We start from the raw sequence: 288358 nt of genomic DNA on the forward strand, positions 1-288358 counted from the left end.
ATGGATTAATGCCAAAAGTGATTTTCCCCTTCAGACACTTCCAGACCACAGAGACTTTAATCCAACTCATAGTAGGACTGAAAGTTTCAGCTTCTGTTCTAGCGCCCTTTCTACAATGCTGGGCCAGGGGTGCAACGGAAATAGAATGATGAACATTAACTTTTTCCCTACCTGTTTTATACTTTCCCTATTACCCTTCCCATACCAATCACTTCCCTACTTCTCAGCCCTGCTTCCTATATCTTCCCCTCCTACAGCCACCATTTTTGAAGTTGTATTAGAAACTGTTGATATACATTAGTCCATTCCATCCTAACAACCCCTACGGAGACAGTAGTAATCCTACTTACATTTGAGTATTTTCTATGTATCAAGCATTATTTTAAGCATTTAACATGTATTAACTCATCTAATCTCTGAAGCTATTATTATTCCTATTTTAAAGATAAGGAAGCTGATATTCCATGCCTTGAATTACACTGCAAATAACTGGCAGAGGCAGGATTTGAATACATGACTAACTCTAAAGCAGCCTTTAATTATGATTTAATGAACAACTATTTAATCATTATTTTCAGCCCCTAATCCGGTGAACATTTTGCCATCTCATCTCTCATATCCGTATCCTTTACGCGTCCCTATGTTCTCTTCCTCCCTTCCTCATCCCCCAAGTCCCTCTGCCCCCTCATCCTACTGTTTGCCCACGTTCCTTTATTACTCTGTCCTCCCACTTTCCCTGACCTCCACATTCCTGTCACAATCTTCCCCGTCCTTAAGGTCCTTGTCTCTTTCTTCTCTTGAGACCCTCGTTCGTAATATTCCCTGCTTCCTCTCTCTTATTTTTAAAATGTCCCCTCCTTCCGCAGACTCCTGGTCCCTTCTGCCTTACGGAATCCCCTCCCCTCCGGTGCCGCCCCCTCTCTTTCCCATCGACCAGCGGAGGCACGGCGGACACAGCTGGCGCGGCGCGTTGGGGCGCGGGGGGTCACAGCGTGCGTGGCGCGTGGGGGGCGGGCGTCTGAGGGCGCCGCGGGGTCCTCCGGCTCCCCGGCAGCCCCCGCGCGCGGTGCAACCTGGGGGAACATGGCCGCTTCCGGTCTCCCTCCTGGGCTGGCGCGGGCCTGACCGCGGTCCCGGCCCGTCGCACTCCGCCCTCCGTTTCTCCAGCCCGGCAGCCGCGCAGGTCGCTGCAGGCTTTCTCTCCCGCTGCCTCCGCCGCGCCATGGAGAAGAGCTCGAGTTGCGAGAGTCTTGGCTCCCAGCCGGCAGTAGCACGGCCACCCAGCGTGGATTCCCTGTCCAGGTAACCGGGACGCCCAGGGCCTCGCCCAGCGTCCGAGGGGGATGAAGAGGGGCCGGGGCCTCGCTGGATGGTACCCCAGCTCGCCGCCTCTGTTTCCAGAAGACTGCCCCGGAATTCCTTCCTTAGGACTGGGAACGTCTTTATTTCTCTCTGGGGGTTAGAGGCTGGGAGAGAGGAGGTTAAAACTCACTGCTTCTTTTTCGGCTCCTCTACCTTTTGTATTCCGAGGTCGTTTTATCCGCGGTTGGGGAAGCCCCGGTTCATTACATTCTCTAATCTTTCATTACTTCTTAATTCATTTTTTGGATAGCCCTCCCCCCATTTCCTCCCTGCCTTTCTCTCTTGACCACTCTTTCCAAAATCATCCTCCAGTGTTTTTTCCATACGTCTTTAAGTCTTTGCTTTTTGGTTTCTTGCTGACTCTTTCCTCTCTTTCCCTTCGTTTCACTTATCTCTTTTACTATTTTCCTTACATTCTGATCTCCCCCCCGCCCAACTTTGCTTTAAAGTGTAAGTAAAAATACCCACCACTGTGCTTCTCAGGTCTGAATCTTCCAGATGAAAGTCATTGTTCCCGAGTAACTAATGAGTGGTAGTTTTCTTCCTTCTTGGGCTACCGGTTCTCCAGGTTATTTCTCTTGTACCAGATGCGATTTTGAGGAGGACTTTACTATGCAGCTTTGCAGAGAGCTGTTGTGAATGTTAACTACACGTGTTTCAGACGCAGTTTTTTTCCTTTGGTTTTAAAATAATGATTTAAAATTTTATTAAGAAATAATTGGAAGACCTGTATTTGTTATATGGCCACAATGAAATCAGGTTCTTTTCCATTGAAAAATAGTCTAGTTGTTATTAGAGAGTTACTAGATACTAAACCGCTGTGAAAACACGCTATTTTCATTTTTTCCTGTGAATAAATTGAAGTTGCTTTGTCTCTTTTAATTCATTTTGGATTCTGCTAGATATGGGTGATACTGCCATTTTTTTTCCTGTTGCTGTTCGGGACCTCACTGGGAAATCATTAGCTGATCCCACCGTTCTAAATTAGATTCTCTTAAATGCGTTCATAGCAACCTGCCCACGCTTTGTTCAGAGTCCTTAACAAGCACAGTGTAATTGTTGGTTTAATTGTCTTCTCTACTAGGCTATAAGCTACTTGAGGACAAGGATCGTATTCATCTTCATATCACCAGCATTAAACAGAGACCCTGCCTGTCAGAGGTGCTTAATAAATGTTTTTTTTTAAATTTGTATATTGAGTTATCCAGGAGAGAAGAATTTTTCTTTGTGTTTGATTATGTACAGTGTACATTTGTTTCACGTATTTTTTAGGTTTATGTTTATTACTTGGAAATTTAGAAAGCTGGGATTTACACTCAGCTGTAAAATCATTCAGAAAACAGGTTGGAAAATTACAATTTTATGGGAGAATTACAAATGACAACTATGGCTCAGGATAGATTGTAAAGAACAAAAATGAGGCAACTAGTAATCTCATCCAAGGGAGAGGATTTGGGACCACAGGAGGCAGCATAGTGTTGTTAGAAAGAAAGTACTGGAAGTCAGGAGGCTCAGGCTCTTTTAAAGTCCTAGGCTCAGCTAGTGATTTGGCCTGTATCATTTAACCTTTCCGTTCTGCAGTTTTTTCATCTTTTAGAAATAAGGGGGTTGATCTAGAAAACCTGTAAGGTCCTTTGGAGCTCTAAAATTCTTTATCTTAATGATAATACTTGATGATAATAACCTTTGTTATGAATTTTTGCAATTACACTAAATAAATGTCTGTTAGTATTACAAACTAATGTACCTACCTGTGCCACTTAAGCACAATTATTTTCTAAAAAAAAAAAGCCCAGCAACTTTAAAGTTTATATATATATATATTTTTTTAACTTCTTAATGAAACATTATGTTACATATGAATTTGAGAAAATTAAGAACTTGAATTTTGACTAGAGTATGTTAGCTTCATCCCCTCCAGACAAAAATATAAGTATGACTCTACTTTCACAGGAAAATGCCAGCTTTCATTCCTCTTCTCTAGAAGGTGGATAAATAACATTTATTGATTGTCTACTGTATACAGTCCACCCTGCTAAATTCTTTCATATCTTTTATTTCATGAATCATTACACCTGTTTGTGGCATTCTCTTTAATCAACATTATAGAAAGCTGCATTGTAGACACTTGTTAGAAAGCCTAATTTTAAACTTAATTTAGGGTAACAGTCACAGATGATTCTAGTACACAGGGGACGGGGGTGGACAACTGTGGTTATAAAAGCAATGTTAAGTGGCTACCCAGATTAAGTTTATTACTTTTGTTAGCCTATAATAAAGCAAAATATTGGTGTTTGAACTGTATTATCTCAGCCTTTTGCAGAAATCTCACCCTTAAATTGTAGTTATGCTTTTGTTTTTTACAATTAGGAAATTTTCATTTTCAAATTTTCAATTAGGAAATTGCGTTGTGAAATTGTTTTGATATCTCCTGTAGAATAATAGTTAAGAATACTGTTCAGTGTGTTACAGATTGTCTTTTACACATTTGATTAACAAATTTCTGCTGAGTTTAGTTCCAAGGAAAATTGTTTATGCAAAAAATTATATTTCCTATTTGTTTGAAAATGGAAACCATTAATGCATCTTCAATTTGGCAAAAGACTTAAGTCAGATTTATAACTGAAGTTGGTAATATACTCATCTTTAATTTCTTCAAGTACTTCTGTTAGATGAATTCAGTTTAAATATTATGTTTAAATGTGTTAATTTGTAAAATGTTTTACACTTCTGGGAAGTAGGAAGAATATAAATCTGAAAAATAGTACTGTAACCTATGTGGTTACCCATTGTTTTTTGGAAAATGACACACTCCATTTAAGTTGGGTGACTGGCTCTTGTGGGATCTGTAGTTCACACTAAGCATATATCGAATCTTGATATCTATATATCTACTGTCTATGTATCTATAAATCTGTAGTCAGCTCAGAATTGCTCTTGCTCTAGCTTTGCCTTCTAGGTCATCATAGGCCTGATATCTTTGGTCACAGAAGAACAGTTTCATTCTTAATATGATATTCACATAGCAGTTTCCTAATCAGCTGTATATGATTAGGAATTACGTCATCTTGCATCCTTAAAAAAAAGTAGTTTTCTTTGGTGAGTCCTGCTTGGTATTGTCTACTTCAGTGAGCTGTTCAGCACCTCTTGTATATCCTGCTATTGTCCATTCATCACACATGTTCTGCCCCACAGAGAGAGAGAGTTGTGAAAAAATTCACTTCACACTGTTCATCTGGCTGTATTCCATAATTTTCTTCTTGTTGGTTTTGCTCTGATTCTTGTGTAGGATATTGATAAAACAATACTGTAGGCTGGATATGGTAGCTAGGGTAGGCCTGAGCCTTAGAATTGTAGAAGTTACACAGCAGAATTTGATACTATATTGGTACTATTCTGCCTTCTTAGTCTGGTTTTCCATTTGGTACACTGTTATGAAATGTACTGCTTAAGTGAGTTTCTTTGATTACTTTTTACAGTGCATAATCACATGCTAATATATCTAGTGCTGAATATGTGCCCAGTGAATGATTGAATAAAGAAATGTTGACTGAATGTTCACCACTTGTCTTATTTGCTGTTTCTATTCAAAGAATTAAAAAGGGTTTTCTTAGGTGGATTTGGCCTGTAAAGTCACAACTTCAGGTTCAAGCTGGGAAGGTACCCTTGCATGAAGCCTCTTGACACCCTGAGCTATTTTATTGTCTGCATTATCTTTTCTGTGCCCACTCCTGTATGTCTTCACAACATTGTTTCCTTAGCCTACCGAATTGATTACTTTGGTCTCTTTCTCTCTAATTTATTTTTTGTCATTTTATTTAATGTATATTTCTTTCATCCTATATATATATATATCCTCATTTTCTAATTACTCTGGGCACCACTTGTTTGTCTCAGATGATTTTGGGTTATCAGTTGATTTCTAGTCTGTATATTCATTAGTATTTATGAACATTCTGTATTTACATTTAACTTAGATTAAAAAAAATCAGAGGGGAGGTGCACATAATGTAATAAAAAAAGTAGCTCCAACTAATTAGATTTTTGAATTGCATGTCTTCCTTAAAATTATCATCATTCGAAAACAGTAGATCCTGGATTTCTGTTTCCATGAGTTTTGATGGTACTTATAGCCTGAAGAGGTAGGAGAGTTTTTAAGATTTCTAAAATATTTTGTCATAAGGTCTCATTTATAGTTTCAGCCCCAAGGTTACTTAGAGGTGATGTAAGTAGGAAATATCCTTTTAGGTTGTTTTTTCAGTAGTGGTAATGGATTTGTATCCAGTCACACATTCTTACCAATACTCCTTTTGACTCTTGGCATGTCTTCTGAGGCAGCTGGCCTGATTGGTGGTAGAAACTATAGCTACAGAACAAAGTGAAGCTAATAGGTTGAATCTCCAACCTTGGCCTTATTATTAACACCTTGCATCAGACATTGAACATTTTGGTAGCCTAAAAATTACTTATTTTGGGTTTCATTATAACAGGACCCTAAAAGAACCTTAAAGTTCTGTTAGATAAGATCCAGTATTCTTGTGAACTAATCAGTAATTGTATATATTTTTCTGGAAGAACATTTAAATTACTTACCAATCAAAAGTATACAAGTTAATACTAAAGCTGAGACTGGGTCCTGTGTATGTTTTATTCTTTCTACCTTATGCTATCATCAGTAGTCTTCTATTAATATAGGTCAGTAATTCCAGGACAGTAGCATCAGCATCCCTTGGGAATTTGTTAAAATACAGATTTCCTGGGCCTACCTCAGGTCTAACTGAATCAAAAACTTTGGGGGTGGATTCCACAGTTTGTATTTTAGCAAGACCTCCAGGTGATCCTGATGCATGCTGAAGTTTGAGAACCATTGTCTTGGGTCTTTTCCTGATTGTTGCCTAGTAACTCCATCAATATTAGTTGAAATGGTCTAGGTTAAGGTCTGTGTTAGAACTACTATAGCCTATTAGTTAGAGCACTTTTGTAAAAATATTGACTGAAGTAGTGAGAGGTAAAAGTCATCTCTTGTGGATTTATTATGTCTCGCTTTTTGGAAATTTCCTGAACTCTTCTTTCGTAGCCACAAGAAAGAACACCAAATCAAGAATATATGTTTTAGGCTTTTCTTAAAAATAGATCCTTGGTGAGATGCGTTAGTGGTAACATACATATTAAAAAAGTATTATAAAGAATTCCAGGAGGCCATCACCTGAACCAATAAAGGATTATGCCCAAGGGAAGGAAATAACCCAGATACAGATGTTCAGTAAGCAGTGAGTTTATTTTGGAAAGCTGCCAGTTAGTGCTATTGTATTCAAATTCATCAGGGACAAAGGTTGCATGTGATTCAGGACTTGACAATTCTCTAGATTAGTATAGAATATTTTCTCTTTTTAAAGGAAGGAAGTTTTGAATAGGTAAAGCACTTGCCATCTCTTGGTCTACTCTATAATTTAGTTAAATCAGTGGATAGGATTAAAACTATTGAGAGGTGATATGGATAGGGAGTGATTTTATAAGCCTGCATTCCACAGGAAGTCAGGTTAAAAACGGAACTATATAAAATGAAAAGATACAAGGTTCTTAAAATTAAAGGGACTAGAGAAGATGCCCTCTTAATGAAAATAATAACCTCAGTTCCCTTTCTTGTAGCTTTATTACACAGAACTGATTGTGCTTATCCCTCTTAATGTGTTTCTCTATATATACCCATGTTGTCATCACTATAGACCACTAATGAACAAGCCTCATAATTCTTCTCCTGGCCAAGTACATAGTACCCATGCAGTAATTGCTGATGAACTTTACTTCTTTCAAAGACTCTTTACTGGATGTGATTAACTCTTGACCTCTTTAAGTACCTCTTAGTCTAGATTAAATAAGGGCAAATGCTATGTTTTCAATATAATAAAAATTAACTTTTAAAATGTTTCAACCTATACACTTCAAAAAAACCTAAATACACTTACTTGGAAAACTCTTCTTTATTATGTTTTTAAAGTTAGGATTTAGGTTTAGAGTATAACAGAAAATCCAAACTAACAGTGGCTTAAAACAGATAATTTTGTGGGGTTTTTCCCCCCACGGTAAAAGCCCAGAGATAGTTAATACAGATCTGATATAGTGGATATAAAGTATCAAGGACACAGACTCTTTCTAACTTAGTATATGTTACATTCCAGTGTTACCTCAAAAACTGAAATTGCTATTGCAATGCTTTACCCATTGGATCTTCATTAGTCGAAAGGAAGGAGGAAGGGAAGAAGAAAGGCATGTTCCTCTATGTAAAGGATACTTTTTTTTGAAGTCACATACCACCTTTAAGCTTACATCCAGTTGGTCAGATCATGGTCCCATGGCCATACCTAGCCACAACGGAGGCTAGAATACGTAGTCTCTTCTGGGATGCTTTTTTCTGAGCTGGAAATTGGAGGTCTATCTCTAAGGAGAGAATGGGTATTGGAGATAGCAGCTTCTTCCACGTATACAAATAAATCATCTTAAAGCAGGGAAAATATTTTTCAGTTCGAGTGTACAACACTTAATTTATGCCAAAGACATTCTTAGATTTGCCTGCAATGACCATAGTAGAAAATGCCTGGAAAGAGAGAGCTGATATATCGTAGCAGACCAAAAACGAGAACTGTATCTTGGAATGCTCTAAACTCTTGAGTTTTTAAGCTTTTTACTTTTTTTTTTGTTTGTATTATCTTGGGCCAGATTTTTATAATCTTAATCTAGGACCATAAAATAAAGGGGATAGACTTATTAATTGCCAGGTCATTAAGTGAAAGGCAAATAGAAATCAGATGAGGAATGATCAGCTATGTTATTTCATTTGAAGAGCTCAAGGAGTTGCCTGGTAAAGTAGTGGTGGTGTGAGGATGATGGCCTACACTGATTACTTCTCTGCAGTTTGGCGTTCATTTCCAAGCCATGTATCCATGTGTTTTATCTCCCCCTAGAATATTGCATCAGGTCGTACTTAGGTATTTTCTCTCATTTTAGTTCAAAAGCTTTGGTCTTCATAAGAGAAATAAAGCAGGCCATTTTGGGTCATGTTAATTTATGAATGTTTTTGCCAGTATCTTGTGTTTAGTTTTATATCTTCAACCTAAAGGTTAGATTGAAAATTCAGAGAACTCAGTGTTTTATGCATTTTTGTGTCATCTAACTTAAATACTAAGATTTTAAGCATGTAGTGTCAAACAGAAGGCGTTTAATCATTTGGGGATAAGTAGAGGGGGTAGAGGAGGGTAGAGGAGTCTCTTCTGGGCTGATACAGCATTATTCATTGTGCTCATAGGGTTTAATAGGCATGAGTTACAAATATATCCATCTCCTTTCTTAACAGAATTGCCATTACTGAAAACAGCAAGTGAATAGTTGTTCAACTAGGACAACTTAGGAGGTTAGGAGGTTGTGTATTAGCAAAAGGTGTAATAACTTTCGCTGATGATGGGCTAGTGAATATGAGCCTTAATTTTCTTGAGTTGAGCCAGGAAATGCAGCAAAGATCAAAAATAAAATTTTAATATGTTATGAATGTCCTCTGTTACTAGTATTGGATGATACTCTTCCATTTTAACCAAAGGCAGTACCTAAAAATATGAACATCTGAGATAAGCTTTGCTTTTCAAGTGGTAGAAAGTTGTTGTAGTAAGCAATTAATAGTATTAATATCAACAGTTCCAATAATAATAATATAAATAATAGCACTTAACATTTATTGACTGCTTACTATATGCTAGGCATAGTGGTAAATCCTTTATATGCATTTTCTCATATAATCCTCATAACTGTATAAAATAAACAGTATTACTGTTTCCATTTTACAGATGAGAAAACTGAAGATTAGGGAGAGCAGTTTGACATTTGAACCCAAGTCATTTTTAACTTCAGAGTCTCTGTGCTGTAATGAACTCATCATACCTGATGATCTGGTGCCCCAGCTCCAGGGCAAAACTTGGTAGTTAAGGGCAGTCCCAGGGCAGGTCAGTTGGGTTGTCTTGATGAGGAAATGAGTTTCCTTGACCAGCTGTACTGCTGAGCAGGAGAAGGATAAGGTACACAATACATTAGTGAGTTCAGAATGTCCATCTTTGGAGAGAATTTTCTCTAGCTTTGAATGTTTTTTCTTCTGACAGAAAATAGGATTTTTTTTTCTTTGCCTGATGATTAAGAGGATAGTATCGTTTTCATTCAGAAAAATAGTTTTACATTTTGAACATCAGATAAATAAAAAAGCAAGTAAACATGATGCCTCTTCCCAACCCTCCCTCCCCTGTAGGCTTCACAGAATACTTTAGAATACTTTACTGTAGGGTTCCTTATCTGAATTCCCCTAAGTTCCTTTGTGTTTGTTTACAGTTAATGTGTTAAGAGCCATTGACATTTGAAGATCATCAGAAGTGAAGATAAAACATCTCAAAAATTATAATGTAAGTGCATGGGAAAATGGAAATAAAAAATGGACAGAAGGGAATATTGCCAACAATATTTCTGCAATTCATATATTACCCCAAATGCAATTTATGCATGTGACTAACCAGTAACTTCAAACTTTAGTCCCAATTCCAAGTCCTAGTTCTTAAAATTCTGTTCTCTTCTACCTAGGGAAAACAGTCACTAAGTTTTAGTCATCAGTAATTTTCCATTAGGATTCTTTTGGCTTCCATGTACTGTTTTTTGCTTTTTTTCTCCTTAGTACTTTGCACTTTGACAAGGGCTGATGTTGTATTTAAAATTGTATGTGTGTAGAGACTGAGGTCTTCGCTTTCTAGCTGCTGATGTATGTTTTGCACAGTTTTAATTTTACTATCATTCTGTATGTTTCTTAGGCAGAACTATGACCAGTAAGCTAGCTAGCCTCCTCCCTGCCTTCCCTTCTGTCTTTACCAGCTCCCTTCCTTCCTTTCTTACTCTCTGTATTTGTTTAACATAGATTATGTCCTGTATATTGAGCTAGATCCAGAATTCCTAAGACCTTGTTTCTGAAATAAGTTATGTCACCTTGTTATGTCATATTTTTATACAGTTGGTGCATTAGAGATCATGTAGTTAATTTCTCAAGTGTGGCTGAGGCCCGCCTGCACATTTCAGTCACTTGTGGTGCTTGGTGAACACTTAGCTTCCTGGGTTCCAGGCCAGACATTCTGAATCACTGGGAGTGGGCCCAGGAGTCTCTACTTAAAGTGAGAACCCTACCGATCCAGTTACTTTTTGGTTTCTAGTACAGCTGTATAAGTTTCCAGTTGAGGGAACAGACCTAGAGAAGTTTAATAACTTTACCCAAAGGCACCATAAGTGTTAGAAGGCCAGGAATGGTTGGTGGTGTTTTCTCCAAAGTCACGGAGCTATTTAGTGCCAGATGTGATCTGCTGACTCCTAGACTTCAAGTCACGTTGTGGGTTTTATTAGGCCAGACAGCGTATATATATAAAATCATAGGCAGTTCATCACTGTTCCTGAAAAAAGTAACTAAAAAAATAACTGAAGAACATCAACTGTTTGTTTCTTCATCTTTAGTGAGATATATGACTGGTTCTGATTTTGAAATCACTGGGGTTGGGGGGAACCCCTGGTAGTCCAGGAAGAGGAAAAAACCTTTTATTCCCCCCATGGCACTATCCCTACTTGGTCTTTAAATTTTATGCTTTTGAAGAGGAAGGATCTGATTTCCTTTTTGAATGATGGGTAGCTAGCATAGTGCTTTGCAAATAGTAGGTGCTTGATAAATAGTATGAACAGGTTACTGTTAAAACTTTGTTTTTTTCCTTTGTTTGTTTCCTTTGTTGTTTTCCTTTGTTTTTTTCCTTTGTATTCTATAAGCTACTATCAGGCGTGGTTTTATTTGCTTTGTACAGAAGCTGATACTTTGTATACCAAGCCAGAGACCTTAAATAATTGAAGTCATTTATATTTATGATACTCCATTGTTGTAGTTGATATTCACAATATCTCTCAGGGACTAAATTATTCTAAAGTATTTTCTGAACTATATGTATTTGAATTAATTTTAGTGTTGTATGTGTATTTATATTGTATTGTGTATGGTATATTGATAGTTACTGAATGTAACCTTACATTAGTAAATGTCGTTATCCAGTTTTCTTTGAAATATTCTGTGATTCTCAAATTAACGACTGAGTTTAACTATAAAATGCTATTATTCAATTTTCCGGAAATTTTTGGACATGTTTTAACTGTAAGATTTTTAAAAAGACATTTTAAGATCACTTATTCATTTCTAATAAGCTGTATTTTTGTAATTTAAAATTTTCTTCCCATGAAATATTTTTTTTTTGCTCTTTTTGTAACCACAGACTTAAAATTGTAAATATGGTTGTTCTAAAAAGGAGTCTTATCATGCAGTATAATTCCTTCATTGTATTCCTTGATACTTTCTTAGGCCTGTGTTTTTTAGTTCGGATTCTACTTCTTAACTATGACTCTGGATGAGTCCCTTGATTTCTCTGAGCCTGATTCCCTTATCTGGAAAAAGGGTAAAATGATACTTGCTGTCCTATTTTTACAGAATCGTTGTGAGAACTAAATATGATGATTTATGTTGATGACAATAATTTAAAAGAATAGTTAATGCCTGTGTAGTGTGTACTATGTAGTAGGCACTGTTTTCAGTATTTTACATCTATTCATTTAATTCTCATAACAGTCCCGTGAGGTATAAGCATTATCATTATCCCCACTTTCTAGATGAGGAATCTGAGGCACAGAGAGGTTAAGTAACTTCCTTGAGGTCACAACAGGGTGGTAGAACCAGAATTTAGTACCAGGCAGTCTAGCCCCAGAGTTGGTAATATGTATGGAAGATAAATGTGTATGAGAGCTCTTTGACATTTGTAAAGGGCTATGCTAATGTTAAGTATTACTATTCTAAAAGTACTTTAAAAGAGAGATGTTTTCCTCAACCTTTTTATACAGGTAGAGGAAAAAAAGGCAAAAACAAGCAAGAAAAAACAACCAGCTTAATCTGGTAAAGAGAGATAGTATTCAAAATTAAGGCGGGATAAATCGCGGAATGATGCCAATACATTAGATTTTTAATTTAACCATTCCAGGCTAGGAAAAGGAAGAGATGTTGAATGCTCTTATTTTCCTACAAAATGTTTTAGTGAGTGCAGGACAAAATAACATAAAACACCTATGTCAGCTTCACTTATATGACTGAAGTTTGTACAGAAAAGTTATATCTCATTATGCTGATGGGGTTGTGACCAATTAATAGTAATAATTTGTTTTTCTCTGTCTTGGGAAAACAAAATGTCTGTCTAGATAGCCTAAAGAATGGATATGTGACTTCATGGTTTTAATAATGAATTCAGATTTGCATGATGGAACGAGAAAATTACATGCAAGGTCATTTATCAAAGCATGAATTCCCCGTGTGTTTTCTATTATTTGTCCAGGTAAAAGTGTTTGTTGAGCAAGCATTTACAGAATAGGTCAACTCTCCTCTTTTTAGTGTTTCTGCCCTTATACTTCAATTTGGATGGAAGTGTTCATTTCTAAAAGGAAATGCAATTTCAGTGTAGTGTGCTTTGAGCTCTAGTCTTTCAACTTTCAGTTTAGTGCCACATTTTTCTCAGCCAAATTGCTAACTTTTCCTCTCTAGGCTACTTATGAATCCATGTGAGTTTTAATTTCAGCTCTCATCAGAGTTTGAATCAGGATTTTTGAAGGGGTTCTGAGAAACTCTTTTAAGGAGTTGCTGAGGGTGTTGGGATTGGTGCTGGGACTGAAAGTCCCTCCTCCTGTCCAATTCTCACCCCATTCCCCATGGACACACTCATTTTGGCTAGAATACTTAGGCTTTTACCTATTTATTTATATTTCCAGGTAAGATCTTTGAAGAAATAATACTCTGCAGAAGAAAAACATGTATGTAAACTATTTCTATACACCTGGTTTTTCATACTTTCTGTTGCATTACCAAGTAATATGCCCTAACTTTTAGTTAGGGAAATGTAGTTGATAGACCTGAAAATAAAATAATACAAATTAAACTGTATCCAAGGTCATGTGTACCTCAGAACCTAGGGATTTTCCAGACTAAGTGCCAACATGCACTGCACCAGCTGTCTCAGAGTTCAGATCCCCTTTGTTCTCAGAAGAATACAAAATGTAGGCTCTCATCTGTCAATCAGATGCCATGATGATAAGATCACTTATGTCATCTCTTTTATACTATAGATTGGTTAAGTTAAGAAATTCAGGTTTCTGGTGTAGCATTTAAAAAAAATAATTACTATAAGCTGTAATTAATTTGTTTGGGGGAGTTGTTTTTCTATTTTGGAGATCCTGCAAATATTCTGACAATACGTCTTTTGTATCTTAAGTGCTTTATACACACTGCAGGCCTTTTTTTTTTTTTAATAAAATTTCCAAAAGAATGACTAATAGAGCATGAACAGTGCTTATGCACTGTAGTCCATTGTGTAAGTATTGACAGCAAAGTTTGCATTTCTAGAAAAGCTCGTTCACAGTCAGAATATAGAATACATTCTTTAATGTTCTTGGGCAAACATGCTATGTATGTGCTCAGGACATTACTTACAGGAGAATACTTTTTTGAAAAGAACCTTTTCTTTCCATGGAATACTGAAGAAAAATTGAATTGGCAGTAGGAGTGAAGCAGTTTAAATAAGGCAAGTGATTTAAATCTTATTGTAATGATTATAGTCAGTAATGACTGGAAATAAAAGAAATTAAATCCTTGGGAAGCATTTGTTTACTAGGATATATGGAAAGATAGGTGACTTGTTTCTAGGTTGTTTTGAATTAAGAGTGTAAAATGTTGGTATGTTTATCTGCATCCCTAATTTTCAGACACACTTTTTCACTTTTGCTAGAAATGTTTTTATGGGATTTTGAAATGTTAAATCAGGAGAACTAAGAGGAGTATAACTATATTTTTGGCATCTTTTAGTGCTTGAATTTTATTTTTCTGTTCATTATTGTGAAATACCACCAGTGTTGGTGCAGTTGACAATAAACTAATGTTAATTCCATTTACAGTCCAGCAAACCAGCAGAGTCAAAGAGGGTCAGTGCTTTGCTAACAGTTACATTGAAAAATACTGGTGATGGAATTGGTTTTGTGATTGAAGCTTTGGGCCAGTCTTCTGCTTGAATCTATCAGAAGTTACACAGGATGCATGTATGCACGTGTGTGAGGGTGTGTGTGTGAGTGTATGTGTATAATATGTACATATTTATATATATTAAAAAATTTTCCCCTTGATATTTGTGCTTAGTATTCAGTGATTCGTCCATTAACTAAAACTTTTTTTTTACGTTTAAAAGTTTATACGTTTAGTTATCTTAGTCAAATGAAGATATTTTACAGCGTACATCTGAGTGAAACATACTTTTAGGGCCAAGGGCTTTGCTTCATTTTAATTTAATTAGTGGGTTCCTTTTTAAAAGGAAACCCTTATTTCTGATTTCATACTGTTTTCCTTTCTGACAAGGGTACTCTTGTATTTCCACGATGCTATTCGTTGAACGCTTTCTACCAGTTAAGTATTTAGTACGAATTGCTTTCTACAGGTCATGTTTTTTATCCTTACTATGGTCTTAATAAGATACCATTACCTTATTTTATAAAGAAAGAAGTTAGATTAAGTAACTTGCTTGAATTATTACTTGCTAAGCTGGAAACCAAGTCCCTGTGACCCTGCAGCTCATATTTTCAGCTACTGAGCACTTCTGCATCTGTGCTCTGTGCTTTGTGTTCTCTTCTGTGTTTCCATTGTGTCCTTTATATCCTTTCAGTCCCACATTTTACTATTATGAGATACTTAGATATCCAGCATCTTCCTTAGACCATAAGTCCCTTGAAGAAAATGAATCCGTTTTCAACACTGTCCCCAGTACATGATACATTGGTGATGTCAGTAAATGTCTATGAGAGGGGAGGGTATGAAATAGGAGACTTAGGAAGTTCCTGCCCCGCAAATGGGGGGGGAAGAGTGTGAAGAGCCAGAGGGAAGATGGCTAAGAGGCCTTTAGTGGAGGTAGAGATTCTTAGTCTCCATCCTTGAAGGAAGCTGAGGGGTACTTTGAGGCATGGGAATATTTGGAATTGATAAGTGACCCCTGCTCTCTGGAGACAGATTTTTCTGCCTTTGCAGCATTACCAGGGATGCTTGTAAGTTCAGTAGTATTGAGGCAAGAAATACTTTTGTAGTAGGTACCAAAATTCATTTGTTTAGACATAATTGTCATAATTAGCAAGTTTTTAGCCTGATTAATTCTCAGGAATAAGTATAACTTAAAAAAAATCTAACTGAAACAAACAAAAAAATTGAAAAGTGGAGAGTACCTTATTTAATACTATATATTTTGGAAAGCATATAAAGAGTAATTTCTATCTTCCTACCAATAAATAGTTTGTATAACTCTGTTCGCCTAAATGCTACACTTTGAAATAGTAGAACTTTTGAGACCAGAAGGGTGGAACATTGCTCTTAGGAATAGTGTAGCAAGGGAAAAAGATATTCTGTTGCAATAACAACAGACCAGTAAATGTGTGGGAAAGACTAAGAGTCAGATGATGGGATTTCTGTTTTGATCTTGTGGTGGAAAGAAAACTGCATCACTCTGGCTGAGATAGTGGCAGGACTATTGAAAAATAGTATGACTAGTGCTGTCCTGTATTATGCCTCTCTTAGTCACTATAAAGCTAAGTTCTGTTCTTCTATAGGTATGTATGTATGTTCATTTGGTTATTTCGTGGAGCCAGAAGTTAACATTTAAATACTATTGACTTGATTCCTTTAAATTAGGAATAAAGAGAATAATATAGTCTAGGGTAGAATAAGAAGTGGGTTAAAGAGGGGAGTTCTACTGAGAATGGTTTCTCATTTACAATGGCCATGGCTCTGCAAATTTGGATAAGCACATCTGAGAATGTAAATTGTTTGCATGTTCATATAATCTTTAACTGGTCTTCCAAAGGATTATACAATGGATCAGAATTTAGAATATAATGCAGTTTTATTCTGAGGTATTTTGAGCCTCCTGAGAAAAGCAGTCTACATATGAATAAGTATAAAGAATAATTAGTATTAGTAACAAGAGTATTCTACAGTGCTGGTTATATTTTTATCAGTTTTCTGGCTTTTGAGAAAATATTCTCTCTATAACAACTTTATTAATTTCTAAAATGTGTGTTTAATTTATACTTTTTTTTTGGACATAGCACACTTTTCTAAGTACAGACATTACTGCTCTTGAGGGCAGAAATTGTTTGGCCTACCCTTGAGGTATTATGATTGTTTTTGTTCCAAAGTACACTTACCTTTCCATTATTCTGAACCTCATTAATAACCTGCAGGTTATCCAGGGCCAGGGAATGTTGTATTTATTTATGGCTTAGGTATTTGAACCTTGTCAGTGGTTTTTTGTACCTCCATTAAAGGATTTATAGGAACAGAATGATTATAATTGGATACTATTTCTTAATAACAATTCTGATAAAAGGTTTGGGCAGAAAAGTGCCCACACTAATTGAAAATGAATAAAATTTCACGATGTTGCTGCTGTGTGACAGCCTTTTTATAGGGAAAGTTTATGCAGTATACATAAGAAATAATATTGACGGATAAGTCTTTGAATCACATTTTCATATGGGACAATAGTTTATTTCTATGTATGTATGCATGTGTGTGTATAAGAGGGGAGAGTTGGAGGCATGATGACTATCAAGAACTGAAAGGGATATTAAAAATGGTAAAATCCAGGCTTCCCTTGTGGCGCAGTGGTTGAGAATCTGCCTGCTAATGCAGGGGACACGGGTTCGAGCCCTGGTCTGGGAGGATCCCACATGCCACGGAGCAACTAGGCCCATGAGCCACAACTACTGAGCCTGCGCATCTGGAGCCTGTGCTCCACAATAAGAGAGGCTGCGATAGTGAGAGGCCCGCGCACTGTGATGAAGAGTGGCCCCCGCTTGCCACAACTGGAGAAAGCCCTCGCACAGAAACGAAGACCCAACACAGCAAAAATAAATAAATTAATTAATAAACTCCTACCCCCAACATCTAAAAAAAAAAATGGTAAAATCCAGTTTAGCAAATATTTCCAATAGTTAGAACCATAACTCTTCATTTGTAATCCTAGAATTTTATCTCTAGGATTTTTATGCTCTGAATCATAGAACCTTAGATTTGAACTTTGAGACCATCTTGTATAGCAGCTCCACCCCTCAGGTCTTCCTTAAGACTTGAATGTCATCATTCACAAAGCTCTCACTTACTCAACACTTCCTGCTCCATTTTGGAGATCACTCTCATCAAAGAAAAGAGGCATTGGGTACAGGAAATGACCCTTTTGGTAGCCTGTCAATTAAATGGAATATGGATAGTGGAGAATGATCGCTTAGTTTGGAACCATAGTTGTATTTCTCATTTAAGCATACATTTGGAAAAATCCTTTTTGTCATTGAGGGCAGGTGACATTTCATGATTAAATCAGATACTATGGAATGGTTATAATTTAATTTGAATAGTAACACCACAATTCTTTTTATCTTGACTCTTTGAAATCACTCTGTGAAACTGTTATGAAACTAATGGTCATTAAAAAAATAGTATTTGGACCATGAACCTGTGACTCTCTTATGTCATCTTTTCATTTGTGTGCCCAAATTCTATCCAATTTGGCTTTTGTCAAAAATAAGATGATGTGATTTTTTTTTTTTGGACATCTGGTGACTTTTTCACGAGTCTTTTACTGTTTGTCATGATAGATTTGATCATCTCAAATATAAATAGACATTTATTTAATGTCTTTTCCTATAAATCAGTTATTCCTTTAAATTATTTTAGTGTAAATAGGTCTGGCTTACCATTTTAAATATAATGGATATGTCCTAAATGCTAATCTCGAAGGAGCTCTGATTTTTATTTGGGAAGTTTTCTTGGTACATAAGCATTTATTTTGTACGTTTTACCTAACTAGAAAATGTAAGCTTGCTTGAAAACATTAGCAAAGAACTGTAAGAAATAGCTGTGACTCAAAGGTGAATGTGATGAGGGGGGTATATATCCAAGGAGTCATCCAGGAGGAATGGTGTTAATGTGGAAAGTCTTCCTGAGAAGATGTCTTCTTTCTTAGATAGCCCCATGTATATCTTAAACATTTTCACAGTAACTTCATTTTCCATATTTTAGTACATTATCAGTTGTTGGATGCTGGTCCCTCCCCGCCCCCCTTAGTAGTGGTGTTTATATATAAAAAAATCTTAATGCTTAGATAGCATTTTCACATCATTTTAGAACTATCCAGTGAGATAAGAACAAGTATCAGTATTTTTATCCCTACTTTGCAGTATGAAATTGAGGCCCTGAGAGGCTAAATGACTTTCCATGATTTACGACACCTAATTTTCCTTTCTCTTCTTGTAGCTTAAACTACATGTCCTAGTTGGGGTGAGAGAATAGTTTGTGTGTTAGCATCCTCCAAAGTGTCCCATGCTTCATACTGTGAAGGTGCTTTGCAGTATGGTTACTTATAATAATCCACTATTAAACGCTTAATGGTAGACATCCCTTTTTGGTCATGAAATGTACACAGCATTTGTGTTAAAAGCAGAAAGGATCTTATGTTTCCAACAATGACTTAATAATTGGAACTGGTTGCTAGAGGGGAAATATGAAATTTCCTTTTCCAGAAGTTATTTTTGCTTTCTTGTCATGTTTTAAATAAATTGTATTACATTTTCTCTGGCAGAGACTATCTGATTATGGATAATTTAGCTCCTTGCTTCTTTAAGGATAAAATTGTTAGAGTTTCATTTGTTTTAATTCTCCAACCCTGTGTTTAACCTCATTCTGTTAAACTGGTGTTCTCTGATGACAGTAGGCAGCATCCCATTCCAGCCTCCATTAGATAAAAATAGTATTTTACATTGTTAAGGTGTTTCTGTCAGGTAATGTACTAAGCTCTTTGCGTGCACATTTTATTTAATCTTTATCAGTATGTGAACTCTTTCTGGCATGTAGTAAGTAAGTACTCAGCAAGTATTAACTAAATGGAGGAAACAGAAAATAAATAAGTAAAACAAAAAGTATGTCAGATAGCAATGAGTGTTTTGGGAAAAATAAAGCAGGGAGGTTAAATAGAGAATGAGTGGGTGGGTTTGGAGTTGTTTGCAATTTTAAATAGAATGGCCGGGGAAGGTCTCACTAAGTAGGCAACATCTGAGCAAAAAAGCTGAAGAAAGTAAAGGAAGAAACAGAATATTTAGGAGGAGAGTTACAGATAGAGGTAATGGAAGATATGAAGGACTTGAAGTGGGAGCTTGCCTGGTGTGTTTGAGGAACAGCAAGGGCTCCTGTGTTATTATAGTGCAAAGGAGCAGAGGGGGGAATAGTAGAAGATGAGGTCAGGGAGGTAAGGGTGGGGGCAGATGTGAAAGCCTTTTGGGCCGTATTAAAGACTTTGGCTTTTGTTTTGAGTGAGATGGGAAGGTAGTGGAAGGTTTTTTGCCAAGGAGTGACTATGTCAGATGTTTCAGAAGGATCACTGTGGCTGCTGTGTTAAGAAAGACTAGGATGCAGAAGCAGGGAGACTGGTTTGTAGGCAATTGGAATCATCCAGGAGGGAGATGATGGTAGTAGCCAAAGAGGAAAGAGAAGTGATTGGATACTAGACATGTTTTGAGGGTTCAGCCAATAGGATTTCCTGATGGATTGAACATGTAGTGTAGGGGAAGAGTCAAAGTTGACTCCAGACTTTTTGGCTCAAGAAAGTATAGAAGGATAGAATTAACATTTACTAAGATGTTAGAGCTGGTTTCAGGAAGAAGAGCAGGGATTTGGTTTGGGGCATATTGTTCACCTGGAGGTGTTACATAAATAAGTTATTGGAATCTGGAATTCAAGAGAAAAGTGTGGGATAATGCTATATATTTGGGTTAATCAGTTTAGAGATGTTAAAGTTGTGAGACTGGATGAAATTATTGAGGGGAGGTGTACATAGAGAAGATAAGAGTTTCAAGGACTGAGAGTTTAGGGGTACTCCAGTGTAAGGAGGTTCAGAAGTGAGAAGGAATCACTACAGGAGACCTGAGAGGAAGAAGGGCTCATGAGGTAGCCATAAGAGTACAGTGTTTTGGGGGGCTTCCCTGCTGGCGCAGTGGTTGGGAGTCCGCCTGCCAGTTCAGGGGACGTGGGTTCGTGCCCCGGTCCAGGAGGATCCCACGTGCCGCTGAGCGGCTGGGCCCGTGAGCCATGGCCGCTGAGCCTGCACGTCTGGAGCCTGTGCTCCGCAATGGGAGAGGCCACAGCAGTGAGAGGCCCACGTACTGCAAAAAAAAAAAAAAAAAAAAAAAAAAAAAAGTACAGTGTTTTGGAAGCCAAGGATAGAAAGTATTTCAAGAAGGAAGGATTAGCTATGTCAAATGCTGCTTATAGATGAGGACTAAGTATTGACAATTGAGTTTAGCAAAGTGGAGTTTCTTGATGGCCTGACAAAAGCATTTTTGTTGGCCCATTGGAAGTGGGTTCAGAGAGAATGAGAAGTGAAGAATTGGAAGCAGTGAGTAGACATCTGTTTCAAGGAGTTTTGCTGTAAGGAAGCTCAGAGAAGCGAAGTGGTATCTGGAGGCTAAGTTAAGAGAAATAATAGCATGTTTCTATGCTGACTGGAATGATTGAGAAGAGAGGAAAATTTTTATGATACAGGAACCAGAGGGAAGAATCGCTGGAGAGATTTTCTTGTGAAGATGAGGGGAGATAGTTCAGTGGAGGAGCTGGCTTTAGATGGAAGTATGGATGCTTTCCCTACAGTAAGAGAAAGGAAGGCAGAGTACGTATGCACTGATGCAAAGAGGTTGTAGTTGAGGGAGCCTGTGAAAGATCTTTTTGATTACTTCTATATTTTTCAGTGAAATGGGAATCTAGGTCACCTACTAAATTCAAGATGGAGAGGATGGTAGAGGATGAGGAAAGAAAAGACCATATGAAATAGTTGTCTGGAAGAATGGGAGAACATATGGATTAGGGAAATGTAGTATGTTTGCTGGGCAGTATTAAGGGCTTGGTTGACGTGAGTGATCATGTATTCAAAGTAAGTCCAGGCCGTATGGTTGTGTGTTTTTCTCTACACTAATCCAACTGTATGGGTACAGATCTGGAGTAGGCAGAGAGTTGGCTTAACTAGCATTTGGGTGTTGCCAGGTAAGTACCATGAAGCAAGCAAGGACCAGAGATGATTGTAATTACAAGCTGTAGAATTTAATAAGTTGGGGAAAGAGAAACAAGGTCATGAAATAGAGACAGTGAAAGACAGTAGGAACAGTGGAGGCCTTGGTGTAATTGAACAATTAAAAGATGTTGACTAGGGTCCTAGAGAGATGAGCTGGTAGTTAGTAGAATGGTTGAAATTTAAACTATGGAGGTCAGTTAATTGGGAATGCCAGTGTTTTAGGGTGTGATCCTGATCTGGGGTAGAGTGGAGGACAAGATCATTGGTGGAGAGGAGGTAAGGCACTGAGAGGCCAGGGTGTTGGAATATTCATTTATATGGATATTGAAATCAATAAGAATTATGGCAATTGTGTTGATATTAGAAAGAGTCAGGGTGAGCATGAAGCTAATTCTTCAAGGAGTGAGGGAGAGTGAGTTAGAGACTGGTCGCTGACCTCAGCAAGGAAGGGTAGAAGGTAGTATAGCCTGATGACATAAGATGAATGATTGGGGTTTTTAGACATGGAGAGGAAGAATAGTCTGAAAGTGGCAATGGAGAACAAGGCCTAATTTCCAGGCCCAGTTGTGGGAGAGAGATATTGGTGAGAAAATAAGAGGGCTTATTTTTCCATTTGAAAGGGCTGTAGGGAGAGCAGTGTTCTCAGGGGGAAAAACCAGGCTTTAGTTAGAGCAAAAGGTAAAGAGACCATCTAAGGGAGAGCAAGGTAGAGGATATTTTGCTGATGATTGACCTTGAAATTCAGAAGCACGGGAGTTGGTGGGGGGAGTGAATGGAAGATGAGATGAGAGGAGGGAATTAGTCTGGTGGTTCTGACTTCTTGTGGGAACTGTTGTAAACAGAGATAAAGGGTATAATGAAGTTAGTCCTTACAGTTTTTAAGATGGGATGATGGAACGTAGGGAGACTGAGTATTGAGGGGGAGGGAAGGGTGAGGTCCTGTAGAGATCACTGACAGTTCTGGGATCTACTCTTCACTTGCCAGTGATGTTGGGGAGGCTATGGGGAGATGGAGGCACACAGTCTTACTCTTCCAGGGCACTTGGATTTCTGATGTTCTTTCATAACTCCTACTGATGGGGGCTGGGGGCTGGGGGGAATGGGTGGTCTTATTTGGAACACAAGGAGCTGAATAAATGATCAATTATATGAGGTAGAGTTTATCATTTCCATTTTACACATAAAGAAACTGAGACTTAGTGAGGTAGAGTATCCTGCCCACAGCCACATGGCTGCTGAGTAGTGGAGTAAAAGGAGATGAAGCAGTCTTAAACAGTAAAGTAGATGAGTCAAGGAACAGTAACATTCTGAAATAACAGTAGATTGTCAGGCTTCCCTGGTGGCGCAGTGGTTGAGAGTCTGCCTGCCGATGCAGGGGACATGGGTTCGTGTCCCGGTCAGGGAAGATCCCACATGCCTCGGAGCGGCTGGGCCCGTGAGCCATGGCCGCTGAGCCTGCGCATCCGGAGCCTGTGCTCCGCAATGGGAGAGGCCACAACAGTGAGAGGCCCGCGTACTGCAAAAGAAAAAAAAAGTAGATTGTCATTGGAGCTTTCATTTACTTTCAAGATTCTACAATATCACTTGGATTTATACTGAATTCTTTTTTTTTACCTCATTATATATGTATATTTTTTTATTTTTGTTCTTATTATCACATCCTTTTCATACTGAATTCTAAATGGGAGATTATTGAACAATCCAGTCTTCTCATACTGAATATGTTCCTTGTGTTTATTGTCCAAAAATTAAAAAAAAAAATTATGGGAAAGAAACCCAAAGAAACTGCTTTCTGGTTGTTTTATTCTTAACCCACTTTTTTTTTTTTTTTTTTTTTTTGCGGTACGCGGGCCTCTCCTGTTGTGGAGCACAGGCTCCGGATGCGCAGGCTCAGTGGCCATGGCTCATGGGCCCAGCCGCTCCGTGGCATGTGGGATCTTCCCAGACCAGGGCACGAACCCGTGTCCCCTGCATCGGCAGGCAGACTCTCAACCACTGCGCCACCAGGGAAGCCACTTAACCCACTTCTAAATCCAGTTCAGCTTTATCTTCTCTAGGGAGCATTCCTTGAGTGGTCTCAGCTGAACTTCATCTTCATACAGTGAGCTTACGTGATAGAAATATGTGTGTGTGTGCGTGCGCGTGCACGCACATTTGTTTCATGTCCCTAGTTAGATAGTAAACACCCTGAGGGTATTTGTCCTTTTGGTTCTGTACTCCATATCAGAAGCAGTGTGATTTAGTCAAAATGGGACCTGATGTATCTGGCTCTGCCACTTATTTGATATCGTATTTCAAATCATTCACTTCTTTGGGCTGTATTTTATCTGTAAATGAGGGGAGTTTCACTAAAATCTTGGAGGTCCTTGAAAGTTGTAATATTCTTTAATTAACTGGCTAACTATCAGAGTAGTTGGCTAACTGGTGCCTATACTTGCATTTGAAAGGAACAATTAAAAACTATTATTTGGTATAACTGTGGTTACTGTGCAGCTTAGTGTCATTGTGAGGTGTGGGCAGTAGCCAGACAGGATCAGAGTGAGAAATAGGACTGGAGAGAGAGAGGGTGGGGCCAGATAGTACTAGTAGTATTTGTAAATGTGGGACTGAGAAGACTAAAGATGTTTGCAAATCCTTGGCATGGAGGTGATAACTGAAGCTGTGGGAATCCATGATGTTTCAGAGAGAGACTGAGGACAGAGAACAGAGCCAAGGTCAGAACTTTCAAGAGAATCTATATTTAGGGGGCAACTGGAAGAAAAGAACCTGGAGGAAGCCAGGACATTTTAATGACAGCAGAAATTTAGAGGGAAAGAACCCCAAGAGGGAGGCAGTGCCAGTCGTGTCAGATATTGCAGAGAAGTTAAGGAGGGCAAGAACTAGAGAAACTTCCTGAAGTCACACGACATCCAGAAAGCAGTATCATTAGAGCAGTGGAGGGTAGAGTTATTTTTTTTTTAATTTAAAAATACTTAATTGCTAAAAAATGAGTCTTCAGTGAGTCATAGTAGTAACATCAAAGATCACTGATCACAGACCACCATAACAAATATACTAATAATTTTAAAGTTTAAAATATTGCAAAAATTACCAAAATGTGACACAGAGACATGAAGTGAGCAAATGCTCTTGGAAAATGGTGCCAATAGACTTGCCCAACCCAGAGTTGCCACAAAATTTCAATTAGTGAAAAACAAAATAAAGCAAAGCACAGTAAAACACGGTTTGCCTGTGTGGAAAAGATGAACCTCAGAGAAGTAACTAGTAAAGGTTATAGAGATAAGAGTAATGGAATTGAAGTGTGAAGCCAGGTGCAATAAGGAGAATTTTGAGATGATCATCATTGATCTGCACCTTGTATAATTTCTTCCCCTTAAGTGGGAGAGGGACCTACAACTGTCTTTTAACCAATAGAATGTGGCAAAGACAATGAGACAGCACTCCTGTGATTATGTTACATGTCAAAGGTGAAGGGATTGGGCAGATATAGCTAGAATCCCTAATCCATTCTTTTTTTTCTCTAGTAGGTCTGTGTCTGTATTCCTGTCTTACCTCTATGTTCTTCATGACATTTTTTTTTCTTAAATTCCATATATATGTGTCAGCATAGAGTATTTGTCTTTCTCTTTCTGACTTACTTCACTCTGTATGACAGACTCTAGGTCCATCCACCTCATTCCAAATAGCTCAATTTCATTTCTTTTTATGGCTGAGTAATATTCCATTGTATATATGTGCCACATCTTCTTTACCCATTCATCCGATGATGGACACTTAGGTTGTTTCCATCTCCGGGCTATTGTAAATAGGGCTGCTATGAACATTTTGGTACATGTCTCTTTTTGAATTATGGTTTTCTCAGGGTATATGCCCAGTAGTGGGATTGCTGGGTCATATGGTAGTTCTATTTGTAGTTTTTTAAGGAACCTCCATACCGTTCTCCATAGTGGCTGTACCAATTCACATTCCTACCAGCAGTGCAAGAGTGTTCCTTTTTTTCCACACCCTCTCCAGCATTTATTGTTTGTAGATTTTTTGATGATGGCCATTCTGACTGGTTTGAGATGATATCTCATTGTAGTTTTGATTTGCATTTCTCTAATGAGTAAAGATGTTGAGCATCCTTTCATGTGTTTGTTGGCAGTCTGTATATCTTCTGTGGAGAAATGTCTATTTAGGTCTTCTGCCCATTTTTGGATTGGGTTGTTTGTTTTTTTGTTATTGAGCTGCATGAGCTGCTTATAAATTTTGGAGATTAATCCTTTGTCAGTTGCTTCATTTACAAATATTTTCTCCCATTCTGAGGGTTGTCTTTTCGTCTCATTTATGGTTTCCTTTGCTGTGCAAAAGCTTTTAAGTTTCATTAGGTCCCATGTGTTTATTTTTGTCTTTATTTCCATTTCTCTAGGAGGTGGGTCAAAAAGGATCTTGCTGTGATTTATGTCATAGAGTGTTCTACCTATGTTTTCCTCTAAGAGTTTGATAGTGTTTGGCCTTACATTTAGGTCTTTAATCCATTTTGAGCTTATTTTTGTGTATGGTGTTAGGGAGTGATCTAATCTCATACTTTTACATGTCCCTATCCAGTTTTCCCAGCACCACTTATTGAAGAGACTGTCCTTTCTCCACTGTACATTCCTGCCTCCTTCATCAAAGATAAGGTGACCATATGTGCGTGGGTTTATCTCTGGGCTTTCTATCCTGTTCCATTGATCTATCTTTCTGTTTTTGTGCCAGTACCATACTGTCTTGATTACTGTAGCTTTGTAGTATAGTCTGAAGTCAGGGAGCCTGATTCCTCCAGCTCCATTTTTCGTTCTCAAGATTGCTTTGGCTATTCGGGGTCTTTGTGATTCCATACAAATTGCGAAATTTTTTGCTCTAGTTCTGTGAAAAATGCCAGGGGTAGTTTGATAGGGATTGCATTGAATCTGTAGATTGCTTTGGGTAGTAGAGTCATTTTCACAATGTTGATTCTTCCAATCCAAGAACATGGTACATCTCTCCATCTATTTGTATCATCTTTAATTTCTTTCATCAGTGTCTTATAATTTTCTGCATACAGGTCTTTTGTCTCCTTAGGTAGGTTTATTCCTAGATATTTTATTCTTTTTGTTGCAGTGGTAAATGGGAGTGTTTCCTTGATTTCACTTTCAGATTTTTCATCATTAGTATATAGGAATGCCAGAGATTTCTGTGCATTAATTTTGTATCCTGCAACTTTACCAGATTCATTGATTAACTCTAGTAGTTTTCTGGTAGCATCTTTAGGATTCTCTATGTATATTATCATGTCATTTGCAAACAGTGACAGCTTTACTTCTTCTTTTCCGATTTGGATTCCTTTTATTTCCTTTTCTTCTCTGATTGCTGTGGCTAAAACTTCCAAAACTAGGTTGAATAAGAGTGGTGAGAGTGGGCAACCTTGTCTTGTTTCTGATCTTAGTGGAAATGGTTTCAGTTTTTCACCATTGAGGACGATGCTGGCTGTGGGTTTGTCATATATGGCCTTTATTATGTTGAGGAAAGTTCCCTCTATGCCTACTTTCTGCAGGGTTTTTATCATAAATGGGTGTTGAATTTTGTTGAAAGCTTTCTCTGCATCTATTGAGATGATCATATGGTTTTTCTCCTTCAATTTGTTAATATGGTGTATCACGTTGATTGATTTGCGTATATTGAAGAATCCTTGCATTCCTGGAATAAACCCCACTTGATCATGGTGTATGATCCTTTTAATGTGCTGTTGGATTCTGTTTGCTAGTATTTTGTTGAGGATTTTTGCATCTATGTTCATCAGTGATATTGGCCTGTAGTTTTCTTTCTTTGCGACATCCTTGTCTGGTTTTGGTATCAAGGTGATGGTGGCCTCGTAGAATGAGTTTGGGAGTGTTCCTCCCTCTGCTATATTTTGGAAGAGTTTGAGAAGGATAGGTGTTAGCTCTTCTCTAAATGCTTGATAGAATTCACCTGTGAAGCCATCTGGTCCTGGGCTTTTGTTTGTTGGAAGATTTTTTATCACAGTTTCAATTTCAGTGCTTGTGATTCATCTGTTCATATTTTCTATTTCTTCCTGATTCAGTCTTGGCAGGTTGTGCATTTCTAAGAATTTGTCCATTTCTTCCAGGTTGTCCATTTTATTGGCATAGAGTTGCTTGTAGTAATCTCTCATGATCTTTTGTATTTCTGCAGTGTCAGTTGTTACTTCTCCTTTTTCATTTCTAATTCTATTGATTTGAGTCTTCTCCCTTTTTTTCTTGATGAGTCTGGCTAATGGTTTATCAATTTTGTTTATCTTCTCAAAGAACCAGCTTTTAGTTTTTTGATCTTTGCTATCGTTTCCTTCATTTCTTTTTAATTTATTTCTGATCTGATTTTTATGATTTCTTTCCTTCTGCTAACTTTGGGATGTTTTTGTTCTTCTTTCTCTAATTGCTTTAGGGGCAAGGTTAGGTTGTTTATTCGAGATGTTTCCTGTTTCTTAAGGTGGGATTGTATGGCTATAAACTTCCCTCTTAGAACTGCTTTTGCTGCATCCCATAGGTTTTCGGTCGTCGTGTCTCCATTGTCATTTGTTTCTAGGTATTTTTTAATTTCCTCTTTGATTTCTTCAGTGATCACTTTGTTATTAAGTAGTGTATTGGTTAGTCTCCATGTGTTTGTATTTTTTACAGCTCTTTTCCTGTAATTGATATCTAGTCTCATAGCATTGTGGTCAGAAAAGATACTTGATACAATTTCAATTTTCTTAAATTTACCAAGGCTTGATTTGTGACCCAAGATATGATGTATCCTGGAGAGTGTTCCATGAGCACTTGAGAAAAATGTGTATTCTGTTGTTTTTGGATGGAATGTCCTATAAATATCAATTAAGTCCATCTTGTTTAATGTATCATTTAAAGCTTGTGTTTCCTTATTTATTTTCATTTTGGATGATCTGTCCATTGGTGAAAGTGGGGTGTTAAAGTCCCCTACTATGATTGTGTTACTGTTGATTTCTCCTTTTATGGCTGTTAGTATTTGCCTTATGTATTGAGGTGCTCCTATGTTGGGTGCATAAATATTTACAATTGTTATATCTTCTTCTTGGATCGATCGCTTGATCATTGTGTAGTGTCCTTCTTTGTCTCTTCTAGTAGTCTTTATTTTAAAGTCTATTTTGTCTGATATGAGAATTGCTACTCCAGCTTTCTTTTGGTTTCCATTTGCATGGAATATCTTTTTCCATCCCCTTACTTTCAGTCTGTATGTGTCTCTAGGTCTGAAGTGGGTCTCTTGTAGACAGCATATATATGGGTCTTGTTTTTGTATCCATTCAGCCAATCTGTGTCTTTTGGTGGGAGCATTTAGTCCATTTACATTTAAGGTAATTATCGATATGTATGTTCCTATTCCCATTTTCTTAATTGTTTTGGGTTCGTTATTGTAGGTCTTTTCCTTCTGTTGTGTTTCTTGCCTAGAGAAGTTCCTTTAGCATTTGTTGTAAAGCTGGTTTGGTGGTGCTGAACTCTCTCAGCTTTTGCTTATCTGTAAACGTTTTAATTTCTCCATCAAATCTGAATGAGATCCCTGCTGGGTAGAGTAATCTTGGTTGCAGGTTTTTCTCCTTCATCACTTTAATTATGTCCTGCCACTCCCTTCTGGCTTGTAGAGTTTCTGCTGAGAGATCAGCTGTTATCCTGATGGGGATTCCCTTGTGTGTTATTTGTTGTTTTTGCCTTGCTGCTTTTAATATGATTTCTTTGTGTTTAATTTTTGACAGTTTGATTAATATGTGTCTTGGCGTATTTCTCCTTGGATTTATTGTGTATGGGACTCTCTGTGCCTCATGGACTTGATTAACTATTTCCTTTCCCATATTAGGGAAGTTTTCAACTATAATCTCTTCAAATATTTTCTCAGTCCCTTTCTTTTTCTCTTCTTCTTCTGGAACCCCTATAATTCGAATGTTGGTGCGTTTAATGTTGTCCCAGAGGTCTCTGAGACTGTCCTCTGTTCTTTTCATTCTTTTTTCTTTATTTTGCTCTGCAGCAGTTATTTCCACTATTTTATCTTCCACCTCACTTATCCGTTCTTCTGCCTCAGTTATTCTGCTATTGATCCCATCTAGAGTATTTTTCATTTCATTTATTGTGTTTTTAATCGATGATTGATTCATCTTTAGTTCTTCTAGGTCCTTGTTAACTGTTTCTTGCATTTTGTCTATTCTATTTCCAAGATTTTGGATCTGGGAAATAGAATCTTGGATCATCTTTACCATCATTATTCTGAATTCTTTTTCAGGTAGACTGCCTATTACCTCTTCATTTGTTAGGTCTGGTGGGTTTTTATCTTGCTCCTTCTCCTGCTGTGTGTTTTTCTGTCTTCTCATTTTGCTTACGTTACTGTGTTTGGGGTCTCCTTTTTGCAGGCTGCAGGTTCGTAGTTCCCGTTGTTTTTGGTGTCTGTCCCCAGTGGCTAAGGTTGGTTTAGTGGGTTGTGTAGGCTTCCTGGTGGAGGGGACTAGTGCCTGTGTTCTGGTGGATGAGGCTGGATCTTGTCTTTCTGGTGGGCAGGTCCACGTCTGGTGGTGTGTTTTGGGGTGTGTGCGGACTTTTTATGATTTTAGGCCACCTCTCTGCTAATGGGTGGCGTTGTGTTCCTGTTTTGCTAGTCGTTTGGCATAGGGTGTCCAGCACTGTAGCTTGCTGGTCGTTGAGTGAAGCTGGGTGCTGGAAGATTTTCGCCGTTTGATATTATGTGGAGCTGGGAGGTCTCTTGTGGACCAGTGTCCTGAAGTTGGCTCTCCCACCTCAGAGGCACAGCACTGACTCCTGGCTCCTCAATTTGGGATGATGTGTTGTCTATTCATGTATTCCACAGATGCAGGGTACATCAAGTTGATTGTGGAGCTTTAATCCGCTGCTTCTGAGGCTGCTGGGAGAGGTTTCCCTTTCTCTTCTTTGTTCTCACAGCTCCTGGGTCTCAGCTTTGGATTTGGCCCCGCCTCTGCGTGTAGGTCGCCGGAGGGCGTCTGTTCTTCGCTCAGACAGGACAGGGTTAAAGGAGCAGCCTCTTCGGGGACTCTGGCTCACTCAGGCCGGGCGGGAGGGAGGGGCACGGAGTGCTGGGCGAGCCTGCAGCGTCAGAGGCCGGCGTGACGTTGCACCAGCCCGAGGCGCATCGTGCGTTCTCCCAGGGAAGCCGCCCCTGGATCCCGGGACCCCGGCAGTGGCGGGCTGCACAGGCTCCCGGAAGGGCGGTTTGGACAGTGACCTGTGCTCACACACAGGCTTCTTGGCGGCGGCAGCAGCAGCCCCAGCGTCCCACGCCCGTCACTGGGCTCCGCGCTTTCAGTCGTGACTCGCGCCCGTCTGTGGAGCCCCTTTAAGCAGCGCTCTTAATCCCCTCTCCTCGCGCACCAGGAAACCAATAGGGAAGAAAAAGTCTCTTGCCTCTTCGGCAGCTCCAGAGTTTTCCCGGACTCCCTGCCGGCTAGCTGTGGCACATTAGCCCCCTTCAGGCTGAGTTCTCGCCGCCAGCCCCAGTCCTCTCCCTGCGCTCTGACCGAAGCCCGAGCCTCAGCTTCCAGTGCCACCCGCCCCGGCGGGCGAGCAGACAAGCCCCTCGGGCTGGTGAGTGCCGCTCGGCGCCGATCCTCTGTGCGGGAATCTCTCCGCTTTGCCCTACCCAGGTATGTGGGGAGTTTCTTGCCTTTTGGGAGGTCTGGGGTCTCCTGCCAGCATTCAGTAGGTGTTCTGTAGGAGTTGTTCCACGTGTAGCTGTATTTCTGGTGTATCCGTGGGGAGGAAGGTGATCTCCTTGTCTTAGTCTTCCGCCATCTTACCCGGAAGTCCGAGGGTAGAGTTATTAATGAACCTGACATAGATTCAGCAAATCAGTGTTGACTTTCTACTGGATATTCAGTGTTGTATAAAGTCTATGCATGTGTACGCATGCACACACACACACACTCACTCTCCTCTCCTGAAGATGACTGGATGGGGCAGGATGAAGAACACAGGAGGAGGGACTTGCCTTGAACCTGAGAAGGGATGTGTTATAATCTAAGATAGGAGGAAAGAGTGGGTTTGGACACAGTTAAGTTTACTGAGAGAGAGAGACAATATGCCTTATTACCTCAGCTTTTCATTCTTATTAGACTATTGTTTCTAAAACAATAGATAGATCTTGTTGACAGTAATTGATTTTACATATCTTATTAATAATTCCATTGGATTTTTCTCTTATTTTCCTTGACCTCTTTGTAGTATTATTATGTATTATGAACTATCAATTTAAAACACTCTTTTTGGCTTTCACTAAACTTTTTCTCTTGATTCTTTCATCTCTCTGGCCATTTTTTTCTAGACTTCTACCTCCAGTCTGTATTCTGTGAAAATGACTGTAGTTCTGTTCACTAAATCTCAAATCTCTTATTGCTTTATACATCCTGTCCCTGGGCTACATGATTCAGTTTTATGGATTTAGCTGTCAACTAACTGTAACCTCTCCAAAGAATTTCAAAACTGGAAAAGTTTTGTACTTCCACTTAATGAACACTTGAGTACTTTGTAAGAGATTCAAGTTCAACAACATCAAAATCTACTGCATATTTTCAATAACCCATTCAAATTTGCTCTTTCTTCTGTATTTCGTGTCGTTGTCATTGTGCGGCCTCTTCCAAATGTTTATTAATTATTTCGTTCAATAGCCTGTTAACTAGTCTGACTTCCTCTAGAGGTTTTCCCCCAGTTGGTGCTCCATCATGCCAGCAGAATCTCTCTCTGCACATAGAGCTGATTATGTAACACTTATGCTCAGAAATGTTTGATGGCTTCCCATTGTCTACAGAATAGAATCTGAAATCTTATTATGGTATCCTTCATAGAACCACAATTTCTATGGTTTCTTCATAGAACATAGCTCAGCCTTTCTTGCCTCCACCCCTGCCATGATCCACAAAGCCCAGTCACATAGGTTTCCCCAAGTAATCTAGTTACTTCTGCTGCTCTCTGTGTGGAATGTTTTTAGTTTTCCACTCTACCATCAAATCCTATTAACGGGCCGTTGTCCATAACAAAATGACACATTTTTCAGGTCTGCCTCAACCTTTCCCAGTCGCACTTAGTCCTTTGCTCTTCTACTCTAGAGTATTTTTTAAACCACTCTTATAGCATTTATCACAGTCAGTTTCATAGATAGTTGAATAGGAGTCAGCCTCTCCCATGAAGATTTAATTTGGGAGCACATCTAATGTTGCCATATTGCATGTATCTTCACAGTGCACTCATCCAACACAGTGTAAGCAGCAGATCAAAATTGCCTGAATGAATGGATGAACAAATGCATGACCAGGTAAAATATAAAATCCTTTGGCCTACTGCTGCATGGGGTGTGTATGTTTCTCTGTGGATGCCTTGATGCCACCTCCATCTTAAAAATTCCAAGATGAAACTCATTAGCTCCCCAAACTATCTACTTTTCTTGCTCTCTAATTTGGCACACTGGTTTCTCAGTCAGCAGTACTTGGGTTCATATTTTGACCCTTTTCTCTCCCGTTCTCATCATGTCAAGTCATTTGCCAAGTTCTATCGATTCTGTCCCCAGTGTGCCTTGCATCCGCTCCTATTTCATTTTTCTGCTAGTTGAGGCCCTTTTTACCTCTGACTTGAGGAGGTCTCCTAATAGTTTTCGAACAGATTTTCCTGCTGTTGTCATCCATTCTTTGACCTATTGTTAAAATGATCTTCCGAAAGCACAGAAACTTTCAGTGGCTTCTCACTGCTTTCAGAACTAAATATCTAGATACCAACTTATTTTTTAGAACTTGTACAGGCTAATCAAAACTTACCTTTTCTGGCATATCTCTGATTGAGCCTTACAAGTATTCCACACTTCAACCAAAGTGGTCTGCCTCTTACAATAGCTTTAATATGCTCTGAATTTCCTAATACTTTCTTTTTCTTTTCTTTTTTTCATAGTGTTCTTTTGCTTAGTGAAATTGTTGAGAAGGTGTTGAACCTCTTCTGTAGTCTAACTTCAAATGCTACCTCTTAAAACCTTTTTCAAGCCCCTAAGTTAAAGCTGTATATGAGCATTCCAATTTCCCAACCCCTAAGTTCTTTATTTCATTCATTTTTCATATTCTATATTGTGTTGTGATTTTTCTGTACTTATATTAAGTACATTGGAGTGAAAGCTCACTAGGGGCAGCAACCCTATGTTATCTCTGTATCTCTAGTAGTTCCTAGAACAGTAGTGTCTTGCATATAGTAGATGCTCAAGAGTATTGATGAAATTAAACTGAGATATGGGATAACCAAAAGAATATACTAGTGAAGAGAGCTGAATTTATAGTATCAGAACTGAGAAAGACCTTTTTTTAAAAAAATAACCAGGTTATTAGTAACTATAGGAAGGAGACATTTTAGGGGCTTGATAGAGGCAGAAGCCAGATGGGAAGGAATTAGGGAATGAGTGGGTACTAAGAAAATGGAACCATTGAGGATAGACAGTTTGCTGTAATGTAGAAGGTAGCTAAACTCTTAAGAAATGGAATATGGCCTGCAGATTTGGAACGAGACTTATGAAGGAAAACCACATGCGGTGTTTGAAAGAAAAATGAGTGTGCTGTCAGAAACACAAGTGCCAAGATTACTCCAAGTCATGTGTTTTCATTTTTCACCTTGGCAGAGGAGAAGCAGTCCAGTGAGTCAGGCCACTGAAGCTAATGACGAGTTCCAGTGTACTGAGGCCACAAGGTTAGATTAAGTGTGCGAATCACAGAATAAGAAGCCTTGAAACATAACCATGTTGGGCATTGGCAAGGGTGATGTTCCTGAGTCACTGAGTTTATATTCTTGTGTTCCAATTCATTCTGATGAAATTATTTATTTAGAAGAGTTACTGAGCCAACCATATGTATATTTTTAAGGAGGTATCTCCCCCTAATTATTACAGGTATGTTTTGAAATGTATGACATTTGAAATAGAATCATTAAGCTCAGAAACCCTAATGGTGGAAGCTGTTAATAATGTATGGTAGGGCCAGGGAGGCTGACAGTGAAGGTCTTTCCATTGCACTTGAAATGACATTATGGGGGAGACTTCTGTGGCCCATCTAGTTAGTTAAAAAAAAAAAAAAGAAAAAATGGAAAAAAGAATCATTACTTAGCTAAATTAGAATATTTTTCAAGTGTATTTTAAAAGATAGATATAGCTTCTGATAAAATCACTTAATATAAAAACAATGAAAATATTTAAAGAAATTGTGGCTTATATTTCTTGATAGGGTATCGTTTCTATTTATCTATAATCAGGGGTGTTGAATTTACACATTGGTAGCCCAGAGTTCCTGAAATAAGTATAGCTATTGGATTTAGTTTCCTTTTGACTCTGTTGTATGAAATACAATATTGGAATATTTCTATTTAGTTTGAGTCTTAACTTCATATTCAAGACTGTGATTACCTAATTAGAAAAAACATATGTATATATACACTTACACATATACCTTTTGGACAATCAGTTTAATTTTTCAGTATTTATTTAGATATTGTGTGAATATTTCAAAAGGCAGAATACTCATTTCTGAAGCTCTGGACTATGTTAGAACTAAAAGGAATTATCTAGGCCACAGTTCTTAACCTTAAAGTCCCTGACGTTGTCAACAATTCAGGGAATAGCTTTCATGAGATTTTTCAAAGAGGTATCTGACCATCAAAAAGCTAACCATTAAAATAGTCTAATCGGTACTATTCACAGATAATGAAACTGTAATGGGGAGTGGGGATTACGTCACTTGGCCATGGATACTGCTGTTAAGTATCCTTGTTTCTTAATTCCCAACCTTTTCTTTAATCATTCCAGTAGAAATAACAGTCAAAAAACAATTCCCACCAGTTGTTTAAGGATTATTTGTCATTCACTTAAGACATAACCTCCTTAACAAAATATTTGCTCCAATGTCCTAAGAAATTTTTCAATGGAAATGAAATACTATATATGGTATATAAAGTAACACATGCACAGGAACTCCAGAAGGAAAATGAAACTTTCTGTTTATCTTCCTCTGCTTTGTTCTGTCCCCTCCAGCCCCCCTTGGCCACATTTCTTTTTCATCTTGTCTTATGTTCTAGTCATGGCCTCTGATGAATTTGATTAGAATAATTCAATCTTTTGATCATTCTCGTTTTTTCACTCATTAATTAGTTTGAGCAGTATTTCTTGAGTGCCTGTTCTATACCAGGTACCATGCTAGGTCTTAGGAATAGAATGGCAAACAAAATGGACAGTTCTTCCTTCTTAAAGTTTGTAGTCTTAGAGGAACTAGTCAGGGAGTTTTGCAGAACTAGGCTCCCTGCACAGGTGCCAGCTTATTTAAGGATCTCAAAGAAGGCCACTGTGGTTGGACAGAAGAGCAAGGAGAGAGAGAGAGATGTACAAGAGGAGGCTGGAGAAGGAGGCGGGGGCAGATCATGTAGCTACTTGAGGCTAAGGTAAGTAAGAGCAGTGGGGAGCCATGGAAGGATTTCAAGCAGGAGGGTGGCATGGTGCATTTTAACTTTTTGGCTATTATGAATAATGCTACTGTGAACATCCGTGTACATTTGTATAGTTTTTTAAGTAGGCATGTTTTCATTTGTCCTGGATATATGTTTAGGAGTGGAATTGCTATGTCATTTGGTAACTCCATTTCACCTTTTAAGGAACTGCAAGACTGATTTCTAAAGTGGCTATACCATCTAACATTGCCATCAGCAATGTATGAGGGTTCCAATTTCTCCACAATTTTGCTTACGCTTGTTATTGTCTTTTTGAATTTAGCCACCCTAGAGGGTGTGGAGTGGTTTCTCATTGTGAACCCCTTGCCTTTTCCTAGCAAGGTTTTTAAGCCTGGCATTTAGGATTCGCAGTGTTCTGGTACCAGGCCTTTTATCTATTTTGTTTGAGTCAGTGACTTATTATTCACAAAATACGCCCTATACTTTCCAAAACTCTTATAAAAAATTTCTGTGTGTGTGTGTGTGTGTGTGTTGGGGGGGGTGGGAGGGGGTGCTTGTGTTTTGCAAAGCCTTGATCTGTGCCTTGCAGTCCTTCCTTAAAGACCCAGCTGAATTTCTTTCTCCTTCATTTGAACACATCGAGCCATGTGGAATAGTTGATATTTGACCATTTTACCTACAAAACAGCAATTTCAAATGGTTCAGCTTAATGTATTTCTTCTTTTCTCTAATCCTCAAATTATTACCATTTCCTTTGAGTTTTTTCTCCTGGCCCTTGTTTGTACCTCTCATGGTATTATTGATATGCTTATGTGGTATAATGTCTCTTATCGGGCTGAAATCTCAAGGGCAGAGGCTGTTCTGTAATCTAGTATTTTGTACATAGGGTTTGGTAATTGTTAAAAATTTTTTAAAGGTATATGTGCATTAAACAGTGAATCAATATAGACAAAATGAATCAGTATAAACATAGTACATCAATGTAAACATAACTGAATACAAATGCAAAGGTGTTGGAATGACTAGACTTATTGAAAGGAATCAGTAAGAATAACTTAGGACTGGTTTATTGTGGAAAATGCGCCTTCAAGATAAGTTTCAGGTGGTTAAAAACCAGAGTTGGTCAAAAGAGAAGACAGTTTGGAAACTAAATTAGAAGCTATTCTGAGCGGAAACAGAGAAGAGTCTGATTCTCATGACCAGGAGCAAGGAACAGGTTTGTCTGGCTGGAGTGAAATGTAAACTGGAGCTAGAAGTAGGTATGGTGGAGAGCCTTGGCACTCTGAAAGCTATTACGAGATTTAATTTGATTTGGAGGCAATTGGGTACCAGTATACTCACTTTCATCATAATGAATACAGGTGCTACAGGATTGTTGGAGTGATGCTTGAAGAACATTATTCTTGTAGATTTGAATATTATATATTAGAAAGTGATGTGACTGACATCCCTGAATGAATCCAGTTATGAGCTGATTCCAGCTTTTTTCAGCAAAAGTGTATTGAGCTACAGTGAGACATGAAATGGGAAATAAAAAACACATTCAATGTGAAAGAAAGGAAGGGAAGAAGAAATGAAAATATAAACTGTTTCTTGATGGAAATGACTGCATGCAGTTGGAGTGTCTATCAAGTTGGGGTGAACAGTTTTGGGAAAGGTAGTTCTGTGGAAAACATAATAGGCAACATGAACATTAATTTTTATTCATATTTTTCCCAGAGAAAGGTTATTTCTGATGACATAATTAAGTCTCTTCTGGTAGGACTGCCATGTCCTTTTTAGTACTTCTCAGAACTTTTGAGCTTTTTTTGTAAAGAAAAAAATTAATTTTATATTATCAATTTCAAATTGGAAATCTTTCACTTCTATCAGTATATCCAAGAAAAACTCCTCTGATGAATTTTATTCTCTGTGACTGTATTAGTCAGCTCAGGCTTGCATACAAAGCAATACTATAGACTTGTGGCTTAAACAACAGAAATTTATTTCTCACAGTTTTAGAGGCTGGGAAGTCTGGGATCAAGGTGCTGGCCGATTCAGTTCCCAGTGAGGACTCTCTTTGACTGGCTTGCAGGTGGCTGTCTTCTTGCTGTTTTCTTACATGGCCTTTCCTGGTGTGTGCTTGCAGAGTCAGGTAGGGATGGGGGCAACGATAGGCTTTCTCTCTTCCTCTTCTTATAAGGCCACTAATCCTATCGATCTTAACTTATACCCAACCCTTATGACTTCATTTAACTTTAATTATCTCCTAAAAGCCCTGTCACCAATTATAATCACTTTGGGGCTCATAGTGAGCTTCATTGTAAGAATTTGGGGGGGGCACCATCAGTTCATGTCAACGACAGACTTCATTTTTAAATTGCGTTCACAGTGCCAATACACATGCCTTTATAGTGGGAAAAATATTCATTTTTCTAATACTTCTAACATAATGTTGTCCAAAAGACATAATTCCTTATTTTGTGAATACTAGGTCTTTAATTGTAGTTCTTGCTGTCCCCTCCACCCCCCCAGTAAATCTGTGGGTACAGTCACTAGGGGACATTTGTATTCTGACTTGTAATATGTCACAGCTGAAAGTAGTATTAATGAGAGGTGAAACAGCAATCTTGCCATTATACTTTTTTAAATTTATGCAGCTAATCTTACTTGGGGTGGCGTAATTTCTGTGTAATAACACTCATTTGTCATAAATAATTACAGCTAATATTGATACTTACACGTGGTGCTACATTTTTTTTAGACGCTTTACATATTTTATTGCGAGCAAGATAAGGAAACGATCTGTGGTAAAGGATCTTGGAATAGTAAACAATAACAAAGTGTCTGAGAAGAGGAGCTCGTAGATGAGTAAATACAATACAGTGTTACAGGTATTATGATAGAAATATGTACAGTGAACAGTGAAGGAAGAAGTAGTCATGTTTACAAGATGGATAGGGGCAAAGAGGGCATGGAAGTGTACGAAGGACATTAGAGGCAAAGACAGCAGGATTAACAAAGGTGCAGCTGCATGAAGTAGCTAAAGAACTTAGAGAATCTGCAAGCCGTTCCCAATGGGTTCAGATGAATAAGAGCTCCAGCTAGATATGTAGAACAAAGGCCAGATCATGAAAGACTTCAAGTGTTGTGCTAAGGAGTTTGGGCTCGATTCTGTAGGCAGTGAGTAATCACTGAAGATTTAAGCAGGGAATGCAAGTTAAAACCACAATGAGATGTCACCTCACACCTGTTAGAATGGCTCTTATCAAAAAGACAAAACATCACACGTGTTGGTGAGGATGTGAAGAAAAGGGAACCCTGGTAGACTGTTGGTCGGCATATAAAGTGGTACAGTCGCTATGGGAAACAGGATGGAGGTTCCTCAAAAAATTAAAAATAGAACTACTGTATGATCCAACAATTCGACTTCTGGATATTTATCTGAGAAAAACGAAAACACTAACTCAAAAAGATATGTGCACCCTCATGTTCATTGCAGCATTATTTACAATAACCAAAATATGGAAGCAACCTAAGGGTCCACTGATGGATGAATTGATAAAGAAAATGTGCTACACACACAGACACACACACACAGACACACACACACACACACAAAACGGGATATTATTTACCATAAAAAGAAGGAAATCTTGTCATCTGCAACAACATGGGTGGATCTTGAGAGCATTATGCTAAGTGAAATAAGTCAGAGAAAGACAGATACTGTATGATCTCACTTATATGTGGAATCTGAAAAACAAAAACCGAACTCACATAGAACAGATTGGTGGTTGTCAGAGGCAGGGGATTAGTGTAGGAGGGAATGGGTGAAATGTGAAGGTGGTCAAAGTACTTCTGGTTATGAAATAAAGTCATGGGGATGTGATGTACAGCATGGTGACTATAGTTAATAATATTGTATTGTATAGTTGAGAGTTGCTAAGAGAGTTGATCTTAAAAGTTCTCATCAGAGACTTCCCTGGTGGCGCAGTGATTAAGAATCCGCCTGCCAATGCAGGGGACATGGGTTCGAGCCCTGGTCTGGGAAGATCCCACATGCCGCGGAGCAACTAAGTCCGTGCGCCACAACTACTGAGCCTGCGCTCTAGAGCCCACGAGCCACAGCTACTGAAACCCGCACGCCTAGAGCCTGTGCTCCACAACAAGAGAAGCCACTACAATGAGAAGCCACACACTGCAACAAAGAGTAGCCCCCACTCACTGCAACTAGAGAAAGCCCGCACACAGCGACGGAGACCCAATGCAGCCAATAAATAAATAAATAAATTTATTTTAAAGAAAGTTCTCATTAGAAGAAAAATTGTAAATATGCATGGTGATGGATGTTAACAAGACTTAACTGTGATTATTTCGTAATATATACAAACATGGAATCATTATGCTGTACACCTGAAACTAATATAATGTTATATGTCTATTATATCTCAATTTAGAAAAAAGTTTTAAGCAGAGGAATGATAGGAGCAGATCTATTTTTGAAAGATCACTTTGGTATTAGTTTGGGATGATATATTGGATGAGTAATTGAGGGAAGAGGTGTCGAGCTAAGACAGTAAGAATTAGGATAGGAAAAAGGATGCATTCAAGAGATGATAGGGGGGCTTCCCTGGTGGCGCAGTGGTTGAGGGTCCACCTGCTGATGCAGGGGATGCGGGTTTGTGCCCCGGTCCAGGAGGATCCTGTGTGCCGCAGAGCGGCTGGGCCCGTGAGCCTTGGCCGCTGGGCCTGCGCGTCCGGAGCCTGTGCTCCGCAACGGGAGAGGCCACAATAGTGAGAGGCCTGCATACCGCAAAAAAAAAAAAAAAAAAAAAAGATAGGGAGGTAGACTCTACAGGACTTTGGATTGATTGGATGTGATTGGCTTGGGGAAAAGATAGTGATGGTTTAGAAGAATCACTTGGTAAGTGGGAGTGTTGCTGAGCACTGCCCAGGGCCTAGCTAATATTTTCTAACCATGAGTTTTAAATGGCCCCAATGTGAAAATGTATTCCATTAGCACAGGAGAAGGTAGATAGTTATTCAATATATTGATCTGAATTTAGGGATTAGTTAGGGAAGTGGTGGTCAGTGGATAAGGATATAAGGATACTGAGTGTTTGGCGAGAGAGAGAGTATAAAATGTTACTGTGTATTCCAGGTTGGATGGGGAAGGAAGTGAAAGGGGATAGAGAGAGCAGTAAAGCATGAAGGATAATGACAAATGGAGGAGTTGAAGGATGAGTTGTCACCACTAGGTTGAAGATTAGATGAAGGGAAAGTTAAGAAAGTGAGATATTTGGAAAGAATAGCATCTGTGGTCAGATATTGGTTTCCTTAAGTTTAAGATTACAAAGGCTGGGTAGTTTCCAGAAATGATAAAGTACAGAAGCACATTGCTAAGGTGGGGATATAGATAAGGGATGTAGGAAGTGAGGAATTTTGAGCTAGGTTGTTGCTAGTTTGCCCTTATGGGCATTAAAATTCCCATGATGAAGGCACTTTTGGAGTAGAAAGAAGCTTTAGAGAAGAAAGTGAGCCAGATTAGAAAGTTCTTACTGAGTGAGGAGGAGTAATTAAAAGGTGAGTGGATGATAGTTACAGAGAGGTTTTATACCCAAATCCCATGAACCTCAGAGGAAGAAGGCTTTTATATATGAAGATGGAAAAGTAATACTAGTGTAGAAGCATGAGAAAGGAGCTGGGGAAATGCTGGCTTCACCTTTGGGCTCTTAAGATGTGGGACAAGAAAGTTTTCTCTAGAAAAGGCTGCAGTGAAGTGGATTCCTGGAAGGAGATCTCAGTTGAAGCAGAGAGGTGGAGGGGAGAATTTGGTTGAAGATGTAAGAAAATTTATTCAGTATGGAGTAAACAGTCTAGTATAAAGGTTAGGAAAAGTCAGGAGCTGAAGGAAGACTTGGGCAGGGAAAATGGATGGAGAAAACACATAGTCGGACCAGAAGGTCTGGCATTTTTGAAGTTCAGGATGACAAGGATAACAGGAATGTTTGGATTGAAATTTATGTAGTGAAGTTTCTGGGCCTAGGAAAATCAAAGTGTCATTGGTTACTTAATGAGATTAGCAGACTGCAGTCTTTGCTCTGAGTTCAAATGCCTTGCCAATTACAAGATTCTTATTCTCTAGCAGTTTGTAATTTTAAAAGGAGGAGGCTGTGTAACCAAAGGGCTCTAGTCTAATGTGGAAGGTGTTAAGTGCCATTTTAGAGTATAGGCAGAAGTGTAGTCGACTGAGAGTTTTGTTCCAGCTGGAAGACCTGGGGAAGATTTCTTGGAAAAGCTAGCCTTTTAACCGGGTCTTAAAGTGTAAGTAGGATGTTAATAAATAGATTGGGATAAATGGGCATTCTTTTTGGAATGGCATGAGCAAAGGTATGAATTCAGGGAAATACAGAGCTTGTTTGTGGAACAGTTCATAAAAGGTCAACATAGAGAGCTTGACCTCAAGATGAGCAGTGGGGAAATGGAAGAGAGCAGTGGAAATTAGGTTGTATTATTGTAGTAGCCCTGGTGATCAGAAGCATGCATAGAGCCCATATGACAGGAGAAAAATAACTGCTGAAAAAGAACTGAATTCTGTGGCCACCCTCAGTCTGAGTAGCCACTTCATGTTTATACCAGAACTTTCAGGAGTTCTGGTGGTGGTGGTGGTGGTGGTGTGTGTATTTGTGTTTGCTGTAATCACAAGTATTCCCACCCTTGTCCCCTCCAGCCCCTCGTTGCCTGCCTGGAGTTTAAAACCTTTTAGTGCTTATTCAAATGCAACAGTGTAGATCACAATATCTACCCACGTTTATGTGTATCTGAAAAGAGAAGTTAATAATTAAAGGCTGTTTTCCACACTTTTGCTTGAAAGACTGATTCTTTGAGACTGCAAAGTATTAGTTGCAAGACCTGGTTTTGTTTGTTATTTTATTTCTCTTAAATTTGTTTATTTCATACTTTGGCTCTAAAGAACTATTTGGTGTCTTTATGGTACATGCTATAATATTCCTATTGATACTATTATTTTTAGGTATACACTACCCATAATTCCAAATTGTGTTTTATTGCCTTTACATGTTTTTTCTGTTTTCCCAGAAGGTCATATACATAAAAAATAGTACCATGCATTTCAGCTTGTTCAAAATAGACTTTGTGAGGTGTTGATTGCTGTAACACTTAGAATTGTGTTTGGCTATACAGAATAGAAAACTCCATTAGTGATTTTAAAAATTGAACTTCATTTATTTTACATAACCAAAATTCCCAAAGTAGGGAGTTAGTTGTTGGTGTAGATTCAGCTGCTCACCAGGAAAGGACTTTATGCTCTTTTGTGTCCTTTGCAAGCCAGCATTTGCTCATGTTTACAGGATGGCCATGGTATATCCAAGCTTTATGTTCTTGGTACAGGCAAGAGAAAGTAGGAAAGGTTAAGGACCGCCTTTCTATTTCTGCTCCCCTTTATTAAGAACATAAGAGTTTTCAATAACAATTAATAAACTGCCCCTTAAATCTCATTGGCCAAAATTGTGTCACATTGTTTCCTAGACACAAGGGAGCCAAAAAGAAGCACATCATCTTGGGCTGGCCACAAACTCTCCTCACTAAAGTCAGGAAAGAAAGGGGTGTGTATATATATGGAGCAGGCAGCAATCAATATCTGTTAGAGTACTGTGCCTAAAGTTTGTCTATTTTACTTGTTATTTTAATGCACATGGAATTTAATTACTCAGAAATTGGTGCAGGAAAAAAGGAAGAAATCATTCTCAGGCTACCAGTTTATCTTTCCTTGCATTATAAAACTAGATAATAGAATTCTTATGACTGCTCCTTTGTATAATATAGATTTTTAGATACAAAAAAATTACACAATTATACTTTGTAATAGTTAATAAAATAAAGAGATGTTTGTATTTGAAAAAACAATTTTGAAGTGTTCACACTGGAATGCCATTTTCATTCATTTAAGTGAAGTGACCATTTATTTTGGGGGAGATGGTTTTCACTTTGTATAAATATATAAAAACATATTGTAGATAGCATGATCTTATACATGGATCACTAAAAACTACCAAAAGAACTGTTAAAACTAATAAGCAAATTCAGGTTAAGTCGCAGGATACAAAATCAACATGCAGAAATCAGTTGTTTCTATATGCTAGCAATGAACTTTCCAAAAAAGACATTAAGAAAACAAATTCATTGCAATAACATCAACAAGAATAAAATACTAAGGAGTAAAATTAACCAAGGCAGTAAAAGACCTGTATGAAGGAAACTATAAAATGATGGAAGAAATTGAAGAAGACACAAATCAATAGAAAGTTATCCTATGTTAATAGATTTGAAGAATTAATCTTGTTAAAATGTCACTGCTGCCCAAAGTGATCTACAGATTGAACGCATTCTACATAAAATTTCTGATGGCATTTTTCACAGATAGAAAAACAATTCTAAAGTCAGTATGGAACCACACAAAACCTGAAATAGCTAAAGCAATCTTGAGCACAAAGAACAAAGCTGGAGGCATCATACTTCCTAACTTCAAACTGTATTACAAAACTATAGTTATCAAAACAATATGGTACCAGCATAAGAAAATAGACACATAGACATTAGAACAGAATAGAGGACCCAGAACTAGAACCACACATGTATACACTCAACTTGCCTTTGAAAGGGCACCAGGAATGCACAGTGGGGAAATGATAGACTCTTCAATAAATGGTGTTGGTGAAAATGGATATCCACATGCAAAAGGATGAAATTGGACTCTTGTATTACATCACACACAAAAATCAACACAAAATGGATTAAACATTTAAAAGTAAGACCTGAATCTGTAACACTCCTGGAGGAAAACATAGGGAAAAAGCTCTTTGGTGTTGGTCTTGAGAATGGTTTCTGGGATTTGACACCAATAGTGCAGGCAACAAAAGCAAAAATAAACTATTGGGACTACATTAAAAACAAAAAGTTTCCCTATAACAAAAGAAAAAATAAACAAAATGAAAAAGTGACCTACCGAGTGAAAGAAAATGTTTTCAAATCCTATCTGAAGAGGGAAAAAGTGGACATACTGATCAAAAGGGACAAATTTTCAGTTATAAATTAAGTTCTGGGTACTTAATGTATAGCATGGTGACTATAGTTAGTAATACGGTATTGTATACTTGAAACTGCCAAGACAGTAGATCTCAAATTCTCTCACCAGAGAAAGGTAACTGTGTGAGGTGATGGATCTTTTAGTTAGCTTAATTGTGGTGATCATTTCACAATGTATACATATGTCAAAACATGTTGTACACCTAAAATATATACAATTTTTAGTAATCAAACCTCAATAAAGCTGAAAAAACCAATAAAAAAATGAACTGACAGTTTTTTGAGGGGAGATGATTTTCACATTGTAAAAATAATTTAGTAATCATTATACACAGGTTTATGATGGACAAATTTTAAAACAAAAATATGGTTCTTAAATATTATCACAACCTCAACGTGGATTATTCCATCAGAATCTAATGAAGAAGTTTTGACTTTTCATGTGAGGGAGACTTTTAATATGTTGGGAATGAAACCTTAGAAAAAAATATTTTTTTATCAGAACTTTAAGTTTCAATTCAGAGTGTCTGAGATTTTTCTACCATTGATTTTTCTTCCTTAAATAATTAATTTTTTTTTTTTTTTACTAATAAAAGGAAATGATGTAAATCATTTCAGTTTGTGGCATAGGTATATTGTCACTGTATTTTTGGCCTCAGGGCATGTGGGATCTCAGTTCCCTGACCAGGGGTTGAACCCATGGCCCCTGCAGTGGAAATGTGGAGTCTTAACCACTGGACCACCAGGGAAGTCCTGTATTTTTGAATTTAAGAAACATAATACATGTTAACTGTATACACAGGCACTGAAGTCGATTTTAAGGAAAATAAAGACACGGTCCTCCCTCTTGGTGTATTTAAATTTTAGTTGGTGAAACTAAATTTACATACCTGAGATCAATAAACAGTAAAAGGCAGTATGTGATCAGGTATCAAAAGTTCTATAAGAATTTAAGAGAATAAAAGTAACTCCAGAGTGTGATTACTTATTGTAAAGGAAGAAGTGGATATTTAAGACAGGCTTGTTAAAATTATAGAATTTGGTTTGGTGGAAAGGTACAAGGTACAAAGACAGGCTCATCTTTCTATCTTCTGCTCTTCTCATCTAGCACTGTCAAACTATTTGTAGTTTCTCAAGTTTTCTGTGCTCTTTGATAATTCTATACTGCTGTAGTGTTTTTTGTTTGTTTTTGGAATTCCCTTACTTGTTTGTCAGCTTGACAGTTTCCTATCGTTCAAGACTCAGTTCAGATATCACCTCCTCTGTGATGTCTTCCCTGAACTTTCCTGGGTAGAGTTAGGTGCTTTCTTTTCTTTTCTCCAAGTTCGTAATCATAGTCTTTCTTTCTCTTTCTCTCTCTCTCTGCCCTCACCCCACCCCGTGTGTGTGTGTGTGTATGTAGTTAGAGTTATCACATTGCACCATTATCTACTTGTCTGTCTCTTTCACAAGCTTGTGAGCTTTATGAACATGAGGGTTTTGCCATACTTATCTCCAAATCATAGTGCCTGGTGTAATGGTTTTGCACATTAGCCTGATCATTGGATGAATAAATGGATGGTTGGATAAAAAGGAAGAATTAACCTGGAGTGTATTCATGAGTACTGGGGAAGCTTGTCCAGAGGGAATGTGGATGGTAATAATACTTAGCCCTATTCTTACCAATAGAGCTTGCAATTTATCAGTATTTGGAGATAAGATTGAATAGGCAAAGAAGGACTGGTTGGCAGTGGAAGTTTTAAGAAATAATAGTTATAGTTAATAAAATTTCTGAAATTGGTTTTTAACACGCCCATTTTTCAAACACACTGTGCTTTTGTATCTTGTAGTGCTTCCACTTCTCATTCAGAGAATTCAGTGCATACAAAATCAGCTTCTGTTGTATCATCGGATTCCATATCAACTTCTGCAGAGAACTTTTCTCCTGATTTGAGGGTACGTATACTGTTTCTAAGTTCTAGTGAGTATTTTCTGTTAGCTGTTTGTGGCCACACTATCAGTATAACCTTTAACTAATTAAGAAGGAGACACTGATGGAAGTCTCAAAGACCCGAGTCTTTATGTAATATCCCAGAACAGGCCATTCTTATTTATTTGTAAAAGAAAAATGTGTAATTCATCTCTGGGTTTGATATCTTTAAGATAATTAATGAATTTTGTGATATAAAAGATTTTCATGAGTACTCCCATAATGCTTTACTCCCAATAATAGCTAATATTTTTTGCGTACTTAACATGTGCCAAGTATTGTTCTAAGTGCTCTAATGAAATACCTCTTGTAATACTTTTAGCGATTCTGTGAGGTAGAAATTATTATTACTACTATTCTACAGATGACAGTAACTCAGAGAGAGATTAAATAACCCGTCCAGGGTCTCATAGCTAATAAATTTAATTGTCAGTATTACAGCTCATGTAGTCCAGTTCTGGAGCTGTATTACAGCGCATGTAGTCCAGTTCTGGAGCTAAGTCACTTAAATACTGTGCTATAGTTGCTACATACCTCATTATAGTACATAGGTATTCCTCTATTTATTAAAGGTCTTGTTGCTATGAAATTAACCATATCAATGATATCCTGTAGCACTTTGTACATTTTTGGATTCATCTGCTTTTCTACTGCTGCTTGTCTATGAATGATGGGGAAAATGAATTTCATATGTAGTGATAACCTTTAAACCTTAACTCAAAATCTTTTTATTCTAATCAAGTGACTGCCTTCTCAGTGGTTATACTTTCACAATTTTAACTAAAACATTGTTTTCATTAATGAAGTCATTTGCTGTTGAGACTATATTGAGAATATATCTTTTTCATGTATTTCATTTTCAAAACCAGAATCCAACAAATGTAAGGAAGACAGGTTAGAAGCGTGTGTAAAGGCTTCTGCATATTTGCCATTATCTCTTGTGAAATGTCATAAAATACTAAATTGGGTTTAGCAGGACTTTAAACATTGCTACAAATGATAAACATTTATCTTTATAATCTGAGTATATGTTTTGCTGGTTAAAAAGCCCTCATAATATCATTAGCTGTTATCTTGAAGCACAGCATACATTTAGGGCAGGGTTTATCATTAATAATAGTGGACATAAGTCCACTGTTGCCTTTCATTAATTTATTACTATTTAAAAATACATATTTGAGGGCTTCCCTGGTGGCGCAGTGGTTGAGAGTCCTCCTGCTGATGCAGGGGACACGGGTTCGTGTCCTGGTCCGGGAAGATCCCACATGCCGCGGAGCGGCTGGGCCCGTGAGCCATGGCCGCTGAGCCTGCGCGTCCGGAGCCTGTGCTCAGCAACGGGAGAGGCCACAACAGTGAGAGGCCCGCGTACTGCAAAAAAAAATAAAATAAATAAAATAAAAAATAAAAATACGTATTTGATATATGTATCTAAACTTGGTTTAGTCATTACATTAATAAAAATACATTAAAGGCCTCTAGGCCTCTTGATAATTTTGAAATTTTTTGGCCTACTTCTGGTCAGATTTTATTAGTTAAAAACATCATCGTTTTTAACTTCTTTTGACTGATAAAGAACTCATATTAGGAATGGGAGAAATGTCGCTTTTATTTCTAGCCTGTGCTTATATTATTAATATTATATTTTACCTGCTGTTTCTTGCCTAAAATATGTTAAACCATGTGTGCATTCTTGTGAGGGTTAGCTTAGTTAAACTACTTAACTAGACATGGGTGTGAATTGCAGTACATTGTAGGATGCTGAAAGGAGGCCTACACTGTCAGCTTCTCTGTGTGCAGACCCCCTTTATTTCCTCAGGATGTCATGTATACCATAATAAGAGTGACTGGCTTACATTGGGACAAAATAAGGGTCATAATGTTGATCTGCAGATTAAATATTATAATTGATTTCTTATTTTTATTAGATAAAATTTTAAATTTAGAACAGGTTTAGATTTACAGAAAAATTGCAAAGATACTACAGAGTTCCCAGATACTTGACATCCAGTTTCCCCTATTATTAATATCTTACATTAGTATGGTATGTTTGTCAAAATTAATGAACCAATGTTGATGCATTATTAACTAAAATCAATGCTTTATTCACATATCCTTAGTTTTTACCTAATGTCCTTTTTGTTCCATGGTCCATCCAGGATACCACACTGCATTTAGTAGTCATGTCTCCTTAGGCATGGCACCTCTTGGCTGTGACAGGTTTTCAGACTTTCTTTGTTTTTCATGACCCTGTTAGTTTCGAAGAGCACTGGTCAGATACTTTGTAGAATATCTGATGTTTTACCCATTATTAGACTGTGATTATATCTTTTGGGGAAGAAGACCACAGAGGTGAAGAGCCATTTTCATCATATATCAAAGGTACATACTATCAACATGATTTGTCACTGTTGCTGTAAACATTAATCACTTGGTTGAGGTAGTGTTAGGTTCTTTTACTATAAAATACTCTTTTCCCCTTCTTATCCTTATACTGTACTCTTTGAAAGGAAGTAACTATGCACAGTCCATGCTTAAGGAGCCCAGACTCTACCTTGTTAGAGTGGAACACCTTTCATTTATTTTGCATGAGAGATTTGTCTCTTCTCCCTCATTTATTGATTTATGCAATCATTTATTTATATCAGTATAGATTCATGGATATTTATTTTATATATTACAGTCCAGTACTACTTTGTTGCTCAAATTGTTCCAGCTCCAGATTGGGATTTCTTTCAGATCTTGTGTCCCTTTGACATACTGCCATCATTATGGTGTTTTGCTGCTGTTGTTGATTTTCTGGTTTGTTGTTTGTTTATTAGCTCTTCCTTACTTTCTGTCACTGAAAGATACTCCAAGCTCATCTTGATACTTCCTGCCCCAGTCCTAGAATCATCATCCATTTCTCAGGGAGCCAGATTTCTTTTATTGGAGAATGGTATTAGAAACCAAGATCTGGGCACTACGTTCTCCCTCCCTTTCTTCCTTCCTCTCTCCATCCCTCCCTTCCCCAAAAAAGGTAACAAAGTACTTTTATTCTCCTTCTGAAGCAAAAGATCATTTGCATACATCCTATTTGGAGATAATGAGTCTGGTGATCATATATGTAAGTTTGTCTGGAATAGTCTTACTTTATGCTGTTGTCCCTTCAGGTTTTACATTAGACACAAAAATGTCCTGAATTATTGGCTCTCTTAGCACTAGGATACTAAGGGAATCTGTTAAATTTATACATCAGGTCCATGACTTCAGGAATTGTCCCCATTAGTGCCTTGTCAGTTCGGCATCTTTCACAACTTCGTGGGGCCCTCAGATAATTTTTAATAGACAAATGAAGAGATAATTGTTAAATGTTAAATTAAGGAGAAGATGGTTTTGGGCAACCAAAAGTTAACAGTACTTTCCACGGTAGAGTGCCTGAAAGGACAGAGAAAAAAGGAAACTAATATGCTTAAGCTGACTGTTTTCCTGTTTCCTCATTTTAAAAGATATCCTTGATTATTAGATATAATCTTTACCTGAATCACAGTCTTTTTTTCCATTGTGGAAGGGAAATGAATGAGTAACATTTAATATCATTTTAAAAATGCAGCCTGATTTCAAATGTATGTGTAGGGTGGAGGAAGAACATACTTCTAATAATTGAAAAAAATGTAGTTTGCTACCTGGATAAATATTTATACATGACTTATCTCATTTAACTTTCACAACAATCCTGTGAGACAGATATCACTACCCCGTTTGACAAAGAGCAACCTGGTATTCAGAAGAGCTGAATTAAATCATGTGCTTAAAGGCACACAGCTAGGTGTTGCCCTTTTATTGATATTTGGTCTCAGATTGGTCATATTCCTGTACAGCACATTATCCAGAGAGACTCTTCTCCCATGATTTTGTTGCTAAGTTTTTTCAAATGTGAAGTGCGATTTTCTTAATTAAAAGGAATAACTTTAACACATTTTTGAGGTAGAAATAGTGGTTTTCAATATTCCTTAATAAGTGAGAATTGCTTTTCTAATTAATCATAAAAGATGGTTTTTCTAATAATATCTGATCTCTCCCCCTTCTCAATTTTGTTAGTTGATGCTATTTTGCTTTTATTATGTATACCTTTAGTGGCTATAAAATGGTAGTGTTCTAGTAAATTATAGGTGCAACTAACTGCAGACAGCTGTGTTGTTCTTTGACCATGGTTTGGCTCTATTTATGAGAGGAGGGGCTTGGTATGGTAGTTTGAACATCATAATTCACAGATGATTTGAAGTTGGTTAACCTCTAGGCTTTGAGTTCTCCACATAGCCTCACTGTTTATCTCTGCCCTGAGCCTCAACGTTTTAGAAGCTCTGTTAGTAACAACTTTTAAATAGAAGTGTAAAGAACATAATGCATTGAAAAGCTAATCCTGTTTCATTAAAAATATTAAATCGAATTATATAGGTTTTCTGCTGCAGGCACCATGAAGTGACACTTTCCTGAAAAGTTAGTGTTGTAGTGGAGTAACAGCTGTGAAAGCTTCTGTTATGAATTTCTTAGTCAAGCAAGATTCTTTGCTCCTACATCAGTAAAGCAGAATGGAAAATCAGTGAGGGTAGTGGACTATTCTAGATATCTTGAACTTGTATTTACTCAGGTGGAATTCTATTTGTGGTACTTTTTCACCCTGTGAGCCTTGTTTGTTGTGGAAAAAGTCATATACAGGTTTAATCCAGTAGATATATTTCTAAAAAGTTGAGCACAAGCTTAGGCTTGATAAATTGAATCCTCAGTAACATTAGTGTTTTCTCTTTGCTTCACTTGTTCTTCACTTGATAGTGCAGCCTATTTAATTTCATTTAAAAAACTTAAAATCCTTTTGTATAGAATTTTTAATTATTTTAAAATTTGCAATTTTTAAAATCAGACTTTCTTAAATAAGAACATATTTTTAAAGTTTGACAGTGGAATTAACCTAGGGAACTTGTGTTTGGTTGATTTATTTGCTCACTGAAGACTAAAATCCCATGAAATACAGGATTTTAAAATTCAAATGCACACCTCTATTTATTTATAAATAGTATAAATTTTAATTAGTATAGTATTTATACTATTTAATAGTATAAATAGTAATTAGTATAGCATTGGGCTTTAAGCGAAGTATGTTCCTTAAATGGTGGTGATTAAAAGATAAAAGTCAGGCTACGCAGTATCCCCTTTCCTTTATTGATGCCTGTGATATGACACTTATATGGATGTTTGTCTTCAATTCAAAATCAAATATTAAAATGAAATTGTATTCTGTGTTTCTTATCTCTATTTTAGAAGGCCTGTTTGATCTCAGAATATATATATATATTTATATAGTTCATGTATACATAAATAAATATGAGATAAAAGTTAACAATATTTTGGGTTTTGTTCTTAACCATCTGCCCTTGAAATATTTAATGGGCTTAAATCAAGCAAGTGTGATTATCCTTTCAAAATTTGTGTTATAGTGTTCATATTTCTTTATGAACCAAAGGTCAGAGATAATTGGATTATTTCTTATCTAGAGTGTGTACATGAATGTAATATTGACATATTCTGTAAGTATGCAAATCTAGTTGGAATGAGTTAAGGTTCATAGCACAGATGTTAGGTAAACAGAGAACAGTGTCTATTATACGTAATTATTTCAATAGCCAGAGCAAAAACTGATTGAAGTTAGCACTTATTATGATTAATACCACCACCAACTCTTGAGAGCCTAGGAATTGAAACGAACATCTTAGCGAAATAAAGGATACCCACCAAAACTCCACAATAAGCCTCATACTTAACGGGAAGATGTTAGAAGCATTTCCTTTAAACTTAGAAACATGATGATTTCTATCACCACTTTTATTCAACATTATGCTAGAAGTCCTAGCCAGTAAAATAGGAAAAGGATAAATAATATAAGAAATGAAAGGAAGAAACAAAACTCTTATTATTTATAAATGATTGTATATACAGAAGACTTAAGAAAAATCTATATGTACAGTGGAAAAGGAGGTAAGCAAATCCATGATTATATGATAGGTACTATGACAAAGGTATACCTTGGGAGCAGAAAGGGCAGAACATTCTAAAGCAGTTTACATTATAAGTAAATAAAGTACTACTACATTTAAACATATTTAAAAAACTTGGAGGGCATTTACAAAAACAAGAATTTAAAGAAAAATAAACGTTCTGGAAAGAAAAAGAGAATATACTATAAGATATATACAGATCAGATATATCTGTTGTCCCGTCTTGTATCCTTAGAACTCCATATTTGGAATGTGGAAGGTACCCAGGAAAAGTGTTTTGACTAATCAGTTGAAGAGAATGAGAAATACGAAGTTACTTTCTCTTTTAACAGAATGTCATATCTTTTGAAAAATGCTCATTTCCCCTTTACTTTCCATTGTTAACAGTCCTCTAGTTCTTATGTCTGATAGGCTTGTCTTTGTCTGATGCAGCTAATGCACTACCATAAGGCTAATCTTCCTCTGACATCACTTTCGTATGTGATACCCTGTTTAAAAATTCTTCAAGGGGATCCCCATTTCTTACAGTAGTGAGTGCAGACTTCTAAACCTTGTGTTCAGGGTTCTGTGTGTTTGCTCCCATCACAACTATCACACTGTATCTCTAACTGTCCCCAAGTGTAATCCCACCCCAATAGATAGGGATTCTTCTTCTGGTCCCTTACACAATATGTGCTCATTCTCACTTGCTTTCATGATCACTCACTCACACATCTGGAATGTACTTCTTCTGCTCTTCAGTGAAACAAATCATGGTCAGCCCGTTTATCATAGACTCAGTCCCATCTCTGACCCTTCTAGCTCATTATGATCTTTTTTTTTTCTGATGGGAGATATTTAGATAAAAATCAGAGAGAGAACAATGTTGAAAAAACTTTGAAGAAGTTCCATGAGGATAATTTGGAAGAGAGACAGTCACTAATTCAGTTCCTTCATCACACTTGAAAATGTTCACAGTTGTCTCATTTCCATGCTTAATAGAGAAATGACTTCAGGCCACACCCTCATGATTTCCATTTTACTGAAACTTTTCTCTCCAAAATTACCTGACTCATATTTGTAAAATTTTGTGTCTTTTATAATAACCTTGAGAGTTTTTTTTTATTGTAAAAGTAATACAGTGTACTAATTTGTGGGAAATAGAAATAGGATTAAGAAAAAAATAAAAATCACCAGTGCCTCTACTACTGTCACCATTACTCTTAGTATTTGGTACACAAAAAACCTTCCTTAAAAGCTTTGTGTAGAACTTTTACAGTTATAAGATTGGGTATCAGAGTAAAAGCTCTTCAACTCTACTCACCACAAGTTCATGATGTCAGCAGTTGGCTAAGCTATAGTAAGTAGGGTCTTAGATGCTATACTGTTGAATAGTCTATAGCATGTTTATTGGGTTTGTAATTATTTTGATGTGATTTGCAGATTATATTGCAGATATTATTAGCCCCTTTAAGGCTTAAAAGAATAAAAGCTCTGAATTAACTCTGTTAAGAGTTTTAGTAAAAAGAGCCAAATAATTATAATAGAAACATATATAGAGATTATTAAAAAATTAGAATGTATGGAAAAACTGATAAACATAAAAGTATATTTAATATAGTCATGATGCAACAGGAATAATAGTGAGTATATTCAGTTGATAGTAAGGAGATAAGGAAAAGTGTTTGTGCCTAAAGTATATTTAATTAGGTAGAACACTTATTAACATGATCCTGATACTGGAGTAGAGAATGTTTAACACTTCAAAGCTAAGCATAGTAAAAGTGCTGCTGATATAACTTCTTTTACAAGATAGAGAGGGTTCCACATAATTATCTTTATATATGCAGAAAAGGCATTTAATAAAGAGTATTTGACCAAATTTAACCTGTTTCAGGTTTTTAGAACTTTTAATTAGAAGGGAATAGGTAAATACTTATTAAGCATTGTGCCTAATATTAAAACATTAGAAGTAGTCCCATTAAAGAACAAGACAAGGTACCTACTGTCATGCCTGTGTTATTTAGCATTCTTTGTAAGTACTGTCTGATGCAATTAGATTAGAGAAATATAGTCTGCCCCCTGAATCCACAGGTTCCTTATCAGCAGATTCAACTAACTGCGGATTGAAAATACTTGGGGAAAAAAATTCCAGAATTTTCAAAAAACAGAACTTGAATTTGCCACTCACCAGCAACTATTTACATAGCACTTACATTTTATTAGTTTTTTTCAGTAATCTAGAATTGATTTAAAGTATGTGGGAGAATGTGCGTAAGTTATATGCAAATACTACGCCATTTTATAAAAGGGCCTTGAGAATCCTCAGATTTTGGTATCCAGTGGGGGTCCGGGAACCAATCCCTTGTGGATACCAAGGGACGACTGTACATGGGAGGCATATTACTGAAAAGGAGCATTCTTTTTACCTGGAAGTTAAGAAAATCAAATGAAAATTATTAGAAGCAAAAGACTAATCAGGTGACTGGTTACAAAAAGAAGCTTGGAAGTCATCTGTCCTAACAAACAAGTAAAAAGCCAGACAGCTGAAATTTAACTCTTCTTAGATCCATCAGAGAATTGAGATCACAGGACAAATGGCTGTCTCCCAAATTAGAGAGACAGGCAGAGCAGAAACCAGTCAGCAGAAACTGTCTCTGGAACCAGTAAGGGGCAGGACAACTTAAACTGTAATTGACGAATTGCTGGCGGATCAGCGTGGACAAGTCTGAGAGTTAAATACTCAAGGGGGTCCCAGTCTTAGGGGGGCCTTCATAGTTTTGTGAGTTTTACGTATAGGAGCCCTACCAGGTTCTCACAGTGAAGACTGAGAAAAATCTCTTTTGCTTCTGGCAGAGGGAGGGGAAAAGCAGCTATTTTGAAAATGTCCAGAACATTCTGTTCTTCTTAACAAGGCCCACCTCAAAAGAAACTATCTTACTATCCCAGCCTACGGGCTTTGTGAGAGCCTAACTGACCTGGGGGAAGGGAAATACCCAATTCCAGCCTCCTCTAACCTTCCCCATGGGAGAAGAGAAATACATACAGACTTCAGCACCCTCTAGCCAACCTGTCCTACCTGGGGGTGGGAGGGGTGGGGGGACAAAGAAGCACTTGTAAACATCACACTGCAGGGGCACAAGCTCATTAAAAGACAGGACTATGGGATTCAGTCATAGGACTATAGAACATTTCCCCTCCCACCTCCTCACCTCACTATGACATCATTAGGGGCCTGTTTATCTCAGCTCTTTTTACCTGGTGCATCATGTCCAACTTTCAGCAGAACATTACAAGGCATACTAAAAGCCAAAATTGATATGTAAAGGATCAACAGCTTTCTATTATAAAAATACTTATAAATTATATCAGGAAGGGAAAGGTCCTATTTATAATAACAATTAAAAATATAAACTATCCAGGAATAAACTTAAGATATAGGAAGAAACTATATGAAGAAACTTTAAAACTCTGCTGAGTAATATAAAAGAACACTTAAATAAATGGAAAGTCTTAACCTTGTTTTTTGATAGAAAGGCTCAATATTGTTCAGATTTTAATTCTTGCTTATTCTGTAAATAATATGGTTAAGACTTGACAAGCTGATTCTCAAATTTGTAATGACAAAAGTTTGGAAACAATAGAAATTTTTTTTTGCTTAGGGGGATGGTTAAATAAATTATGTGTTTACAGTTGAATACTATGTAGTATTTGGAAAGAAGAAATGGATTTTCATGTGTGGATATGAAAATATGTTCAAGATAGGTTAAAAAATTCAGGACAGAAGAGTGTGTTTAAGTTTCCATTTGCTGGGAATTGTTGGGGGAGGGCTAGAAGAAGCTGTGGATACATAAACAGGGGTATTAATTAGAAGCAGGTAGAATGAAAACCAGGAGATAATGTTTGGAGGCTGTTTGTACAATTCCAAGTAAAAATTGATAAAGGGCATGCACTAGGGTAATGACAATGCAGAGTAAAGGACAGGTTTGAAAAAATATTTATGTGGACGTAATGTGTTTAAGCTGCCTGAGTATTGCAGACTGGGGGAGAGAGGAGTCAAAGATGATGACTCCAGGTTTCAAACCTGGTGACAATTTATGGGTTCACTTCTTTTCTATCGGACCGCCCCTCCTTTGTGTACTTGCTGTTCCTCTCTCCTCAGCTAAACAAGGTGACCATAATATGTCCTTCATCCCTTGCTCACCCCCAAACTCCCTACTCCTGTCTTCCTTATGCTCTTTCTTTCTCATAACTTCAGCTGTCGTCACTTTATGGATGACTCCCATATCTTTACCTCTGGTTGTGATCTCTTTCTCAGCCTCTGATCCATCATATCACTTGTTTGCTATACAGTTACAGTAGGATGCTATTATGTCATGGTCATAGTCTTAGTTCAGTCATACATCTGTTCAAGTTCAGCTGCTGTTGTGAGGTATATATCACCTTGGAAAAGTTGCTTATCTTCTCTAAGGGTCAGTTACCCCATTTAGAAATGGGAATAAAAACACTACTTTTCTTTCAAGGTATTATAAGCAGTAAATGAATAATGATCTTCTAAAAGCAGTGCATTAACCAGGTCAGGTCATGATGATATCTTCTGTGTATGAGGTAAAATGAAAGTAATGAGATAATATTTTATCTACCTACCTATCTACTTCTGTTTGTTTTTGGCAGAAATTAATATAAGCCATCCTTTACTGGGAAGAAGTGTTCTTTATCACAGGATTATATCATTCTAACTTTTTGGTTTTAAAAGTCTCCTTTCTTTTATGAAATGATATTGGTCATAGATGGTAGTTTTTTTTTTTAATTTTTAAACTTTATTTATTTTTGGCTGCGTTGGGTCTTCGTTGCTGTGCGCGGGCTTTCTCTAGTTACGGTGCACAGGCTTCTCATTGTGGTGGCTTCTCGTGTTGCGGAGCACGGGCTCTAGGTGCACGGGCTTCAGTAGTTGTGGCACGTGGGCTCAGTAGTTGTGGCTCGTGGGCTGTAGAGCGCAGGCTCAGTAGTTGTGGCGTGCAGGCTTAGTTGCTCTGCGGTATGTGGGAACTTCCCGGACCAGGGCTTGAACCCGTGTCCCCTGCAATGGCAGGTGGATTCTTAACCACTGTGCCACCAGGGAAGTCCCAATGGTAGTTGTTTTTGTGGTTATTTTAATGTCCTAAGTGTTTTTTAAAAAAAGTTGCAGCCCTATGTTATTCCCCTCCTCAACCTCCACAGTTTCTCCTATTTACATCCTATTTACATATTAGTGTGGTGCATTTGTTATAATTGATGAACCAATATTGACACATAATAATATTAATTAAAATCTGTAGTTTACATTAGGGTTCAGTCTTTGTGTAGTACATTCTGTGGGTTTTGACAAATGTATAATGACATGTTTCCACCATTACTGTATCATACAAAGTAGTTTAACTACCCTAAAAGTACTCTTTACTCCATCTGTTTGTCCCTCCCCCTTCTCCCTGAACCCCTGACTACCACTGATCTTTTTACTGTCTCCATAGTTTTGCTTTTCCAGAATGTCATATAGTTGGAATTATCTAATACATAGCCGGATTGGCTTCTTTCACTTAACAGTATTCCTTTGAGATTCCTCGATATCTTTTTGTGGCTTGATAGCTCATTTCTTCTTATCACTAAATAATATCCCTTTGTATTGATGTACCACAGTTTGTTTATCCATTCACTCACTGAAGGGCTTTTCTGTTGCTTCCAAGTTTTGGCAGTTATGAACACCTTGCATTTTAAGATTTTAAACTTGAAAATTTTTCTTGATGTTAGGTGTGTTCATTCCTAGGGCTGCTGTAACAGAATATACAAACTGGGTGGCTTAAAACAATAAAAATCTATTCTCTCACAGTTCTGGAGTATGTAATAAGAAATATATATATATATATATATTGGTCTTCATCCTTAATTCTTGGTCAGAGCTCCTAAAACTTTTGTCATTTTCTAAGTGATAAGAGCCATAGGAGCATCTTTTGATATAATACTTAGTTTTTGTCTCTGGTTCCAGAGTGATAAAAGTAAAACATCTTTTGTTATTCATAACACACCTCTTTGGATCACACCTGAGTTTATATTAATGAATGACTTTTGGAAAGCCCCTAAGGATGGGGCCTGGTTGTCATGAGAATCCACCTTTGATTAGGTTTGGAACTTTCAGCCCCCTCCCATCTCTGGGGAGGGGAGAGGGGCTGGTGGTTAAGTTAATCACTAATGGCCAGTAATTTAATCAATCATGTCTAAGTAATGAAGCCTCCGTAAAAATACCCTTACTGAAGGGGTTTAGAGAGCTTCCAGACTGGTGAACACTTTGAGGTTCTAGGAGAGTAATATGCCCAGACAGGGCATGGAAATTCCACACAGCCTCATATCCCATTCCTTGCCCTGTGTAGGTCTTCCATCTGGTTGTTTCTGAGTTCTGTCCTTCATAATAAACTGGCGAATGTAGGTAAGGTATTTCCCTGAGTTTTGTGAACCATTTTAGCAAATTATTGAACCCAAGAAGGGGTTGTGGGAACCCCTGATTTATGAACGATTGGTCAGAAGTACAGTTGGCAACCTGGGACTTGAGATTAGTGCTTGAAGTAGGGGGCAGTCTTGTGGGACTAAGCCCTTACAGTGTGAAGTCTGCACTAACTATGGGTGATAGTGTAGTAACTGAGTTATAAGGCACCCAGTTGGTATCCGCTGAGAATTGGAGAATTACTTGGTGTGGAAAAAACCACACATCTGGTGTCAGAAGTGTTGAGAGTAGAGGATAGAAAAACAGTGATTTTTCTTTCTTTCTCATAATCTAAAATCAAGGTGTTGAGAGGGTTGGTTACTTCTGAGGGTTCAGAGGAAGAATCTGTTTGATACCTCTTTTCTTGCTGCTGGGGAGGACCAACGATCCTTGGTGTTCCTTGCCTTGTAGATCCATCACTCCAATCTCTGCCTCCATCTTCATATGGCATTATTCCAGTATCTCTGTGTCTTCTAGGGATGTCTTCTTATATAGACAACAGTCATATTGGATTAGGGGTCCACCCTATCCAGTATATCCTCATTTAACTAATTACATCTGCATTGACCCTGTTTCCAAATAAGGTCATGTTCCAAGGTGCTGTCAGTTAATACCTCAACCTATGTTTATTGAGGGGCACAGTTCAACCCATAGCATGAAGTGATGCTTTCCAGACTGTTCCTGTGTAGATACTTGCCCTTTTTTTGTTGTTGTTCAATCATTGATGATGATGTAATATTATCCATATCTTACTAATTGTGCTTTCAGCTGAAAACCAGTGTCCTTGGTAGTGTAAAAAGAACGGGCTTCCTTGTGCTTGAATTTGGATGTACTTTCAAATATGTAACCAGTAAGATCCATCCCAGACGCCAGTCTGTGCCTCTTCAGATTTTGGTTTGTATTCATTTGCGTACTTTGTGGTTTGTCAGTGAAGTATGAAAATAGAATAAAGTGAAGTTGATGTAAAATAATTTTCTTTAATAGAATTATCCAATGAAGAGTAAGTTCATTATTCTTTTCTTCACAGTTCTAGTACATAAAGAAGCTGTGAGAGATAGTGTGTAACTTCTACAGACTCATTTTGCCCTTTCAGGTGATTATAATTTAGTGTTTTGCAGATTTCAGAAAAATTCTTTCCTATCTTTCTGTCATCTGACATTCCATGTGAAAACTGACCCATAAACTTGCCAACTTCCAGATCATCATTATAGACAAGGTTTCTGAATTTTCTTTATAGTAATTTCCTGATCAGAGAGAAGGAGAGAAAGGGAGGTAGGTTAGAGTCACATGCAAAGTTACTGAGCACTTCGAAAATAGTTTGCTGACAAACCTAATGAATCAGTCTGGCTTTGCTGTCTTAGTTTCTCTACTCTCATTTTAGGAAGGTGGGACCCTGGTGTTTTTGAGTTGACTCTTGTTTTGACCTTAACTCCTTTGTTTAATCTGCATTTCTTTTTTCATTACTGACATATCTGAAATGCAATTCTCTTCAAGTGAAAAGCATCCTGTATTACTCAATAATTGCTTGTATTTTTTTTATAAACCTAGGGTAAAATTTGATCACTTCTTCCAACAAGCTATTTCATATGCATCTTTATTTCTCCTACCACAGACTAATCCAGGATTTTGATATTTTTGTCCTAGATTATTATCCTTTCATCTTTATCATATACAGTTTTGTGCACCTTTATGACCATGCCATTTACCTCTATCAGAGACCTGCAGTGGTTTTCCTTAACATGACTGGTCAAGGTTAAAATCCTTACTCTCCCCACTCCCCCCATATTTTATTCTAAACATTTCCAAACACACTATTGAGTTGTATCAATTCTCTATATATTCAATATTAACCCCTTATCAGATATATGATTTGCAAATATTTTCTCCCATTTGGAAGATTGTCTTTTTTTGTTGTTGATGGTTTCCTTTGTTGTGCAGAAGCTTTTTAGTTTGATATAGTCCCAGTTGTTTATTTTTGCTTTTTTTGCCTTTGCTTTTGGTGTCAAATCCAAAAAATCATTGTCAAGACTGATGTCAAGGAGCTTATCCTTTATATTTTCTTCTAGGAATTTTATGCTTTCAGGTCTTACATTCAAGTCTTTAATTCCTTTTGAGTTGATTCTTGTGTATGGTGTAAGATAGGAGTCTATTTTCACTCTTTTGCATTTGACTGTCCAGTTTTCCCAGCACTATTCGTTAAAGAGACTGTCCTTTCCCCATTGTATATTCTTGGCAATTTTGTTGTAAATTAATTGACCATAGATGAGTGGGTTTATTTCTGTGCTCTCTATTCTGTTCCATTGATTTATGTGTATTTTTTATGCCAGTACCACACTGTTTGACTACTATAGCTTTGTAATGTAGTTTGAAATCGGGAAGTATGCCTCCAGCTGTGTTCTTTCTCAAGTTGTCTTTGGCTGTTCAAGATCTTTTGTGGTTTCATACAAATTTTAGGATTTTTTTTTGTATTTCTGTTGAAAAATGCCAGTGGAATTTTGATAGGGATTGCTTTGAATTTTCTATGTTTTTAGTGTTAAAATTTACCTCTTTTTATATTGTGTATTCATGAAGAAATTATACTGGCTCTAGTTATTTCTTTTCCTTTAAACTATATAATGTTTAAAGTTAAGTGGTTAACACACCATCCTATTACAGAATTAGAATTTTCTGAACCTCACTGTGTATTTACCTTTATCAGTGAATTGTATATTTTCATGTTACTATTAGTGTCTTTTCATTTCAGCTTGAAGAATTCCTTTCAGCATTTTTTGTAAGGTAGATCTAGTGGTGATGATTTTATATGGCTGATCTAGCTTTTATTCATCTGGGAATGTCTTCATTTCTGAAGGATACCTTTGTTGGATAGAGTATTCTTAGCTGGCAATTTTTTCCTTTCAGCACTTTGAATATATCATTCATTCCACTCTCTCCGGCCTGAAAGGTTTCTGCTCAGAAATCTGCTGATAGCCTACTGGGGGTTCCTTTGTAGTTTACAATCTTTATCTTACTGCTGTTAGGATTTTCTCTTTGTCTTTGATTTTTGACAGTTTGAGTATAATGTGTCTTGGACAAAATAATTTTGAATTGAAACAATGGGAGATCTATTAGCTTTATGAACTTGGATGTGCAACATTCTCCCCAGGTTTGGGAAGTTTTCAGCCATTATTTTTTTTTAATAAGCTTTATTCCCCCTTTCTTTTCTCCTTTCCTTCTGGAACTCCAATGATTCTGCTATTGATTCTTCTGATAGTGTTCCATAGATCATGTAGGCCCTCTTTATTCTTTTTCATTCTTTCTTCTTTGTTCTTCTCTGACTGGGTTATTTCAAAGTTCCTATCCTCTAACTCATGGATTCTATCTTCTGACTGTTCTGTTCTGCTGTTGATGCTTTCTTTTGCATTCTTCATTTCATTCATTGAATTCTTCAGCTCCACAATTCATGTTTGGTTCTTTTAATGATTTCTGTCTCTGTTTATTTCTCATTTTGATCATGTATTGTTTTCCAGGTTTTGTTAAATTGTCTCTTTATTTTCTTGTAGGTCATTGAGTTTCCTCAAATGGCTATTTTGAATTCTTTACTGGATAAATCACAGATCTCTGTGTCTTTGCCTTCAGTTACTGGGGGATAATTATGATCTTTTGGTAATGTCACAGTTCCTTTATTCTTCATGTTCCTTGTCGTTTTACATTGCTGTTTTGGCATTTGAAGTAAGTTGCTTCCTCCAATCTTTACTAGCTGAGAGATACTTTTTGTTGATCCTACTTGTGTTCTGGTGCTTTCTGTGACCTTGTATGGGTACATCAGCTCCACACTTCTTGCTCCCTCTGGTGGCAGAATTATTAAGCTTGTATGTCTTCTCTAAATCTTACTGTGACCCAGGCTGGCTGTTGGTTAACCTCTCTTTCATTTTCCAGAGGGTGGTGCTACAGCTCAAGATTGTGGTTTCTCCCTTGCCCATGGACCCTGGCTTGTTTTCTGTGTACACTCCCTGTCTACCTGAGCTTACTCTCACTGTTGTTGCCCTTGGAAATGTGAACAAGGAGCTGGCTGCAGAGTGGGGAGGGTCTGGATGTGGCATTTGGGGAATTGGGAGTTCTGGTGGGTCAGATTAGGGGATCTTTGGATGAAGTTTTTCCAGTGACTCATGGTGGCCTTCCTCCTGGAGTCTAGAATGCAGAGAACCACATCCATTTAATGCCCTCTGGTATTCTTACCTGCCTCTTCCCTGAACTCCTCTCACGGAGCTCTTGCTTTAATAATACTCTGAGGCTGTGGGAGAGAGGTGGGTTTCTTTAGCCGTGTCCCCACAGCTGGGAAAGCTGTGTGCTCACTCACTGTTTTCCCTTTTCCCCAGAGGGATTCCAAACCTTTTTCTCGAGGCTGTGCCACCTTGGGGGGAGGGGTGATACTGGCAAAGGTCCTCTTACTCTAATGGGTCCAAACTTATTATTATTTTTTTGTTGTTCCAACTGGAGTGCTGGAACTTCTTTAGGAACCTGAACTTCCATAAAGCCTTTCTCATCTGTGGGTATTTGCTCAAGTCATTGTTTTCCAGCTACCTCAGTTAAGAGGGGTTGGAGTCAGTTCACAGGCTCCTGCTGGTTCCACAGCCTGTATCAAGTTCTGTCTGCTTTTTACATGATGCAGTGGTGGGGGAAACTCCTTCTAGGTCCTTTGGCATATGGTGCTGGATTCCATAGCTCCCATGGGGACACTTTTGTTCATGGCTAGATACCAAATTTTAGATGCTAAAGGACAGTGAAAATGAGGGATGCCTTATGCTACCATGGAGCTAGCATCACTTCTCTTGCTGCTTTCTTTAGAAAAGTAAGATGCTTGCTATTCTGTAGCTAAGTCTAGAAGTTAGTAGGTCAAGAGTTAGAGAGATATATGGTTACCTTTATGACATGCTGTCTCAAATATTAATCCTGGTGTATTTTAGAGCAGAGGAATAAAGTACCATGTGAATAAGCCATTGTGAGAAGAGACAGTGCAAATTTATGTTGATGCTTCTGTTAAGTGAATAATAAGTATTTCTTATATTTTAATAGCATCTTGCAAATCCCTTTATGATGAAGCTATCTCATTTCATATTCACAAACCTGTAAGGTGGATATTAATATTACCGTAATAATATAAATGATGAAACTAAGACTTAGAGAGGTTAGTATGGTGGCTACTGCCACCAAATGAGCTTTCTTTTTTTTTTTTTTTTTTTTTTGGCTGGAAGGCAGTTAGGATATAAAAAACTTGTCTTCACTGGGTACCACAAATTTCTTATATATAAATTTTAATTTTTATTCCCCTTTTTCACTTTAATTACTGCCTTGGGTAATTTTTTTCTTTTTTCAAAAGCAGGACACGTGGGTTACATTTTTGTTGACTTGGCATATCTGAGAATGACTTCCACATTAGAGAGGTCAGAACACTTTCCCTCAAGAATCTGATAACATTTTCTTATTCTAGAATATGGTTTTACAGAGAAATTTGAAGGTAGCCTGATTTTGCTTTTATATGTAAATTCTTTCTCTTTCTAAACATTTTTGTCTGTATTTTCACAGTTTGTCTTTTAATTACAGTTCAAAAATTTTTGCTGAGATACACATATATGTCTGTTCACTGATTTTTATGTGGAACATGATAAACTATTTTGATCAGCAAACTTAGAAAATCTTTACTCATTTCAAAAGCATGTTCTTCAATTACATATTGGATTGTTGCTTCTATCCTGTTAATTTTTTCCTTTAGGGAATAGAATTCTTTTATTGGTTATCATCTTCTCTCATGATTTTTATGCCTGTTCTTTTCTACAAATTATTGGAGGATTTTTCACATTTGCCCTGTACATAAATGCTGTCTTCTGAATAATCCATTCAGTTCTTTATTAACTCCAGCACAGATTTTATTTCTGCTGTTACATTTACATTTTTTGGTAGTAATTCCTTATTTTACCCATTTCTCTTAGTTTCAGTCTCTCCTTTCTATTCCTGTTTCCTAGGGGATAGGCTGGTTTCCTTTTGGGTATACCATATAGTTTATACATTGTTTCTACTAATGCTTATAGGAATGTTTTCAGAGAACTGCTCTTTTTTTGAGCTTCAGGCTGATACTACCTTTTTCTTGTCAAATAATCTTTTTTATTAGGCCCTATTTTTTTTTCTCTTCTGTTTCATTAAGGATAGCTTGGTTCAGAATCAGTGTTTGCCAGTAAATAAAGGGTCTGGATTGCCCTTGGCCCTGCTTTGTGTACTTGTTTGAGTTCCTTTCTATATCTTGAGCTCTAAAGTGAGTTGTTCATGTATAACCTCCAGTGTATGCCTATTATTGAAAGTCTGTCATCTGGTGCAGATTTTCCAAACAAAACTGTCCATCTTGCTTCTCTTCGTTGTCTTGCTGTCTGACATTCTAGTCCAAGAGTATAAGAGAGCCTATGATTCTCACATGCACTACTTGCATGTGTTTCCCTGTGTCTTTTCTCACTTTGCAAAGCTTTACTTTTGAAGATTGTACCTCGTCATACACCTGTGCCTCTGCCAGAACTGCCTTTCTCTCCACACCTGTCTACAACACACATATTTTCTGGGGTTTGCAGCTTCCTTCTGAGTATTGAAATATAGAAAGAGAGGAAACCATGGGGAACAACACTATACCAACTATAAGAAGGTATACCTGTGCAATAGAGAACTAGTGCCCAGCTTTGGAAGTGAAATAATCTTTGTATTTCCAAATCAAGTGGTAGACAGTAGACAAAGGATAAAGCAGATTCCCTTTATGTGATCTTTCACATGTGTAGCCTTGTTTGGTTTTTTCAGTATACTGTGTGTTAGTTATTATTCATATCTTTTTTTTTTTTTTTTTTTTTTTTTTGCCGTATGCGGGCCTCTCACTGTTGTGGCCTCTCCCGTTGCGGAGCACAGGCTCCGGACGCGCAGGCTCAGCGGCCATGGCTCACGGGCCCAGCCGCTCCGCGGCACATGGGATCCTCCCAGACCGGGGCACGAACCCGTATCCCCTGCATCGGCAGGCGGACTCTCAACCACTTGCGCCACCAGGGAGGCCCTATTCATATCTTTTGATCTAATTGTTTTCATAATTAGTAGAAATCCTTACCAGATTCTGGCAATCTTGTTAGTCTAAATTTTTACTATTATTATTAATTTTACTATTATTATTTCTATAAATAGAAAATTAAGTATATATTTTGTGTCAACACTGATGTAAATGCTTTAAGTGTATTAACTCATTTAAGTTATAACAGCCCTTTTGTGGCATACTGTAATTATCACCATTTTATAGGTGGAAAAAATGAGGCATAAAGAAGTTGAACACTTGTCTAAGAGTACTTAGCTAACATATAGCACAGTCAGGTTTTGAAGCCAGGAAATCTACATATTTGCATAGCACAAGTTTTTATCCTGTTTTTCTGCATCTTCATGGGCCCGCCCTTTCTCCTTCATTCCCTACTTCTCTCTCTTCCTTTTTTCTTAAGTTTCTTTTATGACTACATAAAAGACTATATCAGGAACTGGCAATGAGATACCATTAAAAAATGTGACCTTTTTTGAGTTTTAGAATGTGGAATATTAAAAAAGTATGTATGTGTGTATATATTTTAGTTCTTTAGGTATTGCACTAAGATGACTTTCTGAAATAAATTTTAAGATTTTCAAAAGTATGAATTTGTTTAGATTGCAAATTTATTGAACAGAAGTAATTTGTTCTTTGTAGTTCTTCCTTTATTGGCCTTAGGTGAGCATTGGGCTGTGGCAGTAATGTCTAACCCTTTTGTGTAATCCTCCCTAAGCACCTAACTTAAACTAGGGAATGACTTGACTATCAGTAAGAATTAGATTCATTGGATTAGTGCTGCCAATATGGGCACCACTAGATAGGTGGCTATTGAACACTGGAAATGCGGCTGGTCTGGTTGAGATGTGCTAGAAGTATAAAACATACTCTGGATTTTGAAGGCTTAGTATGAATAAAAGAATATAAAATATCTCATTAATACTTAAAAATATTTATTACGTGTTGAAATGACAATAGGTTTTACTTACTAGATTAAATAAAATATGTTATTAAAATCAATTTTTGACTGTTTTTTCTTTTTCTAATGTGACTATGAGACGATTGAAAATTACGTATGTGCCTTGTGTTATATTTTTATTGGGAATTAAAAATTGTATAAGGTATGGTAACCTTTTCTCTAGGGGTCTAGTATGGAAGAAGACAGACAGGCAATTAGAGTAGTGTAGTAAGTGCCAGATAGGAGCTCACGCATGGCAGACATGTAACTCAGTTTTGACGGCCTGCAGAAGGTGACCTTTAAGGCAGTGGTAATACCTTGTTTTTTCTCCCTTTTACCTTCTTTTGAGGACTCTTAAGTCTACTTTTTGAATGGAAGGAAATAAAAGTCAAAAGCTATTTTAAAAAAAATTGAGAATCTTTTTTCTAGTAGTATTGGTTCTCAGTCTAATGAAACAAATTGAGGTTGAAGTAGAAGGCCTGAGTCTGCTCACAGAGACCACTGCTCCGCCCTCCCCCCAGACAGGCTAGGACAACCAAATGGATGGTAGTGCCTCTTGCTAAGTATGGAACACAGATCAATTTTAAATCTGTTGCGTTCAGAGTGTGAGACATCTAGATGGAGAGAAACATTAAGCAGTTGGATGTATGGAACTAGAGTCCAAGAAAAATCTCAGCTGACAATGTAGATTGAAGTTAGGTAATGTCATAGATAAGGTATGAAATCAACAGGGAGTGAGTAAAGTGAGAAATGGACAAACCTTGAAGAAATAGGGAGGGTTGAGAAAAGGGCATATAAAGGTCATTGGAAAAGAATGGCCAGAGAAGGAAGAGTTTAGCCAGGAGAGTGTACTTTCAAGAAGCAGGCAAGTGCAGATAGTATTACATGTAGCTAGGAGATAGAAATAAAGACTGAGAAATACCCATTGTCTTTAATACTGAGGAGGTTACTGGGGAGAAAGCAGGTTCCCTGGAAGGGGTTGGGTTAGGTCTCAAAGCCATATTGCAGAAGGTTGAGGCATTAATGGGAGGTAAAGGACTGGCGACAGTGAAGGTTATTGTTTAGCAGTGAAAGAGGTGAAAGGGGAGGCTTTTGGCAGTTAGCGGGATGTATCTAGCATACGACAATTGAGATATTTAGCATATTGCAATTGTGATATTTAGCATATGACAATTGCGATATTTAGTGTATTACAATTGCGATATATAGCATATGACAATTGTGCACCCGTGCACGCGTGTGCGTGCATGCGTGTATGTTTGTGGTCTCTGGGTTGTAAATCCATTAGAACCATGATCTGTACCTTTACATTCTTGGAATCCAGTATATAACATCCTTCATAAGGTAACTACTCAATAAATGTTGATCTTGATTTTAATTTATTAAATATCTCTTTTTCAGTAAGATTCTTTATCAACATCATTTCCAAGTTCTCCAAACATTAAATCTATATAAGAGTTTAATTTCATACAAGTCTAAATGCACTAAGGCATTTGAGCATGGCTTAAGGGAAAGAAAATGGGCTTCCTAGTCCACCAAAACTATAATTCACATCTAGGCTCTGACACTTTTTAGCTATAGGATCTTGAACAAGTTAATGCTGGCCTCTTTTTCCTCATCTAGGAAATGAGGATGATAATACCTACTCTTATAGGGCTGTTGTAGGAGTCAGTGAGAAAATGTAGTGTTTTGTGTTGTACCTTATGCGAAGTAGGCACTCGGTACATGTTTTGTAGAAAAACAGCAATTTCACATGTTACACATGCCAGCATTATAGTCTTTATAATTTGATTTAAAGCAGTATATGTAATATAGTTTATAACTTTAAATAAGACCAAGCATACACAGTTGAAATTTGAGTAAAAAATTAGCCTTTGAATAAAAAAAATGTTTCTTTTCTTGCTCTCTCCTCCCCTTTCCAATCCAGGTCCTGAGGGAGTCTAACAAATTAGCAGAAATGGAAGAACCACCCTTACTTCCAGGAGAAAATATTAAAGACATGGGTCTGTAATGGTATTTTTTGTCGAATTTCCTCCTCTTTTGTGACTGTACAGACTATTCAGTACTCTCAATGTACAGAGAACAGGCTCACTGCCTAGTCACCTCCTGTTTGGTGGACTCATTACTGCCAGCCTTCCCAGCATCCAGTGTGTTCTGTAAGCTTAAGTCTAGACCTGTTGGTTGTGTTTGGATTTGGACTACTGGGAAACATGCAAGTTGAATGATATTCTGCTGCTTTTCTGGTTTGCTTTACTTTCATTGAAAGTAGGTGACTTATTTTAAAAACTGTTGCTGAATTTCGTGAAAGTAAATTTCATTATTTCGAATTACTGCAGTAAGATAGTGGGTTGCATAGATAAAAAAATTGAATTGTCACTTTGTACAAGTAATTTTTCTTAAAGCACATTCTCTAATTTTGCTGCTTTATTTTTTCCTACTCTGAATAAATTTGTCAATTTTGGATAAATATATTTCATCTCCATTGCAAAGCAAGCCGTTTTCATGTAGGTGCCTTTCTTTGTCCAGCCTAAATAACTAAGCATTAACTTATTGTATGGATTGGAAACTGGAAACACACTTCTAAGCTATTTTTTTGTCCTCATCCTTTTATTTTGTTTCATTTGTGTGCTGATCTACAAAATACCCATAGCTTTTCTAATTTTTAAGATGTTTATTTATTTATTGAAGTATAGTTGACTTACAGTATTAGTTTCAGGTGTACAACATAGTAATTTGATATTTTTATAGATTACACAACATGCAAAGTTGTTATAAAATATTGACTATATTCCCTGTGCTGCACATTACATCCTTGTAAATTATTTATTTTACAATTGGTAGTTTATACTTCTTAATCCCCTTTACCTGTTTTGCTCCTTTCCCCACCCCTCTACCCTCTAGTAACCACTAGTTTGTTCTCTGTATCTGTGAGTCTGTTTCTGTTTTGTTATATTTGTTCCTTTGTTATTTTAATTCCATGTATATGTAAATGGTATGGTGTTTGTCTTTCTCTGTCTGACTTATTTCATTAAAAATAATACCCTCCAGGTCTATTCATGTTCTTGCAGATGGCAAGATTTCATTCTTTTCTAGGTGTCCATCAACAGAGGAATGGATAAAGAAGATGAGGTACATTTAGAACTACCATATGACCCAGCAGTTCCACTCCTGGGTATATATCCAAAAAAAAAAAAAAAAAAAAAAAAAAAAACCCCAAACACTGATTCAGAAAGATACATGCACCCCAGTGTTCATAGCAGCATTATTTACAATTTCCAAGATATGGAAGCAACCTAAGTGTTTGTCAATAGATGAATGGATAAAGAAGCTGTGGTGTGTGTGCGTGCGTGTGTGTGTGTGTAAAATGGAATATTACTCAGCCATAAAAAGGTGAAATTTTGCCATTTGCAGCAACATGGATGGACTTGGAGGTCACTATGCTAGGTGAAATAAGTCAAAGAAAGACAAATACTGTATGATATCTCTTATATGTAGAATCTAAAAAGTACAACAGACTACTGAATAAAACAAAAAAGAAGCAGACTCACAGATACAGAGAACAAACTAGTGGTCACAGGTGGGGTGAGGGAAGCGGGGAGGGGCAATATAGGGGTAGGAGATTAAGAGGTACAAACTATTAGTTATAAAATAAGCTACAAGGATATATTGTACAACACAGGGAATATAGCCAGTATTTTAGAACAACTATAATGGAATAAAACCTTTAAAAATTGTGAATTGCCATATGTGCACCTGTAGCTTACATAATATTGTACAGAATCTATACTTCAATTAAAAAAAAAAGAAAAGAAAAAATTGTATGCTTGTGTTCGTAAAAGAACTCTGTAAAGAAATAACGTAAGATGATTAAAAAATGTGGTATGTTTATATATTTATATATATGCAATGGGATATTATTCAGTCATTAAAAGAAAATACTCATAGCTTTTGAGAAATAAAGTAATATATAGGAGAATGCAGTAGATGGTTTTTCATTCAAAGTAAACACCACCTTTCATTTGATTATCAATCATAATTTTAAAAAGCACTTAATAAATGCCTAATTTCCCCTGGCCACATGTCATTTCCTTGTGTAAAAATAAGCAAGCCAAAGAGGACCTATCCCCTAAATGTGTTGTTTTTGCCTGAGGTACATTTAGTTCCTTCACACTTAGCATTTCTCTCTTCTTTCTTTTAACTCTTGATTGAATACCTCCATATTCCTTTTTCCCCCCTACTCACCTCAGGTATCCTAAGCTTGTTCTGCTGAGCTACCTACTAAGTTAGGTGTTATGTGTTATTACCACTGGATATTATATAATAACAGTAGTTATCACTATTAAGTGCTTACTGTCTCATTTAATCATCCTCACAGTGATCTTCTGAAGAAGATATTAATCCCATTTTGTAGATGAAGAAACTAAGGCATAGGGAGACTACCTAGCTAGTAAAGTTATAGCTAGCATTAAGACAATTTTTTTTCCCTCTTCTAAGCCTAAAGCATATTCTATTTCCACTATGATAAATGGCCTTGTAAAAGATTTTCAAGTTACCACTCAATCTCTTTTGTTGTCTTCTCCTCCTTTAGATAGCAACACTCCAGTTAGGACTTCATTGTTGGCTCATTTCCCCTTTCTCTCCTATTTGCTCTTTTTAGTTGATCATATCTAAATTAGTAGCTTTACCTACCATGAATTTACTGATGACTCCAAAATTTGTTACTTCTAGTGTGAACCTGTGTCTTAATATGTGTAAAACAAATGCCTGTGTCTTAGACACATGCCCTTGGATATTCTGTAGATATCCCTTATGCTCAGCATCTCCAAAACTGTCATCACCTTTATCTCTAAATTTACTCCTTTTCTTTTATTCTTTCCGTCGGTTAATATTAGCATTGGTTGTCCATTCACTCAAGGCAGAAATCTGGGAGTTATCCTCGGCTGCTCTTTTTTTCTGAACTCTGACATTCAATCAGTTACCAGATCCAGAGGAGTAATCTATAAAAATTTCTTGAATGATATCTTTTTCTCTCATTTTCATGAGCCCTTGGTATAATATTTATGTACTTTGAATTCCAGGTACCTTTGAGAAACTTGTAGGAGTTTGGGAGAGAGAGCAGGGCTGGAAGTAAATATTTTGGAATCATCAGAATATGGATATTAGTTGAAAATGAAAGAAGGAAAATAACCCAGAGAATGTATGGAGTAAAAAGAGGGCCAAGAACATAGCTTTGGTAAATGGTAGAAGAAGAACCAGGGAGGGAAACTGAGAAGGAATGAAGAGAATGTGATATAATATAAATTAGAGAGATCCAGACTGTATACTTACCTTGTCCAAATAGTTACTTTACTTTCTTACTTCTGTATTTTAGTTTAGGTTCTTCTCTGCATTGAGTGCTGTATCAACATCTCTACCCATTAAAAGGGTACCAGCCAGTGGGGCACAACTCACATGGCTGTGTTCCTTGAACCTTCTCCGATCCCATAGCTTAATGGACTTTCCTTCTTTGTATTACTTAGAGTATGTTTTTGTGCCTCTCTTTCTGCATAGATTGCATGTTCTCATATATTACATTTATTTGTATATATTTTACATCCTTATAGATACGTACTCTCAAAGTCATTTTGAACTGCCTCATGGAAACTATTATTGATTCTTTGTGAGCTCAGGGAAAATTTGAGAGGATTGGTAAATCTAAGCTCTTCTGGTACCACTAGGCAGTATCAATATTGGGAAATTTAGAGGAATACCTAACATATTAAATAAAATATTCTGATTCAAAGTCATCTGTATAGACTTGATTATTCTTCAAAAAATTCAATGTAATACAAAGGATAAGGCTGGTAACCTTGAGTGTATTACTTCATATAGAAAAGACATTCTTAGTTGGTTTAATGTAAATCTGCAGTTTAGACATTTTTTAAAAGAGTAGTGTTAGGAACATCAACAGAATGCTTTAACAGTAGCAGCAACAGCCTCAGAGTATTGTGGCCTGCACACATCAGCAGTAGAGGTGGCCCCAGACGGCAGTATTTCACCCTTTAACACAGGAGACAGACTGTGCTACTTGAGTGGCTTAGCTTTGCATGATGTGGTGGAAGGAAATTTGAATTTGCAGTCATAGGAATTGCATTCAAGTCCTAATCTTAGCAGTTACTGGTTATGAAACATTAGACAATTTGTTTTGCTTCTCTGAGCCCTGGTATTCTCATCTAAAAATTGTAGGTAATTAGAGGTTTTATATTTAAAGGTTGTTTTGAAGGTTAAGGGAGGTACTCAGGTAAAAAGTACTTTATAAATTCTGAAGTGCTAGGCTATCAGTGCTGGTTGTTACTATTGTCATTCGCTCTGGTTAAGATTCCTAATCACAGTCTCTCTTCTACTTGGTACAAACTCTGCTAGGCATAAATTCTCTCTTCAGAGTGACTTAGCTGCCACCAGCCTGAGGAAAAAGGATAAAAGGGACAGAGCAAAGCCCAGCCTAATGATGATAATAGTAACATAGCTATAAACCCTTGTATTGGATTGGCCAAAAAGTTCGTTCGGTTGTAAGTAATTTTCATCAAGAAGTTTATTGAATAATATATTCATTAACCAAATGAACTTTTTGGCCAACCCGATATCTAGTAGAGTACTTTTAATTTTGGAAGCACTTTCATGTGTATTCTTTCATGATTTTAGAATAAAGGGAAGTGTAACAAAAACTTTGGGCTGGGACTAAGAGAGACATATCCTGTAGTAGAATATAGAATAATAAGACTGATTTTCTTGTGTGAGTGAAGAAAATTGGCTCTGGAAAACAAGAAATGTTTTTAGTAACATTGAATAAAGCTTTCCCAGTTGAGATAAAAATTCATAAGGGCAAGAAAATGTCTGCAAGGCAAGTTTATGTATCTTTCTATAATTATTGGTTTATTTAATTTTAATAGCTTCCCTCTAAATGAAACATTGGAAATGCATTGGAAACAATGATTCACATAATTTAGCTCATACTTGAACATTCCCAGGGGAGCTATTTTGAAGGTTAGAAATGTTTGTTAGAAGATCAGTCTCATTTCAAATTCCATACAAAGCGGTCAGTCCTTTTAAAGTGAGGAATAGAAAGCAAAGTCAGGAAGTTGCAATACCTTATTAAACATATTTCATGTTCCTAAGTTTTCCCAGAAGCCCCTTGAAACGTTCTTAGAAATTTTTTGCTCCTAATTGTGCCTTAGTTTCTTGGAACAATGGTGTTCCTTTACCTGCTGCTTTGGTACCATAATGACATAGCAGGGATTTATGAATGTTTTAAGATACAAAAAACCTTTGTATTGGGCATATGAACTCTACCATATTAAATATTATTTTGAGCTGGTGGTAGCTGAGTTACCCTGCTTAATTAACACGTTTTAAAAAGCGATAATACTATATAGATTCATTTATCATTTAATTAAACAATGCTTGTGGTTATTTCTCTACAAAGTTTGACATCTGTTGCTCGGTCAGGAATATAATACCCTCATATTGTTATTTTTTCTAAGAATCTATTTCATATATGTTTCATTTTCTGTACAGTATTTTCCATATAAATATAATCAGGTCAGGAGTTTCTGTTATTATGTTTTAGGTATTGTATAGTTAGAGGAATGGTGACACACTAGACTGTGGCCAGAAGAAGACCAGCAGATTGGAGAGATGATCTAGGAACTATGATTAGAAGATTGGTGACTGTGACTTGAGACATTTACTGTTGTTCCCACCTTTACCACTACTCCTCCACTCACCACTCCAACTGCCACACCTAGTCTGTCCATCAGGGAGAGTGGCCATCTTTGTTTCCTTGTGTCTGTCTCAGGGTAAAGGATGTCCCTGTGCTTCTTCAGTCCTTCCCATTTATTCTACATTCCTTCCCAAGATTAGTGTGTGGTTAGAAGCTTGGATTTGGCATTTGAGGTCTCTTTGAATCACTGATTCTGTGATTTTTTTGATCGTAATTTAGACTAGCAATCAGAATTCTTTTAAATTTTGTTTGGGAAAAGATGATAGTGCAGTTTTTAATAGTGCACAATGTATAGTAAATTGTGGGCTCTTTTCCTTTTCAGCCAAAGATGTAACTTATATATGTCCATTCACTGGTGCTGTACGAGGAACTCTGACTGTTACGAATTACAGGTTATATTTCAAAAGCATGGAACGGGTAAGGCTTGTTGGATTAGATTTTTATATGTACATCTGTGTGTTGTTTGTTCATCTTTGGTCATTGTTAATTAAAGCATTTCTAGTTAATATTTTTCTCAGCTATAATTGTACAGTATCAGTTGCTCAGTTTTAATTTTTTTTTTCCTTCTTTTAGGATCCCCCATTTGTTTTAGATGCTTCTCTTGGTGTTATAAGTAGAGTAGAAAAAATTGGTGGTGCTTCTAGTCGAGGTGAAAACTCTTACGGACTTGAAACTGTGTGCAAGGTAAATGTTGTAATACGTATGCAATTTTTTTGTTTATTTGAAAAGCTTTCTATTGAATAGATATTTTAGAAACTTCCAAAATATCAAATGGATTTCATGCTAGAAGCGTCATTCTGGTAGAAGAAAACAACATTTAGGAGTAATAAAAAGGTGATCGGTCGTGAATTAGACTTGAATTTTTTGGACTGAACACAAAGTACTCTCACATTCATTATTTCATTTTTGAGCCTCATAAAAATCTTGAAGTAGGCATGATGGACATTATTACCTTTAATTTACAAATTAGAAACATAAGACTCTGAGCAGTTAAGGCTCATAATACTTTGTAGTGGAGGAACTGATTATGATACAATCACCTCTCTTTCCTATTTCTAGTTCTCATAATTTTTCCGCTTCTAAAACAGTGGTGAGGAAAACTTCATGTTATAGACCTTCTGCATTTTCTTATCTAACTGGTATTCCTTAAGTGCATTGATACTTGAATGAGAGTTAGATTGTTATAATCTTAACATTCAGTTATAAATATTTAATACCATTGCCCCTTCTAAGGTCACTGTTTTTACTATATACCCTAATTAACAGCTGTGTACATCTCACTTCTAGATCATCTTTTTCCTTTCTTTTGCTGTTCTGCGAGTGCCAAAAAAGTAAAAGCAACAGCATATGCGTAACTTTCAAGATCCTTTCTCATGCCAATCTTAGAAGCTTTATGAATCTAGTATTAAAACTAATGACTTAGTAATTATTTGTGTGCTTTTCCATTATAGTTGGAAGGGCTCTAAGAGTATAATAGCTGTCAGCTGTGTGACAGGCACATTGTCTCATGCTTGCTCTTCTGTGGTCTAAGAGTAAATAGAGCATAGAATATAAGAGGACATGAAAGAGGGTGACTTTGAAATTTTGATCATTTTAAACATAACTTTTTCCATAGAACAAGACCATTATCAATAAACCCAAACATTTGTAGGGCCCCTGTTATGGTACTTTTGGAGAGCTCTGTTAAACAGAGTGATTATGAATATCTCTATTAGTTGTAAAGGTATTTACTGATGAAAAACAAAATATCAGCTTAGGTTCTCACACATTTGTTTTAGAAGATGGTAGAGCTGGCATTCTAATTTTGGATCAGATTTATGATAAAATGTTCTACTTGTTCATGTTCTGTAGGTGCATTGTAGTGGAGTGTCTCTGTGTGCTCAGTTTTACAGAATGCAGTGGAAAAAAGCTATTTTGAATTCTGTCTAGATGAAACCACTTAAATAAAATGAATAGTCTTGGGCTTCCCTGGTGGTGCAGTGGTTGAGAGTCTGCCTGCCGATGCAGGGAACACGGGTTCGTGCCCCGGTCCGGGAGGATTCCACATGCCACGGAGTGGCTGGGCCCGTGAGCCATGGCCGCTGAGCCTGCGCGTCTGGAGCCTGTGCTCCGCAGCGGGAGAGGCCACAACAGTGAGAGGCCCGTGTACCGCAAAAAAAAAAAAAAAAAAAAAAAAAAAGAAATGAATAGTCTTAAAATTATTCTTAATCCCGTTTATTTTCTTAGTGCTATTAAGGTCTCAGTAAATTGGAACATGAATATCTACATTCAGCCTGAGCATAGCAAACTGCTTGAGAACAAATAAGGGAAGGGAATTTTGCTCTTTAGATCTGACTTTAGAGCCTGGATGGTATCATTCAAACTATTCAAAGTTTTTGCTAGTAGATAGTTGAAGAACTTGGGACATGGACTGGAGGAAGACCTTTAGGCAGAGTTTGGTTCTGTCAGTCTAGTAGCAGGAGCCTTATGAATTGAAGATCCAATGGAAATGAGTCCTGGAAAGGGATTATAATGATCACCAAGCATAATGGGAATGAATACATTTATGAAATATAACAACAGCTAATCAGGTTTTTAATAGGGAAATTCATAACAGACATTGGGCTTTCACAGGGAAAGGACATATTTTTTTTTTAAGATTTATTTATTTAATTTATTTTTGGCTGCATTGGGTCTTAGTTGCAGCGTGTGGGATATTCGTTGAGGCACGCGGATCTTTTGTTCCAGTGCATGGGCTTCTCTGTAGTTGTGGTGTGCAGGTTTTCTCTTCTCTAGTTGTGGCATGTGGGCTCTGTAGTTGTGGCATGCGGGTTCCAGAGCACGTGGGCTCTGTAGTTTGCGGCAAGCGGGCTCTCTAGTTGAGGCACGTGAGCTCAGTAGTTGTGGCGAGGGGGCTTAGTTGCCCTGTGGCATGTGGAGTCTTAGTTCCCTGACCAGGGATCAACCCACGTCCCCTGCATTGGAAGGTGGATTCTTTACCACTGGACCACCAGGGAAGTCCCAGGACATAATGTTGATAGTGTGTATCAGCTATGTAATATCATGACTTCAGATATAGTATCTCTAATCTCCAGTGCCTACATCAGATGCTGGCTCCTTCAGTGGCCTATTTTGAGTTCATAAGCAGAGGGAAATTTTCTGTCCTCTGAATTGTGCCTTGTATCAGAGTGTCTTGTGTTTATTTTTGTTTCTCTCAATAAGGCATTGTAATTTCCCTGCCTCCAGGAGCTGTTGTCTATTTTTGTATCCCACATTCATTCACTTTTTATTTAATGAACAAATAGTTGCCTTATTTGTTCATTAAATAAAAAGTGAACAATGATAGGTGACTTGGATCATAACTCTTTTCTAGGATATTCGGAACTTACGGTTTGCTCATAAGCCTGAGGGGCGAACAAGAAGATCTATATTTGAGAATCTAATGAAATATGCATTTCCTGTCTCTAATAACCTGGTAAGAGGTTTCTCATCTTTGAAAAAGCTATATTATAATTGTTGGTGTAGTGTCAAGAAACTTATCTAGGCTATTTAGAATCTCTCTGTTTACAATCCCACCTTGCCAGATGTCTAGTTTAGGTTTAATCTATAGGACCAGCTTTTTAGAGTATAAAATGAGGAAGCTGGACTAGCTGATTTCTGAGGTCCATCCCTGCAGACTGATATTCTGTCATTATATGACCTTTCTATCCAGGGTATTTCCATGATGAAAAGCTGTATGTGGTTTTCATTAGGATGTGAAATCTTTTTAATTGAGAGCTGAGAGTTAAGTCTATCAATTTCAGGAGGGAAGGGTGGATAAATACTTAGAACTGAGTTCCTACTGTGTGCTATTAACAGTACTAGGTTTCCTCATTTATTTTATATAATCTAACTTCTAAAGTAGCCCTATGGTGCTAAATATTATTTATCCATATTTTAAAGTTGAAACTAGGAGCAGGGTAAACAATTGACTCAGGGGAATAGTTAGTAAGCAGTAAAATTTAGAATCAATCCTGGTCTTCTGACTCGAGTTTGAGTGTTTTATCATCATAGTTGTTCCTGCTATTCTGTCTACATTAATGATAAATTAAAGTTTCTTTTTTGGTACAGATAGCGTGCCCTAAAATAAAAAGTTTATTCAGTATGTTTTAGAAAATGTAGCAGTAGCATAATCTTTAAAGCTGCTTAACTGCTGATATCTGTGATGTCAAACTAATTAATTATATCAGAAGATGTCTTTTTTATGTAATATCTTTCATTATTTAGAAGTAAACCTAAAACAGCTACCAAAGATATCTGAAGGAAACATGGTGATATGTTAGCATTTGATAAATCTTGGTGGCAGACCTTTGTGCTTTTCTGTGCTTGAAAATATAAAAAAAAGTAAGTTTTCAAAATTATAAAACAAAAGCTAAAACAACAATATAAAGAAGAATACCAATACAAAATATCCTTACAGATAAGTAAATGAAAACTTGGGGTATGATAAGGTTACATTTCTGATTCATTACCTTCTTAAATGTCTTTTTTAGCTATTAACTCTTTACTTTTCGTAGCCTCTTTTTGCTTTTGAGTACAAAGAAGTATTCCCTGAAAATGGGTGGAAGCTATATGACTCTCTTTTAGAGTATAGAAGGCAGGTAAGTACTTTTTTTTTTTGAATTTCAATATTCTGTATTCTTTTCATTACAACAAAATGTTCATGGATAGAAGTGAACAACTTTATATAGTTTTGTGGTTTTTGTTGTTGTTTCTTTAATAAAGGCTAATCTTGATTTTTTTGATTGCCTTTCAGTTTCTTTAAACAGCTTTTCAGACTATGCCAATGATCTTTCATGAATCTTATCTAAGAGTTTACAAGTAAATCAGTTTATTTAAAAAATGTTTAATAATTAAAAAAAATAAAATTGTAAATATATTTACGTTTTAATGTTTTTATATGTCATTCGCATTATTCACTCAGATTTTTCTTTGTGAGTATCCTATAATTTAATTCTGAAAACATTTCCTAATAATTCTATTGCTTATAATTTAGCTGCACATAAACATTTGAAAGTTCTACATTTTCAGGGGACACACTTCTACATAAAATGTTAATAAATCAAATCTGATAGTATACAAAAGAGATAATACATCATGACTAAGGTGAGTTTGCTTAATATTAGAAAACCTAATAATGTGATGCACCACAGTAGGAGATTAAAGCAGAATTCAGTCTTTTTTTTTTTTTTTTTTTGCGGTACGCGGGCCTCTCACTGTTGTGGTCTCTCCCGTTGCGGAGCACAGGCTCCGGACGCGCAGGCTCAGCGGCCATGGCTCACGGGCCCAGCCGCTCCGCGGCATGTGGGATCTTCCTGGACCGGGGCACGAACCTGTGTCTCCTGCATCGGCAGGCGGACTCTCAACCACTGCGCCACCAGGGAAGCCCCAGAATTCAGTCTTGAAATCTGTGTTAGAGTGTATCATTCTCCCTGTTCTTCCTCAGTATACCACTTCCCAGAGTTCCTATACTGCAATACTTAAACTCTACCAAAAATAGTCTTTATTTTTAACTTTCCACATGTTCACTGTGCATTCTTGAGAATTTTTCAAACACATTGATTGTTTCTTGGTAATTATTAGATTTGATATTCAAATCATCTAGAATTCAAATACAACAAACATTAGGCTGTGATTTTTGTATTTAGATTTTAAACATTGCATTTTAATTACTATAAAGCTTCTGTTTTTTTAGGTTTGTTTCAGAAAGCCAGGAAGAATAAAAAACCATCACTAGAGAACTAAAGGTATCCAGATGGTTTGAAACTGATTTTGTTGCTCAATTGCATGTGGCAAGTAAAATTTAAAATTAGTTATAAAACCACCAGTTATAAAACCATTCAGTTATAAAACCATCAGCTGGCAAAATATGAAGCAGAATACAAAAGAAATGGATCAGCTTTTAAAAACCAAGAGTCTACAAATAACATTGCAAAATTTTTGCTAAACCAAAAATCCAGTGTCAGAATTAGGTGGCAAAGCAATCAGAAAAACTAACAAATGTCTGTAGATTGTAAAAATGAAGAATATTTTTTGGGAATCTGGGCAAAAATTGCTGTCTGTTGTAGTAGCATTCAACATAGAACTTTGGAAAGGAGATGAGATAACTGTGTCCAGCGAAAAGAAAGAAATTAATATGAAAAAGAATAAGTTGAAGAGTGAGTGTGAAAAAACAAACAACCCGATCAAAAAATGGGCAGAAGACCTAAATAGACATTTCTCCAAAGACATGCAGATGGCCAACAATCACATGAAAAGAGGCTCAACATTGCCAATTATTAGAGAAATGCAATTCAAAACTATAATGAAGTATCACCTCACCCTGGTCAGAATGGCCATCATCAAAAAGTCTACAAATAAATGCTGCAGAGGGTGTGGAGAAAAGAGAACCTTCCTACACTTTTGGTGGGAATGTAAATTGGTATAGTCACTATGGAAAATAGTCTGGAGGTTCCTTAAAAAGCTAAGAGTTACCATGTGATCTGGAAAAGATGAAAACTAATTCAAAGAGATACACGCACCCTAATGTTTCATAGCATCACTATTTACAGTAGCAAAGGCATGGAAGCAACCTTAGTGTTCATCAACTGATGAATGGATCAAGAAGATGTGGTGTGTATACACACACACACACTGGAATATTACTCAGCCATAAAAAGGAATGAAATATTGCCATTTGCAGCAATGTGAATGGACCTAGAGATTATCATAGTGAGTGAGGTAAGCCAGGCAGAGAAAGACAAAAATATAATACCACTTATATGTGGAACTAAAAAAGTAATACAAATTAACTTGTTTACAAAACAGAAACAGACTCACTGACATAGAAAACAAACTCATGTTTACCAAAGGGGAAAGAGGTGGGGGGAGAGATAAGTTAGGAGTATGGGATTAACAGATACACACCACTGTACGTAAAATAAACAACAATGATTTACTGTATAGTACAGGAACCTATATTCAATATCTTGTAATAACCTATAATGGAAAAAAATCAGAGAAAATATGTATAACTGAATCACTTTGCTGTACGTTTGAAAGTAATACAATATTGTAAATTAGCTATACTCCAATTGAAAAAAAAAGAGTAAATGAACAGCTATACGCATTCAGAAAGAGAATTATGGGATTAGGAAATGCGGTAATCAGAATACAGCATTGAACTCTACACTGAATAATACAGATGCTTTATGGTCTTTGACTTACTAGATTAATTTGTTGGCTTTTTACTGCAGAGTTGGACACTTTGTCTCTGAGTCAACTAAGTTAAAGTCTAGTGGAGAGGACACTGTATTTGGTGTAGTTAGAAGACTTTTTTTTAAAAAATTATGTTTATTACTGAAGAAAATGAAGATAATCTCTTCTGTTTGTTTCTTTTCTTGTTTTCATTGAGGTATAATTGACATATGACATTATATTAGTTTCAGGTATACACCATAATGATTTGATATTTATATATATTGCGAAATGATCACCACAGTAAGTCTAGTTAACATCTAGGCAGTGTCACCAAAAGCAGTTACAGGATTTCTTTTTCTTGTGATGAGATCTTTCAAGATTTATTCTCTTCCCAACTTTCAAATATACAATACAGTATTAACTATAGTTACCATCTGTACAGTGTATCCCTGTGACTTACATTTACTTCATAATTGGAAGCTTGTACCTTTTGGCTCCCTTCACCATTTCGCCCACTCCTGACCCCCTGCTTCCAAGCTTCCAACAACCAACCATCAGTTTGTTCCCTTTATCTATGAGCTTGTTTTCTTGTTTTTTTTTTAAGATTCCACATATAAGTGAGATCGTCATACAATATTTGCTTTTTTCTGTCTTATTTCACTTAACATTATGCACTCAGGTTCCATCCGTGTTGTCACAAGTGGCAAGATTTCATTCTTTCTGTGGTTGAATAAAATTCCATTATATATAGAGATCTCTCGCTCTCTTTATATATATATATATATATATATATATATATATATATGTATATGTATATATAGATATAGATATAGATATACACACACACACACACATATATATATATATTATATACCACATTTTCTTCATTCATCAGTGAGCACTTACATTGTGTCCATATCTTGGCTATTGTAAATAATGCTACAATGAATGGAAGCATATATCTTTTTGACTTAGTGTTTTTATTTTCTTTGAATAAATACTCAGAAGTGGAATTGCTGGATCATATAGTAGTTCTATTTTTAATTTTTTGAGGAACCTCCTTACTGTTTCCCACCAACACTGCACAAGGGCTCCCTTTTCTGCACATCCTCGCCAACACTTGTGATTTCTTGTTTTTTTGGTGATTAGCCATTTTATTTTATTATTTATTTATTTATTTTAAAAATTATTTATTTTTTAGTACATCTTTATTGGAGTGTAATTGCTTTACAATGCTGTGTAATTAGCCATTTTAACAGGTGTGAGGTGATATCTCATTGTAGTTTTGATTTGCATTTCCCTGATGATGAGTGATGTTGAGCATCTTTTCATGTGCTTGCTAGCCATTTGTATGTCTTTGGGAGAATGTTTATTCAGATCCTTTGCTCATTTTTAATCGGATTTTTTGTTGTTGTTTTTAAGTTCTTTATATATTTTGGATATTAACACCATATCAGGTATATGGTTTGCAAATATTTTCTCCAATTTCATAGGGTGCCTTTTCATTTTGTTGATGGTTTTTCCTTTGCTCTTCAGGGTAATCTCTTAATATAAATGTTGAGACTAAAGATAAAGCATCAGAGTATTCCTTTTTTCTTCTTTTAAATTAAAAAAAAATGGATGCGGTAATACACTCTGTATATAATTCAAAAGGTATAAAAGGATATACTGAAAGGAAGGTTTCCCTTACGGCAACATTGTTCCCCAGCCATCCCAGTTCCTCTCCCTTTAGGAAATAATGTTACTCATTACCCGTATATCCTTTCAGAGATTTTATGCTACACAGCTTGTATAATGTGTATACAGTATTTTTTTAAAGCAGATAATAGCATTCTGTGCACACTGTACCCTTCTTTTTCATCTAACATATTTTGGAGATTATACCATCTCAAAACACACAGCCTCTCTATTCTTTTTTTCTTTAAAATTGATATATAATTCACATACCATAAAATTTTCTACTGAAGGTTGTGCAGCTATCACCACAATCTAATTCCAGATCATTTAGAAGACTCAGTTTTGAATCCTAGCTCTAGCACTTGCTTAGCTGTCACACTTAGATATGTGCTGTTGAATGAGTCACTCATGTCACAGTGCCTTTATTTTTTACTTGGTGATAGTAACTGCCTTATAGGAGTGTTTGAAGGATTAGTGATATACAGAAAGGCACATTATAAACCATAGAAATCGATCCAAATGATTATTATTACATTTATTACATTGTAAAGCTCTAAAAACAGAAGTCATGATTGGTTGGCTTTTTGTGTGCTGCCGCTGAAACACAAAAGGAAAGCCACATTAAATTTGTAGACCTATACGTTATAGTGCCTAAAGAAATTAGATTATATATTTTTTTAAATGGGCAAAACTGTTAGTAACAATTTATTTGTTATATAAGAGAGTATTTCTTTAATTTTCTCTTGACACATGTAGTGATTATACAGAGGACCCTGAAATTTGTGGATAAGGTCAAGAGAAATCATCAAGTTGCTAAAAATAGTAAAAATCAGTATATAGAAAATGAGCATGGTCTTCTGCAGAAATAATCATATGGTAGATACCTTGCTTAACAAATTTGGAGAGCACTCAAGTACAGTAAAGGAGAACAGAATTTATCCTCAGAACTGGAATGTAAGTAACTAGGGAAAGCTATAATCCAGTTAATTTGGTTGTAAATTGACTCTGACAAATGGATACATCAACTGAAGGGCAGTGATTTGCATGGAGAATAGAAAGATGTATGCCAGAGATCAACAGCTGTCCTTATATCTTTAGCACTGTCTACAAAGAAGGTATATGCTGACTAGCCAACTCCAGTTTTCTGCTTAGAAGGCAGTTCCTTTAGTGGAGATAGGTGTGTCAGCTTCTCTAAGAATGAGGAGGACAATAGCCATTAAGGTAATTTAAGTCAATGATTCTACTCCCACCCATCCATTTTTCTGAAGAATATGACACAATCTCAGTGGTAACAGTTCTCCCTGGTAGTGATCTTTCAAGGATATGGGAAGGCAGTGAGAGAGAGATGGGAGTTACCTACCTGGGTTAAAGATGGTACACTAGGATCTCAGGAGATCTGACCCTCTCAGCTTTGACTCCATATTTTCTAAGAAAACTTCAGAAACTAATTTTGCTTCTTGTAGAAGCTTCCTTGTGGTTCATTGATTTTATTCATTCATATATTCATTCATTCATTCATCAAATTCATGTAGCACCTACTGTGTACTAGTGGCTAAAACAGAAAGACACAATCCTGACTCCCAAAGAACATATGTTTAATGGAGGATTCAAAGAAGTAAACTAACAATCAAAATACACAGTGATGAATATTGTGAATAATAGAGCAAGTACTCCGGTGATAGAATATGAAGCCCTCTGGAAACTGAAGGTGTTTGGTATAGGCTAGACTAGAGTTTAGAGTGGCCAGAGATCAGTCTGGGGAAAGCAGGAGTGTGAAGGTCTTTGCCAAGTCCCATAAAGGGTTCTATACTTTATGTGAAAAGGAATAGGTAGCCATTGATAGTTTTTAGGCAGAAGAATGATGTGATAGCTTTTGCATCTTAAAAGAATTTTGAGGCAATGTGGAGAACGGATTGCGGAGGGACAGAAAAGAAGTGACAACGGCCTGAATTAGGGAAATGACAGTGAAGATTGAGTGAAGTGAGCAAACTTGTTTCAGGCACTTTGGGAAGAAAAAAATCATAAAAATTAGTCATTCGTTGGAAGTAGAGGGTGAGCGAGAGTTAGAGGTGGTATCCAAGTTTCTTGGTTGAGTACCACCTCTATAAACTTACGAATTCATTTTTTTCATTGTACATTTTTTATTATAGCATGAACATTTATTTTAAACATCTCTAACTTAAACCTTTTTTTTTATTTCTGGAAATAAGTAAGGATCTTATCTGAACAGTTATCTAGAATGTTGAGGAAAGCAGGAGGGAAGGAGAGATGTAGATCATAGGAAGCAAGTTGGGACCAGGCTAAATAAATGGGTAAATAGTATTTAAGACACTAATGAAGAGACAGACCTTGGCTAGGGATAGGTGGAAACTCTGTTGATAATATTTATCACATGATTACTGGAAGGGAATTTTCCTTTCTTAATTTTAATATCCTCCTGGGTGTTCAGCAACAGCTTTAGAAATACCCTTTTAAAGGAGAGTCCCTCCAGCCCTTTGATTTAAGATTTTTATAACAATTTTGTGAACCAGGATAGTAAAATTTTTCTTGAGGCACAATGTACTTTTTTTTATTAAAAGGGTAGTTTTAGAATGTACATGGAATTCTTTACAGCTTCCTTTGGTCAAGTTACAGTTTGTGCCACAGTTTCTTCATCTATAAAATGACAGTAATGAAACCTGAATACAGTAGTATGTGTATGTTGGGGGGCGGGTGGGGGAGGGAGGGAGGGAGGGATAGAGAGAAAGGCTGCTGGCATAGTGCCTGCACATAGTAGGTACTCAATAAAAGTTTTTTTTTTTTCTGTAATTTGGTTTCTTTCAGTTTTGTCTTTTTCGGTTTATTATGAGTTGTCAGAAGTAATAAAATTAAAAATATATGTATTTTCTTAATTCCAGCCATTTAATGTAATGGCTTTATTTTCTATGGAATGGAGGATGGAAATTTTAAAGTGTCTTATTAAGTAATCCTATATGTGAAGTGGTATACTAGCTATAAATATGGCAAATATTTAAGGACCAAATGAGTTTAATAAGTGGTGTGTTTTTAAAAAATTGTTTTAAGTGTTTCTCTTGCCTCTTTTTTTGGTTTTGCCTTCCATTACTTCCTTGTTTTTTTTTTTTAATATGTTTTACATCAGCAACATTTTATTAATACTGTAAAATTCACTTTAGGTATGTAAGTGATAAACATGTACGTAGCATTCTGGGACACTTGGTGCCTGCCCTCAGAAATTTCTTTGTATAGATGAATGGCAGCAGAATCACTCACCAGTCAAACTGTATGAGCCTGTGTTCTTTTTAAAGACAAGAACATTTTCAGTCTTACTGTTTCCTTGCTTTTCATTTGATGTGCTTAAGACAGACCCAACACTCAGTCAGTATTTAATGATTTAATAAATCTATTAACATAAAATTGAATGCCAAAATAAACACAGATCCCTGTGTTAGAATATCTCATCCTAAAAGCCTGGTCACCACAGGCAGACAATAACTATTCCAACAACTTAAGTGATAGATAGTGGAGAAAAGAGAAGTTGAATAGGAGGCTTCTATTCTGATGTTTTAAAATATTTTTGTTAGGCAGTAATTTGTCTTATGTTTTATTTCACATGTAGGGAATTCCAAATGAAAGCTGGAGAATATCAAAGATAAATGAACGGTATGAGCTTTGTGATACATACCCTGCCCTCTTGGTTGTGCCGGCAAATATTCCTGATGAAGAATTAAAGAGAGTGGCATCCTTCAGATCACGGGGCCGTATCCCAGTAAGTATGAAGCTGTGCTGAAACTTTCCCATTGCTTTTGTACTTCACATAATGATGAGGATGGCAAATGGGAGAATGGTTGCAGGATTAAAAGTAGCTACAGTGGCAGGTCTTCTCTGGGGATATTAGGGAATGTGTTATTTAGTATGATTAAAACCAGAGGAAAGACTTAGACTAAAGACATTTCTGGAGAATTTGAGATAGATATTAGAGAGCTGCACAGAATTGCATGGTTCTTAACTCAAAAACAAAGTTGGCTCTGTATTCACTATTTCTTTATCTTATTATATACATCTTTGGTCATGGTGATAAATGCTTTTTTTCCTTTAAATCCTAGAAAGAAGAAAACTTTACAAATTTATGATGAATTACTGTGTTCTAGAAAGCTCAAATAATTTTAGGTACAAAAATTCAGATTCTGAAGACTTTATAGTTGGACAGTTTTGCTGATACAGTACTCAGACTTTAAAAGTGGGGTTTACTTAGCCCCCTTTTAATCTATTTTTTTCTAGAGACAACACTTCCAATAATCAGTGACTTTCATAAATCAATATCTGATTAACGAATTAGACCAGGTTTTCCACATGCCAGAATTGGCTTGAAAGAAAGGTGATTTTTCATAGCAGCCTCGTATATCCTTTTATGGCTAGGCTTTGAATCCAATTAGAAAGCAGAGTTTTATAGAGTAATGATTTTCAGAAGGATTATAAACAGAGGAGCATGTAAAGGGTGTGTTGCCATTGTTTTCCCCCCATTAAGGTTTTATCATGGATTCATCCTGAAAGTCAAGCTACAATCACTCGATGTAGCCAGCCCATGGTAGGGGTAAGTGGGAAGCGAAGCAAAGAAGATGAAAAATACCTTCAAGCCATTATGGACTCCAATGCCCAATCTCATAAAATGTTTATATTTGACGCCCGGCCAAGTGTTAATGCTGTTGCCAATAAGGTGAGATCGTCTTCCAGTATTTAAGATTATAGTTACAGTTTCATGAGTTTGGTGGGAGCCACAGTGCACTAGAAAGACTTCAGGCATTTCAATGATAAAAATGTAGATTCTGGGCCTCCCTGGTGGCGCAAGTGGTTGAGAGTCCGCCTGCCGATGCAGGGGATACGGGTTCGTGCCCCGGTCTGGGAGGATCCCATATGCCGCGGAGCGGCTGGGCCCGTGAGCCATGGCCGCTGAGCCTGCGCGTCCGGAGCCTGCGCGTCCGGAGCCTGTGCTCCGCAACGGGGGAGGCCACAACAGTGAGAGGCCCGCATACCGCAAAAAAAAAAAAAAAAAAAAAAAAAAAATGTAGATTCTAATCCTGGCTCTTCTACTTGATAGTATAACTTTTTTTTAAAAAAATTTTATTTTATAAAAATTTGGAGTATAGTTTATTAACAATATTGTATTAGTTTCAGGTATACAGCAAAGTGACTCATTTATACATATAAATGTATCTATTCTTTTTCAAATTCTTTTCCCATTTAGGTTATTACAGAATTTTGATCACAGTTCCCTGTGCTATACAGTAGGTCCTTATTGGTTATCTGTTTTAAATATAGCAGTGTGTACATGTCAATCCCAGTATAATGTGGAGTCAGTTATTTAATCTTTTTAGTAACTTTAATTTGCTTATTTGTGAAATGAGAATCATAATAACTAACAGGGTTGTTTTAGGGGCAAAACTCACCTGATAAAAAATAGTGCATAATCCTGCTTACTTACGTAAGAAATAGGTATTCATCAATTACTAGTTTCTCTTTCCCTTCTGCAAACTGGACAATAAACTGAGCTTGTGACTGACAAAAGAAGTCTGCACAGCACTGTTGTAGAAATCATGCAGTGTTCTCAGTGACCAGTGCTGCCCTCTTCTGGCAGCTCTCCACCTGTACAAGCTATTCAGACTGAAAACTTGCAGTTAGCTAGAACAGTGGTCCTGATTTCTGCTATAGAATAAACATTAGCATTGCGGAAATAGAAATTCTAGTCCAGTTGACAAAATCTACCATAGGAGAAGGAAAGAGAAGAGATACAATTTAGCTTTAAAAAATTACCTCACATATAAGCAGAAAAACCCCCAAAAGCACCCCCAAAACTAAAACACCCCAAATCCTATAACTAAATAAGAGAGAAACACCATTGAATCTTGGTTATACTTCCAGGCCTATGTGCAGATGCGTGCACACATATGTTTGAGATAGAATGGGATAATTGCAACTTCCTTTTTTTAAATTGGTGCTGTTTCTTTCTATGTCAATAAATATCTGTAACATGATAATTACTAACACCAATTGTTTTTGGATATTTAGGTTATTTCTGGGTTTTTTTTTTGCTATTATAAACAGTGCTAGGGTGACCATCCTTAAATTAAATTATGGATCATGTACCTAATTATTTCTGTCCTATTTAGTGTTTTGAGAACATTGTGAATTTCAGACATTCTCTGTTAAACTGTAAGTATTTCCCCTTAAAGGAGAAATGAGGCAATGTGTATATGAAGCTGGTACCCCAGAGACTGGCATGTATTTTTCCAGTAATTACTTGTTCCGTTCCGTAAACCTTATACCATGAATTAGCATGAATGAGACTTAAGATGTTATCTAGGATGAGAAAAGGAGAGAGGCATATAAGGCAGAAAAGGGGGTAGAGCAAAATGTTACATTCCTCTTCTTTTTTTTTTTTAACATCTTTATTGGAGTATAATTGCTTTATAATGGTGTGTTAGTTTCTGCTTTATAACATAGTGAATTAGCTATACGTATACATATATCCCCATATCTCCTCCCTCTTGCATCTCCCTCGCTCCCACCCTCCCTATCCCACCCCTCTAGGTGGTCACAAAGCACTGAGCTGATCTCCCTGTGCTATGTGGCTGCTTCCCACTAGCTATCTATTTTACGTTTGGTAGTGTATATCTGTCCATGCCACTCTATCACTTCGTCCCAGCTTACCCTTCCCCCTCCCCATGTCCTCAAGTCCATTTTCTAGTAGGTCTGTGTCTTTATTCCTGTCCTGCCCCTAGGTTCTTCAGAACCTTTTTTTTTTTTTTTTAGATTCCATATATATGTGTTAGCATATGGTATTTGTTTTTCTCTTTCTGACTTACTTCACTCTGTATGACAGACTCTAGGTCCATCCACCTCACTACAAATAGTTCAATTTCATTTATTTTTATGGCTGAGTAATATTCCATTGTATATATGTGCCACATCTTCTTTATCCATTCATCTGTTGATGGACACCTAGGTTGCTTCCATGTCCTGTCTATTGTAAATAGAGCTGCAGTGAACATTGTGGTACATGACTCTTTTTGAATTACGGTTTTCTCAGCATATATGCCCAGTAGTGGGATTGCTGGGTGGTATGGTAGTTCTATTTTTAGCTTTATAAGGAACCTCCATACTTTCTCCATACTGGCTGTATCAATTTACATTCCCACCACCAGTGCAAGAGGGTTCCCTTTTCTCCACATCCTCTCCAGCATTTATTGTTTGTACATTTTTTGATGATGGCCATTCTGACTGGTGTGAGGTGATGATACCTCATCGTAGTTTTGATTTGCATTTCTCTAAAATGATTAGTGATGTTGAGCATCCTTTCATGTGTTTGTTGGCAATCTGTATATCTTCTTTGGAGAAATGTCTATTTAGGTCTTCTGCTCACTTTTGGATTGGGTTGTTTGTTTTTTTGATATTGAGCTGCATGAGCTGCTTGTAAATTTTGGAGATTAATCCTTTGTCAGTTGCTTCATTTGCAAGTATTTTCTCCCATTTTGAGGGTTGACTTTTAATCTTATTTATGGTTTCCTTTTCTGTGCAAAAAGCTTTTAAGTTTCATTAGGTCCCATTTGTTTATTTTTGTTTTTATTTCCATTTCTCTAGGAGGTGGTTCAAAAAGGATCTTGCTGTGATTTATGTCAAAGAGTGTTCTACCTATGTTTTCCTCTAAGAGTTTGATATTGTCTGGCCTTACATTTAGTTCTTTAATACATTTTGAGTTTACTTTTGTGTATGGTGTTAGGGAGTGTTCTAATTTCATTCTTTTACATGTAGATTTCCAGTTTTCCCATCACCACTTATTGAAGAGGCTGTCTTTTCTCCATCGTATATTCTTGCCTCCTTTATCAAAAGTATGGTCACCATATGTGTATGGGTTTATCTCTGGACTTTCTCTCCTATTCCATTGATCTGTATTTCTGTTTTTGTGACAGTACCATACTGTCTTGATTACTGTAGCTTTGTAGTATAGTCTGAAGTCCGGGAGCCTGATTCCTCCAGCTCCGTTTTTCTTTCTGAAGATTGCTTTGGCTATTCTGGGTCTTTTGTATTTCCATACAAACTGTGAAATTTTTTGTTCTAGTTCTGTGAAGAATGCCATTGGTAGTTTCATAGGGATTGCACTGAATCTGTAGATTGCTTTGGGTAGTAGAGTCATTTTCACAATGTTGATTCTTCCAGTGCAAGAACATGGTATATCTCTCCATCTGTTTGTATCATCTTTAATTTCTTTACTTAGTGTCTTATAGTTTTCTGCATACAGGTCTTTTGTCTCCTTAGGTAGGTTTATTCCTAGATATTTTATTCTTTTTGTTGCAGTGGTAAATGGGAGTGTTTCCTTGATTTCTCTTACAGATTTTTTATCATTAGTGTATAGGAATGCAAGAGATTTCTGTGCATTAATTTTGTATCCTGCTGCTTTACCAAATTCATTGATTAGCTCTAGTAGTTTTCTGGTAGCATCTTTAGGATTCTCTATGTATTCTCGTGTCATCTGAAAGCAGTGACAGCTTTACTTCTTCTTTTCCAATGTGGATTCCTTTTATTTCTTTTTCTTCTCTGATTGCTGTGGCTAAAACTTCCAAAACTATGTTGAATAATAATGGTGAGAGCGGACAACCTTGTTTTGTTCCTGATCTTAGAGGAAATGGTTTCAGTTTTTCACCATTGAGAACGATGTTGGCTGTGGGTTTGTCATATATGGCTTTTATTATGTTGAGGTAAGTTCCCACTGTGCCTACTTTCTGTATGGTTTTTATTGTAAATGGGTGTTGAATTTTGTCTAAAGCTTTTTCTGCATCTACTGAGATGATCATATTGTTTTTCTCCGTCAGTTTGTTAATATGGTGTATCACATTGATTGATTTGCGTATATTGAAAAATCCTTGCATCCCTGGGATAAACTCCACTTGATTATGGTGTATGATCCTTTTAACGTGCTGTTGGATTCTGTTTGCTAGTAGTTTTTTGAGGATTTTTGCATCTGTGTTCATCAGTGATATTGGCCAGTAGTTTTCTTTCTTTGTGACCTCTTTGTCTGGTTTTGGTATCAGGGTGCTGGTGGCCTTGTAGAATGAGTTTGGGAGTGTTCCTCCCTCTGCTATATTTTGAAAGAGTTTGAGAAGGATAGGTGTTAGCTCTTCTTTAAATGTTTGATAGAATTCGCCTGTGAAGCCATCTGGTCCTGGGCTTTTGTTTGTTGGAAGATTTTTAATCACAGTCTCAATTTCAGTGCTTGTGATTGGTCTGCTTATATTTTCTGTTTCTTCCTGGTTCAGTCTTGGAAGGTTGTGCTTTTCTAAGAACGTGTCCGTTTCTTCCAGGTTGTCCATTTTATTGGCATATAGTTGCTTGTAGTAATCTCTCATGATCTTTTGTATTTCTGCAGTGTTAGTTATTCTCCTTTTTCATTTCTAATGCTGTTGACTTGAGTCTTCTCCCTGTTTTTCTTGATGAGTCTAACTAATGGTTTATTAATTTTATCTTCTCAAAGAAACAGCTTTTAGTTTTAGTGATCTTTGCTATCATTTCCTTCATTTCTTTTTCATTTATTTCTGATCTGATCTTTATGATTTCTTTCCTTCTGCTATCTTTGGGGATTTTATGTTCTTCTTTCTCTAATTGCTTTAGGTGTAAGGTTAGGTTGTTTATTTGAGATTTTTCTTGTTACTTGAGGTAGGATTGTATTGCGATAAACTTCCCTCTTGGAACTGCTTTTGCTGCATCCCAAAGGTTATGGGTCGTCGTGTTTTCTTTGTCTTTGTTTCTAGGTAGTTTTTGATTTCCTCTTTGATTTCTTCAGTGATCTCTTGGTTATTTAGTATTGTATCGTTTAGCCTCCATGTGTTTGTATTTTTTACAGATTTTTTCCTGTAATTGATATCTAGTCTCATAGCGTTGTGGTCAGAAAAGATACCTGATACAATTTCAATTTTCTTAAATTTACCAAGGCTTGACTTGTGACCCAAGATCTGATCTATCCTGGAGAATGTTCTATGGGCACTTGAGAAGAAAGTGTATTCTGTTGTTTTTGAATGGAATGTCCTATAAATATCAATTAAGTCCATCTTTTTTAATGTATCATTTAAAGCTTGTGTTTCCTTATTCATTTTCATTTTGGATGATCTGTCCATTGGTGAAAGTGGGGTGTTAAAGTCCCCTACTATGATTGTGTTACTGTCGAGTTCCCCTTTTATGGCTGTTAGCATTTGCCTTACATATTGAGGTGCTCCTGTGTTGGATGCATAAATATTTACAATTGTTATATCTTCTTCTTGGTCTGATCCCTTGATCATTATGGAGTGTCCTTCTTTGTCTCTTGTAATAGTCTTTATTTTAAAGTCTATTTTTTCTGGTATGAGAATTTCTACTCCAGCTTTCTTTTGATTTCCATTTGCATGGAATATCTTTTTCCATCCCCTCACTTTCAGTCTATTTAATCCATTTACTTTTAAGGTAATTATCGATATGTATATTCCTATTACCATTTTCTTAATTGTTTTGGTTTTGTTATTGTAGGTCTTTTCCTTCTCTTGTGTTTCCTGCATAGAGAAGTTCCTTTAGCATTTGTTGTAAAGCTGGTTTGGTGGTGCTCAATTCTGTTAGGTTTTGCTTGTCTGTAAAGGTTTTAATTTCTCCATCGAATCTGAATGAGATTCTTGCTGGTTAGAGAATCTTGGTTGTAGGTTTTTCCCTTTCATCACTTTAAATATGTCCTGCCACTTCCTTTTGGCTTGCAGAGTTTCTGCAAAAGATCAGCCGTTAACCTTATGGGGATTCCCTTGCATGTTATTTGTTGTTTTTCCCTTGCTGCTTTTAATATTTTTTCTTTGTCTATAGTTTTTGATAGTTTGATTAATATGTGTCTTGGTGTCGTCTTATTTTTTAAGTCATTCCCATGCGTATTTCACTACAGAAATCTCTCTTTTTTAAAAAGACTCTGATATATTTTATCTGTTGGGACATTTTTCTCATATGTAATAGACAACAAAAATCTAGGAAGGCATAGAGAAAGCAAAGAAATAAAAATCACTTTTAATCACTAATCTTTGATATATTTTCTCCCACTGTTCTGTGCATTTATGTACTGTTATTTTTCATTGTTTTTCCTCTCTATATGAATTATTTCTTTTCATGAAATATTCCTGAACTAACTTTAATAGTACTCATCATACAGCTATATCATCGTGCACTTAATCATTCTTCTAATATTAGGTGTTTAAGTATTTAGTATTTAAAATATAGCTAAAATAAGTATCTTTTGTTGGCATCTTTATTTCCATAAAATAGTTTTGTAGATATACCATTACTATATGGTAGCAGAAAGTATGTACATTTTAAAAAGTTTTGTTACATATTGCCAGCATTCTTCGGGAAGGTTAGTTTACCAGTTTGATATATTTTTTCCTGCCGTTTTATTGAGATATAATTGACATAGAAAAGTATGTAAGTTTAAGGTGTACAACATAATGTTTTGATATATGCATATTTTGTGAAATGATCACCCCCCTAAGTTTAGTTAACATCCATCACCTCACGCAGTTAGATTTTTTTCGTTGTGAATTTTCAAAGTCTACTCTCTTAGCATCTTTCAAATATGCAATATAGTATTGTTGACTGTAGTTATCATGTTGTGCATTACATCACCACTACTTACTTATCTTTTAACTAGAAGGTTGCCCTTTTTTACTACCTTCACCCAATCTCCCCACCATCTCCCTTTTAAAATTTGCAAAAGTATACATCCTTGTTGCAACAAGTATTTTTTACCTTCGTAGTAAGAACATTTTTTATAGCTTTGTCAGTGTGAATATGACAACTGCTTTTGCACCATGAGCCGTATCAAGAATTAAAACTGTACTAGCCACTGAGTCTTCCATGTGTGCCCTACCGCAATTAAATTTACCTTCTACCCCTGCTAAAAGTAACCACTATCCTAACTTTTATAGTAGTCTTCTTACATTACCTTATACTTTTATTACTGAAGTGTATACATCTCTAGACTCTTAGCCTTGCCTTTTCAAGTATTGTATTTGATATGTCTTTTAAGTCTCTTCATCTATAGTCTTCCCCTTGCCCTTCCTTTCTCCTTCCCTCCCTCCTTCACTCCAATATATTTTATTGTAGGGTTTTCCACAGTCCAGATTTTGCCGATTATATTATGGTATGGTTCAACTTTCTTCTGTTCTCTAAATTTCCTTCACATGAATTCAGAGCTTTATTCAGATTCAGGTTCAACTCCTTTGGCAAGGCTATAGGGGATATATCAGGAGGCACATAATTTGTGGCTGATTCTTCTTTGTGGGATATCAGCAGCTGTTCATACTCAGTACCAAGATGTGTTAATTCACTGGGGTTGTAAAATGGTGATATTCTAATTTCATGATTTCCTTTTCAGCTTAGTTGAACTCTTTCTGTAAAGAAACACTTTCTCTTATCTAAATTTTGGTTAACCAGCAGTTCAGTTCATATAAGAAAGCCAGGATAAATGCTTGATTCTTTTTCCTTATTTATCAGTTTTCCCAATAATGAATTTACTCCCTACCATCCCATGAGGGTGACTGATTTTTTTAAGTGTCATTACGAATGCATATATTTATATGTAGTCAACAATTTCTAATTCATTGCAGATGGTATTTTTGAAAAAAAAAATTCCCACCTTTGGTCTGAGGGACACTTTTCAAGTTATCTCCTGAGTTCTTTTTTTTTTTCTTTTTTGCTTTATAACAAATTTAATCAGTTATACATATACATATGTTCCCATATCCCCTCCCTTTTGCGTCTCCCTCCCACCCTCCCTATCCCACCCCTCCAGGCGGTCACAAAGCACCGAGCTGATCTCCCTGTGCTATGCGGCTGCTTCCCACTAGCTATCTACCTTACGTTTGGTAGTGTATATATGTCCATGCTGCTCTTTCACTTTGTCACAGCTTACCCTTCCCCCTCCCCACATCCTCAAGTCCATTCTCTAGTAGGTCTGTGTCTTTATTCCTGTCTTACCCCTATGTTCTTCATGACATTTTTTTTCTTAAATTCCATATATATGTGTCAGCATAGAGTATTTGTCTTTCTCTTTCTGACTTACTTCACTCTGTATGACAGACTCTAGGTCCATCCACCTCATTACAAATAGCTCAATTTCATTTCTTTTTATGGCTGAGTAATATTCCATTGTATATATGTGCCACATCTTCTTTACCCATTCATCCAATGATGGACACTTAGGTTGTTTCCATCTCCGGGCTATTGTAAATAGGGCTGCTATGAACATTTTGGTACATGTCTCTTTTTGAATTATGGTTTTCTCAGGGTATATGCCCAGTAGTGGGATTGCTGGGTCATATGGTAGTTCTATTTGTAGTTTTTTAAGGAACCTCCATACCGTTCTCCATAGTGGCTGTACCAATTCACATTCCTGCCAGCAGTGCAAGAGTGTTCCCTTTTTTCCACACCCTCTCCAGCATTTATTGTTTGTAGATTTTTTGAGGATGGCCATTCTGACTGGTGTGAGATGATATCTCATTGTAGTTTTGATTTGCATTTCTCTAATGAGTAAAGATGTTGAGCATCCTTTCATGTGTTTGTTGGCAGTCTGTATATCTTCTGTGGAGAAATGTCTATTTAGGTCTTCTGCCCATTTTTGGATTGGGTTGTTTGTTTTTTTGTTATTGAGCTGCATGAGCTGCTTATAAATTTTGGAGATTAATCCTTTGTCAGTTGCTTCATTTGCAAATATTTTCTCCCATTCTGAGGGTTGTCTTTTGGTCTTGTTTATGGTTTCCTTTGCTGTGCAAAAGCTTTTAAGTTTCATTAGGTCCCATGTGTTTATTTTTGTCTTTATTTCCATTTCTCTAGGAGGTGGGTCAAAAAGGATCTTGCTGTGATTTATGTCATAGAGTGTTCTGCCTATGTTTTCCTCTAAGAGTTTGATAGTGTCTGGCCTTACATTTAGGTCTTTAATCCATTTTGAGCTTATTTTTGTGTATGGTGTTAGGGAGTGATCTAATCTCATACTTTTACATGTCCCTATCCAGTTTTCCCAGCACCACTTATTGAAGAGACTGTCCTTTCTCCACTGTACATTCCTTCCTCCTTTATCAAAGATAAGGTGACCATATGTGTGTGGGTTTATCTCTGGGCTTTCTATCCTGTTCCATTGATCTATCTTTCTGTTTTTGTGCCAGTACCATACTGTCTTGATTACTGTAGCTTTGTAGTATAGTCTGAAGTCAGGGAGCCTGATTCCTCCAGCTCCATTTTTCGTTCTCAAGATTGCTTTGGCTATTCGGGGTCTTTTGTGATTCCATACAAATTGTGAAATTTTTTGCTCTAGTTCTGTGAAAAATGCCAGTGGTCATTTCATAGGGATTGCCTTGAATCTGTAGATTGCTTTGGGTAGTAGAGTCATTTTCACAATGTTGATTCTTCCAATCCAAGAACATGGTATATCTCTCCATCTATTTCTATCATCTTTAATTTTTTTCATCAGTGTCTTATAATTTTCTGCATACAGGTCTTTTGTCTCCTTAGGTAGGTTTATTCCTAGATATTTTATTCTTTTTGTTGCAGTGGTAAATGGGAGTGTTTCCTTGATTTCACTTTCAGATTTTTCATCATTAGCATATAGGAATGCCAGAGATTTCTGTGCATTAATTTTGTATCCTGCAACTTTACCAAATTCATTGATTAGCTCTAGTAGTTTTCTGGTAGCATCTTTAGGATTCTCTATGTATAGTATCATGTCATCTGCAAACAGTGACAGCTTTACTTCTTCTTTTCCCATTTGGATTCCTTTTCTTTCCTTTTCTTCTCTGATTGCTGTGGCTAAAACTTCCAAAACTATGTTGAATAAGAGTGGTGAGAGTGGGCAACCTTGTCTTGTTCCTGATCTTAGTGGAAATGGTTTCAGTTTTTCACCATTGAGGACGATGCTGGCTGTGGATTTGTCATATATGGCCTTTATTATGTTGAGGAAAGTTCCCTCTATGCCTACTTTCTGCAGGGTTTTTATCATAAATGGGTGTTGAATTTTGTCGAAAGCTTTCTCTGCATCTATTGAGATGATCATATGGTTTTTCTCCTTCAATTTGTTAATATGGTGTATCATGTTGATTGATTTGCGTATATTGAAGAATCCTTGCATTCCTGGAATAAACCCCACTTGATCATGGTGTATGATCCTTTTAATGTGCTGTTGGATTCTGTTTGCTAGTATTTTGTTGAGGATTTTTGCATCTATGTTCATCAGTGATATTGGCCTGTAGTTTTCTTTCTTTGTGACATCCTTGTCTGGTTTTGGTATCAAGGTGATGGTGGCCTCGTAGAATGAGTTTGGGAGTGTTCCTCCCTCTGCTATATTTTGGAAGAGTTTGAGAAGGATAGGTGTTAGCTCTTCTCTAAATGTTTGATAGAATTCACCTGTGAAGCCATCTGGTCCTGGGCTTTTGTTTGTTGGAAGATTTTTTATCACAGTTTCAATTTCAGTGCTTGTGATTGGTCTGTTCATATTTTCTATTTCTTCCTGATTCAGTCTTGGCAGGTTGTGCATTTCTAAGAATTTGCCCATTTCTTCCAGGTTGTCCATTTTATTGGCATAGAGTTGCTTGTAGTAATCTCTCATGATCTTTTGTATTTCTGCAGGGTCAGTTGTTACTTCTCCTTTTTCATTTCTAATTCTATTGATTTGAGTCTTCTCCATTTTTTTTCTTGATGAGTCTGGCTAATGGTTTATCAATTTTGTTTATCTTCTCAAAGAACCAGCTTTTAGTTTTTTGATCTTTGCTATCGTTTCCTTCATTTCTTTTTAATTTATTTCTGATCTGATTTTTATGATTTCTTTCCTTCTGCTAACTTTGGGATGTTTTTGTTCTTCTTTCTCTAATTGCTTTAGGGGCAAGGTTAGGTTGTTTATTCGAGATGTTTCCTGTTTCTTAAGGTGGGATTGTATTGCTATAAATTTCCCTCTTAGAACTGCTTTTGCTGCATCCCATAGGTTTTCGGTCGTCGTGTCTCCATTGTCATTTGTTTCTAGGTATTTTTTAATTTCCTCTTTGATTTCTTCAGTGATCACTTTGTTATTAAGTAGTGTATTGTTTAGCCTCCATGTGTTTGTATTTTTTACAGCTCTTTTCCTGTAATTGATATCTAGTCTCATAGCATTGTGGTCGGAAAAGATACTTGATACAATTTCAATTTTCTTAAATTTACCAAGGCTTGATTTGTGACCCAAGATATGATCTATCCTGGAGAATGTTCCATGAGCACTTGAGAAAAATGTGTATTCTGTTGTTTTTGGATGGAATGTCCTATAAATATGAATTAAGTCCATCTTGTTTAATGTATCATTTAAAGCTTGTGTTTCCTTATTTATTTTCATTTTGGATGATCTGTCCATTGGTGAAAGTGGGGTGTTAAAGTCGCCTACTATGATTGTGTTACTGTCGATTTCTCCTTTTATGGCTGTTAGTATTTGCCTTATGTATTGAGGTGCTCCTTTGTTGGGTGCATAAATATTTACAATTGTTATATCTTCTTCTTGGATCGATCCCTTGATCATTGTGTAGTGTCCTTCTTTGTCTCTTCTAGTAGTCTTTATTTTAAAGTCTATTTTGTCTGATATGAGAATTGCTACTCCAGCTTTCTTTTGGTTTCCATTTGCATGGAATATCTTTTTCCATCCCCTTACTTTCAGTCTGTATGTGTCTCTAGGTCTGAAGTGGGTCTCTTGTAGACAGCATATATATGGGTCTTGTTTTTGTATCCATTCAGCCAATCTGTGTCTTTTGGTGGGAGCATTTAGTCCATTTACATTTAAGGTAATTATCGATATGTATGTTCCTATTCCCATTTTCTTAATTGTTTTGGGTTCGTTATTGTAGGTCTTTTCCTTCTGTTGTGTTTCTTGCCTAGAGAAGTTCCTTTAGCATTTGTTGTAAAGCTGGTTTGGTGGTGCTGAACTCTCTCAGCTTTTGCTTGTCTGTAAACGTTTTCATTTCTCCATCAAATCTGAATGAGATCCTTGCTGGGTAGAGTAATCTTGGTTGCAGGTTTTTCTCCTTCATCACTTTAATTATGTCCTGCCACTCCCTTCTGGCTTGTAGAGTTTCTGCTGAGAGATCAGCTGTTATCCTGATGGGGATTCCCTTGTGTGTTATTTGTTGTTTTTGCCTTGCTGCTTTTAATATGATTTCTTTGTGTTTAATTTTTGACAGTTTGATTAATATGTGTCTTGGCGTATTTCTCCTTGGATTTATTGTGTATGGGACTCTCTGTGCCTCCTGGACTTGATTAACTATTTCCTTTCCCATATTGGGGAAGTTTTCAACTATAATCTCTTCAAATATTTTCTCAGTCCCTTTCTTTTTCTCTTCTTCTTCTGGAACCCCTATAATTCGAATGTTGGTGCGTTTAATGTTGTCCCAGAGATCTCTGAGACTGTCCTCTGTTCTTTTCATTCTTTTTTCTTTATTTTGCTCTGCAGCAGTTATTTCCACTATTTTATCTTCCACCTCACTTATCCGTTCTTCTGCCTCAGTTATTCTGCTATTGATCCCATCTAGAGTATTTTTCCTTTCATTTATTGTGTGTTTAATCGATGCTTGATTCATCTTTAGTTCTTCTAGGTCCTTGTTAACTGTTTCTTGCATTTTGTCTATTCTATTTCCACGATTTTGGATCTGGGAAATAGAATCTTGGATCATCTTTACCATCATTATTCTGAATTCTTTTTCAGGTAGACTGCCTATTACCTCTTCATTTGTTAGGTCTGGTGGGTTTTTATCTTGCTCCTTCTCCTGCTGTGTGTTTTTCTGTCTTCTCATTTTGCTTATGTTACTGTGTTTGGGGTCTCCTTTTTGCAGGCTGCAGGTTCGTAGTTCCCGTTGTTTTTGGTGTCTGTCCCCAGTGGCTAAGGTTGGTTTAGTGGGTTGTGTAGGCTTCTTGGTGGAGGGGACTACTGCCTGTGTTCTGGTGGATGAGGCTGGATCTTGTCTTTCTGGTGGGCAGGTCCACATCTTGTGGTGTGTTTTGGGGTGTCTGCGGACTTTTTATGATTTTAGGCCACCTCTCTGCTAATGGGTGGGGTTGTGTTCCTGTCTTGCTAGTCGTTTGGCATAGGGTGTCCAGCACTGTAGCTTGCTGGTCGTTGAGTGAAGCTGGGTGCTGGTGTTGAGATGGAGATCTCTGGAAGATTTTCGCCGTTTGATATTATGTGGAGCTGGGAGGTCTCTTGTGGACCAGTGTCCTGAAGTTGGCTCTCCCACCTCAGAGGCACAGCACTGACTCCTGGCTCCTCAATTTGGGATGATGTGTTGTCTATTCATGTATTCCACAGATGCAGGGTACATCAAGTTGATTGTGGAGCTTTAATCCGCTGCTTCTGAGGCTGCTGGGAGAGGTTTCCCTTCCTTTTCATTGTTCACACAGCTCCTGGGTCTCAGCTTAGGATTTGGCCCCACCTCTGCGTGTAGGTCACCGGAGGGCGTCTGTTCTTCGCTCAGACAGGGCAGGGTTAAAGGAGCAGCCTCTTCGGGGACTCTGGCTCACTCAGGCCGGGCGGGAGGGAGGGGCACGGAGTGCGGGGCGAGCCTGCAGCGGCAGAGTTCGGCGTGACGTTGCACCAGCCCGAGGCGCGCCATGCGTTCTCCCAGGGATGCCGCCCCTGGATCCTGGGACCCCGGCAGTGGCAGGCTGCACAGGCTCCTAGAAGGGTGGTGTGGACAGTGACCTGCGCTCGCACACAGGCTTCTTGGTGGCGGCAGCAGCAGCCCCAGCGTCCCACGCCCGTCACTGGGCTCCGCGCTTTCAGTCGTGACTCGCGCCCGTCTGTGGAGCCCCTTTAAGCAGCGCTCTTAATCCCCTCTCCTCGCGCACCAGGAAACCAATAGGGAAGAAAAAGTCTCTTGCCTCTTCGGCAGCTCCAGAGTTTTCCCGGACTCCCTGCCGGCTAGCTGTGGCACATTAGCCCCCTTCAGGCTGAGTTCTCGCCGCCAGCCCCAGTCCTCTCCCTGCGCTCTGACCGAGGCCCGAGCCTCAGCTTCCAGCGCCGCCCGCCCCTGTGGGCGAGCAGACAAGCCTCTCGTGCTGGTGAGTGCCGCTCGGCACCGATCCTCTGTTCGGGAATCTCTCCGCTTTGCCCTACCCAGGTATGTCGGGGAGTTTCTTGCCTTTTGGGAGGTCTGGGGTCTTCTGCCAGCGTTCAGTAGGTGTTCTGTAGGAGTTGTTCCACGTGTAGCTGTATTTCTGGTGTATCCGTGGGGAGGAAGGTGATCTCCGCGCCTTACTCTTCCTCCATCTTACCCGGCCAAATGACTCTTTGAGTTTGTCCTTCTTGGCATTGGTCCTCCTGAGTTCTTTTGACATAACCATAGTAATCTTTGCTATCTGGTATGACAAGGTATACCAGACTCATCAGGAAATCTTGTATGTTTCCTGCCGCAGGCTTACAGTAGCCATTTCTCTAAGATATTCTGGTTTCTGTTAGTAGGAAATGGTATTTCAAACCATAATCTGGGTGTTAAGGATAATTATTTGCTACTGGGTTGGTCTAATTTCTAAGTCTTTTCAGGGGATAGAGCTAGGAAACATTTATATGTTTTTAAAGATAAAGTATTATACCTCATGAGTTCATACTAGTGCTTTCAATTTAAATTCAGTGCTAGAGTTTTTGCATAACTTCTTTTAAATTACATGTGTATCTCCTTCCTTCCACACCAGAAATCCCGATTCTCAGAGACAGAGCGGATAATAACATTAGTATGCTTCATAATTACTCATTTGCTTTATCCTACCATGGTCTGAGAATAACAGTATTAATAGTATCATCACCAATACATTTACTGAAAAGTTAAATTTTTTTCCATTTGCTCCCATTTTAAAATGAATTGTATTATATTTACGTTATCAGAGCATGTGTAGTCTTTACATAGTCCCTTTTGTACACATACTTTTTGCCTTTGACCTCTGACTTCTACAAGTAGCTAAATATTTTGTGCTGATAACCAATTCTTATATGGATGTCTTTCTGGTCTTTTTCTTTTGTCTGGAGTTGTTCTCTTGTAAATATTTCAGCAACGCTCATAAGAACTATATTATGAGTATTTGTATGCTGATAGCAGCTTTATGTCCTTTATATTCGAGTTAGTTTTGCTGGGCATAAAATTCTTGGCTTACATTTGATTTTGTTGAATGTCTTAAATATGTTGCTTTTTTTTGGCATAAAGTTTCAAAGTCTGATGATAAACTAAATTTCCTTTCCTTCTAAGTCACTCTTTTTACTTGGATTTGTGAAAGATTTTGTTTTTTCTTTGAAGTCCAGTTATTTTGCCAGAATATGTCTTCATGTTTTGTGTTCTGAGTCTATATTATCAAGTGTGCATGTATGCTATTTTAATTGGTAATTTCCAATTTAAAAATTTCATGAATTTTTTCTTTAATCATAGTTCTTAGTATTTGTTTCATTTCCATGTATGGCTTGCTTCTTCTGGACTCCTGTTATTCCTGCGCTGGCTCTTCTTTGCCTGTCTTCATCATTTGCCACTTTCTCTTGAATCCTTTTTATGCTTTCTATTTCTGTTTTGGTTTTATATTTTGCTTTTCACTGTCTGTTTCTTTTAATTTAATATCCATTGTGTTTAGTTGCTCTAGAGTTTCTTCTAATTTAGTCTTTATTTCTGATTTTTTTTTCTTTTATTTCTAATTTGTTCCCAAGTCTCATTTCATTTCTGAGTTTCTCTAATAACTCGGCTGTTAGACTGGACAGAACCCTTCCTGGTTTCAGTGGTACTTCTTAGATTGATCTGTTGTTCTTTCCTGTAGTTTTGGAGGAAGAAAGCTAAAACAAGGAAGCAGAACAAACACTATACATTATAAGACTCTCTTGTGAATCTCTTGTTCTCCAGTCCATCTTATATCCATTTGTTCCTTCACACATTCGCTGATAGCATCTAGATCTTGTGATCGTTGGTGGTTTGGGGGTTTGATGGAAGGCTTTGTCCTCCAGTTCTGTCTTGAATGATGTTTTTGTGTTTTTGGTTTTACTATCTAGTTGCTCTATTTTTAAAAATATCATTTATATTGAAATATAATTCACATGCCATAAAATGCACTCTTTTAAAGTATGTATTTCAGTGTTTTTATTACATTCATAAAGTTGCATAACTATCTGATTCCAGAGCATTTTCATTCTGTGTGTTTTTGTGACAGGTTCTGTGTAGTTGCTACTACTGCCATGTTTCTAGGATTTGTTGCAACAAATTTGAACGTCCCTTTACCCCTTGCCTGTCCTATCCCACTCTCCAGAAGTAATCCATGTTAACAGGTACCTAATGAAACACTGTTAATTTTGTACCTGTACCATTCTTAACTCCAAACTATTTCCCAGACTATCAGTGTCAGAAAGGAAACTTGAACTTCCTTTGGTAATTTGTTGTTGGTTAAGAGGTGAGTTTTGTTGTTTTCAAAGGTGTAATCTCTTAATTTTGTATAACTACAGTGGCTGTTCCTGTATCTTCCTAATTTTTTTTCCATTAGTGCTCTAAGAAGCATGATTTTATACATAAGACAGGATGCATATTTTATACATAAGGTAGGAGAATATTTTATTCTTAAAATAGAGAAAGATTCAATCCAGAAAAATTTAGTTCTTCAGCCATAGCTTATTGTGAACACCAAATATTTCTCATTCTGTTCTGTACTAGTAGATATACATCTTTGAAAATAGTGATAGTATTATACTATAGTACTCTGTGCCTTTATACTTGTTTGGTCTTTTTGTTTAATAGTAGTTGTGTGGTTATAATAGAAGCCGGTCACTATGATTGCAAAGCACTTTGCAAATATTAAGATTAAAATGAGGTGAAGAGGAAGGAAGGTGAAGAAACATGGGCCAGGGGTAAACTAGACAGATGTCCCTGCACATGGAGCTTGCTAGTCTGGTGACTTCAGTCTTCTCTGTGAAATTATGTTTGAGTAGGACTTGAAATATGGATAGGGAAATTTTACCTTCATTTATGTTATCACATATATTTGAATAACAGCAACAAAAGGAAGTCAGGGTGAGAGTATATTCTTGTTTTATGAAGAACATGTGATAGAGCATGGTTGTGTTAAGTTGCCTTGAGCCAGCCACATTTTCCCGTGGAGTTTTCCTATCCATCAGTAATGTGTATGTATCATCTTTGATTCTATTGGATATTTTGTGGTATTCTTGGGGATGTCAACAAACAATGAATGTGAATTCATTTATGATTTCCTGTGATGTTTGCTTTTTTTTTTCCAGGCAAAAGGCGGAGGTTATGAAAGTGAAGATGCCTATCAAAATGCAGAGCTAGTTTTTCTAGATATCCACAATATCCATGTTATGAGAGAATCTTTACGCAAACTTAAGGAGATTGTGTACCCCAACATTGAGGAGACCCACTGGTTGTCTAACTTGGAATCTACTCACTGGCTAGAGCATATTAAGGTGGGTATGTTATTATTTCTTTAAACTATCATAGAATATCAAACAAGGACTTTCTCTGCCCTTTTGTCTATATCGGCTCTTTTCTTACAATTGAAGTCAAGATGAAAGTACCTTCTTAAACAGTGAAAAATTGATAACTGCTTTGATAATTAGAACTACTTTTAAGTTTTGGTGCCTGAATGAATTAGTTTTCTGTGTTATGCATTTGGTTCAGTTGTACTTCTTTTTTTCCCTCTCTTTCCCATCCTATCTGAATTCTGCCCATCCTTCAGATCCCAGCTCATATTTCATTTCTTCCATGAAGTCTTCCCAGATTGCATTCGTTTTCATTTTCTCTGAACTTTTCACTTTACTTTTGCTTTCCAGCTAATCAGGTGTTACCATGCACTTGATTTAATTACTTTTATGTGTCACCCAACATATATTGCTAATTCATGGAGAGTAGGACAGGCTAAATCATATTTCTTCTTTGTCCCCTCAGGAGCCAGGGCAGCACTATATGATATGAATAAAGCACTCAATAAATAATTGTTGCATGGCTTGTGAAAACCATTCTGGTCAGTCACATGAGGTGAAGTAGTTAAATGAAGGATACCATTTGAATGCTAAATGATTTGGAGACTACGATGTGAACCCTAGCTTGCCTAATATGTTAATATATATAATGTTTGAAGCACCAAATGTTATTTCAGTTAATATAGTTACAAATATTTTCAGATAGTATCTGAATTTCAGTAAGAGACCTTACCAAAATACAGATTTCTATAATATATATGACCACATATATTCATATTATGAAATAAATGGAAATGAGATTTTTCATGTTAAGAAGGAGCAGATTGTACTCACATTAAAACCTCTAAAACTAAGACAGAATTGAAAGCTAAATTGACCTAATGACAATTATAGACTATTTTGATTACTGTTTCTCTTCTAGAAACATAGAAGCTTGAATGTAGCAAAGTGTATACACACTCTTCTGTTAAAGATAATGGTCATGGGACCATCTGTTGCATTGTATGATGTATAAGTAGAAAACCATAAGACTTGATTCAGAACTAACATAAATTGCAGCATTCTGTAAGTTCCAGGTCAATTTTTAGCAGGTACAACATTCTCTCCAAAAATCTGGCTATAACCGAAATATGTTTCCTTAGAAGTTTAAGAGGTACAGTTGTGTCTGGACCACTTTCTCCTCCCCCAGTCCTCACACCTGCAAGGCTTACCCACTTACTTTCTTTAAATCTCTGCTCAAATATCACTTTCTCAAAGATGCCTTTCCCAACCACTCCATATAAAATAGCAGTTCTTCCAGCACTCCCTAGACCTAGATGGTGCTTTTTCACTTACTGCCCTCTGACACACTGTGTATTTCTTTCTTTATTTGCACCTGGCTGGCCTCACCTAAGTAGAATGTAAACTTCGTTAAGCCAGCACTTTGTTCTGTTTGCTGCTCTATTTCCAACATCTCGAGCTGTGCCTGCCACATGGTAGGGGACTCCGTAAATGTTTATCTTTTGAATGAATGAATGAATCAATCAATCAATGAAAATGACCACTTTGGATAACTCTTTCTTGTCAGTCTTAACTCCCCAGCTGTTTTAATCCTTTGGGTCAGTGATGTGTAAGTTTGGATATACATTTGAATTTTAGGTAGAAGTTATTTAAAATAGTGAGTTAGGATTAGTGGAGAATGGGGACCAGGTGTTTGTTTTTGTTTTTTTTAATGCTCACAAATGACTCTGATGCATAGTCAAGATTGAGATTGCCTCAGAGTACCTCACTTCCAGAATATGCCTACAGTTATAATCAAAAGGAGGTCATCATGAGATTCTCTAAGCCTAGTATATCTTTTCTTTCATTCTTATCTATGTTTGTGTAATCATGCTGTTCTTTAAGTATGATTTGGCCATTGCAGAGAAAAATATGGCTATATTGTTCATTTTAAAGGATATCATACTTTGTGTTTCTTTTTTGGTTACATCTAATTCTGTCTAGTTTTAACTCAAGATCAGCTTCAGAAAAGGTAAATTATTTTACAGAGTCTCTGCATATTTTAAAAAAACCCTAAAATTATTTTAGATACCAGTTAAATTGACATGGTAATATATTGGTCCGATCAGAATTTTCCATTCATACTGATACAAAAAAAGCAGCTTACTCTGAAGTTTTATACTGTGCTTGCTGTATACTATATGATGTATATAAAAACAGTAGAATAAATGCTATAGAAGCTGTAGAATATTTTAAAATATTCAACTTTATTGCTTTCATATTCTAATTTGGTTAAGTATCATTGTTTTAAATAACAGGTAAGACTAAAGTTGGTGTATTATTTTTATTTAAATGGATGATGTTGGAATATTTGAAGATTCTCAGAAATAGATCTCTTTAGAACTTAATCCTTCTTTCCTCTTACTCGTATTTTTTATTTGTTTAGAACTCAAAGGCACCTTTTGTTTGGATATTTCATTGTGCGGATTAATAGGAGTCTGCATTTATGAGATTTTTTTTGTTTTAAAAGCAAAATTTATGTATCTTCTACCATTCACAAAAATTCTTTTTAGGAAGGGACTGATGTTTTTTTCTCCACATGGTATTGAGACAGTCATCTCTAAACAAAACTCTATTAGTAAATTTTGAAGAAGGAAGCGTTTAATTTTTAAAAAAATTAATTTAAAAAATCTGTCTGCAGCTTATTCTTGCAGGGGCTCTTAGGATTGCTGACAAAGTAGAGTCAGGAAAGACGTCTGTGGTAGTCCACTGCAGTGATGGCTGGGATCGCACAGCTCAGCTGACCTCCCTGGCCATGCTCATGTTGGATGGATACTACCGAACCATCCGAGGATTTGAAGTCCTTGTGGAAAAAGAGTGGCTAAGCTTTGGACATCGATTTCAGCTTGTGAGTAAAGAACCGTGACTCAGTGTATCACATATGCATGTCATGTAAGGCGTGTGAAAATCATGCCTTTACTCACTAGATATTTGTCTAAATCTGATCCTTTGTTTGAATGGGTAAACTTCCCAAGAGAACTTTGAGCTTGTTTTGGAAGCACTAGGTTATCCTGCTGTGGCTCTGCAGTCTGGAGCCAGGGTTAGCTGTTTGTCAGGCGTCTGGCCCAATCTCTTCCATACTCTCTATCGGGAATAGGAGATACCCTTCTGTGACTTGCACCTTCAAATGATAGTTCAGAGCAGCATGGACTGTTACGGAGCTACAGGGCGCTTCTAGCTTTTCCTGTAGACTTAAAAAAACGTGAGACTGGCCTATTATTCTTAATTTAAAGTAGCCCTACAAAGTAGCACTACTCACACAGAGGATCAGGGTCTAAAACAATTTAGACTTGGACTAAAAGAAATAACAGAAAAAATAATTTAATTTAGAGTTGGGAATAAAATAGCTTTTCTATTACCCTTCTTAATGACCATATGTATGGAAAGTGTTGCAGTTAGTTTTATGGAAATGACAAATTTTTGTGCCCTCTATATGACTTAAAATTTATTTTGATGATGTCGTTCGTATCAAATCTAAAAGTTGGAAGGGCTCAGAGTCCAGGCATTAACTGTTGAATGTCTTCTCTGGTGTCCCCGTGAAATGGTTGTTTGGTTTCTTCATTAACACCTTCAGAAATAAGCAGCAAGTCCCTTCCTGAGGCTGTCCAGTCTCACTGAAGAAAGTCTACCTACTACAAACTTTTTCTTCATAGTGAATTAAAATTTACTTCTCATTTTCTTACATTCCCCTTTGGAGATAAGAAGAACAAATATGACTACTAATCCAAATAAGATAGCCCTGCAAATATTTGAAAGTAGCTGTCTTCCTGGGTCAGTCATAATCTTCAGTTCTGGCAAAATGTCCATTTTCTTCAGTCTTTCCTCATCCTAATCCCCTCACCCTCCCCTTTGTCCTCTGGACTTTGCTCATGGCTTTCTACAAGTGTGGTACCCCAAAGTGTAGTAGTCCCTAAAATAGAGGAATGGGGTTATTATGTCCCTTTTAAAGGATACTATGCTTTTGTATTTGCTTTTTGTTGCAACATACTTTAGATTCATGTAGCTTTTAATTAAATAAACATTCAAGTGGTTTTTAGCTGTGTTTCTGCTAAACACTAAATTTGGAATCAGCAAACTTGGGAACAGTTACCTTGTAGGCCTTGGTTCCCATGTATGCCCATCCGTGGTATATGTTAGCTGTAATCATAGAATTTAGAGAGTGCGGAGCAGGAATATTTTCCCAGGAAAGAGGAGCAGTGTGAGCAAATGTCTCACACTGGGGGGGACTGAGTGTGGCTGGAGTAGAGTCGAGGGAGGGGCAGGTTTAGAAAATCTGGAGATGAGAGTTAAGATTGTTCAGAGACCTTGAAGCCCCTGAGAGTGTGATTTTTGGCAGCATTTTCCTAGATTAGCTGAAAGACTTTCTGAAATATGTTTGCTCAGATGCTGTCTCTAATGTTAACCGTTAGTATCCAGTAGCTACCAGCAGTGTTTATAAAAAAAACTTGCAAGAAACGGACATTTAAAGGTAGTCTGCTCTTTTGAACTTGAACTGTTAAATAACATTGGTCATCTGGAGTATCTATTCAAATAGCTCATGTTTTTCAATTCTCTATAAAATGTACTTACCATGAAAAGACCATTAAAAAAAAAAGAATGAAGTGTTAGTCAGCCAAAGCTGTACATTTTCATATAAATGTAGCCAAAATCATAAATATTTCAGACCGCTTGAAGTTGCAGTGGATTCCTAAATTGTTGACTCTGGTTACCTACTCCATTTTTTCCCCCTTAGTTGTTATCTGAAAGCAGAATTTGACAGTTAAAGGACATCTGATCAAGAGGGTATGCTCACATGGTTAATACAGGGTAATGATTCTCAAACTTTTTGATTTCTGGACCTCTTTCCTTTTTTAACAATTATTGATGACCCGAAAGAACTTTGTTTATATCTATCAGTATTTACCATATTAGAAATTAAATTTTAAAAATTTAAATATTATTTAAAGAAATAAATCTGTTTTCTTAGTCCATTTGGATGGCTATATTTCTCACAGTTTTGACGGCTGGAAGTCCAAGTTCAGAGTGCCAGCATGGCCTTCTGGTAAAGGTCCTTTTCCAGGTTGCAGACTGCCAACATTTTGCTGTGTTCTTGAATGGTGGAAGAGGGCTGGGGCCTCTGTGGGGTCTCTTTTTTTTTTTTTTTGTGGGGTCTCTTTTGATAAGAGCATTAATCCTATTCATGAGGATTCCACCCTCATGACCTAGTTAGCTCCTAATACCATCACACTGGGCATTAGGATTTCAACATGTGAATTTTGGGGGAACACAAACATTCAAACCATAGTACTATTATATATTAACATAAATAACATTTTAAAGAAAAATAACTATATTTTCCAAAACAAATAAAGAAGTTTAATGAGAAGAGTGGCATTATTCTACATGTTTTGCAAATTTCTCCAATGTCTGGCTTAATAGAAGATAGCTGAATTTCATGTCTCCTTCTGCATTCAATCTGTTGCAATATGTTCTGTTGGTTGAAGAAATGAGGAAAATCTGACCACACACAGATATGTAGTTTGAAACATAGAGAGTATTTTAATTTTTTTCAGGGAATTGTGGATATTTTTCTTTCATACTGTGCCAAAACTCGACAAATGGTAGTTTCTTAGCAGTTAATTGTAATGTGGAATCCAAAACTAACTCAATGAATTTTTCGTTGTTTGTTATATTAAATTCCTTTGGTCTGTCTTGCACTTAGAATAAATAGATCTCTTACCCATGCATGATTTTGTAACATCAAGTGTTGGTAATTTGGAAAATACTGGCTTACTGATTTACACAGCCCTTCCAATATTAATGCATTTCATTATATAATATAGTCACATTTGTTAATACCACTACTGATTTTATCAGAAAAGTATTATCAAACTCATTGTAGCAGATAAAAATTTCCCCCAAATCTAATTTTCACTCAAAAACTTGAATTGTATCATTGGTAACAAATACTGTCCATTGTTTTCCTTGAAGTGACGCATTCACTTTTGTACATTTTCAAAAAAATGTCTGCAAGATATTCAAGTCTTAATAATCATAGTTCATATATTGTTCTTTCAAGTCAAAATGATGTTCCATGAAAAAGCCGTGTTTCCTACCATCCTACTTAAGTCTGCAGCAGAAACATATTATGTGTATTTCCCATTTTGTTAATAGGATACTTAAAAAATTGTACTCAAATGGGGAGATTTAATAAAGTTAATAATTTTTACTGCTTCATCAAGGAAACTGGCTTAAGAGAGATTGGCTTTTTTTTTTTTCTTCTTCTTTAACTGCACGTGTTTGGCAGGGAATGGGAGGGAAGAATATAATAACTGCTAGTATAGATTGATTTCAATGCCTTGCTTCTTGATTCCTCCTAAGGTACCAAAAGTTTTCATCCTTCATCACTTTTACACCAGTAGTGCAAATGTCAACACATTGAAAAAGGCAAAACGTGTCTTAGTAATATTATAAAAATAGTTTTGAACTCACAGACCTGCCTTGCTGCCGGAAGTCTGTGGATCATACTTCTAGAATCACTGTTTTTGGGTACAGAGTAGAGGTTTATCTCAGTCATTGGGGGCAGAAGTTCTCAGAGGAGAAGAAAAAAATTGAGAAAGTAAGTGAGTGCATGCTTGAGGGGAGATGTCAAGCATTTTTAAAAAGTTTTCAAAGATTTGTGCTGTGATTCTTTTTGAAAGACAGTCTGGAGCTCAGATGCAACAGGTCCCCTTCATGCACTGGCCAAGGTGTTAAAGGAGAAGGGTGCTTCCTGAAGCTAGTGTACAAGGAACTGTTAATATTCAGGGCAAAATCTCCAGAAGAAAAATCTGGGCTCTGAGGTCTGGCTGCTCCTGTGTCCCATTATCAGCCTTTTAGGATCTGAGTTTTATTTACTAAACTGAATTGTAATTCCTGTTACAAGTGTCTCATGTTAGGAAATAAGCTGGCAGGTTGCACATTGAAATGTTAATAGAGATTTCTGCTTGGTGGGATTATGGTGATTTCTTATTTTCCTTGCAGTGCTCTTTTAAAAAGATATTCTGAATTTTTAAAGATATTGAGCAAATATTACTTTTCTTGGAAAATAAAATTACTTTCATTAAAAGCTGAAAAATCCCACAAAGCTCATGTAATATTTCATTCTTTGCTTCAGAGACTTGGCCATGGAGATAAGAACCATGCAGATGCAGACAGATCACCTGTTTTTCTTCAGTTTATTGACTGTGTCTGGCAAATGACAAGACAGGTAATTTATCTGGGATATCCATTCTTACATCTCTCTTTTAAGCTATCCAGTCAGAGTTGGATTTGATCACTGATTATCTTACATTTCATGTAAAATGGAAATTCTTGTAAGTTTTCTAGGTACTAGAACTATTACCTATTATTACATTATGAATTAAGTTAAAAGATATTATTTGGAGGTAGTATTAAACACTTGACAATTTGATTCCATTAGCATTTCAATGCATGGCATTGATAATAACCCCTGAGAGGTTTCCTCTTTTGTTTTGGACAAGTAGTGTTAAATAATGGCTTTATATTCACCCAGAAACTCATCTGTACATTGCTAAAGGAGGTGAAGAAATGAAATAGGCTAGGTAACTCAAGCGAAATGAAATCCTGTTTTAAGCACTTTTGATGGAAAAATGTATTTAGATGGAAATTATGGCAAGGTATGTATGTAATAGATTCAGTTCTTTTTGTTTTTAGGTATGGAGAGAGAGAGATTATGTTTTTTTAGACTTAATCAACATTCTAGCAAACGATTTGAAATATTACCGTAAATAGATTTAGTCTTTTGGAAAGATACCAGAGGAGATTGAAAAACACCTGATTTATTATGGGATCACTTCACTAATGAGGCAAGGAATTGGTGTCTTAAAAATGTTTAACTCAGGAAAAACAATCTCAGAAGCCAAAAGTTAGATACAGTTCATTGGTGTATTAGTTAATTTTTTTTTCAGTTAATTATTTATCCAAGAGTTTTATGAGACCTCAAACAACTGGGAGCCTGGTTAGTTTTTCATTAGACTGCCACAGGAATATAAAGTAGGGCAGTTGCTGGCTCTGCTTGGCTTTAGGATTGTGTTCTGGTTTCAATAAAATACTCTTTATTTCTTTAAGAGAAAAATGGTGATCCTCAAGTGAAACACATTAATTACATATCGAATAGTTTATTTTTCTCCCATAAGCATTTCAATTTGGGTGGATTGTTTTGAAACCTGCTGGCTTAAATGAAGTGTCGTAATAGATATGAGTACTGTTTGTTAAGGCTGGTATTTTAACACATGTGATACAAATGTGTATACAATTCAGTTTTGTTCTACAAATTAGGCCCTTGGCATACAAGGGGGAAGGGAGGTACAACATGCTTATTAGTTTAATAATGTTTACTGCTTCTTGGAGTAGGTTTGAATTTTTCCTTTGGAACTGCCTTTGAGATAGTGGTCGATATATTAGCTATTACAAATGCTTATCAATCCTTTTTTTGGGGGGGGTATTTGACCAAAAACAATAGGACCTACTTTTGACCATTATCAATCTTTAAGTAATATTTGACAATGTTGGTAAAAATCAAATATGCCATATCAAAGGACTACAGAAGTCATCATTGATGGTTAAGTGTACTGCTCTCTGGGGAACATACCTTGAAAGGAGCAATGTGTGTGAACTATTAGTTCTGGTATATTTGTTAGAAAAACAAAATCAGTCACATTTACCAATTGTTCACATAGAAGAGTACATGACAAATGCATTTCTTTCTAAGTAGTTGTGTTAACTTTTTATATGCTGTATATCTAGAAGCAATTTAACTCTAATTTTGAGCTTAAGTTAAATAATGAAATACCAGTTTAATCTTGTTTCATTGATAGAACTTAAAATACCACTATAGTTGTGAGTCTTTATTGTAAATGTCTTCTTATATTTTTCTGCATGATATTTTCTTCCTGAGCATTGAATGTGTTAGATAGTAATAATGTTTATTGGCAATCATCAGTTTTATGAATAATTGAATGTGCAGAGATTTAAATAGCAAATTTGTTAAAATGGGACCAATAATGTAATTAGCCAGATTCTATATCTCCTTCTGCCCTCATCCTCATCCCCTCAGTCCTGGGATCAGGAAGCAGTTGATAAAGGGCCCTTTAGATTTTAAACATGTAAGGAAACAAAATATTCCTCCTCTGCTCAGAATTTTAAAAACAATAGCAGCAGTTAGTACTCTATTTAGATAATGCTCTAAAATAATGCTATTTTAGTTTTGTTGTGAGGAAATGCTCACTGATTAAGCCATCTTCTCATAACTGAGATAATAGTTTTGCCACAAAGATGAAAGACTAATCATAGGCTTAGCTCCTTCGGCTTGCTATGTAATGAGTCAGGGTGCATTCATGGTTGGCTAATAAATAAGGCTGTTAAGAGTGTGTAACAGTACAGGAGATGGTGCGACTTCCCTGGTGGTGCAGTGGTTGAGTCCACCTGCCAGTGCAGGGGACACGGGTTCAATCCCTGGACTGGGAAGATGCCACATGCTGTGGGCTAAGCCTGTGTGCCACAACTACTGAGCCTGTGCTCTACAGCCTGTGAGCTACAACTGCTGAGCCCACGTGCCACTACTGAAGCCTGTGCGCCTAGAGCCCACGCTCCGCGATAAGAGAAGCCACTGCAATGAGAAGCCCATGCACTGCAATGAAGAGTAGCCCCAGCTCGCTGCAACTAGAGAAAGCCCGCACGGAGCAACGAAGACCCAATGCAGCTAAAAATAAATAAGTAAAAAATTAAAAAAAGAAAAACAGTACAGGAGATGGGATTTGTTCTGTAAATGAATGAATGGGATTTGACAAAGTTTCTTACAATTGATTGGCTTTATGTTGGCATGTGCTTTATTACCTGCTTCATTTGCTTCACAGCCACAAAAATTATTATTCAAGAATGAATTGTTCGAGAAGATAAATTGAGAAGATAAATTTGCCATGTTACTGTGCTTATAAATTTAGGAAACTTCAAGGCAAAGTTGTTTGCATCCCTGTCCCTTTTGCATGCAGTTCATACTGTTTTCCTCCACTATGGGGTAGGGATCATTCTAAGAAAAATTTGGCACCAATATTTATTTCCCAAATCCACGATCCAAATATTCATGGAATTCCTTTTCACAGTCCTATAAATGGTACAGTCCTACATAGAAGCTTTCAAATAATTCTTGAAACATTAGATGGATAGGATGGATTATACTAAATCCCTTACCCTCCTTCCTGGTATCTGTAATTGGTCCTTGATACATTCCCCCAAAATTGTGTTGTTTGTGTAATAGCAAGACATCCAGTCAAGCACTTGTCCTAGGTTAAAGAGACAGTGAATTTTCTTTTTTTAGAAAGAGGCTGCCAAAGTACTGGATTATAAGATATCCTGGTTTGAGTGCATGTTCCTTGAAAAGATAAGTAGGTTGGCTTTTAAATGATCTGCATGTCTGCCTTGGAATTTACTTTTGTGCATTGCTGACATTTTCTGGAGACATCGATATTTTTTTGTGTAATTCCTAAAAACAAAACTATGTTGTTGAAAATTTAAAGAAACATTTTCCTATGTTGCTTATGGTCATTTTTGGCAGAGAAAGACAAGTCAGAATTTATTAGGCTCAAGTTGAGGGTTAACTGATACAAACGGATGCAGAAACATCAAGATCAGACCATTCAGACTCTTACTGTACAAGAAAAGGAGATATTAGGAAAAATTATCTCAGAAAATAATTTTGAACAGAAGACCAAGCAGATAATACCATAATGGCTTAGAAATATATAGTCTTGAATATTGTTTAGCCTAATTTTAAGAAGTATTACAAAGTATCTGCCAGTATACAGGGATGAATATGCTTGAGAAGATTTCTTAATAATTTTGTGTGTTTGTGGTGTTTGATTTTGCAGTTTCCTACAGCATTTGAATTCAATGAATACTTTCTCATTACCATTTTGGACCACCTATATAGCTGTTTGTTTGGAACATTCCTCTGTAACAGTGAACAGCAGAGAGGAAAAGAGGTAAAACATGAGCCCTGACCCTCCTCCCTGTATCCCTAATATGTGCTTTCTCTACTAGAGTGCATCCTCTGATGGATTTCAGCTGAACAGTTGTTCTTTTGGATGATTCCTTTAGCTATATTTTATTTTATATGCTGTAATATGCTTCTTTCCATACATCTGAACCTGATCTATTTTAAAGCACCTCTGTTACAAGGCTGAACATGCTAGCCAGCTGTCAGTTGAGTTTATGGGTAGGAAGCAGTGTCTCCTAAAGAGAACTGAAGTATGTGGAGTCTTAGGAGTGCCCATGTACCTGTTACTCCCTGCAGGATGGAAATCCATCAAAACAGGTGCAGAAAAATATAATGAGCAAAAAAAAATATTTGAATGAATGGACAGCTCACTTCCCCAAATATATTCTGCATATGTATGAGCCATTTTAGGTTTTTTTAAAATTGTAAAATAATACCATAAAACATTTGAACACTGAAAAGATATTAAGTAGAAAGTTAAAATTTGTTACCCCACTAGCCCAGAGTTACCACTTTTAAGTGTTGATATTATTTAGAAGAAACCTTGTAAGGATTACATTTCAAGTTGTCTTCCTCAAAATACATCTATCCTATGTATGAAATTCTAAATTATCTTGATTAGTGTCTCCCTCTGCTTCAATTTTCATTCTAAAAAATGTGGCTATAAAATAGTTTTTTCATGCTTTTCTATAAAGCCTAGTGACAAAGAATGCTTGCTCTGGAGCCAGGCTGCCTGGGTTCAAATCTTGGATCTTTGACTAACTGTGTGGAGTTGGGCAAGTTAATTTAGGCTTCTGTAAAGTAGGGATAATAGTACTTATTTACTTAAGTATGTAAATACTGCTTACTGTTGTGAGGATTACATAAAATAAGCCATACAAAACACTATAATAACTGCCATGTAGTAAGTGCTTCCTAGACTAGAAATTCCTTGTCAACCGATATTAAATTTTTTAATTCACCGTTACATCTTCAGTATGTAGCATGCAGTAAATATTTCTGTGCATAGTAGGCAATCAAGAATTTACTGAATGTCTCATAAACAGTTGACATTTGTATATAAAGCTATGCATTTACTTACCATAGGACCTGGTAATCACACTACTGGGTATTTATCCTAGAGAAATAGAAACTTTTGTTCCCACAAAATTCTGATTTTCTTCCCACAGATGTTCATACCAGCTTTATTTACAGTGGCTGAAAACTGAAAGCAACCTAAATGCCCTTCACCTGTGGTATTTCTATATGATGTAGTACTACTCAGCAATAAAAGAAACAATTATTGGTACAAAAAAAGAATTTCTTGCATGTTAGGTAATTAATAGTTCCAAAGATACTTTCATTTTTTGAAAGCCTCAAATAGGATTCACTATATCTTTAAAAAAAGAAATGTTTTAAAAACTGAGCCATAATTTGCATTCCATAAAATTCACTCTTTTAAAGTGTATAATTTAGTGGGTTTTAGCATCTCTAGAGTTGTATAGCCATCACCACCATTAATTTCAGAACACTGAAAAGAAACCCATACCTATTAGTAGTTGCTCCCCATTCTTCTCTCCTCTCAGACCCTGGCAAACACTAAACTGTCTCTTGATTTGCCTCTTCTGGACATTTCATATAAATGAAATCAGTCAGGGTGTGGCCTTTGTGTTTGGCTTCTTTCACTTAGCATAATGTTTTCAAGGTTCAATTTGTAGCGTGTATCAGTGCTTCATTTCTTTTTATGACTGAATAATCCATTGTATTGATATACTGCATTTTATCCATTTATCAGTTGATGGTCTTTTGGGTAGTTTCTACTTTTTGGCTACTATGACTGATGCTACATTGAACATTTGTGTACTGGGTTGTGTGTGCATGTGTTTTCACTTCTCTTGGGTATATACCTAAGAGTGGAATTGCTGGTATGGTAACTCTGTTTAACTTTTTGCAGAACTGCACAGTTTTCCAATACTCTCTAATTTTAATCTAAGTGGGGCTGTCACCACAGTGTCTTGAGTTCTCTCTCCCTCTGAAACAATTTAAATGAACACAATATACCTCTTTACAAATTCCATCTAAAGTATAATTAGCTTATATAATGGAGAATCTTTTTCCTTCTTATAGAATCTTCCCAAAAGGACTGTGTCATTGTGGTCTTACATAAATAGTCAGCTGGAGGACTTCACTAATCCTCTCTATGGGAGCTATTCCAATCATGTCCTTTATCCAGTAGCCAGCATGCGCCACCTAGAGCTCTGGGTGGGATACTACGTAAGGTGGAATCCGCGGATGAAGCCACAGGTATATGCCCTGCAATATACAATGCGAGTTTTTATCCATGCAGTTGTATGAATTACATTCATCCCCTTTAAAGCAGCTAGAAAAATTATCTGTGCATATTTCACTTTTTCATGTTAACAGTTTTAATTGCATAGTAGAAAAAGCACTACATAGGGATAATCAGTACACTTGGTTCTTATCATGACTCGCTTGTTTGGCCTTGGACAAGTCAATTCTGTTTTGTCTTTTTTCCCCTCTTCTATAAAATGAGGGCGCTGGACTAGAGGTCTTGTTTTAATAGGCTGGAGAAAATAGCTTTAGGAAAGTTAAAAGCCTAACAAAATTCTGGTTGATTTTTTTAAAATGTTATGGAATATTTACTGCTTAGAACTGTTTAAGACTAAAAAGTCTGCAACTAAATGACAGGAAATCTTTCAGTATTGGCTTTTAGATTACATTGTTACTTAATTATTTGTTGTATTTGGCTAAGTACCAGTTTCAGGGTATTCTGTGGAAACACTTGGGGGCACTAGGGAAGCCAGTGAAAAGAGCAGTGGTGTCAGAGGAGTCCCTGAAATTAATTTTCACTGATGTTCTAGAAAGGTGGGTGTGGTCCCCATAGCTGAAAACACACACATTGCAGCATTTAGGGAAGGAGCTCTATACTGGAATGACTTGACTTTGGGTTTGTTTAGGATTGCCTAGTTAAATAATTTTAGGGTGTGCTGCTCTTGTAGGAGCCCATTCACAACAGATATAAAGAACTTCTTGCTAAACGAGCAGAGCTTCAGAAGAAAGTAGAGGAACTACAGAGAGAAATTTCCAACCGATCAACCTCATCCTCGGAGAGAGCCGGTTCTCCTGCACAGTGTGTCACTCCTGTACAGACTGTTGTGTGAGAGGACTACTGGTTGGGGCCATCGGTCATTGCCATGAACTCTGAGTACAATGGCAGCTTCATGAGGAGAAAGTTTCTGAATACAGAACCCATCTGTGAGAGAACTTAAGTCACTTTATTTATTTTAAATCTCTCTAGGATGAGTTTAGAACTGTAGCAGTGCAGGTGGTTTAAGTGAAATAACCCCACGTGTAATTACATGATTATGACACTAATCTTATAAGTCACCCAAAGAATATTAAAATGCTTCAGTCCTGGATCCACAGTGGGAACAAGTTTCTGATTTTAAAAGGAAAATGCTGTCTCAGAAATTTTGGTGTGTGGTAAAATCAAAACACAAGCTACTTCAGAAATATACTTCTTGATGGAAGAGCACTCATTGCACAGAAGGAGGAGCATCAGTTTTCAAACCAAACCAATACTGACATTTCATGGCATTATACATACTGGGCCTCAGTGTCATAATATCATTTGATGCTCCTTTGCCCATCATGGGTTTTTCCTTTTTGTAGTAAGTGATTTACTTTCACCATTCAAAACTCGTGTTCTTCATATAATAAGGAAAAGTCTTGAGGATATTATGGTGTAGTAATAGTTGAAAATTATTGCTGTCATTATTTATGTACTTAATTTAAGATGTATTAGATAGCTGTTCCAAAATGATGCCTTAGAGATGTTCTTGGGAGGAGGCTGGAGAGGAGAAAGTGGTAGCCGTCCAGGATTTCAAAGCATTCCACATCTTTCAGATTAGTTTCCATTTGCACAATTACTAGAAGCATCATGAAACATATTTAAAAAACTCATTATCTGCCCTACTTTATTTTAGTTACATTTTTTTTTTTGAGCACAGAGAAGTTAACTGGCAAATTTTGAGGCAGTATTTAAAAGTTTAGTAGGATTCACTTTTTTTCTGAAGTCTGTATAAATAGCATATGGTGAGAAGTACTGTGTTCAAATTTTATATGAAATATTTTACTTTTACTTTTCTCTGAAAATTCTGTGATTCCACTGAATGATTAAGTCTACCAAAGAATTTATTGCATGTAAAAATGTATTACAGTCTCAATGCCAGTAAAGGAAATCCTGCTTCACTTTTTGGCTGCTACAGTAAGAATTTAGCGCTGGTATAAACACTTGACTCCCTGGTGTCTATTTTACTCTGTATAAGAGCCATATGTTATGTACTGTAACACAAAGGAGCTTCTTGTCCCTTGGGTCTTTAATTAAAAGAAAATTTCAAATGACTTTTAAACTTTGTCCTTGTTCTAAGTTGTTTGCCTTAAGTTTCTTTTGCAGAAATGTTATTTGGAATTTTTTGAGGAAAGGGGTGTTTCATAGCAGCTGCTCTAAGGGAAATGTTCAGTTTGATCAGATAAATCAAATACTCAAAATCAGTGTTTTTTCACTTGTTAACTCATTAGTCTGAACCTTTTGCCCTGCTCTTGGTTTTGCAATGAGTAAGTATAATTTCCGTTATTAGTACATCCAATATTAGCAAAATTGGTACCAAAATGATTTGATCATTGAAATTTGTTATAAGAAAATTTATAACAGTATTTAAGTGACCAGTCTGTCAGTATTAAAGCTAAGTTTTCTATTCCAAATATTTTATAAATCCATTCTCTCTCTGCATTCTACTGTTTCCCTCCCTTAAGCCTTCTTGGTCTGATGCCACATAAAAGAATGTAGATGACTGAAGAGGTTTAAGAATTTAAAACTTCTAGTCTTAGTACCCTCATATTCACTTTAAATTCCATTCAAAGCAGTCTAATTCCATTCAGAATCTAAATTCCATTCAGAGCAATCTAAGTGCAAATCTATCACTTCTCCTTTTAAAACTTTCCAGGGGTTTCCTTTTACCTTTTGCAGGAGTCTCCAAGTGGAGTGCCTTTAAGATGATCCTTTAGTGAAGACATCAGCATCATGGTGGCACCAGTGCTTCCTTTTCTCTCCCTTTGACTTCTAACGAATCAGACATCCATAAATGGACACAAGTACCTCTGCACAGCATACCAGGACACCTGAGAGAGATTCATCCGTGTATCTGAAATTGGGTGAATGAAACCTCAAAGGAGGCTAGGGAGCCAAGGGAGATGTGGTGACACTGGCTGTGGCGGCAGCAGCAACCTGTCCAGCAGAGGAGGTGGAAAGTGAAAAGGGTAAGTATAAGTCTACTCAGCTTGTGGGCTGCAGTTGGAGGGTCCCATTGCTTTTCAGCGACACCCCAGATTTCTGAGGAGAGATCTCCATGACAGACCAGTAATGAGTAAAGGAACTGAAACAGTAATCAAAAGAAATCCCAACACAGAAAACTATAGTACCAGATGGCTTCAGTGGTGAACTCTACCAAACATAAAGAAGAATGAACACAATCTTCCTCCAAACACTTCCAAAGTATTAAGGAGGAGGAAAGTCTTCCAAAGTCATCTATAAGGCCAGCATTACATTGATACCAGAACCAAATGAGGATACAAGAAAACTACAGACCAATATCCCTGCTGAATATAGACACAAAAACTCTCAACCAGATATTAGCAAACCAAATTCAAGGACACACAAATAGGATTATATACCATGAGCAAAGTGGGACTGATCCCTTGTATGCAAGGATGATTTAACATATGCAAATCAATAAATGTAATAATATATCACATCAATAAAATGAAAGAAAAATTACATGATCATTTCAATAAATGCAGAAAAAGGATCTGACAAAATACAACATCCTTTCATAATAAAAACCTTAGATTGGGTAAAAAAAAAGAATATACCTCAATTTAATAAAGGCTATGTACCATAAGCCCACAGCTGTTAATGGAGAACAATTGAAAGTTTTTCCTCTAAGATCAGGAACAAGACAATGATGCCCACTCTCACCACTCATATTCATTATAGTATTGGAATTCCTAGCTAGAGCAACTAGGCAAGAAAATTTAAAAAGGCATCCAAATCAGAAAGGAAGAAGTAAAATGTCTCTATTTGTGATGATTTGGTTTTATATATAGATAATCCCAGAGTCAACCAAAACACTTGGGACTAATCAACAATTTCAGTAAAGTTCAGGATACAAAATCATCACACATAAGTCAGTTGCATTCCTTTACACTAATGATGAAGCGTCTGAAAACAAAATATTGATAAAACTATCCCACTCAAAACAGCATAAAAACAATATAGTACTGAGGAAAAGCTTAACCAAGGAAGTGAAAGATCTGTACAATGAAAACTACAAGACTGCTGAAAGAAATCAAAGAAGACACAAATGGAAAGACATCCTATGTTCATGGATTGGAAGAATCCAATGGAGGACTTCACTAGGTGTCCTTACTACCCAAAGCTATCTACAGATTCAGTGCAGTTCCCATCAAAGTGCCAAAGGCATTCTTTTACAGACACAGAAGAAAGAATCCAAAAATTTTTGTGGAACCACAAAAAAGCCCTGAACAGCCAAAATAATCCTGAGAAAAAAACTAAGCTGTGGATATCATGCGTTCAGATTTCAAACTGTATTACAAAGTCACGGTAATAAAAACATTACGGTACTGGCACAAAAATAGACACATTGACCAACGGAATAGAATAGAAAGCCCAGAATTAAATCCCAGTGGTCACCTAATATTTGATGAGGGAGCCAAGAACACCCAATGGGGAAAGGATAGTCTTTTCAACAAATGGTGCTGGGAAACCAGAGAACACATGCAGAACAATGAAATTGGATGCCTAACACCATTCACAAAAATTAACTTGAATAGTGGTAAGTGCTGTGAATAAAACAGGCTAATCTGATAGTAAATGAGGAGATGAGGGGGCAATTTTTGATAAATAAGGCCTGCTTTGAATATATTAACAGAAATCATGCATTAAAAAAATTAACTTGAAATGGATCAAAGACTTAAACATAAGATCTGACACCATAAAACTTCTAGAAGGGGTGAAGCTCCTTAATATTGGTCTTAGCAATGATTTTTTGGACATGATGCTAAAAGCACAAAAACCAAAACCAAATGGGACTACATCAAACTCAGAATTCTGCACAGCAAGAGACAAAAAATGAAAGGATAACCTACTGAATGGGAGAAAAATTTTTGCACACCATATATTAAATAAGGGCTTAATGTCCAAAATATATATAAACAGTACATACAACTTAATAACAAAATAACCCAATCCAGCTAAAAAATGGGCATAACTAAATGGACAGTTTTCCAAAGGCATCAGAATGGCCAACAGGTACATGAAAGGATGCTCAACATGCCTAATCTCCAGGGAAATGCAAATAAAAACCATAATAAGACACCTCATACCTGTTAGAATGGCTGTCACCAAGAAGTGACATAACGGGTGCTGGTGAGGCTGTGGTGAAAAGGGAACCCTTATACAGTTAACACTTGTGAACACAAGTTAGAACTGTGCAGGTCCACTTAGATTTTTTTTCAATAAAATCTGAGGTTGGTTGAATCCGTGAATGCAGAAATGCTGTTGTTAAGGGTCAACTGTACACTGTTGGGAATGTAAACTGGTCCAACTACTATGGAAAACAATATGGAGGCTCATCAAAAATTTCAAAATTCAGCTAACATACTTCCAGGTAAATACCCAAAGGAAATGAAAATAGAATCTCAAAGAGAATATATGCATTCCCAGGTTTACTGCAGCATTATTCACAATAGCCAAGACATGGAAACAACCTAAATGCCCATCAATAGATGAATGGATACAAATGATGTGGTATATATACACAATAGAATATTATTCAGCCACGAGAAAGGATATCCTGCCATTTGCAACAATATGACGGGACCTTGAGCACATTATACTGATATAAGAGAAAAAGACTGCATGATCTCATACGTGGAATCTAAAATAGTCAAACTCAAAAAGCAGTAAAATGGTGGTGACCAGGAGATGGAGCTTAGAGGGATAAGATCGATGTTAAGGGTACAAACTTGCAACAAGCAGTAAATAAGCCATAGAGATGATGTATAATATAATGAATATAGACAATATTATAATTATATGTGATAAATATCACTACAGTGGCAATCATATTACAATATTTAAATGTATCAAGGTAACACATTGTACACCTTGAAAGTTATACAATGTTACATGTCAAATTTGTTCAATTAAAAAAAACACTCATAGGGCCTGCCTGGTGGCGCAGTGGTTGAGAGTCCGCCTGCCGATGCAGGGGACACGGGTTCGTGCCCCGGTCTGGGAAGATCCCACATGCCGCGGAGCGGCTAGGCCCATAAGCCATGGCCGCTGAGCCTGCACGTCCGGAGCCTGTGCTCCGCAACAGGAGAGGCCACAGCAGTGAGAGGCCCGCGTACCGCAAAAAAAAAAAAAAAACACCTTATAATAAAGATGTTTCTAACACAGCTACTTGCAGGCTGTGTTCAGCACAGTGTCATTTCAGGGACTGGAAGTGATACCCACCCATTTCATAATGCATGTAGTTAAGTACTTAAGACGACATAATAAAGATACTTCCAACAAAGCTAGCTGAAGTTGTGTTCAGCAGTGTTATTTCAGTGCATGCAAATGATACCCATTCTGTAATGCATGTAATGAAGAAAAACACTTGTAATAAAGGTGTTTCTAACAAATCTAAAAGAGAAAAAAAAGATAATCCGTTGAGGTGTGTGGAAGCCTGGTAGGCTTGTCTTAGCACTTTTTATATATTTACACAAAACTTCTGAGTAGAGAGTTCTATGTTTTATAACTTTATATTTATCTGTGAATGTTGGTTGCATAGGTGTACCTTTTTCCTTTATGATCAGGGATATAAAATTTAGAGGCCTGTGTGGTTAAGTCAAAGCTCCTGAACCTCCTGTCACTTGTCTGCTTACCCTTCTATTTTCATCGGCATACCTCAACTTTTATGTACTAGTACTGCTCAACTAGTCCCAATTCTCCCATATAAAGGGCAGATTCCTGCCTCCTTGCTTTTGTTTTTACCTTGTTGACCTGGAACTGTTCTCGCTTGGAGTTATTCCTGTTCTGTAGAGTTTAATCATCACTTCCTCCTCCAGGAAATGATCCCTGTTCATCACTCCCTTCTCTGCCATGCCTCACCTCCCTCTGTGCCACCACCACACTGTGCTGAAACGTGTAATTCAGGTGTCTACAGCCCACTTGTAAGCATACCTTGCTTATTACTAAGGAAGAAAACTGTACATGTAAGCAGAAGTGTACATACAATTTTAGGAGATTCACAAATACCCCCAAATCTAAGGACACTTAATTAAAAACTTTGTAGACAATGAATTCAGTAAAAGGCCTAACAAGCTTAGTGCCCAGCCAGCCACTACAATTCATGCTGTTGTCTAGATAAAATCCTAGAACTCCATTTCAATCCCAGGGGACGCAAAAAAGGAATCGCTTTAGTATCTAGTTAACATGTTCATTAGTACTCTTAAGAGTATCTTAACATATACCATGAGATAATCCAGTTTTGTTGGGCCTAGTTTCTATGTAAGCATGAAAAAGGCAAGTAAATTATGTATTAAATACCATCTGTTCTTACTGTTTCTCATAATACATTAATGTCCTACTTAAAAGTATTTTTTTGAGAGACTGCAAAAAATAAAGCCTTTATTAACAGGCTGTTAAGGAAAATTTCAGTGTTTCCTTAAAAAAGCTGCTTTATTGATTTCAGTGGCAAATTTATAAAAGATTTACATTAAATGACAATTGCATGTGTACAGTTAATATTGCACTCACACTGTACACCAATAAAAGTAAATAGCCAAGGGGTTCTTCTAAGTTTTAAGATTAAAAACCATAATGCCTTGAAATAAATAGCATGGTTACAAACAGGTATTATCTAAAAATACAAACATATATGCTTTACAACACCTCCCATTCTCTCTCCATTCTAAAACTTCATTTACTTCATTTACAATTTGTTTATAGTTTTAAACGTGCTTTTGTAATCTTCACAGTTAACTGATTTAAAATGAATGCTTTGGTCTTCAAAAGTTTTTAATGGGGAAGATGGCGGAAGAATAAGACGCGGACATCACCTTCCTCCCCACAGATACATCAGAAATTCATCTACACGTGGAGCAACTCCTACAGAACACCTACTGAACGCTGACAGAAGACCTCAGACCCCCCAAAAGGCAAGAAACTCCCCATATAACTGGGTAGGGCAAAAGAAAAAAGAATAAACAGAGACAAAAGGATAGGGATGGGACCTGCACCCGTGGGAGGGAGCCGTGAAGAAGGGTTTCCACACACTAGAAGCCCCTTCGTGGGCGGAGACTGCGGGTGGCAGAGGGGGAAAGCTTCGGAGTAGCCGAGGAGAGCACAGCAACAGGGGTGCGGAGGGCAAGGCGGAGAGATTCCCGCACAGAGGATCGGTGCCCTCAGGCACACACCAGCCCGAGAGGCTTGTCTGCTCGGCCGCCGGGGCGGGTGGGGCTGGGAGCTGAGACTCGGGTATCAGGTTTCGGTCGGAGTGCAGGGAGAGGACTGGGGCTGGCGGCAGGAAGAGAGCCTGAAGGGGTTGGTGCTCTGTGGCTAACCCGGAGGGAGTCCGGGAAAAAAGTCTGGAGCTGCCGAAGAGGCAAGAGACTTTTTCTTCCCTTTTGTTTCCTGGTGCCCGAGGAGAGGGCATTAAGAGCGCTGCTTAAAGAAGCTCCAGAGACGGGCGCGAACCGCGGCTGAAAGCGCGGACACTGGAGACGGGCGTGGGACACTGGGGTTGCTGCTGCCGCCGCCACAAGGCCTGTGTGCGAGCCCAGGTCACCGTCCACCCCCCCTTCCGGGGAGCCTGTGCAGCCCGCCACTGCCAGGGTCCCGGGACCCAGGGACGGCTTCCCTGGGAAAGCGCACTGAGCGCCTCGGGCTGGTGCAACGTCACGCCGGCCTCTGCCGCTGCAGGCCCGCCCCGCACTGCGTGCCCCTCCCTCCCCTCGGCCTGAGTGAGCCAGAGCCCCCGAATCAGCAGCTCCTTTAAACCCGTCCTGTCTGAGCGAAGAACGGACGCCCTCCAGTGACCTACGCGCAGAGGCGGGGCCAGGTCCAAGGCTGAGACCCGGGAGCTGTGAGAGCAGAGACAGGGAAATCTCTCTGTGCAGCCTCGGAGGCAGCGGATTAAAGCTCCACGCTCCGCTTGATGTGCCCTGCGTCTGTGGAGTGCATGAATGGACAGCGAATCATCCCAAATTGAGGAAGTGGACTTTGAGGACAAGATTTAAGATTTTTTCCCCTTTCCCTCTTTTTACAACGAATTATCCCAAATTCAAGAGGTGGACTTTGAGGGCAAGGTTTCAGACTTTTTCCCCTTTTCCTCTTTTTACAACGAATTATCCCAAATTGAGGAGGTGGACTTTGAGAGCAAGATTTTCGATTTTTCCCCTGTTCTCTTTTTGTGAATGTGTATGTGTATGCTTCTGTGTGAGATTTTCTCTGTATAGCTTTGCTTCCACCATAGGTCCCAGGGTTCTATCCGTCCGTTTTTTTTTTTTCAATAATTACTTTTTTATTTTTAATAATGCTACTATATTTTATACTTTATTCTATTTAACTTTCTCTTCTTTTTCCTTCCTCCCTCCCTCCCTCCGCCCCTTTCTCTCTTTCCTTCCTCCCTCCCTCCCTTTTTCCTTTCACTTTTTCTTTCCTTCCTCCCTCCCTCCCTCCCTCCATTCTTTCTTCCTTCCTTCCTTTCTTTCCTTCTTCCTTTCTTTCTCTCTTTCTTCTACTAATTATTTCTTTCTACATTTTCTCCCTTTTATTCTGAGCCGGGTAGATGAAAGGCTCTTGGTGCTGCAGCCAGGAGTCAGTGCTGTGCCTCTGAAGTGGGAGAGCCAACTTCAGGACACGGGTCCACAAGAGACCTCCCAGCTCCACATAATATCAAGAGGCGAAAATATCCCAGAGATCTCCATCTCAACACCAGCACCCAGCTTCAGTCAACGACCAGCAAACTAGAGTGCTGGTCACCCTATGCCAAGCAACTAGCAAGGCAGGAACACAACCCCACCCATTAACAGAGAGGCTGCCTAAAAACATAATAAGGCCACAGGCAGCCCAAAACACACCACCAGACGTGGACCTGTCCACCAGAAAGACAAGATTGAGCCTCAACCACCAGAACACAGGCATTAGTCCCCCCCACCAGGAAGCCTACACAACCTACTGAAACAACCTTAGCCACTGAGGACAGACACCAAAAACAATGGGAACTACGAACCTGCAGCCTGCAAAAAGGAGACCCCAAACACAGGAAGATAAGGAAAATGAGAAGACAAAAAACACACAGCAGGTGAAGGAGCAAGATAAAAACCTACCAGACCTAACAAATGAAGAGGTAATAGGCAGTCTACCTGAAAAAGAATTCAGAATAATGATAGTAAAGATGATCCAAGATTCTATTTCCATGATCCAAAATCTTGGAAATAGAATAGACAAAATGCAAGAAACAGTTAACAAGGACCTAGAAGAACTAAAGATGAATCAAGCATCGATTAAAAACACAATAAATGAAATGAAAAATACTCTAGATGGGGTCAATAGCAGAATAACTGAGGCAGAAGAACGGATAAGTGAGGTGGAAGATAAAATAGTGGAAATAACTGCTGCAGAGCAAAATAAAGAAAAAAGAATGAAAAGAACAGAGGACAGTCTCAGAGACCTCTGGGACAACATTAAACGCACCAACATTCGAATTATAGGGGTTCCAGAAGAAGAAGAGAAAAAGAAAGGGACTGAGAAAATATTTGAAGAGATTATAGTTGAAAACTTCCCTAATATGGGAAAGGAAATAGTTAATCAAGTCCAGGAGGCACAGAGAGTCCCATACAGAATAAATCCAAGGAGAAATACGCCAAGACACATATTAATCAAACTGTCAAAAATTAAACACAAAGAAATCATTAAAAGCAGCAAGGCAAAAACAACAAATAACACACAAGGGAATCCCCATCAGGATAACAGCTGATCTCTCAGCAGAAACTCTACAAGCCAGAAGGGAGTGGCAGGACATAATTAAAGTGATGAAGGAGAAAAACCTGCAACCAAGATTACTCTACCCAGCAGGGATCTCATTCAGATTTGATGGAGAAATTAAAACGTTTACAGACAAGCAAAAGCTGAGAGTTCAGCACCACCAAACCAGCTTTACAACAAATGCTAAAGGAACTTCTCTAGGCAAGAAACACAACAGAAGGAAAAGACCTACAATAACGAACCCAAAACAATTAAGAAAATGGGAATAGGAACATACATATCGATAATTACCTTAAATGTAAATGGACTAAATGCTCCCACCAAAAGACACAGATTGGCTGAATGGATACAAAAACAAGACCCATATATATGCTGTCTACAAGAGACCCACTTCAGACCTAGAGACACATACAGACTGAAAGGGGATGGAAAAAGATATTCCATGCAAATGGAAACCAAAAGAAAGCTGGAGTAGCAATTCTTATGAGACAAAACAGACTTTAAAATAAAGACTATTAGAAGAGACAACGAAGGACACTACATAATGATAAAGGGATCGCTCCAAGAAGATATAACAATTGTAAATATTTATGCACCCAACATAGGAGCACCTCAATACATAAGGCAAATACTAACAGCCATAAAAGGAGAAATCAGCAGTAACACAATCATAGTAGGGGACTTTAACACCCCACTTTCACCAATGGACAGATCATCCAAAATGAAAATAAATAAGGAAACACAAGCTTTAAATGATACATTAAACAAGATGGACTTAATTGATATTTATAGGGCATTCCATCCAAAAACAAAAGAATACACATTTTTGTCAAGTGCTCATGGAACATTCTCCAGGATAGATCATATATTGGGTCACAAATCAAGCCTTGGTAAATTTAAGAAAATTGAAATTGTATCAAGTGTCTTTTCCGACCACAATGCTATGAGACTAGACATCAATTACAGGAAAAGATCTGTAAAAAATACAAACACATGGAGGCTAAACAATACACTACTCAATAACGAAGTGATCACTAAAGAAATGAAAGAGGAAATTAAAAAATACCTAGAAACAAATGACAATGGAGACATGACGACCCAAAACCTATGGGACGCAGCAAAAGCAGTCCTAAGGGGGAAATTTATAGCAATACAATCCCACCTTAAGAAACAGGAAACATCTCGAGTAAACAACCTGACCCTGCAACTAAAGCAATTAGAGAAAGAAGAACGAAAAACCACCAAAGTTAGCAGAAGGAAAGAAATCATAAAGATCAGATCAGAAATAAATGAAAAAGAAATGAAGGAAATGATAGCGAAGATCAATAAAACTAAAAGCTGGTTCTTTGAGAAGATAAACAAAATTGATAAACCATTAGCCAGACTCATCAAGAAAAAAAGGGAGAAGACTCAAATCAATAGAATTAGAAATGAAAAAGGAGAAGTAACAACTAACACTGCAGAAATACAAAAGATCATGAGAGATTACTACAAGAAACTCTGCCAATAAAATGGACAACCTGGAAGAAATGGACAAATTCTCAGAAATGCACAACCTGCCAAGACTGAATCAGGAAGAAATAGAAAATATGAACAGACCAATCACAAGCACTGAAATTGAAACTGTGATTAAAAATCTTCCAACAAACAAAAGCCCAGGACCAGATGGCTGCACAGGCGAATTCTATCAAACATTTAGAGAAGAGCTAACACCTATCCTTCTCAAACTCTTCCAAAATATAGCAGAGGGAGGAGCACTCCCAAACTCATTCTACGAGGCCACCATCACCTTGATACCAAAACCAGGCAAGGATGTCACAAAGAAAGAAAACTACAGGCCAATATCACTGATGAACATAGATGCAAAAATCCTCAACAAAATACCAGCAAACAGAATCCAACAGCACATTAAAAGGATCATACACCATGATCAAGTGGGGTTTATTCCAGGAATGCAAGGATTCTTCAATATACGCAAATCAATCAATGTGATACACCATATTAACAAATTGAAGAAGAAAAACCATATGATCATCTCAATAGATGCAGAGAAAGCTTTCGACAAAATTCAACACCCATTTATGATAAAAACCCTGCAGAAAGTAGGCATAGAGGGAACTTTCCTCAACATAATAAAGGCCATATATGACAAACCCACAGCCAACATTGTCCTCAATGGTGAAAAACTGAAAGCATTTCCACTAAGATCAGGAACAAGACAAGGCTGCCCACTCTCACTCTTATTCAACTTAGTTTTGGAAGTTTTAGCCACAGCAATCAGAGAAGAAAAGGAAATAAAAGAAATCCAAATTGGAAAAGAAGAAGTAAAGCTGTCACTGTTTGCAGATGACATGATACTATACATAGAGAATCCTTAAGATGCTACCAAAAAACTACTAGAGCTAATCAATGAATTTGGTAAAGTAGCAGGATACAAAATTAATGTACAGAAATCTCTGGCATTCCTGTACACTAATGATGAAAAATCTGAAAATGAAATCAAGGAAACACTCCCATTTACCATTGCAACAAAAAGAATAAAATATCTAGGAATAAACCTACCTAAGGAGACAAAAGACCTGTGCAGAAAATTATAAGACACTGATGAAAGAAATTAAAGATGATACAAATAGATGGATAGATATACCATGCTCCTGCATTAGAAGAATCAATATTGTGAAAATGACTCTACTACCCAAAGCAATCTACAGATTCAATGCAATCCCTATCAAACTACCACTGGCATTTTTCACAGAACTAGAACAAAAAATTTCAAAATTTGTTTGGAAAAACAAAAGACCCCGAATAGCCAAAGCAATCTTGAGAACAAAAAACGGAGCTGGAGGAATCAGGCTCCCTGACTTCAGACTATACTACAAAGCTACAGTAATCAAGACAGTGTGGTACTGGCACAAAAACAGAAAGATAGATCAATGGAACAGGATAGAAAGCCCAGAGATAAACCCACGCACATATGGTCAACTTACCTTTGATAAAGGAGGCAGGAATGTACAGTGGAGAAAGGACAGCCTCTTCAATAAGTGGTGCTGGGAAAACTGGACAGGGACATGTAAAAGTATGAGATTAGATCATTCCCTAACACCATACACAAAAATAAGCTCAAAATGGATTAAAGACCTAAATGTAAGGCTAGACACTATCAAACTCTTAGAGGAAAATATAGGCAAAACACTCTATGACATAAATCACACCAAGGTCCTTTTGGACCCACCTCCTAGAGAAATGGAAATAAAAACAAAGATAAACAAATGGGACCTAATGAAACTTCAAAGCTTTTGCACAGCAAAGGAAACCATAAACAAGACCAAAAGACAACCCTCAGAATGGGAGAAAATATTTGCAAATGAAGCAACTGACAAAGGATCAATCTCCAAAATTTATAAGCAGCTCATGCAGCTCAATAGCAAAAAAACAAACAACCCAATCCAAAAATGGGCAGAAGACTTAAATAGGCATTTCTCCAAAGAAGATATACAGACTGCCAACAAACACATGAAAGAATGCTCGACGTCATTAATCATTAGAGAAATGCAAATCAAAACTACAATGAGATATCATCTCACACCAGTCAGAATGGCCATCATCAAGAAATCTAGAAACAATAAATGCTGGAGAGGGTGTGGAGAAAAGGGAACACTCTTGCACTGCTGGTGGGAATGTGAATTGGTACAGCCACTATGGAGAACAGTATGGAGGTTCCTTAAAAAACTACAAATAGAACTACCATATGACCCAGCCATCCCACTACTAGGCATATACCCTGAGAAAACCATAATTCAAAAAGAGACATGTACCAAAATGTTCATTGCAGCTCTATTCACAATAGCCCGGAGCTGGAAACAGCCTAAGTGTCCATCATCGGATGAATGGATAAAGAAGATGTGGCACATATATACAATGGAATATTACTCAGCCATAAAAAGAAACGAAATTGAGCTATTTGTAATGAGGTGGATAGACCTAGAGTCTGTCATACAGAGTGAAGTAAGTCAGAAAGAGAAAGACAAATACCGTATGCTAACACATATATACGGAATTTAAGAAAAAAAAAATGTCATGAAGAACGTAGGGGTAAAACAGGAATAGAGACACAGACCTACTGGGGGTGGGCTTGGGGATATGGGGGGGGTGGGCTGTGACGGGGCAGAGGAGAGGCATGGACGTGTATACACTGCCGGGCGTGGGGTGGATGGATGGTGGGGGGTGGCCGCGTGGCGAGGGGGGGATCGACTCCGTGCTTTGTGGCCGCCTGGAGGGGGGGGATGGGGAGGGGGGAGGGAGGGAGACACAGGAGGGAGGGGATGTTGGAACAGATGTATATGTATGACTGATTCACTTTGTTGTAAAGCAGAGACTAAGAAAAAAAATAAAAAAAAATTTTAATGGTGGATTAACATCGATAACGTATTTAACACTGATCAATGTTTGAAGTGTCAAAGAGCAAAAGAAAACAATCCTCTTAAATATGTATAAATATTTAAATATAGAAAACCCCCATTAATAGTTGAAGCAAAGTACATTTAATGGTTGCATTGAAAAGGAGAAGTGGGCGATTCACACCAGGGGAAGATGTAAAAATGAGACTTTTCAAACACTGCCTATGGGACAGCCTCATACTTTCATAACTTAAACCTCATCTTACTTAGATATATAGAACTATGTAAAAAAATCACACCCACAAGTAGAAAATTGGTAATTTGTTTACAAAGTGCAATATCTCAGTACAGCAAATTCATCTCAAACAAAGAAACAGAGTATGTGTGGCTTCTTGGCCTTTAAAACTCCCCTGGTTTCCATTTAGATGGTTTAACATTTAGTTGTGATACGTAACACAATAAGCCTGTGTAATGAAACTTGGGCCCCTTAATACCTGCTATTAATTAATTCCAACGTAAGAGTGTGAGACCTGGAAAGTAAACTGTCAGCATCTGATTGATGAGGTACGGATTATGTGAATAACATTTATGACCTGGTACCAGTCAGTAAACCCAACACAAACTATTGTTCTGTAATGAATTCTGTATGGTTTGCAGGTCCTTCAATAACTGAAGATTTTTCCTGCTTTTTTCTCCAGGTCTCGGTTTGGCAAAGCCCTTCTTATTTGTGGTCCCTGTGGTTGCAGAAGAACGGCCGCTGCTGTTTCCTTCCTCATCAAGAGTCTTTTTGGTGGTTCTTAATTCCCTCTTCTGCTTCCGCAACTTCTGTTTCTCCAGCTATACCAAAAAGCCAAGGCAGGGAAAAAAGGAGAAATTAATGAAAACCTATTTTTCTGAAAACTGGTATTTCTAACTCTCATACTAACTAAAACGCATATAATATATTCTGGATTTATATTTTTAAAGGCTTCAAAAATCTATTGTACTAGTCATTTAACAGTGTTTAAAATATATAGTGACATAAACACCTGTAAACAAGAGTCAACACATCAATTCTGGTGCTGTATCAGAAGTTAAGAGTTGCCAAAGTATAGCACAGGGTGAGTGAGAAGCAAGGGAGTTCAGGGGAAGGTCTCAAGGAGGCGGCAAAAAAATCTGACATGGGAAATGGAAGACAGGATTCTAATACACTGAGAAAGGCATCCTAGAAACTAGTCTGCACAGACAAAGAAGCACGTTGCAGTTGGATGAAGGGATGTAATGGTAATGTATTAATACTATGAAAAGGATTTTTAATTTTATTATTTCACCTTTTAGAATAATTTATTTCAAATAGGGAGCTTTATTTTTACTTTAGCTGCTGGCTGAAATAAATCGCTGCTGGCACACTGGTGTTCCATTAGAATAAAGTTAAATCTAATGTACAGGAAACAAATTAGATCATTACTCCTATAGGAATCATTTGCTTGCATTTATTCTTTTATTTTTAGTATGTGAACTTTGGGAAAAAATGCTTAAAAAGCTAGGTTTTGGAGTTGCAAAGACCCCAGTCTGCCATCATACCTCTGCCATTTACCAGTGAGCCAATATCCTTGGGCAAGTTAAATAATTTCATTTTAGGGTATGCTCACCTCCCAGGACCTTGGCTCCAGTTTCCTCATTTGTAAAATGCAATATATACTCACTTCATAAGCCTTCCATGAAAATTAAATAAGATGACATAGAGCACTCAGCATTGTGCCTATTACACAGCAACCAATTAATAAATGTCTGACAACCTGTTCTGCTACCAGTCTTCTCCGTTTCAGTCAGCTGTACCACCGTCCTCTCCCTCCACATGATATCCAGCAGCAAGCAGCCCTGATAATTCTATTTCCAAGACTCACCTCAAATCTGTCTACTTCCTCCAACTGCAGTCACCGGTAACCTCTGATCAAGATAAGCTTAAATGGCGTAGTTGGTCTCACAGCCTCTCTCCTGTCTCTACCCCCTCCCGGCAGTCACAGTCATCTCTTAAATACACCAATCATTACATTTCTCTCTGGATGGAAACCCTGGAGTGTGACTTCCCATTGCACTTAGTAGGTACTTAAATACATGGTTGTTTTATTAATATAATTAGTAACGTAAATGTAACTAAAGATCTTTTTCACATATTTACATCTGATTTATTCCTTTAGAAATTAAGAATTTCTAGGTGTTTTTAAAAAGACCTGGGTAAACTTTGAATCATTTAAACTCATCACAGAGGTAAAGCTTGTTCATATAAGAATATTAAATATATTCAGTACTTGTAAGATGTATTTTAGATTATAAAATCTACTCAGAGACTTCAAGACAGTGTCTTCTTTCTTAGCCTGCTTAACACCAATTCTTAATAACTAATGCAATGAATTAATAAGTGTCTACAGTGAAAAATACTTCCTGTAGCTTTCTATCTATGATACACTTACAAGGGCATCAATTAACATATTTGAAGAAAAGGGGTTGTTTTGTTCTGTTTTACTCTTGTTTTTTAATCATTACAAATGAGTTAAGGAAAACAGAGTTACTTGGGCTTGATATTTTCGAACTTGAGTTATTTGATTGGCCTTTGCCTCCATCCTGCCCACTAATGCCTCCAGTTCGCACTCTAGGTTGTCTTTCAGTTCAGTGGTTCGTGATTCTTGGATAAGTTTCACAAGCTGCTGGTGATCACTGTATAAAAAACAGAAGGAGAGCTTGGTTAAGTTTTCTGTGTTAGCTGGTTAAGTCCACTACATCTCACTCACCATGGGACCACTGCTCTGTGCATTAAAAAATGACTCAATTTTGGGACTTCCCTGGTGGTCCAGTGGTTAAGACTTCGCCTTCCAGTGTAGGGGTGCAGGTTCGATCCCTGGTCGGGGAGCTAAGATCCCAAATGCCTCAAGGCCAAAAAACCAAAACATAAAAAAAACAGAAGCAATTCTGTAACAAATTCAATAAAGACTTTAAAAATGGTCCACAAAAAAAACCCAAAAACAAACCTAAAAAAAAAAAAAGACTCAATTTTTTAAAACAGAGCAAAATTTTCCATATTATTAGTGATAGTGTAAAAGTTTAAAAAAGGTACTGGATGCAAATGCAAGAAAAGTTCTTAATTTGAAAGAGCTAATTACTTATATCTCCACCTCCCCCACAAGAGCAGTACATATGTAGAAAAGGAAAGTCTAGAGAAGGATCTTGTTCTTCAAACACTCACTTCCTAACTTATCAGTTACGTTTAGCCAAAGTTAATGTAGATCAAGCTCCCAAACAAGGAAATAAAACTTAAATGTAAACCTTGGTCTCCAAAACATTTAACAATTATAGAAAAAGGAGAAATTTCACCCAGAACAGTTGTATTGGTTAAAGTCCTAGTAACTTGTTCAGTGGTTGGTGCAAGGACTGTGTTCAACAAATATTTCTTAAAATATTGAAACATGAAAAACAGAATTAATAAAGTCACCAAGAAGTTAAATGAGGTTTTAGAACTAAATATAACTAAAAAACGAAAAAACTGAAACTCACAAGCTCATTTGCCCAAATTCATGTTGTAAAGTCTCTAAGACTTCTGCCAGCTCTTCATTAATGCTGCTACAGGGGGGAGGCGTTGCTGACTTCTTGCTTTTCCCACTTCGTGAAGACACTTGCTTTGCCAAAGGAACACTGCTGACTACTCGATCATTGCACAAGACTTTACTGTGTTGCTTCAGTAGATGTAAGACATGTTGAACATTGGCTACCACAGCATGACTAGGGCTGGTGGACTGAAGAAAAATGAAGAGAAGTAACTGAAGCCACATCCTCTAGAAAAATGTTTTCTCTTTCCCCCCTAAGCCTGGGTAAAAAGACCCTCTCCACCTCCACAGAAAAGCCTGTGATACAAGCCTCCTGGTGTACAGTGCATCTCCAGTCTCCCCTTACTCTCCACCCTAGTGTTATCCACTTGGCTTACATACCCATCTCTATGAGCTATGGATGAACATCCCAACTGTCCCCTGCTCCCAGTCTCTTCAGCCTCTAACTCCATAGTTCTATCAGTTATCCTCCGAAAATATTATTCTGATCACGTTCTTCTATTTGACACCATTTAATGTTAAGCTTGCTGACTCTAATGTCCAAACTCCTCAGCACAGAAATCAAGGCCCTATAACACTAAGCTGCAACTTCTACACCTTGGCCTCAGGTCCCACTATCTCCTACCTGCTCTCCACTATTTGAATGAACTGTATTTGCACATGCCATTTCTTTTGTGTGCCAATTTTTATACCTTTTGAAAAACCCAGCTCAAATACATGATTTGTAGACCTTCTTAAAACATCCAGGTAATTAATTGGTCCATTCTCAGATCACCTGTGGCATTTATCTCGATCACAGGATTTATCACAATATATTGTAACTGTGTTTGCATGTCTTTTCCACCTATTAAGTAGTGTAAGCACTTCCAGGTGATAGGGACTATTACCGTATTCATTCCTCTGTCCTCTAGTAGGAAGCATTAAGTTCATGCTTGTCACATAAGCAACGGGAAAAACCTGGTAGCCCTCTCAAAATTTTTGTTTTTATTTTGAACACTGAACAAGTCTCAATGTGCAATTTCAATTTATAAACAGATGGTTGGGCCAACTTGGCTCCATAAGCAAGTTTAAAATGCAGATTCCTAGGTAGCATGCCAAACTCAATCAGTGTGTGGTCAAGGCTTAGAAATGTACATTTAAAAGTCTGCCAGTTGATTCTAAACAGCCAGGTTTGCAAACCACTCAGCTAAGCTAAACATGCTCTTTTTATCCTAGTTTTTGTTGTTAGGTAGCAAATTGAATTTAGTAATATATATACAAAGATGTATATACCACATCCAAGTGGGGTTTATTCCAGGAATGCAAGGCTAGTTCAATGTTTGAAAATGAATCTATGTAATCCAGCATATAAAAAAGGTAAAGAAGAAAAATCATATAACCATATCATTTGATGAAGAAAAGCATTTGAAAAAATCCAACACCCATTAAGGGTATAAACTTTCAGCAAAGCAGGAACAGACAGAAATTTCCTCAAGTTGACAAAGAGCACAAACAAAGAACCTACAGCTAATATCATACTTATCGGTGAAAGACTGAATCCTTTCCCCTGAAGATCAGCAAAAAGGCAAGGGTATCCACTCTCATCACTCTTACTTACAACATGATGCAGGAAATCCTAGCCAGTGCAGTAAGGCAAGAAAGGAAATAAAAGGCACACAAAGTAAAAAGGAAGAAATAAACTATCCTCATTTACAAATGACATGATTCTTCACATAGAAAAGCTTACGTAAATCCAAGAAATAATTCCTAGGACTAATAAGTGAATTCAGCAAGGTCACAGAATGTAAGATTAACATAAAAACTCAAATGTACTAACAATGATCATGTAGAAGCTGAAATTAAAACAACACAATTTACAATTGCTCAAAAAAAAGTTGTATATAAATCTGATAAAACAGGAATGGGACTAATACCATGAAAATCCTGATGAAAGAAATCAAAGATCTAAATAAGTAAGAGATGTACCATTCTCATGGGCTGAAAGACTCAAGAAGGATGTCAATCCTCCCAAATTAATACAGTTCCTATCAAAATTCCAGCAAGACCTTTTCTTTGGTAGAGACGTTTTTTCTAAAATTCACATGGAAAGGCAAAGGAACTAGAAGAGCTAAAAGAATCTTGAAGTTCTTTTTCCTGTTATTTTTCTGACTATTAAGGAAATTTTATGTCTCGAATCTCGTAATTAGAAAAATTGTAACGTTTATTTTGTCTTTTAAATTTCATTTTTTCTAGTAATTCACCTTTATTTCACTTTACAAATGTACTGGTTTATGACAATGTATAAATAAAAATAAAAACTGGTCCTCCACAACAGATAAGTTTGGGAAACACTCAGATGACAGCATTCTTAGCTGTTTGAATATTTCACAAAAAGTACAAATTACAACTTCAAAAGAAGACCTCAGGTTGAAAAGCCCTATCTTTGAACCTGTCCTGTTCAAGTATTAATGACTTCAGTGAGAATTACCAAAGATAGGCAAATTAAATTTGGGGATAACACATACATAATGGAAGACTGAACTAGATTCTAATCTAATGTGGGATAGGTGAATCAATTCCTATAGTACTGCATTTGATTAAAAATTCTGTATAAAAATCAACTCCACAAGTATAGGACCTAGAGAGGCTGATGCTAAGACTAAGTAGAAGACCTATTACTGCAGATGACTCTAGAATTAATGAGCGAAAGGGATGCTGTGGCTTCCCCATAACATTAATGTGATGCTAGCCTGAGTTAACAGACTATCCAGAAAATGACCAAGACTCTATCCTGTGCTAGTCACACCACATTTAGAGGACTATATTCGATTCAGGAAGAGAGTGAGGAGGTGGTTAAGAAACTCATAAAGCATATCTTATGATGAATAGCTGAAGAAAAAGAATTATTTATAACCTAGAATAAGGAGATGAGAATAAAGATACAGCTATCTGGGACTTCCCTGGTGGTCCAGTGGTAAAGAATCCGCCTTCCAATGCAGGGAACATGGGTTCAATCCCTGGTCTGGGAACAAAGATCCCACATGCTGTGGGGCAACTAAGCCTGTGCGTCACAACTACTGAGCCCAGGCGCCTCAACTAGAGAACCCACGGGCCGCAAACTACAGAGCCCACATGCTCTGGAGCCTGCGTGCTGCAACTAGAGAAGAGAAAACCGGCACACCACAACTAGAGAGAAGCCCGCACACTGCAATGAAGAGTCTTTGCGCCGCAACAAAAGATCCTGCATGCCTCAACAAAGATACCACATGCTGCAACTCAGACACGACACAGCCAAAAAATAGTTAATTAAAACAAAAAGAACCCTTAATCTATTATCAATATAAGATTAAAAAAAGATATAGCTATCTTCTAAAGTTTTAAAATTTTCCTATAGTTAAGGGTTCATTTGGTCTATGTGGATCCCTGAGAGCAGAAAAAAAAAATACCAATGAGTAGAATTTATAGTGACAGATTTCATCTCACTTAGGAACTTTCAAATAAAGCTGTCTAGAACTGTGAAGGGCTGTTTGAGGGTATAATGAGGTCTCATCAGTAGATGTATTTGGACAGAGTACATGACCATTATTCTGGATGTTTACATAATGAAAACATTGGACAGGGAACTGTACTAAGTGGGTCCCAAATCTAAATGAACATTAGATTGAGACTCGGGAACAACTGACTATACTTTCTAGGTCCCACACCCAGAAAATTCTGATTTAGTAGAACTGTGGTGGGGCTTCGTAATCTGCTTTTTCAGATGCAGAGTCAATGATTCTGATGCAGCTGGTCATCCTTTGAGAAACTTCCCAGCCCAACTCAAAGATTCTATGGCAAAGTAGAAGAACCTTGGTTAGGAACAAAGGTTCAGAGATGAACCTTTTGACCTTGGTAGGTCAAAAGATGATCTGCAATCTAAGAAGAGGTTAAATTTAGGGTAAAGGACAGCCAACGACAAAACTTTTTAAAAGTGATCTGGCCGCACACATCTACAAAGGGCAAGTGGAAAAGCTAGGAAATAGTTCATTCCCTAAGCTTTCACTGAGGATTTACTATGGGGTTAAAATAAACAAATAAATACCTAAAATTAAAATTTACTCCTCAAGCTTCTCAAATTCACAATCTAGTTGGATACTCAAGGCATCTATACATGAAACAACCAGCAACACAAACATTAATGAAAAAGTGGTATAAACACAATGTTAAGCACTTCTTAGAAATCACCCAGTACTTGCTGATATTTGATAAAATTATCATCTCCACATTTTTAAGCACTAAAGGAACTTAAGATTCAAGTCTATGTATGACTGCTTCTTGGAGAATGAATCCTATAAGTAATAAGCATGTGAGGACACAGAGGATGTGACTTCTTTTCATTTAAATATCTATAAAATACAAATCAACAAGGCTGATACTAAAAATCCAGTGCTACAAATATACTATTTCCTATCTGCAACCACACCTTCTGCAAACCAGAGTCTCTGCTTTTGCTCATAACTTCCCTTCTGCATAGACTCTACCTGCTTTAAAGTGTCCCCCCAGTCTCCTCCCTGCTCCCCCAGTCCCATAAAACTTTCCTTTATCTCATTCTCAAATCACTATGATCCAATTGGTAAAAAAGCAGAAAAAAATTTCTGCCATTTATAGGTATACAGGCAGATGAGTGGATTTAATTCAAAGATCTAAGTTGTACAAAAAAAGCCACAGTTCGACCAACTCACCTTTCCAGCTACAAATGGCATATCACCCAAGCATAATCTATAATGTGGTTGTGCAGCAAAACAGTTCCTAGAACCTTTCTGCATGGAAAAGAAAAAAGAAGAGCAATTTTACTCACATGATGATAAAAGCTGGCTATATAGGACTAACCTGAAACTTCAGCTTACTGCTGGGCTACTGCTTGTTTTATCTCTATTGGCATTATGGTCTGGAGCTCCTAATAATACTTGTCAACACATATCCTAGCCTAGGAAAGGCTAGGAAAGAAAAAATAGTTCCTGACAAAACATCAGTTACAGTCTCAGTAGAGAAACTGTGTGTGTGTGTGTGCACGGGCACGCGTGCATATATATATATACACAAACTTTTAAGTGCAAAAGATAATGTGATACTGAATAGTAACTAACATTTGTGCAGTGCTATGTAGTTCTAACACTTTCATATATATTATCTCACTGTCAGGGTGAAAATTTAGAAGTAGATATTACTTATCCCCATTTTCCCAATGAAGAAACTGAAAATGAAAGAGATTCACTCATCCAAGGTTGAAGTACCACATGGTTTATCAGTGTTTTCACATAAACTACGCCAAGTAATAACCAGCACTATGACTTAATGGTTCTTTTTTCATACCTTTTCTGGTGGTTTTGACTTCTTTTTAATTCTTTTTGCATTAGGAACACATGAAGTTGCCTTATCTTCAAAGATAAGTCTATTTGTTTCTAGAGCAGTCTGCAACTAGGAAAAATATGAGAGCCTAAAGTTAATACTGTAGAAATAAAAGCTATGACTCAAATGTGAGATCTGCCACGTAAAGGCCTGTTAAAAAAACCTACAGTAGTATTGTAGAGTATAGAATGAAAAACCCATCATAGCTGTGTAGCTATATCTGGAATCAATCCGTCAACATTTATCCAATATTTTAAATCAATACCACTCTCTCAATTTACTTAAAGTGCTGTCCTATAATTTGTCCTTTCACTTAGCCAGGAAACTTTTAGCTCCTTATTTGAGGTTGGTCCTTAAATTATGTCTAATGAGTTAAAGGCAGTATTTCCAACTCCAAACCAATGTTTCAACATTTTCTTCTTTTCACGCACGGCATATACAACAGCGCTGGACACAAAGCAGCTGGAGAACAAAGTACAATTTCTTCCTCTTTTAAAAACTCATACACTTAACAATGTAAGAAGAAGGAACTGGAAATCTATGTCCAAAAGAACTGGGAGGTATATCAGAGAATGTTATCAAGCCCTTTTCTCTAGAAGCTTAGTAACTACATTAATTTAATATGGTAGAAATTCCACAAACAATTACTAAGGATTTCAAACAAGGACTGCTGTTTTCAACTTTCCTTAAAAAATATAATTACAGGGCTCCCCTGGTGGCGCAGTGGTTGAGAGTCCACCTGCCAATGCAGGGGACACGGGTTCGTGCCCCGGTCTGGGAAGATCCCACATGCCGCGGAGCAGCTGGGCCTGTGAGCCATGGCTGCTGAGCCTGTGCGTCCGGAGCCTGTGCTCCGCAACAGGAGAGGCCACGGCAGTGAGAGGCCCGCGTACTGCCAAAAAAAAAATATATATATATATATATATATATATATATATACATATATATAATTACATGCATATTCACAGGTGTGTGTGTGTGAGTGTGTGTCTGTGTGTGTATTTGTCTAGAATACTGGTTTTCAAACCTGCCTATGTATCAAAATTGTCTGGAGTTTATGAGAAAATTCAGATTGTCAGGTGCCTCTCCAGACGTCATGATTTTAAACATTACAGGCTGGGGAAATTTATATTTTAAAAGTTTTTTTTTTTTATTAGTTTCTGCTTTGTAACAAAGTGAATCAGTCATACATATACATCTGTTCCCACATCCCTTCCCTCTTGCGTCTCCCTCCCTCCCACCCTCCCTATCCCACCCCTCCAGGCGGTCACAAAGCACCGAGCTGATCTCCCTGTGCTATGCGGCTGCTTCCCACTATCTATCTACCTTACGTTTGGTACTGTATATGTGTCCATTCCTCTCTTTCGCTTTGTCAGCACTTACACTTCCTCCTCCCAATATCCTCAAGTCCATTCTCAAGTAGGTCTGTGTCTTTATTCCTGTTTTACCCATAGGTTCTTCATGACATTTTTTCCCTTAAATTCCATATATATGTGTTAGCATACGGTATTTGTCTTTCTCTTTCTGACTTACTTCACTCTGTATGACAGACTCTAGGTCTATCCACCTCATTACAAATAGCTCAATTTCGTTTCTTTTTATGGCTGAGTAATATTCCATTGTATATATGTGCCACATCTTCTTTATCCATTCATCCGATGATGGACACTTAGGTTGTTTCCAGCTCCAGGCTATTGTGAATAGAGCTGCAATGAACATTTTGGTACATGTCTCTTTTTGAATTATGGTTTTCTCAGGGTATATGCCTAGTAGTGGGATGGCTGGGTCATATGGTAGTTCTATTTGTAGTTTTTTAAGGAACCTCCATACTGTTCTCCATAGTGGCTGTACCAATTCACATTCCCACCAGCAGTGCAAGAGTGTTCCCTTTTCTCCACACCCTCTCCAGCATTTATTGTTTCTAGATTTCTTGATGATGGCCATTCTGACTGGTGTGAGATGATATCTCATTGTAGTTTTGATTTGCATTTCTCTAATGATTAATGACGTCGAGCATTCTTTCATGTGTTTGTTGGCAGTCTGTATATCTTCTTTGGAGAAATGCCTATTTAAGTCTTCTGCCCATTTTTGGATTGGGTTGTTTGTTTTTTTGCTATTGAGCTGCATGAGCTGCTTATAAATTTTGGAGATTAATCCTTTGTCAGTTGCTTCATTTGCAAATATTTTCTCCCATTCTGAGGGTTGTCTTTTGGTCTTGTTTATGGTTTCCTTTGCTGTGCAAAAGCTTTGAAGTTTCATTAGGTCCCATTTGTTTATCTTTGTTTTTATTTCCATTTTTCAAGGAGGTGGGTCCAAAAGGATCTTGCTGTGATTTATGTCATAGAGTGTTTTGCCTATGTTTTCCTCTAAAAGTTTGATAGTTTCTGGCCTTACATTTAAGTCTTTAATCCATTTTGAGCTTATTTTTGTGTATGGTGTTAGGGAATGATCTAATCTCATACTTTTACATGTCCCTGTCCAGTTTTCCCAGCACCACTTATTGAAGAGGCTGTCCTTTCTCCACTGTACATTCCTGCCTCCTTTATGAAAGACAAGTTGACCATATGTGCGTGGGTTTATCTCTGGGCTTTCTATCCTGTTCCATTGATCTATCTTTCTGTTTTTGTGCCAGTATCACACTGTCTTGATTACTGTAGCTTTGAAGTATAGTCTGAAGTCAGGGAGCCTGATTCCTCCAGCTCCGTTTTTCGTTCTCAAGATTGCTTTGGCTATTCGGGGTCTTTTGTTTTTCCAAACAAATTTTGAAATTTTTTGTTCTAGTTCTGTGAAAAATGCCAGTGGTAGTTTGATAGGGATTGCATTGAATCTGTAGATTGCTTTGGGTAGTAGAGTCATTTTCACAATATTGATTCTTCTAATCCAGGAGCTTGGTATATCTATCCATCTATTTGTATCATCTTTAATTTCTTTCATCAGTGTCTTATAATTTTCTGCACAGGTCTTTTGTCTCCTTAGGTAGGTTTATTCCTAGATATTTTATTCTTTTTGTTGCAATGGTAAATGGGAGTGTTTCCTTGATTTCATTTTCAGATTTTTCATCATTAGTGTACAGGAATGCCAGAGATTTCTGTACATTAATTTTGTGTCCTGCTACTTTACCAAATTCATTGATTAGCTCTAGTAGTTTTTCGGTAGCATCTTTAGGATTCTCTATGTATAGTATCATGTCATCTGCAAACAGTGACAGCTTTACTTCTTCTTTTCCAATTTGGATTTCTTTTATTTCCTTTTCTTCTCTGATTGCTGTGGCTAAAACTTCCAAAACTAAGTTGAATAAGAGTGGTGAGAGTGGGCAGCCTTGTCTTGTTCCTGATCTTAGTGGAAATGCTTTCAGTTTTTCACCATTGAGGACAATGTTGGCTGTGGGTTTGTCATATATGGCCTTTATTATGTTGAGGAAAGTTCCCTCTATGCCTACTTTCTGCAGGGTTTTTATCATAAATGGGTGTTGAATTTTGTCGAAAGCTTTCTCTGCATCTATTGAGATGATCATATGGTTTTTCTCCTTCAACTTGTTAATATGGTGTATCACATTGATTGATTTGCGTATATTGAAGAATCCTTGCATTCCTGGAATAAACCCCACTTGATTATGGTGTATGATCCTTTTAATGTGCTGTTGGATTCTGTTTGCTAATATTTTGTTGAGGATTTTTGCATCTATGTTCATCAGTGATATTGGCCTGTAGTTTTCTTTCTTTGTGACATCCTTGCCTGTTTTTGGTATCAAGGTGATGGTGGCCTCGTAGAATGAGTTTGGGAGTGCTCCTCCCTCTGCTATATTTTGGAAGAGTTTGAGGATAGGTGTTAGCTCTTCTCTAAATGTTTGATAGAATTCACCTGTGAAGCCATCTGGTCCTGTTCTTCAGGAAATTATGATGGAGCTCAAACACTCAGAACCAATGGATTAGTTAAAAGAAATCCTGAGATGATTACTAATGCTTCCCACAATGACTGCATTCTTTGGGGATAGAATTTATTCAGTGACAAGGAACACAGGGATTCCTCTCTCAGGAGTGTCTACATTCCCACACAACTAACGATGCTTTATACATAGTAAAGTGAATGGACATAATTCCATGAACATGAAATTACTACTCTGGAAGACCTATGAAGCCAATGAGTTTGAGAAGTATACAAAAGAAAAAAAAAGTGAACTATTTTAACTTCCTAAGTTCTTCCCAGTAGCTGTCATATATTTGTGTGGCAGAGTTTTTAACATTTTTAAGTGCTTTCATTATATTTTCTCTTGTTCGATGTCTCCAACATTAAGAAGATGTAAAATAAAGACCAGTATCAGTGGTAAAATTCCAAGCTCTGAACGCTTACATATCTCGCCCAGGACTACACAAATTATGGTTAGACTTGGAACCACGTATCAACCCTGGCCCCTATTCTACCACAACAGTGTTCACTATCAGAACTCAAAACCTTTACTGATATATTATCAGTAATAACTGATTTGGTCCCAACTTTTTGCCTGCTAAATACAAAACAAAACAACCACAATATAATTTTTTAAATTCATAAAATAATGAACTTGTTAATTCTGTATTTCATGTATAATAGAACTCACCACCACAATGTATATAAAGCATAACTTTAAAGTTTGCATGTTATGAGTCAAGAAACAGAGGCACAGTAAAGTGGCCTACCTACCCTAAAAAGTGGAATGGGGAGAGAAATCAAGTAATTTCAAAATTTGTTGGTGGTCAAAAATAAAGCCACAATGACTATATAACTCAGAAAGCACAGAGAGGTAAAAAATACATGCAAATTGATCAGAAGGTAAATATTTGAGAAAGAAAATATATCGGGTTCAATAGAAAGAGAATATGGTAAGTCAATGACTTCTGGGAAGCACTGGAAAAACAGACAAGATAACAAAGATGAGATAATAGATGTTTATAGTCCTGCGAGCACATTTATGAAGTGAGCCCAGGACACCGTTGGCATCTGGCCACAACCTGAACTGCAGAGCCTCCTCTCCTAATTGTTTTGGAATCAGGACCTGCTTCTTGTGTTAATATTATGAGAAAAGATACATGTAAATGTTATAAAACTTGAAGACTTTGGAAGGGGAGGGGCAATAAACGAGAGGTATTTGAATTAATAAGCTCACATGGGGAGAGTCTTCAGTTATAAACAGAAGTATTTTATTTAGCCTGTACGATTTGGTGGATATAGAAATGTTGCTATATCTTCTAGAAATGCAGTTCTAGTTGGTATATATAAACTCAATGATTCTGTGAATTCACACTGCCTCACCTATTCCACCTGGTGGCCCCTGCATGGGATAAAAATTCAAGGCTAGGAATGAGCAGAGCTCATTTTCCTTATATGGTGGCTTTTGTAAATTAGTATGGGTTACCACCTGTTGGGCAGCCCACTACCTAAGCTACTGTCCTCGTGTCTCGAGGCCACCAAAAAAGGGAAGCACCTACAAGCAGGATACTGAATGAGGCTTTCAAACATTTCCAATAGTGACTAATGTGGAAAGTTTTAGATGATTACGTATTATATTATGTATACAGTCGCTGATATTTTTTAGTCTATTGATTTAAAAAAAATAAAGCTGATCGAAAGCCCACAATTTAAAAAACCCTAAAGAATTGCTCAGCTTTTACTTTCTGTCTGTAAAAATATTTTTATAGTTTTCCGTATTAAGCTAAGTCTGCAAATTTATATACTGGACCAATCCAAATTATAAATAATCAAAGCAGCGCACATCTACATCTATTTATATATATGAAGAGTAGCATGAAATGTGGAGCCTACCTGCTCACATTTCAACTTACCTGGGCTGCCTTAGCTTGCATACGTTTCCTTTCCTGTTCTTCTAGATGGAGTTTTGCTTCTAACTTTCGCACTTTTTTCTAGTGATAAAAATATTAAAAGTGATAATAGTGAAAAGAGTTTCAGTGTCTATTTGTAAAATTTTTATCCATGACTCTCCTTTGCAATTCCACAGAATTATGGGTAAAATTCACAGCCAAAGAACACAGCCTCTGTATGAAGCCACACAGGCTACATCAGCGGTCCCCAACCTTTTAGGCACCAGGGACCGGTTTCTCATGGAAGACAATTTTTCTATGGATGAGGTGGGGGGGGGGAATGGTTCAGGCAGTAATGCGAGCGATGCAGAGCAGCAGATGAAGCTTTGCTCGCTCACCCACCACTCACCTGCTGTGTGGCCCGGTTCCTAATCAGCTGGAGACCCCTGGGCTACATGGAAGCTGAATCTGAAACTTTATAGTCTCAGTGGTATTAAATACTTCCCAAATGAATCAACTGAGACTAAAATTAGGACTTCCTTGGCAGCGCAGTGGTTGGGAATACACCTGCCAAGGCAGGGGACACGGGTTTGATCCCCGGTCTGGGAAGACCCCACATGCTGCAGAGGAACTAGGCCCATGCGTCACAACTGCTGAGCCTGAGCTCTAGAGCCTGCGAGCCACAATTACTGAGCCCACATGCCACAACTACTGAAGCCCGTGTGCTCTAGGGCCCATGTGCTGCAACTACTGAGTCTGTGTGCTGCAGCTATTGAAGCCCACGTGCCTAGCGCACATGCTCTGCAATAAGAGAAGACACTGCAATGAGAAGCCCGTGCACCACAACGAAGAGTAGCCCCCACTCACCACAACTAGAGAAAGCCCACGCACAGCAACAAAGACCCCATGCAGCCAAAAATAAATAAAAAATTTAAAAAAACAAACAAAAAACTAATATTAGTTCAGAGAACAAAAACCAAGTGATACAAGCCTTAAGGATACTCAAAAACACTTCATCTTTCAACATTTTCAAAAAGAACTCCTTCCTTATGTACACTAAGATGGTAAAATGTGAACTTTCTCTCCAAATTTACATTTCTTCCTTTAAAAAAATTCCTATGTTGCTTTGCTACAAGGTCACTTTTTTTCCTATAAAATATCCAGTATATTATAAAATAACCAATTTTACATAAGAACCAATATTATGCATTGATGAGTAAAAAAGATTTTCACTGACTTCTGCAAGGGCCTGCATTGTGATAAGCTTGTTATACTCTTGTTCAAGAAGATCCAATTTTTCAAGTTGGTTTTGAACATGCGTTTGATCATGTTGTCGTTCTCTTTCTAGGGAAACCTGGGAAACAATATTAAACACAGCATAATAATTTGACAAAAAACTGAAAAACTAACACTGAGGGTACTATGTTGTATGCTACTTGTCTGGCTTTTCTTTTTTTTATTATTCAAAGTTCTTATATTTTTAGTGCACTATTTTATACTTACATATATGTTATTATACTACAAGACACAATCACAGGGCTTCCCTGGTGGCGCAGTGGTTGAGAGTCCGCCTGCTGATGCAGGGAACATGGGTTTGTGCCCCGGTCCAGGAAGATCCCACATGCCGTGGAGCAGCTAGGCCCGTGAGCCATGGCCGCTGAGCCTGTGCGTCCGGAGCCTGTGCTCCGCAACGGGAGAGGCCACAACAATGAGAGGCCTGCGTACCGCAAAAAAACAAACAAAAAAAAAAACCCACAATCACAGTAGTCTCTGATTTTTGTGGTCTCCACTTGCCTAGTACAGTGGCTATAAACACTTGTTGGACAAGTGAAAATAATACTTTTAGAAAGGTGTTCCTATGAATAGTTTTTCAGTCATGATGCTTCTATCCTAAGTATCTGATCTACAGGTCTTAATCAAAAGTAATCTAGGGCTTCCCTGGTGGCGCAGTGGTTGAGAGTCCGCCTGCCGATGCAGGGGACGCGGGTTCGTGCCCCGGTCCGGGAAGATCCCACATGCCGCGGAGCGGCTGGGCCCGTTAGCCATGGCCACTAAGACTGCGCGTCCGGAGCCTGTGCTCTGCCAACGGGAGAGGCCACAATAGTAAGAGGCCTGCGTAACGCAAAAAAACCCACCCAAAAACAAACAAACAAAAAAAAAGAAAAGTAATCTAAATTCCCTGAAAAAATTAAAAGGAATCTGAGATTCCTTCACCATATAAAACCTTGAAACGTAACCAGGCAAAAACCCCACTAACCTAAAATGATTCTAACCACCTTTACTTGAGAAAAGGTAGGCTATGACCTAGATAATTGTAAAACTGACTTTTACAAATCAGTCCTTTAAAAAATCAAAAAAATACTAAGTTTCTTCAGACTCACAGACTTAGAAAACAAACTTATGGTCACCAAAGGGGAAAGGTCGGGGGGGACGGATTAATTGGGAGTTTGGGATTGACATGTACACACTTCTATATTTAAAATTGATCACCAACAAGGACCTATGTATAGCATATGAAACTCTGCTGAATATTCTACAATAACCTAAATGGGAAAATAATTTGAAAAAGAATAGACACATGTATATGTATAACTGAATCACTCTGCTGTACACCTGAAACTAACACAACATTGTCAATCAACCACATTCCAATATAAAATAAAAATTAAAAAGTACAAACTTCCAGTTACAAGTAAAATAAGTACTAGGGATGTTGTCTGGCTTTTCATACAACTACTTAGGTACTACAGAGGAATTCCAGGAAAACAATATTAAGATGAAACCAGAGGAAAATTAATAAATACAAGTGAAATGTTGTTCTTACTATATACTATTATAACATTTGGTTCTCTAACTAAGACTTGTTAATACGCTCTGAATGAAGGTATTTACTAGACATATAGGCTACACACAAATAGTTGTAATTAGTCTGGTTCTCTTACATAGTTAATCTCTTAATTAAGGCAATAATCATGGTTTTGGTATGTAACATTTACACTTCCTCTGAATTCTATGCAAAACATCCATCATTTTTTTTTTTCCAGGCTTAGGGTCAAGGATTTGAAAAGACTGCCACCTATCAGATTTAAGGACTGACAGCCACAGGATAAACCATTAAACTAGGATAAGAAGTGGAAGTCTGCTGAACTAAGGTCTACTGGTAAAAAGCAAAACATTAAGCACGTGAACTTGTAAACAGTGTACCTTCATATACAAGTCTATAGCAATAAGTATCACACTAACAGAAATTTGAATATGACAAAGTAATACAAACCAATAAATTTCTCAGGAATTTGTGTGAACTACTAATTTCCTCCCACCCACCTTAGTGGATAGTTATTGCCCTTGAAATAATACATTAAGTTAAATATTGGCACAAATCACACTTCACTTCCAGTATTGGAACCACTCTTATAAAATGGGCTAATCAAACTTTACTGATGAAAACGGGGCTTAATTCAAAGACATATATATATATATATATATATATATATATATATATATATATATATGTCTAACAGCTATATCAATATTAGTCAAGACATCTCACTGTTGTCTTATAGATGCTTTCTAACCCGAGAACAGAAATATGCCAATGAAGAGAACTGTGTATTACTGTACATAATGTTTTGCCATTTCCAATCATGTGGCAGATTTAACTCACCATCCCTTTCCCAACCCCATCCATCACACAAAAGTGTCAGAGAAAACATAGAAATAATAATAATTGCATAGCAAGTTTGAAGAAAGGGAAGTCTTCAGATGCAAAAAAGATAAATCAAAAGCAAGTTATACTGAAGCCAAATATTACATGAGGCAAGACTATAGCCTTGGTGTATAAGATACACAAGGAACGTGACATAAATCTCAGGCAACGTACCATCTGCACGATGCAAGAGCCCAAAGCCAACAAACTATCATAAATGCAGACCAGAACCAGGGAAACCCATCAAGCCCCAGCAAAGGCAAATCCACAACCATTTCATAAGGCTGCCTACACAACTTAGAAGTATGGAATTCCCAAGATAAACAACTCCAAAGAATAAGAGTTCATCATAAAAAAATATATATAGGTATACAGTTCTCATAAGAAAAAATGATTTTAAAAAGACTGGGAATTTTTATAGTGTTCAAAGAAATAAAATGAAGGAATAAAAAGCAAAGTAATGGTACATTAAAATAACAACAAAAATAGGTGGACTGAAGAGGACCCAACTGGAAACAAAAAAAATATGGTCACAAATAAATTCAATGGCATAGTAAAGAGACCTATATAATACAAATGAAAATTTCTGAAACATCCTCTTAAATATTGCTGTGCAATCAAATATTTCTTTGATATCTCCAACTATGACTGAAAGCTGACTGAGGTGGAAAGCATTTAATTTCTTTCACACTGCAGAGTACCCAGCAAAATATTAAGCATATAAACATTCAACTTTTGCATAATAAAGTTAAGATGCCCAGAAACTGTGGTATTCATGATGAATTCAAATTCTATATTCATAATAGGAAAAGGAGGTATGTTTTAAAAAAATATATTTGAGACTGATGTTGCAGATGTCCTCTCGTAAATGCATAGGTTACTTAAATTAAAATACCTCTGATGTAACAGAGCAAAATATTTTTGTTAAAATAACAACTGTAAAAAAGTTTTTCAAAGTATAAAGAACCTTGAAATGTGCTGAGTTGAGTCTTTAAACAAAATTCAAGAGGCAGAGAGGTACAAATATGCTTATTTATACTTTTGATAATGTACAAAGGAGTTAACATGACTTGAAAACACAATTAAATGTATAGTATTTTTCCAATTTAAGTAAAACTCTACCAAATACAGCAATAACAATGAAGACCAATCAAATCTTCAGACACCAGTTATAACTGATCCCAAGTAATTTCAGTCCTGTGCTGTTGTACTGTTCCAAAGCAGAAGCTGTCAAAGCTGTGTGTAGAGGATATGGCAGTGTGCGTGAGGGTCATCCAAAAAGGAAACTCCTCTTTTTAGCTTTGCTGGAAAAACAAACCACATTTTTCTCAAAGCTTCCACTAGCAGTTTTTCAAAATGAACTACTGGTACTATTACCTTTTAAGATGGACAGAGAATTGATTATTTCTAACAGCACCATTAGTCCTCACTGAGAAAAAAGGTCTTTATATCAACTTAATTTTCTCTATAACTTTTCTTGAGTGACTCTATGAAGTAACATACCTGTTTCCCTAATACAGATGTCCTCTCCATTTCTGCATGCTTTATCATGTTACGCATGTATTCCAATTGTTTTCCTAAAAGATTACATTTATTTTCTGCAGCTAACAGCTGAGATGTCAGCTCTAAAAAGAATACATAAGAAAAGCAGAAATTAGCTCACTCGCAGAAGTTTTAGTTTTAAGAAGCTGCTTAACATGAATCTACAGTATATATAATAAACATTTTCCAGTAGCTCTAGAAGCCTTTTCAGATGACCTAAGTCATTCTCTTTCTGCATGTTAGTCTAATCTGCCTTGAATTCAGACAGTAAATATAATACAGGACATCAGCACTTGTTCCACAAAATGCTCCCAAATATAAATGTAATTTTGTAGTGCTCGAAGACACCAAGCACTAGAAAACACTAATGTGGAATTTCTTTTAGAGTGATTTATAATACTTATTTTCATAGTGTTTCATTTCTTTCATAATTAAACAAACCTTGATTGTGCTTTGATTCCTCATTCTTTGAATTCTCCCTTTCTTGTATCTGTTCATCCAGTACTTTCTTATATTCAACTCTTTCTTTAGACAAGGTTTCTTCTGCCTGAATCCTTTCAAGTTCTAAACGTCGAATTTTATCTTGAAGATTCTTCAGAGCAGAAAATATAGCTGCCAAATACAAACATGGATACTATAATACTTATGGAAAAAGTTCACTGAAAAAGAATAAACTCATCTAAATAAAAAATAAAATTGATGGAGGATCACTCTTTGGGAATTATCATCAAATGGTAATTGTTTAAAAAACTCCATTTAAAGACATCTTTTGAGTCTCTGAAATGTGCTAGGTACTCAAGTAAAAAGCATAATGCCATGGTAAAAACATTTCAAAGATTTTATAAAATGGTAAAAATATTTAGCTAATCATACAAAATTCATAAACTGTCCCAAGGCACTTATTAACTATAAATCTTTTCTGTTTTACTAATAGGATCACATGCAGAATCCAATTATAGAGCTAAAAATAGTCAAGTACATAAAGGACTATTTCTTTTTGATCTCCAAAAAAAACCTAAGCACTCTGCCCCCCCAAAAGCTTTTGATTATAAAATAATACATATTCACTGTAGAAAGCATAGGAAAATACAACAAAGAGAAGAACTGATAATCCTAAGAGATAATGACTATCAATTTTGGTCATTTCTTTAAATCTTTTCCTATATGTATAACATAAATTGAGGTCAAAACTGATCTAAGTGTTTTCACTTAGCATTATGGAACTGTGAGCATTCCCTCATATAATCAGATAGACTTAAAAGATTATTTTCTTGTGACCAATTAGTAATTGAAAAACTAAGTTACTGGATCAAAGAACATTCATATTTTATTTATTTATTTATCTATCTATTTATTTATATTTTAAACATATTTATTTATTTGGCCATAGCCGGTCTTAGCTGTGGCACACGGGATCTTCGTTGCGGCATGCAGGATCTTTACTTGTGGCATGTGGGCTCTTAGTTGCGGCATGCGGGATCCCTGACCAGGGATTGAACCTGGGCCCCCTGCATTGAGAGAGCAGAGTCTTAACCACTGGACCACCAGGGAAGTCCCAGAATATTCATATTTTAAAGAGACTTGAGCAAAGTACCTTCAAAAAGGGTTTTATCAATTTATACTTTCATCAGAAGTACATGTCTTTGCCAATACAGACCATCGCTAATTACAATATCTCTACCATTCTGATTAAGAAACCCATGCTACTCTGGGTAGTTTATTTTGCATTTCTATTAAAAGTTTAAGTATTTTGTTATATATTGTTGGCCATCTTTTATGAATTTCTATGCCCATTTTTCATTAGTCTCCCCGTTCCATTTTATTGTCTTTAATTCTAGTTTTGATAAAGATGTTTTGATTTTTCATAGCTATATCTAACAATCTTTCCCATCAAGTTCTTTGTTAAGAGGTTCTTCTGTAACCTCAAGATTAGATAAACTTTGTATTTTCCTTTATTAGTTTCATACACTTTTACATTTAATTCTTTAAGTCAAATAAAAGTCAATACAAACATTTTTGTATTGAAGAAAGAACTTTAAATGGCAACTTTATCATATACCAAGTTCACACATATATCTATACATACAGATATAATTATTACTTACACATACCCAACACAGTTTCAGGACTTTCTTTTATTCTGGTTTCATTAATATTATGCCAGTATTTTCATTACTAAAACTTTATAATATAAACTTCAATTCTGCCAGTCTCCCACAGTATATAAATCTTTAAAACATTTCAAAATTATTCTTACCAATTAAATATTCAGAATCATTTCGCCTAAACAATGATTTAAATAAAATTTCATGTAAACTATATGTAAAGTAGGAAGAACTACCATCTTTTAAAAATCGAGCTTTCTCACTCAAAACAAGGCACGCATTCCCATGTATTAACACAATTCATTAATTCACCTAGTTTTTCAGTGCCTAGGATGTGACAGGCCCCAAATAGGAGAATGATACATTTTATAATATAGCCAGCTTATTCTTGCTGGTATGCAATGAGACTACAATCTAATTAGAAAGAACACAGATATGAAACACGATTACACACACTCAGAAACCTGAAAAATCAACTGAGAAGACTATGAGAATAGGAAAAGAGCCCAGACATAAGACTAGTATTTAAAGGAACAATAATTCTTTGATATACCTGGAATAATCAGATAAAAAATGTAATAGAAAAAGAGAAAATACATGCCATTTGAGTTTTTTGCCTGTTTTGAACCACTGAGTATTTACTGAACTTTGTAATAGCAAACATTTCTTGCATTCCTTCATTAAACTGTACCTAACAGTAAATGATTTTGCTAGTATTTTATCTTTGCATTTACAGTTATTACTGTAATTGGCTGGAACACTCTATTGTAGTTTGATACATCAGCCACTATGATATTGCAGGGATATGCTGGATTAACAAAAAGACCCAAAAAGTATATGCTTTCCTTCACTGCTTTCTGAAATGGCTAATATATCATGGAGATTACTTAAACATTTCTCAATACTTATTCCCTAAAACTACTCGGGGCTAGAACCTTACCGAGACTTTGACAGTTTTAAACATTTTTTTCTAGTCACCCGCCCCCCCTCATATCTATGTTTAAAAATATTTTATTAAGACACCCAAATTTATTAATAGAGAACTGAACTTAATAGTCCTATAGTCATCTATCATATTCTCCTTATTTCTAACTTTGTGAATAATTGATTTATGTTCTTTCCTTAAAATCTTAGCATTTCTTTAGAATCTTTCTCAGAAGTTCCTTGGAATCTTCAGCATTTTTATTTCAAAACAAAACAAAACAAAAGCCAAACATTACTTCTTTCTCCCACTTTTCTTAGCTCTACTGGTTCTTTAACAAACTTGAATTAATGCTTAGGTTTTTTTTTCCAGTTTCACTGACAAATACTTGACATACATCAATGTATAAGTTTAAGGTGTCCAGCATGATGGGTTGATTTATATGTATTGTGAAATTAAAACAGTAGGTTTAGTTAACTTCTATATCTCATATTCATACAATAAAAAGAAAAAAATTTCTCCTTGTGATGAGAACTCTTAGGATCTACTGTCTTGACAACTTTCCTATATATCATACAGCAGTGTTAACTACAATTATTTTCATTCTTTTCTTGCTCGATAATGAAAGTATTTAAGATTATATAAATTTCTTTCCAAGTACTACAATCCGTAAGTTTAAGTATGTAATGTTTAACCGTTTTCTTTTGCAAAAAATCTGAATAAATGCACATTAAGCAGGATTTAGGGGAAAAAAACAGAAATGAAAAGGAAAACCAAGATACCCACAATCCTATCATCTCAGTATAATTATAAACATTTTGTTGAAATCCTTTTGGATTTTTCTATGCTTTTATAAGTTAGTGAAATTATCCCTTTGCTAGTTGATATCACATTATTCAAATATGAGTATTTCTCCATGTCAATCTATAGATACCTTTCTAGAATTCCATCCTTATACATACCTGTCCAGGAACTTTCCGTTCCACTAACGTCTAGTTCTGAACCGGCTCAAACCACACTTCCTATATTTATAGCTCTATAATCTGTTATTAGTTGACATGGTGAGGCCATTCTTTATATGAGTGAAGCCTTCTATTAAAAGAAAAAATGCAGCTCTCACACATCATTCTTTAAGTGCTATTCACAATATTAAGAGTTTCCACTGAGGAACATTGCATAGCTCCATTTATTCAAGTCTTCAAGTATTCTCCTCACAGGGCACACAGAACAGGCCTAGGCTGATTTACCTCAGGTGACTTTTCTACCATGGCCTCTTTCCCAAGCCAGGGGGCTGAGCGATTCCAGTTCCTTTTCTCCAATTAGATTTGCAAAGGAAGCATTATTCCAGAAGCCACTTCACCTGGGCCTAAAGCTTCTGTCTCCAGGTGCTACCTAGATTTAAAATCCCAACTTCTCCCCTACTGTACCCCAATACCTAAGGCCTATATCTAATACCAAGACTCCTCATTGTGTCCCTGAGGCTTTTGGCCTTAAATTCATTTTATTTCTGGCACCTAGGTATTTCCCTTTCTTAATTTAAAGCTGGGTTTTATTTGTAATTTATTATCATATGAAACTGCTATTTGTCTATGACAATTATTCTGACAGTAATATTGCCAACATCCTTTTTATTTGTTATGTTCCTAACATGTCTTTGCCAGCTTTTTACTTTTAATCTGTGTCATTTTGTTTGGCTTAAAAAGCATATACTGACTCTTGAGTTTTTCTTTTTTTCTTTTTAACATAATCAATGTCATCACATCTGATAAATGTCACTCTTTTTTTTCACTGTATGATTTCTAATTTTGTTTCCTTGATTTTTCTTTATTATTATATTTTACTGTATGAAGTATAGCATACATCTCGGGAACTGTTTGTCTGGCTTATACATGTCTTTTCCTGGTAATTTCCTCTTACCTCAACATGGCTATAAATACAACTGATGTGTTCCTTTAGTACCCTCTCACAAATATGGCCACAGCTGACTGACTGACTCACAGGGATACCCAACTGAAGCCCAGACAATGGCTTTCTTCTTGGGATTTTTGGACTCTGGCCCCAAAAGCTGAAGCCAGAATTAGTTCAACTTAAAACTCAAGCTTTTAGTAGCCATGTTTCCTGATATGTGGAAAAGCTGTTCTGTGGCTAGAGAGAATGAAGCTAGCTAGAATAATTTAAAAAATAGATGGGGAGAAAGTGTTGGTCATGTTTGAGTCCCTGGTTTCTCATGTTTTTTTTTTTTTTTTGCGGTACGCGGGCCTCTCACTGTTGTGGCCTCTCCCGTTGCGGAGCACAGGCTCCGGACGCGCAGACTCAGCGGCCATGGCTCACGGGCCCAGCCGCTCCGCAGCATGTGGGATCTTCCCGGACCGGGGCACAAACCCGTGTGTCCTGCATCGGCAGGCGGACTCTCAACCACTGCGCCACCAGGAAAGCCCCTCTAATGGTCTTGAAGTCCACCCGTATATCTGCCTTTATGTTCTTGGTTGTTCAATCCTCCCTTGCATGTTTGTAAACCAAAAAGATTCTTTGCCAAAGCTAGTTCAGACTGGGAATGTCTATCACTTATAGCCAAGTTTTTATTAACTGCTCTTTGTTTTCTAAGTTTTTATTAAATAAATCCAGTACCGTAAAGATACAAAATGACTTTATTCTACCAAATGGCTAATATATATTGAAAAATATATAAACACGTAAGTACATATGCACACACATCCCTGAATACATTTTTTATGTCAAAAATGAGATTTTGTATGAAAGGAAGTTCATGTACATTCTATCTTCACTTTAAGAGTTACATTTGGCATAGTTTTTCAGCTTTATATTTAGCTTTCATACAAACATGCCTGCTTTATTGAGTTAAAAAACATTCTAGGTGATGAAATGATGGATCTTAAGATTTTTGTTTTTCCTTAGAAAAGTGAGTGAGCTCTTGCTTTTTTCTCCCTTCTACTGCCCTCACATCTATGAGGTCATGCACCACTGCATTTATGTTCAAATAACCACATTACCTAGAAATTCCCTTGAGTGAAAAATATTCTATGTAGAAATGAACAATGAGAGTTTTTTTTTTTTGCGGTACGCGGGCCTCTCACTGTTGTGGTCTCTCCCGTTGTGGAGCACAGGCTCCGGACGCGCAGGCCCAGCGGTCACGGGCCCAGCCGCTCCGCGGCACGTGGGATCCTCCCGAACCGGGGCACGAACCCGCGTCCCCCGCATTGGCAGGCGGACCCTCAACCACTGCGCCACCAGGGAAGCCCCAACAATGAGAGATTTTTAACTTCATATATTGGGAAGGTATACAGTGGGAAATATATTTTTAAACAAGAAGCAAATTTAAACACTGAACGATGGGAAAAAAAGTGACATACTAAAATAATACTGTACATATGTTTTATTTTCACAAACAGACCTTCCACAGAAAACACTAGATTAAAAATTTTTATCCTCCTTACCCACAGTATCCCTGAACATACATTTCAAAATTAAATACATTTTGGTTATAGTTGAGTAGGAGAGTGCAAATTGCCTCTGGAAAACTTAGCGACAAAGATAGATACCGAGTTTTCCTTAAACTTTAATCATCTCTGAAATGTGAACTACGTAGAGGGAAGAGACAACCTATTATTCATAACTCAAATGCCAATGCTAAATACTATGTGTGGCACATAGTTGGTATGTAGATGTTTCAATAAACATATCTAGGAAAGTCTCCATGATGATTAATTTAAAGTATCAATTAGAAGACATGGCAGCAATCTCTAACTCTTTACCTAATAAAATTAAACCTCATCTTAGTAATTTATAATTCATTCTTTCCCTAAGACAATCAGTGATTCCCCACCTTCACTGCGTTTTCTGTACTACTTGGTGAGCTTTAAAAAATCCTAATGCCCAGGACATACCCCATACAAAAACAAAAAAAACAAAAACCCCCAAACAAACAAGCAAAAACCACCACAGAATATCTGGAATGAAAGGCAGGAGTCCAAGAAGATCCTCAGGTGATTTTAATGTGCAAAGTGTGGAAACTTTCTAGTAACATCTAGAGCACGAAAAGAATGAAAGACTTTCTCCTCTTCTCTTCTCAATCCAGCTTGTCATTCATTCAGAATTTGGGGTACATTAAGCCTAGCAGACCTCAGTATCATCTCATTAACAACAAAGTGGGGTCTATCTGTTATCTGGAATATTACTATCACTAATTTATCAGCACAAATTTGCTGCAGATTAAGGGGGGGGACACGGGGGGACCCAAATCACTAGTACACATCTTCAATTTCCCTAGTATTTTTCTGTCTTCCTAGTTCTCTACCCTTCTGACTATTCCCACTAATTTTAGCTTACTATCTAAACGGTGCTATTTTCCAAAACCCTTTCCCCCTCTACTTTCTTTCCAGAGAAACCCCTCCACACACATATAGCTTCATTTACTACCGTATCCCTGTTCATGCCTGAGTTCATTAGTGCAGAGTTCTCTTTTACACTTCACTTTTATTTTCACTTGCTTACTATTTCATCTCCACCTACCTAACTCATAGGCATCTCAAATTTGATATAGCCAAAATTATATTCATTATCTTTCCTTGAAATGTTCTAGCTTTCCTGTAATTTGTCCTAATCACACTACCATTCTCCACAATAGAAATCTTGGACTTCTTCACTGCCCACCAAAATATGCATAAATCTCTCCGTAATCTGTCTCCTGTTCTCTATCCCAACTGGCATTGCTTCAGTTTAGACTAATTTCTGACCTAAATTTCAGTTCAACATTTATAGAGCATATATGATGTGTAAGGCACTCTGCAAGATGAAGAAGAGAACATAAAAATAATTAAGACAGTCCTTGCTTTCAAGGAGCTATTGTCTAGTTTCTGGAAAGAGAAGCTACTATCTATTCTTCCCACACCTGGTAAAAAATATTTACATAAACAAAACATGACTCTGTATGTACTCAGAGTCTTTACTATGTTGGTTCTCAAAGCATGGGGCATGGCCCCATGGGGAGGTGGGGCTCATCACCAGGGTCTGTGAGATCAACACTATTTTTATTACACTACTAAGATTTTATTTACTCTTTTCACTGTGTTGACATTTGTAAAGATGATGCAAGAGCAGTGTTGGGTAGAACTACTAATTTTAGCACAAATCAAAGCACTGGCACTAAACAATAAATTTTGGCATTGTACTCGTCACAGCCACACACTCCCAGTAAGAAAAAACAAAGCCACTTGTTTGTTGTCCTCGATGAAGCAGTAAAAATCATTAAATCTCAAGCCTTGAGTACACATCTACTTAATACTGTGTGACAAAATGGGAAGGACACATCTGTAAAGTACGTAACAAAGGACAATGGTCTTGATGCACAAATGTTTGACTTGTGAACTGAACAAAAACCATTTCCTTCAAAGGAACACCCTTTTTATTTGAAAGAACTTTTGTTAGACTACGACTATTCAGACTTAAGGTATTTAGTCATTTTCCTAATGAGCTTGTTCTGAATTTCTCAAATGACATGGGCCTTCAAAGAGCTGACAGTAATTGCTGCCAATTCAAGTGAAAGTTAAAATTCTAAAAAAAAAAAGTTATCTGTTCTGTGAGCTTTATAGTTTCCCAATATAAAGATTTTCTTCTATTAAGATCAAGTGATATTAACAAATGTAATCTTTTTGATATTGTATAAAGAAATGCCAAATTTTACAAGTGTGTATAAGTCAATACAATTAACAAGTCATGCATGGGTAAAAGAGCCATTCAAAGTTCAAAACAAACCAATGAATTTCAGTGGAATAGCACTCAAAAAAAAAAAAAAAAAAAAAGGTTTACAGGCTTGAACCTTGACTAACTTCTGGGAATTGGCTTTGGGAATGTTCTCTATGTTACTAACCGATAAGGCTGTTTTGTATGACTAGGGCACTGAATCCTGCTACAGAAGTCTGCCTAGATTGTGTAAACAATATGTTTTATGGTGAATATCTTGACTGGCTGAGCTGGCACAAAGTGTCTGTGTGACCAATTCCAAATAAAAGCCCTTGTCTCTGAGCCTACTTATGCAGTTTATTGCTGGAGGAAGAAGTTATGTGATCACAAGAAAAAACTTTGGAAGCCTGAATCTGGATTTCTCCAGATTCCACTGTAATAAACCACAGGTGTAATTACCACTGCTTCTGAATCTTAAATCCTTCTAGTTAATATGCAACCATGTAGGTGGTCCTGAGGTCCCAAAGTATGAAAAACTCAGTAATGTTTCCATAATCCACACTGCAGCTACATTTTAAGAAACTGTATTTGCCAAGTTGTGATGTAGTGTCAAAGAAGAATAGCCACAAATTGTTGGAAAGGCTATTAAAATTTACTCGTTTTCCAACTGCATATCTGTGTAAGGCCAGATTTTCTTTCCCACATACTTCAATCAGAACAATTTATCAACACAAGTGAAATGCAAAAGTAGATATGAGAGTTAAGCTGTCTTCTATTAAGCCAGAAATAAGAGATTTACACAGTGTAAAATAAAACAATGCCACTCTTTATAGTATGTTTTTTAAATTTGGAAAAATATTCTTCATTGAAATACTTATGTACAAATGTAATGGGTTTCCTGGACCAAAAAAAATTGAGAACCAATGCTCTAGAAGAACAGACGGGCAGTAAATTGTTATCAATACCTAACACAATAGCTATAACTTGACTATAACACTGGTCCCAATAACACTGAGTGTTCCAACACAAATTTGTAATAGATACGCCAAGATGTTTTTTCTCTCAGCTCTTAGGGGGATCAAGAGTAGCTTGGGACAGTAAAAGACCTCAGATTAGCTGCCACCAACCCCACCAGTTTATCTCAATGTGCTGTATATACATTACCATTTTATTGTCCATATGTACTATGGTATGTGAAAGGTTGTACAGCACTGGCCTAGTAGAACAATCTTGTAGCTACTTACCTTGCTTCAAACATCCAAGCCATTCTTCACGTTACTATCATTTGAAATGTACTGAACAAGTGACATGAGCTATGGGTTATACTGAAAATCTTTGGAATGATGTTACCATTTTTTTAAAGGACCCTCTAAAAACATTAGTACATTTTTTGATGTAATAATTTTGAATTTCTTGTTCATTTCTTTTCTAATTAAAGTTCAAAATTAATATGAGAATTACAAGAAGCACAGTTTATCTCTTTCCATGGCATTAGTCAAATTATATTTTCAAAGTGATTTTCAGATAGTGAAGTGAAATGGTAATTTATCAATGAAAATGTTAAACCATAACTAAACTAAGAAATAACAAGTTTTTCCCCCTAAAGTATTAGTGAGAAAGAAACATTTACTAAGTATAAAAGAAAAAGTTTATCATAGCAAGTATCTATTCAAAATAAGCCTTCATTCATTCAGTAAATATTTGAGGGTTCACTGAACAAATCAGGGAAAAAGTGGGAAGAGCAAATGGTTTTGATACTGCATATATTAAAGTAATCATCTTTGAGATGTTTCTTCATCAGTTAATTTTGAATATACCTATCTTATACAGTTTTCCTGAGAGGATGAAATGAAATATATTTGCTATGTCTGAAACGTTACTGCATTTCATTCCTTTCATTTTTTTTAAAGTTGTGTTTAATCAGTAGTGTGGCAATTATATTTACTAATGATTTTCTAGATAAAAGAAGTGTTATATTTTAGCCACATATGGGTTAAACAGCTGTTTGTAAATTAGTTTAGGAACCCTTTTGTTTCAATTGGGAAATGCACTGCAAACAACTTAAAAATCAATCTCAGAATAACACTGGTTTGTAAACTGTGTACTGGTTGTATAATAAAATACTAGGTAGGTAACAATATCTAAGTATAATACTCAATTTACTAACTAGAAACATCTTATTCATAAGATACTGTATCTCAAAGATGATGATAAAGAAAATACTAATTAGTTTAACAGTTAAAACAATTGATAAAGTGCTACTCATCAGAATACAGCAGCTAAAGACTGGCAATTTAGAAAAATAACAAAAGTTGTGTAACTTTCAAACAACACAGGTTAAAAAAGCAAAACGCAAATAACTGAAGCCCACAGTGGAGCAAAAATCAGTTAAATTTTAGTAATAATTTCTTTTAAAAAATAAGCACACACAAAAACATGCAAGAGTTCTAGCAGGAACATAAGGTCTAAGAATTAGATACTAATCTTATCACGATATTTCATCTAGTTTTGATCTTTACGTTGATCTTTACGTCGATCTAAAGAAACTTTTTTTTTAAAGTTCAGAGAAAAGCAAATTACTAAAGAATCCATGAATAAGAAAAATTAAATGGGGCAGACTTATTCACAGAGCAAAGGTTAGCAAGTGTTTAACCTAGTGTGTTAGCGATAAAGCTAAATTCTGCCTGTGAGTAATTAGTGGCTTTCAGGAAAAAGAGAGAAAGGGCAGAAGAAAGGCGAGGAAGAAAAAAGTAAATGAGAAAAAATAATGTGGAAGACAGTAAATAAGCTTCTTTTATTCCTTCAGAACACGGTGTTATGAACTGCGTAGCAATGTCCCATCATTTTGATCCATTATACTTTTACAGCGTTTCTGGTATCAATCCAATGATACCTACTTTCAGTATAGGATGGATAGACACAGAAACTACCGCCCCTCGTCCCAGACAAAAAAGTAAAGGCTATGAGGTATGACCAAAGGACCAAGAGAGTTCAGGAGAGACATCTGAAGACAGCAGAGAGAGGTATGTGTTGAGGAAGCTGGTAGAGAAGAAGACTTCTATGAAGAAATAATATACAATCCAGGCTTTAGAGAAAAGAGTATAATTTTCACCATGGCTGGTGTGGTAGGCAAAACGGACACTCAAAGATGCCTATGTCCTAATCCTAGAATCCCTGAATACCAGTTATACGGTAAAAAGCATTTTGGAAGATGTAATTAAAACTATGGACCTTACAGATAGGGAAATTATATCTGATTATTCGACTGGGCTCAATCTAACTAAAATACATGAACCCTTACAAGCTAACAATTTTCTCTGGCTGTAATTAGAAAGAAGGAGTGGGAGAAGTCAGAGAAACTTGACTTCCTTTTTTGTTCATGACCCACCATTTCTGTAGGGGACCATAAGAAAAGCACGAGAATGCAGACAGATTCTAGGAGCAAAGACTGGTGCTGACTGAAGGTCGGCAGGACAATGGAACCTCAGTTCTACAACCACAAGGAACTGAATTTGGCCAAGAATCTGAATGAGCTAGCAACAGGTTCTTCCCTAGACTCTCCAGTAAGGAACACAATCCAGTCAACACTGTGATTTCAGGAGCCTAAATAGAGTACCCTGCTCGTCCTACAGAAACTCTCAGATAATACATTTTGGTTATTTAAGACTAAGTTTGTAGTAATTTGTTAAGGCAGCAAGAAAACTAATACAGATGGCAAGTTTCAGGAACAACTATATTTCAAAGCAGCCAAAGCAAAGGATGTGTGGGTAAGGAAGAATGGAAGAGTGGCTAGGGATGAAGCTGGTAAAGCAGGTAGAGTCTAAGTTATAAAAAATCTAAGACTTCATTATTTAAGCCATGGAGAGGTGCTGAAACTTTTCTTTACAGTAGGAGAGATGATGAGTAACAGCAAATGGCAGCAATGTTGTTAACTGGGGATGAGAGGGAGACCAAGGGCAGGGAAATTGGTTAAAAGTGTATTACAATTATCTATGCAATAGATGATGAGAGCCTGAACCAAACCAATGAGAATGAAGAGACTGAGAAAACCTGTAAGTTTTGGGGATATTTCAGAAGCAAAACACAAGTCTTGGTTCCTGAGTGATGCTGGAAATGACAGAGCAGTCCTAGATGACTCAAAGTAACATAGTCTTGATGATCAGGTGGATGATGATGTCTAATAATCAAGGAACAAAAGAAAGGCATTATATTTTGAGGAGGTTAAAAACAGGAAGGGGGAAGTATACTCTCCTCCTCTAATTTTACAATAAATGGAAGACACAATTAAGAGTTTTTAAGCAGTGATTAAACACACAAAAGAAACCTCCATTTTGTTAGGCTCTATTACCTCTGCTGTTGCTTTCTGGATAGGCAAATGTAGGCTTGTTTGGGGAATGTCGCAGATCACAATTAAGGAAAGGCTTATCAGGTGGATATATTACATATGGAGATGAGGAATCATGAACCATACTTCCATTAGACTTTGATGGTTCTGCTAAGATGTTCTGAAAAATAAAAATACAGAAATTACCTTTCAAAATTTTAAACCACAAATAGTATGTGTATATATACATATGTTCCACTGATGGAGGCAAAAACTAAAGCCCATTGACCAAACACAACAGAATTCAATCATTACTTGAAAATAATAAAACTTTTAAAGCATTTCATATGTCTAAATGTAGCCATATGCCAAATACTATAAAAAGGAAATAATGTTCACACAACTTGAATACAAATGCTGCAGAGATACTTAAATATGGTACTCACAATGAATGTTGTGAGTATAGTTTAATTAATTAGTTTATTATAAAATAATTAGTTTAATTTATTAATATAGTTTATTTTAAAAATATGTACTGTAAGATATATTCAGAAAAGTAAATATTATCTTTTTACAGTATCAGAAACCGCTAGAAAATGACTAAATTAATCTTTCCCCAATCAACTACACAATTCCTGAGTATCTATCAAATGTCCAAAACTCTGGGGTATATAGAAAGAAAATAAGGCATACTCCTTGTCTCAAAAATTTTACATTTAGTTAGGGGGAAAAAAGGGAGAAGCCATTAGAAAACATTAAAGCTTATCAAACACATAAATATAAAACTTTATTTCCACACATACACCATTCTGCATTTGTCATACTGTTCAACTTGGAATTACATTCCACATGATAATTTTCAGTGCAGGGGATGCTAACTGTTTTGCTTTTTGTAGGTGACTTCCTTTTGGTAGAAAGACCTAGAGTGGGAAAAGGTCAGGTGGAAGATATGACTGCTAGCTGCTCAAAACTCTCAGACATCCATTTTTCTTATTCAAATAGCCACAGTAAACTAGGTTCTCAACTCTTACCTTTGGGGAACTATAACTATAAAGTACCAGAATAACCTGTGTCCAGAAAAGTAAAAAGGAACAATGAATATTTACAATACAGTAAACCGCCTCCTGGAATAAAAGGCCATCAAAAACCATATTGTATCTAAATCTTATCAAAAATTGAAGGCCATATTTCCATGTTAAAAACCATGCAATTTTCCAGTTGATTTAAGAAAGCAAATACAAAACATACACTATGGCTGTGAAAACTAAAAGAGAGGGCAAAGAGCTTGGAAATGGTAGGCGGTAAGTCTCAAAAGCAGTACTTAAATCCATGCTACTCTACTGTGAAACGTGTGTTCACATGCAACAAGGACTAATAGTTGGCATTTTTTCAACTTTTGGGCAAAATGACATCAAGTTTTGGAGGTGGCTAGAAAATAGGGTGTTTTTCAATTCTTAAAATATATAATACTGCCAAAGCTCTTGCAAAACACCATGCATAATCAATCACATAGCTTAACTTTAAATACTGTTCTTCACAGAGTACCTCATGTCTCCATACAACCTACTAGAATCCTATCATTTAACAACTACCATTCAAAGAACAATGGTTAGGGAGCATTTAACATATCTATGAACATAAGCCATGAGCAAATTCACCTATGATTTTCGAAATGAATTGTATTAGTATTACTAAACATTGCACAGATATTAACAGAAGGATTATGCATAATTTACCAAAACCCAAAAGAAAACAAAAACAAAACACCCAATCAAGAAATAAGAACAAACCATCTTTGCTAAATTCATTGCCTGCTAGCTCTTGTAAAATGAACAGTTCAATATTTGTCTTTCAACAAAATTTGTTACATATACATCATCAAAGTACTGCTTGGGTCAGTTGACAAATTAAGAAAAGTCTTAATATAAAAATGCAAGTTATAATGAGACTTTTTTTTTGAATAGTAATTCTAAATATATTCCATTTTCTAAGTCAGTCACCTCATTTTGAATGTCAGGGTTTAAGCAATGAAAGTCACTGTTAACTATGAATGTTTTGGATCAATGTCCTCATTTGCTGCCAGAAGTCTGAAGCAAAGAATAGGAAGAATACATAAATCAACCCAAAGCAAAAGGAAGGAAAAAAAATGGCTTTATAAAAATTATTTACAAGAACTATTTTGAAATAAAATTAAACCAAGAAATAAGAAACTGATAACTCAATTACGTACACATAGTGTCTATTAAAAATTGTAGAAGATAAAATGTGGTAACTACATACAATATTATTCAGCCTTAAAAAGGAGGGAAATCCCATCACGTGCTACATAATGGATGAACTTTGAGGATATTATGCTTAGTGAAATAAGCCTGCCACAAAAAGACAAATATTTTATGATTCCACTTACATGAGGTAAAGTAGTTAAATTCATAGAAACGAAGTAGAAATATGGTGGTTACCAGGGGCTGGGGAGAGGATGCAAAGGGGAGTTGTTTAATAGATACAGTTTCTGTTTTGCAAGATAAAAAAGTTCTGGAGATCTGTTTCACAGCAATGTGAATATGTTTAATACTACTGAACTGTACATTTAAAAATGGTTAAGATGATAAAGTACTAGGTAAACAACTAAAGATAATAAGAAAATAGTGAGTTGTCACACCAACCTGACCTCCAGTAGAATCAGGGCAATCACATTCTATGTGATTAACTGAAAAATTAACTAGCTTTCAAAAGAGAACCCACAAACCTACTTGCATCTGTTCTCACACACATAACACAGGGAATGAGCTTTGTATAACCCCTTACCTGCTCAAAGTCTTGGTTGTCCTTTCTAAAGGACATGGTATCCCTCCAGATGCCATCTATTTCTCCCTCCCTACTAGACCTTGCACACTGCCATTTGGAAGGAAAGGAAGGGAGGGAAGGAAAGAAAGGGAGAGAAAGAGGGAGGGAGGAAGGGAGAAAGGAGAGAAAGGAAGGAGGAAAGGAAGGGAAGGAAGAGACAGCAGGGAACAGAGAAAGCGGAGGGAGGGGAGGAAGGAAGGAAAGACAGACTTCTGAACTTTAGGACTCCTCTCCAGCTCCTGTCTCATTTCTCAGCTTTTATAACAAAGTCCCTCAAAATACTTGTTTGAAACTGCTGCTACTTCTTAATCACCTTCCCTTTTAATCCCCTCCAGACTTCAATCCTCACCAATTCAGAGAAACAGCTCTTTAAGTTCACCAGTGACTTTTTACAGTGCTGAACTCAGTGACCTCCCAGAAGCATGTGATACAGCAGATCACTTCATCCCAATACTTCCTTCAGTGGATGGAACACCACAATCGGATTTTCCTTCTAACACCCAGGCGTCTCCCTCAGAATCTCCTGGGCTCTCTCTCCTTCCTCTTTCTAAATGCTGGAGGTTCCCTAAAGCTTAGTCCTTCCTCCTCTTGTCTTCATCTACATGGATACCTTTGACGATCTCATCATCTCTCAGGGCTTTCAAAAAGCCTCTATCTGCTGATAACTTTCAAGTTTAAATATGTTATATATAGCTCTCCCTCTTGAAACTCTATATTCAAATCAACCTTCTTACTCGCTGTCTCCACTTGGATGTCAATATGAGGACCCCAAACTTAACATGTCTATAACCAAATTCTTGAGTCTATTTCCCAAACCAACTCCTCAAAGCATACCACAATAATTGGCACCACCACCTACCCAGCTGCTCAGGCCGAAACCCTTGCACGAGTCATTTCTCATACACATCGCACATCCAATCTTTCAGTATATCTGGCTGGGTCTCTCTGTCTTTACCATATATACAGAAAGTCTTCAACTTCTCATCAATTCCACTACTAATTCCCTGCTTGACACCACTGTGATCTTTTTGTCTGGACTACCATAATAGCCTCCTAACCACTTTTGTCGAGGTCCCCCTAGTCTGTTCTCCAAATAGTAGGCATTATGATTCTTTAAGAAAATAATTCAAGTAATGCCCCTAATCAGAACCTTCCAATGGCTTTCCATCCCAGAATAAAATCCAAAATTCTTACCAAGACCCCACATTAACTGACCCCAGGCTAACCCTGACCTCATCCCTTACCACTCTCTCTCCACACCACCTATCCCATCCCACCCCACCCCCATATTTTCCAGCCATACTGACCAACTTTTGGATTTCTAAAATGCACAGTACACTGTTTTCATCTGCTACATTTACTCTGCCTGGAAAGCTCCCTTCCTCCCACTACTCAGTTATCTACTCAAAAGTTTGTCAGTGAGGTTTTCCCTGACTAAGCTATCTAAAGTAGCACCTTTTGTCACTCTATCTCCTTACCCTTTTAAGAAACACTATTTCTACCTGATATATTTATCATCTCTATGCCCTGTGGAAAAATCAAAACTACATTTAGTTTTTGTCCCTGAAAGAGATTTAAAAACTCTCAAAATTTTTAAGTGATAGGAATGTCTTTGTTATGGTAATAGTGGGGGCCCTGGATAGCTTTAGGATGAGGGCAGATAGCCAGAAAAACCTACCAGGCGATTAGAGGGTTAGAAATTTCAGTCCCACCCCCTGCCCTCAAGAGAAGGAAGAGGGGCTAGAGATTGAGTTCACTCACCAATGGCTAATGATTTAGTCAATCCTACCCACATAATGAAACCTCCCTAAAAAACTCTTTGTTCAATGAGGTCCCAGGAGTGTCCAGATTGGTCATGGAAGTCCCTTTACATCTTACCCTGTGTGTTTCCTCCATTTGGTGGTTCTGGAGTTGTATTCTTTATAAGAAAAAGTTTTAAAAAAGTTTTAATTGTAAGTGTAGTGTTTTCCTGAGTTCTGTGAGTCACTGTAGCAAAGTACTGAACGTGACAGGGGGAAGAGTCAGAACTCCTTAATCTACAGTTGGCTGTGCAGAAGTACAGGTTCCTTGGGGACATCTGGGACTTGCAGGTGGCAACTGAAATGGGGGCAGTCTTGTGGGACCTAGTGTCTTAACCTGTGGTGTTTGCACTATCTCCAGGCAGTGTCAGAACTGAATTGTAGGAGACCCAGTTGGGATAGAAAAATTGCATGTTGGAAAAATACAGTCACCCCATTAAGGGTTTAAGTTCCAATAAGACACTCAATAAATATGTTTAATAAACCTGTTGAACGAATTAATTATATAAATATTTTACAAAACAGGAAAACTGCATAATGCTTATAAAACTGAAAAGCTTTTGTCTTCTAAGTTACTATAATCTCTTAGAAGACAAAAGCTTTTGGTTTCTTTTGTACCAAATAATAGCACAAATGTCATAGGGAGGCTGTGTAGAAAGAGTTAACATAGCAGACTCAAGGTCTGCCTGCAAGGTTAGTTCTTGGCTGGTATTTCGGAACTTGAATTTTGGGAAGGTTCCAAATATTGTCACTATTAGAGTCAGGGGTCCCCAAGACCAGCCCTGGGTTCAATGATTTGCTTGAAGAACTGACAAAACTCAATACAGAGTTATACTTACAGCTATGATTTCTTACAACAAAAGGATACAAAAGCAAAATCAGAAAAGGGAGAAGCTACAAGAGATCAGGCACAAGCTTTGAAAATTCCTCTCCAGGTAGAGTCATACAGGATGTGCTTAATTCCTTGAGCAACTAATAGAGACAGCTGTGTCAAGTGGCGCCTACTAAGGAAGCTCTTTAGACTCAGTGGCCAAGGTTTTTATTTGAGGCTGGTTATATTCCTGACTCCCAGAAGGAAAACAGGTGTTCAACATTGTGTGCATAAACAGTTTAAGCACAATAAGCCACTCTTTCCTGATTTAGGTTAAAGTTCTAGATCTGTGTAGGAAACTGTTTATCACTCAAGTTCACAGATGCCAACGAAGAGCTAACCTTGCAAACAGCCCTTTCTAAAAATAACAAGTCATCTGGAATTATGGAAGATTTCAAGAGAATTATTTTGTCTTCAACGTCATATGCATCCAATCATGGTACCTGAGAACTATGGAAGGGCAAAGGATCCTTTAAGCATACTGTTTATGCTATCTTCTCTCATATTAATACTAAAAACAACCCATAAACCTCAAACTCACCTTGCACTTTACAACCTACATTTTCATTATCTGGGTTGATCTTCACAACATTCCTGACAAGTAAGCAAGTAAGAAAATATCTCCACTTTACAGTTCAGGAAAATATACTTGGATTTATTTTCAGAACAATGAACATGGTATCTTAGATTTGTTAACACACTGTTTTCTCTAAGCACACTCATATTCTCCTTTAATTATCACAAGAACCCTATGAAGCAAGCACAGCCAATATTACTGTCCCCATTTTGTAGGTGAAAAAAGAGGCTAAGAAAACATAAACCATTTGCTTCAGGTTTCACAGCTACTAAGGAGCCCAACTCCAGCTCCTAATCCAGTCCTCTTTCCAAATATTTTTCTGACTAAAATGATGATTCTAGGAAAAACTTTCAGGATTAAAGGCAAAATGTTTAACCTGACCACTTTCTTTCCTGGTAGCTTTAGCTGTTAGGTCAAACATCCTACTTAGGAACACTTATAACTCAAATATTCATTATTTATTTATTTATTTATATTTTAAAAAGACGACTGATTGATTGAGACATGCTAGCTCTTTGTTGTGGTGCCTGGGCTTCTCTCTACCTGTGGCATGCGGGTTTTCTCTTTTTCTCTTTCTAGTTTGGCGCACGGGCTCCAGGGTGTGTGGACTCCGCAGTTTGCGGCACGCAGGCTCTCTCCTTGAGGCACGTGAGCTCAGTAGTTGTGGCACGTGGCTTCAGCTGCCCCACAGCATGTGGGATCTTAGTTCCCTGACCAGGGATCAAACCTGTGTCCCCTGCATTGGAAGGCAGATTCTTTACCACTGGACTACCAGGGAAGTCCCCTCAAATATTTATTTAACATCTCTGTGTATGACACTGTGTTAAGTGTGAAGGATGATAAAAAATGTTCTATTACTTGCCTTCTTTTCAAATGTAATGTGCAACACAGCTGGAAGAAATAAAAATCAGGTACATAAAAATTTAAATACCATTTAGCAGACCATATACAAATACATAGAAAAGATAAAGCAGTATGACCAAGGCGGGGTTATTCCAGGAATCTAAAACTGTGTGAACATTAGAACATCTTTTTTTTTTTTATTAGTTTCTGCTTTATAACAAAGTGAATCAGTCATACATATACATCTGTTCCCACATCCCTTCCCTCATGCATCTCCCTCCCTCCCACCCTCCCCATCCCACCCCTCCAGGCGGTCACAAAGCACGGAGCTGATCTCCCTGTGCTCTGCGGCTGCTTCCCACTATCTATCTACCTTACGTTTGGTCGTGTATATCTGTCCATGCCTCTCTTTCGCTTTGTCACAGCTTACCCTTCCCCCTCCCCATATCCTCAAGTCCATTCTCAAGTAGGTCTGTGTCTTTATTCCCGTTTTACCCCTAGGTTCTTCATGACATTTTTTTTTTAATTCCGTATATATGTGTTAGCATACGGTATTTGTCTTTCTCTTTCTGACTTACTTCACTCTGTATGACAGACTCTAGGTCTATCCACCTCATTACAAATAGCTCAGTTTTGTTTCTTTTTATGGCTGAGTAATATTCCATTGTATATATGTGCCACATCTTCTTTATCCATTCATCCGATGATGGACACTTAGGCTGTTTCCAGCTCCGGGCTATTGTGAATAGAGCTGCAATGAACATTTTGGTACATGTCTCTTTCTGAATTATGGTTTTCTCAGGGTATATGCCTAGTAGTGGGATGGCTGGGTCATATGGTAGTTCTATTTGTAGTTTTTTAAGGAACCTCCATACTGTTCTCCATAGTGGCTGTACCAATTCACATTCCCACCAGCAGTGCAAGAGTATTCCCTTTTCTCCACACCCTCTCCAGCATTTATTGTTTCTAGATTTTTTGATGATGGCCATTCTGACTGGTGTGAGATGATATCTCACTGTAGTTTTGATTTGCATTTCTCTAATGATTAATGATATTGAGCATTCTTTCATGTGTTTGTTGGCAGTCTGTATATCTTCTTTGGAGAAATGCCTATTTAAGTCTTCTGCCCATTTTTGGATTGGGTTGTTTGTTTTTTTGCTATTGAGCTGCATGAGCTGTTTATAAATTTTGGAGATTAATCCTCTGTCAGTTGCTTCATTTGCAAATATTTTCTCCCATTCTGAGGGTTGTCTTTTGGTCTTGTTTATGGTTTCCTTTGCTGTGCAAAAGCTTTGAAGTTTCATTAGGTCCCATTTGTTTATCTTTGTTTTTATTTCCATTTCTCTAGGAGGTGGGTCCAAAAGGATCTTGCTGTGATTTATGTCATAGTGTTTTGCCTATGTTTTCCTCTAAGAGTTTGATAGTTTCTGGCCTTACATTTAAGTTTTTAATCCATTTTGAGCTTATTTTTGTGTATGGTGTTAGGGAATGATCTAATCTCAAACTTTTACATGTCCCTGTCCAGTTTTCCCAGCACCACTTATTGAAGAGGCTGTCCTTTCTCCACTGTACATTCCTGCCTCCTTTATCAAAGACAAGTTGGCCATATGTGCGTGGGTTTATCTCTGGGCTTTCTATCCTGTTCCATTGATCTATATTTCTGTTTTTGTGCCAGTACCATACTGTCTTGATTACTGTAGCTTTGTAGTATAGTCTGAAGTCAGGGAGCCTGATTCCTCCAGCTCCGTTTTTCGTTCTCAAGATTGCTTTGGCGATTCGGGGTCTTTTGTTTTTCCAAACAAATTTTGAAATTTTTTGTTCTAGTTCTGTGAAAAATGCCAGCGGTAGTTTGATAGGGATTGCATTGAATCTGTAGATTGCTTTGGGTAGTAGAGTCATTTTCACAATATTGATTCTTCCAATCCAGGAGCATGGTATATCTCTCCATCTATTTGTATCATCTTTTATTTCTTTCATCAGTGTCTTATAATTTTCTGCATACAGGTCTTTTGTCTCCTTAGGTAGGTTTATTCCTAGATATTTTATTCTTTTTGTTGCAATGGTAAATGGGAGTGTTTTCTTGATTTCATTTTCAGATATTTCATCATTAGTGTACAGGAATGCCAGAGATTTCTGTACATTAATTTTGTATCCTGCTACTTTACCAAATTCATTGATTAGCTCTAGTAGTTTTTCGGTAGCATCTTTAGGATTCTCTATGTATAGTATCATGTCATCTGTAAACAGTGACAGCTTTACTTCTTCTTTTCCAATTTGGATTTCTTTTATTTCCTTTTCTTCTCTGATTGCTGTGGCTAAAACTTCCAAAACTAAGTTGAATAAGAGTGGTGAGAGTGGGCAGCCTTGTCTTGTTCCTGATCTTAGTGGAAATGGTTTCAGTTTTTCACCATTGAGGACAATGTTGGCTGTGGGTTTGTCATATATGGCCTATATTATGTTGAGGAAAGTTCCCTCTATGCCTACTTTCTGCAGGGTTTTTATCATAAATGGGTGTTGATAGAACATCTTTTGATGCAATCCATCCCATTAAAGTGAAAATCCATATGAGCAACAAATGCAAGAGTAGTCAATAAAATTTAATATCTAGCCATTATTAAATAACTTTTTTCTTATGGTAATGAGAGAATTTACCAAAAAAAATGGCAACATATTTAATGGTGCAAAATTCAAAACATCCCTTTTAAATTCAGGAACAAGGCAAAGATTATCTACAAGACAACTTCTAGTCAATGTTGTGCTGTTATTTCCTAGCCTGCATATTAAGATAATGAAAAGAAATAACAGATGTTAAAACTGTAAAGGAAGAGTCCAAACTTCACTGATTATGACTGTCTCAACAGAAAATACCAAGAACCCTCAATTATTAGAACTGGAGTTTAGGAAAGTTGCTGAGTAAAATTAATATGCAATAATCAGTAATAGTTCTATATACTAGTTAGAAAATGCAACTTATGAAACCATATAAAAAATAAAGTAACTAGAAATAAATTTAATAAATATACAAGACCTGAAACTATAAAACTTTACTGAAAAAATGTTCAAATAAATGTTACTCAAAAAAACTGGAGGGCCTCCCTGGTGGCGCAAGTGGTTGAGAGTCCGCCTGCCGATGCAGGGGATACGGGTTCGTGCCCCGGTCTGGGAGGATCCCATATGCCGCGGAGCGGCTGGGCCCGTGAGCCATGGCCGCTGAGCCTGCGCGTCCGGAGCCTGCGCGTCCGGAGCCTGTGCTCCGCAACGGGGGAGGCCACAACAGTGAGAGGCCCGCATACCGCAAAAAAAAAAAAAAAAAAAAAAAAAAAAAAAAAACTGGAATAACATGTTCAGATAGACAGCTCAATACCTTAAAGACATCAGTTATTCCCAAAATGAACTAGAAAGTCAATTCAATTTCAATCAAAATTCCAATACCAGACTCTAGAATTTCTACTGAAGAACAGCAGAGGACCAAGAATAGCTACCATTTCTTCTGAGGAACAAGGAAGATAGTTGGCCTCTCAGACAAAAAAAAAAAAAAAAAAAAAAGGACATCATTAAGACAATGAGTATAGAAAAATACAACAGTGGAACAAAGAGCCCAGTAACACGTCCATACACATATGGAAATTAATATACTGACAGCTGGAATTGTAAACCACTGGGGAAAGGATGAGTTTAAACAAGTAATGATGAAATGCGTATCATAAATAAAACATCCCTACCTCATAAGCACACAAATTAATTTCAAGCAAATAAAAGACAATAGGCCCCAACTTTAAAATCTGTAGAGAAAAATATAGAAGAATATCATTAAGGCCTTGGCTATAATGAAGAATTTAGACAAAAAGCAATAATCATTAAAGAAAGAATAAATTTTACATTAAAATAAAGAACTCTTGCTAATCAAAACATATCATAAAAAGACAAGCCAAAGAGCATTAGAAGACTCCTAATAGTTGATTAACATCCAGAATACATAAAGAATGACTATAAATCAGTAAAAAAAAAAAAAAAAAAAAAAAAAAAACAATTGAAAACAGGCAAAAGGTACTAAGAGGCATTTCACAGAACCAGAACAAAACCCACAAAAGACTAGTAAAATTATGAAAAAAAAAGTGTATCTTCATCAGTGATCAGAGAACACAAATAAGAATAAGAACAGGACACCACTTCACACTCATCTCTCAGCAAAAAAAAAAAAAAAAAAATTGACACAGCACCACCGGTTAAAGAGGATATAGATTAAAGGGGACTGTTGATGGGAATGTAAACTGGTACAATCACTTTGGGAAACAATTCAGCATTACCAAATAAAGCCAAAGATGCACACACTCTATGACCCAGCATTTCACTGAACTATTTCCTCTCTTTCCTCAAAAAAAAAAAAAAAAAAAAAAAAGTCAGTCCTAAGTTTCTAAACATACACTACAACCCATTACTGAGTTGTAACCCACAGCCCAAAGCTGCGTTTCAAAAATCGCTGCTCCTCAAACTTTTTGGTCTCAGGACGCCCTTACACTCTTAAAAATTACTGAAGGCCCCAAAAAGCTTCTGCTTATGTGGGTTATAGCAATTGATATTTATCACATGAAAAATTAAAACAGAGAAAATTTAAAGATATTTACTAATTTAAAAATATTAAACCCATGATGTTATCATAAATATAATTTTTGAATGAAAAATAACTATATCATCCAAAAAATTTAGTGAAAAGAGCGGCACTGTTTTACATTTTTTGAAAATCTCTTTAACTCTTGGCTTAAAGAAGCCTGCTGGATTTTATTTGCTTCTGCATTCTCTCTGTTTTGGTTGATGTACATGAAGAATCTGGTCTCCCACAAAGTGGCTGGATAAGGAAGGACACTGTAGACCCCCAAAGGTCTTCAGACCACTCTCTGAGAACTGCCACGCTAGAGAAAAATTTGCACATGTGAAACATATAGAGATGATCACAACAGGACTGTTTACAATAGCTGGCAAACAAATGAACAAACCCTAAAAACCCCAAAGCCCATCAAGATACTATACTATACAGAAATATAAAAGAGGCTCTGCTATTTACTAGTTGTGTAACCTTGACTTAACCTCTTTGTCCCTCATTTTGCTAATTCAAAAATGGAAATACCAATGCCAACCTCATAAGATTATTATGAGGATTAAATGAGTTAATATATAAAAAGTATTTAAAATGCCTGCCGGATAGTACTGTACTATTAATACATATTATTATAATCTCAAAATGTGTGTGTGTGTGTGTGTGTGTGTGTGTGTGTGTGTGTGTGTGTAAGAGAGTAAAAGAGAAGCAGAAAGATGCACTAAGGGGCATGAAGGTATTCATTTTATTATTCTCAAAAATAAATCCTTTATATATTTAATGTTATGAAACCTAAGATACACTCATAAATCACTTTTAAGAGAAATACAGAGCAGGTTTGTCAATGGGCCTGGCAAAAAAGCCAGGGAGACCAATTAGGAGATTAGCTTATTAATTAAGTCCAAAGTGACCTAAGAGTGTTGATCATGGTTACCGGGGGAAAATTTAAAACAAAAAGAGGAAAGATATTCTGTTTCAACACTAGGCTGCCTGTACTTTCATTATCATTATGCCTGATCATACTTATTTTCCTGAGGCTCTCCACTAGTGGGTTAATACACAGCAATCTTTCAATAAATGTTAGCTGCTAGTTGTTACTCTTCTTGCTGTTGTTGCAGAGAAAGAATGCTTACAAGAACAATTCAAAAGTATCACCTACTTCCATGTTGTTCACATTTGAGATTTACATTGCACCTGCTTCCCAAAGACTGTTATTTGTGAATCTACCTGATAAAAATCCCTGCCTCCTAAAAGCATTTCCATTTACTATACCTATGCTGGGTTTATCAATGTTAAATACAATAGAAATAGTTAATGTTCACAACCCTGAAATCTCATTATGAGTATCCTTCTGAGTTCATGTTGTAGTTTTAAAAGGTCTTCTTTCGTTGCCTTATTTTATGATCAGCTATCTGTTAAGCTGGAGTGCTTTTTAAATTCTGTTGGAAATGCCAGCCTTATTTCTGACAGGACAGTTAAAGTATCTAAGCAGGGCCATTTCTCATACACTGATAAGTTAAATTTAGTCATTTTTGTTTTGAGACATAGTGACTTCCAAATTAGACATTTTGATTTAGCAGATAAAGTTAAGAAAGTTATATTTTGATTTGTAAAGGGTCCTAGGTATTCTTAGTGTGCTCTGAGTATTTCGAATCCACTTAAAGCTGAGCTTAGCATATAAATATATATATATGCTTTCCTATTAAACACTCTATAGGATTTCTGTCCAGGGTATCTTAAAGACTAAGGGTTGACCACACCCCAGTAACCACTCTCAGCTAGGTAGTCTTGGCAGAGTTCAGCTCAAATCAACATTTATGGGAGTTTTCCTTGCTCAGTCTCCAAGTGCTGTTTTGAGAGTGGTGAAAAGCCCTCCTTTCCCAATTATGTTTAATTATTTTTTCTCCCGATTAAATTTAATTAATCACAACTCCTATATTATCTCATCCATCTACTTAATGACATTTCTTAATAGCCTAATAGATCGTTTTTATCTTCCCTTTCACTGATCTAATTCCTGGATAACTCCGATTGTTTCCTTCCTTCCTCTTAATCATCCCTGACCTCTCTACAAATTTGCTACCCCCACTGTGCTGAAACCCTGAAGATCACTTCTGGCCTCATTAACACAAATTTTAACAGTCACCAAAACCTGAAACTGAGGAAAGTGTGTTTTCACCAAGGTGACACTGCTTTTACTGTCCCCCTAACCTTTTCCCCGTTAACTTCTTTGACAACCTTACCCTGATATTCTCCTCTCACTATCTCTCTTTTTTCATATTTTAACCTATTTTTACAATTCATCTAACCGAACTCTACCTCCACACTACCTCTGCTCAATTCAAATTTTTTACAAGTTTTCTGAAAACACCTCGTCTTGGCACATATTCCAAAATGCCTGCGGTGCGTTTTTCTCCTTCCTTTTCTGTTCCTGGGACAAGCATTTCCGATTCCTTCACCACCCAGCCAACTCCACCTTCTCTACCCAAGCACTGCTAATCACTCTCGCCTAGGTTATTCTAGCAGGGTGGCATTTATCAAACTGTACTGTGTAATAATCTAATTACGTGTAGTTTCTCTTCAGTGCTTTGCTCCTTCAGAGCAGGGGTCTCCCCTATTCATCCGTGTAATCCTAGAGCCTAAAAGTACGCCAGACACTCAGCATTTGCTAGATGAAGAGCTAATGGCTCCAACTTGAGCTGCTTCACATTCACATTTACTGCCCATCTATTCCCAATGCGGCAGGTCCCGCTCCAATTCCACAAAATACCAGTGACTGAATAGGCTGGTGGCTCTTGTAGAGGCCAATACAATATTTAAGATTGGCTCCCCTTGTCGCCTTTCTAAAAGGACATTCACTACACATTGAGGTCACCGTAATATAGAGGGAGGTGGGAAGCACGCGCGCTCGAGATAGGATGAGCACAGGTCGAAGTTACTGGGAGGATAGGAGAGGGAGGCACTGCAGGCAAAGGAATCAGCAGAAGCACTCGAGACGGCGTACAATTCAACAGCTGCCCATTAAGCCGATTAGAGCGCCCACCTGGTCTCGGAGAGTTTCCAAGAGGGGCCGTTACACCCACGAGACCCAGGAGCCCTGTTCTCGCAGGCCAAGGTGTAGTAGTCATCCCTGCGAGTCCAGGCAACGTTCGGCAACCTGGGCGGCTAGGCCGAAAGATGAAAGAGGCGGGGGGGGGGGGAGTAACGGGCCCAGCCTGTCTCAATGGAAGGGTGCAACCTTGACATAGGAGCAGTGGGAGCCGAGGTAGCAAGGGGCGATCTAGGCGCCCCCCGCCGCTCCCCAAGATGGAGTGAGACTCTGGGCCGAGAGCGCTCTGAAGAGTGAGAAAAAGCAAAGGGGCGCCAGGACTGACCCGGGGCCTATTCGAACGTCAACCGCTTCTTACCGATAACTGAGAAGCCGAAGCCTCAGACGACGCTGCCGCCATCTTCCTGCCGACCTCTGCAGCCTCGGAAGGGTCCGGGTTCGCGTGCTGTTCTTCAAGATTCCGAGAGCCGCCCGCCAGGGGCGACCCTAAGCCGAACCCCTGATGGAAGGGGGTGGTGTGTTCGTCCCGGGTCTGGAAACCCCTACCACACACCCCCACAGGGCCGCCCACACTTGGAGTGCACACCAAAAGCGCAACACATCCTAACGGACGTCCTGGCTAGCCAATCAAAAAAACCAGATGACTTCCGGTGGTAGCAAAATCCGCCTCTTCCCTCATCACAAGGTAGAGGGCCGCGGGGACTGGGCTGGCTGGCTACCGGGCGACTCCTGAAGGGGTTCTGCACAGGGGCGGGCATTCTCGAAGGGGAAGCATGGGCGAGGGGTTGTGTTGTCTCCATTGGCGGTTGAATGGGATGACTGTAATAAAATAAAAGAGAATGCGAAGCTCAAAATACTCCATGACTTCCCTTGCGTAAATCGCCGGAGACAGCGTGTGTTGGACTCCGGGACGCCTCTCCACGTGAGGTACTTATTTTTCAGCCAATAACAAATAGAAGGAGAGGGAGCTTAAAGATTTGGTCCAATAGAAGTCAAGGGAAAAAAAACAGTAGGGGCAGAGAGTAAACCTCCGCAAACAACTGCCCAATTGGATTCGGAAGCTCCCACCCAAACCTGGGACTGGTTGCTAGGAAAAGCCGCGATCGGGACGTTTGGGCGGGGTGAGTTTAAAGCGGCTTTCGCGCTCTGAGAGCGTCGGGCCTTTATTGGCCAGCGACTTCCTCGCTTTGTGGGAGCTCCCAGCGTAGCGGGGGTTAGGAGTTGGGCGGAGCGACCGATGACGCATAGCCGCCCCAGCCAATCAGGGGTGGGGAAGGGAGGCCGAGGAGGAAGCGGATCCGTCGCCGCGCAACTAAAGCGCAGCGAACTATCCGCTTCGTCTCCCTCCGCCGCTCTCGGGGCCTAAGCGGGAGCTGCTGGGACAGCGTCACTGGGTGGGCTGGGGCGGAAGTGGAGGCGGAGGGAGACGGCTGCGTCTGCAGTACCTTAGGCTCTCGCGTCAAGGCTCTGGTGGGCGCGGGGGAGGGGGAGGAGGAGGAGCCCGCGGCCCGGGCGGCGGCGGTGGCGGCGGCGACGGTGGTGGTGCCCGAGTTCCCGGTAGGGCCCCGCCTCGGAGCGGGCGGCGGTGGAGGAGGAGACTGAGGAGCAGGATGGCGGCCTCGGCCCTGTACGCCTGCACCAAGTGCACCCAGCGCTATCCCTTCGAGGAGCTCTCCCAGGGCCAGCAGCTTTGCAAGGTCCGTGGGCGCTGGGTGGTGGGCGGGCGGGGATTCCTCGGCCATAGCCCGAGGGAGCTGGGTGCCCGCTGCACTGCAGCCCCTCTCTCTTCGCCGGCGCCTTGGGGGTTTGGAGCCCTCGCCTCCTCACTCAGAGACCCCGTTATCCGAGGACCTGGGCATCAGCTGGGAAAGCCCCTGAGAGGAGGACGGAACCCTGCCCTCTTCCAGGCGACCCAGGATGGGGCCGGGCCCCAGCAACGTTGAGGGGTCTCAGGGGTGGGGCTGCGTGAGGCAGCCACCTGTCTATGCCGCAGAGACCCCGGGATGGAGATGTTTTCATCTCGGTTTTCTGTCTAGTCTGTCCTCTCCTTCCACCGGGAGGCAGAGGACGGTGTTTGCACTTTCTTGCTAGGAACCTGAAGCCGCAAAGCTGGTGGCATCCTTCTTCCCTGTCCAGGAAAGCGAAGCGTCTGGCTTGGGAACAGAATGCTCTGTGATTTGGAGCTCCTCCCATCCCATTAAAGCCGGGATGCTGTCTGTGAGCAACGGTGCAAAATAATAAGTAGTTTCACATTTAACCAATCCTTGGAATCGGCCCTGACAGCTTTTTTTAATTTATCTGTTGCGTACCCCCCATCTAATAAAGACAAAGACACCTAAGCCTTCCCTAAGGAATTATGCTGTAATTGGCTACTTATTTGATAAATCACTCAATTTTCTACGTTGGGGGACAGATTTTATTGATGTTTTAGGCATTTGACTAGGTTGGGTAATAATTTTCCACCAGAAACGTGAAATTTTGGGGGCCTTGAGATAGATAATGACTAACATATTGTCTTATTACAGGAATGTCGGATTGCGCATCCCATTGTAAAATGTACTTACTGCAGATCAGAATTTCAACAAGAGAGGTTTGTATATTGAACAGTTTTTGATTGTTAAAGACAAAGTATTGTCTTTAAGGAATACTTGAGGGTTGTAATCCCATATTTATGTTACAGTTTTTTTTTAAATAAAATGGTTTAGTTTCTAAGCTTTAAGTTGTAAGCCCTTTCTGCATGGTAGGAGAGAGAATGCTGACCAAAAATTAATGGGTATTTTACAGCTAGACTTTATACCTGAGGAGATAAAAAATAAATTATTGCATGGAAAATGTACAGCCTTGCTAACGAAAAACGCAAATATAAACTGTTACTGTTAAACTATTAAAAAATGGCAGAACGTTAGTGCTGACATGGACCTGAGGAAAGGTCTATAGTGTTAACAGCTACCTTCCAAGGGTGAGATCTAGTAACTTGTTACCAGTGGAAGAACAGCACATATTTCTTAATGGAGTGATTCCTGTTAGAGCCTCAGTGCATGCACAAGAGCTTAAGAGAACAAATAATTTCTTCACAAGTAGGTGTGAGCATCATAATAGTGGAGAGCACCCAGTGGAAGGTTAGATAGGCACTGGTGCTGTGCATAAATAGTGGCAAGTGTGAGGATTTTGGAACTAGATAGAAAACAATAGGATTTTTTGATTTGTTTCCGTTTAAAGTACACAATAAAAATGTATGAAAACATTTATCTTAATTAAGGGGAGCATATTTGCATAATATACAGCCCTAAAAAGATCCTTACATTTGCATTTTAAAAAAATTCTTACTCTGTGTTAGAGTAAGTTTTAAGTACTACTAAAGCACATGGTACACTTCTACTAATAGAACGCTTTGACTGCTTGCTTTAGTTCAGCATCGTGCTGCATAAGTTTCATCATCTATATACAATTTCCTTTTCAGCAAAACTAACACGATTTGTAAGAAGTGTGCTCAAAATGTGAAGCAATTTGGCACTGTAAGTATATCTTATATTTTCATCTCATTTTATTGCTGCTGGTCAATTAATGTTTTCACAAAGATGGACCTTTTAAAAAATATGTATTGCTATGTTCTTAAATATTTCAAGTACCAAAATATTTCAGGAAAGAAACTTTCTATAGAGAGTCTTATGGGAAGATAAAATTTTAAAACAGTCATATTATGTGCATGTTTATATATATTGAATTTCAGTGGGGAAGTTATGATTTTATTCTTTAAAGAGTCAAATAGCAAACAAACTCCTGGTTGTAGAGAACCTACTTATAAACTTTGCATAACTGTACTTTACCTCTTCCTCAGAACCTCTGACAATTTTTGTATAGTGGCACAGTTCAGGCATTTAGTCACAAAAGTCAAGAAGTTATTCCAGTATAAGTTCTTTTCTTATATGTATATTACAGTTATTATTGGTATATTACAGTCATGATTAGTCAAATTTCTGGCCTTAAGGGATTCTAAAATCTTCAGTTGTCTTTTAAATATCAAAGAGAATCAAGGTATGTTTGTTATAGTTATGTGGAATATGCTTGTGCCAGTTTTTTTTAGTTGAAAACTCACCTATTTCTTGCATCAGCTGTACCTACATATGATAAAAAGTTGTTAAATGTATTTTGAATAAATGATATAGTAATTAAGCTAACAGGATATTAAGTTAGTAGAAGTTCACTCCCCCAAATACTGGATACATGAAACTTCTGTCAGTGTGTACCTTTGTTTTCATTTATTGAAATGTCTTTACATGTAGCTTTTGTATTATATAACATACTATGCAGGTCATAAGTACATTTCTCACGATCTTATTTAACTGTTTAACGAAAAGTTTAATGAGTCTAGAAATAAATGTTAGCAAATGAATAGAAACATAATAAATGTCTTTGACTATGATAGGGCAACATACTTCACAGAAAACTTTTTGCCTATTAGTTTCCTTAATTAATTCCTAAAATATGTCCTGTTCACTGGGTATATTTTATGCAGCAAAATTTTAGTATTTTAAAATGTCTCAATTAAAGAAAATATATATCTGTTTTTCAGCCTAAGCCTTGTCAATACTGTAACATAATTGCAGCATTTATTGGTACCAAGTGTCAGCGTTGCACAAATTCAGAAAAAAAATATGGACCACCTCAGACTTGTGAACAGTGCAAACAACAATGTGCTTTTGATCGGAAGGAGGAAGGAAGAAGAAAGGTATGTTTAATTTATTTTATGACATCTTCTGGAAATTAAACACAAACAAGTTGGAAGTTATTATACTTAATATATTACTGAAGCTTGATGTATCCTTTGGGTCCCTGAAAGCAGGTGGTTAGATGAAAGTGCAGGAACAGTGCATTTTCTCCTTGCTGGCATGATATGTAGATTCATGTTGATCAGTTGAGATTACTATACTTTAAAAAACATTCTATAGTGATAGCTATTTTGTACTATTTGGTTATCCAGTATTTTGTGTGGGAGAATTACTAACTGCTTTTAAATCTTTTCAGCTACTTACCTTTTTGCTGGTTACTTGAAGTTGCTGGTGTGAAAATATACCTGATGGCAGTTTAACACATGATTCAAAGTTAGTCATGTGCCTTTTGACTTGGGGCTCATATTTTATACCATTGTTTGTTTTTCTCTACCTACAGTGACTTAAAAGGTATCTATATGTGTGTGACATTTCTCTGCTGAGCATTCACACAGGCCTCCTGATGACTGTCAGTTTCAGTTGATTTGGAGGATGACTGTCTCTTTGAGGGGCTCTGCCATGTTCCTCCACAGCAATATATGTACCCTAGTTGTAAGACATGTTCCTCCAGCACTTCTCATTTGAACAAATAGAGGATAGGAACTTAATTTTAGTCTTAATTTTGGAAAGAAGTCTCTTTTCCTCCCTGTTGACACGCAGACACTGGCCTCCCATTATCTGTGAGAGTTGTGTTCTATAAAGTTGCTGCAAACACTGAGTTAGTGAATAGAAGTGTTGCTCCTACGGACAGTACAGGATAGGTACTATCCTGTAGATAGTAGATCGGTACCTAATCTTGTTGTGTTTTGTGTATGTTTCTGTTTAAAGACACCTTAATATATATTGTTGATTGATTAAATCGAACTCATAGCAAACAGCACTATAACTGCCTGAATGAATCTTATCTAACGGGTATTTTCCACATAAAGTACATCACAGCCGCCTTATGCTTAGGAACACTGTACATCACTTTAGCACTACCTTTGGGGACCATTTTAACAGTGAAATCACCAATAAAAAGCACAAATGTGAAAAACGTGATAGTAGGTAGATTGTGAAAAGGATACTTGTTTACAATATGAGAGCTGAAGAAAGGCAGTAAAGCGTCACCTTGTTAACCTCATCTGGGAACATTTGCGGTCTAGCTACACAAATTTTTTTGCTGTTCTGTGCATGTGGGTGAATGATCACAGAAGTGCTACAAATTGATTTAGGGGCGACAGATAAATTTTTGCTAATAGGTGGTGAATTTGCCAATACAAAATCTGCAAATGAGAGTCGATTCTATGTCATTCAGTCTCATTTTTTCTATAAATTAACAGTTTTGCTTTCATGGGAAATACTTTGTCATTTTCGTAGTTACACAGTAATTTAAGAATTTATGATAGTGCTTAGATAAGGTTTCTTTGAAGTATATCATCACGTTATGCTTATTTTCTAGTAATAAGAAAATAAGTTTTCCTCTCCAAATTTAAAAATGCCTCAAAACGAATGGAAGTCCATATATCATCCTTTCTAATTTTATGATCCTCTAAATAAGCATTTCCCCAAGTTTCAGAAAAGTCTACTTTTACTTCCATTTCGCAACAGTGTGTATGTGTGTGGGGTGTGTGTGTGTGTGTGTGTGTGTGGTGTGAGTACATGTGAGAGAGAGAGAGCACGCACATGCACACCAGCAGTTGAGCAGTTTATCTTACCAGGTTTCACTTACAGCCAGTTACACGTACATTTAATCTAATATAAGTATTTTCTTTTAAAAGGTTGATGGGAAGTTATTATGCTGGCTCTGTACTTTATCGTACAAGAGAGTTTTACAGAAGACAAAAGAACAAAGGAAGAGCCTGGGATCGTCACACTCAAATTCATCTTCTTCATCTCTTACTGAGAAAGACCAGCATCATTCAAAACATCATCACCACCATCATCACCATCACCATCGTCACAGCAGTAGCCATCACAAGTAAGTACTTTGAAATTGTGTTTTCCAAAGTCCTCACTGGCATTTTAATGCCAGATTTTGGTGTTTAACTTTTTGTAAATGCTAGCTATGTGCTTGTCTAGTTTCCATTGTACATGGTAAGCTTCTTGTGTGTTACCATGACAGCCTCTAGGGCTGTTCCCCACTTTATTCAGTGTACAGAATTACACATAATGAGTGTATTTAGTTGTTTACCATAAATATAAAGATAGGACTTTTAGAGAATTACAATATAAAGTTATGATCATATAATGAAGTCAAAATACAAGTACATCAGGGTTAATTGATGCTTCATTGATTCATGTTATCAAAAGCCTCAATATTCTTCTTTTGTTCAAAGAATTGTTAGGATTTTACTTGTAAAAATTTTATTTACCTCAGTTACTATTAACTTTTTTTAGTTAAAACAAATTTAAACCAGTGACTAGGAAATGTATTTTGTATTTTTGGAGAACAGATTGTAACACTGTCATTTGTGACCATGATGGAAGCATTCTAAACCTTGAAGGTTCACAAAGCGTGAGAAGTAATCTTTTTTACTAATGGTACTTTGCTTTTTTAAAAAACAGACAGGAACTCTTCAAATATTAACAACTACTTGATTTTTAAATTGCCTTAGGGAGAAAAGTTACATAGTAATAGTATCTTAACCTTTTATGTGTGTAAAGTTTTTTTAAAGTGTAGTTTTAGTCTTCATGGACAAATCAAGAATATTAAAATGCAAAATAAACAAAAAAATTAAAACGGAGAAGAAGGGGACATGATACACACTGATTTTCAGGAGAATTTATTTTTTTTTCACAAATTTCTCTGAGCCTTTTTAAAGTTCTAGACAGTTAAAACAGTTTCATTTACAGAAAACTGATGCCTGCCACAGTTAGGAACACATGAAGGTATTTGTGGAATGTAATGTAGTTCTGTCTAACTAATAACACTTGATTCTGAATTATAGGCAAGCACATATTAGATTATGGGGCACTGAGATATTGATATTGAGGCACTGAGATTGCTTCTCTAGCAATTTTTCCATTTGTCTCACTGTGTTGTAGTGCTTTCTGGATGTAACAGTGGTAGACTCCATAATGACTTCTAATCTGGCTACTTTGAAGAAATCTTGTGGCCTCTATATCAGTGTATCCCAAGGAACAAAGGAATGTAAACCTTCCTTGTTTTTGCTTCTTGCTTTAGGAAAAAATATGAGGAAATAACTACCATGATGATAACTGTCAGACCTAAGACTCAGCTGAAATGTCCCTTTCCCTTGCCCTTTACAGATAAATTTGTTTTAGCATGATGTGAAAGGACACACTCAGGTTATGTTTATAAAGATCAAATTTTGTGACAGTAACTTAATCTTTTGAAATTAAGGTTTCAGAAGTAAAGGGAAAGAGAATGGATTGACTTTTTATTTTCCTTTTGATTATTTAAGATATGCAAATACTCTTTTGTATTTGATGAGTAGGCAACCAGTTTGTGGAGCCCTATCTTAAGTTCATTGGATAAGGATGATTATGAAGAGCTTCCATATTGTGATATATAGTGATGGGGGAAGGAAGAAACTCAGGTTAATATGGATGCAAGAAATAGCCCACCTCAGAAAGCTGAGATTCTGTTTCTGTTAAGTCATTATTAATGTGATTTTTCTCATTTTGAGGTCTGGATAGTTCTATTAATTCGTGTGTGATTATATACCTTGCTAATGCTTTTAATGAAATTTGTAAAAGAAACAAAATGGCAACTGAATTCCTCAGTAGGGTTGCTGTTCATTGCCACAAGTAGAGAATAACTCAGGTTGAGAGAATTACAGCTGCTGTTTCCCCAGCTTGTTATTTATAGCTGATTCTTAAGAACATGGTTAAAAAGCTTCTACAGCTAAAAGAATAGTAAATTTTATATACACACACAAACATACGTACATATTTCTATTTTGTGTATGCTAACACTGTACTAAGTGTCTTTATATAGGTAACTCATTTAATCTTCATTTTCCCTATAAGGTATGTTTTATATCCATTTGACAGATGAGGTAACTGAGGCTCAGGGATTTTAAGAACTTGCAAAAGGTCACACAGCCCAGGTCTTTTTAACATCTCTTATATTGTATATACAGTGGACCCTTGAACAACAACGGGTTTGAACTGCATAGATCCACTTATATACTCAGATTTTTTTTATTTTTTACTAAATATTTACTACAGTTCTACATGATCTGTGGTTGATTGAGTCTGTGGATGCAGAATCTCCTATATGGAGGGCTGACTGTAAAGTTAAGTGCAGATTTTCAACTGCACAGAGGATCAGCACCCCCAAACCCCCATGTTGTTCAAAGGTCAGCAGTTTACGTGGTGTGCAGTACATAGGAGATGCTCTGCACGTGTTGAATGAATAAGCTAGAGGTTAATGAAAGATTGGCCGATGTGAAAGTACAGAAAAAAAGTATGGACAATTCATAGTGAGTTATAAAGTGGTTACTAGTATTGCGGCATAGTGGAAAAGAAGTAGTACTGTAGTAGTAATTATAAGTAAAAGTAAAATCAGTAGTTACTATGAGATTTCCCAGTATTTTCAGCATGACTGCTCCAGAGTACAGCCTAATGAAAGACGAGACTCTGGAAAAGAGTCTTAGGAAAACTAGGAAAGAAAGAAAAATTCAGATATTTCCTGGTTCAACTTGACACACTATTGTGAGCAACTTGAGTTACTCCAAAGGAATCTCTACGTAGGATTATTAGGAAGGCTTTAACTTTAAGATAAAACATCTGTATGAAATAGTAAGGGTAGCCTAAGAATGATTTTCAGACTTTGTCATTATAGAACCCTGTTGTGGTGGTTTTCATGCTCATATACCCTAACCCTTAATATGATATTAAATTGAATTATTGAAAGTCCTGATTAAAAAGAAACTCCAGTCCCCATCATCTTACCTTTCTTAAACAACTTAAGATGGCTAGTAGTCATTTGATTAGAATTTATCTTATTGGAATGTGATTTATTCAATATATATTAGCTTAGTCTGAAAACTTAGTTGAATATGCCTTTCTCAGAACAAAAGAATATAAACATATATCATTTGATTCCACTGGGAAGAATGCTGTTAAAATGTTGATGGGTTAAATAAATGTTATTAGATATCATCTGTGTATTTTTCAGAATCAGCAATCTGAGTCCAGAACAAGAGCAGGGACTGTGGAAACAGAGGTAAATATGTTAACATATTTTCTGAAGTATTTTGACATGTATTTTTTAAGATGTGATATTCCTTTAACTTTGTTACTTAGGCTTTAAAAAAACTGATGTTCAGTAAAACTTTAGGGGAAGAAGAATAACTTTTCATTTGATGCCTCTGCCCTTTTTACTCTAATTATTTTTATTAATGTTTGGTTTCAGCCATAAATCCTCTGCAGCAATTCAGAATGAAACTCCAAAGAAAAAGCCCAAATTGGAATCTAAGCCATCTAATGGAGATAGGTAAAAATGAATTCCTTTAGTGCTGTGAAAATTCAACTTAGTTGAACAGTTATGGCTGATTGCCAATTATTACTAGGTAAAAGAATAGAACATGTATCTTCTACATTGACTTCTTTGAGTCACCGAGAAGAGTGAACATAATCAGTTAAAATTTTTAACTTAATTTTAGCAATAAGAAAGTGGCACTGAACGATGTTCTATTTGGGGCATAAATTTGGGTTTTGAAAAAAAATCTGAATAGAGAACATTATCTTAATTATTCTTCAGTGAAACACAAAACTAATTGTGATATTTGAAATTGACCTGCTTGGAAAATGTTTTTAGATTTAAAGTATTTTGAGAGTGACTTTGTTTTAGTTCATTAGCCAAAAGTTTGCTGATGTTACTGTACAAATTGGCTGCCTATTGCTTTACACTAGAAGTATTGACCCCCTAAAAGCTAATACTGAATTATATTTCTGCAGGTGTATGTAATGTGTGCCATTAGTAAGGTAATTTGCCAGTTGCATCCATTTCTGTCAGGTACATATTTTTTTGCATTAGCCTTAAGGATGTTTGTGGAATTGTCTAATTTATGCAATTTGAACACCTGCTAATTTTCCTTCTACTTTATTTAACTGTGTTTTACTTTTTTCTTTTTAGTAGCTCTATAAATCAGTCAGCAGATAGTGGGGGAACAGACAATTTTGTCCTTATAAGTCAACTGAAAGAAGAAGTGATGTCACTTAAACGTCTCTTACAACAGAGAGACCAGACCATTTTAGAAAAAGATAAAAAGGTAAGTACATGGTTCACTGAAGCCTGGTAAGGTTTACATCTTGACTCTTGCTTGATAATTGCAAATTTTGTTAGACTTTCTTCAATAACTTGGTCATGTTTGTGGTACATGATTCTTATAAGACACAGAAGCCCAAATTGGAACGTAGGCCATCTAATTACGATATGTAAAAGTGGTACTTCAGAATTTTAGTTCTAAGAGTCAATTGAGAGCTGATTAGAATTCTAATAATTTCTGAACATTAGTTTTCAGTAAGCCTGTAATCTAAAATTAGATCTAATGTCTTAATTTGAAAATGAGATGTAAATGGAATATTATGTCAATTCTTTTGGTATAAGAAAGTAACTGAATATAGTCTAATATACCAATTATATATTTATTTCAATCAAGATCAAATAAGTGGAGAAAATTAATGCTGTGGGAATTTCCTATGTGGTAATGATTAACAATAGGTATCTAAGATAGGAAGTAAGTGTACTTATTGGGACTTTATCAGTTAGATAAAGAGGAATATCGAATATGTTGTCTGTTTAGTGAAAAGTTCTAATACTTTCTGTGTGCACTTGAGCAGAATTTTACCTGTTTGGGCCTCAGTTTTCTCATTTTAAAAATGAGAGTATTAACACCATCTCATGGGAAGATGGTTGTGATTAAAAGAGAATGTAAAGTGTTTACTTACAGCTTCTGGCTTGTATAAGTGCTCATAGCTGCTATTACTGGGGTTTGGTCTTCTTTGAGGGTAGAACCTACTTCTGTACTTGTCTTATGATCCTAGACTGTCTGGCTTGACCTATTTCAAACATATCACTGCAATAGGAAAACATTAAAAACGTTCTTTTAAAATTATGAACAAGGTGTGTTTATGAATATGTAGTATGTAGCTATCTCTGGGATTCCATAGTAGTGCTTGAGTCTGAGTTGGCTTTTACTTCTGGCTTTCATGTAAAAAATGTAACTTTTATGTTAACATTTTCCCACACCTTGATGGTTAATGGATTTAAATTTATTTTAATACATTTGTACCTTACCTTAAGCGAATTCGATGTATGAAATTTAGGATTGACATAAGACAAAAATAGGATAGTTACGAGTATTTTATTTTTTAATGGTTCTTTTAGGTTAACAACAGAATATTTTAACTTAGCTTTAATGGAAGTTTGTTTTACACACAAAATATTAGAAACATTTCTGTTACACAAAGACAGGTCTATCTGTACTAACCTAGATAAAAGTTGAATAAAATGGGAAGTTTACTATAAAATAGCAGTGATTCCAAAACTATGTAGTAATGAATTGTGGAATTTTGGCTTTTTTTTCAAGTATCACTATTCTGTTAGTGCAGTTAGTGAAAAGTTTTCTTGTTTTGTTAGTGTTCCTTTTTTCTTAAACACTAATGGGGATGGAAATTAGCAGTACTATGAGGAAAATAACTGTAAGCCTAAAATAGCTACATACTTACAGCTTTTTTAAATAATGTAAATGTAAGACAACCACATTATTTTCTAGAATTTATTTCACTTTATTCAGTGACTTCTAGAGCCAGCCATGTACTAGATCATGAGGATAAAAAGGTGAAATAAGACATGATTCTTATCTTCCAGAAATTCATAATCTGGAGGCAACTCACAGTGTAGTGATGAAAATATCATAGCTTATCTGATGTGAACTGACATTGCAGAACAGGAATTCCTTTGTAATGTAGAAAGCAGGATTCAATTATTCTTTGAATTGGACAAAAAGTGAGAGCTTTTATTCAGAAAATCAGAATATAGGGCACTGTGACTTCCTTCCTCTCTTTCTGGTGTACTTCCTTGTTTACTGGCTACCGGGTAATTACAGAAAAGAACCTGCAAACCTTTAAAGCTTACGTAATGAAAACCAATTAAAATTAACCAGAAGCTTTCTTCTGCCTGGTTCTTATGTTGAAATTATATAATACCAACTTATTTTTTAGTATGAAGTCATGAGATTTTGTATCTTTATGTATGTCATTTATATTTATGAAAAAAATTGTCATATAGCTGTCTTTCCTTCCTCAAATCACCATCTTTTTTCTTACGTTGTCTAATTTAGCCCAAATTTTAAAATAACCCCCTTTCCTTTCTTATTCCATGTTAGTTGTATTTCTGTGCTTTGTTCTCCATTTTTACCTCAAATCTTAAGTGGTATTGGATATGGAATTCTGCACATAAATTTAAAAATAAAAGCAATATAGCTTTTGGTTGATAAGACTGTTCCTTTATGTACTTGCCCAGTGTGAAACTTTTTTCTTTTTTCATTGAAAGATTATTTTAACCTGAAACCAGTTTTACTGTTTACTTTGTTTATATATAATGTGAAGTATGTTTTAACTGAAGCATTTTCCAAGGTATTAACCATTAAGCTTTTCTGTTGGCATACCAGTTGCCAAACTGCGTCCAGTGAAACCACATTTAAAAAGAAACAAAAAAGACAACTTCTCAAAAGTTATACTGATGTTTCAATATTATCTTGACATTAAAATTGTATTAGTGTTAAAGTAGTAAATTAGATAGAATTCATCATTTCACGAAACAGAAATTCGAGATAAGTTACAAAACTCAGTAAACTGCTGTTAACATTCTCTACTTTTATAATGAATTGTGAGTTTATTGTGAAAAATATTTAACAATGATGTGTTTGTGCATATGCATATATATATATATATACATGTATATACATATATATCTATATTTTTTTTTCTTTAATCTTTCAGTTAACTGAACTTAAGGCAGACTTTCAGTACCAAGAGTCAAACTTGAGAACAAAGATGAACAGTATGGAAAAAGCTCACAAAGAAACTGTGGAACAACTCCAGGTAAATGAGATTATTTATGTAAACTGTTAGGCAAGGAGGGGTAAACTTGGTTAATAGTATTCTTTCTCTTAGACTGGTATTAGTATCCCTACTTTATGCATATCTAGAGCATTTTCAGCTTTGATTTTGACTTAAAATACCTTTTAATCCTGCTCCCATTAAAAGTTATTGCCTGAAATCACTTGATAAGGGGATTCAGTAGATTAGTTCTGAAACCTTTTGCCTAAAGTTCAAATGGAGTTCTCAGAGAAGGATATCACTGAAGTATGTTCAGTTGATCCTCAGGTGAAAAGTAAAAATTAAAAATCAGATTCATGAAACTAAGGTGAAAGTAAGGTCCTCAGTACATTGTGTAGTTATTCTTCCTGTTTCCTCCCAGATAACGGGAGGAGAGGTGGGGCTACAAAACCAATTTACGGGACCTCGAGTGGAGGAAATTCATGCTGCATGCAGAGATGCAAGGCCAAAGAGTGCACTTTAACCTCTGTACTGTGATTTTTAAAGTGCCAAATAGGGTTCTGCTGTATCCACAGCAGGGAGCCTCTAAGGATGTAGGCCATCCTCGGAGTACTGCAGAGGATACTCAGTAGGGTGTCCATATACAAAACAACTGAATGGTGATGCCGAGAGTCACCACAGTGACAAGGAGGGTGGTTTCTGAGGTCTGGAATGCAGAGATGGAGAGCATCAAACAGAGATTTAGGTTATTCCCTTATTTAAGCCTTTTTTCACCTAGGTTTCATAAATTTAGAAATCAGACTACACTAAGTTAATCATATGTTTTATCGATTTATACATTCTGACATTTGTAGAATTAAGTCTTAAAAGCATACAAGATGGCAGCACACAGACTTTAGGCTCTTGATGGGAGAGTGTAGCTTGGGAAGGAAGGAATTAATATTGCCCTGCTTTTTTTTTTTTTTTTTTTTTTAAACATTGTAATACCAAGGGATATTTGCTATTTCCTATCTTTTGGTTTTGTGTTCTTCATACTTTGAAAATAGCTTAAATTGAGTAAGATTGTAAAGTGGATTTAGGAACCTGTTGAAATTCAAGGTAGAGATTGCCTAGTCGTAATGCTGATCTTACTATTACAGAGAATTCTGAAGAGAAACTTTCGTAGAACCTGACACATAGTAGGAATTCAAATAATTTGTTGAATGAGTGATGATTTATGGAAATGCCCATCTGCCCTCTGTTCCAAGAGATTGCCCATTTTATATATTAGGATTCTTATACATTATTGTTTCTCATCCACCAGCAAGCAGTAGTTTTATGTTATTTTACTCATTCAGTCATTAGTGCTGAATGATTACTGGAAACAAAATCTTCTGCATGGTGATCTCTAGTTTAATGTGATTTAGCCAAGACATGAATAAATCCAGAATGACATGCGAGAAAACCTGTGAGCAGTACTTAAATACGATAAAACTTAGTACTTCTCACTGTTCAAAAGAGCAATTCGTTGTTTCATTTTGTAGTTGTAAGCACAAGGGAACCTCGCTTTGACATCTTAGCCTGATGGGTATCTTAAGCCTACCTCTTCTTGGTTGGTAGCTGAAGTTTCATATAATTTAATAATAACTAATAATTATATAGAAGTGTACATTTTCAGCATAATTTTACATAGGCTGTCTTATTTACTCCCTACAGTAACTTTAAGTTATGTGGTGTCTGGTGTCCAGATGAAACTGTGGTCACAGAGTCAGAAGTGACATAGAAACCTATATCTTCTGACTCAGATATAACTATACTTTTCTGCTGTTCTGCACTGACTCCCACCTCAGGTTACTCAGGTTTTATACTTCATCCTTATGTCAGACCACTTCCCTTAATCATTTGTATATTACTGGTGACATTCTGTCACAGTTACGTATCCTGTTTTAACCCCACTCCCTTTTAGCAACCATGTATGTACTAGTAAGGTGCTCCACCTAAGTGAATAAACATAGTGAACTGTTTTTCTTTTTGTCATAAGAAACTGAATGCTGAAGCAGAAAATTTATCTTGTTCTAATAACTCTCAAAACATTTGAAACTACCAAACTTGAAAAATAAGCACTGAGCATCACAAGAAAAAAATTGTCCAAAATACCAAAAAAAAAAACCCCAAAAAACAAAAACCCCACAACAAATCCCAACCAACCAAACAAAAACCAAATTGTCTAAAATATCAAGAAAGCCAAATAAACAATATACTTTCATTGAGGAGGTAAGTTGATAAAAGGGGAAACGGAATTAACATTTGAGTGCCTACCATATACCAGCCACTGTGTTAGGCTAAGTGTTTTGTATATTTGATTAGTTCTTTCAACTCTTGTTGAGGTAGATGGTGAAGTTGCTGTTTTACATATGAGAAAATAGACTCCCAAGTTACATAGCAGATAAGTGGCAGAGCCAGGATTCAAAGCAGGATCTGTGATTCGTAATCCATGTATTCTTTTCTTGAGGCCACATTTCTAAACATTTTTAGCTTAACTTGCTTAAGAGTTCTTAAATAATTGATTTTTGCATGATGCATAATAAAGAAGTAATATTAGTATAAAAAATTTTAATGCATATATTAAATATTACTATAAAATATATAGATAGATTTTTTTTTTTTTTTTTTTTTTTTTGCGGTACACGGGCCTCTCACTGTTGTGGCCTCTCCCGTTGTGGAGCACAGGCTCTGGACGCACAGGCTCAGTGGCCATGGCTCACGGGCCCAGCCGCTCCGCGGCATGTGGGATCTTCCTGGACCGGGGCATGAACCCGTGTCCCCTGCATCGGCAGGCGGACTCTCAACCACTGTGCCACCAGGGAAGCCCCTATAAAATATATTTTAAATGTACCGAAATAAGAATAACACAGGTTTGGACTTGTCCCCATTTAACAGCTGACTTACTGTTTATTTTTCTTAAAGGCTTTTTTCTTACATAATTTATCAGCAAATAAATTTACTAGTGACGTGATTAGGAGACTGAATATATACATGCAGATTGAAAATTAGCTGCTAAAGAATTAAAAGGAAAAACTTCTTTCAATACCTAAGGTTTGAGTTCTTGTATTTCATACTTAGAATATGAAAATTATAAACTCATCGATTTTTTGTTTTTTTCTTGATGAATGAGAAAAGATAGTTTGAAAATTAACTCTTTAATGCTTTGCTGTGTCAGTGTAAACACTTTTGTATAACTTACAAATCTGACAGAGATCTCTTTGAGGCAAGTTTGCAGACATTTTCCTTTTCTTTATGCCCTTCATTAATTTGTATTTTAAAATTTCTGTTTCTTAAGATTCCTTTTTTTAACCAGTGAGTCTATCATAGTTATATATTGAATAATATGTAGCAAACAATGAAAAGAAAACAACTTATAACTACCATGTTTACTAGGACTGGTCAGCTGAGTAATACACCAATTGATAATGGTTGCGTGCACTTGACTTCCACTAACTGCCAGGCATTCTCACTGATTTGTCATCTGAGTTTCTCAAGCTATTTCTTTTTAAAGGGAAAATAAAAATCCTTTTAAATTCTTGATGATTTTCCAAATTTGAAATTGAAGCCCTTAATTATTTAGTAATCATGGAATAGAGAAATGCTATTAATCATACAGTCGATCATTAAAAAATGATTTGACTTGCAAATGTAAGATAGCTAGGATATTTGCATTTTGGAGGTCATGGGTATTAATTAGGGAGAATTTGATTGGTGAAGGGTTGGGGAGTGGACGTACAAAGCCTGGGAAAAGTTTATATTCTATGAAACTGCTTTAAGATGGTATACTGAAGAGGCAGAGTGCCATACAAAGGCTAAAATTAGAGTAGAAGATAAAGCACTGAGGTTAAAAAAGTGTAGATAATAAAAAATCTTGAGACCTGTGAAGGAAAATGGTTTTCAAACATAAACCAGGGGATATCTTCTGAAATTTTGTCAGTGCTCAGATTCCAGACTGTTGTCACCATTCTCCCTGTTTCGGCTCAAAAACTCCAAAAGCATTTGTGCATTAACATATTTGTATATATGGAGGGTCCTTTATTATCTACATTGCCACAGTTAAGAGATTACGCAGGGAGATGGATGTAGTCAAAATTTGAAAATACTCACTGAAGGCCCCCATTTATACCTTCCTCCTCACTAAACACTAGTGACTGTCATAGCACATTGGCTTGAGGACAGTGTGTTTGCCAGTGGTGGATGGAACATTTGAATGACTTGCAAATTCACTTCGGATTGATGGCAAAGTGAAATCTTGAATCTTTGAAAAGAAATTTCAGCCTCTCATGAAAATGAAGACAGTGATGATGTGTAACTGCTCAAATTATATCAAAGCCAATACCAAATAACTGTATGCCAATTAAAGGAACAACAACAACAACAAAAAGACCACAAAGGGTGGTTGTGATGGGTGCTTCAAAAAGTTTTCTTTTGAATATCATTAAGTTAAGAGAGTAGTCCCTTTGGGAAAGTGATAAAGTCTGAATATTTTTGCAAAAAGGGCCTCTTATGCTTGCTCTATAAATAGGTAAACATCAAAATGAAAGACTTTGTAGAGTTTGTCTGAAAATAGCCCTCTCAAATTGTCACTTGTTATTTGATCTTACTAATTATACAACAGTACTTATATTCATAGTTTTTGTTTCATGTTTTTCAGATAAAACAAATATTTTTCCCCTATTTAAAATTTTGACCCTCTTTTAAAGGGATTCACTTTAAGTTGCCTTTTGTGTAACCAATTATATTTTTGGACAACAATTACTTTAAAATTGCCATTACAAAGGGGGCTGATAAACGAATCTAGGATTTTCCTTCTACATATCCAACATTAAAGAGATGAACCTAAATATATCAACTCTTTCATTTATTCTGTTAGTGTTTCAGTAAAATATTTGAAATAGTATTCTTCAGCATAACTTAATGTTTGAAACATTTTTACTCATAAATGTTTTTGTCTTCCACAGGCCAAAAACAGAGAACTACTCAAACAGGTTGCAGCATTGTCAAAGGGTAAAAAATTTGACAAAAGTGGAAGCATATTAACATCCCCTTGAGAAGTGGTTATTCATTAGTGTTTCTGCTGAAAATGTAAAATTTGAAAAAAATTCTGTGAAGCCCTTAAATTCTGTGTAGTGGAAAAATATTTTTGCACACCAAATGGATTGGCATGTTTCCTATTCACTTTTGTAAAGGATATACAGCATTTTTTAAGTTGTATAACATTCAAATAAAACTTCAGCTGGTTTGAAGCAACTTTTTAATTATTTGATATCCAGGAACTTTTTTGCCAGCAATAGTATTAAACAGTTGTAAGGGAGTGCATGAGTAGTGCTCTTTATAAAATACAACATGCAATAATAGAGTAGGTGTGGTTTTCAGAAGTCAGAGCAGCAGGGCTTTTTGTTTTGTTTTTTGTTTTACACTATGCTAATTTCATATAAACAGTTTTCAATTTAGAAATACAAAAACTTTTAAACAAGAAAAATTGTGAACACTGTTTTTTTGGTAATTGTGTTTTTACTTTTCATGAACATGACTTTAGGAGAGAATCATGGTGCTTTTATTAAATGGACTTCAGAGTATATGTAAATATGTTTTTTAAAGTTACATCGTTACCATTAGTTAGTAAACTAGTATTTTCATTATTGGTATAGGAATTAATGTTTATTGTACAGTATCCAAGGTAAATGTGTGTGTTTTGTAAAAACTACTGTAGATTTTTACTTACAAGTGCCTTTTTGCCACCTAATGTTTTTATTTATAGGAATGCTGATCTTTTGTACATACAGTTTGTTTTAAAATCATGTTTAATAAATGTTTGTATATAAATGCATATGTACAGAAGCCTATTTCAAAAGGAAATCAAAGTTGCTAGTAAAATGTTTGAGGTTGCATTAAGAACTGTTAATGCATCTAGACTTTAGATGATTTTGTGGTTTGTTTCTGTGTGATATGGGAAGCTGTTGGTCATTTAATTCATTGAATTATGTCAAAATACTTCCCAAAAGATTTAATTTTAAATCACTTCTGATAGAATAATTTTATTTTTATGTCATATGGCTTCATGTTCATATTTTGTGTTACATGTTTTATTTTTCTTTTATTAAAATTTTTAAAAATTAATAATTTTTCTGCAGTGGTCCATATATCTGCTTTCCCTATACTATGTGGTTATCTAAGTTAATATTTATGTACACCATACTTAATTTGTAAGTTTAAAGCAAATCTGGAAAAAAATATCTTTTAAATCAATCTGTGATTATCTTTAAATAAATTGGAATCTACTGCAAGATTCAGGCACTATTTATAAGAAAATTATATCAGAGTCTTTAAAATTGTCTATAAAAGGTTAAGGTAGGGTGGGATAGGTTAGGAGAAGTTATTGACTAATTGTGTTCTAATCCAGTGGTTTTCAGCCTGTAATAGAATTGATCTCCTACTTAGTAAATGCCAGTTCAGAGTTTCAGTTCAATTTTAAAGCGTCAAGCGTCGCTAGATATACTGTATAGAGTAGAAGGCTCCTTCTCCTGGGAGTTTATGGGCAAAGTAAATTTGTTTCAAGTAAACAGTTATTAAATTTATCAGTCTTGAAGCATTGATTATGAGTGTCCTATCAAAGATCCTCTTCCCGCAGAACACAGGATGATTGTAATAATTGTTTTTAACATGATTCATGTTTCAGTAGATTATTCCTTTAGTGATTCATTATAAACAGATATCAAATAATTCTTTGTCCAATTTGAAAACATATAACCTAGGGTAATTTTCAAGTGATAGTAAAATATTGAATCAGTCAGACTTGGAAGAATTAAACCAGTTTATTTTTACGAAATCTTCATGCAATAATCTTCCTAAACTTAGTATTCTCAACAATGATAGGTAATGCCTCCTTAACACAGATTTTAATGTTTTCAGGATTTGCTAAATTCATAATACTGTCATTACCTTTCTTTAAAATTTATAATGTTTGTATTCTGGTTTCATAGCCGTTTGTCAATCCACAGTGGTCATTATGGTTTTAAACTGTGTAATAGTTCTTAAACCTTGTTGGAGCTGCTACAAAAGAAAGATGCCCCTTCCCCGTTTTTTAGGTAAGAGATTAAAAATTGAAATGAGTAAAGGCTAAAACCTTTTAGGGGCTTCACAGTATTTAGTCCTAATTAAATGCCCTCTCTTTATTCCATGACCTGGTTTTATAACCTAATTATTTTGCAGTTGTATAAACTAGTAATTGAGTCCCAGTCCTGAATCTGTAGTGTATTGACATAATGACCTGATATCCTCTCAATGTGGACCTGTAAGGAGATACTATGGTGTGCCGTATTGTGCTTTCTAGCCTGTTTTCAGCTATCGATTAGCATTTACCAGTGAGGGTCATTTTGGCTCCAGTTATTTATGTATTAATAGCCTGTGAATATTGCAGTCCTTTTTAGATTGTATTGGTCTAAATATGCATTCTGCAGTGAACCTGTTAAGCTGTTCACATGTATAGACTATTGAAATACTGTACCTGTACACATCTGACTGTTGACATTTTGTACTTTTTTTCTAAATCCAATATTTCACAATAAAAACTTGTCAAAAGCTTTGTATTGGTTTCCTATTGCTGCTGTAACAACTTACCACAAATTTAGTGGCTTAAAATAGCACAGATCAATTCTCTTACAGTTCTGGAGGCCAGAAGTCCAAAATCAGTTTCACAGGGCTAAAGTCAGGGTGTTGGCAGGTCTGGTTCCTTTTGGAGGCTCTAAGGAAGTAAGCGTTTTCTTGCCTTTTCTAGCTTCTGGAGCTGTGTTCCTTGCATTCTGTGGCTCTTTGCCCCCTCCTCCATCTTCAGAGCCGAAAGTACAGCATCTTCAAGTGTCTCTGCGTCTGTCGTCATATGATCTCTCTTTCGTCATAGTGTCTCTCTCTGTTCCCCCTTATAAGGACATTGTCGGGCACACCTGGATGATCAGGATACTCTCCCTATCTCAGGTCCTTAATTACATCTGCATACTCCCTTTTGTCATGTAAGGTAACATAGTATTTATATATTTATATGTTCCAGGGATTAGGACTTGGACATCTCGGGAGACCATTATTGAGCCTACAGTAAGTTTCACCTACATTTTTCTAAAAGGATGGATTTGAAGGAGTTGACTCAGGCCAAACAAATTTAATTTTCCTATCTGTTAAGACTGCTCTCATGAAATAGTTATTTTCCTGGAAAGAAATTATATAAATTTTTATTGTGCTATTTCAAAGCAACAATAGGTGAATCAAGCTATATGTAGTTGAGGTTTTTGCAAACGTTGGAACATGACTAGCACCATGCTAGATTGTTGGATAGGATAAGAGTTGAAGACATGACTTTAATTTCTAGCCTAGCTGGGGAGACAATATACATGAAAAAATAACCTGGAACTTAATTAAAATGCAATAGAAGCTAATAGCTTTTAGCAAGGGCATTCGCAGAATTGTGGGAAAGGTTAGTCTATATCATTGTTTTCTCAAACTTGAGCGTGCGTCAGTCAGGAGTTGGGGTGTGGGGCTTGTTAAGCACATGTTGCTGGGCCTCAGCCCCAGTTTCTTGAGTCCATAGCTCTGGGATGGGGCCCCCAAATTTGCATTTAAAACTCCCAGGTAATGCTGATGCTTCTGGCCCAAGAAGTATACAAATAAAAAAAAAAAAAAAAAAGAATGAGGTTTAAGAGACAGTGAGTGGAAACATTTGGGGAAGAATAAACTTGGAAAGTTTTTGGAGATGTATTTTAAAAGCAGTTTGGGTAGTCTCCAGTAGATTTTTGAAAAGGAAGTGATGTAAGACCAGATAATTTGACACTTTAAGAAGACCAACTGCTTTATTTTATAGCCAAAGAAATGGAGCAAGAAAGGGCAAATGACTTAAGTATTGACTTTTATTAGTGTCCTGACATTTTCTAAAAAGAATTTAAGGTAGCTTGGTTTAAGTGATTTGTACCTAGCCAGTTTGCCACACAAATGAATTTTTAAGGAGGGATGTGTATAGTCATATCAGACATAGCTAAGAAGTTGAGGATAGTGAGAAAAGTCAATTAGATGCAACAAGGTTATGCCTTGACATATAAGGCACAGAATTTGTTTTTTTAATTGACAAGGAGATGGTAGATGATTCAAGCCCAGTGTTCTTTCTCTCATGTTTAATGTGATATGACTGCATTTGGAATATGTAGTGCTAGTCACCACTTTTCAAGAAACACACAGTCTGAAAAGTTATATGATTAGAGGGTTGGAAACTATCTTGACTAAAATGATTTGACTTGTTTCCAAAATAGAGAAGAAAGAGACCAACAACCCTATAGCAAACTAGGCAAGAGAAATGAATAGACAGTTCATAGGAAAAATGCACATGGTTCTTAACCATGTGAAAAGATGCTCAACTTCACCCATAATAAGAAAAATGAAAATCAAAAGTATATGGAGTTACAATTTCTCACCTGTAGGTTTGCAATATTCCAAATCTGACAACATACTTTGTTGACAAAGTTGTGGGGAAGCACTTTCCTATATTCCTATTGATCATTGCAAAAACAGTCCCTATGGAGGTAAATTTTAGTAACCAGCAAAATTACATATGCAGTTGTACTTTGACCTAGCAAGCCAATTTCTAAAATTCTATCCCGAATACACACTTAGAAAAAAAATTTTTTTAAAAATAGTTTCAAGGGATTGGTTAAAAAACTATGATATGTCCATGTAATGGATACTATGTAGCTGTAAAACTAACTCAGCTACTTCTCTAGGATACATTGTTAATTGAGAGAAGCAAACTAGAGGAGAGTGTGTTGTAACCTGTTACTATTTAAGAAGGGTAGGGCTCTATACCCGCACACATACACACAAGTATATGATTATATTTTTTAAAAATTGAAGGTTTAACCGTAATTTATAAAAAATGGTTACCAATAAGGGGGTGGGGGGAGGAATATGTTGGAAGGGACAATGTTGGAAGCTAGAATTCTTGAAATATAACATGTTTTGTTGATTTGACTTTGGAGTCACTTAAATATTTTTACAATGTTATAATTAAAAAAGAGAGACACCAAATGTACCTAAATATATAACCAGTTGGTGCCACAACCACACAGATAACTATGCTAATTGCTATAAAATGCAATAATTTGTACCTCCCTAGTGGGATATGTCCTAAAGTAAAAAAGAACTGCAAAATCATCTTATACTGTTGACAATCATATTGGTGACAGTGTCAGCATTCTGAGATTATTGTGTGGAATAAAATATTGTGAATAAGGCAAGTGAATAATTATGTGATTTTCTAATTCTATCATTCCATTCATTGTTTAGGACTAGGATTCTTGGCTAAAGAGAAAGGAGATATAAGTTTAGGAAAATCTGTAGAGCCCTGTTTTTAATTAGAATTATCAGCGTAAACTCAAGTTACTTTAAGAAGAAATAGATATATTCAGTAGGAAAAAGTATAAAATGAGCCTGCATATCTTGTCAGGTCAGAAAGCAAGGAAGCTATCAAGGATGATTTAGTACACTCTCAAAAGACTCACGAGCCAGTTGGCAGATAGCACAATTTGAACATCAATATAGAAAATAATATCTGTAGTGGGTGGAAACACTGAATATGTTTAAATACATGAGTTCAAAATGATACTAAATAAAGAGACCATACAAAAACCAAAGCACTAATTGATCACCATTGGAGGATACTAGAAAGCTGACTCAATATTTTGAAAACTGGTAAATAAACAGAAAAGAATTCAATATTTCCTACAGTTCCCATACACACTGTACCTCTGGATAGGCAAGTAGTAAATGAAGGCTACTTTTCCTTAAAAAAAAAGAAGTTCCATTTAATGAGTGAAAAAGGAATGATGGAATTACAGTATCATCACTTTGTAACTTCCAGTGAATTAATGGAGATAATAAGCATTGGCCATGCTATTGTTCAGCTGCTAAAAGTAAACAAAGAGACTCACTCTTAGCATCACGTGCTTTCTGAGGGAGGAGCACACTATGACCCGTAGAGTTTTGCCAAAAAGAGTCATACCTAAATCTGATCAAGTATCTACCAATTTACAGGAAAGAGAACAGCATATTATGTTGAATGACACTGAAGGGATACAGTTGGCACAATTGTTTCTTCAATAATTTGCAAGGAGAAAAAAGTGATGGAGGGGAGTTGGAGGGAAACATACAAGGTGAGAAGTACTTAGAAGATATCAACCAATCACAATATGTGGACCTGATTTGGATCTTGAATCAAAAAAACTTAAAAATTGAAAAAAAATTATTTTAGCATTTATGACACAACTGGAAATTTGAATATTGACTGGTTATTTAATAGCAAGGAATTACTTTTAGTTGTGATAATGGCTTTATTGCAGCTATGTTTAAGACACCTACTCAAATACAGTGAAATGACATGATGTTTGGTTTTTGACTCAGAATAATATAGGGAGGGATGTGGATGGGAATATAAACAAAACAGGATTGACTGTAGTTGTTCAACTTTAGTGTAAGTTAAGGTTTTTTTTCATAATAAAAAATACCACCACCAACCCCGCTGAATTATGGCTCACCTTAAACAATATACCTTCTTTGAAAAAATTAAGGATAATACCAATAAAGAGTAGAAATAAGGGGAAAAAAACCCACCCACAGTTCTACCACTTGGGGACATTCATGTTTCTGTTTCGTACATTTTCTTCTAACATTATCTGTGAAGTAAGGGCTATAATCATGTTACAATGTAATTTTTATTCCTGTTTTCATCCTTCCCTTCTCCCCTCACCTCCAGAACAAAAGCAGCTCCTACATTATAAAAAACCATTTGTAGTAATTTCATAGCCTTTCTTTCATAGCCATACATGTAAGGCAGTAGAGCCTAGTATTTAAGACCACTATTTTTGGAGTCAAATCTAGTTTCAAAGCCAGCTCTGCCATTTATTAACTGGAAGTTTTGGGGGTATATTTATTAATATCCCCGAGTCTCAGTTTCCTCATCTGTGTCACAATTTATAGGGTTGTTATTGACAGTTAAATAAGATAAAGTATTAATATACAAAGCACTTTACATAATCTCTGACACACTGTAGACATACAATATGACTAGGCAATTGTTTACTTAATCAACTAAATTTTTTTTTTTTTTTTTTTTTGCAGTACACGGGCCTCTCACTGTTGTGGCCTCTCCCGTTGCGGAGCACAGGCTCCAGACACGCAGGCTCAGCGGCCATGGCTCACGGGCCCAGCCGCTCCGCGGCATGTGGGATCTTCCCGGACCAGGGCATGAACCTGTGTCCCCTGCATCAGCAGGCGGACTCTTAACCACTGCGCCACCAGGGAAGCCCTCAACTAAATATTTTTAAAGATAACATGAAGGCTAACTGTGCCTTTTCAGTTTTCAAGCATGTCTTTTGATGAGTCTGATGACAACAGACTATTAGTGTTGATTAATGTCTTCATAGTTTTTTAACCATGGAACTGATTTTCTTTTATCAAATAAAATCTTATCAGGAGCACCAATATGTAAAACAAATAAAAGCTGATGGGCCTCCCTGGTGGCGCAAGTGGTTGAGAGTCCGCCTGCCGATGCAGGGGATACGGGTTCGTGCCCCGGTCTGGGAGGATCCCATATGCCGCGGAGCGGCTGGGCCCGTGGGCCATGGCCGCTGGGCCTGCGCGTCCGGAGCCTGTGCTCCGCAACGGGAGAGGCCACAACAGTGAGAGGCCCGCATACCGCAAAAAAAAAAAAAAAAAAAAAGCTGAGACACTTTGGTAGAAGTCAAGGCAAGGATGGGGTCCCTTTCATTGTAGGATTCAGTAGAGCAGATGTTGGTGGCTGAGTCCTTGATGATGCCACATAATCTAAATATCTTAGTTATTTTAATTATGTCTGAGTTATTGCTGATTTTGAATTAATTGTGAATCTCAATGACTGTCACCTTATTGTACAGGTGATTTCATTTCAGAGGAGTGAATTTCCTATTAAACTATAAGCATCTATTATGTACTACGTGCCAGTCACTGTGCCATTTGCTACAAAGATGCAAAGATAGATCTTCATTCTCAGGAGCTCACAATCTAGAAGAAACAGCCAGGTAATTAAGTTATTTCAGAAAGTATAATGAATTAAAGATATTCATGAATGATAACATTAAGAAGGGAGTTACTAAGATAAAACCATTTTTTTAAAGAAAAAAAAACCTAGGAATTCCCTGGTGGTGCAGTGGTTAAGAATCTGCCTGCCAATGCAGGGGACATGGGTTTGATCCCTGCTCCGGGAAGATCCCACATGCTGCAAAGCAACGAAGTCCATGCACCACAACTACTGAGCCTGCACTCTAGAGCCCATGAGCCTCAACTACTGAAGCCCGTGCACCTAGAGCCTGTGCTCTGCAACAAGAGAAGCCACCACAGTGAGAAGCCCGCGCACCGCAATGAACAGCAGCCACTACTCGCCACAACCAGAGAAAGCCCACATGCAGCAACAAAGACACAACGCAGCCGAAAAAAAAAAAAAAAAAAAACATGCAAAGACACATGACTTCCAGAGCATTACACTTGCCTGTTTAACTTTTCTTGCTGCTTCTGTTTCTTTTGCTGGTTCTTTCGTATACCCTTACATCGAATAGTTAGAGTTGTTCAGGGCCCAGTCCTTGTATCTGTCTATATATCTACTTTTTAATAAATATATAATATATATACATATTTTTTTTCATTTCTTAAGCTCATTAAATATTATCTATAATATTATCTGTAAGCTAATGACTCCCAAACTTATGGCAGCAGTCTGGACCTCTCTCCTAATTTCCAGACAGTCTATCATCTCCATTTGAGTGTCTAAAATGACTCTCAAACCTAACATCCACAATTGTGTGTTCCTGATCTAGACCCTCAAGTCCAAACAACTCCAGAGCCAGCTCCTCATGCTGTTTTCCCATCTTAGTTAACGGCAACTCAATTCTAGTTGTTCAGGCCAAAATCTTTGGTGGCAGCATTGACTCTTTTTCCCTCTCACTCCATATTTGTCCTTCCAAAATTTCTGTCAGCTCTAACTCCAAAATATATCCAGGATTTGACTACTTTTCACCATCTCCACTCCTAACTGGTCTCTCTGTTGCCTGCTGGCTATTCTCAACAGAGAAGCAGAGAGTGATTTTATTAAATGATATCATATCATGTCATCCCTCTACTCCAGTGGTTCTCAACTGTGAGTTATTTATAGCGCTGCCAGGGATATTTGTCATTGTGTGTGCGTGTGTGGTACAGCGCTACAAACATCAGCCTGTTAGAGGTGAGGGATGCTGCTAACCATCTTACAATGCACAGTACAGCCCTACACAACAAAACACTGTCAAGCCCAAAATGTCAATAGTGCCAAGATTGAGAGACCCTGCCCCACTCCAAACCCTAAAATGGCTTTACATCTCAACCCTCACTATGGCCTCAAAAGCCTTGACTTTAACATAAATCTTTCTACCAGGGCTTCCCTGGTGACGCAGTGGTTAAGAATCCGCCTGCCAACGCAGGGGACACAGGTTCAAGCCCTGGTCTGGGAAGATCCCACATGCCGCGGAGCAACTAAGCCCGTGTACCACAACTACTGAGCCCACGCACCTAGAGCTCGTGCTCCGCAACAAGACAAGCCACCGCGATGAGAAGCCCGTGCACCGCAATGAGGAGTAGCCCCCGCTCGCCACAACCAGAGAAAGCCTGCGCGCAGCAACGAAGACAACACAGCCAAAAATAAATAAATAAATGTATATTAAAACATACACACACACACACACACACAAATCTTTCTACCATATTACAGCTTTTATGGCCCACCAGTGAAGCAGCTATCCCCTTTTCATTTTCAATTCTATGATTTAAACGTTAAAGAGGAATGAAATATATTTGAAAGGTTTTACCGATTTTAAATTTCTACTCATGTCCACCAGGGGGTGGGCTTTACTGCTAAATAATACTACACAAGCTTCGTTGGCTGTGCAGCTATGGTGAAGTCACCCTGGTAGGAGCAAGCATTCTCACAGCTGCTCTTTGTGACAAAGTTTTGTCATATATAGGATACATATTGTTACAAGTGGGATAACCCATTTGCAGAAGCAAATTGCAGAAGAACTGGTTTTGCACAATTCCAAAATACACCTTTTCAATTCACTCAACCGATTAGCTCACAAAAGATGAGGTTTAAAATGTTTGTCTTGGGCTTCCCTGGTGGCGCTGTGGTTGAGAATCTGCCTGCCGATGCAGGGGACACGGGTTCGTGCCCCGGTCCGGGAAAATCTCACATTTCGTGGAGCGGCTGGGCCCGTGAGCCATGGCCGCTGAGCCTGCGCTTTCGGAGCCTGTGCTCCGCAACGAGAGAGGCCACAGCAGTGAGAGGCCCGCCTAAAAAGTTTGTCTTGGCACAAATTGTTTTTGAATTCAGAAGTGCTATTTTAAAAAGAGTTGCTTTAAAGATTTCTGTCTTGACGTTTTGTGCACATGTCTTTCTCTTAAGCCAGTCCTGCTGATGCACTAGGGACATTTGTTTAGGTCTTCCTCCTCCTACCTGTGAGGGAGCTCCTGCACCCAAGACACTTAGGGGTGACATAATGGGTCAGGGAATCAGAAGTCCTAAGTCAGAGGCCCTCCATCCCCAACTAAGTTATGTCTCCCAGAGAGGGTTGACATGGCCACTGCACTGTTGAACTGGTCTATGTCAAAAGTAACGCCAGAGTCCTGGGTTGTATGACACACAGCTTGTGTAGCCGTCTACAGTGGCCTGAGACTGGGCGTACCCGCGGGGCTGGAATGATATGGTTTGAGTAAAGCTATGAATGTATTGAACAGCTCCTAAATGACATTTCTTTGTAGCGTTTTGCTCATATTTGCACATTTCATGTGACATGGATTTTTGTTTGAGAGGGTTATTAGGCCTCCCTTATTCCTTAGTAATGGGACAGGTTTGCCAGGGTATCAGGAACTCATATGGACTGGGTCATTCAGCTTCTGTTGAAAACCCCTCTTTTTAATAGTCTTAATTGTCAATGCAGCTAGAAAAATCGTTTCTCCCTTGTCCATATAACAACCAACCAAACTGCTAGCTACTTCTAACCAGGATAGGGCTTGTGAATTTTCTTAGTGGGATAAAATCACTTATTTTTTTTTTGAGGCTCTAGGCCAAATATATTACATGCATTACCATTCTGAATAATAAACTTGGCATGTGGCAAGTTATTTCCAAGTACAGTTTTAGAGATTCCCTGAAAATGAATGAGTGGACCTGGCAATAATAATGGGGTACAACAGGCATGAGGAGGTAATCTGAGAAGCCTAGAGTGTAGCTAGAAGGAAAGTGGAGCATTAGGAAAAGTGGAGTTCAGGTAGAAGTCAACAAACACCATAGGCCAGCATAACTGCTGCATCCAACTTTTGTTTATGTTAAAATGACTTTATACAAGTCTGACTTAGTCTGGGGTTATGGCATAACCATCCTACAGCTGAGTACCTTTATAGTCAGACTAAAAGCCAAAACTAACAATTGGTTTTAAAAGAATGTATTTATATATTTTATATAAGATAAAAAATAGATATATTTGAATCTGCATTCTTATTACTTTACATCATTTTCAAATTGTCAAGTTCTTTTCTACTGTAAATTTTATTAATACAAGCCGAAGGTTTAAAAATGGCTGCAGGGATTCAGATACTTCTTTTAGAAATCATTCCCAAGTACCTCTCAAAAGGAATGAAAGGCTTTTCATATAATGTTTTTCTTGCCTCACCTTGTGATTTCCTTCAACATAGCAGCACTAAGCAAACAGAAGCCACGACGTAGGCTTCTGATGTCATTGGCTGCCTGCTCCTATGGTTACCAAGATGGGCCCTGGATTCCTGATCATCTATGTCAGTGAAGTGGCCTGGTTCCTAGACTATGAATATCTGTGTAGCTGTACAGAGTAGAAGAAGAAAAGGGAACTTGTCAGTATTTAGTCTCTCCTTCGGGTAAAGAAATTTGAGGATGTTGTGATATAACATTTTTGAAATATAAAGCACTACGCATTCTCCATGTTCTCTAAATAACTTCTCAATCCACTCGTCTCAAGGTACTACTGAAGGAAGAAAACCTTTTGGGAACATTTGAATGGAAGTGCAAAACAAACATTTGAATTAGGAATCGGGCTATGAATTCAGCTTACACAGAGATCATTTGTATGAGGATATGAGATTAAAAGTCATGATTGAGATGCCAAGATACAATAGATAGTAGATAACCAAAGTGAGATGAGCCATCTTTGGGAACTTGGGAAAAGGAGATAACTGAAAACCCAGAACACAATTCTTTTTTTGTTTTTTAATTGAAGTATAGTTGATTTACAATGTTGTGTTAATTTCTGCTGTACAGCAAAGTGATCCAGTTATGCATATATATATATATATATATATATATATATATATATATATATATATATATATATACATATATACATTATTTTTCATATTCTTTTCCATTATGGTTTATCACAGGATATTGAATATAGTTCCCTGTCTTATACATCAGGACCTTGTTGTTGATCCATTCTATATATAATAGTCTGCATCTGCTAATCTCAAACTCCCAATCCATCCCTCCCCCAGTCCCTGCTCCCTTGGCAACCACAAGTCTGTTTTCTATGCAGGACACAATTCTTAAGCCCCTCCAACACTGAGGGTCTAAATGGTTGAGAGCAGTACCTAGGAGAAGATTCATTTGGAGAGAGCAGATCTGTAAGCCCTTCTCTCCACCCAAGGAGGTAGGTTTGGGGTGTGAACCCCATGAAAAGAGAGGATCTTCAGTGAATTTACTTGAAGAGCTTCATATGTTCCCTGACACTGGGGTGATAAAATGGGCTTCTCCCTGGAAAATCTAAAATCTGGGAAAGATGGCTGACTTAGCTAGCTTCTCTGATGGTGCCAACTAAGGACATGTTCCTGCATCCAGACTGGTTTCCATTCTCAGAGATTACTGAGTCAAGGGTATGTGAGTAGTGCTTCCAGCTGTGGGAAATGTGATCTAGTCAACTTGGAGGTGGTCTGAGTTTTGTCCAAGAGGACTGCTTTGGGTGAGTAGGAGATGGGTAAAGAGGGGATCCCAGCAAAGGGTCTTCACTGAAGAGTCAGAAGACAAACCTGAGCTTTAAGGGCCCAGTGAGTCACAGGAAAGTAACTTTGCTGTGGAAAGTACAGTACAAAGTTCCCTGTGGCCTGGAGGGAGATCTCAAAAGAACTCATGAAACACCAACTCTGCCCCAGCCACCGTCCCGTCGCAAGAGAAGAAATCAGTTGTAAACATTTGCCAAATTCAAAGAGCGAAGCCACCTTAGAAAAACATCATTAAAGTAAAAACTCCCACTCTGTTTGCTGTTCTTGCATGTCCCTGCTTTGATGCTGGCTGGGTCAGAGATGTTGGCAGGCTGGTGGAAGAGGACAAATGCTAAATGGGATAGAAAGGCTCAGGACCTCTCTCCCCACTGAAATGGCTGGTCCACAGCAGTCTTCAGCTGGAGAGGAGAAGACGCCTCAACGTTATAATTTTAAAGGTTTAATTAATACGTAGGTGTGGTAGATGAATTAATTTAGCCCCATGAATCACACCTTCCAGTATTCACACCCTGGTGTAGCCCCCTCCTCCAATGATTCTGGGATGACCCTATGTCTCCCTTTAACCAACATAATGCAAAGGAAGTGATGTTGTGCCAGTTCTGGGCCTCAGCCTTTACGAAGGTCTGGCAACTTCTAATTTTGTGCTTTCGGGGTCATCCATCCAAGAAGGCCAGATCTGCTGCTAAAGAGACCACATGGAAAGGCCACATGGAGAGGAAAAGTCCAAGACTAGATAGAAAGGAAAAGGAGCTGTTCCACTCTTCCCTGATTCTCTTCAAGCAAATCCTAATCATCATATAATCGCACCCATAAATATTTTTATATGTATCTCTACATGAAAAAGATTCTTTCTAAAAACCTAACATTTAATTCTATTATCTCATTTGATAATGAGATAATGATCAGTGTTCAAATTTTCTTCATAGATCAAAATAGGATCTGTATAGGGTTAAAATTAAGATCTATATAAGGTCCATATGTTGCACTGATTATGTCTCTTAAATCTTTCTTCATCTCAAACTTCTCCTTTTATTTCCCCTCCCCCACCCCACACCTCGGGGATGAGAATTTTTTTCTTTTTTAAACTTTTTATATTGGAGTATAGTTATTTAACAATGTTGTGTTAGTTTCAGGTGTACAGCAAAGTGACTCAGTTATACATATATATGTATCTATTCTTTTTCAAAATTTTTTTATTGGAGTATAATTGCTTTACAATGTTGTGTTAGTTTCTGCTGTACAACGAAGTGAATCAGCTATATATATACCTCTATCCCCTCCCTCTGGGCCCTCCCTCCCACCCCGCCCCCCCCAATCCTACCCATCTAGATCGCAGAGTGCTGATCTGAGCTTCCTGTGCTTCACAGCATATTCCCGCTAGCTATCTATTTGACACATGGTAGTGTATATATGTCAATCCTAACCTCCCAATTCTTCCCACCCTCCCCTTCCCACCCTGTGTCCACATGTCTGTTCTCTATGTCTATGTCTCTATTCCTGCCCTGCAAATAGGTTCATCTATACCATTTTTCTAGATTCCACATATGTGTGTTAATATACGATATTTGTTTTTCTCTTTCTGGCTTATTTCACTCTGTATGACAGACTCTAGGTCCATCCACATCTCTACAAATGACCCAATTTTGCTACTTTTTATGGCTGAGTAATATTCCATTGTATATATGTACCACAGCTTCTTTATCCATTCATCTGTCATTGGACATTTAGGTTGTTTCCATGTCCTGGCTATTGTAAATAGTGCTGCAGTGAACACTGGGGTACATGTGTCCATTTGAATTATGGTTTTCTCAGGATATATGCCCAGTAGTGGGATTGCTGGGTCATATGGTAGTTCTATTTGCAGTTTTTTAAGGAACCTCCATACTGTTCTCCACAGTGGCTGTACCAATTCACATTCCCACCAGCAGTGCAACACTGTTCCCTTTTCTCCACACCCTCTTCAGCATTTATTGTTTGTAGATTTTTTGATGATGGGCATTCTGACTGGTGTGAGGTGATACCTCATTGTAGTTTTGATTTGCATTTCTCTAATAATTAGTGATGCTGAGCCTCTTTTCATGTGACTCTTGGCCATCTGTATGTCTTCTTTGAAGAAATGTCTATTTAGGTCTCCCCCCATTTTTTTAACATCTTTATTGGAGTGTAATTGCTTTACGATGGTGTGTTAGGTTCTGCTTTATAACAAAGTGAATCAGTTACACATACACATATGTCCCCATATCTCTTCCCTCTTGCATCTCCCTCCCTTCCACCCTCTGTATTCCCCCCATTTTTTAATTGGGTTGTTTGTTTTCTTGATATTGAGCTCCACGGGCTATTTGTATATTTTGAGAATTAATCCTTTATCCACTGCTTCAGTTGCAAATATTTTTTTCCCGTTCTGAGGGTTGTCTTTTTGTCTTGTTTATGGTTTCCTTTGCTGTGCAAAAGCTTTTAAGTTTAATTAGGTCCAATTTGTTTATTTTTGTTTTTATTTTCATTACTCTGGGAGCTGGGTCAAAAAAGATCTTACTGTGATTTATGTCAAAGAGTGTTTTCCTATGTTTTCCTCTAAGAATTTTACAGTGTCCAGTCTTACATTTAGGTCTTTAATCCATTTTGAGTTTATTTTTGTATATGGTGTTAGGGAGTGCTCTAATTTCATTCTTTTACATGTAGTTGTCCAGTTTTCCCGGCACCACTTATTGAAGAGGCTGTCTTTTCTCCATTGTATGTTCTTGCCTTCTTTGTCATAAATTAGGTGACCATATATGCGTGGGTTTATCTCTGGGCTTTCTACCCTGTACCATTGATCTATATTTCTGTTTTTGTGCCAGTACCATACTGTCTTGATTACTGTAGCTTTGTAGTATAGTCTGAAGTCAGAGAGCCTGATTCCTCCAGCTCTGTTTTTCTTTCTCAAGGTTGCTTTGGCAAAGTGACTCAGTTATACATATACATGTATCTATTCTTTTTCAAACTTTTTTTTCCCAATTAGGTGGTTACATAATATTGAGCAGAGTTCCCTGTGCTATACAGTATGTCCTTGTTGGTTATCCATTTTAAATATAGCAGTGTGTACATGTTGATCCCAAACTCCCTAACTATTCCTTCCCAGACCCTTCTTTCCAGGATGATAATCTTAAAGCAGTGGATTATGAGAGGATTCAGTGAGCCAGCCACTGCTTAGGAGCCCCCAGTAACCCAACTGAGCTCCTGGGAGCTAACAAAGGACTTGCTCCCAGTGAACAGGGCCCAGCATTTAGATGGGGAAGATCAGCCAGAACAAATAACAGCACAATGAACTAGAGCTGCAGATGGGGAGAGACAAATAGTTGAACAGAAAAACAATAAAAATACACTTGAAGAACAGCCAGCATGTGAGGGGAAAGAGACTTCCTCCACCTAAAAAGATGATTTTCCAACCAAACTTTTGCTAAGATTGGATTAGTGGCCTAGAAGAATAATGACAAGAAATATACCCAAAATGCACAGTAGAAATGATGAGAAAAGATCACTTTTTGGTAAGATAGATTTAGGAGTTCTGACATGCTAAATAGTAATAATTTTAAAGGACTTCTAGAAGAAAAAACTTACAAGAGACAGGAGTAGAGCATTTATTAAGTTATAATAGAAAACTTCCCAGAACTATGAAAGACTTGAGTCTGCATATTGGAAAGAATCAATGAGTTTCTAGTAGTATTGATTATTTTTTTTAAAGACACGTCTTGGTAAAATTTCTGAATTCTAAGGCTAAAGAGAAAATCTTACAGACTTCCAGACAGTAAAAAAACAGGTTTTCTGCAAAGGACAAGGAATCAGACTTCTCATCTGTTGTAACACTAGAAGCAACAGAGAACTAACAAACATCCTACAAAGTACTTACAAAAAATAAAAGCCTGCAACCTAGGAATCCTACATTAACCAAGGATCATTCTCCTGTCAAGATGAAAGAAATTTAACTGTGGTTGTGCTAGTAATCAGAGACTCTATCATCTGTGTTCTCCATATGATGAAACTATTCTAGAAAAGACACCAAACAAAAGAACAAAAAATAATTCAGTATGGAGATGTCAAGGAGAGGAAACAGTGGTGAGCAATGAAGCTTGCAAGATATATTTACTTTTAATCTAAATAGATAATATTAGCCTGGCATGTTTTAATATTAGGAAGTGATAAATATGAACTCTCAAAAAGAGGAACCAATGATTTTAACTATCTCAGCAAAGTCTAACAATCGGAGATAGGAAAAAGGACTAAACAATTCCATTCCCAAAGTTTCGTGGTGAGCAAGGCAGGGAGTAGAGAACAGCAAGAGAAGGGGGAATGAGCATATTTTAAAAGTTTAATCTTATTAGAATCAGGAGAAAATGAAATAATAGAACTCCTGGGGTAGGGGAGAAGCTGATGGCAGCTTTTCTTCAAATAAAGTAGGAAAACATGAGCGTGATTGTGAGCACAGGAAAGGGAAGGCAGCCATTAAAGAAATGAAAGGGAGGTAGAACTTGCAAAATATCAGGAGAAAAACTGGACTGAAAGCAGCTTGATCACACCAGTAAAAATAATGAAAAGGCAAAAAAGAAATATCATTAAAAACATAACTACAGGGAGAAGTGACAAGAAATGTGGAATTGTTCAAAAGAAGAGGAAGCCCCAAAGAATAGGATTGTGCTGTAAGAGTGTAGCATGAAGAGAATCACATTTATTCATTTATTCATATACAAAAAATTAGGTGGGTATGTATTTTTAAAAATGAACTACTGCTCAAGAGATTTTTTATTTTTAGAAAAAATCCTTCTCCTTTATGTAAATAAAGATAATAGTGCAATCAAAATAATAATAATAAAGATAAACTTGGGCAGCGATATACAAAGTAAAAGTGGAATAACAACTCATGTGTCCTGAACTGCAAGGAAAAATGTAATTCAGGAAAGTAATTTCTCCTGACCACTAAAGTTTACTTAAGTCAAAAAATTTAAAATAGATTTTGATCCTCCCCTGTACCCTCCTCTCCTGCCCACTGGCTAATATATATATAACACTTGTGGCATTCTTAGGTGTTGATTTACCTTTTCCTTAACTCAAAGACACCTCACCAGAGACTTAGCACAGTGTTGCTTACCCAGGCCACAAGGTGTGGTGGTTAAGAACCAAGCAAAGCTTTAGAGTTAGATACTGGTTCAAACTCAGGCTCTGTCATTACCTGGCTGTGCAACACTGGGTGAGTTACTTAACCTCTCTGAGACTCAGTTTTGTCATTAAAATGAAGGTCAATCACATAGCTGTTGTCAAGTTTAAATAAAGCATCTAAGATGCTGATCCCATTAAGTGTTCAGTAAATGGGCTCTTATTGTTCCTTATAAAGGCAAATGTAGGACTGAATAGGTTAAGATACTAGAACTTGCTCACTTGAAAAAGTCCTAGATAGCCACTTGCTTTTCAATTATTTGTCTTTTCTGAATAAAGGGGAGTGATATCTCTGCCATGGCATAACTTCCAGAGCTGAGTTTCTATTCAATTAATTATTGAATCAAAGTCTGTTGTGATGTATAGAAAGAAACGTGAGGTGGAGAGTCAGGAGACCTTGAGAAAATAACCTTTTCTTTTTTTCATTTTAGTTTCCTCACTTCTAAAGTGCTGCAATAATACTGTTGTACTTGTCAATTCCCAGAGCCATGAGGATCAAATAAGATCATGATTATGAAAATTCCTATAAATTCCATAAACTGCCATAAATGTTGTTGTTATTAATGATCAAGTGGCAAATGCTCCCCTGGCAGCTGAACTGAGCTGAGCCCACTGGGGTACCTTACATTTGGCACTGCCTGAGTTCTGCTGTGCTCTACTTATGGAGCTGCCAAGGTTAGTAAGTTAGCTGCCCTTTCACTGAACATCCCTCTAAACCACAAGTTCTCAGTAAGGTCCAAAGATATCTGTTTTCTTTCTTTCTTTCCTTTTTAAAGAAATTTATTTTATTTATTTATTTATTTTTGGCTGCATTTGGTCTTTGCTGCTGCATGCAGGCTTTCTCTAGTTGCAGGGAGGAGGGGCAACTCTTCGTTGTGGTGCGTGGGCTTCTCATTGCGGTGGTTTCTCTTGTTGTGGAGCACAGGCTCTAGGCGCATGGGCTCCAGTAGTTGTGGCATGTGGGCTCAGTAGTTGTGGCTCACAGGCTATAGAGTGCAGGCTCAGTAGTTGTGGTGCACGGGCTTAGTTGCTCTTAGGCATGTGGGATCTTCCCAGACCAGGGCTTGAACCCATGTCCCCTGCATCGGCAGGTGGATTCTTAACCACTGCGCCACCAGGGAAGCCCGATATCTGGTTTCTTTGGTTGCCAGCATTTGCTACTTTCTGACTCTTCTTCGGTCTTTCGATTTTCTCCCTCTTTTCTTTCTCCCTAGTGTTTTCTGTTTTGTTATTTTTGCTTGCTTTGTTTTGTTTTAATTTTGCTATGCTAGTGAGTTGCCTGACTTTCCTGGCAATCAAAGACCAAAGAAAGTGCTTTTTGCACTTTTAATATCCCAACCAGCCAGCCAACAGATCCAACTCAATAAATGGAGCATTGAGAAAAGTTGATCATGAATATGACTGGAAAATCTCAGATTTAGGAAGAACCACTATGTACCAGATTATTTTGTTGAGGCCGCAAAACGCATGACACCTTGTAATGAGGAAAGGATTTCCCCTGAAGGGAATGGATATTCCCATTGTCATGACCTGAGATAAGCCAGGACCATGGTCTAGGGGGGAAGGGCTTTGACTCCTCTCTGGTGCTCTGTGTCAGTTTGTTACTGAAAGTAGGGTCCAGCTGCTAGTCTCTCAAAACCCAGTACTCGAGAGGCAAGGTTGGTGGAAAGGAAAGTTTGCTTCATTTTGGAGGCCGGCAGCCAAAGGCTGATTCCCCCCTGACAATCAGTGGGCAAGAGCTTTTAAAGGGGAGTCTCAGGGGTGTCTAGGGAGAGGGAGGGGGCTACATGCAGAAACAGCACAGTCAGCTCTGACAGTCATCTTGAAATTGGTCATGTGGTTGTTTGATCATCATCATCTTGATTGTTTTAAGTACAGTTAATCTTCAGTTCCAGGGTCGATTTGTTCCCATTTCTTTGAGGCCAGTTCTCGGAATTGTGGCAGCTTATGTCATGGCTACAGTCTGGTTGTCATGTGGTTATCTTCTTCCACCTGGTGGGGTTTCAGTATCTGCAAAACAGCTCACAGGATATGGCTCAGAATATTATCTATAGCCCTTGAGAAGGAACTAACGGTCCTTGGCTTTGTTTAATGGCTAAACTATTATTATTTGGTCTTGTTTGATTGCTTTCCTTTGCTTCTGCATTTTCTCACTTCTTTTTTTTTTTTTTCAGTGTGTGGGCCTCTCACTCTTGTGGCCTCTCCCGTTGCGGAGCACAGGCCCCGACGCGCAGGCTCAGCGGCCATGTCTCACGGGCCCAGCCGTTCCGCAGCATGTGGGATCTTCCCGGACCGGGGCACGAACCCATGTCCCCTGCATCGGCAGGTGGACTCTCAACCACTGCGCCACCAGGGAAGCCCCCTTTCTCACTTCTTTGATTAAACTTATTCTTTGGCTAAAGTTTTTCTACAGAAAAAAGGCAGGTGGAGGACACAGAGTGGGGTCTGTCCTGGGAAGGCCCCATAGAGTCCTACTCTGTTTCAAGCTGAGCCTTGTCTCTGAGGAGTGGGAGGCCTGGAGCAGAATGAGCTGCACCGGCAACAAGAACAAGTAAGGAGAGACCAGTGCAAACAAATAACTGCTTTCCCACGGCAGAGGCAGGAAGAGCAGCAACAATAAGTGCAGAGGCTACAGCATCAGGCAGCAGGGAGGGCCTTTGAATCTCCAGGGCTCCTGTTTGTTTTCCACTGGGCCCAAAGCAACAAGAGATAACCCAACAGATACAAGAAAGCATCTTCAGCAAGACTAGACTTCTTACTAATCTGATTGAGAGGCAGCTTAGTTTTTACATCTTGCCAGTGGTGTGATGTTTGCACTTCCAGCTGGCCAAAGTCTTCATTCTGGTTGCAGATTGTTCAGCAGCTTTAGATGAGAGGTTTCCATGCTGGGCATGCCACAAAAGTAGCAGCAGTTGCAAACATAGGAAAAATTCATTTAAGACATTTTGAATACTTCAAAAACCCATAAAAAGTAAAAAGCATACCCATGGGCTGATACTAAATTTTAACCCATGATACTAAATTTTTTTTTTTTTTTTTTTTTTTTTTTTTGCGGTACGCGGGCCTCTCACATGAACCCGTGTCCCCTGCATCGGCAGGTGGACTCTCAACCACTGCACCACCAGGGAAGCCCCATGATACTAAATTTTAATCCTATAAGTTAGGATTATGATTTAAAGTAATATAAACCAACCCTAACTAGCTCAAGCCAAAATGGAGTATTTTACTTGAAGGACTCAGGACTTTGTCCTAGACCAAGGTTTGGAAGGCAGCCAGGTCTCACAAAGGAACCTAAGCCAGGTACCAGAGGTCAAGAGGGCTGTTTCTCATCTCTGTGTGTTTCTTCATTCTTTTCTCTCAAGACATGCTTCCTGTGCTCCTCAGGCCTTGTAGCCAAAAATATCTCCACTACACACCCTCTGCATCTGTGTATCTGCAGACACTGACTCAATTTGCAGTACCAATTCCAAATGCTTATGAGAGAGGATCCAGCTGGCTAACTTGACCCAGGTATCAACTGTAGAGCCAATCAACCATGGCCAAGGGCACAGAATCATGCAGTATAAATACGGTTGCCAGGAGCCTCTTCCTGTGTGTGCTGACCCTAGGACACCTCTGCAAAGTCTACTATATGTGCCACAAATTACGTGTTGACTTGTGATACCTAGTTTAACTAGCTTTTGTGCAAACTTTGGAATAAAATTTTTCTGACAGCTTTTGTACTTGTACTTTAAAAAATGCATTCTATAGGAGATTTGTCATCCTACCCCAGTGTTTTTTTGAATTCAGCTTGCTGTATGTGCCTCCTCACAAAGTTGTATAGAAAAGTACATTATAACGAGCTACTGTATGCTGTGCTCAATTAAATCTTTGGCAACACTTAAATGCTTCCATTGGATGCATGGCATTTTCATGGAGAAACAGCTGGTTTTAAAAGATATGTGAATGGGTAATTTGTGATCCAATTATATGACAGCTTTAGCATTTGTGAGTTTTTGGTGCTTTCTGTCTGACTTTTAATAAATTGAATAAGCTCAATTTTACAGTGCAGTCTCTCAGTATTTTCTAGCTTAAGCAAATACAGATGAAATATCATCAATAAAAGTGAACCTTAAAGTTTGAATTCTACATGCAAAACAAAATGAATATAGCCGTTTGGAAACAGCCTCTGTCTGGCAAAGCAGTTACAAGATTCTGGAGTTAACTGCCCGAGTCCCACATGTAGCTTTACCACTTATTAGCTGAGGACCCTTGGTCATAATATTAACTTTTCTGTGCTGCAGTTTCTTCATCTGGATATAGTACAGATTTAATAAGGTTGTTGCCAGGATTAAATGGGACAATACCTAGTAAGGTGCTTAAAAATACATTGTTTGGGGCTTCCCTGGTGGCGCAGTAGTTGAGAGTCCACCTGCTGATGCAGGGGACACGGGTTCATTCCCTGGTCCGGGAAGATCCCACATGCCGTGGAGCGGCTGGGCCCGTGAGCCATGGCCACTGAGCCTGCGCGTCCAGAGTCTGTGCTCTGCAGCAGGAGAGGCCACAACAGTGAGAGGCCCGCGTACCACAAAAACAAAAACAAAAACAAAAAACATTGTTTGGCATGTAGTAAGTGCTCAACAAAACTCAGCTATGATAATTATCAACTCCTGACTCTGGTGTGTATCACTACTAAAGTTGACCAGCCCTCTGCCTCAGCCACATTGGGACATGCTCAGAGCTGGAGTGCCATCTACTTTTGCTCCTCCATGGGAATCACATCACCTAGATTCTGTCTTATGGAAATTTACCAATGCCTTTTGGTAAATTACATTGATATCCCCCTTTGCAATTCCAGCTGTTATAGGAATTTCTCCTCTTCTTTGCTTATTTTCACTCCAGTTGGTTTTCAAGAACAAGGGGAGGGAAGTGTGTGCTTCATTTACAACCTTGAACAGAAATCTTTCTGAGATTTTTAAAGACATTATTGGATATCTCATTATGTTCCCAATTACGTGCTGTTCAAAAAATTGTCCCACCAACGCACTCCAAACTGAATACTTAACGATGACAAAATGTGAAAAATGTGAGGTGTTGTTAGTGCATCAACTTTAAAAAAAGATATCTTTTTAAAAAACATTTTTTATTGAAGGGCCTCCCTGGTGGCGCAGTGGTTAAGAGTCCGCCTGTCGATGCAGGGGATACGGGTTCGTGCCCCGGTCTGGGAGGATCCCATGTGCTGCGGAGCGGCTGGGCCCGTGAGCCATGGCCGCTGGGCCTGCGCATCCGGAGCCTGTGCTCCGCAATGGGAGAGGCCACAACAGTGAGAGGCCCGCATACCGCAAAAAGAAAAAAAAAAATTTTTTATTGGAATGTAGTTAATTTACAATGTTGTGTTAGTTTCAGGTGTATAGCAAAATGAATCAGTTATACTATACATATATCCACTTTTTTTTTTAGATTCTTTTCCCATATAGGTCATTACAGAGTATTGAGTAGAGTTCCCTGTGTTATATAGCAGGTTCTTATTAGTTATCTATTTTATATATAGTAGTGTGTATATGTCAATCCCAATCTCCTACTTTACCCCTCCTTCCCTTATCCCCTCGTAACCATAAGTTTGTTTTCTACATCCGTGACTCTACTTCTGTTTTGTAAATAAGTTCATTTGTACCCTTTTTTTTAAAGATTCCACATATAAGCAATATTATATGATATTTGTCTTTCTGTGTCTGACTTACTTCACTCAGTATGACAATCTCTAGGTCCATCCATGTTGCTGCAAATGGCATTATTATTTTTTATGGCTGAGTAATATTCCATTGTATATATGTACCACATCTTCTTTATCCATTCCTCTGTCGATGGACATTTAGGTTGTTTCCATGTTCTGGCTATTGTAAATAGTTCTGCAATGAACTTGGGGTGCATGTATCTTTTCAAATTATGGTTTTCTCTGGGTATATGCCCAGGAGTGGGATTGCTGGGTCATATGGTAGTTCTACTTTTAGTTTTTTAAGGAACCTCCATACTGTTCTCCATGGTGGCTATACCAATTTATATTCCCACCAACGGTGTAGGAGTGTTCCCTTTTCTCCACACCTTCTCCAGCATTTATTGTTTGTAGATAAAACATATCTTGCAGCTCCTCTTTCAAGCTTTTGGATCAGTTATATTGAGTATCAGAAGACTTCTGGGCAATCTGGTAAAAACATTATTGTTTGCAACTACTTTTCTCTATGAAATAGAAGTCTCTCAATATTCTGCAACCCAATAAAAAGAAGGAAGTACATTAGACAGTGAGTATGATATAAAATAGCAACTACTATATAATTTCTGATTTTTGTCTTAACAAACCTTCATTATTCATTGGTGACTTTCTAAGTAAATATTGACAATTTTCAATTTATTAAACTTAGTATATTGGCCACATAGGTTTATATCCTCTTCCTTCTAAGACCAAAAGAAATTTAAAAGCTATAGACCCAGGAAGAAAATGGTACTTCAGGGGGGAATAATATATTTTTGAGAGACAGAAAGTGACAGAGAAGTGATGACTGACATAGTAGCATCTGAAAAGGGGGAAACTTACAAGTGGTGAGCTTGTCCACTCCACAGAGACCATACGAAGCTCAGAACTTGGAGATGTCAGGTACTGTGGAATTTGGGGACAAGGCACAGGACTGAGAATAAGAAGATTGTTTGAGAGTCTGCAACACACAGAAGAAAGCTTGAGCTTAGAACTCAGCAGTATTGGGCATCGTGTTTGGCTAGGGTGAGAGGCAGGCCAGAAAGCAGGGACTGAGTAAGAGTCCACACCCAGAAAACATGGCCAGCCCTCCAGCCACTTTCCCTGATCTGATTCTAGGAGATCAGAAGCCTGAGGATGAATAAAACAAGATACAAATACACAAGGACAGAGAAAAGAGGGTGGGAAAGCACAGCAGATGTGTTATGCCAACAAATACTGTAGAAGAGAGAATGCTGGTGGAGTCCAACTTAGCCAAGTGAAAACAGCGGAAATGTAAGTGCCTCTGGAGAAGATGCCGACAGTGAAGCTTGACTCTGCAAGACCCAGGAAAGACGGAAGGATTGGAGGCAGGTTGAGGATGGGCTTAATGTAGGAAGACTGATTGAAATTCAGACTATTTAAACCCTTCTCCCAAAACCATAAAACCAGGCATCTGGATATTTATTCTCCAGAAAAATGGAACCAGCACACTCTGGACTTAACGATGACAGATACTGCCTGGGGTCAGAGTGAGTCACTTTACTAGAAATGGGGATTACACTAAATTCTGCAGAGTGAATGGTAAGATTTCTTAGTCCATTTCTTTAGCTGGTCTCCCAAATCATGGCAATTCAGTGGATTGAACTGAGGCAGAAGTTTGGAGGGATTTAGTGCTCCAAGGAAACAGACATGCAGGAACTAGGGTGGTTATTAATATTGTATGTAACAAATTACCACGAAATTTAGTGGCAAAAACATTAGCCATTTTATTATGCTGAATCCATTATTCTGTGGGTAAGGATTTCAGATGGGTCAGTCTCTAATAAAACTTAAGTGGCGATGGCATGTCTCTGCTTTATAATACCTCAAGTCTCAGTTGGGAAGATTCAGACGTTTAGAATGACTCAAATAATAATGGACTGAAATCAGCTAGAAACTTCTTCAACCACAGGTATAGTGTCTGGTGGGGTGGTGAAAAGACTGGGTTCAGTTGGGATTCTCAACTGGAAGGCCCACACGTGATGTCTCCATGTGGGTTGTGCTTCCTCACAGTATGGTGAACTGGTGCAGCAAAAAAGACAGGAACTCCCTGGCCATTTATGACTCAGCCTTGTAAGTCACAGTGTATCACTTTTGCTATACTCTGTTGATCAAAGCAGTTAAAACTCATCCCAGGGCTTCCCTGGTAGCGCAGTGGTTGAGAGTCTGCCAGCTGATGCAGGGGAGACAGGTTCATGCCCCGGTCCGGGAAGATCCCACATGACGCGGAGCGGCTAGGCCCGTGAGCCATGGCCGCTGAGCCTGCATGTCCGGAGCCTGTGATCCACAATGGGAGAGGTCACAACAGTGAGAGGCCCACATACCGCAAAAACAAAAAACAAAAAACAAAAAACTCATCCCAGTTCAACTGGGGCATAGACATCACTTCTCAGTAGAAGGGGTGTCAAAGAATTTGTAGCCAGATTTTAAAACCACCACAGATAGTCATGAGTGCAGTAGTCAAATGGTCAGAAACTTATCAGGGGAATAAAGCAGAAGCACAAAGGAAAATTAGGCTCAACAATAGTTGATAAATGCTATGGCAAGAAAGATAATTTCCCAATTAACAGTTAACACTGCTGCAGCAATCCTGGCCTGATCAGCTCGGGCTCAGGAGATGCAGGGGAAGGAAACTGAGAACTCCAACTAGGAGGGTTTGGACAGGTCAGTATGGAGTAAACTTCTGGAGCCCTCTCAACCCAAAGGCTCAGGGTGGACTTTGGACTCTTACTCAGGGAAATTTGTACACTGATGGTACTGAGTATTTACTGTCATTTTGGGGGTGTAATAATGATATTGCTGCTATGTTAAAAATGGTAATGTCATTTTGTTTCTAATAGTGCAGTGAGAAAAGGGGATATAGGTGAAACAAGATTGGCTATCTATTGATAATTATGGATACTAGTACATGGGCGGTTACTATACAATTTTGTCTCCTTTTGTGTTACTTTCCCTTGCATTTCTTACAATGTACCCAGTTCAAAACTGCCTCAATTCTGAAAGGTTCAGATATATTGACCATAATCTACTACTGAAATGATACCCCCTCTGGGTTGCTCTTCCCAGGCATGGAGAATTACTCCTTTTTCTGTGCTCCTCTAGCTCTCTGAGCATATCTCCATAAAATGAGTTCACTATATTATAATGATCCAGTTACACATCTTGAGAAGACTCTGAGAATCTTGGGAAGAGCCACCATCTCCAGCCACCACTAGGGAATGGCTAGAACAAAGCATGACACATAGTAAGAGTGAAGAAAATGTTTCTGAATTAATAAATAAATAAAAATACCATTTAACAAATTACTTTAAAGAGCAAAAACAAAACAACAACAAACACCTGGCCTGTAAATACTTGCCGGGTATAATTGTATCATTCATTGGAGATCAATTAAGGAGGAATCATTTTGAATGCTTCCTTTGATTGCTCTTCTGCATACTGGAAGGAGAGGAATATATTTTGGTTAAACATCATTGAAAGTTCTCTTGTTTTATTAACTGCCCACCTGGAGACATTTAAATACCTGATCTAATTAAAATGTTCACTTCCAATGACTGGCCAAGAGGTCTTTGTTCTTCCTGGATTGATTAAATGTACTCTTTTGGATTAAACAACAAAGGCAGAACTGTTTCTCCAGAAGCGGTCTGCTGATAATAACAGATATTACCTTGGTCAAAGGCAATAAACCCTGAGTTAGTCTCCCACCACCACTGAAGTGTGGCCCACATGTATGGTCCCTGTATGGGGAGCTAGACTCTGAGCAGATGGATAATTAGGCAGAAAATTCTGTTGAGAGACATTTTGAAAAAAGTGAGGAGCATGGTGTACTACATGGGGAATCCAGAACCGAGAATGTAAATGAAGAAAAGTGGTGAGGCAGAGGTTTGTTGCCTAGTGAAGTGGGTACATACCCTTCTTAAATGGAAATCCTGACAACATAACCATTTTAGGATTTCTTTGACCATTTGTTCTTTTCTCTTCCTCAAATTTTGTCGATGATGAAAAGGGATTACTGTGATCTTTGATGGGGAAGGTTAAGTCTTTTGTAGATTAACATGAACTTTACTTAAATCAGAAAACCATTTTTGCCTAAAGTATAACAGCAATCAAAACACAGCATTTGACTTCCACTTCCAGATATGATGACGTAAGAGATTGGGCTTGCTCTCCCACCAAAAACACTAGAAAATTAGACAAAAATACATTAAATAACTGTCTTCAGACTTTGGACAACTGGCAGTGCAGGACTCTGACCCTTAAGAGATGATAAAAAAGCAGTGTGGGGTCATTCTTTCAATGACCCCAGCTTGTAGAGTGAGAGCCTAAGCAGAATGCAGTGGTCCTACTGCATTGAGGACACAGAAACCAGTGGTTGAGAAGGCTGAGGAAGACGCAGTTTGTAGGTCAGGGAATTGGACAATAGGGAACCATGCAGAGAAAGAGCACCAGAAACCTGCACAGAGGTCCACTTGAGTCTGTTGATGAATTGTAAGCTATGCAAGCAGAGGATGAAAACTACTCAAAGCCAACCAAGGAATAATTAGGGAGGTGTAAAATAAGCAATTTCCAGAGATCTTACTTGACTGGAAGATATTTGAGTTCCAACTAGCCAAAATAGTGAGACCTCAATGAATGATAAATGGGGACCCCAGAAGGTTCACACTTTAGTACTAGATCTAGACTAAGCAAGCCTAGAGTAAAGGCTACTCTAGACATTCCTAAAAACTTGAAAACAAACCTCAAAAAGATCAAGCTGATCACAAATAATTTAATTGCCTATCAAAACAAACTTAAACACACTTTAATGGAAAACAACAAAATCTAGGCATTCAAAGTATAACAATCACAATTCCCAAGATCCAATAAAAATTACTAGCTGTGTAAAGAAGCCGGAAAATGTGACCCATAACCAGGAAAAAGTAAATCAGTAAACCTAGAAATGACAAAGAAGATGGAATTAACATGTAACAGCTTTAAAATTGCTATGACAAATATGCTCAAGGATTTAAAGAGAAACATGAAGTCAGTGAGGAGAGAACTATATTTCAAAAAAAGCAAATGGAACTTCTAGGAATAAAAAAATCAATATCTAACATAAACATGTTACAGGATGGACATAACAGAAGATTAGATGGTGTAGAAGAACAGATCAGTTAAGTTGAAGATGTAGGAATAGAAACTATCCAAATGGAAGCAGAGAAAGAAAAAAGACTAAAATAAATGAATGGTGCCTCAGTGATCTTTGCAAGAATTTCAAGTACTCTATATACATATAATTGGAATCCAAGAAGAAAGGGGTAGAAAAAGTAGAAAATTTCCAAATTTGATAGAAACCATAAAATTTTACACTCAAGAAATTCAACAAACTCCAACCAAAATGAACAATCACATAAACAAACAAAAAAAAACCATCAAGGCATATCTTAATCAAATTGCTGAATATCATTGATAAAGAGAAGATCTTAAAACAGCCAAAGGGGGACTTCCCAGGTGGCCCAGTGGTTAAGAATCCACCTTCCAATGCAGGGGACATGGGTTCAATCCCTGGTTGGGGAACTAAGATCCCACATGCTGCAGGGCAACTAAGCCCGTGTGCTGCAACTACTGAGCCGGCGAGCTCTAGAGCCTGTGTGCCACAACGAAAAATCCCACATGCCGCAACAAAGATCCCGCGTGCTGAAACTGACCTGATGCAGCCAAATAAATAAATATTTTAAAAAAACAACCAGAGGATATGAGAATATCGTATTATATAAAAGAGAACAAAGATAACAATGATGTCAGATTTCCTGTCAGAAACAGTACAAGCCAATACATAAGGAAAAACAGATTTAAAGTACTGAAAAAAGTAAAAAAAAAAAAACCAAACAAAAAACACCCTGTTAACCTAAAATTCTATATTAAGCAAAAATATGCTTCAGAAATAAATGAGAGAAAGATTTATTCAGACAAACATAAACAGCACATGGCAAGATTATGGATTTAAACTCAACTATATCAATAATTCATGAAATGTAAATGGACTAAGGGCCCTAAATAAAAGACCAAGATTGTCAAATTGGATTAACAAAAGCAATACTCAACTCTATGATACCTGTAAGAAGCCTATTTTTAAATATCAAAACCTAGGTTAAAAGTAAAAGAAGGAAAAAAAACCAAGGAGAAACTAATCAGAAGAAAGAATGGCTGTATTAATAGTAGATAAAGTAGACTCAGAGCAAGGAATATTATCAGGATAAAGAAGGGCATTATAATCTAGGCTTCCACTTTAAGAAGATGCATATTGTACACTATAGAGGAAATGAAACCCAAAATAAGCAGAAGGAAGGGAATAATAAAGACAAGAGCAAAAGTAATTATATAGAATGTGGGCTAACTGAGAAAATAAATAAAACCAAAAGCTGATGCTTTGAAAGAAATCAATAAAATAAATAAGCCTTTAGCCAGACTGATCAGGGAAAAAAAAAGCTACAACTTACAAATATCAAGAATAAAAAGATTTATCACTATAGATCCTGCAGCATTAAAAGGAAAATAAGGAAATATTATGAACAAATTTATGTCAAAAAATTGACAACTAAGATGAAATAAACATTTCTTGAAAAGCACAAATTATCAAAACCGACATAGGTAAAAATAGAATATCTATATAGTCCTATATCTATAGAAGATATTGCATTCAAAATGAAAAGATTTCCTCCAAAAAAAAAAACTACAGATTTGCTAGATTTGCTAGATTGCTTCATTGGTGAATTCCATCAGACATTTATGGAAGAAATAATAAATCCTACACAAACTTTTTTGAAAAACAGAGGAAGAAGAAATACATCCTAACTTGTTTCATGAGGCCAGCCTTACCCTGAAACAAAACCAGACTAAGACATTACAAGAAAACTGTTGACCCATGTCCCTCATGAATATTGAAAAAAAATTACTCTACAAATTATCAGCAAATGGAATCCAGCAATACATGAAAGAAATAATACAAAATTAACAAATAACATTTATCTGAGGAATGCAAAGTTGGTTTATATTAAAAGAATCAATATCAATCACCATGTCAACAGAATAAAGAAGAAAAACAATATAAGCATCATTAGATTCAGAAAAAGCATTGGACAAAATTCAACACATATTCATGGTAAAATATCTCAGCAAATTAGGAATAGAAGGAAACTTTCCAATCTGATAAAGAATATCTATAAAAAACAACAACAAAAAAATCACAGCTAACATCATACTTAATGGTGAAAGACTCAATGTAAAATTGGGAGCATAAAAAGGAGGTCTGTTTTTATCAATTCTATTCAACACTGAATTTGTCCTTGTATATGGTCCTACTCTGTGCAATAAAGCCAGACCAAAAAAAAAAAAAGCATATAAATTAGAATGGAAGAAGTAAAGCTGCCTTTATTCACATATGACATGATCTTATATATATAAAAGCCCTAAAGAATCTACAAGAAAGCTACTACAATTAACAAGTGGATTTAGCAAGTCATAAGATAAAAGTTAGCACGCAAAAAACAATTGCATTTTTATATATTAGCAATGAACCACTGGAGCGTTCAACAAAAAAGTGATTCCATTTAGACCAAAGTACATAAAATAATAAAGGATAAATTTAACAAGAGATATTAAGACTGTACACTATGAGAGTTGAAAACTATAAAACCTTCCTGAGAGAAATGAAGGAACACCTAAATAAATGGTAAGATATAACATGTTTATGAATTGGAAGACTCCTTATTGTTAAGATATCAATTCTCCTTGCATAGAATTTTACCTCAATCATAGCATGACTTTTTTGGGGGGGGGGGAGGGGGGAGAAATTATCTAGTTGATTCTACAATTTATATGTAAGTACAAAGGACTTAGAAGGTCAAAACAATTTTGAAGAAGAACAAGAGTGGAGAACTTACACTACCTGCTTTCAAGATTAACAAAAATGACGATAATCAAGATAACATGGTACTGATGTAAGGATAGACACACTGATCAACAGAACAGAAGATAGTGTGTGTGTGTGTATGTGTGTGTGTACTGAATTCACTTTGCAGCAAATCTTTTTCACAAATGATGCTGGAACAACTGGGTGTCCACTTAGAAAAAAATGAACATTGTACTTTACTTCACATCATTCTCATGTAGTACCCTGAAATGATTCATAGACCTAAATGTAAATGCCAAAACTATTAAATTGTTAAAGGAAAAATATAAGAAAATCTTTGCGAACTTGTGTTGGCATAAAGATTTCTTAGGAACACAAAAAGCATGAAACGTGAAGAAAAAAATCGAAAATTTTAACTTTACCATAGTCAAAATTTTCTGATATTCATAAGACACCATTAAGAAAATGAAAAAGTAAACATAGGAAAAAGTATTTCAAAATATATATCTGGCAAAACACTTATATCCTGAACATATAAAGAACTCTTAGATTTCAGTAATAAGAAGACAAAAGAAACCCAAGTAGAAAATGGGTAAAAGAGTTGAACAGATACTCTACCAAAGAAGATATACAAATGGCCATTAAGCACGATGCCAAACATCACTAATCATTAGGGAATGAAAATTAAAACACAATAAGATATAATCGCATATCTACTAGAATTACTAAAAATTAAAAAGGTTGATAATATCAAGAATTGACAAGAATGTGGAGTAACTGTAACACTTGTAAACTACTTATGGGAACATAAAATGGTAAAACACTTTGGAAAACAATCTGGCAGATTCTTATAAAGTTAAACATACAACTACCACAGGACTAGCAATCAGGCAATCACACCTAGGGATCTACACAAGAGAAATAAAAGTGTATGCCACACCAAAAATTGTACATGAATGTTCATAAAAGCTTTATTTGTAACAGTCAAAAACTGCACATAATTCAAATATCCATCAACAGGTGAATAAAACAAATTATAATATATCCATACACTGGAATACTACTTAGCAATAAAAAGAAGCAAGCTACTGAAATATGTAACAACATGAATAACTCTCGAAAACATGTTGAATAAAAGAGAATACACGAAAGTGAATTTATATGAAATTCTAGCAAAGGCAAAACTCATCAGTAGTGGTAAATGAGTGGTTGCTTGGGGATTGGTGTGGGGATATTTGACTACCAAGTGGTACAAGGGAAATTTGGGGAGGGGGAGGGAAATGTATCGATGATGGTAGTAGTTACACAGGTGTATATATATTTATCAAATCTCATTAAACTGAACACTTAAAATGGGCACATTTTATTACATATAATTTATACCTCAATTAAGTTGATTTTTAAAAAAGCACTTTTCATTGAGAAAAAGGAAGGCAACTATGAAGCATGGGTCCCTGAGATGACCACTGGTCAGCCAGCAACAGTCATCCTACTGGTTGTATAAATTCATGTAACACTGACTCAATATCCAAGCTAGGATGTGAATACAGTTTTTCTGGTGAGACTGGGAGTTTTGCATGGCTAGAATTTATTATGGTCTCTGGGGGTAGAAGGTGTGAATGAGAGACCCCCAGGATAGAGAAAAGGGAAGGCCAAAGAGCACAAGTCTACCATGTGGTAGATAGTGTCCTTGACTAGATGTCACTTCTACTAGAGACATCTGACTAAAGGGCAAGGCCAGACAAATATATACATGCTGTTCCTTGCTAGGTTCTTGGCCCCTGATGCTGACTCCACCTTGTGAGAAGTGAATTCTGAGAGATGCAGAAAAGGGAACAGCGTGTTAAGAGAGAGCACTTGACATGGGAACAAGGGTCCATAAACTCATTACTGCTCTATTCCTAGTCCTTCAGGCTTACATAGTGTTTACCACGTACCAGACATTCTACAATATAGATAGGCAAATAGGTAGATATAGATATTATATAAACTATATTTACTCCTCATGTTATCATCCCTATCTGAGAGTTTAGAAACTAAGACAAAGAGAGGCTAAATAACTCCCCCAAAGTCACACAGCTACTAAGAGACATCCAAAAAATTTAACCCACATAGTATGGTGTAGCCCACTTTTAGTTGTTACATTATTCTACCAGTTTTACTCTGAAGTTATCAGTACAGAATTTCAGATTCACAGGTAGAATCAAGCAAAGAGAGCCTTCACCTCTGCCTTCAGACAGAGAAGTGTAAAAAAAAAAAAGCCATTCTCTCTTCCCTCACTCCTTCCTTCCTTTCTTCCTTCCTAATTCCTTCCCCTTCCTTCCCTTCCTTTCCTTTTCTTTCCTTTCCTTTCTTTTCCTCTCCTCTCCTCCCATCCCATCCCCTCCCCTCCCCTCCCCTTTCCTTTCCTTCCCCTTCCTTTCCTTCCCCTTCCTTTCCTTCCCCTCCCTTCCCTTTCTTCTTTTTTTCTTTCCCCTCCTCTTTTCTAAGGGTAAATGACTGTCACTTATTTGAGTTTTCATTTAACAAATGTATTTCGTGTGACCTCTATGTGCCTGATACTATGCCCACCACTGGCGATTCAGAAATAAATAATATGTAATCCTTGCTTTCAAAGGACTGGGTGTTCCTCCAAGATGAGTTGGTGAAAGACATACAGTGCAAATGACAGTTTGGAACACCTGCCACCCTAGTGTAAAGCAGGTATGGAGGCCGCAAGACTTGCATCCACATTATCAGGAGACTGTCTGCACTTGACTAACTGAAGGTCACACCTGGGTATCCCTGGGGGGTCGTCTCAGCTTTACCATTAAGCAATCTGAAGCCATAAAACAATTAGGGTTGGCACGCTTTTAGAGGATTAATGTTCTAACAAATTGGGTGATTTTGCTCAGCATGGCTATTGAGGCTAACATATTGTGAATTTACTGAGCTCATCTGTGACCAGATTCCTCTGCAGGGTAATTGAAAGTGAATGGAAATGGCTATTTATGTATTCTCAGCCATTAGATGTTGCTTTCATCTCTGATTTCGTGGGATGATGAGTCAAAATAGACACTGAGATCGTTGCCTGCGGGCGGCACTTTGCATGTTCAATTAACTAAGGCCTGTGTATAGCACTGGTCATGAAAAGGCAGATGGTGAGGGAAGCTGCACACTGTTTGACCTCAGAGATGCCTCAGCAGCCAAATGGGGATATATGTCTGAATTTTTTTAGGGCTTGATGGCCACTAGGGGTGTTTGTGGCCCTTAGCTATATTCACATCCTATGGCAGTGTTGCATAAAGTTTTTGCATGGATGTTAAGAAAAAAATTTAAAGCCACAAAAAAAGAGTTCATGGTGAAATACACTTAGGAAGTCAAGGCATATTGCAGGGTATTTCAGAGCCCTGAGTGTACTTCTGCCAATTGTGAATCTCTAACAGAGGGAGGTAATAAATTTATCAAATGTATGCAAGGAAGCCAGCATTTACTGAACACCTCTGTACTGTTTACCACATTAAATGCTTTTCATAGGTTACCTCATTTAATCCATATAACTATTGTATGACATGTCCTTAGTTTTTGGAATGATGGTCCTGAGGCCTGGAATGCTTCAATAACTGCCTAGGACATTATGAGCGAGTGGCTTTGTTGCGATTTGAACCCAAGCGTTTGGCAGCAGAACCCACAGTCTTGACCACAATACTCTATTTTCTTCCTTTTTTATTTTTCCAAAGAGTATCTTGCTCAAGCAGAATCCCACAGAACACACTTTTAGAAGGGCATTCCCAGGGTAAAGACATCAGGTATTGCTGGGACCTGCCCCAGCTCAGACTTAAGACATTAATAATATAATAATAAGGAAACACAGAGCCAAGCCGTTGCGCAGCACAGGCTCTGAACGCACAGGCTCAGTGGCCATGGCTCACAGGCCCAGCCGCTCCGCGGCATGTGGGATCTTCCCGGACCGGGGCACGAACCCGTGTTCCCTGCATCGGCAGGCAGACTCTCAACCACTGCGCCACCAGGGAAGCCCAAGGTTAGACATTTTTTACCTCACCCTAGCCTGCTCCTATTCCTCTAAGTACCAAATAAATGAGTGAGTCCTGGACTTTGGAATCAGAGCTGACTCTCCATTTTCCTGAGCATTGGAGTTGCCTTGTGCTTATCTAGCTCATCCTTCACATTTCTAGACAAGCATCACAAAGACCCCAACAATATTATTTCATTAAACTCTCTGATTTTTGAGTGCATATGATGAGCCAGGCCCAGTGTCAGCTGTGGTATTCAGAGGATTCAGGCATAGCTGTGGGAATTTAACAGAGATATAAAACTGTCTTTTTTGGTAAGGCTATAGAGACCATGGTTTAGAAATGGCATCCCCAGTTGGCCACCTAAGACTTAACTCCTGGATTAAGCCAGCTTACTCACCCAGGCCTGGAAGAACAGTACCACCCCCTCACTCTCCAGCCTACCCCATATGTTACTCCATGGCCGTGACAGAGAATATGGATGTTCTGAGGGCAGGTCAACCCAAAAGGGGAGGTAGATGGGGCTGAGTCGAGCAAGTGTGATTTCTTCCCCTACATTTCCTGATGAAGTGAGCAGCCTGGACAGGAGTGAGGGATGGCTGGGAGAGACATTAGAAGATCCCTTTGTATTTTTCTCTTCTGAGAAGGAAGACAGACATTCCTGCTCCTCTCTGGCTGGAAACCAGTAGTGGGGAAAGAAGTGTTCTTCCATCCTGGATGTTGCTGACAGGAGATAAAACAGCTAAACACGTAGAATCTCTCAAGGAGCTCAGAGTAAAGTGGAAGAGACAGGCAGACAAACAAGCAAGTGAAGCATTATGAAATAAAAGTATGTATGAGTAGGGGATAAAGCAGAAGATTATAGGAGAGATGTGGTCCTGATTTCAACCACTTAAACAAAATTCACATTGTTCCTTCCCTCTGACAGGATTACATTTTCATGTATTGGTGTTAATCATTCATTCATTCATTCATTCATCAAACATACATTGAGTACTAACATGCATTGAGCCCTGGAGATACAAGGCTGAATAAGATGAGGCCAAAAACCCCTCCCCACTTCAAAACAATTTTTACTTTACTTGGATTAAGTAAGTCTGAATTAACTTATTACTAACCACTGGTGTACAGGTTAAGTGGAAAGTCCTCAGGGAAGTGCCACAAAGGGGGTAAACTTGGGTGCGTGGTGGGTGAGATTTGTAGTGCAGGGTGGGGCTGCCATCAGAGCACTATACTTTGGAAGGGAGGGGGAGAAGGAAAGTACAGTAATAAATGGGTGAAGAGCCTCAGAAATGAGTTGTGGAGGGTCTTCCTTTCAGTTTCCACTTGCTCCACAATTTTGCCACATAATAAAAGTATGTCTTTTATTAAGATGGGCTTGTACCCATGGAAGTTCAAATGAGGTCCCGGGAAAGGCTTAGAATTGAATTGGTAAAACACTGACTGATTGGACTATTCTGACCTCAAAAGATGTGAACTGGTAATTATTCTATTTGTGAAGGGAAGATGGAAAGTTGAGGACTTGGAGATGGAGAAGTTAAATTAGCCCTAATGAAATATAATGGATGTAGAAAATAGGGTATCCTAATATGTCATTCCATAAAAATCAGATGTGGCAATTAAAAGAGTGAAAACAACTATGTGAAATTTCCATTACTTGCTTGAACTGAAAGGGAACAAAGCTATTACTTGCCAGTATGAAACGCTGTTCCAGAAGAAAGGCTGTGTGTCTTTACGGAATCCTCACTCTTTAAATGCTAACAGTTGAGAGGACAGGGGATAACTTTCTGCCCCTCTCCCCAAACCCAGCTCAGCAGTTTTGATCCTGCTGACTTTGCTCTACCCTTCATAACACTTATCACCTAATGTGTTATCACCTAACACATTGTACAGCTTACTTCTTTATTATATTTCTTATTGTCTGTCTACCATACTAGAATATAAGCTCTACAAGGGCATGGACCTTTGTTTATTCCTTAATGTATCCCAAGAGCCTAGATGAGTGCATGGCAACTGTAGGTCTTTAACTATTTGTTGTATGATGAATTCTTTGCCAAATTTCTCCAAGGGACTAAACTGGAGGTAATTTTATGAAAAAAAAAAAAAGAAAAAGTACTTTTATGAAAAAAAAAGATCGTTTGAAAAGAAGAGTGAGTGGGTGATAATAGATCATTCTCAGGGTCTGAACTAGAGAGGAAGACAAAGCAATGAAGTGGAAACCAATTTGGTGATTTTGTTAGACAAACTGCTTCCCAGGAGGTATTTAAATAAGAAAATTGCTGCAAGATACTTGGACTTACAAAAGAAAATTTTTCCTACTACGTGTCAGTTATTTTAAGACAAAGATGTCCAGGTGATCTTCATTTCTTCTTCTGATTACTTAGTCCACCGTTTTGTGGGAAATCATTGGTTAACTTGTTTCATGGCTTACCAGACCCAGGCGAGCCCTGCACATCTGGACTATTTAGGGCTGTAAAGATTCAGTAAAATAGATGGGGGCCATCAGTGAGCTTGAAGGTCTTCATTTAGCTGCTGCAGTGGAGAAGGCATAGAAAATTGTCTGTGTTTTTCCTTCTCTAATCCTGTAATTGTTTTCTCTTCTGGAGACTAGGTTAATTATATAGTGGCTATTTTAGGTTGCTTCTGACTACATAATGTTTGTGTTCCATGTTTTTTCATGCGGTAAAAGGAAGGCTTATTCGTGGGTCCCTGAAATAAAAATGAAAACAACAGTAGCCAACATTTGTGCAATAATGGTCAGCAACTTTATTTCTTTAAATCATCACCATGACCCTAAGTGGCGCCATGAGTGTACTATTATTTGCAATGACCCAAGGCTCAGAGTTGTCAAGTTCTTTGTCTAAAAATACACAGCTAGGAAGGTACTCCAGGTGACACTCAGACCCATGTGTTGGAACTCAAATCCCTGGGCATTCTCTACATAACTAAGTTATCATAGTCTTCATGCAATAATGGCTTGATTGTTAGTCTTCTCATAACATTCTGCCTGGCAAATTATAGATTATGGACCCTTGAACTTTATGGCACAATCTTTTTTCAGACAAATATTTTTTTAATCATTGAAATAACTTTACAACGTCAAGAAGAAGAAAAAGGAACTTAAATCTTCAAATATTATTTACTAGTTTCACTTCCCTAAAAATACAAACCTTTGAGGTTAATATCAAGATAAGATCTGAACCACTACTGTTTTGTTTTTCTTTTCCTATGCTGAAACTGGAGTAGCCAGAAATAACATGGAAACTTCTAACCTTCTCTTATGCCATAAAGACCAAGAGAATAGGATTATTGTGTGTTGGAATCCAACAGGAACCCATTTTAAGCTTTGCTTGAGTATTTATCTATTCTAATAATGCTTTTTAAAAAAACATTTATTTATTTATTTTTGGCTGCATTGGGTATTTGTTGCTGCATGCGGGCTTTCACTAGTTGTGGCGAGTGGGGTCTACGGCGCAGACACAGTAGTTGTGGCACATGGGCTTAGTTTCTCCACGGCATGTAGAGCCCAGACCAGAGCTCGAACCCGTGTCCCCAACCAGTGTCTCCTGCATTGGCAGGAGGATTCTTAACCATTGTGCCACCAGGGAAGTCCCTATTCTAATAATGTTTTACCATTAGGTAGTTTTTCTTTCTTTCCTTCCTTCCTTCCTTTCTTTTTTTTTTTTTTTTTTTTGAAACTAAGGGAGCATAAACCATTTACTCTTATGTTAAAACATGCATTTTGAAATGTTCTTAAATAGCATCTACTCCGATAGAAATTATTGAACATTTTTCAAATTATGCTATATGTATGTATGTATTTATTTATTTATTTATTTTTGCGGTACACGGGCCTCTCACTGCTGTGGCCTCTCCCGTTGCGGGGCACAGGCTCCAGACGCACAGGCTCAGCAGCCACAGCTCATGGGCCCAGCCGCTCCGCGGCATGTGGGATCCTCCTGGACCGGGGCATGAACCCTCGTCCCCTGCATCGACAGGCGGACCCTCAACCACTGCGCCACCAGGGAAGCCCTGCTGTATGTATTTATTCTAGCTTTGGTGCAGTGCTGGTTGTTGCCCTCAGATCTAATCTTTGCCCTGCCCCTGCTTGAGTGGACTGATCCCTCTAGGCTGTTTCCCAGGTTCATGTGTCACCTGGCTTCTGGCTCAGTGTGGTAGATGGGAAGCCCTGCAGGAAATGGGAGGGTGAGAGAAATGGAGATGTCGGGGTGTAATAGGGAAGAACAAATCTAACTTCACATTAGATCTGTTCATTTTACTTTTACCTTTGTGCTCTGTTGCCTGTGCTCAGTCATGCTGGTTCTGTACCCGTTTGTAAAAGAATGTGGCCTATAGCCTGAAATATTCAAGATAACCTATTCTCAAGGCTCTGCCCTTTAAGAGTCCATTTATATAGAGATAAAATTTGCGGAACAGGGAATAACATTTGTCTTGTTGGAGGTTTACAGGAACATCATGACCTGATGTACGTGGACAGCTGCAAGAACAAAGGATTCCGACACCAAGAAGTTTGCAGCAACCAACTTTGCCCCTCCCTCATCTTGCCTTTAAAAGTGCTTTAAAAGGAGTTTGGGGTCTTTCGGGCATGAGCTAGCCATTTCCCTGCATGGACTTGCAATAAACTTTTCTCTGCTCCAAACTCATGTTTCGGTTTGTTTGGCCACACTGTGCATCAGGCACACGAACTTGCATTCGGTAACAAGGGTATTTCTCTTCATCTCTTTCTGGTGGGTGTCTCAGTCAGGGCTATATATTGTCCTTGGCACTAGCTCCTGTCTGCCAGGCTTGCCATGAAGCCAGCCTCTGCTGAGTGACCCTGGCACCTGGGTTCTGGTAACTTTGCTTCCTCCATTTGTCTTTCCAGCCTAGGGATAGTAGTGGTTCCCTGATGCTGCTAATATCTAGATTCCCTCTCACCATTTCACTGGGCTTCTCGGTTTTTTCATCTGTGGAACCAACTTTCAACATTATGTATCTTCTGTTGTAAATACTTTAAGTGAATTGTGTTTTTCTGGTTGCACCCTGACCAAAATAGGCATTGATAATCACTTTAAGATTACTGAGACAAACAACTTTGTTATATTGTAATATTAATAAATAATAAACATTAAATAAAATAATTAATGAATAATAATATTAATAAACATTGAGGGAATTTGCTTAAAGTCTGAATGAGTTCACATTCACTTTACTGAACTAACAGGAAGATGAATGGGCAGTGATTTTTACATAAATCCACTGTTATTTGTAAGGCAGAGCTATACTTTTATTTTTAATTAATAAGCTTAATTTTTTGAGAAGTTTTAGGTTCACAGTGAAATTGAGCAGAAAGTACAGTGAGTTCCCATAACCCCCATCCCCATACATGCCCATCATTTCATTTTTTATTTTCTCAAATGAAGAAGATGTAATAAATGAAGAGCAATCCTAGTCCTGATGTTCTATTTGTGAGGACTGATACTGAGAGGGCAAAACAAATGTAGCTTTCTAGAATTTCCCACCAGGTAATGTAGCAGATAATAGCTACTTGTATGTATGAGTGCTCTGAAGAGAAATACAAGCCAGGAGTCTCTTCAGCTGAAGACATTCTGGGCGTGGAGTATATGAGTGCCTTCTGGGTTGGAGGAAATGGAGGAGGGGGTGGGGCTGAGCTTGGGTGCTGCTTATGGAAGAAGGGAAAGAAGTCGGAGACTCCCCTCACAATTAGGTGGGGTATGCTGGGGGGTGGGGGGCGAGGACGGAGAATGCATAGATACATCAAGACACAGCAAGGGGGAAGCCAAGCAGGTTAACGCCTGATGAGTAAAACATTTTAGGAACTCCATCTCAAGATGTAGAGGCTTTTTGCATAAGTGAACACCTGGCATGTGCTGAAGAGAAAGATTGGGAAGTCCCTGAAGAGGGCAGATGGGACAGAGTCCCATGACCGAAATTCCCTGGGGACAATGGGGCGCTGCATCAGCAGCTTGGGGAACCTGGGGAGTCACATAGAATAGAGATGACTTGGTATTTTGAGAGACACCTTAGACATTGTCCTCTTGCTTCTGACATCTTCCTTCTTTCCTTGCTTCCATTTAACAATTAGTTATAAGTGTCTACTTAAGTGTTAGACACTATTCTAGGCAGTGGTGATACATTAATAAATAAAACAGACAACACCGCCCCACCCCGCTTTCAAAAGAAAACAGTCAATAAATATAACAAAAAAGTCATTTAAAAAATTCAACATTTACAATTTGCAGTTCAGAAGCATGCTTCTATGTTATTATTTTTATGGAGGTAAAATTGATAGAGAACATTATATAAGTTTCAGGTGTACAACAATATAATTTGGCATCTGTGTACACTACCACCAAAATCTAGTTACCATCCATCATCATAAGATCGATCCTTTTTACTTATCTTGCTCACCCCCATCCTCCTTCCCCTCTGGTAACCATGTATCTTTTCTTGGTATCTATGAGTTTGTTTTTGTTTTATTTTATTTGTTCATTCGTTTTAACTTTTTATTATTACATTTTTAAGATTTCACATATGAGTAAAATCATATGGTATTTGTCTTTCTCTGTATGACTTATTTCAGTTAGCATAATACCCTCAAGGTCCATCCATGTTATCACAAATGTCAAGGTTGCATTCTTATATAGGGTTGAGTAGTATTCCATTGCATATATATATACCGCATCTTTTTTTCTTTTAACTGAAGTATAGTTGATTTATCATATTGTGTTAGTTTCAGGGGTACAGCAAAGTGATTCAGTGATATATATATATATACACATATAAATGTATAAATATATATATGTGTATATATATTTCAGATTATTTTCCATTATAGTTATTATAAGATACTTGAATATAGTTCCCTGTGCTATACAGTAAATGCTTGTTGCTTATCTATTTTATGTATAGAAATTTATATATATTAATACCATACTCCTAATTTATCCCTCCGTTCCTTCCTTCCTTTCCCTTTTGCAACCACAAGTTTGTTTCCTATGTCTGTGAGTCTGTTTCTGTTTTGTATATAGATTCATTTATACTATTTTTTAGATTCCACATATAAGTGATACAATATAATATTTGTCTTTGTCTGACTTACTTCAGTTAGTATGCTATTCTCTAAGCCCATCCATGCTGCTGCAAATGGCAATATCTTATTTTTTTTATGGCTGAGTAATATTCCATTGTATATGTATACCACATCTTTATCCATTCATCTGCTGATGGGCACTTGGGTTGTTTCTATGTCTTGGCTATTGTAAATAGTGCAGCAATGAACATTGGGGTGCATGTATCTTTTCAAATTAGAGTTTTCATCTTTTCCAGATACCACATCTTCTCTATTCATTCATACATTCAATTAAGAAAAAATTATGTGCCTGGAATGTTTGTTGAAGACAAGCAGGTGTGCAGTGAGCAAGGAGGAATGTGGCTGAATATGAGTCCAAAGGCATAATAGGGGATGAAGTGAATCATGGAAGGCCGGGTAGGCTGTCGTAAAGCCTCTGGCTTTTATTCCGGATGAAATAGGGACTCTTTGCAGGATTTTGAGCAGAGGTGTGAAATGATTTGATATACTTAAAAATTTTTTTTTATTTAAGTGTAGTTGATTTACAATGCTGTGTTAATTTCTGCTGTACTGCAAAGTGACTCAGATCATTTTGAGTCACAGATTTATACATATGTATATATATAAATATATATTTATATATACATATATATATTCTTTTTCATATTCTTTTCCATTATGGTTTATCACAGGATATTGAATATAGTTCCCTGTGCTATACAGTAGGACCTTGTTGTTTATCCATCCTATATATACTAGTTTGCATCTGCTAATCCCAAACTCCCAATCCTTCCACCAGCCCCCCTTGGCAACCACAAGTCTCTTCTCTATGTCTGTGAGTCTGTTTCTGTTTCATAGATATGTTCATTTGTGTCATATTTAATATTCCACATATGTGATATGATCTGATATACGTTTTAACAAGATTGCTCTGGTTGCTGTTGAGAAAGACTGTGGAAAGCAAGGCAGATACATTAAAAGTCAATTGCAATAATCTGGGTGAGAGCCAGTGATGACTGGGATGAGGATGGCAGCATGGAAGGTGGTAAGAGGAGTTTGGATTCTGGATATAATTTTGAAGGAGAGATGATGGAATTTGTGGAAAGATTGAATGTGGCGTAAGAGAAGAAGAAAGGAATAAAAGTGACTCCAAATTTTGGCTTGTGCAACTAGAAAGATGGAGTTGCTGTGCACTGAGATGGGGAGATGGCAGGTGGAGCAGGCTTTGTGGGCATGTTCAGTTCGAGATGCCTACTGAGCATCCAAGTAGAGATGAGGATCAGGCAGTTGGATGTTGGGAGTTTTTAGTTTATAGATGTTCTTAAAATCTACCAGACTGGATGAGATCACCAATGAAACAAGTGTGAATGAATAAAAGGGGAAGTCCAAGGGTATTTGAATGTTAGCCATACTGAATGGATTTCTGCCCTGCCCAAGTAAGGCAGAAAAGGAGAATCCACCAACAGGCAGAAGATGGAAACCTCTTGATGAGCAGGATCAGAATAAGAGGCTTGGTCTCTTGTCCCTTTCCCTCCTCCCTACCTCAGTTTTGGAGGAGGACAGGAAGCAGGAAGACGAGGGGTGAAAAGGGGAGAAGTCAACTAATGTGCTCCTCATTCTCCTCCAAGTTTCTAGAGTCATGAGTTTAGTCTGTGCAGGGCAGAGAGAAAGAGGACCTAGAATCAAATTTGAGATTAAAGTCAAATGAGCAGCACTTGATTTTAAAGATCCAAAATGTGACGGTTTTAATAACTGAAAATGACTACAAAGTTATGTAACCAGAATGAGATACCTGAAGGGAGCCTGCTCCCCAGCCTGGAAAATGGTGTGGGGCTATGGCCAAACCAAATTTGGGTCCACTTGCCTTCATGCAGTAAAGTTAATCTACTGACACCGGCTTGTGGGGAAGTAAAGTGCAGCATTTATTTCAGGGTGCAAAGCAAGGAGTCCAGGTAGTTAGTGCTTAAAAGGCCTGAACTCCCTGAAGCCTTTCAGGGTAAGGTTTTTAAAGACAGGGTGAGGAAGGGGTGTGTGGGGTGTGTGATCATCTCGTGGATAGTCTTCTGATCGGTTGGTGGTGAGCTAATCGGGAATCAACATCATCAACCTTCTGGGGTCCATGTACTTGTGGGCAGCATGCAGTTAACTTCTTTCACCTGGTGGGGTTTTCAGTGTCTGCAAAACAGCTTGAAGGATATGGCTCATAATATTATCTATAGCCTTCAAGGAAGAACTAAATATCCTTGACTTTTTAAATGGCTAAACTATTATTATCTTGTCTTGCTTGACTGTTTTCCTTTCTTTTTGCATTTTCTCTCTTCTCTGATTAAATTTACTCTTTGGAACTCAGGGAAGGCCTAGGAGGGTAAAGTTTTTCTACAGCCAAGAGGCAGGTGGAGAACATTGGGGGGGTCTGTTATGGAAAGTTCCCATGGGGTGCTGCTCAGTTACAGGGTGAGAACACAGCTAGTGCCACTTATTAGGGAAAAAACCTTTTAATGTTCACAACCTGTGAGAGACTACTCACAAAACTGGGGCATGTCAGTGTCTGATGCTATGAGATCTACAAGAGAGAGAGTGATGGGTTTTAATTCACTCACCTATAAAAGAAGTAGGTTGGAAAATATGATAATCTCCAAGGTCATTTCCAAATCTCAAATTCTATCCTTTGATTTGAAGCACCTGAGGTCAGTGGTAGCACATTGACTAGTGTGAAACCAATATTTTGCTAACAGTGATTTTTTTTCTTTGAAACTACGTTTGTGATAACAGGATTTGACCACTCAAGTAAGAATGAAACTAAAGAGTTTTTCAATCCAGTTACTAAAATACTCTTAAGATTCTGCTTTTAAGGCGAACATTACCAATAATAAGGAGCAATGTAATTTCTATCCATATGCATAGCAAGCGTATCAATGAAATTTCAGTTTACTCAGGCACTTGCTTTACTGGGTTTAATAAGAATCTAAAAATAAGAACTAATGTCCTTTGTGGAGGTAAACACACTGACAGATTTGTTTGACACAAAGTGTTCCCAACATAGAGGAACATACTCTTCCAACTCATGTTTTGGCCTCTTTAAGCCCACAAACAGCTATCTTCTAGCAAAGTTAATGACAGATGTGTTCCAGAAATGATTCCTGTAATTCTACCACATTAGTGTAGAAATCAGCTAAGGTCATAGAATGCAAATCAGTGATTTTACCATATAAAATTTATTCTAATTTTCCTCTTGGGAAAAGCCTTGCAATTGAAACACATTGGTTTTTGAGCATATTTGAAACCCATTTTGCAACTGCAAATATACAAATATTGAAACGAGCAGCAACTAATGGTCATGGTATCTGAGTGACTGTATTATAAAACATATAAAACATGGCATCTGGGTGACTATGTTATAAAAGAAGAAAAGCCATCTGAAATTTACTCTTGGATTCATTGCTATTTTGAGCAAACTTTTTCCTAAAATTTAGAGGATAGATAAAATTACCAAAAATAAGATTTTGGAGAAGCTAGGTGTATCATTTCAGTGGGAAAAAAGGTGCTTAATTAATATCTGATCTGATATGCTCAGTACAGTCTTGTGTCCTTCTCAGGTATGGACTGATCACTTGATTGAGATGTTCATAGAGATGGAGAGATCCAATGAAGGAAAAGTGCACCTCAATCATTAATTTTTTCATTTAGTAGGAACTGAGGTGAAAATTTCAATTTTATCTAAGTAGTAATAAAAAGTAGGCTAAGATGCTAATTTCAGTAAAATTAGAAATGGTTAAAAATTATAAATTTAATTATGCAGAATATTGGGGAGTTGTGATGGCTTGCCTGACTTGCATAGTTTTTAAACTTTTATTACTATAAATATACTTTAAAAATTCTAGAAATGCTATTTTCTTTGGAAACAAAAATATGGGTATTATATATATTATATATGTATAGATATGTATTATATATGTATAGATTTTTATATATGTATATGTGTGTGTGTGTGTATATATATATATATATATATATATATGGAGAGAGAGAGAGATATATAAAACATGCCACATATAACTATATGATCATCTACTATGAACAAGTTCCTTACATGGTTCCTCACAGTAAGTTGTGAGATTAATAATAGCTTTACTTACAGATGAGAAAACTGAGGCTCAACAAATCTTAGAAACTTGTTTACGGTCATGCAACTAGTTAATGGCAGATAAAGATTGATTTTTGGCCTATTTGATTTTAATCTCATGCTCCTTTCACTCTGCTGTGCCATCCCCTTTCTGCAATACTACTATGGAGGCAAGACAAATCTACAAAAGAAATGAATGTGAGGTGATTATTTCCTTTACAAATGAATTCACTCTAGATTTTTTTTCAATGATCAGTGTTTAAAATACCATTTGCTTTTTTTTAATAACTAGATTTTTTTTCTTAATTTCGAAAAGCAATTGATTTATAAGGATAGATTACAAAACAAAAAGAAAAAAAAGGTTGGAAGCAAAGGGTACCAGATCTTAAGTATATTTTAAAAGAAACAATTATCAGAATATGTTACATTGACACGTTATTCAGACAATGAATACAAAAGAACTGAATTTCCCAAAATTGTTACATTTGGATATGTATAGGAGTACGACATTGAAGAGATACAGTCACCTTCTATTTAACATCATTAATCCATATCTGAAAATCAGATATTCTGTGCAAAAGACCTAACCAAGAATATTTAACTGCAATATTGGAAATAACTGCAATATTTCCAGTTCTTTAAAAGGGAAAAAATTATAGTGCAATATACTTTACCAAAAACCCTCAACCAATTTCCTAAAATAAAACTACTACACAGGGCTTCCCTGGTGGCACAGTGGTTAAGAGTCCACCTGCCAATGCAGGGGACGTGGGTTCGTGTCCCGGTCCTGGAAGATACCACATGCCACAGAGCAGCTAGGCCCATGAGCCATGGCCACTGAGCCTGCACGTCTGGAGCCTGTGCTCCGCAACGGGAGAGGCCACAACAGTGAGAGACCTGAGTACCGCAAAAAAAAAAAAAAAAAAAAAAGAAAAAGAAAAAAACCCAAAAAACTACTACACAGTAAAACTATCATATTATGATATAAACTGTTTCAAACATTGATTCCTAATAACCAGAAAAATTTACGATTGATAACAAACCACTGCATTTTTAAATTTAATTTATTTTTTTATATAGCAGGTTCATATTAGTTATCCATTTTATACATATTAGTGTATACATGTCAATCCCAATCTCCCAATTCATAACATCCCCCCACCATGTTTTCCCCTTGGTGTCCATATGTTTGTTCTCTACATCTGTGTCTCTATTTCTGACCTGCAAACCGGTTCATCTCTACCATTTTTCTAGGTTCCACATATATCCATTAATATACGATATCTGTTTTTCTCTTTCCTACTTACTTCACTCTGTATGACAGTCTATAGATCCATCCACATCTCTACAAATGACACAGTTTTGTTCCTTTTTATAGCTGAGTAATATTGCATTGTATATATATATATACCGCATCTTCTTTATCCATTCATCTGTTGATGGGCATTTAGGTTACTTCCATGACCTGGCTATTGTAAATAGTGCTGCAATGAACATCTGAGTGCATGTGTCTTTTTGAATTATGGTTTTCTGGGGTATATGCCCAGTAGTGGGATTGCTGGGTCATATGGTAATTCTAATTTTAGTTTTTTTGTGTGTGTGTTGTATGCGGGCCTCTCACTGTTGTGGCCGCTCTCATTGTGGAGGACAGGCTCTGGACACGCAGGCTCAGTGGCCATGGCCCACGGGCCTAGCTGCTCCGCGGCATGTGGGATCCTCCCGGACCGGGGCACGAACCTGTGTCTCCTGCATCGGCAGGCCACTGCGCCACCAGGAAAGCCCTATTTTTAGTTTTTTAAGGAACCGCCATACCTTCTCCATAGTGGCTATATCAATTTACATTCCCGCCAACAGTGCAACAAGGTTCCCTTTTCTACACACCCTCTCCAACATTTGTTGTTTGTAGATTTTCTGATGATGCCCATTCTAACTGGTGTGAGGTGATACCTCATTGTAGTTTTGATTTGCATTTCTCTAATAATTAATAATGTTGGGCAGCTTTTTATGTCCTTCTTGGCCATCTTTATGTCTCCTTTGGAGAAATGTCTAGTTAGGTCTCATTTTTTTTTGTTTGGGTAGTTTGTTTTTTTAATATTGAGCTGCATGATCTGTTTATATATTTTGGAGATGAATCATTTGTCTGTTGATCCATTTGTAAATATTTTCTCCCATTCTGAGGGTTATCTTTTCATCTTGTTTATGGTTTCCTTTGTTTTTCAAATGCTTTTAAGTTTCATTAGGTCCCATTTGTTTATTTTTGTTTTTATTTCCATTACTCTAGGAGGTGGATCAAAAAGGATCTTTCTGTGATTTATGTCAAAGAGTGCTCTTCCTATGTTTTCCTCTAAGGGTTTTAGAGTGTCCAGTCTTACATTTGGATCTCTAATCCATTTTGAGTTTATTTTTGTGCATGGTGTTAGGGAGTGTTCTAATTTCATTCTTTTACATGTAGCTGTCCAGTTTTCCCAACACCACTTACTGAAGAGGCTGTCTTTTCTTCATTGTATATCATTGCCTCCTTTGTCATAGATAAGTTGACCATAGGTACATGGGTTTATCTCTGGCCTTTCTATTCTGTTCCACTGATCTATATTTCTGTTTTTGTGCCAGTACCATATTGTCTTGACTACTGTAGCTTTGTAATAGAGTCTGAAGTCAAGGAGTCTGATTCCTCCAGCTCCGTTTTTTTCCCTCAAGATTGCTTTGGCTATTCAGGGTCTTTTTTGTCTTTATACAAATTTTAAGATTTTTTTGTTCTAGTTCTGCAGAAAATGTCATTGGTTATTTGATAGGGATTGCATTGAATCTGTAGATTGCTTTGAGTAGTACAGTCATTTTCACAATATTGATTCTTCCAATCCAAGAACATGGTATGTCTCTCCGTCTGTTTATGTCATCTTTAACTTCTTTCATCAGTGTCTTATAGTTTTCTGCATACAGGTCTTTTATCTCCCTAGGTAGGTTTATTCCTAGGTATTTTATTCTTTTTGTTGCAGTGGTAAATGGGAGTGTTTCCTTAATTTCTCTTTCAGATTTTTCATCCTTAGTGTATAGGAATGCAAGAGACTTCTGTGCATTAATTTTGTATACTGAAACTTTACTAAATTCATTCATTAGCTCTAGTAGTTTTCTGGTGGCATCCTTAGGATTGTCTAAGTATAGTATCATGTCCTCTGCAAACAGTGACAGTTTTACTTCTTCTTTTCCAATTTGTATTTCTTTTATTTCTTTTTGTTCTCTGATTGCTGTGGCTAGGACTTCCAAAACTATGTTGAATAACAGTGGTGAGAGTGGACATCCTTGTCTTGTTCCTGATCTTAGAGGAAGTGCTTTCAGTTTTTCACCATTGAGAATGATGTTGGCTGTGGGTTTGTCGTATATGGCCTTTATTATGTTGAGGTAGGTTCCCTCTATGCCCACCTTCTTTAGAGTTTTTGTCATAACTAGGTGTTGAATTTTGTCACAAGCTTTTTCTGCATCTATTGAGTTGATCATATGGTTTTTATTCTTCAATTTGTTAATATGGTGTATCACATTCATTGATTTGCGTATATTGAAGAATCCTTGTGTCCCTGGGATAAATCCCACTTGATCATGGTGTATGATCCTTTTAATGTGTTGTTGGATTCTGTTTGCTAGTATTTTGTTTAGGATTTTTGCATCTATATTCATTAGTGATATTGGTCTGTAATTTTCTTTTTTTGTCGTATCTTTGTCTGGTTTTGGTATCAGGGTGATGGTGGCCTCATAGAATGAGTTTGGGAACGTTCCTTCCTCTGCAATTTTTTGGAAGAGTTTGAGAAGGATGGGTGTTAGCTCTTCTCTAAATGTTTGATAAAATTCACCTGTGTACCCATCTGGTCCTGGAGTTTTGTTTGTTGGAAGATTTTTAACCACAGTTTCAATTTCATTACTTGTGGTTAGTCTGCTCATATTTTCTATTTCTTCCTGGTTCATTTTTTGAATGTTACACCTTTCTAAGAATTTGTCAATTTTTTCCAGGTTGTCCATTTTATTAGCATAGAGTTGCTTGTAGTAGTCTCTTAGGATGCCTTGTATTTCTGCAGTGTCTGTTGTAACTTCTCCTTTTTCATATTATTTTTATTGATTTGAGTCTTCCTCTTTTTCTTGATGAGTCTGGCTAGTGGGTTATCAATTTTGTTTATCTTTTCAAAGAACCAGATATTAGTTTTATTGATCTTTGCTATTGTTTTCTTTGTTTTTATTTCATTTATTTCTGCTCAGATCTTTTTGACTTCTTTCCTTCTACTAACCTTGGGTTTTGTTTGTTCTTCTTTCTCTAGTTCCTTTAGGTGTAAGGTTAGTTTGTTTATTTGAGATTTTTCTTGTTTCTTGTGGTGGGCTTGTATTGCTATAAACTTCCCTCTTATAACTGCTTTTGCTGCATCCCATAGGTTTTGGATCATTGTGTTTTTGTTTTAATTTGTCTCTATGTATTTTTTCATTTCCTCTTTGATTTCTTCAGTGATCTCTTTGTTATTTAGTAATGTATTGTTTAGCCTGCATGTGTTTGTGTTTTTTACATTTTTTCCCTGTAATTGATTTCTAATCTCATAGCATTGTTGTTAGAAAAGATGCTTGATATGATTTCAATTTTTGTAAATTTACTGAGGCTTGATTTGTGATCCAAGATGTGATCTATCTTGGAGAATGTTCCATGTGCACTTGAGAAGAAAGTGTAATCTGCTGTTTTTGGATGGAATGTCCTATAAATATCAACTAAATCTATCTGGTCTATTGTGTCATTTAAAGCTTGAGTTTCCTTACTCATTTTCTGCTTGGATGATCTGTCCATTGGTGTAAGTGAGGTGTTAAAATCCCCCACTATTACTGTGTTACTGTGATTTCCTCTTTTATAGCTGTTAACAGTTGCCTTATGTATTGAGGTGCTCCTATGTTGGGTGCATATATGTTTATAATTGTTATATCTTCTTCTTGGATTGATCCCTTGATCATTATGTAACATCCTTCCTTGTCTCTTGTAATAGTCTTTATTTTAAAGTTTATTTTTTCTGATATGAGAATTGCTACTCTAGCTTTCTTTCGATTTCCATTTACATGGAATATCTTTTTCTATCCCCTCACTTTCAGTCTGTATGTGTCCCTAGATCTGAAGTGGGTCTCTTGTAGACAGCATATATATGGGTCTTGTTTTTGTATCCATTCAGCAAGCCTGTGTGTTTTGGTTGGAGCATTTAATCCATTCACATTTAAGGTAATTATCGATATGTATGTTCCTATTACCATTTTCTTAATTGTTATGGGTTTGTTTTTGTAGGTCATTTTCTTCTCTTGTGTTTCCTACTTAGAGAAGTTCCTTTAGCATTTGTTGTAGAGCTGGTTTGGTGGTGCTGAATTCTCTTAGCTTTTGCTTGTCTGTAAAGTTTTTGATTTCTCTGTCGAATCTGAATGAGATCCTTGCTGGGTAGAGTAATCTTGGTTGTAGGTTCTTCCCTTTCATCACTTTAAATATATCATGCCACTACCTTCTGGCTTGTAGAGTTTCTGCTGAAAAATCAGCTGTTAACCTTATGGGAGTTCCCCTGTATGTTATTTGTCATTTTCCCCTTGCTGCTTTCAAAAATTTTTCTTTGTCTTTAAGTTTTGCCAGTTTGATTACTATGTGTCTTGGCGTGTTCCTCCTTGGGTTTATCCTGTATGGGACTCTCTGCGTTTCCTGGGTTGATTGGCTATTTCCTTTCCCATGTTAGGGAAGTTTTCGACTATAATCTCTTCAGATATTTTCTAGGATTCTTCTCTCTCTCTTCTCCTTCTGGGACCCCTGTATGTAAATGTTTTTGCATTTAATGTTGTCCCAGAGGTCTCTTAGGCTGTCTTCATTTCTTTTCATTCTTTTTTCTTTATTCTGTTCCATGGCTGTGAATTCCACCATTCTGTCTTCCAGGTCACTTATCCATTCTTCTGCCTCAGTTATTCTGCTATTGAATCCTTCTAGTGTATTTTTCATTTCAGTTATTGTATTGTTCATCTCTTTTTTTTGTTCTTTAATTATTCTAGGTGTTTGTTCTTTTATTCTTCTTGGTCTTTCTTAAAAATTTCTTGTATCTTCTCGATCTTTGCTTCCATTCTTTTTCCGAGGTCCTGGATCATCTTCACTATCATTATTCTGAATTATTTCTCTGGAAGGTTTCCTATCTCCATGTCATTTAGTTGTTTTTGTAGGGTTTTATCTTATTACTTCATCTGGTACATAGCACTCTGCCTTTTCATCTTGTCTATTTTTCTGTGAATGTGGTTTTTGTTCCACAGGCTGCAGGATTGTGGTTCTTATTTATTCTGCTGTCTGCCCCCTGGTGGATGAGGCTATCTACACCATTTGCTTTCATATGCAATTCACTGAAAAGGGTTTTCAGGAATGTAAGTATTACATATTATGAGACATGTCCTTTAAAATGAATGTAGTAGATACGTTCTGGGTTTTAAAAAAAACTTTGTTGCTATATTCCATATGTTTTATTTCCTGACATCTTGGCTAATATCATGGGTAGAATCCTTTTCAGAGAATAGAAGTGACACTGAAATGAGCCCATATATTTGAGGCATCAGGATTGTCATAAACGGCAGTGGTTTATTAAGTCCCTACAGTGTGTCAGATAGTGTTCAGGCAAGGGCAGACAAATGTACAAAACAACTTTTCTACCATACAGTCCCTTGAAGTAGTATGGTTCCAAGGTAATAATGAGAGATTTCTATAGATATAGAGTGATAGAGTCACATATTTCTAGTGACGTATTATGCACCATGTTTCCCAAGCCACACTAAGTAAGAGGTAAAAATAAGAGGATCATGATAACAGTACAAGTATATTATTTCTTTGGCTCTGCCTCATTCACTCGACTCCTTTGAAACTGTTATTGATTACTTTTGAGTCATCCTTAGAGAGTGTTTCACCATAGCAGACAGGCTCAAGCCCAATCATTTTACTTTTTTCCAGCCACAGTTTTGCTGCCTAGGGTAGGGTCTGCTGCCAATATCCAAGGGCCAAAGAGCAGATGCCACTGCCAAGGGTTCTTGCCTTGGCTCCCTCCTACCTCCTGCCCCCCACTTTTTTCAGTACTGAAGCTATTTCATTGTGCCAAAGCCACTGATGGGGAGAGCTTCGGTGCAGAAATCTCATGTTGTTTTCTCCACTGGTCTGTGGAGAATCCCTCTCTCCATCTTCTGTGTCACACTCCTGGTATGTGTGTAACTCATGTCCTCAGGCTTCTCCTCTGTGGGTAGAAATAAAGCTACATTAACATAATGTCCAGAATGTGTTCGCTCCTTTGCCCTCATTTATTAAACTGCAGTAACTTACTAGTCCCCACCTGTGCCTGAGTCTCTTAAGTGTGGGAATCTGAGAACATCTATGTACACACAGAAACAAGTCTGCTCAGATGTTTCTACCCACTGAGTCCTCTCTAGACTTGATTTTCTATACTCCAGTCTCTTCCCTCCATGCAAAGAATGCGTAAAAATAGAGCCTTGGGAATCATGAGCCCCAGACACATGATCTTGGATTCTGATGCAGCACCATGTCCTTGTAATAAAAACGTCCATGTTTAAAGAAAAAAAATGTCCATGTTTTGGTTAAGCAGGATTAAGTTAATGTCTCTTACTTTCAACAAAAAGAATCTCAACTGAAACAAGTGTGGAAGGAAGGTGTGGTCTGTTTGTCTCTGAACATGGTTACTTTTTCTGTTTTGAATCCTTCCAGTTCTTCAGAATTCCCAAGATTATCCCCAAACTCTCCATTACTAGTTATATCCTACAAGGTGAGGCTCTCTCAGATTAATTAATGTTGAGGGCTTCACTCATTTTTCTGATGTGATTTGTTGTCAATATCCATGAACAGAACAGATTGTTGGGTAATTTCATTTTCCTCTGATATTACAAAGTTTAACGTTCTCAACCTCATTAATATATTTATGTTTTGCAAACAGTTAAATTGGAAAATGTTCTTTTGATAAAAAACTCTCAGTGCAGCAGTATTGAAAATTGTATTAACTTATGAAGGTATTGTAAAGTCTTGGCTATAAGCTGGGAGACCTGTAATTTGGTCCTGGGTCCATCATTTACTTGCTATATGACTTTAATTCAGGCCCTGAAATTATTTCATCATCTTTAAAACAGACAGATGACAGATGTTATGAAAAGGACATTGTTGTGAAAAGGCAAAGTGTAGTGTATTAATAATAGAAATAGTAAACAAAAGACATTGAGAGTGGTTTCTCAGTTATTTTGTAGATGTGTACAACTTTTCCTATTTGAATGTTTTTCATAATACTTTTGGAAGTACTAAAAGAAAAATATTTCAAATAAAATTCAAGCTAAAATTTGTAGAGAAATAATGATGATGTATTTGAAAAAATAAATATTTTTGGCAGTACTCAATGTATATTTATGAATTCATTAGATGGAGATAAAAATATGTATTTCTGTCAGAAGCTTTTTGTAGTCTTTTTAGTGTTTGATATAGGTGGTATCTTCTTCTCTAGATGTATTATAATGAACCTACCTAAACAGTTGCTAACTCAGTCAGATTTTAGGATGGGGAAAAGGGAGGCAGGGATAAAGTTTAATCCTGTGTTTGCTTCAGGGCTAATGAAGATATAAATGTACCCACTTCCTCAGTAGGTGCTGGACATAATCCCCTGAATTAGATTAAAAATGAATATTAGCCAGGCAATGGATTTGGGACTTCTGATGATTGTTCACCCAAGAATATCCTCTTATTTGAAGTTCCATCTATTGCTTTCTTCTTTCACTCCCTAACAACACCCTTTTCAGCATTATTTTACACACAGCTATTGTATGTTTCTTGAGGTTCAGTTTCAGCATCCTTGGAATTACTAACAAAATACAACATCACATATCCATAATGATTGTGACTAAATTATCTAATACATAAAAAATTACTAAAAAAGTGTGCTCCTATACCATTAATATAATTTAACATGGGTTTGTTTCTATCAAGTCAATTAATTTAAATAGAATATACTACTAAACATATTGCCCTGTAGCTGCTAGCCTTTATTTTTATTCAATAGAAACACATGGATTCTTTTAATTATCAAAAATTCTGAATTAGTGGCATATAAATTAATGAGATAACTTCTCCTAGATTTTAAGTGCAATTGTATTTCTAGTTTTTTCTCTTTCTCTGTAACATATTCCCTGCTTCTAGAAATAAATTGGATGAAGCTTCCTTTCGCTCTCTGCAAGATAAATTGTTTCCTTGTGTGAAAGCAAAGCAACTAGAAAAATAATTTTTTTCCATTTTGGGCAGCTCTGTTGAGTTATAGTGTCATTGCACAGCAGGCTTTTATAGATAAGGCAGTCAGGTGTGGAGGAACAAGAGTTCTCAAGGAGAAAGAGGCATATTTGGGAGAAAGGGGAAACCACTCCTTGCAAGCCTGTGGTTTGTGAGAGAAGGGAAGATAGCAAGTTGGGACAGAACATGGTCTGGACTAAGGGAGCAGACTTGTGTGAGGTTTTAGCTGAGCCCCTGAAAGTAGACATTAAGTGTGCCTGGCTGCATTTACAATCACATTTAATCTTCATACCAACTCTGAAATGTAGGTATTATTATCTAAATTTTGTTGGTGAAGAAATTGTAGCTCAGGGAATTGAAATGACTGGTAAGGGACAGGATGAGGAATTTGATTCCAGGTCTTCTGATTCTAATGGATCCATTCATATCCTGCCTACCCCCACCTTTCATAGAGTCTTCTTTGTTATCAACTGAAAGAGCTTGGTGGCTGGGCTCAAAGTCAGCCTGTGGCTGTGGGGCCAGAGTATGATGCTTCCCCCTTTGGGATCAGTCTCAGGACATCTTTACAGAACTATAGTCATTAGACTTTGTAAAATCTTCACAGCATAGTCTCGCTCTCTCTCTCTATTTGAGTATTTGCTGAATGTCATTGTCTCAAATTAAACCATAAGTTCCTGAGGGCGTGGAGCAGGTTTGTTTTGCTCACAGATTTATAGGCAGTGCAGCCCAGTACAATGCAGGAACATAGCAACATTTGGATAAATTTAAAATTATCCAATTATGGATAATTTTAAAAATAAACTTTCTTTTTAGAACAGTTTCAGATGTACAGAATTATTGTGAAGGTGGTACAGCCTTCCCAAATACTCCACATTCAGTTTCCCCTATTATTAATGTCTTACATTAGTGTGGAATATTTGTCACAATCAGTGAACCAATATTGGTACCTTATTATTAACTAAACTCCATAATTTATTCAGATATCCTGTGAATTCTTTAGTTTTTTATCTAATGTCATTTTTCATTTCCAGAATCCCATCTAGGATACAACATTACACTTAGTAGTCATGTCTCTTTTTGGTTGTGAAAATTTCTCAGACATCCTTGTTTTGAGGACCTGACAGTTTTGTGGAGCACTAGCCATATATTTTGTTGAATGTCCCTCAGTTGGGATTTGTCTGATTTTTTTTCTCATGATTAGACTGGATAATGTGTTTTGGGGAGGATGACCACAGAGGTAGAGTGTCATTTTCACTACATCATATCAAGAGTACATACTATCAATATAACTAATCACTGTTGATCACCTGGCTTGAGGTAGTGTTTGTCAGATTTCTCCACTCTAAAGTTACTCTTTTTTCCTCCCCTTCCATTGTACTCTTTGGAAGAAAGTCACTGTGTGCAGCCCACACTTAAGTAGTGGGGATTATGCTCCGTCTTATTTAAGGTGGAGTATCTACATAAATTATTTGGAACTTTTCTGCACAGGGAATTTGTTTCTTCTTCTCCATTTATTTATTTATTCAATCATTTACATCAGAGTGAACTCATGGAACTTCATGCTTTGGGTTAGAATCCAATGCTACATCATTTTGTTTTCTATAATTATTTCAAATTTTACCATTGGGAACTCTTCAGTAGGCTACCCCCTATCAGTGCAGGGTTTTGTTTTGTTTTGAGCACTTTCTTATTTTCTGGCACTACAAGATGCTCCAAGCTCATTTTGTATATTTTATGTCCAAGTCCTAGAATCAACTATTTCTCCAAGGAGTTCTAGTTCCTTTTATTGGAGAATGGTATTAGAAACCAAGATCTTGGCACTAGATATGCTCATTGCTACCAGTGTGCCATTGCTTCTAAGTCCTTTCAGATGACAAAGCAAGGAGATATATGTGTGTATTTTTACCAGTATTTATACACATATCTATAAACACTTCTATATGCAACCATCTGTATCTATATTAAGCTAAACATTAGTTTATACTGATGTCTCCAACTCTAACTCGTTACTGCATGGATCATTCTAGACCCTTCCCATTGCTTATCTGTAACCTCCCATTCCAATAGTGAGAAACCTGGTTTCTACCATCTGCTATCCATTTACTTACTAGTTCAATTCCAATATCCATTAGTGGTTTTAGAATTGTTAAACCATAATTCATGGGAAACAACTTTATCAACTAGAGAACATACAGAGTCCCTTTTGCCTTTAGACTGACAGACTCCACTGATTTCCAAAGTTATTTGGGTCAGCACCCTAATTCCCTACCCCATTCATTGAGATTGTTTCATACATCTGTAATATATTTGTATTCCTTTGTCACATTCTGAATTCAATCCTGAGATCCTCTGACCTCCAAAATGATTTTTTAAATATTTGCATACATTAAGATTTCGCTTTGTGTTGCAATGTTCTGTGGGCCTTGACAAATGTGTAGTGTCATGTATCCACTATTACAGTATCATACAGAATAGTTTCATCACCCTAAAAGTCTCCTGCACTTCACCTATTCAACCCTACCTACTCACCTCCCACCTGAACATCTGGCAACCACTGATCTGTTTACCATCTCCATATTTTTGCCTTTTCTAGAATGTCACATAATTGGAAGTACACAGTAATTTTTTTAACCACTAAATGATATTTCATTGTGTGAATGTAGCAAGGTTTGTTTACCCATTGGTCTATTGAAGGGTATTTTGCTTGCTTCCAGTTTTTGGCAGTTATGAATAGAGCTGCTATAAACATTTGTGTGCAGGTTTTTGTGTGAACATATATTTTCAATTCAGTTGGGTAAACACCTGCGAGCACAACTGCTGGTAAGACTATTAGTTTTATAAACAACTGTCTTCCAAAGTGGATGTACCATTTTGCATTCTCACCAGCAATGAATGAGAGTTCCTATTGCTTCATGTACTTGTCTGCACTTAATATTGTCAGTATGTTGGATTTTAGCCATTTGAATAGATGTGTAGTTGTATCTCTTTGCTGTTAAATTGATGGATTTTTCACAGGAAAGGGTACCATTCACTCATGTTTCCTGTACATGTACAATTTACAGATTATCTTCTGGACCAAACCCTTGTTTTACAACTCAGCAAATTGAAGACCAGTTACTTTGCAAAGTCTCAGTGGCATTTGGTAGAACAGAAATCACAACAAGGTCATTAGTGGGACCATTTTCAAAAAACAAACAAAATAAAACAAAAAAAAAAACCCCAAAAGACACCATTGCTCTTTTACAATAACATATCTAGGTTTGTTGGGTAGAATTTGGAGAAGTCACAATGGCAAGAGATGTTTATAAGGAAATTATGAGACTTCAGAAACAGACAAAGGACCTGTGAGCATGAGCAGATCCCTGGTACCAGACATTATGGGAGCTCAGATGATATGGAGCCATTTTCTGAGGCTGAGGTGGAAAGTCATTGAATATCTAATCATTTCAGCTTTGAACTAAGAACAATTCTACTTCCTGACTCTGAGACTGCATCTTTTTAAAAACCTACAAGGATTAGAGCAAACCTATGTGACACTGGAAGGGGAAATATATACTGCCATCCCTTATATTTGCTGTTTGTAAAACAAAAAGATGGAATAAGAACATATGCTGCTTACCTAGAATTTTTGTGTGGATATGAGAATCTTTTTTTTTTTTTAAATATACTTCCCATTGTTTTACTGGACAGGAGGTGCACTGAGGTGAAGAACACAGTGCCATCAGAGCAGACTAGAGACAAGGATACTTTATTTGTCTGCCTTCTAGCTATGAGAAGTTGGATAAATACTCAGTTTTTCTAGTCCCATTCCCTTTTTTAAAAATTAATTAATTAATTTTTTTATTTGCTGTACGCAGGCCTCTCACAGTTGTGGCCTCTCCCGTTGAGGAGCACAGGCTCTGGACGTGCAAGCTCAGCGGCCATGGCTCACGGGCCCAGCTACTCCGTGGCATGTGGGATCTTCCCAGACCAGGGCACGAACCCGTGTCCCCTGCATCGGCAGGTGGACTCTCAACCACTGCGCCACCAGGGAAGCCCTGGATATGAGAATCTTGAATGCAAAATTCAGTGAAGTTTCATTCCAGTCCAGAAATATTGACATAACAATATTTGAAGAAATTCTTTATCTTAAATTTTATTAAGAAAATAAAAGAATTAATGCATGGTTATTGAGTCTATATTATGAAATGAAAATTATGAACTTTAGTATACAGTTAATATGAGCAAAATAATAATATATCACAAACTAAAAATCCTGTTCTGGCAGTAATTCTGGTTCCTTCATCCCAAGGAACTGGTGAAACCCTCTGCCAGACATGACCAAGGAAAACATTTCTGTCTTAGTTCATTATCCAGGGCCTACCTTGATATTCTGCTGTGCCTCATACTCATATCCCAGACTCTATGTGCAGATAGATTACTTTCGTCATGGGTTTTACATCTAATTGCACAGAATTTTCTGTATTTCTATTTGCAATTGCCCCAAGTTCAGATGCAGTGTTTGGAGTGCAAAGGCGTTTATTATCTCTAGGCATCTTTTTCATGTAGTTGCTTAGCTACAATCAAAGCTCTGCAAGATACTGGATTCAGCTTTCCATATTGCTCTGCACATGCATGTTCTGATCTGTGCTGTTGTGATGACCAAGGTATGGATTTTTGCTTTGTGGAGGGAAAGAGAGTTGCTGCTCAAGTAGGGATGACCTGAAATGCTCCCCAAAGGCAGAGAATTTGTGGATTCTTTAGAGTGACCAAGTGGACATTAATAATTTCCTGGTGTGGCGGTTGGAAAGGGGGTTCCCAGTGTCATTTCTCTCTACCCAGAACTGGCTGGGGGGGGCGGTGGCCCTGTGTGCCAGCCTCCTCTTAAGGGTGACACTTCTTAGAGGCAAAGTATGCCAACTGTGTTGAATCACTTTGGGATCTGTAATTTCTGTGTACTTGTCTGACCTGAAGACATGAGATGGATCTCAGAAGCTTGGCCACAAGATTTTCTGATTTTATTCTATTCTCTTTCAACAGGTGGAGGATTGAAGTAGTAGGAGCCTCAAGAGTCTCGCCTCTAAAAACCTCACTCTGCTTCAAGATTCCCAGGTCCTTTCTCTTTAGCTTCCTTTTCTCTTTTATCTCCCTAGAGATCTTCAGACCCAGGCAATTTAGGGCCACATTGATACTGCCACACACCAGCAGTGGTGTGAGAGCTGAAGTAGGGTTGGTAAAGAGTGCCAAGAAGAAAGTTCCTGAAGGAGGAGGAAGTGCTTACCTATAAGGTGTGGTTTCAGAGGCTCTAAAAACGCTTTTTGACTCCTTTGCTCAAGCATTTCCCTTTCTGATTCTGCCAGAGTTCTTGGAATTTTCCCAAATCATCTAATTCCCTGGGTTTGGGTGCTAGAGTCTTTTGTAAAGTACAGGTGCTATGTAGGTGCAGGAACCATGAAAAATTTAACTCGATTTAACTTATCAGTTAAGCCATAGTAATTTAGTAAGGGAACAGGATATTCCTGAGGGAATAGGATGTGAGACAGGTGAGATTTGATATGGGAAGAGCAGTGATTCTCAACTTAGATGGTTTTGGATTCCATAGAGAGTATTTCAAGCTCTATAGACCTTCTCCCCAGAAAAAAGTACATACAGTGGAAGTGACTTTTGCAGCTGAGCATGTTCAAAAGTCCAAACTAGAGACAAAATTTTGCTTGAAAAGTCCTGAACTAATCTATGACGTATGGTATAAATGGTTTTGAGGTATTTTGATTTTCAGTAATTCTTATGCATATTGAAATTCGCTTACCATTGATCTAGACTAAGGATGGAATAAAAAGAATACACATATTCTGATATCTGACCCTTCACAACATTCTGCCTCTGAAGTACCTATTAACTCTCTGGAGGAGAATAGGAGATAAGTGTCAAGCCTAAAGCTTGACTGCAGGGTATATTCCATTTTGGTTTTTACTATTGAGCCACTATAACCTTAATACATGCTAATAGGTTTGTTGTGGTTGAAGATTAAAAATAATTAGTTGCAAGTCTAGGTTCTAAAGCCAGAATAGAAGTTAAATTTAGACAATATGAGGCTCCGCTGCACACACAAAGCTAACTCCTGATTTGGAGCATTTGTTGTTTCAGGTGGTTGAGGGGATGGAAAGCAGAGCAGCTGGGAAGGGAATGGGAACGGAAGGCGATCAGAACAGGGCAGAGAACAGAGAGAGAGAGAGAGAGAGAGAGAGAGAGAGAGAGAGAGGATTGTGTTAAAGCTCCTCTGCTGACCTTCGATTTTTCCTTGGACCAGTCCCAGCTGGAGAATTTTCTCCTTTGTAAAACTCCCTCTGCTCCCTCGTCTCTTTGGTCCTCCCCCCTCTCCTTTCTCTCTCCATGTGCCCAGCATTCTCGCCTGGCCTCTTAGCACTCAGCAAGTGAGGCCCAAAGGAAGTTCTCAGTTGAATAAAGGAAAAGCATCAAGCAGCCTTATCACTACTTCTCTGATTCCTCTGGGTTTTATTGTTATTAATTTTCTTATGCAGTGTTTCTGTGAGACAGCTGTGTTTTCAGCTGGAGAAAAGCCTGTGACCTTAAGGACAGAAAAAAAAATGCCATTAAGAAAGGGAGTGGACAAAAAAAAAAAAAAGAAAAAGAAAGGGAGTGGAGAATTTTAAGTCAGGATTTCTTTAAATAGCATCAACTGTAGCCAGTTTCCATCTTTTCTACAAAATCTTGCCTGGCTGAATAGAGAGTAGATGGCCATTCTCTCTGGTCTGATGATTTCCAATTTCTTTTTTGGCACAGAGTCATGAACAACACATTTTCTTAGTATCTGGTGAGACCATTGATTTATTCACTCTTTAGGCAAGTCTATAAATCTGTTAGTTGGGAAGTTAATAAGTGATTTAGGAGCTCTGGCCATTGCAAAATCTATAATCTCTCTATTGATATGTAAAGTCACAGCTCTACTTTTGACCCTATTTCCTCATTTGATAGGAAATAAAAAGGAGCCCATATGATTTAATTTATTGTTTGTTTATTGTCCAGATTAAATGAGATAATGCAGTATGTGAAATGTCGATCATAACTTAACCCCTGCAAACAGCTTGGTACATGTTAGTTTCAACTTCCTTTTCTGGACAAATATTCCCACACTCCACAAGTTTCTATTCCCATCAGAACCTAGAGCCCTTTACTTAGAACCCTGATAGGTGGCAGGAAACAATAGGACATGTGTATTCGTGCTAAAGCCACTTCTAATGTTACATATGGAAGGGTGGTCGTGACTGGCTTTGATATGTCCATTAAAATAGATTTCTACACATTTAAGTTATGTTTCTCAAGTTAAAACTCTACTGGTTTTATGGAGATATATCCCCACCTGATCAAGACAGAAAATTTGTGAGATCCTTTGCCATATATGCAATCTGAAAACTAAAGGATTTTGTAGTCAAATAGCTGGATTTTAAAATTTCTTCCTCAAATGTAGTTATGTTGACATGCGAGTTCCATGGGGACAAAGTTTTTCTCTTTTCTTCTTTTCATTGTAGAAACCCAGTCACTCAGCACAGTGCCTGACACATAGAATGAACTTGAAAATATTTGTTGTATAAACGAATGAATGAATGATCTTGCCCAAGCAGCCTAATGAAAGAGCCAATCCAGCTTCTGCCTCTCTGGAATATCTGAGAATATCTAAAGATATTCTCAGGAGTGCCGACAAAAAACGTTTTTGAGCGCCTACTATGTGTCTGGCATTGTGTTAGGTCCTTGGGATTTTATGGTTAATAGGCAGTCATGCCCCTTGCCATAAAATGAGCATATAGCTTAGCAGAGAAGAGAAATTGTATTAAAAAGTGAATACTAGAGGGCTGGTTTTTATGAAGAAGAAGGTACAGAGTGTTATGGGAGCACTGCATGGGGTCACAGTATGTGAACAAAGGCAAAGTTTATAAAGCAAGTGTTAGAGAACATGAAAATATCTTGAAAACTAAAAAAAGCATTTCAAATGAAAGGTACTATTATCCAAGTCCTTGTGATTAACTAGCTGTCTCTCTCCTGGTGTTCTGCTTTTTCTTGGGATACAGAGGGAGGAGCATAGTTGTTCCGATGTGTATATGACCCTGAGACAGAACTAAAGAACCAAGCCTGAATAGGACCCCAAGCCACTTGTTCTAAAATTCTTCTTTTGAGGAAACATCTATCTCTCTTTCAGGATGCCAGCCATCACACTGGCCTTCCAGCATTAGCATCTTTTTCAGCCATCTGCAACGTTTGCCTCCTCCACACATAGGCTTCATCACGGCACACAGACACACAACTTTGCCCAAACTTCAGTACCAGGCTTTACTATGACAGGCTATGCAAAATCTCCTTGAAAACATCTTAAAGCTTCATAGTCCATGCTTCTTTTCCCAGGAGCACTGCACAACTACTTTATTTGCAATATATTTATCACTTTTCAGCTCATGTGAACACAAGGGAAAATGCAGGAGAAAGACATTATTGTTTGTAGATGTTTTGGTTTTCTGATTGTCATTGTTTTCCTTTAGAGTCAGAGGATGGAAGAAAGCCTGAGATGTCATTTGGTTTCATCTCCTATTAGGCAATCACATAGGCCCACTTTTAAATGAAACCTCTCATTTTCACGTCACTTAGAGAGGATGAAATTCTGTAGTTTCCTTTGGTATATTATTCCAGATTAAATAAACTTGTTTTAAAAAATGCCTTTTGAGATCAGCTCGGTGCTTTGGGTCCACCTAGAGGGGTGGGATAGGGAGGGTGGGAGGGAGACACAAGAGGGAGGAGATATGGGGATATATGTATATGTATAGCTGATTCACTTTGTTATACAGCAGAAACTAACACACCATTGTAAAGCAATTATACTCCAATAAAGATGTTTAAAAAAATGCCTTTTACATTTAGCTCAAGTATCTCCTATTGCCTCTGAGGATAAGTGTTAAGTTTCAGTGGTAGCATAGCTTATGATGTAGTTAAGAGCTAAGGTCTTGGAATCAGGCAGATCTTAGCTTAAATATGACCTCTACTTCAGATGAATTGTGTGATTTGAGACAATTACATGATCATTTTGTATCCTGGTTTTCCCGGCTGTAAACTGAAGAAAATAATACTCAGATCAAGAAGATAATGAAAAGAAAGAAAGAAAAAAAGAAAGAGAGAAAGAAAGAAAGTAAGAAAGAAAGAAGAAAGAAAGAAAGAAAGAAAGAAAGAAATATCTGTGACCCTGAGGTTGACCTAGATTCTCTCACATGATGAATATTTGATAAATAGTGGTTACCATTTTGCTCTGTGTCAAGTATTTAATTATAATATATTTGGAAGTAGGAAACATGACTTGTTTCGGTTTGTATCCTGCACAACACTTATACAGCAGTTGTAGATATAATAGATACTCAGGAATTCTGCATAAATAATGAACAGAAAAGTAAGATAGTAAGTGTAGGAAACACTTAGCTCTTCTATTAATTAGGTCCATGACAGGACAAATCATTTGCACTTCCTGACTCTTAGTTTCTTCATTTGTAAAATGGTTGCTTTATAAATGACCCTTTGCAATTGAATATTTATAACAAGCGTTTATTCTGCTTTATCAGATCTCCAGAGAAGGAAGCTGTTTAGGCAAAATTTCTGAGCCTAAGAATGATTTTTTTTATTGCTAATCTGATTTTTAGAAACTCTCATATATCTTATTTAGCTACATTTTAAAACATCTTTTAGGGGAAGTGTTAGAAACTTTGTCATATTTTCTTGATTAGATTTCGGATGAAAGGAGGTCAATGTTGAGTTTCTGTTCCCTTTGGTATTATTTCATGAGCAGTGTAGAACCAGTATTTAATACTGGCTACCAAAGTGAAAGTGGAGGTGGGGGAAGGAGGTGAAGGAGCGAACTGTAGAACAATCCACTTTATTTGTTGTTCCGGTGACAAATGGCTTCAGCTTTCTCCCTGGAGTGTTTCCAAATCTGTTTGCTAGATGTTCACCTTGACTTTGCCCAATATTCTCAACTTCAGCTAAATGAAATTGCAGTTTATGACAGCACGGAAGCTACAGAAATGCAGCTTGTAAAGCCTGGGCCCAATTCTTTTTAGAGAGACAATAATAAACTCACACATATTCATTTAACTTTATTGATTTCTCAGAATTTTAGGTGGATTGAGGTTAGAGGTTTGTGATGGGGAGGAAGGGGAAAATTCCTCTTCATAACTTCTTAAATACTCTTTTTGAAGTTCCTTTCTACACTTGACTCTTTTCTGGAATGCTGAAGGTTCCAACATGAATATTAACTACATCACAAAATTCTAAGAAAATGAATTATTTTGTCAGTTTCACCAAGAACACTTACAGATTCCCAACGAGTTTAGTATCCTTCAGTTAAGTGGATAAACCATTAGGTGGAGAAAGGAGCATGTCAGCCTTAGCATAATCTTCTCATCTGATCCACCAAACTGCAAATCTTATGGAGTTACCAGTATATACACCAATGTTGACTGAGATACATATTAGTAATACATAAATATTAGTGATACGTAAATAGAAACAGGTAAATAAGACTTTATCCTTAAGTGTGTAGACTTACAGAAGCCTAGTTATGTAGTGGTATTCTACAATGGAATTATGTCGTATTTATTTCTTTATTTCAATAAGTGGGTGGCATTCCTTAGATTTTGGATAGACTAACTTGCAATCTGGGAAAATTATTTGTCCAACTTCACATTAATTGATAACACCAATGAGAATAAAATTTAGGTTAGCTGATAGCATTTCACAGCTTTGTTCCATAAACACTAGATTCATATCTTCATATTCAGCAATTTGAATTTATGCCAATGATATCAACAAAAAGATATCCAAACTTAAGGAAATTTCCATGTTGAATCAAATAATTGTAAACAAGTTATTTTTTCTTAACTTTCTAAATACTATGCCAGTGATTTCATCGGATATAGAGCAAAGAGTCTTTCCTTTGAGAACTTCCTTTCCCACAAACTGATTAAAAATATACAATCCAGGAAATCCTTTTAGTACAAACTGGGGAAAATTGATATAAATGAAAATAAGGTAAAATGAAAACAGTGGGTAGAATCTGACATATTTATTTGATAAACTATCATAGATAGTTATGAATGGCACGATATAATTCAGAGTCCACTAATGTTTATTTAATATCATTATCACATATATTATCTTATTTAATGTTTACATTAAACTGGTAAGGTAGCTCTTACTATCCCCCAACACCCTTTTTGAAGACAAGGAAACAGATGCAGGGAGAAGTTAAATAATAAGTACCCAAACAAGTATTTAGTATGTGTGGGAACCCAAATTCAATTCTTGTTCCATCTGACTCTAGACCAGTGGTTTCCTCATTTTGCTGATGACTCCCAACCTTTTCTCAGTCAACAAACCTGATGATTCCTGTCCATCAATAGCAGTTTTGCTCTATGGGCTGGGAAGGTAAGAGTTTTCCCTTCAGATCCCATCAGAATCTATGTGTGGGTAGATGTGTGTAGTTTGGAAAAGATGCCAGAGATAATTCTACTTCCCTACCACACACCTCGATTGGCACTCTCTGCATTGTTTCATGCTCTATACCATAATGATTTGATTTTAGTCTATTGACTTTAGAATAGAACCTCTTCCAGACCTCTTGTTTAGTAACCCTGTATTAATTTTTCTTCGCACAAATTTACCAGGCAATAAGTTTCATGAAATACTTCTGGGTTAACATATTTCCTTCTCCCAGAAGTATATATTGGAATATATGGGGCAAGAAACTCTTAACATACAGTTATATTAAGTTTTAATTAGGAAAAAACCCATCAATTCAGAGGTTACTATATGAAGCTGGAAATCTCTGCTTTGTCACATCTGTATATTTCTCATCTAGTGTGAGTCTTTGACCTTGCCTATGATGCCTTAATGTAAGAGGAATCATTCCATCTAAGCTCACTCTGATGCTCATGGCTCAAATGTTCCCTAGCATGCTTCCAGTATTGGGGTTTAATTCCTTTCACTATCCCCCTACCCACAGGGCCCTTTCTTTCTCTAGGCTCCCTTGAGGTTCTCGATCCCAGCCATGCACTGCATCGCACACAATCCCCTCCCTTCCTCTATGGTACTCTGCTATGTTGGCCAAGTTACATCCATACTTAATATTCTGTTGTGTTTTTTTACTGGTTGCCTTGGGCTTTCTTCACACTTTCCTCCAGACATTAATTTTTTTCAATTTATTAGCAAAATAAAGTGGGGAGTTTTGTGATGTTGAACTGGACATAGGGACAATACATTAGAGGGTTGGGGCCATGGAGCTCATTGAATTTAGGTGTCCCAAGCTCTCTGGAAGTAATGTCAAGTAGGTTGAATTCTACAGCATTATCTTCAGTCTTTATGACTCATAATGCCTGCTAAAAAGAGCATTTCTACTTTCTCTCCATGTTGGTGGTTTCAGTATCAAGATGATATTCTTTCAAAATCTTTGGATTTCACAGAGAGCACAGCCATTTCAGGTTTTACCTGAGGGAAAGGAGTTGTTACTTTTCATAGAAAAGCTGCTGTCTGTGAGGAGCCCAACCAGGAGAGGATTTTTCACAGCTGAGCGTGATTGTTCTAAAACTCTTCTTGGAGCAGCTGTGAGCCGATGACTGCTTCTAACCTCAGAAATCAAATGAAAGAAGAGAGTCTTATATTTTGCATATTCATCTCTACCTTTTTTATTGCTTACTGTCTGCTCTGTCTGGGCTCTAACATTAGTGGACGATGGAGTGACTGAGCCTACAAATGATATAATTTCAGGAACAGATGTAATTTTCAACCTTTGTCAAGATATCTGAAATCTTACAGTGAGAGAGACATTCTTTTGGGACTCTCTTCAAGAGTTCCATATAAAAGCGTAAATACCATTGTGAGGTATTGTTTTCTAAGCCTTATACATTTTTGCACTTAAAACACCTTAAGGCAATGCCGGGCTACACCTGAGGGATACTCATTGACAACTAGCCAAAAGCAAAATAACAGGAAAAACAGTGAATCTCACAGTTTGCCAGGAAATGGTGCTAAAACAAACCAAGGACAAAGTTTGTCAAGTTCACACATTTTTGGTCCTCCACCTGTGTGTAATAATCATCCTATTGCAAGAGGTTTTGGCACATCACATTTACAGGACACATATTTATAGGTTATTGTAAAAATTAACAATGGTAAGCATTAGTCTCTAACAGTGGACAGGCTAATGTACAATGTTAAAATGTGGAATATGTTATTTTCCTGCAACCAGTCAAAATATGATCAAAAAATTGAGAGTGTATTCATCTTTCAAGTAGATGACTGATATTTTTGCTTTTGTTAGTTATTCATTTGGATAATTGTGGCACATCTCCCTCCCTTGATGAGATCAGAAGGGATTCCCTGGAAGGATGGAAGCAGAAACAACCTTTACTGAGTAGAGAGTATGTGGACCCAGACTATGCTGTTCAACTGGGTCTAAGAGCACATGGGTCATATTACAGGGGGATGTCCCACTGGGTCATCAGCACAGAAGGGGCCAGAAGTAGAAATTGGGAGAAGAGTTCAGAGATTCACAGAAGATGAGAGCAGAAAGAGAAGACTGTAATGCTTGAACTGCTTGAACAAGTGTTGGATGCTGATAATGGGGCTGAGAGTGAATCTTTACAGATTTGTACCACTCAGTGCTTGATCAGGCTAGATCTGTTCACAGCATCTGGAATAGAATGAATCTATTCTTCTCTACTCTATTTTACTTTAACACGTGTATGTGTGTGTGTGTGTGTGTGTGTGTGTGTGTGTGTGCGTATGGTGTGTTGAGTACTTCCTGTGGGCCAGGCTCTTGCTAGGCCTTGTGAATATAAACACCACCACCACCACTTACTATTAGACACTGCAATAAGTGGTTTATGCATATTGCTCATTTAATTCTCATAAAAATCCCATTAGGTGAATGTTATCTTCTTTTACATATGGGGAGAGCAAGTTCAATGGTATTAGGAAATATGTCCAAGGCTACATAGGATACGATGGATAGAGTTAGAAATTGAACTCAGTTTACTGTCTTTTTCTAAAATTTATGATCTTAGCTACTATGCTTTATAGCAGGCTATATGCATTAACCTGTTTCTAAACATTAATGAAAACAAGGATTTCAAGAATCTCCATAGCATTAAGCCCCTTGACTTATTGGGTTGTGAGGATCCCTTAGAAGCAAAGAAAAATTATTCACTCTTCAGCTTTCCTGGTACTTTCCACTTTTGCCCATCCTTACCCCATCCTTTTGCCTACTGTGTTGTGAAGATAAGAGAGTACAGGGTACATGGTTAACAACTGAATTCAGAGCTCTCTCACAGAGATAAGCTCCTGTGAGGAATTACGCAGAGCACAATGAAAGATGTTCTGAAGAAGAAGTGATGAGATCAAAAGGAAGGGCCTGTCATGTCCAAGGCCCTGTTCTGGGTGCTGTGTGATATGAATTAATATCTCACAACACCTCTGCCTTCCAGGAGCTTAAAAACCTGTCAAGATGTTACCCTAAAGCACATGAATACATAGAGAACCGGGCAAAAATTAAATAACAAAACCTCCAAGAGATGTCACTATGCAGTTTAATTGTTAAATAATTGTTCTTGACTGTGTGTGGTATGAAGACTCATGAAGGCTGGAAAGAAAGCTTGCATGAAATAAAAAAAAAAATTAAAAAAAATTCTTCACTAATAATTGAAAGATATGGAGGTTTTGACTCAGTGGTGAGGCTGAGGCAATGGGAACGGAATGAACAAAATCATGAGAAACAATATAAGAGATGGTGAGGAGTCCAGTTTGGTGTAGACTTGGATCAAAGGACTGGTGGCAGATAAGGCCGAGAAAGTGGGCTCGTGTCGAGTGGGTAAGACCAGGTGTCTGGGTGCTAAGAAGAAATCTAAAATCCTCCTTCCAAAGCTCCTCCTTTTTCCAAGCTTTAGAGCTGACCCTTACCTTCCTCTTTCTTTATCCCACAGTCCAAGACATGTATGTCCAATTGATGCTTATAAATATTAGTGTTGGCCCTGAGTTTTCAAAGCCTTGGACATTTGGGATGCGTGGAGCTGACCAAGGAACTTTGTGAGAAGTGTAGTGGGGCAGATACACTAGGTGGTGCTCTCCAACCAAGGCAGGAAGAGCCCACACTGACTAGCCAAAGTCTGACTGAGGCTCTACCCTCCCCTAAATCTGAAATGAGTCGCTGTCCTACTCAGTAAATGAATTACCATTCCTTGCTTAGTGTATCCCTCATCACTTTAGTTTTAACTATTTAGCTCTTTCATGATATTTTGAGGTGTGGGGGGCAGGGAAATTTATCTCTTAAAGACATTATTAAAGCTCATTTTGGCAACTGGAATTGAGAGCTGCATTAAGGGCTGTTGGTATTCTGCCCAGATGTCAGGTAGATGATGATCTTTTAAACTAAAACAACTTGCTTGCCCACTGAGGGTCTATTTTGTTTCTTTCCTTGTGCTTAATTTTTGCACATTATTGTTAAGCTTTATGGCAATAAAGAAATAATCAATCATTACAGTCCTTTCTCAGAAGCGTGAAGAAAAGTCTATTTCTGCTTGAGATAAACCTTGGAAATATTTAGAATAGAAAGCTCAATATAAGTGGGGCATGAGGTGTCTTTGCTGGCGTGTCGCTATGGGAACAGGCACTCTACCGCCCAGTCCTTGGCCCAGTGGAAGGAGAGCTGGGATCAGGGCTTGGCATAGAGTAGGGACTTGGAAAACAGTGAATTGAGCACTCACTCTATCCATATTTTATGTTCAAGAAAGTAGGATATCTTATCTTTGTCCACTTTTCTTTTACTTCTTTTCCTGAAGACTACAGCAAAAAACTTGAGGGCTAAGTGAAAACATTAGGACCACCCAGGGCAGCCTTGTGACATTTTGTTTTTCAGAACCAGCTAATTCTCATTCTTTTACTGTCTTCCCATTCCTCTTGTGTATTCTGTGATGCTCTCTGACACTGATGGTCCCACACTCTTCCATTCCACCTGGCTCTACTGCCCTGTCCTCTCCCTAGATTAAAATGACCCTGTTTCATGCCTGTGATAACTTAATAGCTCAGTTCTTCTAGTACTACTGTGATTTCAAAAATGTTTAAAGTTCATAATTACATTTTTACTTTTGCAACCACTTGACCCAGTTTTAGATTTGTAAAATATGTTTACTGTATTCGAGACCCCTTGCTAGTTAATATGAAGAAATGGCCTTAGTAATGCCTGAGTAGAAGCTAAGCATTTCAATCACCCCTTTCCCTCAACTGCATGTTAACATCATGCTTGCTTTAACAAAAGGAGTGAAGAATTTCAGGCACATGTCAGGCTGAAGAAGGAGATGGTTTGGGGGTAGGCAGGTCATTAAGTTCTGTCAAATCAGATCCTCTATGAGAAGAGTTATATATCATAACCAAATCACTTGGGACCCTTCTTCTGCAGCCTTGTGCCTTGCCAGTATGTGGTGTGGCATATCCAGATAGGAATAATCCTGCTGGAGCAATGTTTTGGAAGGGTTGTTGCTAATGTTTGCTTACACTAATCAGAATCTGATTATGATTGTCCATTGGGCATATCCAGTCCAGGTAATTATTCATCATGATATTTGCTGGGGAGTTCCACATTGGGTCTTATAATTAAATAAGGATAATTAAACCCATACCCAAGAATGTACTAGGTCCAACTTACTAAGTAGTTAACAAGCAAATATACATACACAACATGTACACATGAGACTACCAATCTTATACATTCAAGCAATCACAAGATTTCCCATCTTAACTCATTAGAGAACTGGTAAAAGGTTTGGTCAGGAATGTCTAAGGGAAATGTCTATGCCCAGTCCATGTATAGGTCTTCACCTCCCCTCCCCATTTTCATCTAATTCTAGGATGTGATTTTGTTATCTGCTATGTGCCATGTTATTCCTTATCCCTCATACGTCTGTGTTGGAGTGATTATTTCTTGAATCAGAGCCCTTATACTACTATAGAATTCTGAGGCTCTCTGTCTGCAACTGCTCATAATCCTCACTTTGAGTTTCTATCTGCTGTGTTTCTTGAGATCTAATGACTCCTCTTCCAAAGTACTACTGCCTGGGTCTGTGTAATGCTGGAACTTCTTGAGATTTTCCTTTTTTTCCCCAACAACGTACTGTGCTAGTCACCTGGATATGACTTAACTCTCTCCTATGCCTCACTTTTTGTTTTTTCCAGCCCTCTTATCTAGTGAAGGAGGTGTGAGTAGTTGTAGAAATAACTGGCTTTTAATTGAAAAGAGAACAGCTTCCAAGCCAGCTACTACCTAAAAGTCTTGACTATTATAAAAGTGTCATTAACTTTAGGCTGCTTCCCCCATCAAGTTGGTACATATGGAAGTCTTTAACCATTTTTTTGCCCATTCAGTTATGAAAACCTAGAAAGGATCTTTTTTGGTACTTAGGTTCTCATCCTCATCCTTGTCTTGAGGCCAAGACAGCAAGCAGTGCAGCCTGTGGCACACTTTGCTGAATGTCTGCAGCCTTCTTCCACAGGGAAACCAATACAAAGAAAACAGGCCATGTTACTAAAAGCAACAAGCTGTGAATGGTGGGGCAGGTCATAGGAAGGAGGACAGCTTTGGGGTTCCTTCACTCCCACAGAAAAAAATGCAAGTCCTAAGGCTCTCCTATCCTTTTAAACCTTTCACTACCTTAATGGCTGGTTGCTGGGTGCCCTGATTGTAGAACCTGGTGAGCTTTCAGTAGCCAAGCTGCACCCAGGTTTCCTGTGTTCTCTCTCTCAAGACAGTGGCAGAAACCTAAGTGATCAGTACTGTACGGTTTGGAGGTTAAATTCTGGACTGAATTGGGGATCACAGAGACTGAAAAGGATTGAGGACAGGCAATAGACTTTAAGTTTTTTAAAAATTTATTTTATTGAAGTATAGTTGTGTTAATTTCTGCTGTATACCAAAATGATTCAATTATACATATTTTCATATTCTTTTCAATTATGTTTTATCACAGGATACTGAATATAGTTCCCTGTGCTGTACAGTGGGACCCTCTTCTTTATCCATTCCCCATATATAATAGTTTGTAGCTACTAATCCCAGACTCCCACTTCATTCCTCCCCCACCTCCCCTCTACCTGGGCAATCACATGTCTGTTCTCAATGGATAGACTTTAAGTTTTTGTTGAACTGTAACATGCATTTATCATTTGAGCACCAGTGTTTAGAAAATGCTACGACTTAAGCTGATGTGAAAGTTGAAAATTGTGTGTGTGCGTGTGTGTGTGTGTATTCACATGGCTCCTTTCCCAACTTTTAAAGCCTTACCATGACTCACTGCTTTCTTTCCCCCAACAAATAATCATCATTATGGATTGAATTAACTGGAAATGACAGATAACAATGTTTGATTTTATGATTACTATAAATCAGTAGTACCAGAAAAATGTTGGCTTAATAGATCTGGACTCTTTAGTCTGAGTTCCTTGAAGGTCAGAGGTTCTTCAACATCAGAAGGGTATGGATCCTGAGTCCTCTAATTGCTTTTCTGTTTGGGAGCAGGATAGACAAGGGAGAATACTTTTAAAAGCCCTCTTATAAAAATGCTTCTCCTGGTTGAATGAGTGGCTTAAACATTTGGATTCTTTTTATGGGGAAGTGTTTCTTTATAGGAGTGAAGGAAGTTAACATGCTTTGAGAACTGAGGCTGCTTTATGCAGCTCTCAACACAGTAGTAAGAAGGTACTCAGGATGCATTTGTTGATTAAGTGATTGTAAAGTCAACTCTAATCTGCTGCTCGACTCCTCTCTCTATTAATGAAAACAAATGTAATACTGGCACACGAACTGTAATCTGGAAATGGCTTTTAGAAATCCACTCTACTGAATAAATGGTCCATTAAAGCCCATCATTATCAACGTTAAGAAGGTACATTAGACTAGATGGAGGTGGGAGCCGAAGGGGGAGGGGAAGTATATTTAACTATTTCAAGACATTGATAGAGAAAAAATTAACATCTAAATTTTTACCTGCTTTCTATTCTTACCGACAGCCTAAAATATCATATAAAGTCTGAAGATTATTAAGAACTATAAAGGGTTGAGGTTTTACCCTACCTGTAATTTAAAACATGAGTCTGCTACAGTTTCATAGATACTGGCAGAAGACACAAGACTCCTGGGTCAGAGACAAAAGGTTTTATTACTCAGAGACATGGCAGTAGACAGGGTCTCAGAATTTTCTTGTGGCAATGCCTTGAGTCCTAACTCCCAAAGGGTGATGCAAAGAGGTACAGGTGACACCTGCACATGCAGTGGATTGCATGACAGGAGCTCAACCCTCAGCTGGGGAACCCAAATCCATTACAATGATCAATGAGTAGGCCTGCCCTTTGCTCCGGAGGGAAATGCTTTATCTTCCATGGCTGCTTTTCATTCAAGCATCCTTGAAAATCTACTCCAAAACAAAGGAAGTCGGTGCCTCTGCTCATGAGATGTGCAGAAAAATGAGAGTCCCGTTCAGAAACTGTCTTGAAAAAACGTGATGTCTATGCCCATTGTGGGCTCTCCATCCCTTTTCCACTGCTATCTTTAGGCCACCATCTTACCCAGAATGTAGTGGTTCTCACTATCTCCAGTTTCTGCTGTCAAACTGGGCTTGGAAGTATGCTGGGTATTTTTATTTTCGCTGACTCTGAACACTTGAGGTTTCCCAGGAATCTTTGCAATCAAGAAAGATGACAAATCAACTAGGTCTCTGGCAGGAGGAAGGAACTTCTTCTGGGACCAGTGCTGACACCTGCTTGGCCTAGGCATGGGGAAGGAGGAGAAAATGAATAGGAGAGGAGAAAACACAGTGAGGGGGAGAAGGGACAAATGAAGGATAAGAGAGAAAGAAGGAGGAGGACTAAAGACTCCCCCCACCCCATCCCAATAAAAGGGTTATGAATTTTGAGGAATGAGAAATAAAGAGAGTAGAATTATCTGACAGAGATTGAAAACCACTGTTTATGACAAGCAGGCTGGTGAGCACAAACACAAGAGAAAGAGAAGGAGAGGAAAGAGAAGAGAGGGAGGGGGTCTGTTGTGTACTTCAAATCTAACTGCATTAATTAAGCCTTTTCCTTGAGTATTTTTATCTGCCATTTCCAATAGAATCAGGGACAGTATTTAGCATCTATTTATGAAAAGTAAAGCTGTGAGTCATAGAATGATGACTTAGCCTTACCGGCTAAGGCCCCAGAGGAAACTGTGTGGGTAGCAAAGAAATCAAGCTTTCATATATTGAACTTGTTGCGAAAGATAAAGATACTTTTTTAGAAAGTCCCTCTCTTTGGTAGAGTGAAAAATCTAAGGGAAACTTGAAGAAAACATGTTATGTAAGTTAAAGGTGAATATTTGATGGTTATAACTTACAGGGAAACTTACATTAATCCAGAGTTCTCTAAAGGTGGGAATGTGGACTCCACCAGCACCAACAGACTTTGATTTTGAAGGGTGCCTATGTCTGTAAGGTACCATTTTGACTGAGCTTCTTAATCTTCTCAACAGCCATCCATGGCTTTGCTAAATCTCTTTAACAGCAGAAGAAACACTGGCACAAAGGTTAAATAACTTGCCCATCAGTGGACCAAAAACATGAACCGAGTCACCTGTCTCCAAGCCCAGATTTTGACCCACAGTGTTAAACTGTAATGGAAACTAATAAAATAGAAAAACAAGGGAGAAAACATGTAATTTCTTTCTCTTTCTTTTTGTTTAAAGTTGATCCTCCTGTCTAAGATAGTGGAGAAAATATGGCAGGGAGCTGCTCCAGGCAAGGAATAGCAGCAGAGGCAAACAGAGATGTCTGAGTGAAGGGGATGTGCTGGTCCAATGGTCCAGAGACGAGCAGCCAACTCTCGGAACCTTTCATGCAGAAGGGCCTCAGTCTGTAAAAGGCAGAGAAGGAGAGCTTGCCAAAAGACCTGCCCTTAACAACAATGTTTTTGGGTTCTTACATTCTGATATTTTTAGAAAATAGCTGAATTTCCTCATGAAATACTGTGGTCTTTCTCATCATCCTTAAAGTGGTTCAACCTGCTGGGCTGGAAACTTGTTGCGTTTGAGACCTAGCTTCCTGTGGAAGAGCTGGTCTTGCACAAGCCCTGGAATCCATGGAGAGGAGGAAATAATGGGTACAAAGCATTAATGAAAATAATGATTATTATCATCTAAAGTGTTATCTAAAGCAGCATCCTAAATCCATCTTCATTCCCTGAGGAGATGATGACTTATATTAGCCTTGTCCAGAAAATAAATTCTAGCCGTTTTTTTTTTTTTTTCTTGCGGTACTAGGGCCTCTCACTGCTGTGGCCTCTCCCGTTGTGGAGCACAGGCTCCGCACGTGCAGGCTCAGCGGCCATGGCTCACGGGCCCAGCCGCTCCGCAGCATGTGGGATCTTCCCGGACCGGGGCACGAACCCGTGTGTCCTGCATCGGCAGGCGGACTCTCAACCACTGCGCCACCAGGGAAGCCCCGGTTTTCTTTTTTACCTCCCCACCAGTTTCCCACCTGGTTTTATCTAGCTCAGTGCCCTTCCTCTTCCCTTATTTCCTCCTGAGGAGCATAAATACAATACTACTTTTAATCTTACGTAGGTATTGTTCAGTGATTATTATTCTGCCCTGTGTGTTCTCTATGTATTGATCCTATCAATATTGGCTGTCATAGAGTGGAAATGTCTCAAGGGCATGGAATCTGTTATTGTGAATTGTGTCTACAAAAGTGACAAACACAATAGGTGTTGAATAACACTTTGTGTTAACTTGAAGACAAAGTTGATGATGATAATGATGACAAACTTCTTCACAGTTTACTAAAAGTAAAGGAAGTAGTAAATTTATTCCCAAAAGTCTTTGGAAAAAGAGCCTCAGATACACTTAGAATCATTGAGACTGAACAAAAACAGGAAGAAGAAGAAGAAGAAGAAGAAGAAGAAGAAGAAGAAGAAGAAGAAGAAGAAGAAGAAGAAGAAGAAGAAGAAGAAGAAGAAGAAGAAGAAGAAGAAGAGGAAGAAGAGGAAGAGGAAGAGGAAGAAGAAGAAGAAGAAGGAGGAGGAGGAGGAGGAGGAGGAGGAGAAGAAGAAGAAGATGATGAAAAAGAAGAAGAAGGGGAAGGGAAAGAGGAAGAAGGGGAAAAGAAAAGGAAGTATGCCCTAGTCTCACCCTTTTAAATCTATGGAGAGCATTTCCACTTACACATTCCATCATGAACACGCCTTAACCCAAACTCTCTGTCTTCCCTCTCAAAGCAGCCCTCCTGATTAGCATCTCCATTGCAGATTTATTCTCATAGCTCCCTTAGCTCAAAATCCCTGAGTCATTTATTATTGCTGCCTCTCTCATACACTCATATCCAATCAGTAATCAAGTCCTGTTGTTCCTGCCTTCAAAGTAATTTCCATATCTTTCCCTTTCTGTTACCATGGATACCATCGAATCTCCCTTTTTGCTTCATGCCTGGACAACTACAGTAACTTCCTGAGTCTCTTGGCTCCAATCTACCCTGCATGCAGCTGCTGTGGAATAAATTTTTTGTCATATCACACCGCTGTCCAAAAACCTTCAGAGGCTCCTCACTGTTCTTCCTTAAAATCCAAATTCTTTAAAGTAGCTTGCATGGTCTTCCATAATCTGACCACATTTAAAGGATCCCTGCTCATTTACATGATGCCTTTGTGCAAAATTGAGAAGGCGCCCCCTGGAGGCACAGAAAGCCTGGTGATACAGGACTTACAGAGAGAAGCAAGCCTTTGTGTGGACACTGGATGAAGGGTGGTCACATCCTCGGGGAGCATGCCCTCTTGTGTAGGGTACACGGTGAACTTGGAGAGTAGAGCACACGCTGTTTTTCAACCCCAACCTCTCCAAGGTCCTTGCAGGTCACAACCTCCACAACCATTGACAGAACCGCCTGGCAGTTTACCTGTTCAACCTGATTTCCCTTTGCTCCTGAGCTCAGACAACTTTGCTTTCCTTGAACATGCTGTACTTAGTTTGACCAAAGTATCCTGACTCATGTTTTTTGCATTTCCTGAAATATACTTCTGCCTCCTCATAGCTGGATAATTCCTGCTTGCCCTTCAAAATTCACCTTAAATGTTATTCTTCTGGGAATCGTTTTTTAATTTCACAGTCTGAAAACATTGACCTCCTAGGTTTCCATAGCACGATGCATACTCAATCATAGTACAGAGGGGTCAGAAATGATGACCCACAACTCAGATGGGCCAAAGCATACACTTTTTAATTTTGTGGTAACTGACTTTATCTTGCTCAAGAGTTCTCATTTCTGGAATGTCAGAATCTTTAAACTTGCTCATTGCAAAGTAACTCTGTCTCTTTTGGATAATCAGACACTGCAAATGTTCTAACCACCTTCTCAAGGGAGTTGGAATCTGAGTAGGGGAATGTTTGGACTGATGTGTCCAGGAAGAGGTGAATGATTTCTATGTTGTCCTTCTTTGCTTCCTTCTGATCCTCTATTAAGCTCATCTCACCTGGTATTTGGGAGGCAGCCTCCACGCACATTAAAGCTGCTACCAAGCATCTGACTGTTTGAACTCAGGGTCTGTCTTCCAAGATGGGCAATGAGTGGTGATTGCTCCCAAAGAGCTCAGCCATCACCTCCTGCTGATCAGGTACCACATGGTGCTTCAGATTCCCAGTGACTCCATCTCATATCCTGCTTGGCCTATCTTTGCCTCTAACAAGGTTACAGCCAGCATGCATGGTTCACATTCCATGAGGCATCCAGGAGCTTCTGGATTCCTTCCACATCCTATAAGCACCAAGGGAGAGTCAGGTGTGCCATACCAGGCCCATCTCTGCAAACACCTCCTCCACTCTTTGTTGCTTTGCTGCTCCAAGGCCAACTTGGACAGCCTGGGAAAACAGAGCACTAGCATGGATGCTCTTAATTTCTCCCTCAACATGTCTAGGGTTTTTGTGGCAAACTCTACTGACACAAAATCCTCCTGTCTCCATGCATATGTAGCCCCTGTTCCAGGGATAGACTCCGGGACCCATGATCATCCTCTCTGTCCTCTGACCTCCTTTATATCTCCCTGTGACCTCTGTCCCTCAAGTCAGGCGTTCTTTCTTTTCTCTTCCTACTCCTTAGGTGGACGGTAACTTCTCTTATGTTATAACCCTAAATTTATATTTATGTAGAGCTTATAATACAATTATATATTTAACATTTCCAATTTTGTTCCTGTTACAAAAAGGCAAGCTATTGAACTTTAGAAATACCTTTATTTTTCAGCAATTTCTGGCTTATATTACTACAATTTTTCCATGGACTTCAAGATCCTCTCTTGCAAATCAAAAAGCTGAACAGTGGCTCTTTCTCTGCATTCTAGTTATAACAAAAAATCCTCCCAGAGGTAACTATGCATCTGATTTAGTAGAGGACAGTCTCATGCAAGGAAGAGTGAAAGAGGAAACCATCAGTATATTACAGAAATATTATCTACTGCTACACAAACACCTATATTGTACTGTAATCACAAGTTCACTGGTCTGTCTTTTCTTTGACACTAAAAGTGTACCATGGGGATATGTCTTATTCAACTTTGCACTCTAATATAAATAAAACAAAAGCAAGGCTTAGGAACATCTCCAAGCCATCCCTGGTTCACTGGGGAAGACAGGGAGGATCTCACAGGAAAATAAAGTATTACAATTTCATACCCCCAAGCAGGGAGTATCACACATATGGTGGAGAAGATGAATGAGCATCATTCTGGAAGCTTCTGGGTTCCTAAGCAATTGGGTCCTATATTGATTGGTTGGCCAGGTGAGAATTTGTAATCTTGTCAATGGATCTTCATAGGGGAAAAAACTAGATAGATGCTGTGTAGTTTTAGGCTGCCTTGAAGAGAAAAGCATAGTACCCTTATTTTTATGGATCTGGCCAAGATTCGTGCTGGCCCTTATGGGAAATGATGGGGTATTCAAGGACTGAGATACTCAAGTTCAAATAATAAGAATAGTATAACAATGTTCAATTATTGACCTCATACTATATACCAGGCTCTTTGAGGAGCTTTACATATGTTAACTCATTTATTCCTTACCACAGCACTATGAAGTAGCTTCTATTATTAACTTCATTTTACAGATAAGGAGATGGGTGTGCAGGGAAGTCCAGTGATTTGTCTAAGGTCATGTAATTAGAAAGCAGAAGATCTAGGATGTGAACCCAGGGAGTGCAACTGAGAATTACACCTGAGACTCTTATTTGTACAATTCAAATGTAACTTTTGTGCCTAAATTCAAACTGTTGTATTACAATCAACTGAATAAGTCTATTTTATATTTCAGGCTTATAGTCTTCAACAAAGATAGAGGGGAATCTGTTGACTGAAAGGAGGAATATTTGTTTCAAGTAGAAGATGTGCAAACAGCATCCAAAAGGAAATTCTCCAAAAGGAAAATTTCCTGGGAAAATTCGCTAACACAGAGTCACAGAAAATTTACTTTCATAAACTGAATGTTTTTCAAACTTTATTTAAAGTAAAAAGTTTTTTTCCAAATAAAGTCTATTAAGCAAGATAAATGAAAGTGAAGCTGCAAAGTTTGCATTATCTCAGTCTTAAATGCTAATCAATCTTCAGCATCCCTCCCACACCCCCTCCTTTCACCTACATTGCATCACTGAGGAACAGATGGGGCTCTGTAGAGCATTTGACAAATTCATCCTGCCCCTTCTATGTATCAGGAGTTTTGTTACATTCTGCTATAAAATTTTATAAGAAGTCCACTACTGTATAGCACAGGGAACTCTGCTCAATATTATATAACAAGCTCAATGGGAAAAGAATTTGAAAAAAAATAGATACATGTATATGTATAACTGAATCACGTTGCTGTACCCCTGAAACTATCACAACATTGTTAATCAACTATACTCCAACATAAAATAAAAAGTTAAAAAAATTTTATAAGTCCAAATGTGATTAAAAGAAATGACTACTTTTCAAAATACATATAGTCAGTCTGAAACTTACTTTATGGTGAGTTATTTGAACACACACATGTTAGAATAGCTATGAGGATAGATACTTGCTTACTTGACCAGGTGTGCACATCAATTTTGGGGGGGAAAAAGAAAGAAAAAATATTGACTTCATTTTTTATTATGGTTTCATTTTCATATATTCACCATATACAGATACAGTGACTGAATTTTCTGAACTAAAATTTGAATTTGGTATATTGTCTGACAATGGGAAAGAGTATTTCAAAATCTAGGCCATTTATACAGCTCATTATATGGTTGGCAGTTTAGTGTAGTAGGGTCAGAAAGGTCTGGTTTTGAATCCTGGTTTCATATATTTTGAGCAAATTACTTGAATACCCTATGCCTCAGTTTCCTCACCTAAAATATAGGATGACTATGGTATTTACATCTCTTAAAGATGTTCTAGGAGCAAATGAAATCACAAAGGTAAAGTGGCATAGTACCCTGCACATAGTAAATGTTAGTTATTATTATTATTACCAGCTGGCAAAAATAATATTTTTGTATTGGTATCATTTTTCAAATATGGTCAGCTCTTAATAAGCAATGAATAAAGGACAATTCATTCATGTATACATATATATATTAAAATATACTTGTGGTACTGATGGGTGCCAGACACTGTGGTGGATACTAGGTATACAATGTCAGTAAGGGTCATCTTCCATCCTCAAGGAGTGTACTTTCTTATGGTGGAGCCAGAGAAGGCTGATGACCACTCTCAGTAGGAGCTGTGGAAAAGGTAGTGCTACTGATTTACACAGGGTGTGATGTTAATGGATAAAAGGAAGACACTTAAATGCAAGTGTGGCATTAGAATAGGTTTTCAAGAGGGTTGGAAGTGAGCTAAGATTTGAAGAATGAGTTGGAGAATTGTGGACAAAAGGAACAACATGTCCAAAAGGAATGGATATGAGAAACAGCTTGACATATTACTGAATTTGTAGTAATTTAGTATGACCCAAGCAAAAGGTACACAGAAAGAGGATGAGTTAGTTGGGGAGTTGAGATAAGCAGGTGCCAGATCTTGTAGGGTGTTGCATGCTAAGAAAAGGAATTTGAGCTTTATCATGAAAAAACGAAGAGCTGTTAAAGGAGTGTAATCAAGGGAAACAATATCAGTATTGCACTTTAAGAAGATCACTCTGGGGTGGAGAATGACTTGTAGTGGGACAAACTGAAAACAACATGACCAGTTAGGATAGGAAAACCGTTAGGAAGCTACTGCTATAAGCAAGTATGAAGTGGTTAGAGTACAAACTAAGAAATGACAGTAGGTATAGAAAAAGGTGTGTTTGGGGCAGATTCAAGAGATATTTAGGAGGTTGACTGTACTAGGATTGGGCAAGTGCTTGGAATGTGGCGGTGTTGATGAGAGAGGAAAAAAGTATAGGCAACACCTATTTTATTCTACTTTGGGTGAGATTTACCTAGATGGCAACTGTAAGAAAAGGTACAGATTTGGTAAGGAAAGAATGACTAGGCATAATGAATTTGAAGACCTTTGGGGTTTCAAAGGATAGCTGTCCCATAAGCAGTTGGATATACAGATCTCAAGTTTAAACAAGAGGTACAAGCCAAAAAATATGTGTGGAGTCAATGATACATACATAAGTAAGAGGTGATATTCTCAAGGAGAGTACATACAGTAGAAAAGCTAGCATAATAATAGAACCCCAGGGAACAATAAATATAAGATTTAATTAGAGACCGTAGATTCTACAAAGGAGATTGGAAAGAAGCAATAAGAGGGAAACCAGGAGAGAACTGGGAGGAAATGGTTTCATAAAAGAAAAAGTAGTCAGGAGCATCAAACACCACAAAGGTCAAGTAAGAGAAAACTTTTGAAATGTTCATTGAAACTGGGAACTAAGGGAAGTGACTGGTATTTTGGGGGAAAGTAGAGTCAATGGAAAAGCTGAAGTAGACATTGAATGTCAAATCATATGTCTGTAAAGGAAAGAAGAGATGGGATAGGAGCTTATGGAAAGGGGGGCTTGAGGTTAAGAAAGTAATTTTTTTTAGCAGCTTAAATCAGTCATTCACTATCTCCCAGATTTGTATATGAGAAATCTGGCATGACTCAACAGGGTTCTCTCTTTGGGGTCTCCAAAGACTGAAATCAAAGTGTTGGTTAGGCTGGCTCTTATAAGGAGGATCTGGGGAAGAATCCACTTTCAAGTTCTTTCAAGTTGTTGGCAGAATTCAGTTTCTTATGGTCATAGGACTGAGGTTCCTATTTTCTGGCTGAGTCCATCCTCTAGAGGCCACCTGAATTCCTCATTATGTGGTCTCCTCCATCTTTAAAGCGACAGCAAGTTGAATCCTTTTCATGCTTCAAATCTCTTTTTTTACCTGCTAGCTTAAATTTTTAAAAATTCTTAATTGTGACAAATTACACATAATATAAAATTTACCATTGTAACCATCTTTAAGTGTACAATTCAGTAATGTTAAGAATATACACATTGTGCAACCAATCTCCAGAACTTTTTCATCTTGCAAAACTGAAACTATACCAATTAAACAGAAACTCTACATTTCCCCCGTCTCCTCAGCCCCTGGAAACCACCATTCTACTTTCTGTTTCTATGAATTTGACTATTCTAGATATCTCATATAAGTGGAATCATACAGTATTTGTGTTTTTGTGACTGGTTTATTTCTCTTAACATAATGTCCTCAAAGTTTATCCATGTTATGGCATGTGTCAGAATTTCATGGAGAAGGAAATTTTTAAGATGGAGAATATGAGAAAAAAATGGATAGAGCCTGCCACAGGAAAGGAACCAACCCTTGTATTAAGATTGGAGAAATCCTGCTTAAATTCCTACCATCTGAGAGCACCTATTTGTTTTTCAAGATCTTTTGTTCTTTTAATCTCCCAGGTAAAAAGCAAATATACCTGGAGATGAGTAAGCCATTAAACATCCAATGATTGATTAGTTGGCAATTGGTTGAAATTTAGACCCTACAAGGTATGAGAAGATGATAGTGTCCAAAGATCAGACTGGTGGTCAGAAGCCATCCATCCTAAGAATCCTACGAAATTCATCTAGATTGTCTTGGAATGAAAGTTATGGCCATATTGAAGAAGATTTGCAATTTCATTTAGTTTGGTTTAGGTGGATGTTAATTCTGTTTGCTTATATTCAAGAAGACACTGTGGACAAAGGAACAGAGCCCAGAAAGGCCTCAGTGAGTGAAAAATCAGACTGAACTAGATATTTCCATGGAGAATTATTTTTCAGAGCAAATCAGTTGTACACAGAGAATTGGGAATGACCATATTGCAAATGGTTCAGCCCTCAGGGGTTTCATGAAACACTTTATATCTCCAGCTATGACCCCCTTCTCTGACCTCTTGTATACTCAGCTGCCTACTTGACATCTCTAATTAGACTAAAAGGAATCTGAAAGTTAACATGTCCAATACTGCACCCTGGATATCCCACCTCTCCCCCAAATATATGACTCTCCTACTCTTCCCCAGTTCAGAAAATGTCTTCAGTATTAATCCAGTTGTTTAGACAAAATTCTAAAAGATTTTCCCATTTCCCTTGTGAAATCTATCAGCAAATTCTGGCAGTTCTATCCTGAGAGCCATTTACTTCCTCCCATCTTCATTGGACTACCCAGTTCAAGCATTAGTACTTCTCATTGGAACTATTGCAGTTAGCCTAACCGTTCTCTCTGCTCCATTTCTCCCAGCCTTGAGTCAGTTCTCCAAACAGCAGCCTCAAAATCCTTTAATGTCTTTTCACAGCACTTGGGGTAATATTTAAGTTTTCTATCATGGGCTCTGGACCCTGTTAACATTTCTGACCTTATCTACTATTTTCTCTTCTCTTACCACTTCCCAGCTGTATCTGCCTCCTTTTTATTCCTCAGACTCCCAAGTTTTGCTCTCATCTTAAAGTTCTTTCTTCCACCTGGAACTCTCTTC

General features: G+C 37.4%; 3 protein-coding genes and 1 non-coding gene across 10 annotated transcripts; 2 read left to right on the plus strand and 2 right to left on the minus strand.

Moving 5' to 3' along the window:
• The first annotated feature begins 984 nt into the window (after positions 1–984).
• On the plus strand, positions 985–122310 carry MTMR2 (myotubularin related protein 2). Of its 6 annotated transcripts, none has more exons than XM_060103965.1 (16): positions 1131–1302; positions 2447–2523; positions 46996–47101; positions 69612–69687; positions 75766–75860; positions 76017–76127; positions 78796–78897; positions 79979–80062; positions 87934–88083; positions 88843–89031; positions 106624–106809; positions 109505–109711; positions 113999–114091; positions 117771–117884; positions 120005–120181; positions 120898–122310. In XM_060103965.1, the coding sequence occupies exons 4-16, from the start codon at positions 69642–69644 to the stop codon at positions 121057–121059; spliced, it is 1716 nt and encodes a 571-aa protein (XP_059959948.1). In that variant the 5' UTR covers positions 1131–1302; positions 2447–2523; positions 46996–47101; positions 69612–69641; the 3' UTR covers positions 121060–122310. The 6 variants fall into 6 exon arrangements, with proteins under 6 accessions (XP_059959945.1, XP_059959948.1, XP_059959944.1 ...); XM_060103961.1 differs by lacking the exon at positions 2447–2523 and adding an exon at positions 9730–9800 and having other exon boundaries at positions 1214–1302; XM_060103960.1 differs by lacking the exon at positions 1131–1302 and adding an exon at positions 9730–9800 and having other exon boundaries at positions 2445–2523.
• Positions 122311–135722: 13412 nt separating this feature from the next.
• Positions 135723–183683, minus strand: CEP57 (centrosomal protein 57). Its single transcript, XM_060104806.1, has 11 exons — positions 183390–183683; positions 168479–168635; positions 155845–156015; positions 155365–155486; positions 151393–151509; positions 150180–150257; positions 144325–144429; positions 143694–143771; positions 138944–139182; positions 137965–138109; positions 135723–136249 (listed from the first exon to the last, which is right to left on the minus strand). Exons 1-11 carry the CDS (start codon positions 183429–183431, stop codon positions 136016–136018), a joined length of 1488 nt encoding a protein of 495 aa, XP_059960789.1. The 5' UTR covers positions 183432–183683; the 3' UTR covers positions 135723–136015.
• Positions 156882–156954, minus strand: TRNAE-CUC (transfer RNA glutamic acid (anticodon CUC)). The gene has a single exon. It is a non-coding gene; the product is annotated as a tRNA-Glu (tRNA).
• Positions 183684–184535: 852 nt separating the features above from the next.
• On the plus strand, positions 184536–202895 carry FAM76B (family with sequence similarity 76 member B). 2 transcript variants are annotated; one of them, XM_060103511.1, is made up of 10 exons: positions 184536–184728; positions 185557–185621; positions 186492–186546; positions 187605–187760; positions 189561–189760; positions 192929–192976; positions 193166–193246; positions 193889–194024; positions 196759–196860; positions 201804–202895. In XM_060103511.1, exons 1-10 carry the CDS (start codon positions 184642–184644, stop codon positions 201891–201893), a joined length of 1020 nt encoding a protein of 339 aa, XP_059959494.1. In that variant the 5' UTR covers positions 184536–184641; the 3' UTR covers positions 201894–202895. The 2 variants fall into 2 exon arrangements, with proteins under 2 accessions (XP_059959494.1, XP_059959495.1); XM_060103512.1 differs by having other exon boundaries at positions 193892–194024.
• Positions 202896–288358: the final 85463 nt, after the last annotated feature.

Source organism: Mesoplodon densirostris, chromosome 7 (genome assembly GCF_025265405.1).
Source record: "Mesoplodon densirostris isolate mMesDen1 chromosome 7, mMesDen1 primary haplotype, whole genome shotgun sequence".
Classification (NCBI taxonomy): domain Eukaryota; kingdom Metazoa; phylum Chordata; class Mammalia; order Artiodactyla; family Ziphiidae; genus Mesoplodon; species Mesoplodon densirostris.

What these genes read in the sequence shown, in the direction of transcription:
- MTMR2 (XM_060103962.1), top strand. Translation starts at nt 1,223, where the DNA reads ATGGAGAAGAGCTCGAGTTGCGAGAGTCTTGGCTCCCAGCCGGCAGTA. An exon ending in AGCGTGGATTCCCTGTCCAG is followed by an intron (nt 1,303 to 46,995) that starts GTAACCGGGACG and finishes TGTATCTTGTAG; the next exon opens with TGCTTCCACTTCTCATTCAG. An exon ending in GATCACGGGGCCGTATCCCA is followed by an intron (nt 88,084 to 88,842) that starts GTAAGTATGAAG and finishes CCCCCCATTAAG; the next exon opens with GTTTTATCATGGATTCATCC.
- CEP57 (XM_060104806.1), bottom strand. Translation starts at nt 183,431, where the DNA reads ATGGCGGCAGCGTCGTCTGAGGCTTCGGCTTCTCAGTTATCG. An exon ending in TGCCATTTGTAGCTGGAAAG is followed by an intron (nt 139,183 to 143,693) that starts GTGAGTTGGTCG and finishes ATTTTTCTTCAG; the next exon opens with TCCACCAGCCCTAGTCATGC. An exon ending in GAATTTGGGCAAATGAGCTT is followed by an intron (nt 138,110 to 138,943) that starts GTGAGTTTCAGT and finishes TTTTTTATACAG; the next exon opens with TGATCACCAGCAGCTTGTGA.
- FAM76B (XM_060103511.1), top strand. Translation starts at nt 184,642, where the DNA reads ATGGCGGCCTCGGCCCTGTACGCCTGCACCAAGTGCACCCAGCGCTAT. An exon ending in AGGGCCAGCAGCTTTGCAAG is followed by an intron (nt 184,729 to 185,556) that starts GTCCGTGGGCGC and finishes GTCTTATTACAG; the next exon opens with GAATGTCGGATTGCGCATCC. An exon ending in TCAGAATTTCAACAAGAGAG is followed by an intron (nt 185,622 to 186,491) that starts GTTTGTATATTG and finishes TTTCCTTTTCAG; the next exon opens with CAAAACTAACACGATTTGTA.